We start from the raw sequence: 288,358 nt of genomic DNA, 5'->3' as shown, positions 1-288,358 counted from the left end.
GATACACTCAGATCAGGTAGGGTTTATCCCGGGCAGAGAAGGGAGGGACAACACGATCAAGGCACTGAACATCCTACACATAGCACGGGCACGCCGTAGGGAACTACTACTACTTTCAACCGATGCCGAAAAGGCTTTCGACCGGGTGGACTGGTCGTATCTGGGGAGCACCCTCACTCACATGGGATTCGGTCCCAACATGTTGTCCTGGGTGCTCTCCCTGTACACGAGCCCCACTGCGAGGATCCGCATTAATGGGGCACTGACTGCCCCCTTCACAATCAGGAACGGCACCCGCCAGGGATGCCCGCTCTCCCCCCTCCTGTTTGCCCTCTCCCTGGAACCATTCCTGGGGGCGGTCAGACAGAATGGGGGAATCTCTGGATTCCGCCTCGGTCGCCAGGAATACCGAGTAGCCGCATATGCGGACGACATGCTGTTCTTTCTTACTCAGCCATTGATTTCGTTGCCCAACCTCCTGGCATCTTTTCGGGACTTTGGGGCTCTCTCTAATCTTAAACTCAATACAGATAAGTCCGAGGCCCTTCACCTCCCGCCCCCTACAGGTCCCCCAACACACCTTTACTCCCAATATCGGTTCAAATTGTGCGATACCAAACTAAAATACTTGGGCATATGGCTGACCAAGGATCCGTCCCAATTATACCACTATAATTACCACCCACTCCTACACTCACTTCAAACAGACCTTAAGAAATGGACCCCATACTACGTCTCTTGGTTCGGACGCATCAATGCGGTTAAAATGAACGTGTTACCCAGGATACTCTACCTATTCCAAACGGTGCCAATTACCGTGCCCAGGGCCTTTTTTAGCTCCATGACAACTGCCATACGCAGATTCGTCTGGAACTCCCGCCCAACCCGTACAAAAAAATCAACACTGGAACTACCGAAACAGATGGGGGGCACAGGACTGCCCTCCATAGAGACGTATTACCGCGCCGCACACCTGCATAGACTGACGGACTGGCACGCACTACTCCCACTAAAACAATGGGTGACCCTGGAACTGGAACAAACGGACAGGAAACTACCTTCCAGGCTATGGTTACATACAGCCACATACACTGACCTACACACCAAGAATCCCCTAATCGACGCCACGCTCCATGTGTGGATGACTATACGCTACCGATTGCAACTCACCAGTTCCCCTAGCCCCTTAACGCCCATCACGCATAACCCGGACCTGGCCGACGCTCTAACCCCACAAGACCTAGCAGGCCTCCAGCAGGCAGACTGGATGTACCTACACCAATGGCTTGGCACGCAGGGCCTTAAACCACTAGCAAACCTGTGCCCCGATAGATTACCGACGTTACTCGAACAATTTAGATACCACCAAATAAAGACGTACTTCCTATCCCTACCTGGACGAGGGCATCTGACTAGACCCCTCACCTACTTTGAACACCTGTGCGTACACCGAACACACGTACACAGGGGTATCTCCACCATGTACACCATGCTCAAAACCCAAACCAGTAGGGACGTGGTGCTCAAATTTAAGGACCACTGGGAGAGAGACTCAGGGGAAATCCTTACCTCACAGGACTGGGACAAGATCTACACCCTCACACATAAAAGCTCTATCAGCTAAGGCCCTTATCCTGGTAATGTGAAAACAGAAGGGTGTGCCTACCCTCCAGCAATGGGTGACAAAGGTGGAAGACATCCACTCAATGGAATCCCTAACTGCAGACCTCCACGATAGGCAGGAGCAATGTGCATGGACCTGGTACCCTTGGGAAACATACCTAGCCAACAGAGCAGCATACCCAAGAGTGGGACCCCAGGGGCCCGCAGGAAGCCGGCGTATACAGAGCTAATCTCTCTATCTGCCCCCCCCCTCCCCGTCCCCTACCTCCCACCCCCCTCCATGACTGGACGACGGACGAACCCCGGACGACTGACTCGGACGAGCCCGCAATAGGGGCACATTTATCTACACACTCGTAGTAAGCATAGTAGCAGACCACTCGGGAAACAGACCTTATAAAATGTTGACACCGAAACTATTGCATACCACCTGACAACCTTGACTGGTACCCAGCGTACCCTCACATATGTCTAGCTATACAGATAACCATGTCAACATCTCCTCTGACTTCTGCACACCCGAGGTAGAGAAAAACAGTATCTGCATGGGCACGCTTGGCTCTTACCCAAGTGCTCTGAAGGCCTGAATGTACATAATTGCTTACTGTTCAATTGTACTAACACACTAACAAAGTTTCTTTTTCCTATGTTTTTCGTTTGAATATTTGTATACTGACAGTCGAGATGTAACAATGCAAAAAGGTTTTTCGACATTGTTGTTCTATGCCTTACATATGTCACATGAAAAAAAGGAAAATAAAGATTGTCAAATAAACTTACAAGTCAAACATACCAACTTCTAAAATTGTTTCACATTAAAATGTTATATTACTCCTTGTATTTTGTGACCTGTAACTTTGAAAATAAATATGCGCTTTGAAAAACAAGACACATAAATGAATTTATTTTCAATTACTTTTCCTAAGCTGGACATATTATGCACACACTATTATTGCCCAAAACATTTTTTTATAATAAATTTGATTTTATATATGTATATGTCACATCAAATTAAAGCCCATTTTGTCCTTTAAAAAACAATATGTAATATGTGTTGATGCAATAAATGAGAGAGATGCAAATTGCAGTTGAACACAAACAGCAAAAAATGCTGATAGTTTGTGTCCTTAAAGGGAATCTCCAGTACCAGGAAAACAATCAGTTTTCCTGGCACTGCAGGATTCCTCTCCCTCCCACCCCCCAATCCCCAGTTGCTGAAGGGGTGAAAACCCCTTCACTGACTTACCTGAGGCAGCGACATGTCCCACGTCGCTGCCTGCTCCTCCCCCGCCGCTCCACCTTCTGCCTCCGTCGGCCAGTGTGCGAGACTGATCCCGCCCACCGGCCAAGGAGACCTAATGCGCATGAGCGGCAATGCCGCGCATGTGCATTAGCGCACCCCATAGGAAAGCATTGAAAGCGATTTTCAATGCTTTCCTATGGGGAATTGAGCGACGCTGGAGGTCCTCACACAGCGTGAGGACGTCCAGCAACGCTCTAGCACAGGAAACCTGTGCTATGGAGCAGGAAGTGCCCTTTAGTGGCTTTCTAGTAGACAGCCACTAGGGGAGGACTTAACCCTGCAAGGTAATTATTGCAGTTTAAAAAAAACTGCAATAATTACACTTGCAGGGTTAAGGGTAGTGGGAGTTGGCACCCAGACCACTCCAATGGGCAGAAGTGGTCTGGGTGCCTACAGTGTCCCTTTAAGGGTATGTCCAGCTTCTGGAGCTGCGTCTTTAAGGGGTTAAAGATAAATATATAGTCACTGACATTACAATCCAGTTCAGCCACACCACATTGCATCACGGGAGGAGAAGAGCCACCACATTTTAATAAAGTGGTCTGGGTGCAGTAGCCTTGTTCATTTAACCCTGGAATTTAAAACAATGCAGTTTTTTAAGAAACTGCAATGTTTACTTTGAAGGGTTAAATCTACCTCTAGTGCCTGTCGTACTGACAGCCACTGGGGGTGCTTTCACTGCACCGAGTAAAAGGCAGTCTCTCTTTTCTTTCAGGAATTGTACCGGAGGATTGGATAAAGGCAGTTCTTATACTGTATATAGTTCCTATATTTAACCCCTTAAGGGCTGAGCCAAATGTACACGTTGTGATCAAAACAAAACAAAAACTTGAATTTGCGCTATATGTCTGTTTAGGCGTAATTTGCCTCTTTCATATTATGTGCACCCACGCTACTTATATATAATTTTATTCAGGGGAAACAGGGCTTTCATTTTCCATGGGAGGGCTGCCTGGGCAGTCAGGCAGTCCTCCCGAAGCAGAGTAGCCTGACGGATCCAGGGCTCAAAGCCGGCATGGCGTTTTATGCTGCAGCAACAGCTTTAAAGCCCATCAAAGGGCGTAACGGTGTTAAGGTGTTAATGAAGCAGTTTTGGTGTATAGATCCATTTAGGAGGTAAATCACTTCTGTTTTTATTTATGCAGTCAAAGCTACACCTCCCCTTGTTGTGAGTGACATGAGTTTTATCTGCTGCTCTTTAACCCCTTAAGGACACATGACATGTGTGACATGTCATGATTCCCTTGTATTCCAGACGTTTGGTCCTTAAGGGGTTAAATTAAACTTTAATTACACACAGAAGGCCCCTGCAGGGTCTAGCTAGCTATTAACAGTGGAGTAGGTAAGACATTCTAATATAAACAGACTGTGCTATGCAGGAAATATAAATATTAGATCTCTCCCCTACTCTTTAACCCCTTAAGACCGCAGGACGTACTATGCCGTCCTTATTTTGGTGGCTCTAAACGCCGCAGGACGGCATAGTACGTCCTGGGCGGTCTTCAGCCCCACGTGGCCGGCGGAACATGGCCGCTGCAGATCGCGGTCGGGGGGCATGCCTGGCCCCCCAGGCAGCCCCCCTGTGCCTGGGGACCGCGGTCTGCAGCTTCCGATCGCAGTGACAGGCTGTCACTGCGATCGGTATTTACCATGTGTCAGCCGATTTGAAATCGGCTGACACATGGAGCCGGCCGCATTCTTCTGCAGCAGATCGCGGTCGGGGGACATGCCTGGCCCCCCAGGCAGCCCCCCTGGGGTCAGTGACCGCGATCTGAACTGTCATGCTGCAGTCTGATCACACTGACAGGCTGCCATAGCCTGTCAGTGCGATCAGTGTTACTATGTGTCAGCCCATTGGCTGACACATGTAACTGCAGCCATTAGCCCCCTACAGATCGCGGTGGGGGCATGCCTGTACCTCCCAGGCATCCCCCTGTGGCCAATTACCGCGATCTGTAGGAGGTGATCACAGTGACAGCCAGTCACTGTGATCACTGTTAGTATGTGTCAGCCAATGATCTCAGATCACTGGCTGACACATTGTCTCTGCCCCTCTCCTCACCTCACTTCGATCTGAGAGAGAGAGGCAGAGAGATCGTGGTTTTTGCAGCTCCTGTGGAAAAAGAAAGTTTCAATTTTTTTTCAAAGTTTTAAAATTTATATTTTATTTAACCCTTTCAGTGCTGATCACAGCATATTACTGTGATCAACCTGATTAGGGTATTTATTTATTATTTTTTTTTTGGATCAAAAAAAAATTATTTCTAATTTTTTTTGATCCTTTGTGTCAGTCGCAGCAACCCAAATCTCCATTACCCTTTCCCCGCTGCCGTGATCACTATACTGTACAGTATATCTGCTGTACAGTACTGTATCAGTGATCACTGTGATCAGAGGGCTCTCTGATCAGACTGACCTTTTTTAGGGTTATTTTTACATATCAAAAAATAACCCTTTCAGTTTTAAAAACTTTTTTGGGTCAAAAAAATTATTTCTAATTTTTTTTGACCCTTTGTGTCAGTTGCAGCAACCCAAATCTCCATTACCCTTTCCCCGCTGCCGTGATCACTATACTGTACAGTATATCTGCTGTACAGTACTGTATCAGTGATCACTGTGATCAGAGGGCTCTCTGATCAGACTGACTTTTTTTTAGGGTTATTTTTATAGATCTGAAAATAACCCTTTCAGTGTACTGATTGCAGCTGCCTATACTGTGATCAGTACATTTATATTATTTTTTGAGGGCGGGTAGTAGGTGTTAGGCAGGTAGATAATTAATTACCCACTTTAGTATATAAATTAATTAATTTGTCCCCCTAGAATGGCACGTCGCTACTCAGCCGAGGAGGCGTATGCCATTCTGGCAGGCAGTGATAGTGACACTCTGCAAGACAGTGACACTATCACTGCCTCTGACATTGAGCCTCTGAGTGAGACCTCAAGTGATGGTGCCCCACCACCACTCACAAGAGGACGCTCAGCAAGCCCAATGCCAGGCGGAGACTGGGTGCCTCCAAATATGATGGCCCCAGAAATACCGCCGTTCACTGTTACACCTGGCATCACTGTAACAGTGGACGACTGCGAGCCAATTCGTTTTTTTGAGCTCTTTATGTCAGACGATATATTTGAGCTCATGGCTCAGCAAACGAATTTGTTTGCTATGCAGTATCTCTCTGCACATCCGGGGTCCCATCATGGTCGCAGGAATATGTGGAGACCCACGGATGTCGCAGAGATGAAGCGGTTTTGGGCTTTAACCCTAATGATGGGTATTGTAAAAAAGCCCAGTATCAGGTCCTACTGGAGCAAGCAACGTATCCTGGCTACACCTCTTTTCCCTGAGGTTATGTTGAGGGATCGCTACCTGCAACTGCTGCGATTCCTTCATTTTAATGATAACTCGCTGTGTCCCCCTAGAAACGACCCACTGTTTGACAGGCTATATAAAATTCGGCCCTTTATTCAACTCCTGTCAGACAAATTTTCTGAAAATTATGTCCCCGATAAAGATATTTCAATTGACGAGTCCCTTATGAAATTTAAAGGTCGACTGCTATTTAAGCAATATATTCCATCGAAGCGGTCCCGATATGGCGTTAAATTTTATAAATTATGTGAATCCTGTACTGGTTACACATGGGCGTTTCGCATTTACCAGGGGAAGGATAGCCATCTTGACCCACCAGGATGCCCTGATTCTGTGGGTACAAGTGGCAAGATTGTTTGGGATCTAATCCTTCCCTTGTTGAATAAGGGATATAGGCTATGGGTTGACAATTATTATACCAGTATAGAATTATTTAAAAATTTATATTGTTTTGAAACCCTAGCCTGTGGCACAGTGAGGAAGAATCGCAGGGGTTTCCCCCAAGCCCTGGCAAGTGGCAGAAGCAGTAGAGGTTCCTCTTCAGCTCTCCGCCAGGATGAGTTGCTTGCTCTTCGCTTCAGAGATAGGAAAGATGTATACATGCTGTCTACGATGCATGACGAAAGTACAGTGCCAGTGTCTGTGAGAGGTAGCACTGAGCATCTGGAAAAGCCGAAGTGCATTGTAGACTACAGCAAGTTTATGGGGGGAGTAGACTTGGCTGACCAATGCATACAGCCCTATCTGGTGAACCGAAAAACTAGGACCTGGTACAAGAAAATTGCAATCTACGTGAGCCAGATTGCAATTTTCAATGCCTATGTCCTCTATACAAAAGAGGTCATAGGTAGGCCCTGCCCTTTCCTCGAATTCACATTAAGCATTTTGTCCCGTATGTTATTTACCCAGCCCCCCAATCCCACTTTGGAATCAGGAGATCTCCAAAGACTTTGTGGCAAACACTTCCCTTCCCGAATCCCACCCACCCCTAGTAAAAAAGCTCCCCAAAAAAAGTGCCGTGTTTGCTACAAGAAAGGAGTCCGAAAGGACTCCAGTTTTTATTGTCCAACCTGCCCATCTCTACCCGCCCTCTGCATAACAGACTGTTTCAAAGTCTACCATACAGAGCTGAATTTTCTGAATCACTCTGTATGGGACTTTGGCAGTTTGTTTGCTTGATTTACCTGGATTTCTGACCTCGGCTTGTCCTGACTACGCTTTGTTAGCTGCCTGTACCGACCCATTGGCTTGTTTTACCGACTACTCTGAATTCTGGATTCCCCTGACCTTGGCCTGTCCCTGTTTACGCTAGCCATTCTAAAGTGGCTACACCAAACAACTCAAAATACTACATTTGTAGTACTTGAAATGTGACTTCCCAATAAAAAACTGATCACAGGGTTAATGCTGTGATTAGCACTGAAAGGGTTACAAAAAATAGTTTTTTTTTTTCGTTTTTTTTACTTCTCAAACTTTTCGCACAGTGACTCTCTATGTGATATCAAAGATCTATCTGCCTCTCTCTGCCTTCAGATCAAAGTGTATGTGGGGTACTGTTCTATTCATGTGATATAATAAAAACCTGGAAACATGGTACATGTAGGTACTGTTATATTCAAAAGACAGTGTTAAATCAAAATACTAAGTCTCTAGTGCACTAACTAATATCAGGATTATGACATTTCCAGTGAAAATGCTATTTATCTGATTAAAAAGACAAAAATCAAAGTAGAAATCACTACATGGGCCCAGCATTTCTGTTAAAATGGCTAGACCTAACATCTCAAATTATGCCATTTGTTATACTCTGGGGTGCCTACTTTTGAAAATGGTTTGCCATAACGGTGGGAATGTTATTACCCAGGCTGCCATACTCTCTGAAAAGCTACATAGGCCCAGAAAATAATATTGGCAAACTTACAAGCTGAAAGGGCATCTAATATATTTCGCCCTGTGACTTATCAGTAAAATCTGAAATAATAGTACGTGGGGGTACCGTTATATTCAGAAGACAGTGTTAAATCAAAATACCAAGTCTCTAGTGCACTAACTAATATCTGTATTATGACATTTCCAGTGAAAATGCTATTTATCTGATTAAAAAGACAAAAATCAAAGTAGAAATCGCTACATGGGCCCAGCATTTCTGTTAAAATGGCTAGACCTAACATCTCAAATTATGCCATTTGTTATACTCTGGGGTGCCTACTTTTGAAAATGGTTTGCCATAACGGTGGGAATGTTATTACCCAGGCTGCCATGCTCTCTCAAAGGCGAGAGAGACCCAGAAAATCACTTTGTTAAATTGCCAACTTTGAAAAGGACATCTAATATTTTTGTCCCCATGACTTCCCCCCCCAAAACAGAGAATCTAGTACATGGGGGTACTGTTACATTCAGGAGACAATGTTAAATACAAATAGTGAGGCTTTGTTGCAATAACTCATATCAGGAATATGAAATGTCCTGTGAAAATGGAGTTCATGTGCGTGAAAAAGCACAAATAAAGCTATAACCCCTATGTGGGCCCTTCATTTCTGATAAAGTGGTTAGACCAAACATCTTGCAATGCACCATTTCTTATACTCTGGGTTGCCTACTTTTGAAAATGGTATGCCATAATAGTGGAAATGTTATTACCCAGGCTGCCATGCTCTCTCAAATGCGATATAGGCCCAGAAAATCACTTTGCCAAATTTCAATGTAATAAAGCCTAAATGGATAAGCCGTATATATGACCGTGTAACTTTCCAAAACACCATAAAACCTATACATGGGGGGTACCATGGCGCTCGTGAGACCTCACTGAGCAGAACTAGGAGTGTTTCAGGGCAGTAAACTATATACTAACAATAATATTATCAGTGAAAGTACAGATTTTATGTGAAAAATGCAAAAAAAAAAAACAAACACTAAATTTGGCTAGGGTTTGTGCCCAAGTGGCTACTACAAAAGACTGGGCATACCCCATTTTGAATACCCTGGGATGTCTACTTTTTCAAATGGTATGCCATGATGGGGGTAATTTTCATTTCTTGGCTGCCATACGGTCTCAAAGGCAGCCTGGACACTGCAAACTAATCTGACAAATTTCAAGGTGAAAAAGCATAAATGGATAAGCCGTATATATGACCCTGAAACTTTCCAAAACCCAATAAAACCTATACATGGGGGGTACCATGGCGCTCGTGAGACCTCACTGAGCAGAACTAGGAGTGTTTCAGGGCAGTAAACTATATACTAACAATAATATTATCAGTGAAAGTACAGATTTTATGTGAAAAATGCAAAAAAAACAAACAAACACTAAATTTGGCTAGGGTTTGTGCCCAAGTGACTACTAGAAAAGACTGGGCATACCCCATTTTGAATACCCTGGGATGTCTACTTTTTCAAATGGTATGCCATGATGGGGGTAATTTTCATTTCTTGGCTGCCATACGGTCTCAAAGGCAGCCTGGACACTGCAAACTAATCTGACAAATTTCAAGGTGAAAAAGCATAAATGGATAAGCCGTATATATGACCCTGAAACTTTCCAAAACCCCATAAAACCTATACATGGGGGGTACCATGGCGCTCGTGAGACCTCACTGAGCAGAACTAGGAGTGTTTCAGGGCAGTAAACTATATACTAACAATAATATTATCAGCGAAAGTACAGATTTGATGTGAAAAATGCAAAAAAAAAAAACAAACACTACATTTGGCTAGGGTTTGTGCTCAAGTGGCTACTACAAAAGACTGGGCATACCCCATTTTGAATACCCTGGGATGTCTACTTTTTCAAATGGTATGCCATGATGGGGGTAATTTTCATTTCTTGGCTGCCATACGGTCTCAAAGGCAGCCTGGACACTGCAAACTAATCTGACAAATTTCAAGGTGAAAAAGCATAAATGGATAAGCCGTATATATGACCCTGAAACTTTCCAAAACCCCATAAAACCTATACATGGGGGGTACCATGGCGCTCGTGAGACATCACTGAGCAGAACTAGGAGTGTTTCAGGGCAGTAAACTATATACTAACAATAATATTATCAGTGAAAGTACAGATTTTATGTAAAAAAAAGAAAACACAAAAAAAAACGCTAACTTTGGCTAGGGTTTGTGCCCAAGTGGCTACTACAAAAGACTGGCCATACCCCATTTTGAATACCCTGGGATGTCTACTTTTTCAAATGGTATGCCATGATGGGGGTAATTTTCATTTCTGGGCTGCCATACGGTCTAAAAGGCAACCTAGGTCACTCAAACCAATCTGTCAAATTTCTATGCAGAAAATAAAATAATGGACAAGTCGTATATTTGACCCTGTAACTTTCCAAAACCCCATAAAACCTATACATGGGGGGTACTGTTTTACTCGTGAGACATTTCTGAATACAAATATGTATGTTTTATTGCAGGAAAACCGAATAGTATTCTGACATTAACAGTTAAATTGCCATGCTGAAATTGAAAAATAACAAGATTTCATAATTTTTTCAAGTTTTTTAGATTTTATTCATATAAAATGGAGTTCCATACATGAATGTTTGATATTAAATGAAAGCCCTGTTTCCCCTGAACAAAATGATATATAATAAGTGTGGGTGCACTTAGTATGAAAGAGGTAAATTATTGTTGAACAGACATATAGTAAAATTCTGTGGTTTGTTTACATTTTTTTTGGATCACAACTTGTACATTTGGCTGCGGTCTTAAGGGGTTAATGTGTGGTGTGTTCCTTTCAGAATCACTATTATATATGCTACTATAAAACTTTGAGAGTCCTTATAAATACTAAAACACATTTAAATGCTACAAAATGCCAGAAAACATGGACCTTCACCTGGAGACTGGAGGGGCAGTTCAACAACCATAACCACTTCAATTAACACGTTAAACTCTTATCAGTATCACAGGGGTCTCCACTGCATTGCTGCTACAGTAAACAATTCATACCCATTCCTATTGTGTTTTATACCCCGTATCTCCCAAGTGTCCTTATTTAGGCGTGACAGTCCCTGTTTGAGCACAAATCCCATTCCCTCTGTCCCTATTTTATATTCCAATGTCCCCCTCATTTATAGAAATGCAGTATTCTTAGTGTGTATGAATTTATTTTGGCGCTTTACATCAATAATTCTTACAGTAATAGAAGGTTTATAGCAAGTCTCCTAAAATTTATGAAAGCAGTCCCCCTTACAATGAAAAGGTCTCTCTTTTTCTATTAGAAAACTGTTGTCGTGTGTGCCTGTTCCAACTGCTGGGCATGGGGGCCTGAATTTGGGTCTCTCCTCAGGAGAACATTTACACTAGGACACCCTGCAGATTATTCAAGTGATCATGAGCTCAATAAGCGCCTGTCAGTGAATGGGTTAACTCACACAGCACATAATGCAAGTCCATTACAGCAGTTACTGTAGGCTGCAGCTTACAAACACAAAGTTCGCCATTTCCTTATGTTAATTCTCTACCTGCAGCAGTTTCCACGCTGGGGAACTCTCCAGCCATGCACTCCAGCCGGGAGATGAGCGGAAGCCCCGCCTTCGTGGCGTCACCGCCTTGTCCCCACTAGACCAATGGCATAGCCGCCAGTCAATCAATCCGCGTCGCGTCTTCCGTATACGGTTTCCCTTTTGGGATCTGGTCCAACGTTCTAGAATCTTTGTGGCTTTCACGTTCGATTCCAGCTGCGTGTAATCGCCCGGAGAGGAGGGAGCGCAATAACGGGTCTGATCGCTAGCTGGTAAGCCAGATTACCCTGCATCAGGGCCCAGAACAGACAGGGCGATTAATTAACCCCTTAGGTACCTGAAGGCTCCCCGTTACATAACAACACTGCCAACTACTTGTTTACTGGGGGATTTAAATCTATCTCCTGTTTTGTGCTCTGGGTTTGAGATGTGCAATGTTTTATATTATATATATTTTATAATAGTGCTGGGGTGGTTATGTGCTCTTGCCAACGTTTTGCAGATTTATTCACTTACATCTGGGATTGTCTGGAATTGATCTGAGAAAAGTCACATTTTAGGCCAAAATAGACAAATTGGACTATTTAGCTAACTTGGCAATGGTGGCCAGTTTCCTAGGTCAATGCCTGACGATGTACTGGAAAAAAACAAACCAGGTTGATGTGGCTTGAGCAACTGGTGTGATGAAAATCGGATACTGCAAATTGTAATAGGTGTCGTTTTTGCCTTACAAAATCACACAGAGCAAACGTGTAATTGTGTATGTCGCACTGGTGGTGATCGTGCCCCGTTGCCAGTCAGGTGCCAGTGATCAGATGGCATGGATTTTCAACTCGCCTGTATAACCGAGAGCTGAGACCTTGTTTTTCTTCCATGAATAATCAAGATATGTGTATGTTCATCACATATCATTTACAGCAGAGGAATGACCTACTGTCATTCTATGTACAGGTTTCATTGATTGGACCAGCAGCTGAGAGGTTAAAATCTGCTCTGAATTGCACTGAAAATGTGATCACTAATATTGTTATCAAGATGTTTACGTAGCGGTACATACAAACTATGTCTACCCTATAAGAGTTCATAGAGATAACATGATGTATAAGCTACTTTAGCATTGGTTATTCCGATCTTTTGTAGGTAGGACCACTAGCATTGCAGTAAATGGGGGTGGGGGGTTGCATATTGATACTCCTTTTGTGATGATGCAAAAAGGTTTTGAAACACTTCTTAGAGCATACATTCCATACCAGATGAATTTGAAAAGCCAATAGGCATCTCAATCCCCCCTTTTATCTTGGTTTTTATATACAGTGTATGCTTTGTTATAGGATGTGCTATTGTGAATTTTCTAACATTGTATTCATGGTATGTTTGCTACAGCAATCAGTGTTCCTGAGGATTAATTCTATCTCATCTGCATGTGTATAAGCAGCTCACGGTCCCCTGGGATGAGATCATTGTGCACAGACTGTTAACTGCTAAATGCAAAACAAATGTGCATTACATCAGCAGCTGTCTGGGGCCCATCTATATCACAGAATAGCCCAATTAACAAAAGGAAGACTGGGTTTGTTGAAACCACTAACTGGGGCATATGTGTACATCTTATTAACATACTGATATGGGCACTATAGCAAGTCTGTGTCTTCTTACAGTCTGTCTGCTCAATGTTCCTTCCTTGGACTAATAGCTGGGTCACGTTGCCATCTTGATTCAGCATTTCTGTGGTTATGATTGTAACCTTTTTGGTGCCAGATGTTTTACAATGTTCTGAAACTGTACTGCTCTGCCTTTGTGTGCTCTCTCCATGTACTTCAATAAGCCTGCATGCTGATCATCTTTTTGAAAGAAAACTAGTTACTGCATGTTCTGAATGCTGATCATTCTCCATGAATACAAGCACCATTATAAGTTGTGATGTCAAATTTTATATTTTGTCTTTAGTGATTTTGTTGTATTTATTTTATTTTTTGCCCAATGTGATCATAAACCTTGAGTCAATGGATCAAAATTCAGTTTGCTTATAAAGAAATGTTGTTTTTTTGTTTGTTTGTTTTTTTAATCTATTTGCCTATAGAGAAATGTAGTATTCTCACAGCAGGCAATTCTGCAAATAACTTGGCTGGCACTTTATCGCTGTTACTAAATTTAAATGAAAAGTTGTTGACATTTGCATTTTGAAAACAGACTTCTAGTTCTGTAGCTTTAGTGTAAACGGTCTGCTATTAAATCCACTTAGTTTTGTTTATTATTAAATAGTTGCTTACTGTAATCAGAAATTGAGTCCCATGATGCATTAATTGGGTCAAATTAGCCGCGCTGTGACAATAGATTTGCAGAATTGTTTCAACTTTATCTTTTTTTTTATTTAACTTTTTAACATTCGGTTTCCTTTCATCACACTAGTTTAGTGTATTTACTTTGGTTTTTAGACTTATATTTACATTAGTAATTCAAGCCTATATAGTTGCGGGTGTGTGTATGTATCTATAAATAATTGCCTGGGTGTACAAAATGTTGTTTAATTCCCCCACCCCCCATTAATTGACCCTACAAAATGTGGATGCAATTAATATATTAGTAATAGGCAACAGCGCCTGCAGCCTAATAGCACCATAACTACTGCAGTATGCTGTAGTCAATATTAGTGATTAGAATGCTTCTTAGAATTTTTTGTATGTCTGTGCGTATACATTTATGTAATTGTTCCATGAGATACTTTTATATAACTTTGTAAACAAATTAGTACACACATTCTTCACAATCGTGCCCCTTTCATAAGGCCTTGACCACAAGTTTATAGTGACTATGATAAAGATTTGACATGAAGCGAGATTACATTCCATATCTTGTATTCTGTTTTTAAAAACGGAGTATTTGTTGCAATCTCATACATTCTTTATTTTTATTATGTTGATAACACATCTGCTCTTTGTCAGTCTGCAGCAGGATATCTGACAATGTCATTTGTGTGTCATTGGTTTGTTGACAAAACTAAGACCACATTGACTGGAATCTCTGAGCAACCACATACAGCCTAATTTCTGGCCTGGTTTATTTTGTGAGCATATTTACTAAAATTAAAGTGGGAAAACTGATATTTTTTGTCTTATCAAGCATTTAACTAATGTTGATTTGTCAATCAAATTTCCCCTTAATTGAAATAAAGTTAGCTATTCCTAGAATTTCAGTTAATGAGCTCTGTATATTTTGATAACACTTGTAGCATGTTTTGACACTGCCTGCATCACCATGTGTTCCTGTATATCTAAATGTTTTTGATTTGTGTGCTCATTGTATAGTGCTTTTGAATTGGTTTGTTGGGAGAGTCGTGAAATTTCGGGGATCTCTGTCCCTCCATCCAAGATGACTTTTCTGGTGTCTGATATCAGAGGGCACAAGTGAAAAGTATAGTACAGAATTCTAAGTCACTTTAGTCATATACAAGAGCAAAGTCGGCTCTCTAGTTAGGCAGCCACCTAAAGCTTCATGCTCCTTAGGGCATCACAGCCGCCTAAGTCACCTTAGAGCAGACTGATCCATGACTGAGGGGGCCTGGCAGCTTACCCTGATTCAGGGCACCTCCATGCAATCTGCTCGAGGGGTGAGGGGAGGGATGGCTCCACTGGGTGCAGAGTTGCAGACAGAGAAGTAGGTATATCGCAAGCTCTAGCGAATCATAGATGGCAACGATCTGATACTTAAAGTGCCAGAGCTCACGATACATCTACATTATGCTCTGCAACTCTGTAAGCCGTGTAACTGTAGATCAGATAGCTAGACCACTGAACCACCAGGGAGGGAGGCCACTGGACCACCAGGAAATCTTTAAAAACATGAACACCTCTAACTCTGTCATACGCATACCCCAACTATGCCACACTCATTGTGTTACATTAACCCCCTTAATCGTTTCACAATCCCTTCCGCTGGCCCGGTCACACTTCCTTCTCCAACAATGCCACATTCACCCCAACCACGCAACACTCACTATGTCACCTTATTACCCCCTAATCCTGTCACACTCACACCCCCAACCTTGTCACACTCACTCTGTCACATTAATCCCTCAGAATCAAGTCAAACTCTACTCTAATCTTGTAAGTCACACAAATCTTTCCCCACCCTGTCATGCTCACTCTCTTAAATCTTTCTCATTCACGTCCCTCAACCTACCACTTTTACCCCTTTAATCACAACCACCTGAAGACATAATTGTAGATTATGAATTGTAGATTATGATGTAGACATCATTGTAGACATAAACGCAATACATAAAGACCACAAGCAGCCCCCCATACACACTACAAGCTGTTCGCCAACACAATTACAGTCCCAGACACACACATACACATGTTCAGAGAGATACACATTAACACAGAAGGATTCTCACTCTTAGGCATATGCACAGGTAGACAATGCAAGACACACTCAGAAATACACACAGCCAGAAACACTTTCTAACTGTATGTCTACATTTGTCGGTGTGTTTGTGTTAGTATCAGAGTGTGTACATTTTTGTGTTTTAGTGTATGTATGTGTTAGGCTCTGTGTCTATAGCTGCAATGTGAGGGTGGTATGGCATGGGCAATGCAAAGGTAAAGTGGCTATATATTTAAAACTTGGGGAAACCTGTATAAAGAACATATAGGATAATATATATGTGAAAGGATTACAGAATATGTGGGGGAAATGTCTGACGCTGTTCATTCTTCAGTGTTTCTGCTGAAACATTTTAGTGAATCCCCCTAACTTTCCATTTGCTTGTTTGTATTAAATGTAGTTAAAAAAAAAAAAGCAAGACAACAATGCATAATAGTTTTGTGATTATTGTAATTTTTGCAAACTTCCTTATTACAACCCAAAGCCATGTTTAATCGGGTTTTTTTGGAGGTTTTTATTTTAAACAAGAATATGTGCACATTGATCTAATATACTGAGATTTTTTTTGTAGACTGGAAAAGGAAATAAGAGGTGGTTTGGGCATGTGCCCAGTGTGCCCACAGTATAATGAGTTTCTACAGTCTGAAAAAATAGATTTAACCCAACATAAATACATGTATGCTCTATATATTAAAGAACCACTCCACAAAATCAAAGTACTTTAGCTTGCTCGAGTGCTTTCTGTGCAAATAGTGATTCCTGTTCCTAAGGGTTTTTTTTTTTTTTTTATGTATTTTTCTTTCATTTTGCAAAAATAAGGTTTCTGTATTAGATGGGCTTGGAAAGGATGGAGACCAGAGATCTGCAGCTTTTGCAAGATTTTTTTTTAGATAAACATCCTATATACTGAATATTGGGGACAGTATATATGTAGGAATGAACCGGGCATGCTCCATCTTTATAAAGCCCCACTATACGGGTAAAACGCGTTTGTGGGAGTTTGATGGGGAAAAAAAGCATTTTGTAATTGAGAGAGTCACAGTACTGCCGTCTTCCCAGCCTTGGACCTACTAACTTGGGATAGAGACATGGCAGTGATCAGGACATTAAAGCAAGAGCGGTAGCCAGCTACAGTCTCTGCATTATTATTTATAAAGTCTTTGTGAGCCATAGAAATAAGCTCATCATTTTGCAAAGTAGGTTTGTTTTATAATTGTGTACGGATGTATTATGCTATCCATCCTCGTTTTAGTCTGTTTAAGCAGTACGTGTGGTAAACCTTTAGAAGATAAACACATTTATTGTGGACAGCTTTGCATACTAAAGCTGAAGTTAATTTTATAGCTAATGTGGCTTCTAATTGAAGCTAAATTTGCTATAAAACACTCTGAAAAGGCAATCTTTGCATTAAAAAGCCTGCAGGGACAGGCAGTAGACACCAGAACTACTACATTAAAGTGAAACTGTAGGCATCCAGACCACTTCTGCCCATTGGAGTGGTCTGGGTGCCAACTCCCACTACCCTTAACCCTGCGAGTGTAATTATTGCAGTATTTTATAATGCCTTGCAGGGTTAAGTCCTCCCCTAGTGGCTGTCTACTAGACAGCCACTAGAGGGCACTTCCTGCTCCATAGCACAGGTTTTCTGTGCTAAAGCGTCGCTGGACATCCTCGCGCTGTGTGAGGACCTCCAGCGTCACTCAATTCCCCATAGGAAAGCATTTTCAATGCTTTCCTATGGAGAGCTCTAATGCACGTGCAGTCTCCTCAGCCGGCAAGGGTGGGATCAGTCTCGCCCACCGGCTGACGTAAGGAAGAGGAGGAGGAGCGGCGGCGAGCAGAAACCACTGCCGAGGGATATCGGCAGGGGTCTCAGTTTTGACCCCTTCAGCAACCGGGGATGGGGGGTGGGAGGGAGAGGGGACCTGCAGTGCCAGGACAATGGATTGTTTTCCTGGCACTGGAGTGTCATTTTAAGCTGTAGTTGTTCTGACCATAGTGTCCCTTTAACATACTGCTGGGCACATTGTTACAGAAAAAAGTGTTACATTGTATCATTTCCTGTATGTGTGCATGAGGACTGCATGAATTAGTACTTGTTTATTTTTGTGTTTTTAAAAGTGTAAAAAAAAATAAAAAATTAGGATTAATTTTCTAGGTTTATTTATTGATCTGTATTTCAAAATTAATTGGAAAGCTGTTTTATACCTCATTTGTTACTGTCTGATATACAGCTGCAATTAATTAATTTATAGCACCACCCGTATATGTTCAATATATGTCCCTGCTTTTAGATATAGCCTCAATGAAATATATATGCTTAATACATGCATGCATGCATCTTTTAATTTGGGGTATATCTACTAAACAGTGTTTGTTTTGTTTTTGGGCAATTCATTTAGCATGAAAGATTTGTGTCATTTTAACCAGAAAATTTTAAATTGTTGATGTTTTTTTAAGAGCATATACGTAATCATTATTACACATATCTAGTGATGCAGGTTGTTTATTTTTTTTTGAGTTTTTTTTTTTTTTTTTTAAATAATTATGGGTCTATTCACTTCATAATAAGTTGTGGTCATGCTAAAAAAAAATGTCCCAACTCTCTTCTATCCCAAATGTTGCATATCAGTTGTCAGCAAAGTGGATAGACCACTCAGGCTTTTTGTAACGCATGGATAAAATTAACTTCTGCTGTTAGTGTAGTGGTAAATGGATATCAATCCAATGCTGTTGGTTCACAGAAATACACAACTGTGGGCTGTTTCACTAATAAGATCTCTTTTACTTTTTATCTTAAATGTAAAAACAATACATAGTAGGTTTATTTATTTTGATTGATTTTCACTTAAAGCGGCATAAGGCACTTTAACTTGCTGAAGTGCTTTACGTGTCTGGAGTATTCCCTTAAAGCGGCACTGTCATGCCGAACTTACCTTCCTTTAATCGATTTATTTTCTCTTCCTCTGTCTGGATCTGTTCTTCATTCCTTCCTGTCTGCTCTAGTTATCTTTAAAACATAAGACAAAGTAGGGACAAAAAGTTAGGACTGAAAGTTCGAATGAATGAAACTCTAATCCTATTCGTGCCGCACCGCACCACTGCCTTCCTCTTCTTTTTCAATGTGCTACAGCTCATTGAGAATCATAGGAAATCCATGATGATCTGTGATTAGGACTGCGGCACAGAGACTTCTCGATGAGAAGCTGCTGATTGGTGTATTCCTCAGCACAAACTGAAAGTCTGATCCCACCAGAGACTTGCAAGGAATCTACTAAATTGTAAACCAAATAAAAATGTGACATGGGGAATGCATAGTAATATGGAGAATGCTAATGCCATTGGAGGAGATAAGATGACAAGTGATATGCCTAGAACTAGTAACATGTGTGGGTGTACTCACCTGACCATTTACATACTCACTAACAATGCACAAATCCAACTCCAAGGTGACCACACACTATCAGGGATATTTACTTAAGTGAATTTCAAATTTAAGTTCAACATAACTCAAGTAAGACCATACAAACTAATTTTGCCATTTAGACTTTTCTGACCTCACTTTTAGAGAAAAATATTATTTAAGTAAGATTAAGAAATTACAGGAAAGGGCCACCTGGTATGCTGGAATACGCATGCGCTGACAGAAGCCTGTCAAATTTAAGAGAGATGTCATTTTAGCTTGTTAACCATTTAATGGCATATATTATGTTATCAGTAGAAGGAGATTAATGGTCCCAAGCATACTTCTGGACAGTTTTATAAATCAAAAAAAAAAAATGGCCATGGTAATTATTGCCATGTTGGTAGTTCATGGCCTGAAGTCATTTTCTTTTGATATAAAAGATGTCACCTCTGCATATGCACACTAGAAGGAATAATGATATGAGGCATTTCAAGTAAAGTGGTTGAAAGCCTTTGGTACATTTGTAAGATGAGGAAGAAAATATTGTTTTGGAGATGTAAATGTAAGGGGGGGGGGGGAGTATATTGGCTGCAAAAGAGTACTTATTAAATCCTATTCCATTTCATGTGTGCCAATGAAAGGTTAGTGCATCACCATCAGTGGTTTGAAATGCAATGGAATACAGTGCCAATAGGGCATGTAAATTGTAGGCATGGGAGGATTGGGGGTCGGGTTTATTATCCACAGTGGACCTCTAGAATGGAAGGACTGGATAGGTGGTTGTGACCGTGGATTTGATTTAAAACACTAGTCAATAAGAATCAAGGTAAGTCATGGTTTTTTTTTTAAGATAAAGACTATTTTTTGATGGTTGCTATAATCTTAATATTTGCAACCAGATAAAGATTTCATATTTAGAATAATAACTTCTCAGGTTAGTTTAACAGTTCTATCAGAACTGATTGTGTTCTATACTATTAGAAATACATAGATAATGATGAAATGGTTGCAAGGTGCATTATCTCCAGTTTTATAGGTCAGTCACTCATATTTGGATGATAACTTACATTATTTTATATAACTACAATAAAATTCTATAGCATACATATTCATCTATTTGCGATAAGATCAATGGTTGTTATCTGAAGTGGTTAAACAAAAACTTAAACTGCAATAGTTTACCTTCTTACAAGGGTCCTTGCTAGACACCAAGCTTTCTCAGAGCACTCTCAGCCAGTGAATGACCCACTTTGTAAAGAATATACAGAATTGACATTAGCTAGCCTAGAACTCTTGTTTCAGTGTTTATGGTGCTTGGAGTAACTAGCTGTTTATACATAGATTTGCATCATAGCAATGGGATTAAGGTCTTTTGCTGCAATTTGTATATTTATATAAAAACATTTTTTGATGTGGGAAAATTGGCATGTTATCTGTGCAGGCACAAGTATAATTAACTTAGATTAATGGAATTAATTTACCAAAAAGGAACCTATTGAATGAGTATACAGCCTCATGCTACCTTGCTAATCCAGATTTCATACTGAATAACCTTTGGACTATAATGCATCTTCACTATAAAACTATCTTTAGATAATTTTTTATTTCAAAAGCATTTTATTACAAGAAGTCCAATTTTTTTTTTCCTGTATGGTTTATTTATTCTTTTTTTTCTTTTTAAATCGTCAATTTAGCCCACCCTGGGCTGTGGGCTGCAGCTTTAAACAATCCTTATGAAAATGGAAAGTTGTGTTGCAATGTCCGTTTGCAAAGTTCTGCAGGGGCAAGGCAGCAAGCAGAAACTGTGCAGGCCGTCTGCATTGTGTAGGTTTACGCATGGGCTAACAACATATTATCTCAGTGCTCTCCAAACCGTACTGTACTTTCCCTATGGCCAAACGTTGCCAGCTTTCTCCCTGTTGTAGACTATCAAGTTATGTATAAAATAGTAATGAGTTTTCTGTGCGCTCTCTGTCATTATTAGGAGGCGTGCTTCACTTTTCTTTTTTATTATTGTTTATTTAAACTCCGAAGACATTTCCATCTTGCCAATTTTCGTAAAATTTTGCAATTTAATTTTTCGTTCCCTAAATCCCACTGACTGAAATGCTATTGTTCATTTCGGACAGTTTGTCTGAATAAAATGCCCATTAATTCACATCCATGCAAATTGATCATTTGATCATCCATGATTTACTGGATGTTGAGTCTTGGCACTAAAACAACTTAAACTAAATGTAGTTTTTGTGTATAGATCATGCTCCCCGCAGTCTCACTGCTCAATCGAATGCTATAATTGCACACATAAACAAAATATTGTATCTGTAAATAGTTTTCTCCTTACGCTTGTTGTAGTTGATTAAATGGAAGTTGTTTTGTTGTATAGCTCTTCTCCGTCTACATCTCCTTTTATAGAGGGTGAAGTACAGAGTTGTATGGTGCTGTGAATTATTGGCAGTGTCTGTTTGCTTCTGGGCTGTTTTGTACATTGAACATGATGCCCTGTTTCTATCTGTCTGATAAACTTTGTCTGCACAAACAGGATTATCTACACATTATTAGGCAATGGAATACACAATACCCAGACTTAGAAGCCCCAAGTATATATTTTTTTTCTTTAACCCCTTAAGGACCAAACTTCTGGAATAAAATGGAATAATGACGTGTCACACACGTCATGTGTCCTTAAGGGGTTAAAGCTAAAGCCTTTTTCTGTTATGCTCTAAAAAATCCTATTGCTCATAATTAGTTTTTTGCAATATTATTGTCGGCTCTCATGCTACAGAGCATTAAAGAAACACTATAAGGTCAGGAACACAAGCATGTATTCGTGACCCTATAGTGTTTAACTATTTAGCCACCTGGCACCCCCTTGCCCTCTTTAAAACTAGTAAAAACCCACCTTATTTACAAACTGTGTGGGTCCCCCAGTGCTGTCTCCGCCCCTAATCCACCCCCTTGGCTGACATAATCAGATTTGATGATCTCTGCCAATCCTATAGGAAAGCATTGGATTGTCTGAGATCGTCAATTCTAATGATGCACTCCTGCATCCACATGAGCCGCGTGTGGCTCGATCACTGCATATTCCGAGCGTCTGTAACGAACACTTGCATGGCCGGCTGCATATACTTGAGAGCATTGCTCGATTCTCTAACACACTCTTAAAAGGGGCAATGGGATAGTTTCGGACTCCCATTGGTCCGCATCATTCTGGCACCCCATGCATGCACATTTTGGGTGCGCAGACATGACGTGGACCAACCACAAGTGATTGTTAGGGTATTTAATGGCCCTGTACACTGTGCCCTTTTGTGGTTTCTGTCCCAGTACCCTTTAGTGCGTTCCTTGTTCTCTTGTATTACATTGTTTAGGTATTGACCTTGGCTTTGATCCTTTCCTGTGTTGTTTGCCTGTCTCACTGTTTACCGTGCACCTGACCCCCGGCTAGTTATCGTTTAGGCTGTCTCTCTGTTACCCTGGACTCGACTCTTACTGCGTACACTTTTTCTCTGTCTAACGTTAAGTCCAGCCATTCTAAAGCCCGGTTATACTATATTTTCCTATCTTGTCCCTTGTTGTTCTGAACTCTGCGTGTTAGGGTATTACACCGCAACAAAAAACGAAGACCAAATAGCTTGTTAGACAAAATTTTGTTCATGCAATTTGTTTATTTAATTACAAGTAGAGAGCTACTAGCTCCCTCTTTATAATTGATTATTTTCAAAATGATATTGTCGTGAGTGAGGGATTAAATAAATCAAGTCTATGATGTCAATATGCTCCCGTATGTTAGTGTAAAAGAGATTTAAATCCTACCTCATACCTCCCTACTAGGGGACAATACAAGCAAACCCACCTCCCAACCCCTAAAGATGCTATATACAATAAGCGAAACAGGCAACATGCCGAAAAAAATGTTATCCACACTTTACGCAACCTTAAATGACAGCACACCCAACGACGCACTTGATAAACTCAGAGAGGACTGGCACAGAGACATACACAAACGATTTACAGATGACCAATGGCAAAAAGCTTTCATAGCACACAAAGGAAGGTCACGATGCTCCTCACACGTGGAGCTGATGAGGAAAATCCAGTATCGGTGGTACATGGTACCAACCAAATTAGAAAAAATTTACCCAAACACAACAAAACTATGCTGGAGATGCAGGGAAGAGGTGGGAAGTATGTACCACATATGGTGGACGTGCCCAAAGATAAAGGGATACTGGGAGAATGTGGGGGGGATTATTAATGATGCCTTACACACGAATATAGCGCTACAACCGGAGAATGGATTGCTTTTCATGATTCCAGACGAGCTTTACAAAGCACACAAGACACTTCTGTTTCACATACTAATAGCTGCAAATACATTGATAGCACGGGCATGGAAGCAGACCGCCTGCCCTAAATCAACAGAGCTCCTATCTCAGATCGCTCTGAATCTAACATACGAAACTAAGCTCACGTCCACCTATTCTACCCCGACTCATCTTCTGGAGGCCAAACAAGAGTGGGATTCATATATAACAAGGTGGGAACAAAGAGACCCAATTTCTTAACACACGAATACTAACGGCATAAGTAAGACGCTATAAGACGAGAGGAATGCTTGACAACACAAGGGTATTATGACCCCTAAATGAGCTTTACATAACAAACAATGGCAATGGCTACTTTCTGTATAGTAGACTAACAAGCACACTGACTGTCAGCACACAGGTGTTCACACCTTTCCTATGGTAATATGTTTTAAAATTCAGGAAGAAGGAGAAGGCCGCACGGCCCACGAAGCCATCATTGTGATAAATGGTTTAAATGTACAATGTTAGAAGGATTGTAGATTGATAAGACACCAGTGTTGGAAGAGACTCTACTGTAAACGGTTTATGTTTTTCTGTTTTTCTTTTTTTTTCTTTTACTTATTTTCTTGTTAACATGATGTGCAATATATGAGCAATCTGAGGTTCTGCCGAACCTAGCAACACTTTCCCCGTCACCCTTTTTTCCCTTCTGTACCCCTGTTTATGTTTTATATTATCTGTGCAAAAAATTTCAATAAAGAATAAATTGAAAAAAAAAAAATCCTACCTCATACCTCATTGTTTATTTTAATAGTTGCAGTGGGACATCATGTTTTTTGGGGGTGGGAGCTGGCCTTTTTGAAGGCTCAATAAAATAAGGTGTAAGAAGATAAAAGATAAGATTCTAAGTATTATGTTGTTTGTTTTTGGATGGGGGTTGATAAGGGACTTTTGTGGGGAAGTGGCTAGGGGCTTAGGGGATCCCGTGCCATCCAGTGAGCAGGATTCAACATTGGTGGTAGGCAATAGCATTTCCAAGCCGCCCCTATTATATTTTATCTGCCACCACCTGCTGCATATAAACCCCTGGTTATTTAATTAGAGTTTCATCTGCTACTAATGGATAGGTATTGGGACAAAAGGTTTCTCCCCCCCCCCGGTTATTATATTTAGAGCCACAAGCCGCTAATGGGTGCAGGCTGGGTGGGGACAAATGGCCCCTTGTTCATTTATTGTATTGCCTCCACTCAGTGGCCCCAGAAGGGTCACTTTGTGTCAAATGTGCCAGGTCCCCCTTATTTTGTTCAGCTAATCCTTTATGACAGTGAGCATCCACTGGCTGCTTGCTGTTTAGTAGACATGCCCATACCCGCAGCATGGCAGGGGGAGCATGAGGGAGGATTTAAAACTCCCTCATAGTATGTAGTAATAGCTGAAAGACCAAAATTAAGAAAAGGTCTTTTCTTAATTGTGATCTTTTAGCTGCTTTATTTAAATGCTTCTCTATCCGAATAATCTGATTATCTGGCCTTAACAATTACCGCGCATGCGCCCTGGGTCCAACAAGGTTTTTCTACAAGAAGTATTTGATCTGACCTCTACCAAGAAGCATGGGTGTGGGCGCAGCGCTTTTCGGGGAGCATTTTATCCTACTGCTGGATTAAAAGTGTGTTTTCTTACTTGTTTCAGTTTTAGTTTTATTATTTGTTTTTTATTAAAAATAAAACAGTGGGATGGGGGTCCAGTAAGTCCCAATGAAACAATAATGCTTATAGAGCAAACAAGCATTAGTGAATTCTAGGTTCGGAGTAACCCTTTAATAAAAAAAAAAACCCTGTGTGACCTTTTGTAGCCATGTTTTATGAACAACTTATTTTAGGCAACAGTCATCGTCTAAAAATGTATTTCTAAATATCAAGCTCCTCCTGTTGTTTACTGAAATAGACTAGAGTACAGTAGAATCTTTGTTTAAAACATTTCACAATTTTGGATGAACACTTTGAGGGGACAAAGTTATACGTGCAGTAAGTGAATGTACATCTTTATTTTGCACCATAATATTGTGAAGCTCACAGTATTGTTTGGGTGTTGATTTTTTTTGTGTTTACATCTGTAAAAATGTTACTAGGCCTATTACAGCTAAACAATGTCATTTTTTTCACTTGTTGACACTGCCACTTACAAAGTGGATAGAAAGGGTAAACTTGTTCAGCCTAATTTGCATGTTTATACCGACAACAACCCTTCGCTTTAATAAATGTGATGTGTGTGGAGGAACATTATGGTAAACAGCTTTACTGATTTACTTATATAATGTATGTTTTGTGCACTATTGCAGTTTTGTTTTTACAGGGTTGCTATAACCCTTTTAGAGAGGGGACCTCACTGTGTAATATGCACTACTGGGCATTGTGGAGTAGGTTCCCCCTCTTAATTCGAAAACTTCTGGTGCTGTTTTCCAGCGACAACTCCTGATGTCACGGCAGCCGTGTGCAGTCTAATCGCTTCTCAAAGAGAAACATGTTGACCAATTTGCCAGCTCAGACCAAACGCTGGAGATAAAAAATAATTAATTAAAAACAACAAATAAGTGATGAAGGGATGGTGGAAAGGGAGAGCTAGCATTTTTTAGCGCACTGCCTGTAAGTGGAAGATTTTAATATCTGTTGTCCGTGTGCAGTGCTCACTGACAACAGATGTTAGTTATGCACAGAATTGACATTAGTCAGTCGAACAGAACAGAGTTCTGTTGGGGGTGCAACTAGCCCCCAGCACACAAATACTAATCTCTGCATGTGCAGTTTGCTGACCTACCACCCTGACCAATTTAAATCACTGATGTTGTCATGGTGGTTGGAGTAACCCTTTAAAGTAACACTAAAGGCACCCACAACTCTTCATCTCAGTGAAGTGGTCTGGGTGCAGTGCCCTGTCTTTCTGTCTTTTGAAGCATGCAGTGAAAACATTGCCATTATCTAGGAATGGAAATGTTCACATTGCTCGGTTAACATGCTGCTAGTGACTGTCAAGACTGCTATTAGAGGCGCTTCATCTGATATTACCTAGATTAAATGCTATTCCTAGAGGAGCATTTGATTGGCTCAGCACGTGTTTTGCTCTGCATGCGTACTTGGCTCTCAATGCTTCCCGGTGGTGAAGCTTTCCATTGTTTAATATCAACAATGATGATGGTAGCCAAAGAGGTAAAGCGGCAGCCAAGAGAGCAGCACAGAGAGGGCTGAAAGACAAGTAGTGTTTGCCTAAATAGATCTCAGGACATTATAGTATTAAGAATACATGTTTGGGGGGCGGAGTCTGACCGCCAAGCCGAACAGACGTGGGGGAGAAGAGCTCCTGTTAGGCGGGCAGCATACAGGGCACATACGGAGGCTACAAAGCCCAAAACTCTGCAAGGGGGCACTACCCATGTTGGGGATGCACTCCTGCATCGAATGATACCTTTCAGGGGCCCATCGGACTCAAGTGACAGGAACGCCGGCTGCGGACTACGGGAGTGGGAGCCGGAGAGAGGCAGCCGCTCACTCCGGCACTGGACCCCCACAAGACTGTTGCTCTCCTACACCTCCCCCCCCCCCTCTGGACCGGCGGGGGTCATCCCGGTCCCCACTGGACAAGCAGACTACACTTACAGACCAGTGAGGCCAGTTACAAGGCCTAAGAGGGGCACAGGACCACCGGGACCCATCTAAGATGGCCGTCTGGCATGGGCCAAAGCAGGGGAACACGAGCAGGCACTTACTCTCTCACCCCCTGGAAAATCTCGATCAGCTATGCCTGAACCTCTGTGCGATCCTTGGTGACAGGGGAGTACCCTATCGACGAGCGGCCCGCATGGTAGCCGCATGGATCCGGCCTACAACACGGCGAAGCTATTATGACTACCCTCTCCTGGCCTTCATAGCAGTCACACGGCCACGCAGGCACCGAAAACCGAAAAGCTACCCAAGCACGTGTACCTGCTCCCACTCGCAAGCGAGCAAGCACACTGGGCAACTCTCACGCTCCGGCATCCCATCGGCCCGGGCTACCCCACACAACCCAGCACTGACACACTACCTACATGGGCCAGGGGTCGACATGAGATCCCCCAGAAATCACCATCTTCGCTCCTCTGAGGTCCCCAGCCATCGCGTGGTACCTCAGGGAAACCGAGCACATGATCCGCCCACACGCAGACAGGAGACCCGTGCCCACCATCCACGCAGCAGCATACAATCACCACCTGCCTATCGCAACGCTAGCCTCACCGCGACAGACCTGCGGGGCAGAGGCCTGCAGATACCCACCTCACGCTCAGCCACCAGAGGCTCTCCACTGCAGTCAAGACCGGACACATCACAGCTGAAAGGCTCCCGCACACCCACGTTCCAGCACTCACAGCGAACCTACAGGACGGCACACAAGACTACTGGGGAAGCAGAATGGTCGGTCTCCAGCTCAAAGCTGCCAAGAGGCATAGGATGACTGATACCAACTGGGCGCACAGAGTATGGGCCTTATTCGTTATTCGTTATTATGTTTTTCTAATTTTTTTTTCACAAGCCCTCTCAGGACTGACGCTGTGCTGCATTATTTTGCTGCCTAATTACTATTATTTGCATTATCCATAACTCACTATTTGCCTATGCGCTATTTGCCCATGCGCTGTTTGTCTATATGCTATGTGCCTAAGCACAATCTACCTACTAAGGCTGCAGCCTCTATGCTGCAGAACCACCTTCTGGCCCACACCTATATGGGTTACTAGCTGTGTAATAGTCGAACATGCTATGGTCTCCCATAAATCTTGTACCCTAGCTCTGTACATGCCTCAATAATCTTGTTTAATAACCATGTATCTATGCTAACGCATATTAAGCGACATCCTTAACGTTACTTGCTATTATCATTTTGTTGTTTAAAACTGTGCCACTTATTTATACCGTGTATATGTTCTACGTTGACATCATTGCTTATTAACTCTGACGCGGCATTAAGATGTGCACTAGTTGCCTATGCACTATTTGCCCTTACGCTGTTTGCCCATACACTATTTGGCTACACGCTATGTGTCTACGCACAACCTGCCAACCGCAGCTGCAGCCTCTATGCCGCAGAATCCCCTGACGGCCCACACCTATCTGGGTTACTTGCTGTGTAGTAGACAACAATGCTATGGTCTCCCATAAATCCTTTACCCTAGCTTTGTACATGCCTCAGTAATCTAGTTTACCAACCATGTTTATACGCTAACACATATTACCGTTACTTGCTATTATACTTCTAAAAAATGTGCCACTTTTTTCATGCCATGTATATGTTCTGCGTTGACATCATTGCTTGTTTACGTTGTTGTGGCATTGCAAGCCTTTGTGTTATCATGCGCACAGAAAAAATAAAGAATAAAAAAAAAAAGAATACATGTTTGAATTCTTAAAGGAACACTATAGGGTCAGGAACAGAAACACGTATTCCTGACCCTATAATGCTAAACCCACCATTTATGTGGCTTGCCCCCACCCTCCCCCCATCATCAGAATTGTCGATGTTTAGCCAATACAATGCTTTCTCGTGGGGAAAACATTGGATTGGCTAAAACCGGCAAGGGGGCGGGGTCAAATGCCGTTTTGGCCAATTAACACCTCCTAATAGAGATGCATTGAATCAATGCATCGCTATAAGGAAAATCCAGCGTCCCCATGCAGAGTGTGGAGACGCTGAACGACAGTGCTGCCTACTGTGCAGCACTGAGCCAGGAAGCACCTCCAGTGGCCATCTGAGGAGTGGCCACTTGGAGGTGTCCCTAGGGGCAAGGTAAAAACTGCCTTTTCTCTGAAAAGACAGTGTTTACATGAAAATGCCTGAAGGGAGCTATTATACTCCTTGTGATTGGTTCAGAGATTCACTTCTGATGATGTCAGGCAAGCAGACATAACAGACATAACAAAAAAACAAACATACAAAACACCTCGTGGTATTCGGAGCTGCCTATTTGTGCTTATCTATTTAGAAGGGGTTGAATCAGTCTTATTGATTTCAAATAAATTACTCATTGGGTTCATTTTATTTAGCCATTTATTGAATTTTTCTTTGGACTGGGGATTCAATTTGTTCTAACGATTATTTCCTCTTTCCATTTTTCCAGACTTCCAGTTGGTTGCCATTAATATTTAGCAATACTTGTATAATGAATTTGTTATATTTAATTGAAATGTATCCATACTTAAGTGTAAAAAATTTTTTAAAAAAATTAAAACGTAAAGTTTATAGACATTTCACATAAATTGGAGATTTTACTACAAACCATCTTTCAAAACATTTGTTCTGGTAAACAATACACCCATGGCGACCAATAGTTTAAATACCATCTATTTAATATTTTTATAACATGCCTACATTAAATTTAAACAATATACTGTTTTCTATACTGTATTTAGAGACTTTATCCAGTCTAATTTTAAAATCTCGCTCCCATTTTCCTATTGCTTGTGGGACGATGTTAGGGGGTTGATTAGTTTACATATTCGTACACATGAGAGAGTGGTTTTCGTATCTGTCTGGATCAGCAGCCGTTCAAATTTAATAACCCCAGGCGATCTCTCTTTCACTAATTGTTTTTTTGAGTATCCCTTAATTTTTAAGTAGGATAAAATCTCTCTTCTTGAGGTATTAAACTCTTACTTTCTTAGTTAAGTTTATTTTCTTTTTTAAGTTACCGTAACTCAAAAAACTCATGAGATCTCTTCTAACTTTACTTCTACATTTTAAATTTTTCGCATCTTATTCTAGCTTCCTGTTTGCCAAAATAGTGGAAGCAAAGCCATTTTAAAATTATTTCTCATTTGATTTTATAGCAACCTTCCTTAATTACCACATTTTTAGTGTATGTATAGCTTGTATAAGCATGCTGGCATTATAGTAATATTTTATAATAGGAAATCCTGATTCTCCTTTAGAGGCCTTAAAAGACAATAATTTAGAGTTAATTCTGGACTTTTTCCCCAACCATTTCCCAGCCTGTTTCCCAACAGAAAAAAATAAATGTGAGGAAGGCTGAACTTGATGGACGCATGTCTCTTTTCAGGCTATGTAACTATCTGAACCTACTAATGGCATCTTGTAGTATCTTTAACCACCTGATATTTTCAGTGGTAACATTCAAAATAAATTCCCTTATAATAATTGAACATTATTCTCCTCATAAACAATCACCCATTATGAAGAGAGAAAAAAACCTCCAACTCCTATCATATCTTATGACACGTTAAGCCAATGTATGTATCATTTTAAATAAATATAACATTCAATTAAACCCCTATTACAAAAAATACCAGTTAAACATATAATAAAATAAACACATAATCTATTTACCCCTCAAACAGACCGTTCAGATTCTTAAAACTCGCAAAACATGGTGTACGTCATGACATCATCTCTCTTCCCCCAACCTCAACACACTGCCTCAGCTGTCTGGACAGACGTACATGCTCATGTTTTGTGAACTGTTTTATATCCATAAATGCTATTGAATATTCACCATTATGTAACGAACAAGTGTTACTTGCAGGATTATTTAATAAAGTGCAAATTACTGGGAACGCAGAGTGAATTTCAAATATAAGGCCACAATTCCTGGAAATTCAATCTTTATTGAATATCCCTGTTTTAGATCTATTTTATTAGATTTGAGGTTTAGTTTTATAATGAATTACCCACAAAAAAGTAAAAACATCTGTTTTAGCAATGTTATGTATCATCTAAAATTGTAAAACTGTTTTGAGTACTGTGTTAATTACATTGACAGTCAATTGTAAAACCTAGCTATAACTCACTGTAATTGATCTGTCAGTCTGTGCAACAGAGCAGAAGAGGTCATCACATTAATTTATGGTGTGTGTGTGTGTGTATATATATATATATATATATATATATATATATATATATAATTTGTGCTCGGAATTTTATAGGTTATGGAATGTATAAGAAGATGCATAGTTGGTTGAGGTGTGCCTCTGAATTTCTAAATAAGCTCAGTTACGGATTGATTAATTAAATTACTGTCTTGTGTCATTGACAAACCCACATTAGTCTGTATCGTATGGCTGGATGAGAGTGACTGACTATATAGAAGATCTGTCTGTGTGGAGTTGGTAAACATCAATTCAGCCTTCATCCAAAGTAACAACAACCTTATTGTAGCAATCTTTAGATGTCAGTTTAAATCATTATGATGTATGAGCGTCACTTCATTGCATCCTATGTAGAGCACAGTGACATCACGAGCATCACAGAGTGCTAGCATTTTGATGAGAGCTACTATACTGTTGTAGAAAATACTGTAAAAATGAATTTTTACTCCACTTCTTTTTAAAAGAATATTTAGAGGAAAATATTGGGGGGGGGACGTGACATATTTTTATTTACAGGTTAATAAATCGCTGATGAAACTGTCCTCTATTTGTATATATAAAATTGTTGTTCTTGAAATTCATTGTGTTGCATTCATTTTTAAAGTACATTATAGAATGAGTGATGATTAATGCCCCTTACATTCAATCTTTAGAACATTCTTTGCAGTGGGGTAGAGTGGCACAAGAGGTAAGGGCAGGATATATTTCATGCACGGGATAAGTGGGTTCCTAAATGAATGGTTTTTCAGATGGAACCGGCAGGATTTGGTGATTGAGTGCACATGAGGGGTGAAGCGGAGGTTAGAGTCAAAGAGAACATCTAGGCAGCGAGCCTGCGAGGTAGAGCTGATGGTAGTGCCATTGACTTGATGGAAGATAGACACAGATCACCAGACCTTCTCTGATGCTGGTTGCTACACATCTAACTTCTGCAGATCTGCAGTAACTGGGTGCCGATCTGACTGGCCATTCCTTAACCGAGAGTGCCAGCTGAATTGACATTGTAGCTGGCTAATGATGTAATAATGATGCCATGCTACACCTCTGCCAGCAGTATAAAATATCTTGGTATGTACTTACAGACTCCAGGCATCATCATCACTTCAAATTATTGAAGTGGTCCTGGTGCTTGGAATAACCCCTTAAGGCAAGGAGTTCATTGTGTGTTTTCTTTTTTTTTTTTTTCTTTTTTTCAGATAGGCATTGGTTTGACTTGCAGGTTCTCAAATGACTCATGAGTCCCGGGCTCCCGGCATAGCCCATGCCATAATTTCCGATTTAATATTGTGGATCCAAAAGTCCACAAGAAAGCAGCCCATGCCGCCCACTCCCCAGGACTACATGAATTGCACTGTATCCACAATTTTAAATGTGAGATTATGGTTAATGGGGAATATAGGTTTCCTTTCATACTTTTTTTTTTTTTTTTTTTTTTTTACAAAATTTTGCAAATATAAAATGGTGCCTGAGGCGGTACAGGCTAAATCGCTATATGTCTAAAAGCCAATCTAGGGGGGCGGAGCCTGGAGCCGGAGCTGAATGGCCGCCATATCCATTCACTCCTGAGGCAGCTGCTGAAAATCCGCAAACATCTCCTTACCTCGACACCATCCGACCCTGTAACCGGGGGAACCGGCATCAGGACTCACACCCGCATCGTTAGATGCCTTTCTTTCAGAGCCCAAAGACCGGGAGAACGAAACGGCAGACTCGGGCCTACCTCCCAGCGGCTTACCGCGACCTGGATATCCTCCTTGGCTGGACGCCTGAACGGAGCTGCCCTGCATCACAGAGCCCACATACCTCTCCCGGCGACAAGACTCCGGTAAATATGGGGCGCCGCACGCAAAAACCACAATCAGGCCCCCCAGCTGAGCATCCAGACATTGGAGCCATGCTACAACGGCAGCCACAACCCAAGATGGCCGCCGCAGAGGCCCCAGCCACACCATCACAACCCCACTCGGGGGCTCACTCTATTACACAGCCCAGACCGGACCCAGCACAGGTCCAAGTACCCTCACTGGTGACTCCAGATGACAACTCACTAGCCACAAAAAGGGACTTACAAAACTGGGTGCTAGACATTCAGAAAATGCTCTCTGCTGACATAGGGACCCTTAAAGCTGACATGCTAAAGGTTTCAGTCCGTGTCAAGGCGACAGAGGACCAAATAACGGAAATCCATAACAATATGTCCAGTATGAAAGACCACATGCAACACCTGCACGCAGTGCAACAAACCCTCACGTTGCAGATGTCTACCCAGGAAGACCGCGCACGACGCAACCATATTAAAATCCGCGGCATACCGGGTGACATAACTGCGGATGAACTGCCACACTACACAAAGACTCCTGGCCACCATTGTGCCCCCGGCAACAGCCCGGAAAATCACCTTGGACGGGATATACCGTCTCCCAACTCCACCGACTGCACCCACCAACGATGCCAGAGACGTCATCCTCCGCTGCACCACGTCGTACGAGAAGACTCAAATTATGACAGCACTCCGCGGCAAAACACCCCTCACATTTGAGAACTCACATCTTTCCTTCTTTCAGGACATATCTCGAGCAACACTTCAATGGCGGAAATCTCTGAGCCACCTTACCAATCAGCTACGCACCAAGGGGATACAATGATCCCTCACAATCACTCATGCCGGCAATATCCACAAGATCACCACAGGGGCGGATGTCCCTGCTTTGATGTCCACACTGGGACTCACACCGACATCTACTGAGTTACCCCAGCAGACCGCCTCCTGGAACCCTGACACCGCAGTGACTTTTGTCCCACGGGCAACAACATCTCTGGACTGGCCACATGACTGGACTTAAAGTTGACCAAACCTGCGGCAGCAACGAGAGCTGCAGCACAGTTCCTATTTGTTCACATTTTATGTTTACAGTTTGAGTTATCATTTATGCTGTCATCTGTATTACCATTTGATGTTGATGCATGCTCGCACTAACTTGTAAGCACCCCAAGCAGCTGTACACATACCTTAATAGGTAACCCCCTCCACCCCCCGCTACTCCCGTGGTTAGGAGTACCCACAACCCACAAATGCCCTAGATACCACAAGAATAGCGCTAACAACCTGGGCACCACATATAGAAGCATTTGGGACCCCCCACACGAGAGACCGCACACATCACTTGAACTCCCCACCTGGCACATAATGAAACCGGTAGCGAGCTACTACCATACACCTTCAGTCACAAGGTTCCACCCCACACCAGGAACGTGCGCACACACACCGACACCTGAAGCTCCGAACTCGTAACACGCAGCTTCACTCCTCACGATAGTGCCTAACTATGGGGTTCTTACTCAAGCAGACAGTCTAACTTGTTTAAATATTGTTTAATTTTTAAGGCCGTAATGTGACATGTGTTTCATAACTGCAGACTTCTATGCTTTAACTAACTTACCACATACGGCGTACCAAACCTGTACCCTACTCCCATAAAAAGAGGCTGAATAGCAAATGTATGATGTATGAAAAATTCCCGTTGACACACTGTGAAAATTGTAAATATCCCGTGTACCATGCATATACATGTTCATATTGTTCACTCATATGCCTCAAAAATAAAAAGAGATTTACAAAAAAAAAAAGCCAATCTAGCTCAGGTCCTATGGTAGGAAAGGTTGTCTCCATGTCTCCATCTCTTGGTCTTTACTGCCAATATGAAAAGACGCATGTCATTGATCGTTTTTTTGTGTGTTCCACCTTGAGCCTGCTGGCACATTCTGGTCCTCATCATGTGAGAGCTCATCTCATTCAGAAGCTTATGCTGAGAAATTGCTTCCCAGTAAATCAAACACTCCACAAAATGATACATCTGGAATGGTAAAAAAAACCTGCCATGTAGCTTTTAAGAGTCATGACATTAGTTGCTCGTCCCCATCATTACTGGTTAGCTGAACAAATGCACTGACAGGATAACTGCTCACTTCTAGCTATCAGCTAAGTCTCTTGACGCCATGTACTGTCAGAGAGTGTCGTTACCAGTTAGTATCTCCTCTGTGAATGATAAACTAATGCATTTCACTGCAGGCACCATTACCCTGTAGGCTTCACATTAAATCAGATTCCATATTGTATAAAAATGGCATGTATCTTAAAGGAAAAAATGTTTTCCTCTCTTTTCCTAAAGAAGCTAACTATATATTTGTTAAAGGGACTCTCCAATGCCAGGAAGACAAATAGTTTTCCTGGCACTGCAGGTCCCCTCCCACCTCCCATCCCCGGTTGCTGAAGGGGTCAAAACCCATTCAGTGACTTACCTAAGGCAGCGCCGATGTCCTTTGGCGCTGCTTCTGGGTCCGCCCACGCTCCTCTCCGTCACCACGTCATCCGGCGGGGGAAGACTGATCATGCTTGCCAGAGAGGAGACCTAATGTGCATGCGCGGCAAAATGCTTTCAATGCTTTCCTGTGGGGATTTTAGCGACGCTAGAGGTCCTCACACAGCGTGAGGACGTCCAACGACTCTATAGCACAGAAAACCTGTGCTAGACAGCCACTAGAGGAGGAGTTAACCCTGCAATGTAATTATTGCAGTTTATGAAAACTGCAATAATTACACTTGCAGGGTTAAGGGTAGTGGGAGTTGGCACTCAGACCACTCCAATGGGCAGAAGTGGTCTGGGTGCCTGGAGTGTCCTTTTAACTCTTGTTCCAGTTAATATGTGTATTATTGTATCTCTCTATCTCTTGTATCCCCGTGAAGAAAATTTACAGTGGTACAGGAAATGACGCAATCACCAAAACTTTTAATTGGTGCTTGAATGCAGAGGAAAGTATGGATGGGGGGGCTTACTCGCTAAATTAAGTAAATTTGTTTATATAGTCAGTTGAAGTCAGTTACTTAAGTAACGAGTAGTACATGCTTATACACTTTTATTTCACTTCAGCACAGAGTCCACACAGTTTACTATTTGTTTTGTCTGGACTGATTCTAGCGATAGAAAATGATATTAAAAGGAACACTCCATGCACTGTAATCACCAATTTGCAAATGGTTTGACAGCTTACATGGGGTCAACCGGCCTCCGGTCACTTGCTCATTTAAGAGCCAAAAGAGCTACTGCTAGCCGCTTCTGTTCGCTCTACAAAGTTAATCCTGTCTTGCAACAGACCACTCTTAGTCAACAAGCTAAGTGCTGGACTTAACTCAGTGCAGAGAACATCTGGCTTGCATGGAACAGGTGACTGGTATCTGGTAAGTTGTCGAAATGTTAGTGATTTGACTTCTTCCATTGGGGAGGGAAGCACCAGAGCAAACCTGACACACTGTGCTGTAGTAGTTATGGTGTTTGTTATTTTCAGTTGAGATGATAATATTACAGATTTAAGATATTTCCCATAGAATAAATGACAGGAACATTTTCCTGCCTGAAAGGGGGTTGGTCATTTTCTATTTTCTTGGTTTTTATTTTGGGTTTTTCTCTACAGCCCAGTAAATAATGTTGGTATATGGGCCATGCTATCTTATTGAAATCAATATGCCAGGTTTTCTGACTTATAGTGTAAATACTTTAGCCATGGTTAAATGCTTCAATTTGGGTAAACGGAAAAATACCCTGCTAAAAGTATTCCAACAGTGTTTATTCCATTACTTATAGTTAGATATAGTTTCATTTTTTTTTTCTGATTTGTAATGAATCACTCTACCTAAAAGCTTTTAAGAACAACAAACATCTAATCTAACAAGCGTCTTAGATTTAATTACTTTTTAAAGACCTGCTAGTTTCTCTCCATTTTTAATTTCGGGACTCTGCCACATCTCACAAATTCTACCATTTTCAAGTGGCATGCAGTTTAGTCATCAGCCTTAGTAATTGTAGTGGTTATGGTGATAACAACCTGGCCCTAAAAATGTATCTAATTAATTCCCTGTTGTTGTTTTTTTGACCTGATCTGTGGCACCCAATCATCACCCATATAACAAGTGGTATCATCCGACTTGCTACCCTGAACTGCTGTTCAAAGCTTAAATGTCAAGAGATGCCTTCTAATGTAATGTCTTGAACCAGCAGGAGCTGTGCTATGAGTATGTGTAAAAACAGCACAGCAATATTCCCTGCCGAATAAATTCACAGTGCACCGTGGCAAGTTATATTTGTCCTCCTGTTAATGAATTGTTCTAGTGGTAATTGTATTGTTTTCTCTTCTTCAGGGTCAAGATGAATGTGGGCGTTGCGCACAGCGAAGTCAATCCAAACACTCGGGTTATGAACAGTCGTGGTATGTGGCTGACATACGCCCTGGGAGTTGGAATGCTTCACATCGTTCTATTGAGCATTCCTTTCTTTAGTGTCCCTGTGGCATGGACTCTGACCAATGTCATTCATAATCTGGTAAGTCACTCAGAGAGTCAGATCAGCAAACAGGAATGGAGATTTTTCTTCTTCATTTTTTTTAATATATGCAATGTTAATGCTATAAAATGTCACATTGCTGCTATTCCCCTATAAACTCTTAACACTTGTCTTTTACATTTACATATTGTCCTAAAAATAAAACCTATTTTATATAAATATGCCCCAGGGAAATATACTGTTTCTTCATATCCATAAAATATTTATTTTAGTCATTGTTAAAGAAAAAGAGAGAGAGTGTGTGTGTGTGTGTGTGTGTGTGTGTGTGTGTGTGTGTGTGTGTTATTTATTAAAAAAATTTTGTTGAAATGTTTTTATTTCTAATACTACACACAAATATAATATATGGATTTGATTTAAATTGCTTGTCAATGAGACTCTATTTAAATCATGATTTTTAAATGTAAGGACTAGTTCTTGCTAGTTCTTACAATTTTAATATTTGCAACCAAATTATGTTTATTTTGAATGATAGCTTTTTCAGATTAGATTAACCTTTATATCTGATCTGATTTTATTATATGCCATTAGAAATGTATAGATAGATGGTGCACTATATCAAGTTTAATAGCTTAAAGGGACACTATAGTCACCTGAACAACTTTAGCTTAATGAAGCAGTTTTGGTGTATAGAACATGCCCCTGCAACCTCGCTGCTCAATCCTCTGCCATTTAGGAGTTAAATATGAACCCTAGTCACACCTCCCTGCAGGTGACTTGCACAGCCTTCCATAAACACTTCCTGTAAAGAGAGCCCTATTTAGGCTTTCTTTATTGCAAGTTCTGTTTAATTAAGATTTTCTTATCCCCTGCTATGTTAATAGCTTGCTAGACCCTGCAAGAACCTCCTGTATGTGATTAAAGTTCAATTTAGAGATTGAGATACAATTATTTAAGGTAACTTACATCTGTTTGAAAGTGAAACCAGTTTTTTTTTCATGCAGGCTCTGTCAATCATAGCCAGGGGAGGTGTGGCTAGGGCTGCATAAGTAAAAACAAAGTCATTTAACTCCTAAATGACAGTGAATTGAGCAGTGAAATTGCAGGGGAATGATCTATACACTAAAACTGCTTTATTTAGCTAAAGTAATTTAGGTGACTATAGTGTTCCTTTAATCACTCATATTCGGAGAAAAATATTTTTTATCTAAAAGAATAACATTATATAGCGTACATAGTCATGTATTTGCTTACACGTCAATGTTTGTAAACTGAAGTGGTTAAACAAAACTGTCACGGAGCACATTACTCCAAGAAGGCTCATGACAGGACTGCGGGGGTAAAAGGTTTAACAATCACTATTTGTCTACACTAGACTAAAAATAATTAAAAGAAGTCCCACTTAACACCGCCCAAACTTAACGCTATTAATGAAACCTGCCACCACCAAGGCGATTTATAAATGGACGCTCTGGGTACCCACCAAAATCAGATTTAAAAAACAAAAAAAATAATAATGAATAGGTCTCTACGGGTTTGTGAAAACAGATACTTGAACCCACAAACACAATTAGGTTATTCAAATTTTAATAACAAAAACACAAATATTACATATTGTAACTTACACATAATAAAGAAACATAAAAAAACAAAATGAACATATGCAAAAAAAAATACAGAATCTTATGGTTTGTGTTTTTTGGAGAAAGGAAGGGGGCTTCTTTTATGGTGGTGGTGTTTGTGTTTGCTACGAAAACCTGGAAATCTGTTACCATTTCCTCCTCCGTGGGAAAAGCCCAGTGTGTTGTTTTTATTACACTCTGTAAATGTTTATTTATAGTAGCTCACAGTACTAGATACATTTGTTTAAGAATATCATAACAAAACTTTATTTGACACACACAAGCAAACAAACAGTATATTTAAAGAGCCATGTCTGCAACCTTGCATTTAACTTGTGTCATTGGATAGAACAGGTTTCACAGATAGTTTGACCTTGAACATGTCAAACATGTATTCTGTTTGTGCACCAGCAGAATTGTCTCTAGCAGGGAAAGGTCAATGTCACTGGAATGCAAAATCAGCAGTATAATTTATTAATCCACTATTTATGCAGTATTTATCTCAAAACCAATATATGTAAAGACCAAAACCACTATATCGTAAAGAAACACTCCAAAAGCCTGCCTCTTAATGTAGTAATTTTGTACATAGACCTTGTCTTTGTAAAGGTCTTGATATTCAGTGTCATCATGTACAGTATGAAGATATGAATGCTGTTAATACTAATCATAGAAAAGGACTGGGTTCAATGATTCTTTCTGAGTAGCATTGGATTGGCAAAGTGTAGTGATTGCTCTACATGCACTCTGTATTATGTATGAAAATCATTGAATTAGACAGAAGTCATTGGGGAAGAAGGACTTAATCGAAAGTGTAGTGGTCTGCAGGGCATGTCCCTCTAGTTTTAACCCTGCAACTGATCCTTTTTTTATTCTATTTTAGAATGGAATAAAACACTTTAAAAACTGTATGGATATATGGTAGGGATCGACCAATATCGATTTCTGAGAGCCAAGACTGATAAACTGTGAACCTTTGGGCCTTATTCTAACTTACCAATATTCTGTACATTTAACCCTACCCTATAGTTTTACTCTCCCTCCCTGTCATTTCTCCCCTCCCCCCTTAAGTGGTCCTCTCCCCTCCCTGGTGTGCCTCATTACCTTTCTTGTAGTGGAGCAGAGCGGACCACAGTACAGGAGCTTCAGTTTTCTAAACCCAGCCGGACTGACAGGAAGTGCTCTCTCAGTGAGCACTTCCTGTCAGTCTGGTCGGGTATAGGAAACTGAAGCTCCTGTACCACGGTCCACTCTGCTCCGCTCAGCCACGCTACACTGAGTGACTGGTAGGGGAGAGCGATGTGCGCTTCCTTCCTGCCGGTCACTCGGTTGTTGCGACGTCCCCCCTGGGCCAGTGCGCCCTAAGGCTTTCCAACCCAATCAAAAAATACACTGAGACAAAGTAGGGACTTTTACCTACCCCTGACACTTCTAGATACTGGGCAGATTTGCCGCTGTCTAGAAGTGTCAACCGTTTTACCCTGCATTTTTCTTCTTTTCTTTATTTTTGTTTGTTGCTAAATAATTTTTTAGACAAAATGTAAACTGTTTAAAATGTTGATTGCAATTTTGAGCTAATCCTACCAACCTCATTTGATTTTCTATATTACACACCACTAATATATAACTCCTGTACTTCTAAATACTAGACATTCCCAATAAAAGGTGTTTGATAAGCAATAATGTATAATTCTTCTTATTTTAGAGTGTGCAGTGCTCTATGTTAGTGTTCACATATTTCATGTAAATTATCTATTTTCTCTCTTCCTTTGCAGGGAATGTATGTGTTTCTGCATGCAGTTAAGGGCACACCATTTGAAACCCCAGACCAGGGCAAAGCTCGGCTGCTAACACATTGGGAACAGCTAGACTATGGAGTCCAGTTCACATCTTCACGAAAGTTTTTCACAATTTCACCCATCATCCTGTAAGTCACTCAGCAAGTACCTTGTTAAATAAGACAATTGAAAGTTACACTCAAGCACTAGCTGGAAATAAAAAAAAAATTATACACTGTCAGCAGCAACCTTCTCTCCAGCTGCCCTACTTTTCTAGGTCACAAGTGAAAGCACAATGGAACCAAAAGGAATCTGACAGTCCCCAAGCAGTGTAATGTGATAATGTGAAGCTGGAATTTCCAGTCATGGTTCCACGGATATAATTAAACAAATGTAGGGCTGGTGGTAAGCTCCTTTGACTATCCTAACTAAGAAACCTAAATTTTACTGTTTGACTTCTTACCTGAGGCTCGCCGACTACCTCTAGAAATTGATATATATGTGTGTGTGTGTGTGTGTGTATATATATATATATATGTGTGTGTGTATATATATATATATATATATATATATATATATATATATATATATATATATATATGTGTGTTACTAAAATATTTACAACCTTTTTCAGTCTACTTGACAAAAGTGTTCCCTAATTATATTCCATACATAGTTACATAGGCGGCAAAGAGACATGCCTCCATCAAGTTCAGCCTTTCTCACATTTGTTTTTGCTGTTGATCCAAAAGAAGGCAAAAAACGCAGTCCGCTTTTGCAAAAAAAAAAAGGAAAAAAATCCTTCTTGACCCCGGGATGGCAGTCAGATATCTCCTTGGATCAAGAAACTATTACCCCATAAATTAAGTTATATCCCTGAATTTTATGTGTTTGCAAGTTTTTATCCAGTTGTTGTTTAACCCGTTAAGGACCAAACTTCTGGAATAAAAGGGAATCATGACATGTCACGTGTCCTTAAGGGGTTAAACATTATTATTATTATTGCCATTTATATAGCACCAATAGATTCCATAGTGCTTTTAACGATAAATAGGACAATTACAAGAAAACTTACAGGAACGATAGGTTGAAGAGGACCCTACTTATAACATCTGTATAGACTCTGATTAAAACACCTCTTCAGGCAAAAAAATAAAAAATAAAAAACACATCCTTATTGTTATTACATTAAAAAAAAAAAAAAAAAAAAAAAACTTTGCTTTAGACTTAATACTTCATTTCTTATTAGAAAGTGTCTGGTGTCAACCAGAATTCAGAAATATCTCTATGACCAAATGCATGGCATGCATCTTTTAAAAAGCCATTAAAATGCTGTCATCATTTTTTTTTTTTTTTTTATGCAACATTTTTTATTAAAAAATGTCTACCATTTGAAGCTAATAAGAGTAACTACTGTACCCATGAATCGTGGTATATTTAAAATGTTAACTTTTCAATCCAGCTATACCTTTCTAATTTGATACATACCCTCTAAACTTTCTCATCCTACACTACATTACCTGCATTTTCAATCCAGGTATTACTACCACTTACATAAAAAAAAAACGAATTAACTAATCAATCAAAAAATAAACTCAAGCAATCTTACTCTTCATTTATTCAAATAAATGAATACAATCAAACGAAATCTAGCTTGGAAATGGAGTCTGCCTAATATAGCTGAAAATTATCCATTAACACTTTTGGGAACTCTATATACTAACTTTAGTTCATAGCATCAGTTTCCTGGTCACTGCTCAGCCACAACCAAACCCAATCAAAACAACATAGGAATTAGTGCTACAATCTAAGATTGGACGATTGGAGCTGTCCTCTTTCTCTGGAATAACCACATCTCCACTATTTAGATATACCTAGTAGCGGGACCTAGTTCATCTCGAATAGTAACTTGATCACCATTAAAAGGGTGGGTTATTAAAGAGGTACTAACCGTAGCTATGCTCATGTGTTATGCTATGATTCCTTTTGTATGATTGGCCAGGGGTGATTACTGTGTACTGTAAACGTGCTTTATTATCTCTGTGTACACCTTGGGGTGTGCCAAATTACTCAACTAGGGAACTGCACATTTTGGATTACAATAGAATAATTAAAAAAAATACATTTCTTTTTTTAGCTTAAATGTTATGGACAAATAAAAATAAAATTCACCATTTAGTAAATATATAATTGTAACATTATTGATATTTTGAAAGATCTAGTTTTTTTTATTTGATATAGTTTTTTGTGTAGTCACATTTAAAGCACTTAAATTGTTAAACGTTTGAGAGGGTTAACATTGACTTTAAACCGGACTTAGTATAATAATATCTGAATTTTTTATGGCCCTGGTCTTTTCTTCTCAAGAGGCTGTAATTTCCTACCTGGCAGTGGAATCTGTTTACACTTCATAAATAAAAGATAATGATGTAGATTAGCCTTGAATACTGAACACAGCTCTCTCTGCACTGAATAGATTGTAACTCAAGACTGAGATGACTTGAGCTGTGATGGTCTACATAAGCATCCCAAATGTTTGTGAATCCTATTTCCCAGGATGCTCTGCCAGCAGCACTTTGTTACATTAGCGATATGTGTAGTACAGCTTCACTAGCTTTCACTAAAGTTCTGGAAGCAGGTCTTTGCAAGACTGTACTGCTGGCTCTCACTTGTTTCCAAGTAGTGGCAAAAGGTAGAAATAAAAAATGTATATTCACAGCTTACCTACATTTCACCTGCTATAAAATAGTAAGTCTAGCCCGGTTATTAGCAACCTTCAGCACTCTAGATGTTGTGGACCGCATCCCCCATAAGAACGCTTAAAGGGTTATGAGTCAAATTACACAGCGTGGGAAAATTCCACATAACTTTCCCACGCTGTGTAAAATGACACAGAGCACTCTGATTGGGTGGCTTGAAATCCACCCAATCAGAGTGCTCTGTGTCATTTTACACAGCGTGGGAAAGTTCTTTGGAATTTTCCCATGCTGTGTAAAATGACACAGAGCACTCTGATTGGCTTAAACCAACCAATCAGAGTGTTCTAAGCCTAATTGCAGGGTGTGGCAAGGCTTTATAAGCCTTGACCCGCCCTGCGGAGCTCAGTACGCGGCGTGCCCTCGAAGGGTGAAGAAGGATTAATTTTTTTTGCGCTCGTTTTTTTTATTTTATTTTTTTTAAAGTGCGACGGTTATATTGGCTTTTTATTTGGCCTTTTTGGGGGCTGTTGAAAGAAGATTTTAGAAAAAAGAAGACATCTAATGGTAAGTTTATTTTTATTTATTTACAGGTTTTTAGCTTTATTGACTCCCCCCTCATTATTTTTAGGGTGAGGGGGGTAGGTAGGGGGACCATTTTTGGGGGGGGAGGGAGGGGGTGACTAGGCGACCCCTAGTCACCTGGGGGGGAGGACATTTTTTTTAGGGCCCCCACCCGCCGCTCAGGGGTGGGGGCTGGGGGGGGAGGACAATAGCTCCCCCTCCCCCTATTGGTATTTAGGGCCCCCACCCACCGCTCAGGGGTGGGGGCCGGGGGGGAGGACAATAGGTCCCCCCCCTATTGGTATTTAGGGCCCCCACCCACCGCTCAGGGGTGGGGGCCAGGGGGGAGGACAATAAGTCCTCCCCCTTTTTTTTACTTTAGGGCCCCCACCTCCACAGGCTGCTCACTGTTTAATAGACATGCCCCATCTCACGGTATTGCGAGTAGGGGCACAAGTTACCAATACTAAGTAATTTTTACTTAGTATTAGTAAATTTGGCTGAAAGACCACAAAAAAAAAAAGTGGGCGGACCGAACATCGCATATGTTCGCCGTCCGTGGCGAACGCGAACACGCTATGTTCGCCGGGAACTATTCGCCAGCGAACCGTTTGGGACATCACTACTGTACATCCTTTTCAGTGTTCCCACTACAAATGTTTGTGTTGAGTAATATTGTTTACCAGAAATGAATGCCGTTTATAATCAATGACATTTCGTTATATGTTGATCTCTCTTATCATCTCTTTCATTATTGTTGTCTCTTCTCCTTACAGGTACTTTCTAACCAGCTTCTACACAAAGTATGATCCTACACACTTCTTCATCAACACAGCTTCTCTTCTTAGTGTCCTTATTCCCAAACTTCCACAGCTGCATGGCGTACGGATCTTTGGAATCAATAAATACTAAGCAGGAATACTGGGAACCGTGTTTTTTCAAGCGCACACATACCTGGCTCTGGCTCTGGCTCTTTCTATTCTGATGGAATGGGTAGCCTACTAGGCCGTTTTAACAGTTTGTATATTAAAGATCTAACCGCTCCTTCTTTGTAAGCTGTTGAATTCACATGGACTTTTGATAAGAAGGTGCCTCTCCCAGAATACTGTGAGAGCAGTAGATCTTAAGCAAGGGTCTTCCTTTGTAAGCTGGGCGGGCCCAGCTGCGACCCATTGTTTGCAGTGCATAGACCAGACTGACATGAGTTACAAAGGTAGAAACACCTCAGTGGAAACTAATGGGCAAATCATTCACACATCTATAGAAAGATATCTCTGTGTACTATTTGTTTTGTTTTTGTTTCTTTTCTTTTTCGTTAAGTCTGTCTGTGACATACAACAGCATTCACTAGCTAGCATAGCCTTGTGCTGCATGCTGCGTTGATAAAAATGCACTAGCTGTTTAGTTTACTTTTTGTTTGCTATTGTACCATTTGCTAGCTCCACTATTTTAAGTGGATGTTGGTTGTATGTTTGTATATTTTTGTGAATTGCCTAAAAAAAAAATGAAGAAAACAAAAAAACTAAACAAACTGCTTCATACGACACTTTCACCTTCAAGAGTTATCTGGCTATAAGCATCCTCATGTATTGAGTTTAAGTGCTTCTCGGCATTCAATCATTTCAGTTATGCTTTAATTTAAACTAGATAAGCTTGCATAATTTTTAGGTTCATACATTGAATTGGTCGGAGCAGTGATACTCTATTTAATGTGTTTTAAGGGAACATAGGAAGAAACACATTAAGTAAAAAAAAAAACGATTGGCAATTCCAAAATTGGATTGGAAGCTAAGTGGAAGTTCATGGAGCAACATGTACAAAGTAATCACTGAACAGAAAGTTCTTGACTATGGACTGAGATGGTACGAAAGAATGGGTTGCATATGAAAGAGAATGTAGGGTTTTTGGTTTTTTATAGGGTAGTTTAAGGGACAAGTATTATCAACCCATCACCCTTGCATAAGGTTTGTTTAACCTTATAGCTAATCATTGTGACATAAAATTCTGCAGATTGTGGGATCACAACTTGTATTTCCTCTCTCTTCCTCCCATAAAATCCGCAAGGTCTCCCAAGATTGCGTGGCGGAGGTCAAGTTATTTTGACCCATCTACAAAAGATATCATAGACTAGATCCAGACTTCAATTGTGCAAAAATAAAAAAGTTACGAACTGATTTATTTTGTAGTCCAAATCATTTTTATTTTTTAACGTTAATAATGAATTCTTCTCTAAAGTAAAACAATGCAAAACTGAATTTCGCTCTTAAAAAGATATATAATTATATTTTTGGTGACAGCAAGCTTTTGGTTTTGTTTTTGTTTTTTGGGGGCCGTTTTAACAGGCCAAGCTTGGTTGATTTTCAATAGCACTGTCAGAGAGATTTTAAAGGACCCGAGAGTTTGAAGGTGACCACTGATGGTTTCTAGCAGGAAGTCCATTTTTCAGACAGAGAAGCTACAAAGAAACCAGAATTAAAAGGATCTATATTTTGTTTAAAAAAACATAGAAAGTAATCTATTTTGAAGTGGAATTTGACTTCACAGTTGCCCAATTGTATCCTTAAATTGTCAAAAGGTTTGTTTGTGGAAAGAGAAAAAAATAAGATAATAAATTGTTGATTGCACCTTTTATTGCATTTATGTTTTATCCTTTCTTACCTTATGTTTTTGTTTTTAGAACAAAATTTATGATTATCTACCTACCCTATATAAATGCTATTTTATTTACTATGAAAGTGTTTTGGTAAACTAACATTTGCACAATATGGTTGATCTATATCAGTGATGGCTGAATTTAGCACGCCAGGTGTTTTGTGAAACACATTCCCCACAATACTCGGTCATCCTTTCAGGAAATCATGGGTCATGTAATTCACAAACATCTTTGATGCTCAGGTTTAGTCATAGCTGACCTGACAATTGTTTTCATTTATGATTATTGTACATACTTGTACATTTTTTTTTGTTTTAATTTTTTTCCTCCCAGTGGCTTTCAGTTGATAGAATAAAATTATTTTGTCCCTGGCGCTGTTTTAAGTGTGTTATTTAATATTAATATCTGTGTAAGCATATTATTTAATATGAATATAGCTCTTTCTAGTATTAAAGTTAAACAACATACTTTTTTTTTCCCCCTCGTTAATGACTTAAGGATATTTTGAACTGTATCTTTTAACCTGCATTTCTCCCCACTCTGGAAGTTAAAGGGTTAAAGAATATAAACAACATACCTGAAATTTGCGTTTATGTGTTGAATATTTTTTGGTGATAAATCACACATTGCCAAAAAGGAGGATCCCCTTTCCTAAAAATTATTTATCAAGATCCAGGGGCATCTTCTTCTGTAATATGTTTTTTTTTAATTAACCTTGTATTGTTCAGACACAAATTCCAGAGCTAATTTTGACCAGTTTGGATGCTTACTGAGGGGTTGCAACTTGGAAATAATTTGAAACAATTCAAAGGTGATTTTGCTTTATATGAAAATTCCTTACAAAATGTTTCGTTTACATGATTACAAAAATGGTGAAGTTTTTAATGCAATCCCATGGTAGAGTGCACATGCTAAAGCCACTTAAAGTATCCATTTGTTACTTGCAAAATATTTCTTGATATCCAAATAATGTGTGTGCATTTATAGTTATATATATATATACTTAAACATTTATAATAGCAAAAGCCTTTCTTATTTGATGACACCCACCTCTTGTAGTACATATGGGAGCATTATCTCAGTTAATGACCTCAGCAGTGTACTGGAGGTAGTAGGGGTTTTTGTAAGCATCCATTATTGCAAACTAAAAAGTACAGATTTTAGCTGTCAAAATTGCAAGCACTCTGCGCTTCCCTCCAGCCAGTTACTTTATGAAGCGTGGCCTCTGCCTGTGTGACTATATTTCACTGCCTGTGTCTCTCTGTGTTTGTATGTCTCTGTATGATTATGTCTGTGTTTGTATGACAGTGTACCTGTGTGACTTTGTTTGATTGTGTGCCTGAAAATCAATGCCTGTCTGCCTCTATGATTGTGTAAGTATGTATTTTTGCCTGCATATCTATGTCTACATGGCTTGGAAGGAAAGACACACAAAGGGATCTGGAGGGGAGGGACACAAAGAATGGGCTAAGGGGAGAAAGAGCCTCACAGAGGGAATGTGGTGGAGGAAGAGATAAAGAAAGGGGCTGGGTGTAATTAAGAGACATACAAAGGGGGTTGTAAGACACACTAAAGGGGAATAAAATACACTAAAGCACAAAAAGGGTAATACATTCAAAAGATGGGATATGAGACACTAAAGATTGTAAGAAAGTAAGATTCAAAAGGAGGCGGGGGATTACAAGACACACAGGTGAAGATGCACTTTTTTTTTTGCGTGGGGGAGTGGAGGGGGCGAGGGGCAGCTAAATGCATCTTTGCCTGTGTAGCTAAAAATCCTTGAACCGGCCCTGCCTTCTGCAAAGATTGCTGGAGGTAAGAAGTCTCCCAATAAGCAGGGGGTTAAGGTTAATTTTATTAATCGATAAGTACTGTAGTCTTCGCTCCATAAGACGCACTTTTTTCCTCCTCAAAAGTAAGGGGAAATGTCTGTGCGTCTTATAGAGCGAATGTGTTTTCCCTGGAGCCGAATCGCCATGCCCAAGTGCAGCTGCGAAAAGCAGATCCCGGTCGGGAAGCATACTGAGATCGGTCGTCATGGAGGAGGGAAGGCTGCAGAGAGGAGGCTGCTGGGGTTACGGTGCTGGAAGAAGGCAGGGCCCTGCACTTCAACTTACCTGTTCCTTTGTCAGGTCTTCTCAGGGGCACGCTGCTTGGAGGGTAAAGAACGATCCATAGTCGTCTAGACGGCATTCCCCCGCTCGTCAACTACCAACTGGTCTCGCCGGGACAGCAGTGCGCATGCGCACCTACTGGATGAATGAAAAAAGGCCCACTATCACTCAAGTGTGTGGGTGAAAACATCATGGCACTTTGTGAAGGAGGAAATCGTTGTACAGTTATTCAAAAAAATTGTATTATCAATGCTTTGGATGGAACCGAAGATAGTATCTTATGTGAAGAAAGTGACGTCAATGATTGTGCGCAACTGAGCTTCATAAATTCTGACTCTAGCAATGATGAGTTCTTGGGGTACACAGAAAACTAGAACAGTGTCGAACCTTAACCCCTTAAGGACACATGTCATGATTCCCTTTTATTCCAGAAGTTTGGTCCTTAGGGGGTTAAAGTCTCTCTTCATTTGTTAATGACCGTGATGATGGTTCTTAATGCCACTGTTGACTGCTGTTCACTTTACATGGCTGAAATATTTTTCTGATATAGTTTAGTACACCATTTGATTCAGAATATTTTTTTAATTTTTTTTCCTCCTCTAAAAACTAGGTGTGTCATATGGTCCGTATTTATAAATGACCCTGCATTACTTAGCTACTAAGATATATTTATAAATCAACACATGGGTTAATCTTTAGTTTTACTCAAACTTTATATAAGCATACAAACGTATTCATCCAAGTTAACTCTCCCATATACAATGATGTCAAACCTTTTGCAGTGCAAATGTTTGACAACTTAAATTTCCTTTGATGTAGAAAGCATGTCATATGAAGCAGACAGAGTACTTAAAGGGACACTATAGTCACCAGAACCACTACAGCTTAATGTAGCGGTTCTGGTGTGTATAGCCTGTCCCTGCAGGCTAAGTACCGTAAACGCCTTTTCAGTCACTACCATTAGAGGTGCTTCTTGTGTCAGCTCTGGATGGAGGCTTTGAACGTTTCCCATAGAGATGCATTGATTCAATTCATCTCTATAAGAAGATGCTGATTGGTACAGCAGGGTGTTTTGCCACGCATTCACAATAGTTTCCAAATGCTTTGCTATGCATTGGAAAGCATTGGATTGATGATCTCTGCCATGGAGGCCGCTGGGAAAGCCACGGCGAGACCGGTTTGGGAAAAAGGTGAGTTTATTCACCTTTAAACTCCACATGGCGCTGGGTACCTATACAGCACTCCAGCACTATAATGTTAGGAATACATAGTTGTATTCCTAACATTATAGTGTTCCTTTAATATGTTTGTATTCCTAGCACTATAGTGTTTCTTTAATATTCAGTTTGCAAAATCGATTAAACTGAAACCACTTGTGTCCTCTCTGTTCCACTACCAGAATTTACTTAGCAGAGAAACTAATTTATCAGTCAGAGCTTCGATCTGTCTATCATCCTTGTACAGAGGAACTGTCCTGCACAAATTAATTTGTGAAGGGCTTCTAAATAGCATTTGAGAAAAGGAGAAGTTTAGGAAGGCTTTGGTGTGTGTACCTTAAAGCGCCTGTTAAAAGCATATACGTTGGCCTTAAGAGGTTAATACCCAATGCATGAATTGCAGTAAAACAGTTATTTGCAAGGTTACATTTGTGGCTAAGGATATGAACACAATGTATATTTTAGAATGCAATGATGTGGTTAACTTGAATACTGAAAACCACTGCAATGGAATCAGCTCCAATACTTACATTACATGGGAAAGTTAATTTCATTACTCATGTTGCTATGAAGCAGTAAGACTCTTTGTTCCGTCCGAAAGATAGCATTTGGATTCATTTTGGATACTCCTTAGCAGTAGAGTCTATGACCTAGAATTAGAATTCTACTCCTATAATATACTATATTTTACAGTGAGACATAGACTAGAAATGCTTTAGGTTTTCTTTTCCCCCAAATTAGGATACGGTGAAATTTTTTTGGTGCTTTGTCCCAAGGGAACCATGAACCCCTCCTCCAATGCAGCAAACCAATATAGGATTATACAGGAACGTGCCAATACAGGCTTCAACAAGAACGTGAAGTGAAACTCTTTAAGACAAGCTTCCCGTAAAATCATGTGTCAGGTCTTAATCATGCATAGTAAAATGATCAATTAAACAATGTATACCTGTATCTTATACAAAGTATCATGTAATGCAGAGAAGTAATCAAATAATGACAGGTAAGTAAAAGTAATACATGTGACTGGCATAGCGGTCGTGTGACACCAATACATAAAGGCATGAAAAGAGGAAAAACTTACAATGAGAAATTTGGGAAAATGGCAATATGTAACAAAGGTAGAACCAATGGATCATATAAACCGAGACCATGGTATACAGAAATAATGAAAGGTCTATACATATGTACAGGGGCAGGAGAAAATATGTAAAATCATAAAGTACCAGCAACAGAAACATCCAGTTTAAGCACCACAGGAAACAGAAAAAACAAACATTAGCATTGGATTGGCTAAAATTGGCAAGGGGACGGGGCCAAACACCATTTTGGACAATCAGCACCTTCTCATAGAGATGCATTGAAGCAATGCATCTCTATGAGGAACATTCAGCGTCCCCAACAGGGCTGCTTACTGTGCAACCCTGAGCCAGGAAGCCCCTCCAGTGGCCACTTGGAGGCAGGGCTGGATTAACATAGGGCCTGATGGAGCTGCAGCCCCAGAATAGTCCATGGAATAGGCCCATTAAAAAAAAAAAATAATTTTACACACGGACTGGTATTTGCCACTTGACTGGTATTTTACTGGCACAGACGGTAATTGAGGCTGCCTGGCCGTGCCGGTATTGCAGTAATACAAAATACAAATGCAGTATAAACGGAGATTGCTCTGCAATACCAGCATCGGCCAGTAGGGGTCACTGTGTGTGGAGAGAGGCAGGGATAGGAAGTTACAGCATATCCCTGCCTCTCTCTACTCACTGATCCGTGGGGGAGCAGCTACACAGCACAGAGAGTCCAGACAGCAGCTCAACAGCTTAGGTAAGTGAGGAATGGAGGGAAAAGCAGCAGGGAGACATGGGGACACTGAGACACTAGGGGACACTGTGAGACATAGGGACGCTGAGATACTTGGGGACACTGGAAAACATGGGGACACTGTGAGACATAGAAACATTGGGAGACATTGGGACACGGAGACACTAGGGACACAGTGTCCCCATGTCTCCTAGTGTCCCCATGTCCCCCAGCCAGTGCCCCTAGTGGCTCAGTGTCCCCATGGCTCCCAGTTTCCCCTAGTCTCCCAGTTTGTGTCCCCATGTCTCTGTATCCCCATGTCTCCTAGCCAGTGTCCTCAGGTCTCCCAGTGTCTGTGTCCCCATGTCTCCCAGTGTCCCCAAATGTCTGTGTCCCCATGTCTCCCAGTGTCCCCAAGTGTCTGTCTCTCAGCCAGTGTCCCTAATGTCTGTGTCCCCATGTCTCCCAGTGTCCCCTAGTCGCCCAATGTCCCCTAGTCTCCCAGGGTCTGTGTTCCCATGTCTCTCAGTGTCTTAGTGTCCCCAAATGTTTCAGTGTCCCCATGTCTCCCAATGTCCCCTAGTCTCCCAATGTCTGTGTTCCCATGTCTCTCAGTGTCTTAGTGTCCCCAAATGTTTCAGTGTCCCCATGTCTCCCAGTGTCTGTGTCCCCATTTCTCCCAGTGTCCCCAAATGTCTGTTTCCCCATGTCTCCCAGTGTCTCCATGTCTCCCCATGTCTGTATTCACAAATGCCCCCACGTCTCTCAGTGCCCCTATGTCTCCCAGTGTCCCCTGGTCTCTCAGTGTCCCCATGTCTCACTGTGTCCCCTAGTATCCTAGTGACATGGGGGCACACTAAGACATGAGGACACTGGGAGAAATGGGGACACTGAGACACTGGGAGACTAGGGAACTGGGCGATGGGAACACTGACACTATGATACATAGGGACACTGAGACATTGGGTGACCTGGGAGACTGAGACACTGGGAGACAGGGAGACACTGGGAGCAATTCATCTATACAGCAGAATCAAACTGTGAGTAGTTTGTTGGTGATTTTACAGAATTTTCTCTTATGTCACTCCTTGTGATTTACATCATGTGATGTCACGCATAACTAATTAATTATACAAATGATTAAAGGGAAACTCCAGGTACCCAGACCACTTCTGCCCATTGGAGTGGTCTGGGTGCCAACTTTTATAAACTGCAATAATTACATTGCAGGGTTAACTCCACCTCTAGTGGCTGTCTACTAGGCAGCCACTAGAGGGCACTTCCTGATTCATAGCAAAGATTCTCTTTGCTAGAGCATCGCTGGACGTCCTCACGCTGTGTGAGGACCTCCATTGCCGCTCAATTCCCCATAGGAAAGCATTGAAAATCTTTTTCAATGCTTTCCTATGGGGAGACCTAATGCGCGTGTGCGGCATTGCCGCGCATGCGCATTAGGTTTCCTCAGCCAGCGGGCGGGTTCAGTCTCGCCCACCGGCTGACGTGATTACTGGGAGGAGCGACGCCGACCCAAAACCACCGCCGAGGGACATCGGCGGGGTCTCAGGTAAGTGACCTGAAGGGGTTTTCACCCCTTCAGCTACCTGGGATGGGAGGTGGGAGGGAGAGGGGACCTGCAGTGCCAGGAAAACTGATTGTTTTTCTGGCACTGGAGTTTCCCTTTAAGGCTGGTATTTTATTCCAAGAAAGGTGGCAACCCTAATTACTCTTCACATACTCTTGCTTAAAGGAACAATATAGGGTCAGGAACACAATTATGTATTTCTGACCCTATTATGTAAAAGCCACCATCTAGCCCCCCTGGCCCCCTCTTGCATTTCTAAATATAGTACAATCTTACTTGTATTCAAGTCTACTGCTGCTGGCTCTGACTCTGTCTGCTAACATCATCAGAAGTGGTGGTCTGAGCAATTTACAATGCTTCCCCATAAGACTGGCTGAGACTGTCAACTAGGCTGATCAGGGGCAGAGCCAGCACAAGTCAAACATAGCCCTGGCCAATCAGCATCTCCTCATAAAGATAAATTGATTCAATGCATCTCTATGAGGAAAGTTCAGTGTCTGCATGCAGAGGGTGGAGACACTGAATGACGGTGCTGCACACTAGGCAGTACTGCCCGAGGAAGCACCTCTAGCAGCCATCTAAGGAGTGGCCAGTGGATTTATTTTTATTGAAAAGAGAGTGTTTACTGCAAAAAGCCTGAAGGAAATGATTCTACTTACCAAAACAAAAACAATAAGCTGTAGTTGTTCTGGTGACTATAGTGTTCCTTAAAGTTTGGAAGCTCAAGAGGGATGCAAGTCAACAAAACTTGTGTGGACTGGTTGACAATAAAATGAGTTAGGTAATGCAGACTTTGGTTTCTCATGTCGCCTTTCTTCTACACTCACTACATATACCTTTACTCTGTCCCAGACTATATACCAGGAACTTCTGCCTGCTAGTAAGATGGTAAGGAGACAAGTGGACATGTGAGTGCTATGGGACAGTCCTTCAAAAGCGTGGAGTAGTTGCATAATTTTATGCATTTATGTCAGGGTGCTGCCTGCATAGTATGCCCTTAGTTGAACAGCCTGCATGATTGGCAGGCAGCCTGACATGCATTAATGCCAGGCTGGCCTTCCAATTCTTTGGACAAACATGCCCCCTTTTTGGGCATGTTCACCCCTTTTAGCAGGTCTAATCACGTGATGCGTGCCAGTGGCACACCCTTTTTCCGTGCCCATTGACTTCCTGCTTCACTGGACACTGCTGTTAGGGGGTATGGATTTACTTGAAAGATGAAAGCATAAATTAGAGTATATGTTTTCATATAGCTGCATCCTTTGAGTTTCCCTCCAACACCATCTCCATCAGATACATGACGCTTGGGAGGTATGGTTGTTTGAGTGTTTTTGGTCGATAAGATTCTGTAATTAGGCCCATCATAATTGTCAGCACTAGGCCCACTGGGCTCTTAATCTTGCCCTAGTCGTGGTGGTAGGAGTATGGATGTGTGGTGTTTCAGCTTGAGTTATTTTTTAATTGTGTGCCAGGGACTAGATGCACCCCCAGCACACTTTTTAGGCAGCCCAGAACTCTTTTTTCGGGCTGCCTAATTTAAATTCTGTGCATATTTTACATCTGTACGTCTGCCAAGCTGTTGACAGATGTAATAATCTTCTCCCTTGCAGGCAGAGTGCCTGCAAGGGGAATATAGCTTTTGGTGTTTTTTTATTTAACTATTAAAATATCCCTGCCACCCTTCCTCTCCTTTACTCCTCTGTCCCCTCCCCACGCCAATTCAGATTGTGTGCATGCGCTCTGAGCCGGCAAAACAAACCAATCATATTCTTCTCTATAAGAAGCCTGTTATTGGACACTGTGAGTGCAGGGATTATATCAGGATGGAGCGTGGAAGATCAGCGCCGGAAGCTTTGCCAGGCACTGGTTATCAGGTAAGTAATACTTCATGTTACAGGTTTTTACAGTAATGCCCTATAGGTCATTGTAAATTGGAAGAATTTTTTTTTTTTTCTTCAAAAAAGATTGGAGTAACCCTTCAAAGACCTGATAACTGTGAAGTATTATGATTTTTTTTTTCTTCAATAAAACACTATACTAGACTATATACTATAGTGAGTTCCTAGTAGAGGTTCTGGTTATAGACACTGATCAGCCACAACATTAAACAGTAAAACTACCTGCCTAATATTGTGTAGGTCCCCCTAGAGCTGCCAAAACGGCTCTGATGTATAGAGGCATGGGCTCTACAAGACCTCTGAACATGTCCTGCGGTCAATGGCTGAACTAAAATCGAAAGAGCCCTGGTGCAAGAGTATTTTTGCCCCCCCCACCACCATTGGAGGGATGGTGAAAAGATAGATCCCCATTTGCCGTACAACTCCCACAATGCAGATGCCACTTCTGCAGCCAATAAAAAAGTAAAATTTTAGGACTAATTAAATATTTGTGCTAACTTTAGTAAATGTATTATATGCACTGCAAATTATAATTTGTCAATAAAGATGTATTTTTAATACGTGTCAGCATTAAAATAGTGATTCCCATCTGCCAATTACCGGTAATTAAAACTAATATGTCAATTTTTTTTAGATGTATGTGCTATGCATGTTGCATACATAAGTCTGCAAGCAAATGTGATGATTAAAAGTTGCTGATGGTGTTAAAAAACAACATATTTTCATATTAGTCAATGTAAGCCAACATTTACAAAATTACCTCTTAACTTGGATGAGTTTTCTGATTCAGCTATGTTGGCCTAAATTGTGAAATTTATTATGAAATCCTAGCAATTCAGACTTTGGTCAGTAAATACATTTGACACTGTTTTATGGCTGCCCAAACATACCTCCAAAACTTAATTTTAAGGTAGATAATAGTTGTACAAATACATAAGACAGGAAGCTTGCTATTTTTACGTGGCAAAGTAAGTTATATACGGTATTTTATATAATTGGGTATGCCAGTTAAAACTTTGTTTATTAGCACAAGCTATGCAAGTTAGGTATTGAAAGTGTTAATATTCACTTTTTATAATATAGTTCCTATTCGCGTATTTTATTCCCTTATTTGCTGCTAAATATTCCTTCCTTTTCCTACTCCAGTGTTGTCCTTTTTTTAACCCCTTAAGGACCAAACTTCTGGAATAAAAGGGAATCATGACATGTCACACATGTCATGTGTCCTTAAGGGGTTAATTCACAAATTTGGCTCTTGCAATTTTTGAAAAAAAAAAGAGGCACAGGAGGTGTCTTTTCTTTCCAAATAATTGTGCAGGCCACTGTCAGAGTGGCGGGTTTTTGGTAACAGTTGAATAGCGTTCACAATCTTCCTTTTTGTTTAATGTATAAAAAGTGATTCATGATGAATTGTAATAAATGGTAACTCCATCAGAAACAGAAAGAAGTAAACCGTTCAAAAGAGGAATAAAAAGTGTGAAGAAGGTGCCAGTGTATAAAAGTTTGGAGTTACACTTTTATATATTAGAAAATTAAGAATGCGCTCAAAGCTGGAACAAATCTGAAAGCGAATGTGACAATATTTATGCACGTATGTGCTTATAATAAAATGTGCTTAAAAGGACTCATTATTTAGCAGCTCTGATTTTTAGAGAGCCAAAATTATCTATATTCCTAGTTATTAAATGAGGATATTCATGTCACAAAGAGGGACATTTGAGAGATTACAATGTATACTATGCATTCTCTGATGCACATAGTCAGTGTTATTAATAGTGATTTGGTGTGAATTCTTTATGAATTTCATAATTTAGGCAAAAACTGTCGAATTGGAAAAAAAAATATTCTCCAAGCCAGCTATATTTACAATTTGGCTAATGTAGCCTTACATTTGAAATGCAATTGTATATAGTTTCTGATAATGACCCTTTTAGTGAATAACTGGCAGAATAACAATCCCAAGAGTGCTGATGCTGCCATGGTTACAGGTAAAGTATGGTTCATCTCGTGAGTGACAGCATTTGTAACCAATCATTATCCACCCGTGTCGGACCAATAGGATTGCAGCTTTGCTGCTACACCCGGAAGTAGTGCCCTTGGAATGAGGAGGCGCCATGTGGAAGACAGTCAGTGTGCTGAGTGGTAGGAATGAGCTCTCCTGTTGTAGCTGTGCTGTCACCGCTTATTATCAGCTTCTTTCTGATTGTTCATGTTTTCTGCCCACCTTACTGGGTTTTGCATTTTACTTTTACCCCTTAGCAATATGTTGCAGTGGGGTAAACCAATACAGGCTGTTCTTATAGCTCTTTCATTCTGGTCTCCCCAAATATACAGTAATCATAGCAAAGGTTGTGTTTAAACCAGTATATTGCCACCTACTTTCTGGGGGCTGGGGCTGGGGCTGGCTGCCCATGTTAATAATATTAGTGTTTTTTATTCATTTTTATGCATCCTGTGTCGTTTGACATTGTCATACTAATACAACATCCATTACTAATGCATAGTGCATGTATTACTCAAAATCAAGCACCCAATGCTTACATAAATCGCACAATCGATCAATAATTATTTATACAGGTGACACAACACAACCTATTGCTGCGTGTATTATACAAAAAACAATCACACAGATGCAAATATAAAAATGGTTGTAATCATACGATATAGAATCCAAATACACACTTACACTACTCTATAACTCATGGAACTAATATCTTGTCATATTTAATCAACTATTCCCATTGATCTGCTTTGAAATAAATGTGCCCAACAATCATTTTTATCTGCTGGGTTCATTGTTGTGTGTGTGGATATATTCACCTACAATCATCTTACTTGGACACATAAGGCTAGTAGTTTGCAGCTCAGCAAATATATTTATTTTTGTTTGTTTGGAATGCTAGCTGTAAAAGATATTCTTTGTGAAAAACATCAGATTTTCTACGCTCCAAACACCATACTTATCAAGCACCATAACCACTACAGCCTGCTGTAGTGATTATGGTCCAAGGAGTGCCTTGACTCCGTCCCATGCTAAGAAGTCAAACTGTTTTAGAATGGTTTGACAAGTAAGCTGGGTTAATCCAGGAACTGCACCACCTGCACCTGTTCTTCTCGTGAGGGGGATTTGGGTTAGCTCTGCAGAGTGCTCACAGCCAGTGAAAATCTGTTAACATCCATGTTAAATGTTTACATTACAGCACTGATTCAGATAGCCACTAGAGGCACTTCCTGGATGTTAACAGACTTTTGGTCTGGTATCTTATGATAAACGTTCTCAAGCTCTGCATGAGGACATCCAGCATCAGCTATTTCCCTATGGGAAAGCATTTTTTCAGTGCTTTACTATGGGGAGGCATAAGGCACGTGTGACACTCAGCGCGCATCTGTAATAGCATTCGCTCATCAAGGGACATCAGGGGAGGTGCAGCAGTAAACCTGTGCCGAGGGACATCGGTGCTGGGATCAGGTAAGTAAATAAAAAGTTTTTAACCCTTTATTCATGGCTTGGGAGAGGGGGAGGAGGCAGAGGGAGCTATAGTGTCAGGAATACAGCTTTGTATTCCTAGCACTATAGTATTTCTTTAAAAAGATACAGAAGCAAAAGTATTGGGATCAGTATTTTGATACTCTTATGTTCCTTTTAGCTAGTATTCCTTCTTTAGTATAATTCCTAGAGTGTTCATTTTTTTTATTTAGATCGCTGCTGCCAATGTTATAAAAAAAAAGCTATACACTTACCTATAATGCAATATCTGTGAGAAGCATTAGCAGCATGATGTAGATTTACATTGCCTGGCAAAAGGGACATTAACAAGTTAAAACAACAAAATCTCATCTTCCCCTCAAAACAAATCAATAGTGTGATGGAAAGATACACTTATCTCTATGGATAGTGGTGACAGCCTTCTCCAGGAATATCCCAGACTATATTCCTTACAAAACAGTATGAAAGAAACAAACACAATGGAGAATACAGCTGCGGATGTACAAAACGAAAGAAGGAAACCAAAATAACAAAATAGTGTAACACTGTATGACTTAAATAGTAGGGCAAAATAAAGTGGCACTCACAAGATGAAGAGTGGTTATTCGCCTTAGGGTGCCCTCGCCCCCATCCTGATAAAATGGAGGGCTAATCCAAAACTCCTTTCTCAGTAGCACTGGGAGTGCAATGAGCTGGACTCAGATATTCAAGATGCAAAAAAAATGATATTTATTATTAAAATTAGTGTATAAAAACACTGAAAATATAGTAAAATGTAAAAACTCAAATAAGTTGCTAGGAGTAATCCTACATGTTTCATCCCAAATAAGCTCTTCCTCAGGGACCTCCCAAATGTAGCAACAAATAAATAAAATAAATGCAATAACAAGTACCAAAATTATATAAATCACAGAAAGAAAAAACAAGCAGTGTACATCCCCCTCCCTGAGTCCTTCTTTAAATATGGCTTCTGTGTCTTCCTATTAGACGGTCCAAGTGACTTGCAGCTGATGATTCATTCTCGTTTATATTTCTTCCTTTTCCTGGTTTAAATTTGTATTCCGGATCTTATGACGTCACGTCCGGTGCTTCTATCTTCCTTGGCGTTATTTGATCACCTATGTGTTCTACTTGGTATTTGGTATGCGTTCCACCTTCAATATGGAGTGGATTCTCATTTTTAATACGTTTTTCACTCAAAGAAAAAATATATAATCATGACCAGCAAATCAATGCACTATTGTAATCATCTTAGGGTGAATATTAAGGACATTTCCCCCCTATGGAAAAACTTGCTCTAATGGAATAATGTAGATATTAATGATAACATTAAGAGAGACTATTACTATGGTGTCTAGGTGTAGTAGAATCCATTTGGGGATTTTTGTCCAAACATAAACCCAAAAAAAGCTTAATATTATCATACATAAGATATAAAGCATGGAAGCAGTTTACAATGGGATGTAAACAAAGGAAATGTGTATAAAAGGAAATATAAAAAAAGTAAAAATAAGAAAAAAATATAAAATAAAGAAAAAAGAGAAAATAAATAAAAGTAAATATAAATATGAAATAAAATAAAAGATGAATGAAAGTAAAATAAATCTAAATGAATATAAGAAATAGTAGACTGTCTCCATTTACATTATAAGCAACAAATGATATTGATATCGGCATTAAGACCTCCAGACTCGAGAGTTCCTAACTGGTGTATCCAGAAAGTCTCTCGTTGAGCTAGTTTATCATCTCGATTTCCTCCTCTCCAGTGGGGTTTAATATGTTCTATGCCGATAAAACAAAATAGTTTCCAGTTGAAATCAGGACAACTGTTGCAATATGTGGGAACTGTATGATTAGTTATACTTTTTCTAATGTTGTTATGATGTTCGAGAATCCTGATTTTCAGTTTTCTGTTAGTTTTTACCACATATTGCTTGCCACACGGACACTGCAACAAATATATCACATAGTCCGTGTGGCAATCTATAATATCCTTAATCTTGTATCTTTTGCCGAATACCGTGCTGAAGAAATCCCTTTGGATTCCTGTTTTGTTAGCAGCTGTTTTACAGGCTTTACAGTCTAAACAGCCTCTAAAACCAGACAATTGTTGTGTTATGTGAATTTTTTTATTGGGTTTAATACTGTAACTGGGGGCCAGGGAATTTTTTAGATTTTTGTTTTTCTTGAAAATTACAGGAGGACTGTCAGGAAGAAAAGGACCTAGGATCCTCTCTTAAAATTGGCCAATTTTTCAATAGCGCTCTTTTAATTTTGTGATGATCAATATTAATTATTTGGTTATAAATGCATGTTTAAATTTTTTATTAATTGTGTTATTCTTACAATTTAAGTTCTTTTATTTTAATATTTATTTTTATTTTCTCTTTTTTCTTTATTATTTTATCCATTTTATTAAATTTTTCTTATTTTTTTTTACTTTTTTATTTTTATACACATTTCCTTTGTTTATATCCCATTGTAGACTGCTTCAATGCTTTATATCTTATGTATGATAATATTAAGCTTTTTGGGGTTTATGTTTGGACAAAAATCCCCAAATGGATTCTATTACACCTAGACACCATAGTAATAGTATCTCTTAATGTTATCGTTAATATCTGCATTACTGCATCAGAGCAAGTTTTTCCACAGGGGGAAAATGTCCTTAATATTTACCCTAAGATGATTACAATAGTGCATTGATATGCTGACCATGATTATATATTTTTCTTTGAGTGAAAAACGTATAAACAGTGAGAATCCACTCCATATATCGAAGGTGGAACGCATACCAAATGGAACGCATACGTCATTAAATAACGCCAGGGAAGATAGACGCACCGGAAGTGACGTCAGAAGATCCAGAATATGAATTTAAACCAGGAAAAGGAAGAAATATAAACGAAAATGAATTACCATCAGCTGCAAGTCACTTGAACCGTCCAAGAGGAAGACACAGAAGCCATATTTAAAGAAGGACTCAGGGAGGGGGATGTATGCTTCTTGTTTTTTCTTTCTGTGATTTATATCATTTTGTTACTTGCTATTGGATTTATTTTATTTATTTGTTGCTACATTTGGGAGGTTCCTAAGGAAGTCCGTTTTTGGGACGAAACGTGTAGGATTGCTTCTAGTAACTTATTTGTGTTTTTACATTTTACTATATTTTAAGTGTTTTTATACACTAATTTTAATAATAAATTGTTTTTTTTGCATCTTGAATATCTGAGTACAGCTCATTACACTTCTAGCACTACTGAGAAAGGAGAAAGGCATTTTGGATTAGCCCCCCACTTTATCGGGGGGCCACCCTAAGGTGAATAACCACTTTTCATCTTGTGAGTGGAACTTTATTTTGCGCTACTATTTAAGTCATACAGAGTTACACTATTTTGTTCTATTTATTGTCTTATTTCGTTTGTAGATCCGGAGCTGTATTCTGCATTGTGTTTGTTTCTTTCAAAAGGAACATTAACACTTTGAGACAGCTGTCTCATTCCTTACACTGTCTTCTTGTCCCCTACAGCTGTCAATTTGAAATACTAACCCCTACCTATAGAGCTCTAGCCCCTCTTAAATTTCTTCACTGATTCATAGGTATGCCCCCTCTCGGTCTCTCCGCTTTACTGGTGACCTTCTCCTTTCTGTCGCTCGCACCCTTACTGCAAATTCACACCTGCAAGACTTCTCACAGGTGGCTCCTTTCCTTTTGAACAGCCTGCCTACCCCTGTCAGACTCTCCCCTGGTCTTCAATCATTTAAGAAGTCTCTCAAACCCCATCTTTTCAGGAATGCTTATGGCCCCCAGGTGTAACTTCTATCTCACAAACCTTCCTCTCGCTCTCTCCTATAGGGCCACACTCCACTCTCACCTCCAGCTCTGCTACTTTCCCACCATGTCTATTTGCTGTCTCTCTCAATCCCCTTCCTATTGTGTTTTTATACCCCACCTCCTCTAGACTGTAAGCTCGTTTGAGCAGGGTCTTCAACTACCTATTGTTCCTGTTACATTTTGTTATTTGGTATATTCCCCTTTTATTGTAAAGCGCTGCGGAATAAGCTGGCGCTATATAAATACCATTAAAAATAATAAGTAAAAAGTGTTAGAAATATGTAAATAGGTAAATATATATATTTTTTTATGTTTACCTACTTCTTTCTGATGCTTTCTCATACTCACTCCAGGGTAAACGCTGATCTAGCCAATCCGTGTCCTGTCCCTAGGAATACTGGAAAAGTGTGTTGTGCATGCCTGACAGATTTACACTCGTAGTTCGAAGATGTCTTCACCGTGCAACATCCTGGGGCGAGAAGTGCGTAGCAGATCCCAGTGTTAGGTCTCTCTCCCCTGCTGCTGCACAATAATGCACGGTTTCTGTCATTAGTAAACTGGTCTGAAACTGAGATGGATGTGTGGGGAAGGGTGGAGTTGAAGAAACTCCCCTAGCTGAAAGGCGTGCCCAATAATGCAATCTCTTTCAATATATTGGTTTTAGTACTTAGGATGTCCCCTTAATTATTATTATTTATAAAGCGCCAACAAGTTCCATAGGTGAGTTTTAATGACAGTACTAATGGGAACAACAAACAAAAAACAATACATCTAAATCTCTATGAAGTGGATCACTTGTGATAGCTGCTAGAAGTGTGTGACGGAGGTCATGTACTCCAACTGAGTACCTCTGCTTAGTATGCTTCCTATTTGCTTGCCAGGACCCTAGGACGCTTTAGCCCCAGTTGCCAAAGCTTGACTGGGATTTCTCTGGAGCTTTTTCCTTCCAGGCCGGAATCCTCCCCTCTGCCTATTCCTCTGTCTGTAATGTGTCTTTAATATAACAGATGCGGCTCTCAGGCCTTGCTCTCTTACTGATTTGCCCCTGGACTAGAGGGTTCAACAGCCAGCCAACAGGTCTGAAGACTCTGTTACTGGGATTCCTAAATATCCACACAGGACACCTCCAAAAAGTAGCTAACATGCTCAGTTTTATTTTTACTCGGGACTAGCCCATATGCTCAGAACATTACGGTTACTGTGACAACTTCAATAAAATACAAATAACCATATCATATCAGACAACATACAGGAACTTATAATTACATTTATAAAGAGCTGGGGAAGAAAATAATTAACACAAAATATCCCTCCTGCCTGCAGAAGTAGCAATATGACAATTTACAATCCCTGCTATTCAGGTAGTGCATATAGCTGTTACCAACAGAGTGTGCTATGCAGGCTCCATAGTCAAATCCACCTAGTTGGTAACAAGCATCAGAAGGACAATAGAGCACACAAAACAATGAACAATAAACAAATACATTATACACACCTTGTAAAATAATATAATGGGCACAGGGGTTACTTAGACATAGGAGTCCATGTTCTTACATAGTGTTCATCTGAAACTCCTGGTGACAGTGATTACCATCACAGACTGTAATGAGTACTTTAAAAAATGTGAATATGCCAAAAACCTGAATCATAGCTGCCTGTGTAAAATATGATCCCCCTCACCTTTTTCTGTAAAATGTAACTTGAAACCTGGAAACCGGGAGATTAGAGAGGTCACTGCGTGGCTGAAGGCTGGAAAGGTGGGTTTGGGATTTTTAGAGCACTGGGCCTATTTTGCGCTTGGGTACAACCTGTATAGTCATGATGGATTGTACCTAAATGGAAAAGGGTCTGCTGTTCTGGGGGATAGGATGGCTAGAAGGTTGGAGGAGATTTTAAACTAGTGGTAGGGGGGGAGGGTCAAAGCAATCTAGAAAATGGAGATAGGATAGAAAGGAGAGGGGCTTTAGCTCAGAACAAAGGGTGGAGATGGGGGCAGGGGAAAGCTCAGAACAGAGGAGGTATGTAATATTGATAATTCACAAAATGTACAAATGACTCATGATAATATTAAATGTATGCTTACCAATGCAAGGAGCCAATATAACAAAATGGGGGAACTAGAGGCAATAGCATAAACAATGTGATATAATAGGCATAACAGAAAGATGGTGGGATGAGACACATGACTGGGCAGTTAATTTAAATGGGTACACATTATTTAGGAAGGATAGGAAAAACAAGAAGGGTGGTGGAGTATGTTTGTATGTCAACCATGAGTTAAAGTCAAATCTTAGGCATGTGGAGTGTGACGAGGAAAATGTGGAGGCTTTATGGGCAGATATCTGCTTGGGGCAAACAAAGGGAAATCAATTATTGGTTGGGATATGTTATAAACCACCTAATGTAAATATTAATGAGGAAGAACAGCTGTTAGAGCAAATCGGAATAGAGGGACTAGTACTTCAGCAAGGGGAATCAGGTTTTTAAATGTGCTAAATGACACCTTTATGTCACAACTGCAAGCACCAACTAGAAAGGATGCTTGTCTGGATCTCGTCATAACAAACAATGTTGATCTTTTAACCAACATTCAAATAGGGGAGCATTTGGGAAATAGTGATCACAATATGGTAATTTGCTAAATAAACTCAAAAAAGCAAAAGCACGTGGGGTATACTAAAATGTATAATTTTAAAAAAGCCAATTCCAATAAGATTAGGGCAGCTCTACAACATCGACTGGCATAAACTCCTTAGTGATAAAAACACTGAGGATAAACTATTCAAACAAATATTAGAAAGGTACCATTTCTTCGTAACTAAAATGCTCCATTCCTTTTATCAATTTTGGTCGTACCATCAGTATGTACCATTGGGTAATAAATATAAAAGAAACAAATTAAAACCGATGTGGCTTAGTAGAGAAGTAAAACAAGAGATTAAAAATAAGAAAAGGGCATTTAAATCGGACAAATCAGAGGCATCCTATAGAAGATATAAGGAAGTCAATAATGCTGTCAAAAAGGCAATTAAAGTGGCTAAACTAGAAAATGAGAAATTGATAGCCAAAGAAATCAAAACTAACCCCCACATTTTTTTCAAGTACATCAATTCCAAAAAAACTAAAAATTAAAGTGTAGGTACACTGGAAACAGAGATGGGTTTGTTAGCTAATGAAGACCAGGAAAAAGCAGAAACTTTAAATAACAATTTTTCTTCAGCAAAAAACTTGCAAATAACTTGTGATTGGATAACTCGAGACAAGGTGCTACAGCTATTAAAGAAAATTAATGTAAATAAAGCTCCAGGGCCTGATGGTATTCACCCACGAGTACTTAAGGAGCTAAGTGGGGAAATAAGTGAACCTCTGTATTTAATTTTTCAAGATTCTTTTGTTTCAGGTATTGTACCAGAGGATTGGAAGAAGGCAGATGTTGTTCCTATATTTAAAAAGGGTTCAAAATCTTTGCCTGGAAATTATAGACCTATGAGCTTAACTTCTGTGACTGGGAAAATATTTGAAGGGCTATTGAGGGATAATATTCAGGAATTCATTGGGAAGAACTTTCTTATTAGCAATAATCAGCATGGTTTTATGAAAGACAAAGAAGTCAGTAGAAGTATAGATCAGGGTGTTGCAGTGGATGTGATCTACTTGGATTTTGCCAAGGCATTTGATACGTTCCTCACAATAGGTTAGTCTTCAAACTAAATGAAATTGGTCTAGATGAATATTCTTGTTGTTGGGTAGAACATTGGCTTAAGGATAGAGTACAACGAGTTGTCATTAATGGTACATTTTCAGGCTGGACAAAAGTGATAAGTGGTGTCCCTCAGGGTTCTGTTTTAGGACCGCTTTTATTTAACATATTTATAAATGATCTTGAAATAGGCATTGAAAGCCATGTATCAGTGTTTGCAGATGACACTAAACTTTGTAAAGTAATAAAATGTGAGCAGGATATTGCTTTGCTGCAGAGGGATTTGGATAGATTGGGGGACTAGGCACTGAAATGGCAGATTACATATAACGTAGAGAAATGCAAAGTTATGCACTTTGGGGTTAAGAATGCAGAAGCAATTTACACCCTAAATGGTAGTGAATTAGGGATAACCACACATGAGAAGGATTTGGGAATTGTTAAAGACAACAAATTAAACAGCAATATGCAATGTCAATCTGCAGTTGCTAAGGTTTTGTCATGTATAAATAGGGGCATAAATTCTCGGGATGAAAATATAATTTTGCCTCTTCATAAATCGCTGGTAAGACCACACCTTGAATATGCTTTGCGATTTTGGGCACCTGTTCTAAAGAAAGATATCATGGCACTAGAAAAAGTGCAGAGACGACCAAAATTGATAAAAGGAATGGAGCATTTTAGTTACGAAGAAAGGTTAAAGAATTTAAATCTGTTTAGTTTGGAAAAATGGCGCCTGAGAGGGGATATGATAACATTATACAAATATATTCGTGGCCAGTACAAACCTTTATCTGGAAATCTTTTCATAAACAGGGGTATACATAGGACACAAGGTCACACATTTAGGCTGGAAGAAAGGAGATTTCATCTAAGGCAGAAAAGTTTTTTTTTTTTTTTACAGTAAGAGCAATAAGGATATGGAATTCTCTGCCTGAAGAGGTGGTTTTGTCAGTCTATACAGATGTTTAAACTGCAATTGGATAAATACTTGCAAAAACACAACATACAGGGATATAATTTCTAATTAGTGGGGTAATAGCTGCTTGATCCAAGGAGACATCTGACTGTTATTTTGGGGTCAAGAAGGATTTTTTTCCTAGTTTGTTGCAAACATAGAAGCGCTTCAGACTAGTTTTTTTGCCTTCTTTTGGATCAACAGCAAAAACATATGTGAGGAAGGCTGAACTTGATGGACGCAAGTCTCTTTTCAGCTATGTAACATCTCAGTCGTAGATACTGTCCATGTATTTACACTAAACAGCTGCTCAATTTCATATTCTAAACATTCAAATATGGTTTTACTCAAGATAAAAATACACTTATGGAAGAATAGGTTTACCACTTGAACATCCAGCAAAAAAGGACTTTGACTAAAGAGGATTAGGGAGTGTTATAGATGTCACTCTATAGCTTTGGCTATTAATACTTTCTTCTGCCATTGCCAACATTCTGCAGGGTAGCTGTGTGTGGACATTGTTATGTGAGCAACAGAAATTGGTTAGTTTGCCCTAGAGCCTATGATATATTAAGACCAAACAGTTTCCAGCCAAGTACCACTAGTTTCACCATTTTGTAACAGGTGTTAACCATTCTATAGAATTCTATGTGTAGAAAGTATTGAGAAATCCTAGCTTCCTGAATGAGAATTGACATTTTAGGTGATATCAATATTACTTATAGGGTAAGTTACAAAAGTGCGAATTCAAAGTGAATTTCAAATTTAAGGCCAGAGTAGCTGAAATGAAAGTATAGCTGACTGAATGATTTTTTCCAGTTAATCTGTTTTCACTTTAACTGTAAAATCTTCTTTGAATTGATGTTGAATTCTGACTTTTGTGATTAGCCCTGTACGTAGAGGCAGACCATAAGTTATCGGCTATTGGTGATTCTTAGAGCAACCAACAGGTGTGGTCAAGATAGAAGGCCTTCACTATTATTTGGTACAACACCAGTCATCAAAGGAGTTCTGCTATCAATGAGATATTTTAAGGGTCTCCTCGGGTTGAGATAAGTATATAATTAACCAATGTCTATTTTGAACTTCTGCCTTCTCTTAACAGCTAAATGTTAAATAATGAATGAAATGTATTTTAATTGTTCATATCCAAAGTATTCCATAGTGAATGACAGTAATAAAGTATACATAAAAAAAGACTCCTTGAAAGAAACATGCAAATTAGCTATGCCATATGCTAAAGGCTGTTTTGTTAAATATTATAACAAACTCAGTTAAACAATAGATTAACAGCTGGGACACGTTTGCCAGATTACATTCACGGGTCTTGGCTTGATATATTTTCTGGCTCTAGGGAGAACTTTAAAATATGCGTCACAGTTGACAGCTAGACAATGGATGAAGTATTTTGCCTTGTTTCTGTTCTAACGGTATTTTTGGCAAAAAACAAACAAAACAGAAAATAACCCCATAGTTGAGGCTTGTATCTGGCATTGTAAATGTCTTCTTCTTTGGAACACTCCAAAGTGAAAAATGCAAAAACATATTACTAGTTGCACTAGATTATATTTAGGATCCCCTTTTCATAAAGAAAAATAAGTCCGACTAAATTCCTTTCACTGTAGCCTGATCTACCAGTGGTGAGATTGTCAATTTTATGTTATTATTTCATTGCAGACATATGGCTCGTGCGCTGAAATCACCGCAATTCGCCAGTAACTTGCTTTTCCTAGATTTGTGACTAAAGTGATTTATAAAAGTGCTGATTTCTTTTGAAATCAGCACTTTTATAATATAAGTCTGCAGGGACTGGCAATGAACACCTGAAGTAAACAGGCTGTAGGAGTATGGAGTCGGTGTTATTTAAAATTGTACCCGACAAGGTAATCACAAGCTCATTTATCTTTGGAATACAATAAATTCCATCTATACGTTTTATTGGCACATATATAGATTGGAAGAAAAACCTATTTAAAAATATGTTTCTCCTCCACCTTTCAATCATTTCATTGACATTTGACTGACTGGGAAGTTCTCTGGCACAACTACAGCTCATGCATCATGTCAATCTATGCTAGACTATCAATAAAAGCCTAGCGTATTACCAAGCGTGTACATTATACATGTTTTTTTTCGTTATAGATGCTGATGAAAACGGAACTCCTCATAAGGGAAAATGATCGGAAGGAGCTTTTATTATACATGCAAGCATGCTTTGCCTCTACGCAAAAGAATAGTTTCTTTGCACTCCACGGGGAAAGATCTCCGACTAGTTCTGGGTATAGAGACAAGTTGCGATGACACAGGAGCTGCTGTTTTAGATGAGAATGGCAGAATTCTCGGAGAAGCTATTCATTCCCAGAAAGAAGTTCACCTAAAGTAAGGGACCTTAAGTGTACTTCTATGTGTGTGGCTATGAATAAATTAAGAACGCGTGACTGTCATTGCTATTTCATGCCATATTTTCTGTATGTATATATGTGTGTGGCTATGAATAAATTAAGAACTAGTCACTGTCATAGCTATTCCATGTCATGTTTTCTATGTGTATTGGTTATTTTGGTAGCTGAGTGTGCAGCCTGTTGTGAAATAACATTGATAATTGAGGACAGGCTTAATGGTACACTCCAGGCATCCAGACCACTTCTGCCCATTGGAGTGGTCTGGGTGCCAACTCCCACCACCCTTAACCCTGCAAGTGTAATTATTGCAGTTTTTATAAACTGCAATAATTACCTTGCAGGGTTAAGTCCTCCTCTAGTGGCTGTCTGTCAGACAGCCACTAGACGGATATCCGTGTTCTTAGAACACGAAAAGTGTTTTAAATGACGCTGGACGTCCACACGCTATGCACGAGGACCTCCAGCGTCCCATAGGAAAGCATTGAATAGACAGCCACTAGAGGAGGACTTAACCCTTCAAGGTTGCAGTTTATAAAAACTGCAATAATTACACTTGCAGGATTAAGGGTGGTGGGAGTTGGCACCCAGACCAATCCAATGGGCAGAAGTGGTCTGGGTGCCTGGAGTGTCCCTTTAATGGTGCATGCATAAAATAAGTCAAACCACTCATTTAGTATGTAATAAACTATACTGAGAAGTAACTGCGAAAAATCACACTTGCTTGGATGAGAGTTCTTCAAATCAGGTCTCATTGTTGGTCATCAATTTTTTTTTTTTTTAATTCTTTATTTTTGCAGTGCATATCAAGTGAACAGACACATATGGGGTACCCCAACGGCAATCCTCATGCGTTATTGAGACATATGTAACAATGGGGTAGACGAGTATACATGCACTTTTTTTTTTTTTTATGTTTAAACAAGTAGTAGTATTCACAAACAATAATCAACAGCTATAGCCAGCATGAACTGTGGTGTGTAGGTTATCAAGCCTAAGACATTGTGTTTTTTCAGGCAGTTACGTACTGGAAGTAATATTAAATTGCAAGGTCTATAGCTTAACAGAGACTATCATTCACTTCCTATACCTCCAGGAGAAGCTTCATTTACTGAGCTGTGTTGATCAGTAGGCAGTCAACATATGCTTACTCAACTTATGTGTAGCATTTATCTAATCAAGGCCCTTTGCATAAGAAGACTAATGGGCTGTGAGCCCGGCAGGGAACAGCTAGATAAGTGACTTAAAGAAAAACAAAAAGGAATTATATGGAAAGTGAACTAAAAAGCTAACTAAAGAGCATATATACAAGCTTGTTCATATATGGGTAACCTGAGTGGGGTCACCTAGCCTAAAAAGTAGTCGGGTGAGGTACTCCTCATATAGTCGGGCCTTTTCCCCTCGGGAACAGTAGGCATAGTATCAGATCAGTATGCCCGCTTATTGCAAATCTCCCCATTCACCCTATACCAGAGGACGGCAGGCTTTCGGCATACATCTGAGAACGGTCATATAACAGCACTACTCGCCGTGCCCCAACAGCTTTAGCAAAGTTATGAGTTACACAGAATGACATAGTGGTTGCGAAGTCAGAGCAGTGTGTTATACAAGGGGACAGTCAAGTTATGCTTAGGTTATTGACTTAAACAAGCTCGATAAATATGAACAGCTTGCAGGCGTCGTGGCGCTCAAGAGTAGCTGGCACATTTTATATTATGAAAAACAATAAAAATCATAGGGTAAAACAAGTTACATGAGTAAAGCGTATATGTCAGCTATGCATATTGACATGTACTCATTATCTAGATTAGGCATAGAAATTTAAACAGGACCACCCTGTCAATTGTGCAGGGTAGTTAACTAGGTTCAGGCATAGGCATTCATTTGAGGTTCTTAAGTATATTAACATGCTAATCAGTACTACTGGATTTAGTAGTGCTATTACCACTGGGTGCCCCTGGTGTTAGATGGTGTAGAGGCTACCGCTGGCCTTTCCCTGCAGTAATCTATCGACTTTGTGATATTCGAGTCCATGGCTGCAGGGAAGAGTTACTCTGTGCTGAGATGTACTCATCCGATGCCTGTAGATGGAGCTGCAGCAACACCTGTGTGCAGCGTTCTGCTGGGCTGTGGTGGGGGACAGCTGCTGTTTTGCGCTGCTTCTTCAGGGTGTGCACCCTTACCGGCCGCAGACACGGAGTCTCCGGAGTTCCCATTCCCCTGCTGCAGGCTTTTCCAAGCCGACTCTCTCTGGCGGCGCGGTCTGCTCCCATATGGGTTGCCTTTAATGAGTTGCCGCGTGGATGCGCGTCGGCGGAGCCGCAAGGTAGGCCCACCACGGAGCCCTGTTGGCTTTGGCCTTTTGTAGCTCCGCTTCACTGCTGGAGTTGCCCGCGGGATAGGCCTTAGAGAGGCCTCCCGGTTGCACGGACCTCCAGGCGAAGGAGTTGCCGCTCGGGCGTTGATTTTCTCCCAGAATCGGGCACAGATGCTGTCGAATTTCAGCAGTAGGAGGTCAACTCGATTAGTCAGGCACGGGTGTGCAGGCTTTGGGGCGTATAGCGTGGCAGAGGCCATGTTGGAGAGTAGGCCTGTAGCTTCAGGTATGTGCCGTGTAGTAATGGATTGAGTGATCAGTCCTCTTGGCACGGTAGTGGGGACCGGGATAACCCCCGCCGGTCCAGAGGGGGGGAAGCAGGCTCAATTAAGACACAGAATGGCTCCGACAGAGGATCGGCCGCCTCCTCTGCCTGGTACTCCCGTGCAGGCCCCAATTCAGTCCGGCGCAGTCCACGACAGCCTGGACCCAGAGATTCGAACCAAAATGTCAGCTTAGTGTTCTACAGGAGTATTAGGGTTCATTCTGCCAGATGCTGCAGGATTTAGCCGGATAAACAGTGCTTTTTTAGGCCTACGCTGAGGAGCTCCAGCCATGTGCGTCTTGCTCGGTTGGCTGTCAGGCCCCGCCCCCCGGTCATCAATTTTTAAATGTAGGTTAATACCATCCACCAGCTGCTTGCTACTTTTAATTTCTTTGTAATCAATCAAGCAGTGTAATCAATGTACAGGCAACAAACAGAACCATACTATAGAGTAGGGCTTGACAAATTTGCTTTCAATCTAGGAGACAGCTAAAAAAGTTTGGAGACAGTTTTTTCCAACGACAAAAATACAATTCTTAAAGGGGCACTATTGTCGCCATAACTACTACAGCTTAATGTAGTGGCTCGGGTGTCTATAGATGCAGGCATTTCAGTGTTTACATTGCTGCCTAGTTACATCTCTAGTGGCCATCACTCAAACCTACATTCCCTGTAGAGATTCATTGATGTATTGCATCTCTACGAGGAGATGCTGAATGGTAATTGGTGATCTCATATATATGGAGGCAGGCCAGCTGCAGCTAGACCTGCACAGCGTTGGAAAAAAGGTGAGTAAGAACACCGTTCCCATGCGATCAGAGAGGACTGGTGATCTAAACACACACACCCAGACAGGCAGACGCACACACACTGACAAACAGACACACACACTCTGACAGACACACACACTCTGACAGACACACACACTCTGACAGACACACACACTCTGACAGACACACACACTCTGACAGACACACACACTCTGACAGACACATACACTGACAAACACATACACTCTCTTGCACATTCACAAAGTATTTATTATTTGACACACCCACAAAGATTCATATTTACACAAAGACAAATACACATAAAGGCATACACACACACACAAAAAAGTAAAAATTTTTAGGCTCCCTCCTATTTCCTACCTTTTGGGCTCAGGAGGCAGTAGCTGCTGCTGTTCCAGATGCTCCCTCCTCCTGTCTCTCCAGCCTCGTGCAGATCTCTGTGCACCAGGAAAAAGTGAAGGGAACTGTAATTACTTCCTCCGGCACTGAGGCAGCGCAGGGGAATGAGCGGGCAACCGGCTTTGCAGAATAGGGGCAGGCTGGATGCCGACTCTGAGGAATGCGTACGGGCCAACTCATGGGAGGGCGTGCAGGGTCTTAGAAATGCGAGCAGGTGGGTGGACTGGCTCTGAGAAGTGTGGGCGGACGGGCTCGGAGGAATAAGGGCGGGCCGGCTCTGAGGAACGCAGGGGGAGCGGCTCTGAACAATATGGCCGGGCAGACTCGGAGGAATGCGGGCGAGCTGCAAACAGGCAGTCTTTATATGTTGCCCTTCCAGCTTGCAATTCCTCTGCGGAAGGAGGAGGGAGGCAACTGGCCGACCATGACCTGGCGACCTGCTATAAGCATTCATGGTCTAAAAGCACTTCTTTTATAGCTGTGTTTTTTTTCTAAATTGCTACCGTTTTTTATATTATGCTTTCAACTTTTTTGCAACTTCTTGGACTGATGACCAGAACATTCTTTTAATTTCAAAACATATATACCAATGGTAGCTCTAGTGGAGAAGTCAAGAGGGGACACATGCAAATGGAAAAGGGTGGGGGGCTGCATACACTCACCACCATGGAAATGCTTCTCAAAGGCATTGATACAAAAATGGAACCATTACTACTCGAGAGAAAACAACCTGGTTATCGGCATTGGTGTCTCCAGCGTTCTCTAAGTTTCCCTAACTATACTCTACATCTACAAAATCTGGCAGACAACTTCTTAACATAACTGAGCTGTACAACAATGATCAAAATTATGTACGGAGCGGAGGGAAAAGCTCATACAGAAGATACCTATCTGTTCATTACCTCCCTTTGTTCCTTATACGACACCCCAGAATTTTCAAGCTTGTATCAGTGCAACTGTTTCTTTTATGTCTGTCCTTTAATGCATTGTTATGCTATGACAAAACTAAAATAGAATATATAAAAAAAAAAAAGAGGGGACACATGGCCAGATTTCCATATCACATTTCTAAAACATCGCACATAATAACTCAAGATTAGAGCTGTTTGCATTTATACAGACTCTTATCTCTTGCCAAATTACTTTAATTACTGAATATGCTATTGTTATTGCACAAACAGGAGTGGAATGCTCTAGCTTATTCCCATAAGCATTCTTATGAAAAGCAGGCTTGGAAACATTTCATGGCTCACAGGACTAATATGTTTTACAGACATAGTGTGTGAAAACAGTATATTTAAATGTCTAGCAACTTTTTCCAGTTGATCAAATTAAGGTATTGTGAAGCAAGACTCTATTAATCTAAATTAATATATTTATTTATAAATTATATATTTTGATATTCCATGATGTTTATCCAAAAATAATATATCCTTTGGGAATCTTACCCAGCAATATTAAATATTTCTTCAGTTTTAGGGAAGATGGGAAATAGAGCACAGGTTTGTAAATAACCACATGACTTCTTTTTAATACCATTGGTGCAGAATTCATAGAACAAGTGAGCCATAGTAGCCAAGATTGGTGCCTCTCTGCATTAATTTATTGCAGAGACTCTTCCCAGTAAACGGTAGGTAACAGTGTAAAACAGGCTCCTAGCCAGGAATGAATCTGGGTCACTATAGTAGCTGGATGGAGCGCTTCTGTAGAGCCATTTTGTGAAAGCAATGCAACTTTGGAAATCTAATATCATAATCTGAGCCGACATGCAAGCTTAGTGGCATTCTAGTGTTCTTCTGACCTCTGTGCCCTTTGCAATGTTTTTGTCTGACTCTCAGGTCAGGGTTCATGGGAAGTCTTTTTATAACCGTATTAGGACATAGAGCTTTTGGTTTCAAAGAACTGCTGAAACTCAAGTTAGAACAGTGTATATGTGCGTAAGATCTGTAGGATCTTGTGGTCAATGCAAAGTGTAACTCTGTCTAACAGGGCTCCCAATTTAGGTTAAGAATGAGTGCAGTGCCCCATAAATGCAAATTCTCTTTCCTCTGTTACACACAAACTGGTCCATATTACAGAAGTTGAGAGGTAACTCCCATGTGGCCAAAACAGGGGAAGAAGTTATATTTGTGTATTAATCATTTCCCCAGCAGAATGTGTCAGTGTTGTTGGAGACAATAGTATCCAATGATAACATAGACCTTAAAAGGCTTCCTAAAAACTTGAATTTAATTTTTTTTACTCAATGAAATAATTGTATATATTTTTAAAAATTTTATGTAAAGTAAAAGATTTTGTTCAAATACAGAGAAAAAAATCCTTGTTGTAATATATAATATTTTTTTTTTGTGCTTAATGTAATGCATTCTCACACTATTTTTTTTTTTTTTTTTTTTTTTACTATAGGACCGGTGGAATAATTCCTCCCGTGGCACAGAAACTCCATGCAGACAATATTGATAGAGTTGTTAATGAGGCTCTTGTGTCCAGTGGAATAACTCCTCAAGAGCTTTCTGCTATCGCCACCACCGTTAAACCTGGGTTGGCCCTGAGCCTTGGCATAGGTCTTTCCTACAGCTTAAAAATGGTGAATCAATATTCCAAACCCTTTATACCCATACATCACATGGAAGCTCATGCACTGACTGTCCGGTTATTACACAATGTAGACTTTCCATTCTTAGTTCTCTTGATATCAGGTGGTCATTGCATCTTGGCTGTAGCTAAAAATGTATCAGATTTTCTGCTGCTCGGACAATCCTTGGATGAAGCCCCTGGTGAAACGTTAGATAAGGTATTTATATTTATTTTTTCTGCCAGAGAAAAGGCATGATACTCTGTGGTAGCTTTTTGTAATTAAAGGTTTTACTAATTTTGCAGAAATGACAATTATACAACTTTAAAATAAAATAAAAAACTATGTTGAATAGAGATAGTAGAATATAAAAGTAAAAACAATAAAGTCAGCCTATACAAAAATATAAAGTCTGACTATGTTATATAAATAAAGTGCACCTTGTCAGAATGTGAGCAAAAAGCTGTACGTTATTAATTAATTTTGTTTTGTTTTTTTAATGGTAGGGTAGCTGTCCAGTATTTATTCAATGGGTCTCTTAAAACATTTGAACTAAAATCTGTTTTACAAAGATTGCCTTTTCCCAAGTTTTGTCAACCGTTGGAAATAAGCCAAGACAAAACTAGTCCCTAGTTTGTCTTCGTATGTCTTTTGACTGTGTTGGAATTTCAATGGCATTCAATGACATTCCAACACAATCAACGTATTTCATAAAGATTTTATATTTACGTAATATTTATTTGAAAGGGTAGTGGTGACAGAGGCTATTTAGAACATGGCTGAGAGTTGGATGCAACTGTTGAATTTGTCACAGTCATCTAATATAGCTTAGCTTTTTTTTTTTTTTTTTTTTTTTTTTTAAATCACTCATTTGAGCTACTAGAATGAGTTGTCAAGAGATTTTCCAGGTGACACTACAAAGTTTGGCTCCTGAATTGAGTAGAGGATAAAAAAAAAAAAATCTTATGCATGTTACTATCCTGGTAATATAACATCAATCACTGCTGATGCCAACGCTGCTTAACTTTATATTCTGTGAGAGAACACCTGGGTCATCAGACTCTAAAATGTTTGTGTTCTTTGTTTAAAAATGGAAACGTGAGGGTCTGGAAGCTCACCAATTATATAAAATTAAAGATTTATGCAGCTATCGAAAAAATCATTTTTCATAATAGGTGTATAATTTTGCTCAATATTCGGTTAGTGAATTAATGTATCTTCCACAATATTGTTATTACTACTAGATAGTTATAGCTATAGCTTCGTCATAACACTAAATACAGAATATAATTTAATAAAATTCCCAGGTATATTACTTTTCTCAACAGTTATATATTGTTCCTTAGTATGTACAATTAAAATGGCTAGTCAGAGCTTGGCTTATTTTTTTTGTGTCAATCATATTTATTGAAGAAATTTTCGTGAATTCCGTAAGCATACGGCCAATAAAACAGTATATGGTACAATACATTTATGGACAGCTTTACAAAGTCAGGTCTTTTCCGCCCTCAAGATCTAATGATTGCTTAGGTGCTGATATAGCCCTTCTCATGTGTGTCTTGTGGAAAGTCGGCTCTTTTCTAGCCGTCCTAGACAGTGAGCGTTGTCTATCGTCATACCCAGTGTCAGTGTGTGTCCTTGTCAGTTTTTATGGGCAGGATATTGGTGCCGGCAGGCCTCCGTCATATTGAGGGCAGCCGTACATCTGATGGTGCCACCTAGGAGGGTGACCTCTTTAGTTGTGTAAGTGTGATCTGTCCGCTTCAGACGTGTCGGCTGTGTGCTGCTAGGTAGAGCTGCAGTCTATAAGTGGTCCGGTCGGAGCCGGTCTATTGTCGAGTCGTCGTGCTACGTATAAGTACAGAAGAAAAAGGAAACGTGGGGGAAGAGATAGTAGAAGAGAAAGAGGGGAGAGAAGGAAAAAAAAATAAAAAAATAAAAAATAAAATAAATAAAAGGGGGGGGTTAATGGGGGGGCGTATTGAGCGTCTGGGCTCTGCGTATTGGGTCTCGACCACTGCAGCCCCGTTGTTCCGGTTAGTTCCAGGGCTCTGGTGATTTATGCTACTCCCCCTGTGACATATCGCCTCCAGGGGTACCATGTCAGGGCGCACTTATCTGAGCGCTCTCGCAAGGAGGCCGTCAGAATCTCCATATCGTAAATGGTCTCTACTTTGTCTATCCATTGTCTAAGAGTGGGGACTGACGGACTCTTCCAGTGCAGGGGGATAAGAGCTTTTGCTGCGTTTAGTAGGTGGATTGTCAGCGAATTTTTGTATGCTTGCGTGGGGCTGGTGGTATGGTGCAGGAGCATCGTCAGGGGTTGCATGGGGATATCATCCCCCGTGATCTCTTTGATCTTTGCCCTGATCATCTGCCAGTATGGTGTGATATGTGGGCATGACCACCAGATGTGTAGGTTCGTGCCTCTCTCCAAGCCACATCTCCAGCAGTCGCCTGATTCCGTTGCATGTATGTGTCTAAGTGTGTCTGGTGTTCTGTACCACCGTGTTAATAATTTGTAGCCTGTTTCCTGGAACTTAGAGCTTATTGAACATTTATGGGTAAGGATGAATATTTTGTCCCATTCGTGAGCTGTCAGCTGTGTGCCTGTCTCCCCCTCCCATCTGCTCGTGTAGCCTAATGGGCAGCTGTCTCCTGTCCTCTGGAGCATAGCATATAGACAGGAGACCCCATGGTCTATATGTCGTCTTTCTGTGCATAATCGTTCGAATTCTGTAAGTGTACGGTGGAGGTGGGGTTTCCCTGGGAGTTTGGCGTAGTAGGACCTAATTTGGTGGTAATGGAATTTGTCAAGCAGGGTAGGTTGTCTGTCTGTTATTAAGTTGTCCAGCGGTTGTAGCGTTCCCCCCGGACTCCACTGGCGTATAAAGAACCAATCTGTCCTCTGGAAATTGCTTAGGGCGGCCGGGTGGAGGCCTCCTGCCACCCCCGGATTGTGTGTGATGGGCGTAAGCGGGCTTGGGGAGGTGGTAAGTTGGTGGGCATACCGTTGTCCACACCATACCCTGAGGGTGGCGTCAATCATCGGGTTCTTCGTGTGTAGGTCAGTGAAAGTGTACCCCCCGAGCCAGAGCTGTGATGGAACAATTCCCCGTGTCTGTTGTAGTTCCATGGATACCCAGCGTTTAGTGCTGGGGCTTGCATGCCAGTCTACTATTCTGTGGAGATGCGTCGCTCTATAGTATGCTATCACTGACGGTAGTCCCATACCTCCTGCTGTCTTTGGTCTCTCTAGGATCGATCTGCGGATACGCGTCTGCCTGTGATTCCATACAAACCTACGAATAGCTGTTGTCACCGAGTTGAAAAACATCTGGGGGATCCTGGTGGGGAGTGTCGCAAAGAGGTACAGCAACCTGGGGAGTATATTCATTTTGACCGCACTAATGCGGCCAAACCACGACATGTACTTCTGCGTCCACCGCTGGAGGTCTTGTTGTATAGCTGAGAGGATGGGAAGGAAGTTCAGCCTGTATACCTGCGTCAAGTCCGCTGGTAGCCATGTGCCCAGGTACCGTAGTTTTGTTGCGCACCATGAGAAGGCGAACTGTGAGCTGAGCTGGCGGACCTGCTCCTCTCCCTGCATTATCGGCATTGCTTCAGATTTTTCTATGTTGAGTTTCAAATTGGACACCTGATGGTAGGTGCGAAACGCCTGTAGCAGGTTGGGCATAGAAATCCTGGGCTGCTCCAGGAAGAAGAGCATGTCGTCCGCATAGGCTACCACTCTGTGCTCCTCCGCGCCCACCCTCACCCCCGTTATGCCCCCGTCCTGTCTGACCGCCTCCAGAAACGGCTCAAGAGAGAGGGCAAACAGGAGAGGGGACAGGGGACAGCCCTGGCGGGTCCCGTTACATATTGGGAAGGACTGCGTTAATGCTCCGTTGATACGGATCCTGGCCGTCGGGGAGGAGTACAGCGCCGACACCCATGATCGCATTATTGGTCCGAACCCCATATGTCGTAGGGTTTCGTCCAGATAGACCCAGTCCACCCTGTCGAACGCCTTTTCGGCGTCCGTGGAGAGTAGGACTGTGTCCCTGCCCGAGGTCCGCGCGCAGTGTATGACATTCAAGGCTCGTATCGTATCGTCCCTAGCTTCTCGACCCGGGATGAAGCCCACCTGATCTGGGTGTATAAGATCCGGCAGGATCCGTGAGACCCTCAGGGAGATGGCTTTGGTGAACAACTTCAGGTCGGCATTTAATAGGGATATCGGTCTATAGCTCGAGCAGTTTGACGGGTCTTTTCCCTCTTTAGGGATGACCGTGACTGTCGCTGCCAGGGAGTCCGTGGGAAACCGCCCCCCCTCTTGTATGGAGTTCAGGCCCGCTAGAAGGCGAGGAAGTAGGGTGTCTTGGAATGTTCTTATGTATGTTAGGGGGAAGCCATCTGGGCCCGGGGCCCTGTGTGGTTTGGAGCCTTTCAAGGCCGCGGCCAGTTCCTCTAGGGTCAGGGGCGCATCTATTTCCTCCGTTAATTCCGGAGTGAGTTTGCGCATCACATGTAGTGTCAAGTAGTCTGTGACTTTCTTGCGGTGTTCTTGGGCTACTGTCCCTTGCGTGGGCCTTGCTTGGTTGTAGAGGTCCATGTAATAGGCCCGAAATGCTTCCATAATGCCTTCAGGCATTCTGGTGGTCTGACCGTGTCTGTTGTGTATCTGGTGGATATGTTGGGCTTTACGCTTCTCCCAGAGCATTTGTGCTAGTAGTCTACCGCTCTTATTTGAATGTTCATAGAAGTGCCTAGCTGACTTCCTTATTGTGTGTAGTAGACCCTGAGAAAGGTGGTCTCTGAGTGTCCTGCGTGCCTCTGTGAGTCGCAGGTACGTGTCGTCATCTAAGGTCTGCTTGTGGGTATCCTCCAGGTCTGCTATCTGTGTCGTTAGGTCTAATATTTGGCGAGCTCTATCTTTCTTACGTTGTGTGCTGATGGATATAAAGAGGCCCCTAACAACACATTTATGGGCTTCCCAGAGCGTCAGTGGGGGCATATCTGGAGTGTCATTAATTTCAAAGTATTGTGTGAGCGTCTGTGATGCCTTGGTGCGTGTCTCTAGCTCTGTTAACAAGGTTTCGTTTAGTTTCCATTGGCGTTCGGCCGGTTTAAATAGTGGCGAGTTCATCACTACCGTAATTGGGGCATGGTCGGACTGGTTGATGATCCCTATGGTTGCTTCTCGGAGGAGCGCTAGGTTCTCCTGGGGTAGGAATATATAGTCAATCCGACTATATTGCTTGTATACTGACGAGTAGTAGGAGAAGTCTTTATCGTCTGGATGGGCTACCCGCCAGCAGTCCACCAGCCCCATCCCGTTAAGCGTGCGCCTCATCATGCGCAGGCTGTGTTCCGGGACAGTGCTGGCCCCCCTGGTGGTGTCCATCCGTGGGTCTAAGGGAACGTTGAGGTCACCCGCAACTATCAGCAGACCGGCCTTGAATTTTTCTAGTTTGGCTAGGGTTTTGGTCAGGAAGATGTGTTGCCTGCGGTTGGGGCTATAGATGCTTGCAAATGTGTAGGTGTGATGGGCGATGGTGCCCTTCAGAAAGATAAATCTCCCGTCAGGGTCCGCCATCGTGTCTATGTGTTGAAACGGGACTGTTCGGGAGATCAGAATCGCCACCCCTGTCTTCTTAGACTCCGGGTGGTTGGCATAATACCCCTGTGGATAGCGGCTGTTCTCCACTTTCATGGAGTCCTGGCCCTTAAAGTGCGTTTCTTGCAGGAGCGCAATAGAGACCTTTTTCGCCCAGAGCTGGCGCAAGAGTTGGGAGCGTTTCTCCGGGAGGTTTAGGCCTCTCACATTATTAGACCACACCTTGAGGTGTGCGGGGGCGAGGTTCGCCCCGTCCCTGCGGATTGGGCTTCTCCCGCCTGGTCGCAGTACTGAAGGCATAGCCCAGACGTCCATACGTAGGGGATTCAGGGGAGGGTGAGGTGAGGGAGAGGGGAAGAAAGAGGGAGAGAAGGGAAAAAAAAAAAAAAAAAGGGAAGGGAAGGGGGGAAAGTTGCTGGGTAGCAACTATGAACCTCGGTCGGTTGGAGACGTTTGGAAGCTGCTCGTCCGCAGTCCTACCAAACACCGACTAGTATGTACACTGTGGGTCAGTTGCGTGGGGTGCGAGAGAGGTCGCCAACGGTGCCTGTCACACTATTGTATGTGTCGTGATCGTGGCTGTCTCCAGGTGCTCCCAACCCGCCCATCACATCGTAAAAAGTCGTCCCCGTCTCGTGGCGTGTCCGAGGATGGGGGACCAGTTTTCTCCCTGTGTATATTCCCCTCTTCTCCCTGTGTATATTCTTTTTAAGTCGTGTGTGCCCTCTGTCCCGTCTTTCCGGTCTATCGTCCCTAGTCTGCTCCTTGTTCCCCCCGTTCATGGAGTGTGAATGAACCGTTCCCTCGGCCAGTTACCCCTGGTCGCCCAATCTCCTCTTTCGGTCCCGTCCAGCCCTGTCCGGATGTCACCCTCCATTCCCCTTGCAGACTTTTGGCTCGCTCAGTCCCCTCGCAGCTTAAAGATAACAATATTCAACTAACAATAAACATTTTAACAGTAACTTTGCCCCTGCATGCTTGCTTCGGGGACCCCCCTAAAGCGCTCTGGCGCACGGTCGTACACCCCCCTTCCCAGTGCACTCCCTAGCGGGGGTCTGGTTGAAGATGGGTGGCCGTCAGGCCGTGTGGGGGGGATGTCGAGCGTGCTGCCAGTTTCTCTCCCACCCTTCTGGCTTCCAAATGGGATCAGGCACCTGAGTCCACCTTTCTCGTGCACTACCTGTAGCCCGGCCGAGTACGCTCGTTGGAGCTCCCTTTATCCCCCACCCGTCTGTGACCCCTCCGGGGCCAGGCCATCCCCGCTCTTCCCCCTCCCCACCTGTAGGCCGGTCAAACCCCTTCCCTCTTCTCTCGCCCCCGTGGGGAGGCCTCCCCTTCCTCTCATCCTTCCCCGGGTTTCCCAGACACTTTCTCCCGGGCTCCTCCTCCCCCCTCTCCAAATGAGGCTTTCCCCTCCCCGGGCATGACCGGCCGCATGAGCTGGGGTGTATGATCTCGGTAGTAGAAGTGGGCACAGTCAAATCCCCTGTGGTCCTGATAGCGTGTTCGTTTGCCCAGACCCCCCACCCAAACCTGCTCAGTTCTCTCCAGAGCTATGCGGGGTATTGGCAGTTGGTCCACCCATTCCTCTCCCGCCCCCCCCGTACCCCACCCAAGCGCTGTTTCCCTGGGGAGATGGGATTTCCAGGGTACCCCGGGGGAACATGGACCTAAGGGAAAGTAAAGTACATACCCCACGAGTTCAGTTTCAGCGTCTCTACACTCCCGTGTCTGCTGCAGGATATGCTGGTATTCAATCTGGAGTGGTAATCGTGGGGGTCTTGGTGTATCTAGCCTGTCTCCGGGGTTATTCTCGCACTCTATTCCTCCGAGGTGTTGGGTCCGCCTCGCTGCATCCAGGGGCTCGGCGGGGGGGCCGGCCACCAGGTTCTCTGCCGGGAATGTTGGGCCTGTGGGTCTGCTTGGTGGGTGGTCCAGGATCCAGTTGGGGACTGGTATCTCCGGAAGGCCTGCAGCTCGCAGGAATCTGGGCACATCATTAGGCCACCGAATCGTCAGCCAGCGGTTGTCTACTCTAGCTTGCAGGCTGAATGGAAATCCCCATTTATACGGGATCCTCTTCTGTTGCAGGAGGCCTGTGAGCGGTTTCAACGCTCTTCTGGCGTCAAGGGTGAGGGCAGACAGGTCGTGGAATAAAGATATATGGGAATCCATGTACGTGATATTGCGCAGTGCCCTAGCTGCCCTCATAACGGCCTCTTTCAGCTGGAACGATTGGAAACAGCAGACTAAATCCCTGGGGAGGCCATCTCTCCTTGGTGGTCGGAGCGCCCGGTGGGCTCGCTCCAATCCGAAGTCCGGTGGAGCCTCTTCCCCCAGTAAGTGTGTGAACAGGCCCTCCAGCAGTTCTTTGGGTGTTTCCCCTTCTGACTCCTGCATACCTCTGACGCGGATGTTATTGCGTCGGCTGCGGTTCTCCAGGTCCTCTACCTGGCGTCTGAGTTCCAGGATGATGTTGCCTTGCCGTGTGGTAGCGAGGTCTGTAGCCTGTTGATGCTGATCTGCCTGCAGCCGTCGGACCTCCAGGTCATCCACCCGGTGTTCCAGAGCAGAGAGGTCCTGTCTGACCGCAGCTATCTCCTCCCGGATTGCGGAGCGGAGTTCTGCCACCAGGTCCTTTTTGTCTTGCCTGGTGAGCATGTTTGTGGAGATTGCCGCTAGTTCTGCGGACATCTGGGAGAGGGCATCTCTCTTTGGGGAGTCCTGTGTGGAGCATGTTCTGTTGCTTGATCCCGGCGATCCGGGCGCCATTTTGTCTGGGCCTCGTGCGCCAGTCATGCAGTGCGGAGTTGAGAGGAATTCATCCATCGGCCCCGACTGCTGAGACATGTCGGTGTGTTGCGGGCCCGGGGTGGTCCCCCTCCTCGGTTTACCCATTCAATCGGGTATAACTGCGCTATTTACACGGGCTTTGGCGAGTTGGGGCCTAGGAGCTCACACTGCCAGCGTCCTACTCCATCGGCTGCCTGGCCACGCCCCGAGCTTGGCTTATTTAACCTAAATGTTATAATTTGGTTTATAATACACTTCAGTATGCCACATGTGAAAAATACCTCCTTTCTTATTTGCCAGCTTTGGGAGAGCCATTCATGTAATTGCCATAACTGCTTGCAATCTCAGCTGTACAGGTGCACATATGCTCCGTGATTGCAGGTTTAATTAAGAGTTCCCATGAAGCACTTGTGTATGGATTGAAATGCGCTCTAATTCTTGGCTAGCACACTGCAAACTCATTTAAATATGCATTTGTGTTTCAATGCCATGTGTAAAAGTGCAGGATTAGATAGTGGGGTATTTTCACTTAAGTGACAGAGTAAAATAGGGCAGTACTAGTTTTGCCAATATGGAGTCAAATAGTACAGTAGCCCAAGTTTCCCATAGAAGTGAGAGAAAGGAAGGAGTCAATATTATCTTATTCTTGGATTTGTTTCCAGAGTAAAATGAGACTGTGCAGACAAAATTATATTGATTCTTTCCTCCCACTAATGTGTATGCACAAACTTTGCTGCAAAGCAACGCGGAATAAAATTTGGGACACTTAATTTTACCTACAGCACTGGTTTTCACTCTGCGTAGAAATGAATTCCTGTACCATGGCTCAATTCAACACCCTCTGTTCCTTTTATACTGCATCTATCTTCAAATTTCAAACTTTGTAAATTGGAGGCCACAGAGTATATTACTGTGAATCTTTGCAGGCTTGACTTGTATAAAAAGAACCAATAATTATATAATAATTATAATTATTGCAAAGGGATGCTATATAATTACGAAAACATTGTATCCTTGTCCAATTTCTGCAAAGGATCAATATGAAAAAGATCAATGGATTCTGTAAATTTTGTTGTTTTTTTATTGGTTCTCACAAATATCATGTTAAACTGAATTTTTTATTTTTTATTAAAAAAAACAATTTAGTAGTAAAATAGTAGTTACTGGAATATTTTGAAAATTTGGTGAAACTGCCCAGTATATTGTAGATATTCTAAAGCACTAGCCATTACAGTAATACATACATTCAATAGGTTTTTAGGAGGCTGTCTCTTATAAACCACCCTGACTGTGCCTCTATGAGTGGAGGACAAGGAATAGAGCACTTAGCTCAGAACGGGAACAGGAAACTCTATAATTTTAGGATTCCAATGTCACAGCACCGAGACTGCAATTTCTCTTTTGCCGGACTGCGCAATCACATCAATCATGTCATCCGAAAAAAAGAAATGGAGGAAGGTACTTGAGATTCATCATACTTATTTTTGGGGGACCTCATGATATAGGCACTGTTAAATATAATACATGTATTGGCTATAAGAAGGTTCACACTGATTAACAACTATGTGTGTGTGTGGATGTGGTTTGTTTTTGGGTATGTGTAAATTATCTATATTGTATAATGCAGTGCTGACATACATGCACACAAAGATGACTCCTCCAAGGAACACCTAATGTAAACTACTTAATCTTAAGGGATATTGTTATGTGGGGACAACTAGGTTACTACATTATGTTAAATGTTATAGATGTGATACATGACCAAAGTTTTTTTTTAGATTGATTGATATTGATCGTTTTTCATAATTTAAGTTATTTCATATTAGTATTGTTTGATGTAGATTGCCTACATCACATTAAAGGATCACTTCATAAAACAAATGTCTTTTTAATAGTTTTATAGATATAGCCCCAAAGAAAACATGCATGTAATTCTTTTTGCATTGTTTCTTTGGGCATATTTAAAATATTGATTTTTAATACTGAAAGTGCTCCTCTTCTAAACTAATAACCTTTTACAAGGTTCCCATAGAGAAGCCTTGCAGACCAGGCGTTCTCGCTCAGCGCTGTCCAATTGTAGACTTCTAAGTAAGATGTATTGCATCTCTTTAAGACAAGTGTATACCATTTTTTTTCTCCATGAATCTAGAAGGAGGAGGCATCCATGGAGTAGGGGCTATCATGTTTAATTTATAAAAGCACTGATTTCTATGGATTTGGCACTTTTATTAAATGAAACAAAAAGAACACACACTTCACAAATAAGCTAAAGTTGTTTATCTGTTTTAAATTTCTTGTTAACACATTCATCAGAAAACTGCAAACGTTGTTTCTTTTTATTTGCCATATTTTGCAGGTATACAACAGGGACAGATTCTCTCCTGCATTGCAGATATTGCTGCTGCCACACAATACACAATAGCTTTCCACATAGCAAAACGTACTCAGCGAGCTATATTGTTCTGTAAGAAGGAATGTCTATTGCCAGCCACAGCTGCGACTTTGGTAAGTGTATTCATTATAAATATGCATTTAACAAAGTTTCTACAATGCCAAGAATACAGCTTTGTATACCTGGCACTATAGTATCCCTTCAATTGAGATGAAGTGGTCTGGGTGACCATTGTGGTCCTTTAAAGGAACACTCCAGGCACCATAAAAACTAAATTGATTTAACCCAAATGTCCAGTATCCATTGCCGGATCACACTGCCCCCTGTCTTTCCACAGCTCATAATTTTGAAAGAGGGTGCATTGGTAGCTGATGCTCCAAGCCACTCACTAGCTCCCCATTCACAAAACGGCTTGAGGAAAATACATACGTTTCTCAAGCTTTTTTATGAATGGGGAACTACTGATTGGCTAAGAGTGCCAGCTAACACTCTCAGCCAATTCGCGGCGCCCCTGGCCGAGGCTTTCTCTTTCAATATTTTGAGTAGCGGAATGATATGGGGCAAACGATCGGGTGCTAGGTACTGCACTTTGGGGTTAAACTGTTTGTGAATGGTTTACCCCTAAAGGTAAACAGGCACCAGGGATATTTTTGCACCATTAAAAATGTATTCTAGTTAAGTTGCTATGGTTCCAAGAGTGTTACTTTAATTTTTTTCCCAGCAGGGATTAATCATCAATATTTGTGGATGGCTGCATAGTATTTAGCAGGCAGGCTTTCCCTCCAATGGCCATTGGAGTAACCAAATGACCTCCATTTGTTTAAATATACATAGGGAATTGGGAGAGAGTGCAGGTAACTTTTTTTCTTTGGTTTTTACTGTATGTACTGGGGCTGATGTGTACTATGGTCATTGTTGCCACCCAGGAGTAGTGGGAGTTTGAGCGGAGGACTTGTTTTGTTTGTAAATGGGTCTTTTATGTTTTCTTATAAAACCCTACACACAAACTAGCTCTAAATAGGGAATATAGGGTGAATATTATGACATAGTTTAGAAACTATAAAAAAGTGTTATCCTCCAGATGACTAAATTCATACATTTGCTGTCTTTTGTATAAGGTTGTATCAGGTGGTGTGGCCAGCAATGGTTACATCAGAAGAGTTCTTAAAAGTGTAACTGATTCAATGGATATGGCTTTGTTGTGTCCACCACCAAAACTCTGTACAGACAATGGCGTAATGATCGCCTGGTGAGTACTGTGAGGAGGGTTCTCATGTACATTAATCTAGTTGTTTCTAATCCTGCATCAGTTTACTGGAATGTGTTTAGTGCAGGAAGTGAATGATCTTACTACTTACTGATTATACTTTTCAGACAAATGAATGTATAAATTCATACTTTTGGTTGCATTTATGTGACAACCATACGTTGCATTAAAAATAGTTGAGAATGGGAGAAAATAGTTTATCTTTTAAACAGAGTGTGCTGCTTTTAATAGCATGTTCTATCAATGCTGCATAGTGTTAACCTGCATTTAAATTGCAGGAAATAGAGAACACAAGCCTTGAACAGAGTCAGACAAATTTATGACAAGGTCATGGAGAAACTTTATGCCATCATAGAGAAATTAATATTTACTAGGTTTATGCATTTGCTTTTGGACAAATTGCAATTAGTTCACATTTAGGCCACAGTTTAATATATACATATAGATTGTTTTATTTTTTTTTCCCTTCTATAACTTTTTCTCACTCAATTTGTGAATAAAAAAATATATATTTTATATCTATACTATTTATATTATGTGTATTTTTTGCTACAATTTTTGTGCCATTTTTGATTGGTCCGAATCGTTTTTCTGAATATTTTTGGATGGATGATACCACCACACAGGCAACTATCATACTACCCAAAGCAAATTTTATTTTTGGACAAAGTGATTTGGCTGATCGAAAATTTTCTAACATGCACAAGTCCAGACCTGTAGATTTATTTATGTCTCCCTCTCAAGAATCATTTTGTTCTGGTCACAGACAACCCATCTCTCTTACCCATATACACAAAGCATGCAAGACAATGTGTAAATACACATGTTAAAATAGGATGCAGGCCAGTAAAAAATGCATTTAGAAAGAATCACAAAAGGTACCTTTGTTTTCAGGTAAAACCCTTACTTCACGGTAAAAAAAACAAGTAATTAAGGTGTACTACGTGTTTTTTAGGAATGGCATTGAAAGGTTACGTGCTGGTGTTGGCATTATGAATAATACAGATGGCATCCGCTATGAGCCAAGGTATGTTATGTAACTTATCTTCTAGTGGGAAAAAAATGGACAGGACAAACAGAGCAGCTAATACAAGGGTCCATTTGAAAAATCATTCATTCACAAAGAAGGTCAAACTGTTGAATGCAGGCTTTTGAAAATGAATTAAAGTTTGCAAGCAGGTGCTCTGAAAAAGTTTATTAGCTGTTTGTTGGCACATTTTTATTCTTTATTTTATTCTTGTTTTATGTCAAATTGATGTAAAACATAGATAACAACAGAAAGGAAATCACAATAATTAATGATAACATAGTAGAAATGCATGACCAAATCCTGTCATTTGAGTAGTTATGGAAACAAGGTTTTTTTAATGTAAATCTTTAAAAGTGGCAAAGATAGTACGACCTGAGTGGCCGTTCTATGGTGGTATGTGTAATACTTTCTTTGTGTTTGGGCTCGTAAAAGGCACAAATAGTGGAAGGCCCATAAAGACTAATGTTGCTCCCCAAGTAGCATTACGTTAGTAGAAGAGCAAAGCAGGTTAACTAGGTCTGTCACCACCATGCCTGAATAGCTGTGGCAAGTGCTTACTGGTCGTTCTATGGGATCAGTAGTAAGTGTTATTGTTAATAGTGCCCAATTACCCCTTGGCACCACGAGGGGAGGGTGAGACAGATGCATGATTCAGAGCTTAAATGTAAGAGAGAAAAAAAAGACAACTAAAAATTCAGCAAATAATAACATAACATAACTGTAAAACTGTAATGTTCATTGAACTGCGCTAACTGTCATCCTTAGGCTGACTGTTGGCCCAAAATAGGTTGGCTAAAGACAAGAAATTAATTCAGCCTGTGTTAGCCCATGTTCGCTCCTGTGCGGGGCACAAAAAGAACAATATTTTCCACGCCCCATGAACTTGTTTGCATTAGGGTTAGGAGGCCCAGCTCCGTGAGTCCGGTGTTGAAAACCTGTAGGTGGCATTTTCTTTAGTGGCCAAGAGGGTATGGTATGGGCCACATTTCTATTTGATGTGAGCCCCTCTGAGCGCTTGCGTGACCCGGCGGACTGAGCGCCTCCAATCAAGAGTAGTCTTGCACAAGTCCTGTAGAAAGGTAAGTGGCATGTCTTCGAACCGGAACGGGGCTTTGGATTTTATCACCTCCAGGATCGCCATCTTGTCTTTAAATGACTGAAAAGGTAGCAGGACATCGCGGGGGGGCTGCACCAGACGACCTGGCAGACTTTGGTAGTCGATAAGAGCCTTCAAGTATTGTGTGCACGGTTTACCGGGGGGTAACAGCGATGAAAAGAGGCATCTGAGGAAATGTGCATTTCGCCATCATTGATAGTTTTTGCGATACATTTAACTTTTGTGTTGTTGCACCGACGCACGGCATCCAGCGCATCCAGTCAGGCTTGCACAGGCGAGTGTGAAGTTTTGAGGTGTTAGATCTGTTCCATGGCAACTGCATGGTGATGTGAGAAAGAAGTCTTCCTCTGCCGCCCTGACTCTGTCATTAACGGCTACCAGCTACTCCTGCATCACTGCCAGGTCAGCCCTGAAGAAGGCACGGATGTTGTCCATAAATTCCATGATGTCACCATTAGTGGCAGGAGCCCCTGTGTCCTCTGGCTGTTGGTGTGCTGCAGGTTGCTCAGCTTCGGGTGTTGAGTCAGGGGCATCTAGCGTTTCATCATCAGAGGAAGAGCCGAGAGGGTCAGGTGGCGCTGCCATCTTTGGCCTAGGACACGTGTGGAAGAGCTCTTTTATGCTCCGTCTTCCCTCCCCTGAGAGGGTTTTAAGCATCTTGGAGTGTTTTCTCATGGTGTCATGGGCTCATGTTGGGTCGAGTTTGTGCTGGGTAGGTGGTATATTCGGGTGATTGTTTAGTTGGTGAGTTCGAGTTCAGCAGACATGCGACTGGTCTCGGTTCTGTGTTGGCCAAGCCCCCAGCACACTGAATTCTAACTGTATAATTTTCTAGTTTTGTGGCCTTGCTATAATTGATTTGATGACGGTCCTAATACTTTTTAGTGCTGGGGTGGTCAAACACTTAATTGTGATCAAGCCATTGATCTCAGAGAGGGCTGATAGCATCAGAGTGGCTGCATTATACAGAATGTCCCATTGCTCTCCTCTGACCAGGACATTATATGTGTATATAGCTGTAGTTGGGTAAGCATGCTGAAAGTGTGGAGGAATGGCGATTATTTGCCCCCTGAGAGCTGCGGTACTGTAAGTGGAGAGGTGAGATGCACTATATAAACAAAAATATTGGAATTACTAAATTCATGATTGGGGGCACACCTCTTAATTATTAAATTCAATCAGACTAATTGCCTCAGGTGTATAAAATCAATAGGATAGGATGCCACCTTTACAATAAGTCAGTTCATAAACTTTCATCCCTGCTAGATCTTCCACGGTCAACTGTAAGTGGTATTATTGGAAAGTGGAAGCGATTAGGAACAGCAGCATTGACCACATAAAGACACAGAGCGGGGTCACCAAGTGATGAGGCGCGTGGTGCATAAAAGTCTTAAGTCTCCAAACTTAAACCGGCATTAATATCAGCACAAATCCTGTGTTGCAGGAGTTTCATGAAATGGATCTCCGTGGCTGAGCAGCTGCATGCAAACCTCACATTACAAAGTAGATGCCAAGCGTTTGATCGAGTGATGTAAATCACTCCCCCACTGGACTCTTGTGCAGTGGAAACATGTTCTGTTGAGTGATGACATGCTTATCTGTTTGGCAGTTTGGGTTTGGCTTATTCCAGGAGAACATTACATGCCTGACTGCATTGTGCCAACTAATTAAGTTTGGTGGAGAAGGGATAATGGTATGGGGTTGTTTTTGAGGCATTGGGCTTGGACCCGTACTTCCATAGAAGGAAAATCTTAATGCTTCAGCATACCAAGACATTTTGAATACTGTTGCTCACCCCTGCTCCTCTCCTTCTCTCCTCTCTGAGTAAACTAGTTGGCTTGGTATACAGTTTTTTTGTCCGTAAGAGTCAATGTACAACTATTCTGATTGATTTGGGGAATTATCTTTAGAGACATTCCTGCTGTCAAACATTATGGTAGGTTCATAATTGATTGTTTCTTTTGATAGTACAATGAGTTTAAGGAATCTTCCTGTTATTGCCCCAGGTAACTTGCTGGAGGTGTGTATACACCCGGCTCACATCAACATTTAGTTATAGGTATTTTGAATTCCTATTTAAAGAGCTGTTTGCAGCGGTGACTTTCAATTCTGCAAATAGCTCATCAAAAAGTCTGGGGCTGACTGATGGGAGTCCCAGGTATCCATTGATATCTTGGGTTCTCTGGTGTGAGCGGTAATTTAACCCTGCTCACACCAAATCTGTAGAAAGTGCCATTACGCCCTAAAGGCATTATCCCTTATGGCATAAATCACATTAAGGCTAGGGTGTAATGACATGTTCTAATGTTCTTAAGGGGTTAAAAGGAAACATTTTGTTCAAGAAGGTACTTTCACACTTTTGGTATACAAAGGTTCTTCCCCTTATGTTCCATACATTTTACCTTGTGATTGGTTAAAGCAGCACTGTCACATCAAACTTACCTTTCTCCTTTTGTTTCCTCTTCTATTCCTCTCTCAGAATATGTTCTTCTTTTCTTCATTTCTAAACTAATTTTCTTTAAAACATAAGACAAAGTAGGGACTGCTTTGTTTTATGTATTTTTCCTACATTTGACCTTCTTTGACCAAAGGAGGAGCTTAAGTCAGCTCCATTTCCTGGGTGAAATAAAGTTTTCCCACAATACTCCCCCTCCTCTGTAATCTCTCAATGCTTCAATCGACATTCGCAAACGTCCTGTCATTCAGACTATAAATTAACCGAATTTCGGCCAAACCGAATGTGGACGTTTGTCCATTCATGTTTGGATGAAATTCAGGCATTTTTTTCCGTTCTGAATTTCATTCGGAGAATGAATATCCGTTCTGTGCCGCTGCTGCATCTCGCAGCTGTTTAGTAGATAGCTTCCTAATTCGGGAGCTATCTACTAAAAAGCTGAAATACCCAAATTCTTCTCACTGTTGTAAACAATAAAATAAAAGCCTCTTCCCCATTAGCAGTGGGTGGGGGCCCTAAGTGAGTAATAAGGTGAGGGGGTCCTACGTTTTACCTCCCTGGCTCCCAACCAGGGGACCTATTGTCTTCCCCGTCTCCACCCATTAGTGGCGGATGGGGGCCTTAAAGGGACTCTCCAGTGCCAGGAAAACAATCAGTTTTCCTGGCACTGCAGGTCCCCTCTCCCTACCACCTCCCAATCCCCAGTTGCTGAAGAGGTGAAAATGCTTTCCTATGGGGATTTTAGGTACGCTGGAGGTCCTCACACAGCGTGAGAACGTCCAGCGACGCTCTAGCACAGAAAACTTGTGCTATGAAGCAGGAAGTGCCAGCAACTAGACAGCAACTAGAGGAGGAGTTAACCCTGCAAGGTAATTATTGCAGTTTATAAAAACTGCAATAATTACATTTGCAGGGTTAAGGGTAGTGGGAGTTGGCATCCAGACCACTCCAATGGGCATAAGTGGTCTGGGTGCCTGGAGTGTCCCTTTAATTTTGTACTAGAATTATCTAATAGGATAAAATGACATATTTAAAATTATATATGCAGTTTTGGATAATAGTACATATTTAAAGGAACACTATAGTCACCTAAATTACTTTAGCTAAATAAAGCAGTTTTAGTGTATAGATCATTCCCCTGCAATTTCACTGCTCAATTCACTGCCATTTAGGAGTTAAATCACTTTGTTTCTGTTTATGCAGCCCTAGCCACACCTCCCCTGGCTATGATTGACAGAGCCTGCATGAAAAAAAAAAACTGGTTTCACTTTCAAACAGATGTAATTTACCTTAAATAATTGTATCCCAATCTCTAAATTGAACAGGAGGCTCTTGCAGGGTCTAGCAAGCTATTAACATAGCAGGGGATAAGAAATTCTTAATTAAACAGAACTTGCAATAAAGAAAGCCTAAATAGGGCTCTCTTTACAGGAAGTGTTTATGGAAGGCTGTGCAAGTCACATGCAGGGAGGTGTGACTAGGATTCATAAACAAATGGATTTAACTCCTAAATGGCAGAGGATTGAGCAGTGAGGCTGCAGGGGCATGTTCTATACACCAAAACTGCTTCATTAAGCTAAAGTTGTTCAGGTGACTATAGTGTCCCTTTAAGTGACCCCCACTCAATGGCGACAGGTGGGGGCAAATTGTAAAAAAAATGCCCCCGCCAAGTGCCAAAGCCCCTAGTCACCCACACCCCCTCCAATAAAATAAAATCCTACCTACCACCTCACCCTATCAATAAAGGGGGAGCAATAAACTAAATACCTAAAAATATAAAATAATCATACTTACCATTAGATCGATAGATTTTTCTTAGCACCCAAAAAGGCCCCCCTAAAAATCCATAAAGCCCGTCGAACTAATGCAAAAAAACATGCTGGACGCCTCGGTCGCCAGGAATACCGAGTAGCCGCATATGCGGACGACATGCTGTTCTTTCTTACTCAGCCACTGATTTCGCTGCCCAACCTCCTGGCATCTTTTCGGGAGTTTGGGGCTATCTCTAATCTTAAACTCAATACAGATAAGTCCGAGGCCCTTCACCTCCCGCCCCCTACAGGTCCCCCAACACACCTTTACTCCCAATATCGGTTCAAATGGTGCGATACCAAATTAAAATACCTGGGCATATGGCTGACCAGGGATCCGTCCCAATTATACCACTATAATTACCACCCACTCCTACACTCACTTCAAACTGACCTTAAGAAATGGACCCCATACTACGTCTCTTGGTTCGGACGCATCAATGCGGTTAAAATGAACGTGTTACCCAGGATACTCTACCTATTCCAAACGGTGCCAATTACCGTGCCCAGGGCCTTTTTTAGCTCCTTGACAACTGCCATACGCAGATTCGTCTGGAACTCCCGCCCAACCCGTACAAAAAAATCAACACTGGAACTACCGAAACAGATGGGGGGCACGGGACTGCCCTCCATAGAGACGTATTACCGCGCCGCACACCTGCATAGACTGACGGACTGGCACGCACTACTCCCACTAAAACAATGGGTGACCCTGGAACTGGAACAAACGGACAGGAAACTACCTTCCAGGCTATGGTTACATACAGCCACATACACTGACCTACACACCAAGAACCCCCTAATCGACGCCACGCTCCGTGTGTGGATGACTATACGCTACCGACTGCAACTCACCAGTTCTCCTAGCCCCTTAACACCCATCACGCATAACCCGGACCTGGCCGACGCTCTAACCCCACAAGACCTAGCAGGCCTCCAGCAGGCAGACTGGATGTACCTACACCAATGGCTCGGCACGCAGGGCCTTAAACCACTAGCGAACCTGTGCCCCGATAGATTACCGACGTTACTTGAACAATTTAGATACCACCAAATAAAGACATACTTCCTATCCCTACCTGGACGAGGGCATCTGACTAGACCCCTCACCTACTTTGAACACCTGTGCGTACACCGAACACACGTACACAGAGGTATCTCCACCCTGTACACCATGCTCAAAACCCAAACCAGTAGGGACGTGGTGCTCAAATTTAAGGACCACTGGGAGAGAGACTCAGGGGAAATCCTTACCTCACAGGACTGGGACAAGATCTACACCCTCACACATAAAAGCTCTATCAGCTCAAAGTTCCAGGAGCTGAATTATAAAATATTAACCCGTTGGTACAGAACACCTGACATACTTAATCGCATGAATGAGAGTACCCCAGACACCTGCTGGAGATGCAGCGCGCACATAGGCACGTACTACCACATTTGGTGGACATGCCCCATGATCACCACATACTGGGAGAAGATTAGGGTAGAGATAAACAGAATCACAGGAGCAGAGATGCCCCTAGAACCCTTAACGATGTTATTACACCACACCCCCACACCCACTAAAGCATATAAGAAATCCCTTACGTTGCCACTGCTCAACGCAGCTAAGGCCCTTATCCCGGTAATGTGGAAACAGAAGGGTGTGCCTACTCTCCAGCAATGGGTGACAAAGGTGGAAGACATCCACTCAATGGAATCCCTAACTGCAGACCTCCATGATAGTCAGGAGCAATGTGCACGGACCTGGTACCCTTGGGAAACGTACCTAGCCACCAGAGCAGCATACCTGAGTGCGGCACCGCGGGGGCCCGCGGGAAGCCGGCGTATACAGAGCTAATCTCTCTATCAGCCCCCCCCCCCCCTCTGTCCCCTACCTCCCACCCCCCTCCACGACTAGACGACGGACAAACCCCGGACGACTGACCCAGACGTGCCCGGAATAGGGGCACATTTATCTACACACTCGTAGTAAGCATATTAATAGATCACTCAGGAAACTGAGACCTTATAAAATGTTGACACCAACACTATTGCGTACCACCTGACAACCTTGACTGGTACCCAGCGTACCCTCACATATGTCTAGCTATACAGATAAGCATGTCAACATCTCCTCTGACTTCTGCACACCCAAGGTAGAGAAAAACAGTATCTGCATGGACACGCTTGGCTTTTACCCAAGCGCTCTGAAGGCCTGAACACACATAATTGCTTACTGCTCAATTGTATTAACACACCCGGACTCTAACAAAGTTTCTTTTTCCTATGTTTTTCGTTTGAATATTTGTATACTGACAGTCGAGATGTAACAATGCAAAAAGGTTTATTCGACATTGTTGTTCTATACCGTACATATGTTACATGAAAAAGGAAAATAAAGATTGTCAAAAAAAATAAAAAAAATCACAATGATAAAAATAATCCATCTTCACCCAGCGAGAGCTCTGCGCATGCTGAGCTGTGGAGGGCGGAAAAGGCTTATAAAGCCTCCCCACCCCTTGGCTTAAGCCAACCAATCAGAGTGCTCTGACAGGCAAAGTTTGATCCTTACCTGATTGGTAACATGAATGAAAGGATTTCGAATAATAGCAAATGGCCAAGTATTCAGCTGGGCATGTGCAGGAATTTCACATCACCTCATTTTCTTGTAAATTACAATACAACTGGAACAAACAACACTGGATTAAATCACTAATGCAAAAGAGATGAAATGTCATTAGGGACCAAATGCATTAGTGCCATCACACATTTTCCATTGTGTACACATGAATTTTGTAGCAGCTTAATCTTTTTAACTGTGTGAATAATGCTGATTTTGTACATATTGTTCCTTTTAAAGAGAGCATACAATTTGCTAATTTTCTGTAAACACAGACACGTTTGAAATACATAAAATAACTAAAAGTGCTAAAGCATGTGAGACACAGTTTTGGCATCTATAATATGGTGGAATTAATCTAATTATTTAGTGATGTAGTTGTGACTATATGTTAAACATTAACCTAACCTAAAAAGGCCCTAGTAGAAGTTTCAATTGCCCTGACTACGTTAGAAAAAACAGTTATACTTGAAGGTTGGAATACTAGTATTATACACAATAGCAATCACAGTACTGTATAAAATACTATTTTTGTTCTTATTTTCTTTTTTTTAAATATCTAAAATCTATAGAACTGAGAATAAAATGTAGACATTTGATAGTTTGGTAATTGTAACTATATGAATATAGAACATTACATTTATTTTAATTTTATTTTATTATAGGGCTCTTCTTGGAATAGATGTTTCAGACCATGTCAGAAAAGCAAATATTAGAGTGCCATCTCTAAAAGAATATTTTTTTGGATAAATATACCAAAATATTGCCATCGCCATCACCTAGAATTGAAGGCTCAAGACATCAAGTGATCGGTGCCCCACATCTCACAAGATACATCTTTTACAGAATATCCATAGAATCATAACGTGCAAGCTGTATTGGCCCTTTATTACTATTCACTGTGGACTTTCACTGACATAACTCCATGTACAAAACAAAACAGGGATTCCCCATCCATATGACAGCAGGTAAAGGGGATCCTTAACTTCTCTGGAAATTACAACATTAAATAAAACACTGAAAATCCCCTAAAACTTGTTAACTTTTTTATGTGATGCTCAACTTTCGTTCAGATTTATATTAACAATTTATCAAATTAGATCACAATCCAATTCAGTCTAAGTACAGCCAAGGCAAATCAAGAGTATATATACCGGTAGATGTTCTCTGTATACTTTCTCTATGGTGACTGCCAGGTGCAAATGACAGAGTTTATAACGATAATTGACAGGGATCTGAGATAGATGTCTGTAGTTGCAGGATAAAGAGGTGTGGATTACTATATTTAATTTTATTTTTCATACCTCGCAAATACATTTGCTAGGTGTAGTGTATAAGTAAACTGAATATTAAAAATCTCAGAAAGCGTGAATTCCCCCTTTCTCACATCTGCACCTTTGTTGCAAGTAATGTTCAGATTGAACACGTGAAGCAGCTGTATATACAGGGTTATTCACTAATTTAAGAATTCAAAGTGAATTTCAAATTTAAGGCCAGAGTAGCTGAATGAAAAGCACAGTTGACTAAGAGAATTCATCCAGTTTTGCTATTTTGACCTTACATTTTCAAATTCTCTTGGAATTCTCACTTTAGTGAATAACCCTGACAACATTGTATTGGAGCAAATTAAATTTAAAGCAACAGCTGGATAGGACACAGTACCAATAATTCTGTAGGCACAATCAACAAAAACTGGTGGTGTTGTACTTGTACCTTTCCTGCCATTTAAAAAAAACTTGTGAAACACTTGCTGTGCAGTGGAAAAACAAAACAACAAATTTCTAATTATTTTTTTTAGGAAGTGGTGGTGCCATTACAAATGTAACTGCGGTGCATATATATGAATAAATGTATACAAACACGTGTGTCTACATTTGTTGTACTGTGTTGGTATTTTTTAAATTTAAATATAAAAATGGTGTTCAGCTCAAATGCGTGATTTTAATGTTTTAGGTTTTTTTTCTATTGCATTGCAAAACTCTGAAATTTTTTTTTAAAACATTTTAAGAGAAGGAAATGACAAATTCTTCTTCTTCTGGGGTAAACCGTTTGAACTTTAACCTGAGATTCTACAATGCATACAATGAAATATACAGAGAACAAAAGAAGGACCTCTCCAATTAAATAATATATATATTTATATATATATATTAAGCGGTAGTAGTAGTGTCTTTAAAATGAGAATACAATAAAATAATCACATAAATAAAAGAATTACATAGTCATAGTTTAACATGGGCAACTATGTAATCATAAAGAGTTAAATAAGTTATAGTCACATATGAAATCAGAGCCCTTGCAACCTACTAAAAATTCAGATTGTATTAGGGGAGCTGGAAGTTCTTTTTTTCCTGTGGCAGCCGTGTTCCAAACGCAATAGTGTTCTTCTCCTTTATTAGATTCAGCCTCCCGCCCTCCCCCATCCTCAATAAAAAAAAACACAATAAAGGATACTACTTACCTTTTTTTTTTTTTTTAGCTCTGAGATCAAGTCCTGGGAGCTGCTTGATCCACCTCCAGCGATTGCTTCTTTCGTCCAATCCAGTGCTCCTCATAAGAGCATTGGGGATGAAATGCGCATGCACAGCTAGCACTGCTTTCCTTCTATGAGATGGTTAGCTGAGAGAACTGTGTTTGATTTGGTTCCTGCAGCAGAAGCGCCTCTAGTGGCGGTCAGGTAGACAGCCATGAAAGGTGTATTTAACCCTGCAATGTAAGCGTTGGTGTAGCTACAAAACAGCAATGCTTTATATTGCAGGGTTAAAACTAAAAGTCCACTGCTTCCAGACCACTTCATTGAGATTCATTCATGTCAGTGGTAATAGATTCATTTAATGGCCCTGTAAACATTAAACTAAGCATCAATTTGGTTAGCACATTGTAAACTACCCTACACTTGACATAAGTCACTTTTTTCAGATTGTAAATTAGCATTTAGTCTCAAAAATATATATTTACAATAGAAAAATACAGCCAATTTTTTAGGCAAAAAGTCATATGTGGAATAATAGACAGCAGTGAGGCTGGGACTTTCCATAAACTGAAAGGATGGACTTCAAGCACTGTCTTGTGCTATAGGAAATAGTGTTACAGATGGAATTGTTCACAGTAAGCAGCATACTTCTATGTATTGACCAATACTATGCTATTTTGCTTGGTATCTTCTTTGTTTGAAAAGGTTTTGTGTTCCCCAGATGTGCAGTCTTTGGCCTTGTAGCGGCTGGAATGCGTGATGTAGGTAAGCTAGTTACCGAACGATTGTGTGCGTTGGCTGTGTGGGGTTTCTGTGATGAACTAAATACTGCAGATATGGAGCGTGAATCTTCTCTCCAGTGAACATGTGATTTTGCCCTTTTTGGATGCTCTGGTAAACCTGGGGAAGAAGGTAATTATTATTATTATTATTATTGACATTTATATAGCACCAACAGATTCCATAGCGCTTTACAATATTATGAGAGGGGATTTAACTATAAATAGGACAATTACAAAAACCTTACGGGAACAATAAGTTGAAGAGGACCCTGCTCGATCGAGCTTACATTCTATAGAAGGTGGGGTGTAAAACACAATAGGACAGGAATTTGCAGTCAAATAAGGTGGGCTGCCCTTTAGGAGACGGCAAGAGACAGGTATGTGAGGTAAGGGTTAGTCTTGGAGGCCATAAGCTTTCCTAAAGAGATGGGTTTTAAGGCACTTCTTAAAAGATGCAAGACTAGGGGAGAGTCTGATGGCGGTAGGCAGGCTATTCCATAGGAAGGGAGTAATCATTGATTATATTATATATTACAACACTCTCTCAAGCACTATGTGTAGGATTAGTTTTGTACTAATTAATTTTATTTCACAACTTGTTCGATCCAAAGTGGTGTTCATTCAAGGTCATACAGACCTTTTAAATGCAGTATTCACAAAGAAGCTACACAAACCTCTCCTGAGCCATGCTCAGCTTGTATTTTAATTTAAATTATATCTTTACAAAACTACTTGTAGATTTTACTTTGTAAAGATTCACAGGCTCAGTAAAGTCCAACACACTATCAATCTGTTTGTAAAAACCTGCTATTGGATTTTATCTTCTAAATCATATATGCACACTGATCAGCCACAACATTAAAACGACCTGCCTAATATTGTGTTAGGCCCCCTCGTGCTGCCAAAACAGCATTCATGCATAGAGGCATAGACTCCACAGTACCTCTGAATGTGTCCTGTGGTATCTGGTGCCAAGACACTAGTAGCAGATTCTTTAAGTTGCAAGGTGAGGCCTTCAGGGATTTATTTTTCTAGCACATCCCACAGATGCTCATTTGGATTGAGATCTGGGAAATCTTTCTGAACATTTTTTGCAGTGTGACATGGTGCATTATCCTGCTGAAAGAGACCACTGTTATCAGACAACAACATTGGTGGTCTGCAACAATCTCTAGGTCGGTGGTATTTGTAAAAGCAGAACATTGCCCAGAAGAACATCGGCCAGCCTGCCTTCTTTCCATAATGCATCGTGCTGCCATCTCTTTCCCATGTAAGCAACGCACATGCACCCTGGCCATCCACCTTCTTCCATTGCTCCATGGTCCAGTTCTGACGCTCATCTCCCCATTAAAGGTGCTTTTGGTGGTGGACAGGTGTCGTCATGGATACTCTGAGCGGTCCGTGGCTACACAGATTTTCTGTATGATCGGGCCAGACGGGCTAGCTTTTGTCCCCATGTGCATCAATAAGTCTTGGGTGCCCATGACCCTGACACCGGTTCACTGGTTGTCCTTCCTCACCCCACTTTTGGTAGGTAATAACCACTGCATACCAGAAACACCCCAGAAGTCTTGCCCTTTTGAAGATGCTTTGATCCAGTCGTCTATCCATCACTATTTGACCCTTGTCAAAGTCGCTCAGATCTTTTCTTGACCATTTTTCCTGCTTCCAACACATTTAAATTTAAGTACTGACTGTTCATGTGCTGCCTAATATATCCCTCCCTTGACAGGTGCCTTTGTAACACTATAATCAATGCTATTTACTTCACCTGTCAGTGGTTTTAATGTTGCTGCTGATCAGTGTATATTATATTGCCTTAACTTGGGTCCCTGTTATTTCACTACACCTTGCCATCTTCCTGGAATATCTGTTTCATTTAATGAAGCAGAACTGAAGACTTAACTAAAGCTGAAAAGAAGTCTTTACTTATGCACAATATATCGAGGCTCACAATGTGTAGTTTGCTTGATTCCATTTCACACTTGTTTAAATTTATTTAATTCCTGCTGTTGCCAGATTTCCATTTTTTTTAGGCAAGTCTGGGACAATGCCTCTAAATTTTTAATCAGTTGTCAATGTTACAACTCTGGTTCAATTAGCTCCACAATACTATAACTACGTGTGTGCATATTTAATGGTGGATCTACTGGATAGATAGGAGTCACGGTGTTAGGATGAATATCCTTCCTAGGTTATTGTATTCATTTTAAACTCTGCCCCTCTAACTGACTAAGAATGTCTTGGAGGGTCTTTTAACTGCTGCTGATTCCTAAATATGGCACAATTTTTACTTTTATGATCAACAGTGCCTCCATAACCTTTATAATCTATTATTACCCAGCTCAATTGGCACATTCTCTTTCTTGGCTCATGCCTTGAACTGCATGACCTCATTCATTTCAATTTTAATATGTGGCTCCCAAGATTGCAGATGCCCTTCTTCAAAGATTAAATGTCCAATTGTGCCATTTGCTATGTATATTGTAATTATAGAATTTCTTTTAAAAACGTCAAATAAGAAAATCCAGCTAATAATTCCAATTAGTAATTAAAGCAAATAATTTCTCCCGACCTCACACATTTACTATCCTGCAATTCTGTCTTAGGTTCTGTTAAACGGGCAGACTAGAAGGGCCATTTGGTTTTTAATTGTCATTGCAAACTATGCTTATAAACATCTAAATCTCATTCACATGCTGCAGTTTATAGGGTGAAGTTGATATGGTGTCCGCAGGACATGCTGAATGTTCGCACTAAACCTCGTAAGGCAATACATATATAATGCTTTAAAGTGGAAATACTGTGAAATAATGGAGAGAGATGCACAAAATTGGACACATTGCCATTGGTTTCTATATTACTCCGTAAAGCTCTTTTGTAATAAATATATATTTTACATATAGCAACTGCAGTTGTGCTTGATTTTGTTTTTTTACCTCTGAACAGAATAAAGGAACAGATTATTGTGATTTTACCTTTCCAGGATGAAGGATTCACAGGAGGTCCCCCATTTATGACTAAGCTATGGAGAAGAAACATTCACAAATGTTAATTACAACATAGAATATAAGTGATTGTCTTATTAGCATGTATTAGAACACCTATTAAAGGCACACTACAATATACTTTCAGCCATTTGAACAAATATTTTGCATTCTGTGTTCTGAACTTGATTTTCAGCTTTTCAGCTCTTATCCAATCCAGGTCTCTACCATCTATGTGTGGTGTCCAACTTTTGGGGAAAAAAAGCCAGTTCTAGGAAACCTCTGGGCAAATTGAGGGTGGGCCACTAGCTGGAAATTTTGTATATAATGTCATTTTTTTTGACGAACAGCTATAATGTATGTGTTCTAACTGCACATATCAGCATTTATTTAACCCCTTAAGGACCGGACTTTTTTTGCGATGTTGTACATTTGTGACCAGGCATCTTTTTGACACTTTTGTGGTGTTTGTGTTTAGCTGTAATTTTCCGCTCTCTCATTTACTGTTCCTATACAAATAATATATTGTTTTTTTCAGGACAAAAGGGGCTTTCTTTACATACCATTATTTATATAATCTCATGTAATTTAATTTTAAAAAAATGAAAAAATATGATGAAAAATTGAAAAAAATACACGTTTTTTGAATTTTATGTGAAAAATCTTTTACTCATCTACAAAAGCGAATGAAAATGCTAAATAGATTCAAAATGTTGTCCTGAGTTCAAAAATACCCAGTGTTTACATGCTTTTTGCTATTTTTTTGCATGTTATAGGGCTATAAGTACAAGTAGGATATTGCGGTTTCAAAACATACATTTTTAAAATGTATCAATAGTGACATTGTAACACTATTATCTGTCATAAATCGCTGAATAACACCCCACATGTACATATTTTTTTAAAAGTAGACAACCCAGGGTATTCAATATGGGGTATGTCCAGACTTTTTTAGTAGCCACTTAGTCGCAAACACTGGCCAAAGTTAGCGTTCATATTTGTTTGTGTGTGAAAAAAGTAAAAAACTAAATTGAACGCTAATTTTGGCCAGTGTTTGTGACTAAGTGGTTACTAAAAAAGACTGGACATACCCCATTTGCAATACCTTGGGTTGTCTTCTTTTGCAAATGGTATGCCATCATGGGGGTAATTCTCATTCCTGGGCTACCATACGCTCTCAAAGGCAACGTAACCAACCTGGCCATTTTCAATGTAAAAATATTTGACCCATATATTTGACCCTGTAACTTTCAAAAACGCTATAAAACCTGTACATGGGGGGTCCTGTTCTCCTCAGGAGACTTTGCTGAACACAAATATTAGTGTTTAAAAACTGGAAAATGTATCACAACCATTATATAATCAATAAAAGTGCTGTTTGTGTGTGAAAAATGCAAAAAAAGTCACTTTCACTGACAATATCATCGCTGTGATATGCTTTACTGTTTTGAATCACTAATATTTGTGTTCAGCGAAGTCTCCCGAGTAAAACAGTACCCCCCATGTACAGGTTTTAGGGTGTCGTAGAACGTTACAGGGTAAAATACAGTGATAGCAAATTAAATTCTCTGTACTTTCGGCCTGGGTTGGCAGGCAGGTCCCTTAAATTGCAATCAATAAAATAACTTAATTATGTAAAAATATTACATAAATACGCACGTAGAATTTAAATATATATGCATATTTATATATTTGAAGTCTACGTGTATATTTATATAATTATTTATGTAATTTTGTATATGGACATATGAATAGTTCGCATTCTTTTTATTTATTTATATATACATAGATATATATACAATTTCATTCTAAGTGTATTTTGATATAAATATATATATATTAATATCAAAATACAGTTAGAATAAAATTGCGTATAGATATATATATTTTTTTTAATTTTTATTATTTTTAATTTTTTTAATTTAATTTAAATTATTTATTCATATTTTATAATAATATATATATACAATATATATAGTTATTATATATATTCTATATATATACGTGTGTAAATTAATTATAAGTGTATTTTTATATTAATATATGTACATATTAATATAAAAATACACTTAGCATGACATTATATATATGATATATAGACATAGTATATAGGTATAATATATGTCTATATATCATATATATACACATATATAATAATATTTTTTTTTTTATTAACTATAACTTTAATTTTCTTTTTGATTTTACACATGCAGGGAGACTGCCTGTCAGCACAGACAGTCCCCCCTGCAGGCAGAGACTAGGACACCTATTGTGACCATGTGGTCGCCCTGTTGGGCGATCACATGGCCACAGGGGTCCTAAACCGCCATGGGGAGACTGTCTGGGCTGCAGGCAGTCTCCCCACACCGGGAGCACCGCCGATCGCCGCCGGGGGAACGACGGCGATCGGGTAAGTACATTGGACGGTTAGGACGGTTCAGGACCGTCACCGGTCGGCAACGCAAAAATGCCGATGACGGTCCTGAACCGTCCTCCGTCCTTAAGGGGTTAAAAGATATGCCAGTAAAAATTTTTTTATTTTTTATTTTTTTTATTCTTTATTTTTGATATGCAGGTAGGTACAACAGTGCCTGTATCGCTACAACAGCATCAGCAGGCTCAATTTTTATGAACATAACATAACTGTACAACGGCAAGTTGAGTTTGCATATATTTTTGTAGTGAAAGAGGTAATGAGTTAAGATATAAACGTCTGGAAATCATTTAACATGTTTAGTTTGTGCACCACCAGACAATGCTCGACAGCCAATCTTATAGAAGGTTGGGACCGTAGGTGTCCCTGAGTGTTAGGCTTCAGGGTAGTATGTAGCGGGCCTATCAGTGTGTAGGGTTCATTTATGTTCGGTATACATGTGAACAGGGTTATAACGTGTGCGTCATAAAAACAGAGAGAAGCATTAGCATTATTTGGGTTCTTTGGTTGGGGTCACATTGGTAGCCAGTAACATTTTTGTGTGATGTTAATGGCTATCACTGGCTTGGGAGCTGGGCTGTCTCTGTAAATAGAATTATTTATAATTAAGATTAGAAATTACGCTAAAATACTTTACTCTCCATACCTGAGTGAGGGCAATCCTATATGTTGTTGCATTGTAAATTCCTCTGTAAATTGATAGGAGATTTTGGCATCTTTGCTAAGGCTACCAATCAGTACGTTATACAGGTTTGGTTTGTTCCTACATTCCACTAGCAGATGGCGATATGCAGTCCGATTGAAGGTCAAATACCCCAATGCATTTGCACTAGTCATGCGAACCTTTATGAAATAAGAAAATGAATCACTTAGTGATACAGACAAGCAAGGCTGAATTACAAATAAATACATTATAGTTGCTGTGACGATTTAAAGGGACAGTATAGTCACAGCTTAATGAATCACTTTTGGTGTATAGTTTAAGCCCATGCTGTTCAATTCTCTGCTATTTAGGAGTTTAATCACTTTGTTATGTGGCTCTAATCACACCTCCTTGCATGTGACTTCCACAGCCTTCTTAAACACTTCCTGTAAAGAGTCATCTAATGTTTACACTCCTTTATTGCAAATTCCTCTGCTCTGTCAATAGCTTGCTAGACTCTACAGGAGCCTCCTGAATGTGATTAAAGTTCAATTTACAGAGCAGGAAATAAAAACTTTTAAAGTAAGTGACATATGATTGAAGGTGAAACAATTTTGTTTTCATGTAGGTTGTCTCAGTCATAGCCAGGGGAGGTGTGGTTAGGGCTGCATAAACAGAAACAAAAGTGATTTAACTCCTAAATGACAGAGAATTGATCAGTGAAATGTCAAAGGCATGATCTATACACAGAAACTTTCATTAAGCTAAAGTTGTTTTAGTGACTACCATAGTCTCCCTCTTTTGCTTGAAAAAAGGAAATTTTGTATAAGATTGTGCCAGTGAGCTTGCATGGGGCAAGCTAAGAAAAAAGTTACTGAAGAGGTGCAAACTGAAGAAAAACACTTGTAAGCAATGAAGACTTTACTCAAACAAGCGTACAGCCTAAGAACATAGCCAGATCAGTACATCTTATAACCAAGATATTGCATATAGTCGTAAATACTTTATCTTCCTTACCTCCTCCTCTTCTGAGTTTAAAAGTTTGCAAAGGCTCTCCACAGTTCCAAGTGTGGTTATTGCTTCAGGAATGCCTGCTCGGGTGTGAGCTAAACTTGCAATTAACTCTCCTGCAAATTACAAGAGAAACTAAATGTTAACCACCTAAAATTTAAATTCCACAATGATCCGCTAATCCTGCAAGCTTTTTATAAATCGAGTGGAAATGTTTAGAAGTATGGTAAGATACCTATTTTGCAGCACTACTAGTTTAATTTGTGAGTTGTGCTAGCAAATGCTCAAAAAAAGTTAATTTAAATCAAATGGGTAAACTTTTATTTGCTCAATAGGGATATAACAAAGATGGTAAAAGCACCGAGTATGCTCGCTGTTTCTTGTGAGATGCATTCCCTGTCATTAGAGTGATAATTTAATCCATACACTGTTAAATGTTCCAACAAATATATATATTAAAACATAAATAACTCCATCTGCCCGATCCAAGATGGCTGCCATAAATGGACACCATGTATGGATTAAACAAACTTTAATTATTAGTAGATGATCTTGTCATCCATGATTTAAGTCCCTTTAAAATTAGTGAGCCATTGATTTAGCTACCTATTATAAATGTAAGGAACACAAACTTTTTTAAAGTCAGGCATTTTCCTTAGTAGGTTAAGATTTAGTAAAAACCAAAGAAAAACAAGTTACCTGCGCTCTCTCCTTAATCCCTATGTATTTTTAAACAAATGGAGGTTTTTAGTTACCTCTAATGGCCATGAGAGGGTAAGCCTGCCTGCCAACGTCAAGGCAGACCCCCCTAGGTGGGTCCTAACTCTAACTATTCACCTTGCTTCCTTAAACCTCTGGCTCATGTTTTTCTTTGGTTTTTACTATATATGTATATATATATATATATATATATATATATATATATATGTATATGAATGCGGCGGCGAGGTTCATCTTCCTGTCCGCCCGCACAAATTCTGGTTCTTGCTTTCAAATGTCTACATAATGCTGCTCCCACCTATCTATCCTCCCTTATACACAAGTATGTCCCGTCTAGGCCCTTACGATCTGCTGAAGACTTACGTCTATCTTCTGTCCGTACTCCCACCTCTGATGCTCGCCTTCAAGACTTCTCGAGGGCTGCACCGTTCCTGTGGAACTCGCTTCCCTCCTCCGTTAGATGCTCAATCAGTCTCCACTCCTTCAAAAAATCATTAAAAACCCACTTCTTCATAAAAGCGTATCAATGAAACTCTTAATAGCTCCCAACTGATTCCTCTTCTGCAACTGTCACTAGTCTAATACTATCCTTGCCTTTTGTGTCATTTTACCCCACTCCCTCTAGCATGTAAGCTCATTGAGCAGGGCCCTCAACCCCTCTGTTCCTGTGTGTCCAACTTGTCTGGTTACAACTACATGTCTGTTCGTCCACCCATTGTAAAGCGCTGCGGAATTTGACGGCGCTCTATAAATAATATAATAATAATAATATTGGGGCTGGGGGGCGGAGCCAGCAGTGCAACAGGACAGACGTGCTCCTGAGATCTCCGTACTTTACAGCCTGAAAAAGGTGGATTAACGGCGAAAAACGGGCAGCCAACTAGCTGAAAATTGGCTAAGCAACCTGGGAACAAGAAATGGGACGAAAAAACAAAAAACCGAGAGCGGACAAGAGTCTGGTGAGCCACGACATCGGAGAAATGCTAAGGGGCAGCCAGAAATTGCCATGGGACAAAATGGCGGCGGGAGAGGATGAGTCCTCCTGCTTCTCAGACGGAATGTCTTCCGACCTGGGTGAGGGAGCAACGGTCCAAATACCGAAGAGGTTGAACACCAAGACACCCCACACGGGTGAACCAGTCACAGCAGAACAACTAAAAGGCCTGCTGGCAGAGCTGCGGACGAATATTGCGGCGGACATGGCCTTCATCAAAGATGCCATTGAAGGTGCCACCTCACGAATAACGCAGCTGGAGGCCCTCTTGACCACCCAGGACTCCAGAATCACCCTACTGGAGAAGCAAATGGCTACAATTCAGGCACAACAAAAGGCTACCACAGACAGAATTGACACCACCGAAGATCAGCGACGGCGGTACAACGTGAAGATCCGTGGGGTACCAGACACAGTTAACCTACCGGACTTACCGCACTTCATTCGGCGCCTGCTCAACACACTGTTACCACCAAAGCAAGCAAAGGCGATGAAGCTGGACGGCATGTTCCGGTTACCGAAACCGAGCACAGCACCGCCGGCGGCCCACACCGACCTGATCGTCCGCTTCCAATCCCTCCAGGACAGGGCCATCCTCCTCACAGCATTAAGAGGAGAGACCCCACTCCTGTTTGAGGGCTCCACACTCTCGTTCTTCCCGGACCTAACCCGAAGCACCATCGCATGGCGCAGAGCCCTTCAACCACTCCTGCAAATCTTGCGACAAAAGAATATCCTATACAAATGGGGGCTCCCAAGAATACTCACCTTCTCGCACCAAGGCACCTCACACCGGGTGAAGACGCTGCAGGAGCTGGACTCCAAACTACAACAACTAGGCCTGACCACGCCACCGAGGACAGATGGCAGGGACTTGTCGCAGATGGATCCCTCCTCTGTGACGGAATTCATCCCCCGCATGTTCCAGCGCCAACAAGCTGCAAGAGGGGCGACCTGAAGGGACGAGAACTGCAGTCATACCTTCCTTGGACATTCGCCAGGTTTACCACCCCCGACACAGAGATCCACACATCTATTGCATGCCTATCCCAGCCCTTAAACCAGCACATCGCACATGGCTATTACCTACCAGCCGAACTTAACCCTTCAACATATAGTACCTTAAACCCAACACTCATCTGACCAGTTGGCCCAGAATGCCTTACCCAAAAGCTAGCCCTGTAACACCTACAGGACCTACTCCCGGGTAGCCACAGGCTGACGAGAATCACCTCCAACACAGTAACATCCCCCCCCTTCCTTAAGTGCCACACTCTGGCTGGAAGAGGTAATCGCTGATAGCACCGATCCGAACAGGGGGTCCCCCCATATGGCCATGGTATCCTCACAATTAGCATATTCGAATACCCCTCTCACGACCACACTGGGAACTAATCCCTTTAGACCACCCATATCTATACTGAAATCCATGGTTACACTTTTCAAGCATTCACCAAGCCACTGTCATATGGACAATATCCTGTTAGATGACATAACTGTAATGTATAATGTTATGCTGCAAACATGTGGAAACTACTTGTGGTGAATGACCAAAACAAAAAAAAATAGGTTAACAAACAGCTTGTTCATGCTATAGTTTATGCCTGCCTACTCAAACAAGATGGTCATCATAATGCAGCTTCACAGGCGGTCGCAAATGTTTATACCATGTTGGTTTCTTTTTTTTTATCCTAATGCTCGATCTCTACATGTCAGCGATCTCAGGATGTCTCATGCCAGATCGTTTACAAACAAATAGTCATGTCTGCTAGCATATTAAGTTTTTAAAAAAACAATTTGTACAAATTCTATCAGACCACTGTTTAATCTACGCTCAAATATATATGTACGTTGTTGTGGTGTGTAACTGTGCATTACATTCTCTTGCACAACAAACGTTATTACCACGTTTAAAAATGTTTCTAAAAAAAAATGTGCTCTCACCTCAATTCCACATATGTAGAAATCTGTGTTATTAATGTGATTATGCTTGCTGTTGTGGCAACGTATATCATTTTGTCAAACCATGCACAACAAAAATAAAGAATAAAAAAAAAAAAATAATAATAATAATATTGGGGCTGATGTGAACTGCAGTCAATGCTGCCGCCCAGTAGTGATGGGAGTGAGCGCAGGACTTATCTTTTTGCATTTGTATCCACTTTTTGTATCACACAGCTTTGTTACAATGCTGCCGCCCATCCCATGTATTCCCTATTAAGGATTAATAAATGTATAGGGGTGTATATATATAAAAAAATACCCCCTTCTGTCTCATTAGAGATGTATTTGCCAGAGGCTCAAGGAAGCAAGGTGAATGGTTAGAGTTAGGACCCACCTAGGGGGTATGCCTTGACGTTGGCAGGTGGGCTTACCCTCTCATGGCCATTGGAGGTAACTAAAAACCTCAATTTGTTTAAAAATACATAGGGATTAAGGAGAGAGTGCAGGTAACTTGTTTTTCTTTGGTTTTTACTATATATTGGGGCTGGTGTACTGTAGTCCTTGCTGCCACCCAGTAGTGATGGGAGTGAGCGCAGGACTTATCTTTTTGCATGTTGAGATTTAGGCTTAGTATTCTAAAAGATCACTCCAAGTACCATGACCACTTAAATAATTTAAAGTGGGTATGATGCCTGTAATCTGTATGTGCAGATTTTGTGTGTGAGTTTTAAAGCGAAACGCTGCACATACAGAGATTAACCCCTCTGCTGCCGGAGTTGTAATACAGGTGTCATCAGCCAGCCCGGAACTCGAGTTCTGGGTTGGCCAATGTCAATTATGTGCAACATTTACAGCACTGGATGACAGACATTGGCTGAGAGTAGTCAGGTGATGCTCTCAGCTAACGTCGACCCCCACGGTAGCATGTTACTGGACCACTAGGGAGAATTGGATCCCTGTTGAGACCAAGGCAAGGGGACAAACTGTTGCTAAACAGTTTGCCCCATTACTGGGGAATAATGCCAGAGTACTACTGGCTTTATAACCACTACAGCAGGCAGTAGTGGTTATGATGTTTGGAGTAACCTGTTAAGCACCTAAATGGACACTATAGTCACCAGAACAACTACAGCTTGATGTAATTGTTCTGGTGAGTATAGTCAGCCCCTGCAGGCTTTTTGCAAACACTGCCAAAAAGGCAGTGTTTACATTACAACCTAGGGACATCCAGTGGCCACTCATCAGATGGCTACTAGAGGTGCTTCATGGGGCAGTGCTGCACACAACATTCAGTGTATCCACCCGCTTCATGGAGACACTGAACTTTCCTCATAGTATTGCATTTATTTAATGCATCTCTATGAGGAGATGCTGGTTGGCCAGGATGGTGTTTGGCTCTGCCCCTGGCCCACCCAATTGCCTGAGTTCATGGGAAAGCATTGTGATTGTCTGGGATCATCACGTCTGATTATGTAAGCCAAGGAGGCAGATCAGGAGCAGAGCCAGCACCAGCAGACTGGAATAAAGGTAAGGTTTTACTATATTTAGGGGGGGGATCAGGGGGGCTAGATAGTGTTTTTAACACTATAGGGTCAGGAATACATGTCCAAACTGCAGCCTAATACATCTTTTGCAAGATCATCGATCAATGATCTCTGTGTAATCAGATGCTTCTTACTATAAAGATAGAAGTACTGAAGGATCTTAAAGAAACACTGTAATGTTAGAAATACAAACATGTATTTCTAATGTTAAGTTTCCTAACTATTAACAGTATTGCTCCCCCCCTGAAAAGTTAAATCAATCAGATTTACTCAGTTTCTATCCCACACTGCATCAGTCTCCCAACCATACAAAAGCATTGGGGTTACACACAGCCTGGTTACAATGCTGCTGCCCATCCCATGTGTTCCCTATTAAGGGTTAATAAGTATATAGGGGTGTATACAAAATACCCCTCTCTGTCTCACTAGAGATATCTTTGCCAGAAGCTCAAGGAAGCAGGCTGAAGGTTCAATGTTAGGACCCGCTTAGGGGGGTCTTCCTTGACGTTGGCAGGCGGGCATTCCCTCCAATGGCCATTGGAGCAACTAAATGACCTCCATTTGTCTAAATATACATAGGGATTAAGGAGAGAGCACAGGTAACTTTTTCTTTTCTTTGGTTTTTACTAAATATTGGGGCTGATGTGTATTGTAGTTCTTGCTGCCGGCCCAGTGGTAATGGGATTGAGCGCAGGACTTCTCTTTTTGTATTTGTATTTACTACATGCACAGCAATCATTGCACTGCACCAATCTTCAACTCCTAGTGTTGTGTTTGGCATCTTCAAAGATTGCAGGGCCGCAAAAGGAAGTGCTTCTAGTAGATGTCTGAGTGACAGCCTCTGGAGGTGTCCCGAAAAAAGCAATGTAAACACTGCCTTTTCTCAGCAGTTCACATTGTGGGGAATGTAGGGACACTACAGGAACTCTAGTAGCTCTGCTACTCGGAGTGTTAAGGAGTAAAGGGCTCTAGTGGCTGTCTGCTAGAGGCGTGTTTTTTCTAGAAATGTAAACATTGTTTTAGATTGTCAAATAAAAGAGCCAAGCATCTCTACACTGAAATCCTCACATTATTAGGCTGCATAAATATTGGACAGCCACAGAAAGTCTGAAGGAAAGGGAGGTTTTACAAAGATAAACGGCAATTCAAAAATGCAGTTTTTTTCTCATGTGTGGTCTTCTGTTTACTCATTTAGTTGCTTACAACAGAAAACAATGCTACAAAACGTTTATATAATGATTTGAAAATGCAGTATAAAAGATGAGTCTGATTTTTCTTTGTATATGACTATAAAGTGGCACAACACAATAATCAAACTGAATGTTTTGCTTTTCATGACATTGGAGGTGCTGAGCGGGAGGGCTTTGGGGGCTGAACCTCAGGATCCCTTCACGGGTAGATTTGTCCCTTTACATAGCACCCATGCTGCTGAATGTTATAGTGCTGTGAATATGAGCGCACTCGTGTTATCACGCTGAAATTCACCACTCATGCACCTGCATTACAAGATACAAGATATAAAAAACAAAAACTGCAAAAGCACAAACAGGGCAGAGAGCAAGCAATTTACCAAACAAAGTAATCTTCAGTGATTTTCATAAACGTGCAAAGTTCATTAAATAACAAGGGACACAGCAGCAAAAATGTAACGATTCGTGCAGAAAAGAGATCCATGCAGGAAAACGTGCATGCAGGCAGCAAGGTGGAGAAATCCTGGCCAGAAGGGATGTGATGAATGGAGCAATCCTGGTGGCTTACACAGCTTGTTCCCTGGCCCACATTCAGATACCCCTCGTTTCGGGAGTTGTGTGAAAGGAAAAGTTGCACATTGCCCTTTTTCTAACCATTGCAACTAATTTGTTTCAAGGGAACAGTGATAAAAGATCGTTCAGTGTGTTGTGATTGGGCTATTTCCCTAGATATATAAAATGTCTTACCGGCTAATAGAAGAGTTGCTGAATTGTTTGAGTTCAGGAGCTCTGTCAATATGGTAACACCTCTGGCAGACAGTGAGACTTGATCCATATCGACAATAACTCTTGCTAGAACAACAACCTAGAGGCAGAGAAATCCATTATGAAAACAGTTGAAAAGAAGTACACAGTTATCACTGCTGGTAAAGTAGTACAACTGTGACATAATTACTCCCTACACATATATAAAATGATTACTGCTAGAATAAAGTACCAGAGAGTCAGTTACGCCTAAATGGAAATGGATCTCAGCACTGCTAAAGAGATTTTTTGCAGAGAATGCATAAAAAAGGCAAAATGTTAGTTACAGGATACAGGGGTAAGGAGGAATGTAGAGAGGATAAAAGGCACGCGATGGGGTTAGGAGTTAAAAGACACACAGAGGGTTGGAGAGTCTGGGGATTAAGAGAAAATAGAAAAAAGTAAGGAAGACACAAGTAAGGGTGATATGTTTCCCCATATGTGTCTTTTTGACCATCATCTCCCCCACCTACACTGATCAGCCACAACATTAAAACCAACTATCGTGTAGATCCTCGTCGTACTACTAAAACAGTTCAAATGCGTTGAGTCATGGACTCCACAAGATCTCTGAATGTGTCCTGTGGTATATGGCACCAACGTAAGGATAAAAAGGCGGGGTATATAGATTTTGTATACCCCACCTTTTTATCCTTACGTTTGTGAGTGTATTTTAGTCTTTTTCATTTCATTTTTTATCTGCACTATTGTGGTCTCCCTTTGTTTTTATATTTTTAGGTTGTGCATTTTTTATTGTTTTATATTTATGGTTTAGAAAATATTGAGGAGTCTTCGCACTTCCTATTTTACGGGGTAATTTATATTGATTTTATTTTCCCCTTCCTATAGCCACAAGGGTTTTCTTTGCACTTGGTGCAAATCATTTTTGGCTTGTATATGGCACCAAGACTTTAGCAGCAGATCCTTTAGGTCCTGCAACTTGCGAAGTGGGGCCTCCATGAAGTGGATTTGTTGTTCCAGCACATCCCACAGATGCTCAATCGGATTGAGATCTGGGGAATTTGGAGGCCATGGGAACATCTTGAACTTATTGTTAGGTTCCTAGATTTTTGCAGTGTGGCAGGGTGCACTATCCTGCTGAAAGAGGTGTGATGGTAGTCACTGTCACTGGGGATGGAAGACAGACACTATGTGTGGGTCCCAAGATACCTTTTGTGTTTTGGTCACCCAGTGCCCATTATTGGTGCAGGGTATGCTGCTTGTCTTTGCCTCTCCCCGTCCCCCTTTTTCCTGTCCTATTGTTTCCCCAACAGGGCGTTGTCCCAGGGACACTGCCAGACCAGTTTAAACCAGCTACCCTGACCCTCCTCAATCTCCCATCAGCCCTTGCTATTGTCTGACCTCACCCTTCCTTGCACTATAATACACTATGCACCCTATTGTATGTAAATGAGGATGTTGGTGCTTGAAATATATGTGCTTTGTCTTTTAAAGTTAGTTATTTTAACCTTCACCAAGTGTCATTTGTTGTTTGCCACAGGGTGGAAAAGGCCCTCAGTGATCCCAGTCAAGCCTCAGCGACTGGGTCTGAAGTGTTCCAGTATCTCTGATAGCTACGAGGAAGCAGACTTGGCGGAGGTACTCGGTCGGAGTACTGGAACTCCGCTACAAGAGGTCACTGCCATAGCAGCCATAGTTCATCCTGTTGCCATCTCTTCCCCAGCCTGATCTAAAAGGGAGTGTGAATTCTCACACCAGACAACCTTCTTCCATTGCTCCATTGTCCAGTTCTGAAACTCATGTTTTCATTGGAGGCAATTTCATTGGTGGACAGTGGACATCATGGGCTACGCAGCCCCATATGCAGCAAACTGCGATGATACCTATCATGGCCAGCATTAAGATTTTCAGCAATTCTAGATACAGTAGCTCTTCTGTGTGACCGAAACGAACGGGCTATTCTTTGCTCCCCACTTGCCTCAATGAGCCTTGGACACTCATGACCCTGGTCCACTGGTTGTCCTCCCTTGCACCACTTTTGGTACAAACCACTGCACACCAGAAACATTCCAGAAGACTTGCTGTTTTGGAGATGCTCTAACCCAGTCCTCCAGCCATCACTACTTGGCTCTTGTCAGAGACCCTGAAATATTTTTGCTTGCCCATTTGTCCTGCTTCCAACACATGCAATTCAAGAACTGACTGTACACTTGCTGCCTAATATATCCCAACCCTTTGAAAGGTGCCATTTCAACAATATAATTTACGCTATTTAGTTTATCAGTGGTTTTAATGTTGTTGCTGATCAGTGAATGCCCCCTTACTTTAGTGTATATTTTCATCCCCTCTCCCACACACTCCTATAGCTCTCTTTCACATCCCCCCACTATGGATTTCCTTCCCCTCCTGTGGGAAAGAAGAAAAATAAGGATATGTTGGGAGATGTGGAGGGAGACAAGAGGGGGAGAGAAGCACAATTGGAGCAATAAGAGAGAGACAAACAGAAAAGGGGGGAATTTGCAGTTCAGGAAGGACAAAATAACAAACATTTACAATACAAGCCAACTTCTTTCACACATACTAACAAAACATACAAAACAAATAACCCTTAGTTAAGTATTGGCACTTCAAATATTAAAGGCAATCGGCCTTGTCCATTGCCAAATACCTTAGTACTTGAGTCAGGAGGACCTCCGTTTTTATTTCTATACATTTAACTAGTAAATATATAGATTAGGAAAAAAACTATTCAAAAATGCGTCTTTCTCCCACCGGTCAGAGTCTGTGCTGAGAAATAGAGTGACAAACGCATGCACTGTGATTGCTATGGTGACTACCTAGCCCACGTTGCTATGAAGTAAAGGAATGGGGTAACAAATGTAATGAAAACTGTTGGTGCTGCTACACCATCAATTTGAATTAAATTATTATTAATTAAAAATGGTAATATGTACTGGAATGATTGTACTCTCTCAGACCAACTGTATTCCTGGGAGTCAGTGGTGGTGGCGCTTGGGTTCTACACTTAAACAGTAAACAAAAAAAAGTAAAACAAGCCGCACTCATATGATATCCCTTACATTTTATGTGGAAGTTCCATGAAAAGTGCTGCTTATTGATCTGTTTAGCTATACATGGCAGTAAAACAAACCACATAAATGCAGTAAACATACAGAAAAAAACTGAAAAAAATATTGAGGGGAAACAGGAAAAAGAAAAATACAAAATAAAATTATAAAAAGAATCAGGTGAAACAGAAAAAAAAAATGATGCATTGCACATCTACCACTGACACTTCCTCAGCAATCGCAGGGAAACATTGGATCGTCTAAAAAAATCGGTAATGATGATCTCAGCCACAGAATGAACTTCAATTGCAGCGAGTACTGCGTGAGGTACTAAAGATGACTAAAATGTTTTATTTTACTATTTGGAAGGGGGCTCGCAAATTAAATAGCCCCAAGATAACTCAAACGTTAAGAATTCATGTTTGTATTCTTGAGGTTAGAGTATTCCTTTAGACTCTTTGCAGCATAACCACTACAATGAGCTGTACTTAGAGTGACCATTTAAAATGCGAGTTTCCACAATTCAGCACATTTAAATGAGCCTATCATAATTTCTTCTTAAATATTCTTAGATGCTGAAAGGACAAGTACAGAATTATAACATAAAATCCCACTTAAAATTTCATATGTGATGGCATAAACAATGTTAATCTTCATGACACACTGCATTACCTGAAACGCAGCTTGTGCTCTGTCTGTCTCAATGTCTGACTCCAGGAAAGGTTCATAGATTGCCATTTCAATGCCTCCTGTCTCCAAGATGTAAAACTGATGCAGAGTACTGTTGTAGGCAAACAGAGCTAGTGCATACCCAGCTCGTAAGCAAATTTCCTGTAATTTATTATATACCAAAAGGTTCAGATCGTGACTTACTGTAACAATAAATCAAAAAAATTAGAAAACAGAGCGACTTCAGATCATAGCCTGCATACTTTAATTTATTTATATATAGTGAAGGAAAAAGTATTTGATCCCCTGCTGATTTTGAACGTTTGCCCACTGACAAAGAAATGATCAGTCTATAATTTTAATGGTAGGTGTATTTAAAAGGGATTCTCCAGTGCCAGGAAAACACATTCGTTTTCCTGGCACTGCAGGTTCCCACAGTGCCTTCCCCCTCCCACCCCCTATCCCAAGTTGCTGAAGGGGTTAAAACCCCTTCAGTGACTTACCGGAGTCCAGCGCCGATGTCCCTCGGCGCTGGGTCAGGCTCCACCTGACGTGCGGCAATGGCCGTGCACGTGTATTAGACCATCCCATAGGAAAGCATTATACAATGCTTTCCTATGGGGATTTCGGCAACGCTGGAGGTCCTCACATAGTGTGAGGACGTCCAGCGTCGCTGAAAACACTTTTCGTGTTCTATGAAGTCCCTCTAGTAGACAGCCACTAGAGGAGGACTTAACCCTTCAATGTACATATTGCAGTTTATGAAAACTGCAATAATTACACTCGCAGGGTTAAGGGTAGTGGGAGTTGGCACCCAGACCACTCCAATGGAACAAAAATCCAATGAACAAAAATCTAGAAAAATCCATTTCAAAAAAGTTATAAATTGTTTTGCACGTCGATGAGTGAAATAAGTATTTGATCCCCTATCAATCAGCAAGATTTCTGGCTCCCAGGTGTCTTTTATACAGGTAATTAAAGAGAGTGCTCCTAATCTCAGCTTGTTACCTGTATAAAAGACACCTGTCCACAGAAGTAATCAATCAATCAATCAGATTCCAAACTTTCCACCATGGTCAAGAACAAAGAGCCGTCCAAGGATGTCAGGGACAAAACTGTAGACTTACACAAGACTGGAATGGGCTACAAGACCATCACCTTGGTGAGCTTGTTGAGAAGGTGTCAACAGTTGGTGTGATTATTTGCAAATGGAATAAACACAAAATAACTGTCAGTCTACCTTAGTCTGGTACTCCATGCAAGATCTCACCTCGTGGAGTTTCAATGATCATGAGAACGGTGAGGAATCAGCCCAGAACTACATGGAAGGATCTTGTTAATGATCTCAAGGCAGCTGGGACCATAGTCACCAAGAAAACAATTGGTAGCACACTACGACGTGAAGGACTGAAATCCTGCAGCGCCCACAAGGTCCCCCTGCTCAAGAAAGCACATGTACAGGCCCGTCTGATGTTTGCCAATGAACATCTGAATGCTTCAGAGGAGAACTGGGTGAAAGTGTTGTGCTCAGATGAAGTGTAATGGGCGTAACATACAAACAGAGCAAAGTCTTAAACTCCTGTTCATTCAAGGTGACAAACACTGAAGTTTTAGCAGTATTTTCCCACATATTCAACCAATCCCCACTTGTCAACCCATGCTCAGATTCCCATTTAGTTACGTAAGAATGTTCCTTTTAATCACAAGTGGAAGTCAATAAAATAAGAGTAAGGTATAGAAATCAGCCCCTTTACATAAGACTCCTGCAAATAAAAGGGTTCAAAGTGTGTCATGTTTAAGGTGGCAGTAGAATGTATGTTAACTTGAAGGACAGAGCTACATAATTGGATATAGCTTATGAAGTCAGAAGGTGTAGTTATAGTCTTCAATTAGTGAAATTAAGTAACTGAATCCCCATCAAATCCAGATCAGCAAATCCATCAAACAAATGTAGGTCATTAACCTCTAAATTGGCAAAGCAAGACAACCCTAATTTCTCAAGTAAAGAGATAGCGGGGATAAAGCAGTAGCATATTTGAATAGTTTACATATGCCATATAGTGATAGAATTTACAATGATTATAGAATGTTACAGTGATAGAATTAATTAATGGAGAAGATGTTGCCTTTGGCCTATATAATGCCAAAGATCCAGAAGAAGTCCCTTGGAAACACACGTAAGAAGACCGTTTTTAGGACGAAACGCGTCTACAGAGACACTTCCATTGCAAGGTTCCATTTTTCCAGCAGTGAGCTCTTATTATACTTTGAAATTATCCTTATTTTTATCCAACTGCTACACTGCATATATCTTTCTAGCATATCACCTTGCTAGTTTCTTATTTATTTTGTTCTGTTTTTCCTCTCTTGAATATTATGAGTATCATACATATTTGGACTTGAATGCCAACAATAATAATGGACGTTGTGATAAAGAACTATGTAAAGAACTGGCAAAAAGGACATAAAATTACAATAACATCGCGGACAGGAAGTGACGTGACTGACTCTTTTCACACACTATCCTGTCATTGAGATCATTTACGGCAACGGCCGTACAACCCGAAAGTGCAGTCTGACTATGGAATATCGTAAGTCAGACTGCATGATGACAGGTTAGATTACCAGCTGGAGCGTTATACATCCCCAACAAATAACGCTCGTGATTGGTAATATCACGGACATTGTTGAACCAATCAGGGGACTTTAAACTCATTACACACTAGACATTTACCCTTGGAGAGGCCTTAGCACTTTTCTTTTATTATTTCTTCTGGATCTATTAGAAAGGTACTGAAGTGAGGATTCAAGGTGCTCCACACAAGCAAGTTGGGAGATAGTGAGGTGTGTGCTGGATAACCTCCTCCACTTTAGCCTCTATCCAAGGTTCTTTGCCTGATGGCTTGAATTTCACTGCAAATCTGCTGGGCGCTTTTATTAATCTCAGCCTTGTGGGACATCTCCACATAGGTAAGTTTAGCAAACAGGCAGTCAACATCACCCTTGGTTACGGTAGGAGTAGAGTTGTCTTGGCCTTCACTACTGCACATAGAGTGTGTGGACGCAGAGAGGCCACCATCTTGGGCCATCTCGTTGTGTCAACTACAACTTCAGAGAAAGGTGAGGAATCAAACTAGGGCTAAAGGAAAGTGAATGCCTGTGCTGAACTATAGCAAAATGTTTAGTATAGCTGAAGCAAAATTCTATCAAAAATGTGAAAAAATATATATATTTTGTAAGTGCTTTGGAAAAATAATATGGCTTGTGTTCACTCGTTCACAATAATTTAAGCCATTAACCACACATGGATGACAGACATGTGTCCTCATACAGAAGTAACATACAGCACTTAAGTTCTATAAATCAAAGTGAGGTGAACTCAGAAAGTACCTTATCAGGTGTATGTAGGAGATCAAGAACGTCTGTGTACTTAAACTCATCCATCTCGTGTAGCTGAGCTTGTAGAACAGCGTTCTTTAGGACAATGCAAGCTAGAGTGCAGGCCACTTCGACCTGTTTGTACCATCAATGAAAGAGATTAAACATTTCAATGAAGTCATGCTACTGAACAAGTCAAATATATTTAACAGTACTTTCTACAGTACGTTTATAACAGTATGTATCCATTTGATTTTCTATTAAAGATTTTACACAGTTTGAGCCCTCTGTGATCTCTTTTTCACACCACTGAGTGTTTATATAAATACCTTGAACCATACAGGTTATTCCTATTAGAGAGCAGCATTTGACTTACCGTTTATTTGTGCAGTAACGTATTATTACTCTTAGTCAAGTTTAATTGAATTAAAGGGTCCCTCCAACCAAAACCAGTAATTTAACAAAACAATGATGAAAGAAAGAAAGAAAGAACTTACAATAGATCTCATGCTGAGGTTAAGTTCTCCCTGCAGCATGGTAAAATCACCACCCCTCACATCATGGGAAGAACATCCTGCATGACGGGCTAAAGGTAGGCGTTGAGATGCATGGAGTGGCGGCTACTGTGCCGCCATTAGTCACCTTATGCCAGCATGCTATGCCTGCTGATGACAGATGCCAAATATGCAAAAACTAACACTATCCCGCTCAGTACATTTCCTGCTGGTTATTGACCCTACCAGAGGTGGACGTACACATCTGTCAGCAATGTGTATATATCTATGTATGTGTCGTATGCATTTGTAAAGGTGAAATAAATCCTTCTTTATATGACAGTGTAGTGGTAAGGAATTCTGTCTAATAACAGTAACTTCAAAATGCTTTTGCAGTCTATACTATCTGGAACCCAAAATTAAAACCTTCAAACCAATAGATCACATGTCCAGGTTGGCATCGGACTGGAGGGCCCCCTAACTCAAAGTACATGAAACCCTCAGAGCCTTCAGCTCATAGTTTTCCATCAAATGTACTGGTATTGATAAAGTACTTGGTTGTTATAAACTAAGCTTTGAATTACAGTTAATGCTAACTCTGCATAACTCTAAAAACACAAACACAATATATACAGACAGTTTGCAATATTGACAGGTTTATTTTGCAAAGTAGAATTCAAAATGAATTCAAATTGTATTTCAAATTTAAATAGCTAAACTGAAAGCATAGCTGAGTTAGCTAATTTGTTTTTTTTCAATATGCCTATTGCAGCCTTAAATGGGAAATTCACTTTGAATTCCCACTTAGTGAATAACCCTGTTAATATTTGTTGTAACAAAACAAGCGAAGTGCTACTGAGCTGATTGTTCAATCATTTCTAAAGGGTTTTGGGTAAGATCCATAGTAGTTCCTGCTTTATTTAGGTAAACAATATAAATCTCCTTGGAGGAGTAGTATGGGTGAAGTACAACCAGTTGTATATTGGGGCGTGTTTTATAACAAAAATATTTAATTTAATAAAATATGTACAGGATATTTTTAGCCACCTTCATGAATGAGATGTTGGAATATTCCCGGAGAGATGAGTCCTGATGACCTTAGTTGGACTTGGGCTTGGACTTGCACTAGAGAAATCCTTTGGACCAGAACAGGTTTATCCTGAGTTAAGGCAGTTTAGATAACACGCATTCTTTCTTAGACCACCTTGACCTTTTTTTTTTTTTTTTTTTTTTTTTTTTTAAATATAACCTTTGAGAATACTTTGGGGGAAAAAAAAAACATTTTGATTTATCAATTGCCAAGTCAGGAGCGAATCTGGCACAATTTCAAAGGTAATGAAAATTTCTAAATAATAGGAAACAATTTTTTTTTTTGTAAATAAATTACATCATGACGAATTAGACAATTATTCTGCAGCACAGTGTAAGTAATTATAATAAATTGACAAAAAAAATACAAATTCCTTTATCCTAAGATATAAGTGTAATATGCAGTAAAGTATTTGCACAATGCTCACACTAAAAATTATTTTGTTTATTATTGCAACTGTTGTATGAGCCATAATAAAAAGAGAAGAATGTGAGGTGTAAACCATTGTACAAAAATATATAAATGAAACAACCGGTTAGTTCGTTTTAACAACCATCTCAGCAAAGTGATCTGGGTGTAGTGGCCCTGTATGTTTAACCCTGCAATGTAAAACATTACAGTTCTGTAGAAACTGCAATGTTTTCATTATACATACCTCTAGTGGCTGTCTTCTAGACAGCCACTAGATGCTCTTCCTATGCATCATGTGTTCAAATAGGAAAGCATAGAAGCATGGACACCTTATCCATGAGGAGTATTGAATTGGAAATTTATCATGGAAGAGACGCCTCCGTGATGATATCGCAGGAGGAGAAGTAAGGCAGCAGTACTGAGGGAGTTGTGGCACTGAAAAAAGCTAAGTAATTTTTTTTTCTTAATTTTGACATATGAAGGGGGGGCTGGGGGAGTTACTAAAGATGTCCTAGGACACTATAGCATTAGGAATACATTATATCCTTCAATACTATGTTTTTGCAAGAATTCATGCAGTTGCTGTTTACAAATGTGTAGGCAGAGAATTTCATATCTTTATTGTTCTCATTGTAAAGAACATGTTTATATTCCTAATACTATAGATTTATTTTAGTAAAGCACAAAGGGAAAAGAGAAGAGCTTTTTTTACCCCTATACAATCCGTGAAGGGATTGAGAAAATACTTGTCAACCATATTGTTAAAGAGTTAACAAGCTTTAGAAAGGATTTAAGTGAGTAAGATCCAAGATATGCCCAAGAATGTTCCTGCATGGAATACAAAATGAAGACTGCATAGATATTTTGTGTACCTTAATTTTAATAGACCCATGAGTCTTCAGAAGATGAATGAGAGTTGGCAAAGCCTGCTCCTCTACTATTTTATCCTGGGTGACTGGATTATTTATGTGAGCAACACCTGTACAAAAATAAATACCGTAAATACATGAATACATAAATAAAACACTACAAAGAAAGCCAGTGGCGTACTAAGAGGGGGGCGGGGGGGGCGGTCCGCCCCGGGTGCTATCCAGTAGGGGGGTGCCACACTCTGTCCCTCCTGCTGGTCGTCCTCTCCCTCGCGGCTCAGGCGCTCAGTGAGTGAGTCAGAGCACAGGGAGGGGATTCCCAGCCTGTGTTCTGAGTCATCACTGAGCACCAGGGAGGTTGTTATGGAGTGTGCCAGCAGGGGGCGCAGACCGTGTATTCTGCAAGGTTTCTCCCCTGCGGCCACTCTGCCTGCACCTCCTGCACTGCCTGCGCTGGGATGGAGAGAGACAGCCCCTGAATCATGGTAAGTTAATATAATTGTAATTGCACCCTCACCCCCTCCCTCATTCACCCTGTCATCCCCCCTCTCACCCCCTCCCTCAGTCACCCTGACACCCCCCCACTCAGTCACCCTGTCACTCCCTCTGTCACCTGTCACCCTTTCACCCCCCTCAGTCACCCTGTCACCAGTCACCCCCCAGTCACCCTGTCACCAGTCACCCTGTCACCCCCCCTCAGTCACCCTGTCACCCCCCTCAGGCACCCTGTCACCCTGTCACCCCCCCCCCCCCCCAGTCACCCTGTCACCCCCCTCAGTCACCCTGTCACCCCCCTTAGCCACTCAGTCACCCCCCTCAGTCACCCTGTCACCCCCCCTCACCCTGTCACCCCCCTCACCCTGTCACCCCCCTCAGTCACCCCCCCAGTCACCCCCCTCAGCCACCCTGTCACCAGTCACCCCCCAGTCACCCTGTCACCCCCCCTCAGTCACCCTGTCACCCCCCCTCAGTCACCCTGTCACCAGTCACCTCCCCAGTCACCCTGTCACCCCCCTCAGTCACCCTGTCACCAGTCACCCCCCAGTCACTCTGTCATCCCCCCTTAGCCACTCAGTCACCCTGTCACCCCCTCAGTCACCCTGTCACCCCCTCCTCACCCTGTCACCCCCCTCAGTCACCCTGTCACCCCCCCAGTCACCCTGTCACCCCCCTCAGTCACCCTGTCACCAGTCACCCCCCAGTCACCCTGTCACCAGTCACCCTGTCACCCCCCCTCAGTCACCCTGTCACCAGTCACCTCCCCAGTCACCCTGTCACCCCCCTCAGTCACCCTGTCACCCCCCCTCAGTCCCTCTGTCACCAGTCACCCCCCCAGTCACTCTGTCATCCCCCCTTAGCCACTCAGTCACCCTGTCACCCCCTCAGTCACCCTGTCACCCCCCTCAGTCACTCTGTCACCAGTCACCCCCTCCCCAGTCACCCTGTCACCAGTCACCCCCTCCCTCAGTCACCCTGTCACCCCGTCACCAGTCACCCCCCCAGTCACCCTCCCTGTCACCAGGTTGTTAGGTTGTTTAGTAGATAACTCACTTATTTGTTATCCTTATGTGGGATTGACATATTTAAGGACACCAAATTAGGGAGTTATCTACTAAACAACCTAAAGATTAAAATTAAGAAAAGGGCTTTTTAAATTTTGATCTTTTAGCTGTTTAGTAGAGAATTCCCTAAATTGGTGCCCTTATGTGAGATTCCACATGTAAAGATACCAAATTAGGGTGCTGTTTAGCAGATAGCTCCCTTATTTGGTTTCCTTAAATATGACAATCCAACATCTCAGCATCTTGCCAACACTATACACAAACACATCCCTGCATTCCAGTGCAAACACTACATACAAACACACCTCTGTATTAAAACATCACCATTATATATAACCACACCACTGCATCTCGCCAACACTACACACAAAAGCATGCCTGCATTAAAATGCCAACACTACATACAAACAGACCCATTCATTCACTCACACTTACTCCATACAAAAGCATGCTTACATTGAAACATGCAAGCACTGCTCAATGCTACATACATTAAAAAAATTGTGGGTGTTTTGTACATTTTAAAGTGCAGGGGGAAAGGGGGTGCCAAAACTAGGACCCGCCCCGGGTGCCATATGCTCTAGGTACGCCCCTGAAGAAAGCAATCCCATTAAGGAACTGTTCCCAGTTAAAATAATAATTGCATGTCTATTTAGTTTGTATTGTATTTATTATATACAAATATATGTATAACAACACATATAAGTACTTGTCTGTACTTAACAGGGACATCCTAAAGACTAAAATAACTTTATGTATATATCATGTTCCTGCAGTCCAACTGCTCAATTCTTTAAATCACTTTAATTCTGTTTATGCAGCCCTAGCCACACCGCCCCTGGCTGTGACTCAAACATCATACACAGAAAAATATTTTATTTTTTCAATCAGATGTTACAGCACAGGGTGTTTAAAATCATTAGATTGGCTGAGATCATCAATTCTGATGATGTCAGTCAAAGAAGTGGATCTCGGGCGGGGCTAGTGCCGGCGGACTTGTGAAGCGCTGGAAAAAAGGTAACTTTTAACTCTTTCAAAGTGGACTAAGGGGGGGGGGGGGGAAGGGGGCAAGTAACCTAAATGGTGGCTTTAACATTATCGGATCAGGAATACTTCTAAGTGTTACTGACCCTACAGTGTTCCTTTAACTCCTAATTGAGCAGTGAGACTGCATGGGCATGATCTATACACTAAAACCATTTCATTATGCTGTTCTGGGGCTTAGAGTGTCCCTTTAAACAAGACCAGTATTACATTTCAGAAATGCTCCAGCTCAAAAAGTGCTCTCTCACACATTCAATTAAATAAAAAATAGTGATAACAATTTATGGACCAACAGCGATGTGTTGGTGAAAACAGACAGAACATGAGTTCTAGATTTGAGTTGGATGTACATAAAACTTGAGGGGATATTATGTACCTATTACACTCTCTTGCTTTACACAATACACACAATGCACAGTACAGAAAATCCATGTTTAACTTTAAATTGCAATGTTTACTATACAATCGATGACCGTTTTATCAGATACACATGTTCGTTGAAACAAGTAAATAAAAATGTCCCTGTAAATGAACAATTACATGATGGAGGGCCCTCCTTTAAATGTTCATATGTAAATGACAAATTAGGACACTTTCATTTTAGAGGTGTGACTTGTGGTGTGATCAGGGGCGGGGCTCTTCTGCGAAATTTTAGGACACTTACTTATAACATTTTATGCAACTAAAATGTAATTTAGAAGAATAATGTATCTTATTTACAAAGATTGATTTCTAAACACATTTATTGCAGTTTAAAGACACATTACTGGAAATATTATTTCTGTGGAGCTCTGTTATACACTAAGACACACCAAAAATAGGGAGCTCCTAGAAAAGAGGGACACTAGGAAAGAAAAGAGGGACAGAGGGATTTGGGACCTTAATAGGGACTGTCTCTCTTACACAGGGAAACTTGGGAGATATGCTTTAAATGTGGTATAATGTTGGAGCACCAAGTGATAATTTCACATCTCAGAAATAACTGACCAGTTTACAGAGAAAGATGCAATGTTCAAATATCATCTGACCATCTACAGGCACAAAAACACCTAATTTATGACAGAGGTTGTAGAAAAATCATCAGCCTCATTCAAACTGACAAAAAAAGTCCACAAATACTACTACCACTACCAACATTCTTTACAACATTGGTGTGGGGAAGAGAATCTCTGATTGTAAAATGTGGACACAGAAGAGGACAGGTAAAAGGTGAAATTTTACTGCGAGATGCAGGTATAGTACAATCAGAATTTTGAGTTAAATGAACACATCTGCCCTCCCTTCTGCCTATCATAATGGAACTGTCATAAGGTGGGAAATATTTTCTTTACACACATTAGATCACGTAAATCACATGACTGTTATTTGGATGTCACTGTGTAACTAAGAATTGCTGCTGACTATGTGCATGCTTTTATTTTCGCGGTCCACTCATTTTCAAACAGAAACATCTAGCAGGATAACCCGCCAAAAAGCATTATCTCACACTGATTTGGTTATTTTTGTTTACTTCACAGTACTGACATCTCAACCCCCCCAAAAACCATCTTTGGGAACAGGTGAAATAGGGGGGCCTGCAACATAAATGTGTGGGATGATATATCTGCAGAGAGTATTTATTATGTTAATAAGTGAAGTTTGCTGAATCTATGCTACATAGAATTCTGATGGTTCATACCTAGTACTAAATTGGTGTTCCAAACAAAGTCATCATTGAGTGTATTCTATTTATTAGTAACTGAAATATGATACTCCTTTTGGCATACTTTTCAAAGAATGTTTGTCCCCCCAAATTAATAATTTTGTGTTTTCTTGTTAGTGGAAAATATAAACGACATACCAATGCACATGGTTCCCATGGCTTTTATAATACTGAGAAGAGTTCCTTCAGCCACCTTAGAATTTCGTAAGAGTCGTACCAAAGGCCCAATGCCATTTCCGTCACAGATTTGGTCCTGGTGATGTTTGCTGTCTTTGCATAGAGCAATGACAGCCTCTCCACCTTCGAGGAAATATATATAGTTTAACTTTGGATTTCGGATAAGTCTATTCTTAGTGAGAGAGAAGTAAACTCACCTACATATTGCATCTTATTAGACGGTGATAAGAGCATGTCTATGATAAAATTATAGCCAATCTGTTCAGCCATGTTCTTTCGCTGTTTACGTGTTTGCCCTGCCAGTGCCCACAGGGTTATACTGCCCTGTTCTCGGACGTCCAGCTGAAAGACCTAGAACAGAATATCAAAATTCCATTGAAACCTGATTATTGTTTCATTTTTCTTAATTTATTTACAGTTGTGCAACAGAAAGAATGTCAATTAATACAACACAAAATCACAAAGTTAACAGCTTCACGGGCCAATAAACCATTAGCTGTCTGAGTGAGAATACAGGTTATGTAGAAGAAACAGACAAAAATTGGCAGCAGCCTCTATAGGAAAAGAAAAGAGAGGCTCAATAAATCCCCCATAATGGGCTTGGGTAAAGGACAAAATCAATGTATGCAGAGACAGGTACTGAGATATGAAGAGGGATTAGGAGAAAGAAAAGAGAAAAAAAAGAAAGAGTAGTAATAATAACAGGCATCGTACATCCAAAAGTTACACCCTCCTTTACCCCTCGTATTTCAGGAAAGGGCTTCTCAGCTGTTAAAAGAATGATGTCAGTAATCTAACTAGAGATCTTAGAGGCTTATTGTTTATTTTGGACAAACCAAAAATAAAAAACAACATTGGGTCTACATACCTATAGATTCTTTTAGAAAACAATTAAATGAAATGAACTTGCCTTCAGGAGTTTTGAAATATGTTTCGACACAGCTCTGTCCAAAAACTCCTTTTGTATTGCAGCATTATGATCAGCAAGCGCCTCTATCGCCATGGCAGCTTTCACTTGAATATTGAGTTTCCTTCCTCGAATTATGTTAATAAGAGGATCAATTGCATTTTCTTTTGCTATGACATCTTGAATTAGCTTGTTCCCTCTAGCAAGTTCAGCAATCGCAGCTGAGGATGCACTTACCAAAATATCTTTAAAGGTAAAACATAACGTTAAATAATGTTTGAGAAATAATATAATCAGCAAAGTCTACAGCTTGTAAAATGTCAGTTTCTAGAAATGTGTGATTAATATAAAACGAAAATAAATTAATAGGGTTATTGTTTCATGATTGAGACACTTTAAATGTGGTGGAATATATGAATAACTTAATAAAAGTGAACCAGTCAGAGGAATAATCACAGCATCTACAGTGCATTAAATTATGCTTAGGCTGATCACCATGTCTAGATATCTTTCCATGCCAGATGTTTGTTGTTTACATGCACTGTTGTATTTTTCTCTGTTTTCCAAAGGCAATCTATTGGGTGTATTCCCTAAAGTTCGATTTTGTACCAGATTAGCAAAAGCTGGTTGAAAAGAACAAATTGAAATTTAATTTGCAATTCTCATATTTACTATATTCATCACATTAAGTACCATCTGGTATCGGTTTTAATATCAGAATAATACTCAAATATGAATCATATATAAAATATGATATTCATATAATAAATATTAATCTAGTAATTATGTCTCATATATTAACTTTGTGTGCAATGCAAATAGCAAAGCATTGGCAAGACCTAAACCAGAATGTTCTTAGAATGGCCAGGCTTTACAGAGTTCTACCCAAAAGCAAAACATGCAAGTAACCATGGTCAAATATAATAGCTGGATCAGAATAGCCATAATAGTAAAAGTCAAAAATGAGCTGAGTCAAAAATCTGATGAGACATGTTTAAGGGCTACTAAGAACCAACAAAAAATAAAGAGTAATCTAACACCAGGAGAGTGTCAACAGTGCTGATGAAGGACTATGTCAAATGGACTACAAGTTTCAGGACATGTGAGAATTGTCTACCTGACTTGACACCTAGAAGTTCCACAAGGAGTGGAATGCCACCAAGGTCTTTGACTGCTCGTTGGTTGGTTGGATTTTGGACACAGAGAACCCGGACGCAATTTATAGAATTCACCAGCACATCTTCTAATTCTCCATAGAGCAGATGGACCAAAGGAGGAATTCCACCCTAAGAAAACATTTCCAATTTAAGGAAATTGGTCTGAATCATGATCAAGCATATATATTAAAGTGAAAAGCAACTTTAAGCAACAATTTACCTTAACAAATGTGTGTTGTTATGAAGTATGTTGTGTTTTATTTGGATAACTGCTCTATTGGCAACCCAGTTTGTTCACTTTCTTGTACATAAGTAAAAATACCAACATTATAATCTTAGCTTTGATTTTTTATTTTTTTTAAGAATACTGCAATTTTTTAAATCGATAATTGGCAGAAAAAAGATAGTCTTACCATAGATATAGCAGTAAAAATTTATTTTTATTTATTTTTTACACAGGGGGATACATGTAATAAAGCCTATGATATGTCACACAGTGTTTAAAGAATATTAATCAGGATTAACGTTGTGTGTCTAGAGTTATACCCAAATGTAGTATGTATGTATAGTTACATGAGTCAATAGTCTAATGTAATCTGGAGATTTAGATAATTTAGAAAAAAATATATGGAACAACATTAGGTATATTTGGATCATATTGGATAGTTTAAGGTAAAATACACATATTTTATATATCATGGTTTTATTATGTAATTCAAGCACCAGGTACACAGCCTGAATTGCTGTATTCATTGTTAAATCAACATCCAATTTAAAGCTTTTCTTTTCTAAAAGGAATGTTTGCATTTTTAATTTGTACATTATTCTCTGGGAGACATCATCAATCTTTATGCAACAAAGGAAGCCTTACCATTTCTGCAATTACATTTTGATTACCGTCCACCTGGGCAATGTCAGACAAAATAACAGAGCATCTGGACTGTAGCTCTGGTTGATGTGAGCTTAATAATGTAATCAGAACGGGAATGGCTCCAGATTCTACAAGAGTCTTTGAGACAGGAATATTATTTGATATATTGCTTAAAACTCCTGAAGCCAAACACTCCAAATTCAAACGGCCACTTTTCAAAAGATCAACAAGACATTGAACGCATCCTATATTTGAAAAATAACAAAAATGAATAATGAACAAAAAAATCCATCATTTATATACATCATATTATATCGTAATGAGAAATTATACCACAAATAAAATAGGCTTAAGATAAAACAAATAAATAACATTTTGTGTTCAAATAAATAAATTTCAATTCTTAAAGGGACACTACAGTCATCAGAACCACTACAGATGAATGCAGTGGTTCTGGTGCATGAAGCCTGCCCTACTGGCTCAGCATTGTAAACTCTGCTTTTTCAAGAAAAAAACTATATAAGTGAGACACTTAAAAACTATAGTGTAGTGCTAAAATTTGCTTACCCTTAACAACTTGTTAAGGCAGAGATATCATTGGATGCACATGAAAATTAACATGAACATGTAACAGTGCAACTTGTAAACATAAATAGTGAACATAAAAAAGTGGTGTGATGATACACTCACATATAACATAGCCTATTAATGACTGCTTCAGATCTTGTATGCAGCTGTGCTTTTAAGGTAGCACCTCCACCTTTCTTCTAGATGATGCTTTGACAATTCTTAAAAAAAACACAAAACATACAGCCACTAGAGGAACACTAACTAGAGAGATTTCCTAGATGAGGTCCTGCAATCTTTGCAGGACCTCCATTCAACATCTCAACTCTCTGCATGTAGATGATAAATACTCCCGATAGAGATGTATTGAATCAATGCATCACTGTGAAAAGGTGCTGATTGGCACAACATATCCATATTCCCTATCAAGATCTCAGCTAGGGAGGCAGGGGATGTGGGCACAATGGCATAGCTTCTCCCCTACATATTGCACAAAAAATGGAAAACTAACAACATCACCACCAACAGTCTACAAATATACACCCACATAATCTACAATCTATGCACAACGTAGATCCTTCCATATCTGAGAAATTAGACATATATGGGAACCATGCTTACCCTTACAACACACAGTCCCATAAAGGGTAACTTCAAGCAGTATAATCATAGCTCTCTGTAGTGGCTATGTTGTCTGGTACCCATGGTCTTCTTATCAGGAGTCCCGCAGGGTGCCAAGGCTCCAATCCTGCTGGGTGACAAACATCTGGCATCTGCAGAGCTGCAGAAGCTGAATGCCAATCCAATCGGCCTTTCATTGGCTGAGAGCATCAGCTAATCACTATCAGCCAATGAATGACCCTCTGTGCATACAAATATACAGATTTACTTTACTCACTGTATTGTATGTTTCTTTATATCTATGTTTTCTCAGTAACATTGTTACTCAGTAACTCAGTAAAGATACATCCTCACCATATTTACCCTTACTATCTGCTTTTTGCCTTCTGTTCCCCTCCTCTCAATTATATTTTAAAAATTCAATAATATTTTTCTTACAAAAAATAGGAAATAAAATAAACCATAATTGTTAATAATTAACAATCACTAACACATCCTACCTGCTTTGTAAATGTCCTCCCAGTAGCTTCTCTTCACAACACAGAGGACCTCCAGACACCTTGCTGCCATTTCTATTCTATGGGAATTTTCAGACTTCAGCATATCTGTAAATAAACCATACATTAGTAAACCACCTATAGGTCAGAGGAGAGAATGAATATTTGAAAACAACTCAATCGATGGGACTGCATGTCATCCTTGTCCTATTTTATGAAAGTGCCGATTTCAAGCACTGAACCATTATTCCATAGGGACACAATTGCCATCAATGCACCAGTTACATCGAGACAGATAGGGAGACTGTTGTCACTGACAGTCTCCCCCAGGTGCAGTAAAGCAGAAAACTAGCCTTTGGAGAAAAAGGTTAAAGGAACACTCCAAAAAGGAAAAAATTAAATGCTGACTTTTATTCTTTCAGAGTTCCTTTAAAATGATAAAAGTGGCTGATATTTTCTGTAGCATGATGATAGTTAGAAATTGCTGATATATTCTTTAAAATAATAGTTGTAAACAGTGGCGTACTAAGAGGGGGGCGGGGGGGGCGGTCCGCCCCGGGTGCTATCCAGTAGGGGGGTGCCACACTCTGTCCCTCCTGCTGGTCGTCCTCTCCCTCGCGGCTCAGGCGCTCAGTGAGTGAGTCAGAGCACAGGGAGGGGATTCCCAGCCTGTGTTCTGAGTCATCACTGAGCACCAGGGAGGTTGTTATGGAGTGTGCCAGCAGGGGGCGCAGACCGTGTATTCTGCAAGGTTTCTCCCCTGCGGCCACTCTGCCTGCACTGCCTGCGCTGGGATGGAGAGAGACAGCCCCTGAATCATGGTAAGTTAATATAATTGTAATTGCACCCTCACCCCCTCCCTCATTCACCCTGTCATCCCCCCTCTCACCCCCTCCCTCAGTCACCCTGACACCCCCCCACTCAGTCACCCTGTCACTCCCTCTGTCACCTGTCACCCTTTCACCCCCCTCAGTCACCCTGTCACCAGTCACCCCCCAGTCACCCTGTCACCAGTCACCCTGTCACCCCCCCTCAGTCACCCTGTCACCCCCCTCAGGCACCCTGTCACCCTGTCACCCCCCCCCCCCCGTCACCCTGTCACCCCCCTCAGTCACCCTGTCACCCCCCTTAGCCACTCAGTCACCCCCCTCAGTCACCCTGTCACCCCCCCTCACCCTGTCACCCCCCTCACCCTGTCACCCCCCTCAGTCACCCCCCCAGTCACCCCCCTCAGCCACCCTGTCACCAGTCACCCCCCAGTCACCCTGTCACCCCCCCTCAGTCACCCTGTCACCCCCCCTCAGTCACCCTGTCACCAGTCACCTCCCCAGTCACCCTGTCACCCCCCTCAGTCACCCTGTCACCAGTCACCCCCCAGTCACTCTGTCATCCCCCCTTAGCCACTCAGTCACCCTGTCACCCCCTCAGTCACCCTGTCACCCCCTCCTCACCCTGTCACCCCCCTCAGTCACCCTGTCACCCCCCCAGTCACCCTGTCACCCCCCTCAGTCACCCTGTCACCAGTCACCCCCCAGTCACCCTGTCACCAGTCACCCTGTCACCCCCCCTCAGTCACCCTGTCACCAGTCACCTCCCCAGTCACCCTGTCACCCCCCTCAGTCACCCTGTCACCCCCCCTCAGTCCCTCTGTCACCAGTCACCCCCCCAGTCACTCTGTCATCCCCCCTTAGCCACTCAGTCACCCTGTCACCCCCTCAGTCACCCTGTCACCCCCCTCAGTCACTCTGTCACCAGTCACCCCCTCCCCAGTCACCCTGTCACCAGTCACCCCCTCCCTCAGTCACCCTGTCACCCCGTCACCAGTCACCCCCCCAGTCACCCTCCCTGTCACCAGGTTGTTAGGTTGTTTAGTAGATAACTCACTTATTTGTTATCCTTATGTGGGATTGACATATTTAAGGACACCAAATTAGGGAGTTATCTACTAAACAACCTAAAGATTAAAATTAAGAAAAGGGCTTTTTAAATTTTGATCTTTTAGCTGTTTAGTAGAGAATTCCCTAAATTGGTGCCCTTATGTGAGATTCCACATGTAAAGATACCAAATTAGGGTGCTGTTTAGCAGATAGCTCCCTTATTTGGTTTCCTTAAATATGGCAATCCAACATCTCAGCATCTTGCCAACACTATACACAAACACATCCCTGCATTCCAGTGCAAACACTACATACAAACACACCTCTGTATTAAAACATCACCATTATATATAACCACACCACTGCATCTCGCCAACACTACACACAAAAGCATGCCTGCATTAAAATGCCAACACTACATACAAACAGACCCATTCATTCACTCACACTTACTCCATACAAAAGCATGCTTACATTGAAACATGCAAGCACTGCTCAATGCTACATACATTAAAAAAATTGTGGGTGTTTTGTACATTTTAAAGTGCAGGGGGAAAGGGGGTGCCAAAACTAGGACCCGCCCCGGGTGCCATATGCTCTAGGTACGCCCCTGGTTGTAAATAACTTTGCAGGAAAGAGTTATATATAGAAAGAGCTCAACAGCACTTAGAATAGACATGCGTCCGTCCGCAACAGAAAAATGATCAAAGGACCATGGAACTATATGACTATTCTTTTTTTTTAAATGTACATTCTTTATTTTGTCTTAGGCAGTAGGCAAAACATTACATATGCATACAGACATTTAAAATAAAAATGCGTAATACACCAACAATCTATATTACATCGAATCAACGTGTAATATCGGGTTTATGTGCTTAATTATTGTAGCACATTGATAAGTATTGTATCTTAACAATTAAAATAATATCAGTATAAGGTAGCTGTTCCCTTGGGGTTACCTTGTGGTAATTCAGCCAACATAGCTGTTGGTTGGTGCGTGGAGAGAGTTATCTAATGTGTTCTACTTACTATCAAATAGCAAGATATCTGTTGTTGTCTGGCAATTGCGTACGGGCTATTGCTGGGCTTGCGACCTAAGAATGTTTTTTGAATAATGTGGGAGAGTGTAAAGAAGTGAGAGATGGAAAGAGGGAAGAAGGAGAGCAGAAGAGACGAATGTTCCAAAGAGAGAATGGTGGGGGAGATGAACTATGTAACTATCCTTTTTGTGACGAAATGCATTTTGTCACTGGGTTTATTGGTGACAAGCTGCCCTTTACCCCTGGCTGTTGGAGGAGCCTGATTGCCAGCCTCTTACCTGTTGACTATGGTCCCTGGGAGATTTGGCCCTTCAGGTGCAACATTTGGGCATATTTGTATGGTGCTGCTGCTGGCCCTTTAAAAACCATCCGTGGACATTTTATGACTTTTAGGAACAATGTCCCTTTAAGACTGTGTAGCAGATTGCATTCAGGCTGTCTTCAATATTATGTATGCTATTATGTGTTCGGTAAATTGTAAATGTGTAGGTTCTATGTGATAAATGTAACAGTATGTATTTTTATGTCTTTTATAGTCCTTTGTCTGCCATGTGGTTAATGGAGTTTTGCCTCTGTCCTTGGAGATAATTGTATTACTTCCCAATTATCTCCAGGATAGAGACTCTGTGGAACTTGTTTTGGGAAGAAAAGCCATGCTTCATTTGGTCACAAAGGACTTTGCCTTAACTTTTGAACCACTGGTCTGATTCGTGCCATTTTTAATATGTTGTTCCCCTGAATGGATTGATTGTGAATATGTAATTTTTATGGAGATTGGATGTATGGTTTTAGAGTTATGAAAGTTGGGTAAAAAGTATGTTTTAACTGTATGTGTAATTGGGTTACCTCCCAGGATAAGGCGAGGGAATCTGTGGGTTGTAACTGAGATGATATTGGTTGTTTTATACCTCCCTGTGGGCGGTCCTGTATTGGCAAAGATTGTAATAAAAACCAGACTAGGTGTGCCAGCACCTCAGATCATCTTGCACCTTCATGAAGTTTCGGCTCATGTTTGGGGGATTGGAGAACTACACTCTGGGGATTGCTATAATCACTATACTCCCCAGGGTATAATCGCTGAGCTCTGCTAAGAGCTTGTTCCTGTTCCTGCTCTCTGGAATTCGGAGAGGTCCACCTACTGGAAGCTGGACCCTGGTCTTGGGTCCAGAGTGGGTGGAGTCGGCGAGACCCCAACCAAGCTGCGGCGGGTCGTGGGATCTGCAGTGGTTATGGTGTCAGGCAGAGTGCTTGGAGACCTCAGAAAGCACTAGGAGCATCAGTCAGCGGAGGGTACCCGGTCGGGGTGCCAGCGGTTCCGTTACACTTTTTAACTAACAGATGTTTGTAGAAGTGAGGCTGTTTCTATAAGTAATGTGACTTACCTACAAGGTGTTGCCACACATGGAGCTCCTGTATGTTTAATTCAATAATATATTTCAAAATGTGTGTGTGAAAATACAGGACTGCTAAGTGAATTATATTGTTCTCCACGCTATCTATTTTTTTCCAGTTAGCGCCAATGGACAAAAGGTACTGAAGGGCATCAAGTGATCCAGAAATGGCCGTGAGCAACAATGGAGTGGAATGATATCTACGGGAAAATAGCAGAAAAATGAATTACATAAAATACATTTTTGGACTATGATGTTTAATAATAATAATAATAATAATAATAATAATAATAATAATAATAACAATAATAATAATAGAATCACTCAATATAGATAGGAACACAGAAAAATCAATATATCCATAGCCAGGGGACCTGTCAAGTCATAAAGTTATGGAATCTGTTGGCGCTATATAAATGGCAATAATAATAATAATAATAATAAAAAGGCTGGAATTTATTTTAGAATTTTATTTAATGAGCCCTATATCACAAATAGCTATAAGTCCTGAAGAAATGTTTATTACAGGAAATTCCAAGGACCATAATTGTCTATGATCATTGAGTAGATTATGATACATTGAATTATCTCTGTAGTTGTCTGTCTGCTGCTTACAACTGCAGAAACTTGACCTACCTTCTCACTAAAATATCTCATACGTGGAAGCCTTATTTTCTGCATTACAGGTACATACCCATAACAACACTCAAGAATCCTTTATTTTTTATATTTTAGCACAGACACAAAAATAAAATCAAGATTTTATTTCGTCGACTTGACACTAACCCTATTCTGTATTTTCAGACAGTTTTAAAAATTTGACAGAATATGTCTATAGAAGTATTGGTAATAGTAGCTCAGTCTGATTTTATTTTCATTTTCAGTTACTTAGAAACATAGAAACATAGAATGTGACGGCAGATAAGAACCATTCGGCCCATCTAGTCTGCCCAATTTTCTAAATACTTTCATTAGTCCCTGGCCTTATCTTATAGTTAGGATAGCCTTATGCCTATCCCACGCATGCTTAAACTCCTTTACTGTGTTAACCTCTACCACTTCAGCTGGAAGGCTATTCCATGCATCCACTTTGTAAAACAAATGGCTGTCCATATGGCACAAAACTTACTTAGATGCTGTTTCAATCTCCAAGAGAGCTGGGTCCTTCCTGCACAGAGCTCTGATGCAGGGAATGGTACCATAGAAGGCTGCAAAATGTATTGGTAGCCAGCCACGCTTATCGTGTAGTAGATAATCAGCTTTTAATGCCAGAAGGCAGGACAGCACTTCTAAAGACCCACATTGTGCTGCCAGGTGCAAAGCAGTTGGTCCTACAGCCAAGAGACACAGGTTTGTTATACAATGATAACATCATTAAAGAATATGGCATACTGAGCAACCAATAGTAAAATACCTGAACTCATGCATATCAAATATTTAACATGTATTTGTTATATGATGCAATGTTTCTAATGATTAATGCAAAGGATTGGTAGTCACAGTTTCTACCCCTAAACCAGTTCATATCATATTTGTAGGATGGAAAGTGAAGAAGTAACATATTAAGCAATATAAACTGAAAGATGACTGGGACGATTTACTAAATGGTAGACTGAAATCTCAATGTGTTGAATTTACACCTAAAGGTAGAAGTAATGCTTAGTTATGCATTCTGGTTTAATTGTTGGGATTTGTTTTTTGATTTGCTATTTCAAGGAACAACCCCATACCGCTAGCCCTATAGGTTAACAGAGTACCCTCTTTTAATAATTGTATAAAAGTGCTAGTTTCAAGAGAAATTGTAATTTTTACAAAGGTGCTGGGTGGTACTCTTGTAGCTGTCGATCAAGACACTGAGGAGGGTGCCGTTCCTTGTATGCTTTGAGCACTCGCTCAAAGCAGATACAAGACTCTCATAGAGAAGCATTGGATTGAGTTGCCATTGAATGTGTCATGCCTCTCACTGTTTCTCTGTGAGAAGCATTGGATTGGCCAGGAGATTAGTAGTCAGGTCCCAGGTGCATATATCAACTGCAGTAAGGATTACTCTGCTGGATTACAGGTAAGTCATCTTTTCATTTGAGAAGAAAGAAGGAGGCCAGTAACCCAAATAGCCAAAGAAAATTCTAATTTTATAAATAACTAAAAAAAATTATAATGCCAGTTAGTGTTCCTTAAATTAATACAACTCATATAATAAAGATATACAAAAAATTTTTATTTAAAATTAGAAGATTAAAAAAATATATTTGGAGAGTACACAATTCACATATGTTTGCAGATATACTGATTAAATATTAATGTGACTGAACATGTTTTTGAAACTTGTCATTGGCTACTGTAGTTAACATTAAAGAGACACTCTAAGCACCAGAGACACTACAGTTTACTGTAATAGTTCTGGTGCAAAGAGACTTAAAAAAATACGTTTTTACATTGCCTCCTATGGACACCATTGCTTCCTATGTACATCGCTATCCCACAGGTGCTTCCTGTTGCAGTGAATTGACGTTCGGCATGTTCATGCTCTGAACGCTCAGCATAGAGATGCACTGAGCCAATAAACCACATATGTGGAGTAGCCCCCCAAATGCTTCCCTATTGGTAAGCACTGGATAATCAGAGATCATCGTCATGATCTCAGCCGGGGCAGAATGGCAGCTGCAATGGACTAAAGGGAAGTCAAAATACTTTCTTTTACTTTTGGGGGGCCAAAAATCTAACCAGGTAGAAAAGGACTCTAATGTTAGAAATACATGTTTAAATGAGAGATTTCAAAGGCAACACCACTTTTCTAAAATGACTCCACTGAATATTGAAAACCACATATAATTTGTTAACCTTGTTTTACATTTGATGCATATTAAATATTTAGCAACTAACACCACAATCCACCTAAATCCACAGTCCGTGCACACACATTGCATTGGAGGAGGTGAAACAGAGACATTGTTTGTGTTTCTCCTCCTTGCTGCATGCTTTTTCTACGCTGACTGACGGGTTTAAAGGGCGGAGCTTATAACAATAATCAAGATGGACATGATCAGTAACAGAACAGCAGTAAAGACAGCTTTGAGAATTTGCAGATTTTTTAAATATTAGGGATAAGTAAAAAATAATATTAAAATGTGATGGTTCTCCTTTAATTACCTCCAAACAAAACCATAAAAGAATAGTACCTGTTCTTTCTGCTACAGCACCCAAACCTGTCCTTCCTAGAAAAAAAAAGATAATAGAAAAAAAAATGAAAAGTATTATAGCATTGTTGTATTAATTATAGTGGAACTGTTGAATTCAAGGTTCATAGTACAGAAGGGAAATGTCAGGAAATGCAATATTATCGCAGAGCCCCTAAAAGCACTTAAAGTTACTGTCAAAATAAACCATGTTTTTATTTATAAACGACTCAGAATATGCATAGATTCCTGTCTAGCTTCATTGCCTGACTTATTATGGTGGTTATTATGGTGGTTACATTAGGGGATGTTATTAAAGGGACACTGTAGGCCCCCCAAATGACTTCAGCTCATTGAAGTGGTCTGGGTGCAATGTCCTATCACTCTTAACCCTGAGCATGTAATTATTGCAGTTTTATAAACTGCAATAATTACCTGCTAGGGTTAACTCCACCCTGAGTGTGAGGGTCCCCCAAGGATGACATGGTGTCAGGAAAGGTGTTTGTTTTCCTGACACTATAGTGATCCTTTAATTACTAGGACAGATCTTTTTCCTCTTTTGTCTACAGTTTTTATAAACAGCAACTGTTGAGGACTACCTGGTAACCCAACCGGTTTCCTCTACTATTTCTGTTCCTTCAGCTGAACAGGAACCGTTTAGGATAAAGAGACCCATTTCCCCCCCAGTAACTGGACGACACACAGTTCTGGAGGTACAACCACACTTTATTGGCCACACACGGCTTTTAAACATAACCCCATGCAAGGGGTGTAACACACAGCATACCATGTCCCCTCCCAGTGTTCTCCTTCTCTCCGGGAACCTAGCACAGGAAAATGGCTTTGTCCCTTTGTCTCCAAAAGCCCGCCACTCAAACACAGGGTTTCCAACATCCGGGTACATGAGCCTCTGTACCTGGGAGACCAAGCGCATGAAAAGGGCTGGTCTCTTTGTCCCAGCGGGCACCGCAAAGCCCGCCAAACTCGCCAGATCCCCAGGAGTGCCCACACCAATATCAGGGACCCTTGCAGCGGTACCTTCCTCGACAAGGCTCCGCTCGCGAGGTCTCTGTGTGAAACCCTGCAAGGGAAGCAACTCCTTTCTAGGTATGAACGCTCCCCCTGGACGGCATTCGTCTGTAAGAAATTGCGGCCACCCAGGGGAGCACTGATTAATTGATGTGAACATTCTAATGCGGCACTGGGGAGGTCCTCGTTCGGAAAACAAACAAGTCGGGAAACAATCCACAAATGCTCCCGCTGGCTGGCGTTCATCTGTACGAATGGCAGCCAGCCAGCGGAGTGCTCATTAATTGTTTCCCTTGCGGTTTGCAGTTTTACACCATGTTGCAAGGTGTGAATGTTCTAAACTAACATTCTAAATGGGATATCGGGATGGTCCTCGTTCGTGAGGCGAATTAAGAAGCATTCTGAACGGGGAGCGTGAAGAAAACACGAAGAGATGGGGAAACACACATAATAACAGACAGGCAATTAATGAACAAGCACCGGTCCCGCCACAGCAATAATTACCTGTTAGGGTTAACTCCTCCTCTAGTGGCTGTCTACCAGACAGTCACTAGAGGGACTTACGGGATCGAAGGCGACTTTTGGTCATCTAAATGAAGCTGGATGTCCTTACATTATGCATGAGGACTGCCAGCGTCACCGAAATCCCCATAGGAAAGCACTGAATAATGCTTTCCTATGAGCAGATCTTAATGTGAGCGCGGCCATTGCCGTGTATGTGCATTAGGTCTCCCCAGCTGGCTGATGTTGGTGGGGAAGGAGCGTGGGCGGAGCCGAGCCATCTCCGAGCGGCATTGGTGCTGGACTCAGGTAATTAACCCCTTCTTCACCACAGGGGGTGGGGGGCCTTGAGAGAGGAGGAAGCTATAGTGCCAGGAAAACAAGTTTATTTTCCTGGAGCTATGGTTTCCCTTTAAAAGAACACTGCAAGCATCATAACCACTGGAGTCAATTCTAGGCCTCTGGTAGGGGACCCATGAATAAGAAATACACTAAATACCACCAAAGAGGTGATAGAATCTAAGTAAATATATTGCATTAAAATTGTTTAAATTATATTTTTTTTCCCACATCAATCTTGTGGATTTCTTAATCGGACTATGATTTCAACATACCTGCCCTGATCTTCGGGCTGTTGTAGATTCTGCTGACCCCTTTCTCGAACTTAACACTTTAATCCTAGCACGATTATTCCTGATTTTGTTCATAATTCCTGTTCATAATATATACTCGAGTATAAGTTGAGTTTTTCAGCACATTTTTTGGTCTTATACTCGAGTCACTGTCTGTATTATGGCAACTTACAGGAATTATGAACAAAATCAGGAATAATCGTGCTAGGATTAAAGTGTTAAGTTTGAGAAAGGGGTCAGCAGAGGCGACAACAGCCCGAAGATCAGGGCAGGTATTCCTCTTAACATTTTTAAGGCCCCAATGGAACCAACTTGACCTGCTAGAAACCTGCATCCAATCCCAAGTCCCCATAATGGTCATGATTGTAAGGATGTGCTGTCTTGCTGCAAAAGGGGTTCTAGTTTCTGATAGGCTATCCTTGGCCACAACAATATTTCCTTCTACAGACAATTATTAGATTTGCATTTCCATAATGTGATTGTGTAAATTACCTTGACTTGTAAAATGATCACTGCGCCTTTGATTCAGATTCAAACCAATTTTGGCTATCTGAGAAACAACAGACACACGATTGTGTATAGCTGCATGATGGATAAGAGCATAGCCAACTTCATCTATAACATTGAGCCTGGAATTTGGTGTTTTACGGCAAAATGTATGAAAGATTGCAGCTAGTCCTCTCTCTGAAGCAGATTTTAAACCAAATGATAGATTCTGAAAAGCAAACAGAGGTTAGAGATTATACTGAATCCAGGTTTTTCTGATCTTAGTTTAGACAATGAGCCATCCCTCTTGTGGTCAGGTGATGGCATATCTATGGTGTATGTGCAACCACTGGCATGCAGAGCCTTTTAAGGTGGAACTTAGTTTGTGTCTACAGTATAGCCATTAGTAATGGAGAACTGAGTAATGTTGTGGTTGATGTGCTATGATATCACCTCACTTCAGTGATGCAGAAGCAGAGTGAAAATAGAATCTTACTTGGGAATTGTAACTGCAAGCCATTGCTTCTAGCAACTAAATGTTTCTTAAATATTTACAGGGTTGTGCTGTGCAGCAAAGGGAAACACAAGCACACTTACCTCCACTGTATGAGTCAACAGAAGTGCCATTTTCACAAAGATGCAGTCATGCACATGGACAAAGCACCAAGCTCCCATGTTGCTTACAGTAATGTATATTCAGACCCATCAACCTCCTTTAAACATCACAATGGATAACAGATGGTATTTAAGCAACAGGTATGTTAAAGAACCCCAACCTTTCATAGAGTGTACCTTGCATTTAATAGCTTTCCTATAACCAAACTTCTTCTTAAATTGCTCATGGAGTTGTATGTCAGTCAGTGGAAGTCTTTTAGGTTTTAAATTGCTTATTATTCCACCTGTGGCTCCCCACCACTTATTTCTGAGTGTTGTCTGGTAGAAGTTTTCAAGCTTGATTGCAATGGCATAATAACTAGAAAGAAACACAAGACAAGATCAGAGATGTCATTGATTTCCTCTCCAGAAATATTAATCTCCATACAGATGTATATTTGATGTATTTATTACGTACGGTGTGTACAGTACATTACATTTTGTATTCTACAACAATAAAGTAGTCTCGAACAGTATAATTTTTCCTCTTATTCAATGACCAAGACACTCATATTTCTTCACAAATAACAATTCACTTCACAAGGATTACTGCAAATTACAGCCATTAAAGTTAAAGTAATGGATCAAACTTGATACAATGGAGACAATAGGCTTATATAAACTGAAACCCTGAAGAAGTACCTGGACTCTAGACTTCATAATTAGAATGCGGTTTTAACATGTCATTTTTATTTAATCAGCTGTGTATTGAGACAACTTTTATATGGTCTACACTATTATTGTTCCATTTTATTCTAATTTTACATACCGTATATACTCGAGTATAAGTCGACCCGAATATAAGTCGAGACCCCTAATTTTACCCCCCAAAACTGGGAAATCTTATTGACTCGAGTATAAGACTAGGGTGGGAAATGCAGAAGCTACTGGTAAATTTCTAAATAAAATTAGATCCCCCAAAAATTATATTAATTGAATATTTATTTACAGTGTGTGTATATAATGAATGTAGTGTGTGTGTGTATATAATGCAGTGTGTTTGTATGGATGCAGTGTGTGTATGAATACAGTGTGTGTGTGTGTGTGTGTATGAGTGCAGTGTGTGTATGAGTGCAGTGTGTGTGTGTGAGTGCAGTGTGTGTATGAGTGCAGTGTGTGTGTATGAGTGCAGTGTGTGTGTATGAGTGCAGTGTGCGTGTGTGTGTGTGTGAGTGCAGTGTGTGTATGAGTGCAGTGTGTGTGTATGGGTGCAGTGTAGTGTGTGCGTGTATGAGTGCAGTGTGTGTGTGTGTGTGTGTATGAGTGCAGTGTGTGTATGTGATGCAGAGCCTTGGTGGGGGGATTGGCATTTTTATTATTATTTTTTAATTATTATTATTATTTTTTTGATATATTATTATTTTTTTATTTTAATATTATTTCATTGTTCTTATATTATTGTTATTTAATTTTTTATTTATATCTTTTTCGTCCCCCCTCCCTGCTTGTTAGCTGGCCAGGGAGGGGGGCTCTCATTCCCTGGTGGTCCAGTGGATGGGCTGTGTAGGAGGGGGACTGGCAGGAAGCTGTTACTTACCTTTCCTGCAGCTCCCTTCTCTCACCTCCGTTCCGGTCAGCTCCCTTCTCCTCCACTGTAAGTCTCGCGGCTGCGCGGAGCGTTGCCATGGTAACCCGTGGCAATGCTCTGACCCCGCGGCTCTCGCTAGATTTACAGTGGAGGAGAAGGGAGCTGACCGGAACGGAGGTGAGAGAAGGGAGCTGACAGGAGCTGCAGGAAAGGTAAGTAACAGTTTCTTGCCAGTCCCCAACAGGACCGCCGGGCTTGTAATGAGCCTGGCGGTTCTGGTCTGTATTATGGCAATGTAAGTTGCCATAATACAGACAGTGACTCGAGTATAAGACCAAAAAATGTGCTGAAAAACTCGACTTATACTCAAGTATATATTATGAACAGGAATTATGAACAAAATCAGGAATAATCGTGCTAGGATTAAAAATTGTGATGTACTCTTTCCTGCTTTTCAGTGGACATTTTGCATAACAAACATACACATTGTAGTAAGACAAGCAGTATTTTACTTGCCTCGTTCCATTAAACGCCATAGTGGGAATGGGGTAATATTCTATGTACGTGGTATCCAGATCTAGGAGATTATTAAGATGACTCACTGCTGTGTTCTCTATTTCTTCATAAGCTGCCTGAAAAAGAATAAATAAGAGAGAGAGACAGCGCTAATTAACCAATATTCCATTTGATAAAGTCTGTAGACGAAAAACGCGTTATGGAAATTTTATATTGTGTATTTTTGAATTAAAGTTTTTTTGGTCATTTATTTGTACCAATTATCCTTCTTTCATATACACACGTTTTTTTTTTACTTTATCCTGGCTTTTTATTCTGCTTTTTATTATATTATATTTTATTATATTTTATAAATGTAATTTTTGTTTAAAAAAAAAACCATGGAAGCTCCTGGCAGCCCAAGAAATCCGAGGTGGGGATCATTCCACCAACGCTGACATCAAAGAGCAGTTGGTCTGCTCTGTATTTGTAAGTACGTTTTTAATTAATTTCCATGAAGTAAGTTAAATAGAGAGCACTATTTGGTTGATTCTGTTCTTTTTGAGTTTTGGACATCCCTGACGGAGAGGCACTCACCATATATCCCACAAGCGGGGATTATACCGCTGTATGCGCTTTACCCTAGAGCTGGATTGAAGCTCTTATAAATGTGAGTTCTCTACCATTACTCCAATTTTATTTCATCTGAGCTATACATATTGCACTATTGGGTGTTTTACTTTTTTATCTTCTATATTATCCAAATTACACCTGAAGACCTTGTTCCCGTATTCAACACTCTAGGACGACAGTGAGAACATTTAGGTTGGACTTTCTTTTATATTTGTTTCCACTATTGGAATTGGACATTGTTTATCTATTGTGGCGCAGCCCTCTTTTATATTTTGTTTTTGCCTGAAAAAGAAGACTGAATTATGCTTAAAGTATTTAATTCTTGGCAACTCAAACATATGAGAAACAAGTTAACTATTGCAAATTGCAAAACACAGGGTTAAAGAAACAGACTGGGTAAAACTCATTTACCTATTTTTATCCAACTTTTCCAGATAACATTTAAAATATTGATGGTATTTTCACTGTTAACTGCAGTGGTGTCAAACACACAGCACCTTTTGTTCATGAATCCGGCCTGTGGCCTATATGTAGTATTTTAGCTTGCAGTGCTTGAAGTACTAAAGATTTTAGTCCTAATTTTCTTCCTTCATCTAGAGGCACTCTTTTCTACCGACTGGTATCTAAATTTGGCTTTCACAATGCAAAAGTCCTGTCCAATTTGTATTGTGACTGGCGAGCAAGAATTTTCTTGCATGGAAGGCAGTGGGAAACTGAAAGCAAAAAATGAAACTGCCTCCGAGAAGAGTATTGTGCCAAAGCTTGTCAGTACGAAAGACAAATAAAGGAAATTAGGACCTACAAAGGTACTTCATTGTGTAAGATAAAGAACTACATATCCTCCTCTATGTCCTTACATTTGTTATTGATTTGATTTGTGCAGAAACACTGTTAGCTGATCATTCTAGCTCTAGGAAACCCCTTCCTGAAACATATTTGATCTTGTTCATCATTGTCTTTGCCAGTGCTTATCCTCATGTTGGACAAGATATTGAAGGTTCTACTCAAGCCCTCCACATCTCCGTTTCTATAAAAGCATTAGGCCAGGAACAACTATGTTAACTAGTGACTAAGTGACTATGATTACCTCCCAATCCCTACAAATACAGATCCAGACACTGGAAGAATTACAGAGATCACAGGAGGAAGTTGGGGAACTCAAGCCAAAATACACAAAGTGGTGTTTAGTCATTAGAGATCCAGAAATAATTTCTGTGCATCTATGTATGTGATGGAAAAGTCTGTGTAGCCTACAGCATATGTGTATATGTGCATTGTTTACACGGAAAATGTGTTGTCACTATATTTCTGTGTTTGCTTCTTGAGAGTGTATTTGCTACATAAGCTGACAAAATGTGTGTGTATATACGTAATTATAGTATTACAGATAAAATTACCATTATAACTAATTTAATAGTGCACATTTTATTAAATGCAAGGTATCATAATATAAATAATCCATAAAAATATGCATGTCAAACCTTAATTTCTTCAGATACAGGTTCAAGTGAAGGCGTTCCCAGATCAAGCTCAATTCCCCCATGGAGGTGAAAGTACGTATTTGGTGGGTACCTAAAGTGTTGGCACTTAAAATCTTGTCCTAGCATAAGTGGGGGAAGTTCCCTTTCAGTCTTGACTTTATCATCTGCAAAACAGAAAAAACAAAACAACTCCTGTTTTCTTTTCTTAACGAAAGCATTCTAAACACCATAACCATCACAACGTATTGCGAATTTCTGCAGTCAGGGGAGACCTGTTGAAATGAGTCTCTCCCAAAGAGTTCTACGGGTTTCTGCTTAGATCTCCTGGAGGATGAGCCCAACCTTTTGGAAAAAAATAATCACATCTGTCTATTGAGGTAAACATATGTCTGCAACAGCTTCCAGGAGAAGATTTTGAGTGACACCCCTAAACACTCTAAATGAAACACAGTTATACATGTCACCTCAATTTGATACTTAATTTTGTAGGAGAATGCAAAAATAGGGTAAAGATGTCCTATGTGAGCGGAAACAGGGACTAATAACAAGGGTACCTATGTTTTCTCGTACGAGGACCTCATAATTATCAATCAAGTCTCTTTGAAAACCTCTTGGTACGGTCTATTGCATTTTACACACCTGAAAAAGGTTGCAGGAGACAACTTAAATCTGGCACTTTCAGCTGTTTTTTCAGCCCCAGAAGAAAAGGAACAAGGAAGCTGATCAGTTTTAGATATGCAATATTTTTGCGTATTTCCAGTTTCTTCTCAAGATTCCCTTTCACCAACTTTTGATGTTCAGAAAGTCTTTGTTGGAGTCGCTGGTACACTACAGGGTCAAGGAATTCCTCTGTGAGCTTTATTACATTAGAGAGAAGATAAGATCCCTCATACACAAAGAGGTTTTTAAGCCGCTGGACTTGAACAGTGAAACAAGTCATCTTTATTGTCATGCTATCAGCGTAGTCCATGAAAAGTAGCTTTTCATCCATATTACTAGGGTCATATGTTGGATCAAAGTTTGATGTCTGGGAGTAAATTCCATCAAATTCAGATTCACTTGTAATATCAATCAAACCTGTCACAAACAATATAAAAAAGAACAGATGGTTTTAATGGTTCCAAGGCAGAAAATTAGCTATAAATATAGTACCATCAAAATTAACTATATACAAAAAGAAGTGGTGTAGGAGAATTCGATAAAATATAACTTTTATTAATTAGTAAGTAAATTATAATTATAAGAAATTGAAATATATGTAAGGAAATTTAATATACTCAATAAAATTAGACCAATAAAAGCTATAGTTTATCAAATTCCCATTTTTTTGTATAATAAATATTTTTTATGTTCATTGTCCACCTGTGATAGACCCAAAACAGAACTATGTAAACCAAAACATGAAAGCATAGCTTATTAGATTTCTCTCAACCTCTCTAAAAGTGTATCTGTACCTAACATGAAAAATATATATATTTTATTGAAGTACATACAGTAATGGGAAAAAGTTTTCCTTTTTGAATTTTATGGTTTTACATATCAGGACATAATAACAATCATGTGTTCCTTAACAGGTCTTAAAATTAGGTAAATACAACCTCAGATGAACAACAACACATGACATATTACAATGTATCATGGTTTATTTACCAGGAATAAAGCCAAAAATGGAGAAGCCATGTGTGAAAAACAAAAACTCAGTACACCTTAACCCCTTAAGACTGGAGGGCGTACTATTACGTCCTATTATAGGCGGCTCTAAACGCCGCCGGGCGTAATAGTACGCCCTACGGTCTTTCCCTACTTACCCGGTCGCCGGCGGTCCCACGCCGGCGATCGCGGTTGGGGGGACTCCCAGGGAGCCCCCCCGCGGCAGATAGAAACATATAGAATGTGACGGCAGATAAGAACCATTCGGCCCATCTAGTCTGCCCAGTTTTCTAAATACTTTCATTAGTCCCTGGCATTATCTTATAGTTAGGATAGCCTTATGCCTATCCCACGCATGCTTAAACTCCTTTACTGTTTTAACCTCTACCACTTCAGCTGGAAGGCTATTCCATGCATCCACTACCCTCTCAGTAAAGTAATACTTCCTGATATTATTTTTAAACCTTTGTCCTTCTAATTTTAGACTATGTCCTCTGGTTGTGGTAGTTTTTCTTCTTTTAAATATAGTCTCCTCCTTTACTGTGTTGATTCCCTTTATGTATTTAAATGTTTCTATCATATCCCCCCTGTCTCGTCTTTCCACCAAGCTATACATGTTAAGATCCTTTAACCTTTCCTGGTAAGTTTTATCCTGCAATCCATGAACCAGTTTAGTAGCCCTTCTTTGAACTCTCTCTAAGGTATCAATATCCTTCTGAAGATATGGTCTCCAGTACTGTGTACAGTACTCCAAGTGAGGTCTCACCAGTGTTCTGTACAATGGCATGAGCACTTCCCTCTTTCTACTGCTAATACCTCTCCCTATACAACCAAGCATTCTGCTAGCATTTCCTGCTGCTCTATTACATTGTCTGCCTACCTTTAAGTCCTCAGAAATAATCACCCCTAAATCCCTTTCCTCAGATGTTGAGGTTAGGACTCTATCAAATATTCTGTACTCTGCCCTTGGGTTTTTACGTCCAAGATGCATTATCTTGCACTTATCCACATTAAATGTCAGTTGCCACAACTCTGACCATTTTTCTAGTTTACCTAAATCATTTGCCATTTGGCTTATCCCTCCTGGAACATCAACCCTGTTACATATCTTAGTATCATCCGCAAAAAGACACACCTTACCATCAAGACCTTCTGCAATATCACTAATAAAAATATTAAAGAGAATGGGTCCAAGTACAGATCCCTGAGGTACCCCACTGGTGACAAGCCCAAGCTTCGAATATACTCCATTGACTACAACCCTCTGTTGCCTGTCACTCAGCCACTGCCTTACCCATTCAACAATATTGGAATCCAAACTCAAAGATTGCAGTTTATTGATAAGCCTTCTATGTGCAACAGTGTCAAAAGCCTTACTGAAATCTAGGTAAGCAATGTCTACTGCACCACCCTGATCTATAATTTTAGTTACCCAATCAAAAAAATCAATAAGATTAGTTTGGCATGATCTCCCTGAAGTAAACCCATGTTGTCTCTGATCTTGAAATCCATGTGTTTTTAGATGTTCAACAATCCTATCCTTTAACATGGTTTCCATCACTTTCCCCACTACTGAAGTAAGGCTTACTGGCCTATAGTTGCCCGACTCCTCCCTATTACCTTTCTTGTGAATGGGCACAACATTCGCTAACTTCCAATCTTCTGGGACTACTCCTGTTAACAATGATTGGTTAAATAAATCTGTTAATGGTTTTGCTAGTACACCACTAAGCTCTTTTAATAGCTTTGGGTGTATTCCATCAGGTCCCATTGACTTATTTGTCTTTACTTTTGACAGTTGAAATAGAACCTCTTCCTCTGTAAACTCACGTGTAATAAATGACTCATTTATCCTTTTTTTTTAACAGAGGTCCCTTTCCTTCATTTTCAGCTGTAAATACCGAACAAAAATATTCATTGAGGCAGTCAGCTAGACCTTTATCCTCATCTACATACCTTCCTTCTTTTGTTTTTAATCTAACTAATCCTTGTTTTACTTTTCTTTTCTCATTTATGTATCTAAAAGAAGTTTTGTCCCCCTTTTTTACTGACTGTGCTATTTTCTCTTCTGTGTGTGATTTGGAAGCTCTTATAACTTGCTTAGCCTCTTTCTGCCTAATCTTATAGGTCATTCTGTCTTCCTCACTCTGGGTTTTTTTATAATTACTAAATGCTAACTTTTTGTTTTTTACTATTTTGGCAACATCTGCGGAGTACCACAGTGGTTTCTTGAATTTTTTGCTTTTACTGACAAGCCTAATGCAATTTTCTGTTGCCTTCAGTAGTGCAGCTTTTAAATAATCCCATTTATTTTGGACTCCATTTAAATTGCTCCAGTCTGATAATGACTCCTTTACACATATTCTAATTTTAGAAAAGTCTGTTTTTCTAAAGTCTAAAACTTTTGTTTTTGTGTGGTGTGACTCAGTCACTGTTCTTATATTAAACCACACTGACTGATGATCACTGGATCCTAAACTTTCACCTACAGTAATATCTGATACCAAATCTCCATTTGTTAACACTAAATCTAGTATGGCCTCTTTACGAGTTGGCTCCTCAACTACTTGTTTTAGAGACAATCCCAGTAGGGAGTTTAGAATATGTGTGCTTCTGGCACAAGTAGCTATTTTTGTTTTCCAATTCACATCAGGAAGATTAAAGTCACCCATGGTGATAACTTCCCCCTTCATTGTCATTTTAGCTATTTCTTCAACTAGTAGATTATCTAACTCTTCAATTTGTCCTGGGGGCCTATAAATCACACCTACACGAACTACTGTGTGATTACCAAAGATCTTCCTCCTCCGGTCCCCCCCAGCCATGTGAGAGTGAGGTCCTTGCGAGGACCTCACAATCACATGGCCGGGATAGCTGGCTTCTGTATTGCCAGCAGGGGGACTGCCTGTAATGACAGGTGGTCCCCCTGCTGGCTGAAAATAAAATAAAATAAATGTTAAAAGTGTAAAAAAATAATAATATATACTTAGATCATATATATATATATTATATATATATATGATCTAAGTATATATATACACATATACATACACACACGTACACTGTATAGGTGTATTTTACTATTAATATATATATAATTATATATATATATATATTAATATTAAATTACACGTAGACTGATACTGATTAAATATATATATAATTATTGTTATAGATATATTTATATATAATATAAAAAAATTAAATATGTAAATACGTTAAAAAATAAAATAAATAAAATAATAATAAAAAAAATATATATATATATAGATGTGTGTTATTTCGTTCTAACTGTATTGTGATATTAATATATTTATATTTAGCGGGACCTGCCTGACAACCCATGCCGAAAGTAAAGGGAATTTAATTTGCTAGCACAATATTTAACCCTATAACTTTCCAAGACACCATAAAACCTGTACATGGGGGGTACTGTTCTACTCGGGGGACTTCGCTGAACACAAATATCAGTGTTTCAAAACAGTAAAATGTATTACAACGATGATATCGCCAGTAAAAGTGACTTTTTTTGCATTTTTCACGCACAAACAGCACTTACACGGATGATATTATTGCTGCGATACTTTTTACTGTTTTTAAACACAAATATTTGTGTTCAGCAAAGTCTCCCGAGTATCCCTCATGTACAGGTTTTATGGTGTTTTCAAAAGTTACAACGTCAAATATAAGGCTTGTGTTTCATTTTTTTCACATTAAAATTTGCCAGATTGGGTATGTTGCCTTTGAGACGCTATGGTAGCCCAAGAATGAAAATTACCCCTATGATGGCATACCATTTGCAATAGTAGACAACCCAAGGTATTGAAACCGGGGTATGTCCAGTCTTTATAGTAGCCACTTAGTCACAAACACTAGCCAAAATTGGCATTTTTTGCATTTTTCACACACAAACAAATACTAACGCTAACTTTGGCCAGTGTTTGTGACCAAATGGCTACTAAAAAAGACTGGACATACCCCATTTGCAATACCTTGGGTTGTCTACTATTGCATACTATTGGTATGCCATTATGGGTGTAAATTTCATTCATGGGCTACTATAAAGTCCCAAAGGCAACGTAACCAATCTGGCGAATTTCAATTTCAAATGTAACGTGCTATATTTGACCCCGAAACTTCCCAAAACTCCATAAAACCTGTACATAGGGGGTACTGTTTTACACGTGAGACTTTGCTGAATACAAATATGTGTATTTTATTGCAGTAAAAGCAAACAGTATTATGACGTTGACAGTTAAAATGTCATGTAGAACTAAAAAAATTACATTTCTTATTTTCTCCCATTTTTTTTTTATATTAAATTATGTTTCATAGCTAAATATTTGATATTAAATGAAAGCCCGGTTTCCCCTGAATAAAATGATATATAATAAAGGGGGGTGCATTTAATATGAAAGAGGTGAATTACGGTTGGACAGACATATAGCGCAAATGCCAGGTTTTGTTTACATTTTGTTTTGTTCACGTGTACATTTGGCTCCGTCCTTAAGGGGTTAAGATGCCATTGCAACACCTTGATTGTTTTCTTTTTCAGCCATTCTGTTCTAGGTTTGCTGGTGTGCTTAGGATCATTGTCCTGTTGCATGGCCCAGTTTTGGCCAAGCTTTAGATGGCCTAACATTTTACTCTAGATTACTTTGATGTACAGAAGAGTTCATGGTCAGCTCAACGATTGCAAGGTTCCCAGGTCCTATGGCTGCAAAACAAGCCCAAATTATCACCCTTCCACCACCATGCTTGACAGTTGGTATGAGGTGTTTGTGCTAATATGCTGTGTTTGGTTTTCGCAAATCGTGGTGCTGCGCATTATGGCCAAACATCTCCATTTTGATCTCGTCTGTCCAAATTATTATAATGCCCCATGTGACCTTAAGCCACTCCTCTTTCTTTGCTGCTGCCTCCTCAGCTAAGTACAATTTTTCATATCTCTGTCTTAATTTGGACAATTTGTAATTACTGTATTTATGTCTAGTATATTACTGCCATCTTTCCACAGTTTTTACCCCATTTTATTTTCTCCTTATAGGAGCATTGTTGCTCCTTTTCCTTTCTCACTCCCTGCAACCTCCCTCTCTCTCTCACCCCTCCACTTCCACCCCTCAGTCATTTGGTTGGTTTGTTTATTTTCCGACTGTTTCTGTTGCTTTGTTGAAACCTCAGGTCTGAGGCTCCTTCCTTCTACCGGGTACCGTTCTTTCCCACGGTCCTTGCGGCTCAGCGCAAGTGCGCATTGCGGCGGCCATATTGGGGTTGGCGGTTTTGACGTGCTTTTTATTGCGCGCCCAATACCGTTTGTTTGGGGGCAGGATTAAGTTGTTTGGACAGCTGGGTTGCTAGGCAGCTTACTGGTGCTCCCCATGAGTTAATTCCTGAGGGAACACTCTGTGAGCTTGCTTTGCTTTACACTGTGCCTTCATTTTATTGCTTAAACCAATAAAACCTGTGCCTGGTATACTTACCCTTTGCACTGCACTCCCCAGTTCTGTTACTGTGTAGAATCTCCCTAGTCTGTGACCCTTATAGTGCTGGCCCTCCTATAGGCTTATTTTTCTATCACACTTGTGGGAAGTAATTACTGTGTCATGCAGTGAGGTAAAGAGGTGGCAGTTTCCGCTACCGGCTCTTCCACCAGTGCCACCAAAACCCTTACACCCCTAACGGTTTCCAGGCCACCAACATTAGATGAAGCGTCACAGGTGTAAATAAACTCTGAGGAGATTCATTCACTCCTAGATGCTACAATGGCTAAGTCTGTGACGCAAGTCATCTTTACCGCTATGGGGGCCATGTCAGATAATCTGTCCCACTCGATTACTCATGCACTGATGTCCACCCAGCGACCACCTATTCTCATTTCTAAACCTCCAGAGAGTAAACCGGTAGCCCCCAGTGGGCGTAAATCCAACAAAAAATCTCGCCATTTGGACGAGGATGCCTCCAAAACTTACAGATGGACAGGGTACGTTCTGTCACAGAGGATGTGGTTGCACCACAACTAAGAGACCCCACCGAGCAAAATCGGTGAGGAACTAGAAGAAGGCAAAAGCTCTAATCAAATCTTCCAAATCTGAATCGGAACAAGAGGAGGCACTAAGTGAGTCCGATGAGGAGGGCTCTTATGACTCCAGTATTTATTTTCCAGCCCGCTGCACTACAGGGCACTTCAATGTCTGAAGGCCAAGTACCTTCGTTTGGGTCACCCTTATTGACTCTGTTCATCTCGACTGCACAGCCAAAGGCGAACTCATGTGGTGGCTACAACACATTGAGGTATGGAATGGGCGAGCGATCTTCGGAACCACTCCAGACTTCGTGGTAGAGTCCGATGCCAGACACATACAAGATACCAGCGATTGGCGACTGAACCCTTCCACCTTCAGCCATTTACAGTCACTTTGGGGCCCCCTAGATATCGACCTGTTCGCATAACATTTGAACTCCCAATACTTGCCATTAAGCTTTCCCCCTTTCTCTCTCATCGCTCGGACTCTAGTACATCTCAGGCATTACCGGACCTCCTTGATCCTCACATCTCCTTTCTGGAGGACTCAACCATGGTTCCCTACACTCATGGAAATATCCATAGACTTCACGAGGTTACTACCGGTATTCTCTGACCTCTTACTGGACCCCAGCGGGAACTCACATCCCCTTCTACTCCAGGGACATCTCAAGCTATTGGCATGAAGCTCTCTGCTTCATCCCAAATGTTCCACAATCAACTCTGGACCTCCTGGGAGCTTGGGCCCCAGGAAAAAGAATATCCTACTTACATGCCTGGAACTCATGGACTGGTTGGTGCATGGAACAGCACGTGGATCCCATATCTGCACCTGTGAGTCCTTTTTTAAAGTTCCTTACTTCACTTTTGCACCATGACCTAGCCTACCATACAATAAATTTATATAGATCAGCTATCTCGGCAGGTCACCAAGGCTGGAACGGACATCAAGCAGGTAAACATCCCTTGGTGTGTCAGCTCCTGCGTGGCATCAGATTTGCACGTCCACCACGTTCTAAATATTCCTCCTTATGGGATGTTTGCCTCGTTTTCCGACTTTTTGAAAATTGGCCAAAGAATGAGGACCTTTCAATCAAGCAACTCACTACTAAACTGGTTATGCTGCTTTGTCTAATCTTCTGTAAACGTGTCTCAGATGTTCGTGCACTGGACCTTACTGGCGTGCTCATTTACGCCAGAGGGAGTTTCCTTCGACATATCGAGATGTACGAAGACATCCATTACATGGTTTTTTTTTTTTAAATTCTTTATTTTTGAATGCAGAATTAGTTACAGGCGTAAGCAGTGATATGTTCAGAGTTACATAGCATTTTAAACATTGGGTACATGTAAGCAATAGGTACTGCACTTTTTTTTTTTTTTTTTAAAACAAAACAAAACAAGATCAGTAGTTAGGTAGTTTATGGCTAGATGTCGGTGTACGTATTTCAAACAGTTAACTTTCATTCTATGCTGGTTTATTCAGGTTCTAACCGCTGTATTTGCACTATGCTATAAGAAGCTGTCTATTACAAAAAGTCCTGCTGTGGCTGAATAGTTGTCTTCAGTATTAACGCTTAAATGGTTTCTTCTGCTTATAACAAAGAAGGATTTATTGCTATAATGGTTCACCAGCTTGTCAGGTGTATTGGATCTTTTTGTTAAATAACATATAAAAGCATAACATGAGGTATAGGGGGTTTATGTGGTGGTAGTGCATGGTACATTTCAGGTGATATAAGTTTCCGAGGGTGGTCATGCTGCTCCGTGGAGCAGGTGGCTGTTCAGTACCTATGCAATACATGCCTTTTCCCACCTCGTCTATGTCTTTAGTGATTCGGTCATTTGAGCATTTAGTGTCACTGTTTTTAGGGCTCACTTTTGTGTGGCCACTGTTCCCTAAGATGGGTCGTTTATTGCATGCTTGATCGGTCACTAGGTTTGGGGGGGAAGGGAGAGGGGGGTTAAAACGAAAAATAGTAGTAGGTCAAGTGGGGTGGTGGGGGGAGGTAGGAAGGGCCAGGGAGGGATCGACACCGTTCCATGGGGGTTTGCCGCAGGTAGGTAGAGTGTTTGACTGTGTGTGTCCTATCCGGTAAAGCTCGAGCCTCTATGTGGTGTTCATGGGTCTCAGCGGTTCGTGTAGTATTCCCATGGCTCCCATGTTTTTATGAATAGCGGGTAGGTGTCCCTGACTTGTGCCGTGAGCCTATCCATGAGATGGGCTTCCTTTATGTTCTGTGTTACTCTGTCTATGTGGGGCATATCTGTGTGCAGCCATGTCTGTGCCATGGCTCTCCTGGCTGCTAGGGTGATTTTATTGAGGAGTTTTTGTTCTCTGTGTGTGAGTTCGTCTAATGGTTTTGCTATGAGGAATGTCCCTGGCTCAGCATGTATAGGTTTGTGTAGCACTGCTGCTAGTAGTGTGGCGATGTTTTCCCAGAAGCTTTTCGCTTTAGGGCAGTCCCACCACATGTGGAAGTAGGTTCCCTTCCCCCCACACCCCCTCCAGCATGTGTCTGTTGTTGTTTTCCCCATTCTGTATTGTTTGACTGGCGTGGTGTACCACCTCATGAGTGTTTTATAGCATTGCTCCTGGTGTAGGACGCAGATGGAAGACTTCGCCGCCGCCTCCCATATGTCTTGCCAGTCCCCGCTTTCCGGTGGGTTTTGCAGTTCAGCTTCCCACTGTGCCACGTATGTAGGTGTCTGTGTGTCGGCTGTTGGTGCACTGAGTTGGGTGTACAATTGCGTTATGAGGCCGGCCCGTGGTGCTTCCCTGGCGCACAATGTTTCGAAGAAGGTCATCTTGGCCATAGCTGCCTTGCGGATGTGTGGTTTTCTTGCGAAGTCTCTAAGTTGGATATACCTAAAATAGTCTCTGGTGCCTAAGGGGGCCAGCGTTTTTAGGTTGTCAAAGGATCGGAGTGTGCCCTCTTGGTATAGCTGATGGTACCTCTGAATACCCGTATCCTCTATGTTTCGGAAGTCCCTAGCCGTGAGGCCGGGTGGAAAAGCTTTGTTTCTGAGGTATGGGGTGAGGGGTGATGTTGGGTGGGATAGATCATATTTATGTGTCGTGGCATCCCATATCCTGGTGGAGTTCAGGATAGCTGGGCAGGTTGTGCTTAGTGCAGGTCTGTCTGTACGGGGCACCCATATCCAGTATTGTGGGAGGTCGGTATTCATGAGCCCGGTTTCTAGGTCTACCCATCTGTGTGTGTCAGGCGGTGAGTGCCATTCTATGACTTGCGCTAACTGGGCGGAGAGGTAATAAAGATAGAGGTTGGGCAGGCCTAGGCCGCCCTTGCTTTTGGGGGTGTATAGCGTCTGTCTTGCTATTCTGTGCCGTTTGCGTGCCCAGATGAAGTCGTCTATCGCCGTTTGCAACGGTTTTAGGTCCCCCTTAGTTACCTTGATCGGGAGTGCTTGGAAGATGAATAGCAGTCGGGGGAGGAGGTTCATTTTGACACTGTGTAATCTGCCAATCCACGAGATGGGTTTTTCGTGCCATCTATCGAGATCTCTCATGAGGGTGTTTATGAGTCTTTGGTGGTTCTCTTTATATAGGTCATTGGGGTTGGCGGTTAGTGTAACCCCTAGGTATTTAACTGGTCTGGGGCATATGTTTAGGTTCGTCACTTGTTGGAGTCTTGTAATATCCGTCGCTGTCATCCCTACCGGCATGCCGACCGATTTGTCGAGGTTTATCTTATATCCCGATACCTGGCTGAAGTCGTCCAGTAGTGTGAGGAGGTGTGCGGTCGAGCTGGCTGGGTTAGTGAGGGTGAGGAGTACGTCATCCGCGTACGCAGATACCTTGAACTCCTCCGTGGCTATTTTGATGCCCGTTATCTGCTGGTTTGACCTTATGAGGTGTAGCAAAGGTTCCAGGGCCAGTATGAAGAGGAGCGGGGAGAGGGGGCATCCCTGACGTGTGCCATTTGTAAGCTTGAATAGTCTCGGTGTTGCGTTTGGTATCATGGTCTGTGCCCTCGGGTTAGTGTATAGGGCTTTTACAGCTGTTATATAGAATTCAGGCATCTGCAACCTTCGCAGGAGCGCAAACATGTAGTGCCATTGGATTCGATCGAACGCCTTCTCCGCGTCCAGGGAAAGGACCAGAGAAGGCGTCCGATTCTCCCCCGCCCACCAGATAAGATCCGTAGCTCGTCTCGTGTTTTCGTATAGCTGTCTAGTGGGTACAAAGCCCACTTGGTCTGCGTGAATACATTTGGTTAGTATGGGATTTAGTCTGTTTGCAAGTATTTTAGCATAGACCTTTATGTCGAAATTGATGAGTGAAATTGGACGGTAGTTGGCTACCTGTGTGTCGTCTCTGCCCGGTTTGGGGATTAGTACGATGTTTGCCGTTGCTAAGTCTTGGTTGGGCGCGTCTCCCTCCGTCCACCGCGTGTACATATTGGCTAGATGGGGTACTAAGTCTTCCTTGTATGCTTTGTAGTACGCCCCATCATAGCCGTCGGGACCTGGGGCCTTGTTTCCCTTCAGGCCTGTGATCGCTCTTTCAATTTCCTCTTCGTGGATGGGGTCCTGTAGCGGTGCTGTTATGTCTGCCGATAGGCGTGGGAGCTGGGCTCGGTCTAGGAATGTGTCTACAATGGTAGTGTAGTGTTCGTTATGCGCTGTCAGCGTGGGAGAGTGGTTATATACCGCCGTGAAGAAGTTTGTGAATTCGTCGTTTATGTCTTTGGGGGTAGTGAGTAGTTTGCCCTGTTTGTCTTTCAGAGCGGTGATCATGGTGGTTGCAGTCTTAGGCCTGAGGGCTCGAGCTAGGAGTGTGTCCATTTTGTTGGACTTTTCGTAGAAAAGTCGTTTGGTTTTGGTGAGTTCTTTACTGACATCGTCAAGCATCAGTTCCCTAATCAGGTGTCTAGTGTCTTTCAATTCTTTGGTTGTGGCGTGGGTGACTGTCTGTTTGTGACGCAGTTCTATTTTGCGCAATTGTGTTTGGAGGTCTGCTAGTCGTTTACTTCGTTCCCTTTTTAGTCGGGTGGCGATTTTTATGAGGAGTCCGCGGATTACGGTCTTGTGAGCTGCCCATAGAGTCGTCGGGGAGACGTCTGGGGTAGCGTTGGTCTGAAAGTATTGTGTAATTTCTTTTTGGATTTCGTCCTTGACCTGTGGGTTTCTGAGTAGAGATGCATTCAGTCTCCATCTCCACGGCGTGTGGGTGCCTGGGGTTTTGAGTGTAAGAGCTATATCTGCGTGGTCTGACCACGATATGGGGTTGATCGTCGTCGATTGAGTCCAATGCATGCCTGTTTGGTTTGTGAGGAAGAAATCTATTCTGGAGTAGGTGGTGTGTGCCGCCGAGTAGAATGTATAGTCCTGTTCCCCTGGGTGCTGGAGCCTCCAGGGGTCCAGCAGCCCATTGTGTCGTATGAAGTTATGTAGGAGTTTGTCCTGTCCCCCCCTGTTCTGTGATCTCGGGAGGCGGGGTCCTCCGCTTCTGTCGGAGGCTGGGCAGGGTGTGGCGTTCCAGTCCCCCCCCAGGATGAGTATCCCCCTCGGGAGCTTCCTAATCAGTGTTTCGAGATCTGTCCAGAACTGCGGGGAAGGGGTGTTCGGAGCGTATATATTTATGAGGTGGTAGACATTAGCGTGCATTGTTCCTGAAAGCACCACGTACCGGCCCTCCGCGTCCGTTTGTACCTCATGGATTTGCATGGGACAGCGTTTGTGTATGAGTGTTTCGACCCCGTTTTTTTTGTATGGTGCCCTGGATGCGTAGGCCTTAGTATATATGTGATTTGTTAGTTGTATCTTCGAAGCGCGTGGTATGTGCGTTTCTTGGATGAAGGTGATGTCAGCGCGTTGCCTGTTAATTTCTCTTAAAAGGAGCCTGCGCTTGTTAGGGGCGTTCAGCCCGTTAACATTCAAGGATGTTAGTTTGAGTTCCATGTTTGGTTAGTGTGAGGTGCGATGTGCGGCTTACTCGTCTCTTGGTGAGGCAGTTGTGGTTCAGTGGCGTGTGTTTTAGAGTTCCGCCAACTGTCTGTCCCCAACGAGTGTCGATCCCTCCGCTGGCTGGCGGGGAAGGGATCGACACTCGTTGGGGACAGACAGTTGGGGATTGGGTACGGAAGGTGTCCGAGATATGCAGGGACGGCAGTGGACTGCAGTCAGTCCACTATCCGATAAAGGAAAAGAGAAAAAAATAACTATATACAAAGTAGTACTCTGCAGGTACTTAGTACTGCAAATTTATCAAAAATTTGATAATGCTAGATAGCAAGTCCGGGTCTTACCTATCGCCAGGAGCCAGTGGGGTGTGCTCCCACCGCGCTGAGGTGTGTTCCTCTCGCGGGGTGGAGGCTCAGCTGCCTAGCACCCTGGCGAGACCCATATGTATATGTTACAACCAATGCTGTTCTATCCGATCGGTCAGCCTCCTGGCGGGGGTGGGGGGGGTGGGGGTGGTGGGGTGTCATAGTCTCTTCTTTGTGTGTCATGCCTCATCGTCCCGGGGTAGGGTGTCAGCCTGTGCAAGGGGGGTCTAGTGGTGGGACGTTAATTCATAGAGCGGGTCAGCCTCCTTACTGTCCCCTGTCTTCGTCCCCAGCTGAGCTCTTGCCCATCTGCCCCACATGTCAGCGGGGCCCCAATCTCCAGGGCATGTCCCTTTTATATTATTTTTATCGTCTTTTGTTTGTTTGTTTGTATTATTTTGTGTCTCTTTTTTTTATTTATTTATTTTTTCCCTCCCTGGGGGGGTTGGTTTGTGTCCTGTCTGCCTTTCTTTCTGACAGTGTTTTCTCATGGGGTGTTTATGTTTCAGTGTCCGGTATGCTCCCTGTCTGTCCAGTCCTCTGCAGGGAGCCCAGAAGCCTGTGTGGTAGTTACATCGCGCGGTTTGAGCGCTGGGTCGCCCCCGCTGTATATGGGAGTCTACATAGCTTGCTAGTGTGGATGTCTGGTGTAGCCTGATATCTGGGTTGTGGGCCAGTTAAGAGCCTCAGAGGTGTGCCAGCTACCTGGTCTATTGTCAGTTCGTGTGCTCCCCTACCTGGTCGTGCCCTCCCGCCTTTTCCCCCCTTCAAACGGCCCATGGCGGGTTTCGCTGTCTGCTTGCTGGGTGTTTTAGCCATATTTCTGGTGCTCTGTGTCAGCTCACCAGTGTCTCCAGTAACAACATGTCCCCCGAGCCTCCTCCCCCCTCCCCCATCGTGTCCCTCTCCCCTGTGAGGCAAATTCGGTCTCCGCTCCCATTCACAGTAGTAATTAATTATTTTCTATGCTAGCTGAAACAGGTATAACATGCAAACTGTGCACTTAAGAGATTTGAGATAAACAACAACAGAAAAAAAGAAAACACGTTAAAAATCAATATGTTAGCTTGCGTGCATATGAGTCCCCACGGGATCACGGGAGCCGCCACGGGATCAATTGGAACTGTTGCTCTGCTCTTCCCAGGATGCGGGCAGTAGGGCTATGTCGTCTGCGCCATGTATGGGCATCTGCAGGTCGTCTGGAGCTTCGATGTTAAGGTCTCTTAAGAATGCCCTCGCGTCTGCTGTCGGCAGTAGGACCGTCGGTCTGGGGCCGTTGAACGCGATGATCTTGAAGGGGTAGCCCCAGGCGAAGCGAACCCCTTTCTCTCTCAGCAAGTCGGTGATCGGCTTCCATTCCTTCCGGCGCTGCAGCGTGGACGGGGCGACATCCTGATACAGTTGGAGTGTCGTACCTTCCACGTGTAAGGCTGTTGCCTGCTCTGTTTCAGGATCGCCTCTTTCGTTTTGAAATGGTGCCACTTCATTATGACGTCCCTGGGTGGGCTGTTGCTGGGTCCCTTGGCTCTCAGGGCACGATGTGTTCTTTCTACTTGCCAGAGCTGGTCAGGGATGTTGGGCAGTCCCTGGCGGAGGCATGCCACCAAGATGGTTTCCAGGTCTGCATCCTCCACCGTTTCAGGCAGGCCCCTGATCCGTAGGTTGTTGCGCCTGGCCCTGTTTGAAAAGTCTTCCAGCTCCAGTTCTAGGTCTGCAATCCGGTGCTGCATGGCGTTGGTAAGTTTCGTTGCTCCATTGTAGGCAGTGGTTACTTGGGCCATGCGCTTCTCCATGGCCGAGGTGCGGGCCCCAATGGCGGCAATCTCCGCTTTCACTTCCGCCGTGGAGCGGGCTATTTCTGCCGCCAAAAACCCCTTGGTTTCTGCCAGCGATTTCAGTATCGCTGTGCCGGAGACATCTCCGACAGTATTGGGCATTGTTGCAGGGCTGTCCGCCTCCGTGGGAGGTGTGCTGGCTTGCGAGCCGCGTGCAGCAGGCCTGTGAGTGGATAGCATGTCCGCTATAGATATTGCCTCCTTCTGGCCCTTCTTTGTCGATTTGCGGTTGGACATCCGTGTATTGGGAACGGGTCCGGTTCTGCCGTGTGCGGAGTCGCTGTTTTGGGTCACCAGCCTTGGTTGTAGCGGGTTGCAGTGCGTTTTTATGGGTCTCGGGTGCGGAGCTCTGAGTCTAGGCGGCCATCTCGGTCGGCAGTCAAAACCACGCCCCCATTACATGTTTTTCATCTAGCATTTCCACATAATGTTAACCTATGTCCAGTGGCCTGTCTCGAGGAATAAGCAAGGAACTCTTCAGTTCGAGATCCCAGATATCTGGATTTGTTTCTAGCGATTCGACATCCACATCATCCGGTTTCTATAGTTCACTCATCTTATTGGGTTAAATGGATCATGGCGTGAGCTGACATCGACACTTCCACATACGGAGCACATTCTGCTAGGGGTGCTATGGCATCAAAAGCTTTCTTCTTGGGATGCAGACTGGAAGGCCTCCTCTGTGCTGCTGATTGGTCCCGTGAATCTACGTTTTGGGAATTTTTTTTCACCCAGTTTCTCATTTTTGCACTACGGTGGTCGCACAGCTTTGAACTAGCATAATATGAGCCTCTGTGTCCTTTAATAAAATTACCAGATTTTACTAATTGTTTGACGTAAAGTCATGATTTTACTAAGGACATGGAGGCGAGTATTATCCCACCCGATCCAGGTATGTTGTGCCCTCCCTATGGGTATATTTTCAAGTAATGGGTGTACAGTCCTCATGGTAATATTGTTCATTCCCCTGGTTGACTATTACTGTTGATGTTATTGATGTTTTGTCTAATTGGACATATTGTTCTGTTTAATAATACCTTGTGAATGTGGAATTTAATATCCAGGACCAATTTTTACCACTTATTTCTCTGTCTCTTACAGCCCCCTAATTGGGTTTCACACTGGTCCATGTCGGTCCATACCAGGTTCAAGCGCACGATTACCAGTTTCTTCAGAGTTGTGTTTTCCCAGAGTCGCTGCTCTGCACATCTAATTGGTCAGTCTGTTGGGATGTTTGTCGGCACCATCAAGAAAGAGGAGTGACTTAGGATCACATGGGGCATTATTGTGCTAGGAACACTCATAGGATAACATGTTATATGTGGTTGACCCTTAAGGGTACTGTTTTGCTTTTCTTTGAATATCTACAATATCCTTTCTTTGCTGCTGAGGAATAAAGAAAGAGATTAGGTATAATACTCGCCTCCGTGTCCTTAATAAAATCATGACTTTACATCATGAAATTAGTAAAATCTGGTAATTTTTATATACTGAAATTTCATTGTAAGTGTACCGTTATAAACATCTAATAGCTTTGGTTCTTGAGTGATGTAATTAAAACTGACTGGGGAGTTTATACTAAGGTCCAGTCAACATTACTGCCTAACTGGCTGGTTTCAATTACCTTTTAGGTCTTCGCCTGCCGGGTCCACTCATACCTGGCGGGCATGTCTTGGTCTGGCGGCATTCCCACGTGGTGATGGGTATGTCGCCAATCACTCATCCATGGTGGTGGCTCCTCCTCTCTCTGCGGCCGGGTCTGTAATCATTAAAGACGCCGGCCGCTGCAACTGTGAATAACTTAATGGTTTCCTGTTTAACCCTTAAAGGGTTACACACACACACCATGATCACATGTTTCCCTACAGCCTCTCAGGGAATATCTTAAGCTATTGAAGCCTATTTTGTCAATTTCTCTGTGCCCTGTCATGGTTTCCATTTGGTTATCCGAGAGCGCGTTCCTTGTATTGATTCTAGTGTTTTTGATCTTGGCTTTCCTTTTGACTATTCGATCTCTGTATTCCTTGACTTTTGGCTTGGCTCCTGACTATTCTGATTTCTCCATTCCTTGACCCGTGGCTTGTTAATCGTTTACGTTATTTCTACGTCTCGTCTTTTCCCTGTCTTGTGGCTATTTACCTTTATACGTTAAATCCGGCCCTTCTAAGGCCCGGTAATACGTCTTAGGTATTTTCTATTTATCTACTTTAGTTCTGCGTGTTGGGCATCTCTAGTAATCCTGACACATTCCTGATCATGAATTAATGTTAGGGTTGGATTCTATGTCCAGTGAGGAAAAAAAGTATTTGATCCCCTATTGATTTTTTTTTTTTTGTCAATCTTTCTTTTATTGAGGCATATGGTTATGGTGGTACAGAATAAAGATAGGGAGACTTGCAGGGGTTATACAGGCTAATATCGTCATAACAGGTTACAAAATCTCCTAGAATTTTCAACCTCATTTTATATTTTTTAAACAAGCTTAAAACAACGAGTTAGTCGAACAGGTAGGTTATAATGTATGTCTCGGTTATCCAGCATAATTAATGCAACGTTGATACATCGATATACATTTTGTGTAAATACATAGAGATTTCAGGCTTTAGAACAGTAATAGATTGGTTTAAACACGCTAAGCTTGGCAGATTTAAAATTGGTCTAGTAGACTATTAGACATGCATCTGGATAACTGTCGCTTAACACATCTAAGTCGGCATTCTTGCTGGGCCAATGTGAATAACATAACAAAAATCTGCGTTTGGTCGTGAAGACGCGAGTTAAGGTCACTAGTAATAAAAGATTTCTGTAGGCTTAAGTTTATCCATCAGGGGGCAGCAGAGCGACAGGCTCAAATTTTGTGATTAGAATAAGCAGTAAGATAGGGAACTTATAATGCCTAACACAACATTTTTCAATTATACACATTTAAAATATGCAATAAACAGGGTGCAGTAACAATGACCACAAAGACAAATTGGGCGAGTCTGTGATTGCAATATTTGGGAGGTCAGCATGAACTGTACCAGGGGTGCAAGTTAGTCCTTAGACCGTGCACAATGGCTTATCAGGCTGCCATTTTGTTGCCAGTGTCCCCATTTACCCGATACCAGAGTTCGGTAGGCTTTCGGTGTAGGTCTGTGAGCCGTCCGTGGCTGTCTGTGTAGGGGTTACCTCCTGCGCTGCGGCTGTACGGTTCCGGCTGTGCGCCGTCGCTGGGGCTCGGTTACCCTTTTGTCTGTGTGTGGCTTGGCCGTGCTGGAGCTGGGCAGGCATTTGTCCTGGGGCTGTCTCCGCCGCTTGTGGTCGCTTGGGAAGGAGAGTGCTGGCGCCTGAGGGGCGATTCGACGCTACCTGTTGCTTCGCTCTCTGCCTTCGTCCCCTTCTGGAGGCTGCCCTGGGGGCTCGCTGTGGGTGCTTATATAGTTGCCGCCTTGTAGCTGGTCGGACCCATAGTGCTAGTGCCTGGACCGCTCGGTTAAAGGGCCGAATCTTATGCCGGAGTTGTGACCATAAACCAGAGCAGAGTCGGTCAAAAAACTCCTGGGTGCTTTTAGGTGGGGTGGCAAGGGTATTGCTTTTACCGTGTTTTTCCCCCTTTCTCCTTACTGCCGTTTGCATGTCATCGCTGTGTCGTGGCTGTAGCAGGCCACGTGTAGAGATACTGAGCTCCTCCGCCATCTTGGGCGCCACCGTGTCCATTCTGCTTGGAAGGTCAGTGGCGTCTGCTATGCTGGCTTGCCTTGCAGTGTCTCGTGCTGGTGGGGACCGGGATATCCCCCACCGGTCCAAAGGGGGGGGGGAAGTGGCGTGTAAGTGTCTCCTCTTCAGCCTGAGAACCGGGAGAGCGGCCGTCTCTCCATGGCTCCCACCCGTGCAGGCCGCGGGTTGAGAAAATGGCTTTTCCGCGGCGGGGAGCCCCGGAACGGGTGTCTCCGTGTTCGGCATTCCCTCCTGAATACGAGGGTGATTGTCCGCTGCCGGCACGATCCGGTGGTCGGGCGCAATGCCCCGAATCAAGGCTTCAGTATCGGGAGCTCCCGCCATGAGCGTCCGGCTTGCTCGGCTGGTAAGCTCCGCCCCCCTCCCCTATTGATTTTGAACATTTGCCCACTGACAAAGAAATTATCAGTCTATAATTTTAACGGTAGGTGTATTTTAACAGTGAAAGACCGAATAACAAACAAAAATCCAGAAAAACGCATGTTAAATAAAGTAATAAATTCATTTGCATTGCATGTCAATGAGAGAAATAAGTATTTGATCTCCTACCAATCAGCAAAATTTCTGGCTTCCAGGTGTCTTTTATACAGGTAATGAGCTGAGATTAGGAGCACTCTCTTAAAGGGTGTGCTCCTAATCTCAACTCGTTACCTGAATAAATGACACCTGTCCACAGAAGCAATGAATTATATTCCAAACTCTCCACCATGGCCAAGATCAAAGAGCTGTCCAAGGATGTCAGGAACAAGATTGTAGACCTACACAAGGCTGGAATGGGCTACAAGACCATTGCTAAGCAGCTTGGTGATAAGGTGACAATAGTTGGTGCGATTATTTGCAAATTAAAGAAACACAAAATATCTGTCAGTCTCCCTCGGTCTGGTGCTCCATGCAAGTTCTCACCTCATGGTGTTTCAATGATCATGAGAATGGTGAGGAATCAGCCCAGAACTACACGGGAGGATCTTGTTTATGATCTCAAGGCAGCTGGGACCAAAGTCACAAAAAAAAAACAGTTGGTCCCCCTGCTCAAGAAAGCACATGTATAGGCCCGTCTGAAGTTTGTCAATGAACATCTGAATGATTCAGAGGAGAACTGGGTGAAAGTGTTGTGGTCAGATGATACCAAAATGGAGCGCTTTCACATCATATCAACTGGAGGAGGAGAAATGCTGCCAATGACCCCAAGAAACACCATCCCCTCCGTCAAACATGGTGGTGGAAACATTATGATTTGGGGGTGTTTTTCTACTAAGGGGACAGGACAACTGCAGTGCATCAAATGGACGATGATCGGGGCTATGTATCGTCAAATCTTGGGTGAGAACCTCCTTCCCTCAGCCAGGGCATTGAAAATGAGTCGTGGATGGGTGTTCAAGCATGACAATGACACAAAACACACAGTCAAGGCAACAAAGGAGTGGCTCAGGAAGAAGCACAATAAGGTCCTGATGTGGCCTAGCTAGTCTCCAGACCTTAATTCCATAGACAATTTGTGAAGGGAGCTGAAAGTTTGAGTTGCCAAATGTCAGTCTCAAAAGCTTAATGACTTGGATAGGATCTGCAAAGAGGAGTGGGACAATATCCCTCCTGAGACGTGTGCAAACCTGGTGGCCAACTACAAGAAACATCTGACCTCTGTGATTGCCAACAAGGGTTCTGCCACCAATTACTAAGTCGAAGGGGTCAAATACTTCTTTCACTTATTGACATCCAAATCAATTTATAACTTTTCTGGATTTATTTTTGTTATTCTGTCCCTCACTGTTAAAATACACCTACCATTAAAATTATAGACTGATCATTTCTTTGTCAGTGGGCAAATGTTCAAAATCGGCAGGGGATCAAATACTGTTTCCCCTCACTGTATGCATTCAAAGGAGAGGACTTGTCAGGAGTAAAATGTGTATATTTCATCATACAGTGTCCTTAACAAACATTTATCATACATATTTATGAAATTAAATGCTTATATTAAATGTACACGTTACTGCACATGGATGCCTGTTAATATAGACTTTGGAGGTGAAAAAGTTGTGTTAAAGGGACTCTGTAGGCACTGTAACTGCTATTATAGTGTTTGGTTATAGTCTCTGGAGTCCCCTGGCATTGTCCTTCCACTCAGTTTTAACCTGTGCTAAATGTTGTAATGCTAAATGATAATTTCCTCTATACACAATTAGGGGGAGTGGGGTTTGTTAATTGCTTTCATTGTTTCCCCTGTAAGTATTAAGTATCTGATGTCTTCTCTTAACAACTTTACCTATTGTCTGGTGTACCTGGAATTGAATTACCTGTTTTAAATTAGGCTCTCTATTGTTTGATATTTGCCATGTTCTAACTGATTTCATTGTCCCCTGGGCCTCTCATGTCCCTGATTGGTCACTGTTGTTTATGTGTTATTTGGAGAACTGCTATATATTCTGCCTATGAGCCGGAATAAAGGGTGGTCATGATTTACCAACAAGGAGATTGTGTGTCTCTTGAAGCATCCTAGTAGATTGCTGTTTGCCGTGCACAATAGAGTAGTTATTCATAGAGAATTGACAGTGGACTAGATACATAGAATGTCCTACATGAACTGTGCAGTAAATCCTGTATTGGATACATGTCTCAAAGTACCGGGCCTCAGTGCTTAGTATAGCGGTTAGCTGTGCAGGTTAGCGAAATAAATATATAGATGATGATTTGCCTGAACTGCTACACCTTCCGTAGCAGAGATGCCAGGACAGTATCATCACAGATATCATTTATATCATATATCATATTATCATTACACTTACGTAATGACTCATGACTGGGTCTCACTCTTTGCTAGAGGAAAATATAAAGAGTAACAGATGTCACACTTAAACCCAGTGTGCTGCCTGGTAACGCATCTAATGAAGGCATCAGTATAACAACCACAAAACCAAAATGTGCTGTAGAGGAGATATTTAATATCTCTTTAAGCAATAATTGTATTTTATTTATATCTATGATATATTATTTATTCATTGCATAACTAGATGTTATAACTTATGGCAGGATCCTTTGATCTCACATATAAAGAGTGTACCTTGTAATTTCATTGTAGTCTGTCACATACAACAAACTAGGAATATATAACGACCCACCACCCCAACAAATAGCTTTTAATGATATTAGAAGCTTGAAAAGGCCACACGAGATAGGAAAAAAAAAAAAATAAATTAAGACATAAATTTGAATTGAGTACAGTAGGTCTGACAGCACCCCTGTTGGGCTATTAAGAAAGTATCTGGGCACACACTAGGTGTGTCCTCCTGCTTGTTTATTTACTTTCTCTGTCTCCCCCTTCCCCATATTTCAGTTTAGTTAAATTATTTTGTATTTATTAGTGCCATTCTCCTATTGCAAATGTTTTTGATTGGATTTCTTTATCAACTCCCTCTACTTAAATTATAAACATTACAACTATGTATAGTAAATGAATATTCAACAAATTAAAATTGCAAAGTCCTACTGTTCTGTAAATCGCAAAATCTGTAACATTGTTCTGATTGGTCACATATCTTCTATTTATTCTTATGAATAGACCAGCAGCACTAACCAATAATTAAGAATGACTTTCCCAGTTTATATTTAAATTAACTATGGTTACCAACACATTACCATACACAAAATAAGTAAAGTGTACTGGAGAGAAATTTTGAATACACAAATGACCACAGTATAAATATATCAAACCTGATGAGGAGAACTCTGTAAATAAATCTTTCTTTGTTTGAGGATGTCCATTTGAATCAACATCCATGATGGACCTCCACAATTCACTGAATCTGGTTCTTTTGTCCTTTGCCATGTAGGATCCATGCCACAGAGCTTTAATCATATAATCCACACTGATCAGTATCTGCCCCACTCTGGTATCATAATAGGCTGGGGGGAGTTGGCATGATGTACTGCGGTCATAATTGGCATCTAAACTAATGGATGGAATCTGATTAAAGCAATATATTCCTATAGTCAGCTCTCTTATTATCTGGTGAACCTCACGACAGTCTAACTTGACATCAGGTTCTAGAGGAGCCAGTAGAAGAACATTTTCTTGGGTTAGATTGTTTATCTGGGTAATCAAACCTCCAGGGAGCTGAAGAGGCAGGTGGACATCATCCATAGATACAAGCCAGCTATTAGTGGTATTGGCAAGAAGCTCTTGTATTTCACTTCGGTCAAATTTATCAAAGAAGTCTTGTGCGTTCCTCTGAATTGCCATTTCAGCCATAAAATCATTATCCTGGACCAGAATTGTTGATGGTGTTTTTTTCCCAGACTTCGACATTTTCACTTGGATTTATTATAAATGTTTAAATATAAATAATAACAAGTAATCCAATATTCCAGTATCAATTATTTGAGTATTTATTAGAATAACATTAGTAATCCATTAATTCAGGCTCTTGGTGCTTGCTTTTTCTTCCTAAAGGCTCCACCACAGTCATCTAAAAAATATAATATATGAAAATAGTTTAATCAAGTGACTTTATACAGTTTATTTGTTAAAAGACACATTCACCCAAGGTCCTTTTGGATGGGTGTTACTAGCATGCTATCAGCAAGTGTCTGCGATGGTGTTGTTTACTCCATAGTAGTGCACAAAAAGAATACAAATCTTGGCAGAACACTCCATGTTTTAAATAGAAGCAATGCCATAATGTTATTACTGTTAATAACAGTTGACAGGAATTCTAAGTGACATTAAACTAAATTCAACTAGGCTGAGCATACGATATGTGTGATAATGGTAGTCAGGGAAGAGCAAATATGATGGCCTTTATTTAGGTACAATACTCACATTTCTGTGTATGGATGATACTTACACTGACAATAAATGAATGGATTTTATAGATGAAGGCTGTTGGTGTTTGATGATGTTAGCCGAGGAGTGTGGTGAGATCAGCATGGTAAAGGAGTGAAGGTAAGTAAATATTATCTTTTAAACCCTCACTGGAATTGGGGCAGCCACCTATCGGTAGGGTAATTTTTGTATTCTTAACGCTTTAGTGTACCTTGTACCTAATACTCTGTTTCCTGTGATACCATTGCTATGACCTGCATATATTATAGCAGGATTTCCAACAGTCCTGATTTCGGTGGGATAGCCCAGATTTAGTTCATTGGTACTCTGCACCCAGGGACACCAGGGAGCTGCCCATGGGCAGCATTAGGGCATAAAAGACATACTTGCACTGTGTACAAACACTAGGACCCTACAACACTCAGCAGGTTGGGGATCAGTTAGACAGGACCCTTCATGCCTTCAGCTGGTGAGACCAACCCCTTCAAGCCTTCAGAGGATTAGACAAGCTATTTTTCTGGGGCCCACCCTTTATGGCCATTGCCATGACAGAAGTTATGCCACTATGCCACTGGCGATGCCCACTCTCAGGCCTGCGCACCCATTCTGATCTCATACCTCCTATTCTTGGGAGGTATGTGAAGATATGATCAGCCCAAAATACTTTAATCTTCTGAAAGATATATCAGTGGGCCAGTCCAGACCTGCAGAACATTGAATGCAGGCTGCTAGCCAAAGCATAAACCTGTAAAGTATTGTGCTTTTAAGTCCGGAAGAATGCCATCTGGTGCATCACTACTGCACTCCCAGCACACCTACCACTGCTTTTAATTAGCAGAAGAATGGTACATAGAGTCTGCAGCCTACAAGCAGCCAGCAGCCCTGCCCACCTATCAACTCTGCCCTGCTGCTAGCTAAATCATATGTTAAGCCTAATAGATTAGCTAAATTACAGTCAAGTAGCCCCAGAATTTTGCTACCAATCATTTATCAAGTTAGATTAGCTTCAATCCATTTTCATTTAAAAAAAAAGTAGTATAAAAAAAAAAAAGGTGAAGTAAGACTATGAACTTCCAGTGCCAAGACACGCTGCAGTCCCAATCCCATCCACCCACTGTGTCAACTGAACTTTTGATGCTTTAAAGCAGTGCTCCCCAACCTTTTTATCGCCGCGGACCGGTAAACGTTTGATAATTTTTCCGTGGCCCGCTTGTTTTGATTTAATAAGACAAAAAAAAACCAAACAGTCACATATATTAAAAAAAACACGCAGACACATACATAGTCAGAAAATCACAAACACAGTCACATAAAGACATAGACTCAAAATTGTGTGTATGTGTGTGTGAGCGGTGCAGTGTGTATGTGAGGGTGGCAGTGTGTGTGAGAGTTGCAGTGTGTGTGTGGGGGGCAGTGTTTGTGGGGCAGTGTGTGTAGTGTGTGTATGGGGGAAATGTTTGTGGGGCAGTGTGTGCAGTGTGTGTATGGGGGCAATGTTTGTGGGGCAGTGTGTGTATGGGGGCAGTGTTTGTGGGGCAGTGTTTGTGGGGCAGTGTGTGTAGTGTGTGTATGGGGCAGTGTGTGTAGTGTGTGTATGGGGTAGTGTGTGTATGGGGCAGTGTGTGTATGGGGCAGTGTGTGTATGGGGCAATGTGTGTAGTGTGTTTATGGGGCAGTGTTTGTGGGGCAGTGTGTGCCGTCTGTGTATGGGGCAGTGTTTGTGGGGCAGTGTGTGCAGTCTGTGTATGGGGCAGTGTTTGTAGTGTGTGTATGGGGCAATGTGTGTAGTGTGTGTGTGGGGCAGTGTGTGTATGGGGACAGTGTTTGTGGGGCAGTGTGTGTAGTGTGTGTATGGGGCAGTGTTTGTGGGGCAGTGTGTGTAGTGTGTGCATGGGGGCAGTGTGTGTATGGGTCAGTGTTTGTGGGGCAGTGTTTGTAGTGTGTGTATGGGGCAATGTGTGTAGTGTGTGTATGGGGCAGTGTTTGTGGGGCAGTGTGTGTATGGGGGCAGTGTTTGTGGGGCAGTGTGTGTAGTGTGTGTATGGGGCAATGTGTGTAGTGTGTATGGGGCAGTGTTTGTGGGGCAATGTGTGTAGTGTGTGTATGGGGCAGTGTGTGTAGGGCAGTGTGTGTAGTGTGTGCATGGGGGCAGTGTTTGTGGGGCAGTGTGTGTAGTGTGTGCATGGGGGCAGTGTTTGTGGGGCAGTGTGTGTAGTGTGTGCATGGGGGCAGTGTTTGTGGGGCAGTGTGTGCATGGGGGCAGTGTTTGTGGGGCAGTGTGTGCATGGGGGCAGTGTTTGTGGGGCAATGTGTGTAGTGTGTATGGGGCAGTGTTTGTGGGGCAATGTGTGTAGTGTTTGTGGGGCAGTGTGTGTAGTGTGTGCATAGGGGCAGTGTTTGTGGGGCAGTGTGTGTAGTGTGTGCATGGGGGCAGTGTTTGTGGGGCAGTGTGTGCATGGGGGCAGTGTTTGTGGGGCAATGTGTGTAGTGTGTATGGGGCAGTGTTTGTGGGGCAATGTGTGTAGTGTGTATGGGGCAGTGTTTGTGGGGCAATGTGTGTAGTGTGTATGGGGCAGTGTTTGTGGGGCAATGTGTGTAGTGTGTATGGGGCAGTGTTTGTGGGGCAATGTGTGTAGTGTTTGTGGGGCAGTGTGTGTAGTGTGTGCATAGGGGCAGTGTTTGTGGGGCAGTGTGTGTAGCGTGTGCATGGGGGCAGTGTTTGTGGGGCAGTGTGTGCATGGGGGCAGTGTTTGTGGGGCAGTGTGTGCATGGGGGCAGTGTTTGTGGGGCAGTGTGTGCATGGGGGCAGTGTTTGTGGGGCAATGTGTGTAGTGTGTGTATGGGGCAGTGTGTAGTGTGTGCATGGGGCAGTGTTTGTAGTGTGTATGGGGCAGTGTTTGTGGGGCAGTGTGTGTAGTGTGTTTATGGGGCAATGTGTGTAGTGTGTGTGTGGGGGCAGTGTGTGTAGTGTGTTTATGGGGCAATGTGTGTAGTGTGTGTGTGGGGGCAGTGTGTGTAGTGTGTTTATGGGGCAATGTGTGTAGTGTGTGTGTGGGGGCAGTGTGTGTAGTGTGTTTATGGGGCAATGTGTGTAGTGTGTGTGTGGGGGCAGTGTGTGTATGGGGGGTAAGGAGGCTTTTTAAAAATTTATTTAATTAAAATTAAGATATTCATGTCCCCCCTCCCTTCTTACCTTTACTGGGAGGAGGGGGGACATTTCTTAGTCCCTGGTGGTCCGGTGGGGATTCCCTGGTGGTCCGGTGGTGGTGAGGTGAACTCTAGCCCAGTTACAGGGCTAGAGTTCACTCTCGCGAGATTTGGAGCGTTGCCGTGGTTACCGCGGCAACGCTCCAAATCTCGCGAGAGGAGGACCCGGAGGAGCTGCAGGTAAGAGCTCCCGGGTCCTCTCCCTCCCCTGCCTGCTGTCAGCACAGTGCCTGCAGACTGGGGAGGGAGATCTCTGATCTCCCCTCCGGTCCGCAGGCACATTGCAGGGCTGGCACTTGGGCAATGCCAGCCCTGCATTAGCCGGCAGGCTCGCACACCCCACACCCCTGGGCGGCCCGGTACCGTTTGATCCACGGACCGGTACCGGTCCGCGGCCCGGGGGTTGGGGAACACTGCTTTAAAGCATCCCTATATTGGCTTCCTTTAAGATATAGGGCTCAATTTAAAATTCTGTTTCTTGCTTTCAAATCTCTACATAATGCTGCTCCCACCTATCTATCCTCCCTAATACACAAGTATGTCCCGTCTAGGCCCTTACGCTCTGCTGAAGACTTACGTCTATCTTCTGTACATACTCCCACCTCTGATGCTCGCCTTCAAGACTTCTCGAGGGCTGCACCGTTCCTGTGGAACTCACTTCCCTCCTCCGTTAGATTCTCACCCAGTCTCCACTCCTTCAAAAATTCATTAAAAACCCACTTCTTCATAAAAGCATATCAATTAAACTGTTAATAGCTCCTGACTGATTCCTCTCTTGCAACTGTCATTAGTCTAATACAGTGATGGCGAACCTTTTTGAGCCCGAGTGCCCAAACCGCAATACATGCCAACTTTTTTTTCCTTAAAGTGCCAACACGGCAATTGCGTGTGTGTGTGTGGGGGGTGCGTGTGTGTGTGTGTGGGGGGTGTGTGTGTGTGTGTGTGTGTGGGGGTGCGTGTGTGTGTGTGGGGGGGTGCGTGTGTGGGGGGGGTGCGTGTGTGTGGGGGTGCGTGTGTGTGGGGGTGCGTGTGTGGGTGTTGTATGTGTGTATGAGGGGTGCTGTGCGTGTGTATGATGGGTGCTGTGTGTGTGTGTATGAGGGGTGCTGTGTGTGTATGAGGGGTGCTGTGTGTGTGGGGTGGTGCTGTGTGTGTGTGTGTGGGGGGTGCTGTGTGTGTGTGTGGGGGGGTGCTGTGTGTGTGTGTGGGGGGGGTGCTGTGTGTGGGGGGGTGCTGTGTGTGTGTGGGGGGGTGCTGTGTGTGTGTGGGGGTGCTGTGTGTGTTTGGGGGGGTGCTGTGTGTGTGTGAGGGGGTGCTGTGTGTGTGTGAGGGGGGTGCTGTGTGTGTGTGTGTTTGGGGGGTGCTGTGTGTGTGTGTGAGGGGGGTGCTGTGTGTGTGTGATGGGGGTGCTGTGTGTGTGTGTGTTTGGGGGGTGCTGTGTGTGTGTGTAAGACGGTGCTGTGGGGGGTAGGGGTACTGCTGGGGGGGTAGGGGTACTGTGTGGGGGGTAGGGATACTGCTGGCGGGGTATGGGTACTGCTGTGGGGGGTAGATAGGGGTGCTGTGGGGGGGTAGGGGTACTGCTGTGTGTGGGTACTGCTGTGTGTGGGTACTGTGGGGGGGTATGGGTACTGCTGTGTGTGGGGGTAGGGGTGCTGTGGGGGGGTAGGGGTACTGTGTGTGGGGGGAAGGGGTGCTGTGTGTGGGGGGGTAGGGGTACTGCTGGGGGTGGTAGGCAGGGCCGGCCTTAGGGGTGTGCGAGCTGTGCGGCCGCACAGGGCGCCATGGTGCAGGGGGCGCCCTGCGGCCGCATAGCTCACACGGCATGTCTGTTAGCCGCAATGCTAACAAGACATTTGCCTTGGGCGGCATTTTCCAGGGGGCGGCAAAAAAAGCCGCCCCCAAATGCCCAAGGCAAATGTCTTGTTAGCCTTGCGGCTAACAGACATGCCGGGCTGCTGGGCGGTCGGGCGGCGCTGGCGGGCGGCTGGCGAGGGAGCACTTCCTCTGAGCTGTATGCTCAGCTCCCTCGCGCGCCGCAGAGTGAGGCTGGGAGCCGGAATATGACGTCATATTCCGGCTCTGCCTCCCAGCCTCACTCTGCGGCGCGCGAGGGAGCTGAGCAAACAGCTCAGAGGAAGTGCTCCCTCGCCAGCCGCCCGCCAGCGCCGCCCGCCCAGCCCAGCAGCCACTGGACCACCAGGGAGGAAGAGACCCCCCCCCAGCATTCCCAAAGGTCAGGAGGCTGGGGGGGTGTCTAAATAAATTTTTAAAAATGTGTTAATGTGGGTGAGTGTGTGTGTCTGTTAGTGTGTGTGTGTGTGTGTGTATGTTAGTGTGTGTCTGTGTATGTTAGTGTGTGTCTGTGTCTGTTAGTGTGTGTCTGCTAGTGTGTGTCTGTGTATGTTAGTGTGTGTCTGTGTCTGTTAGTGTGTGTCTGTGTCTGTTAGTGTGTGTCTGTGAGTGTGTTTGTCTGTTAGTGTGTGTCTGTGTCTGTTAGTGTGTGTCTGTGAGTGTGTTTGTCTGTTAGTGAGTGTGTGTGTGTGTGTGTGGCTGTCTGCCTGTGTGTGTGTCTGTTTGCCTGTGTGTGTGTGACTGTCTGCGCGTGTGTGAGACTGTCTGCGCGTGTGTGTGTGGGACTGTCTGCGCGTGTGTGTGTGGGACTCTCTGCGTGTGTGTGTGTGACAGGGTGTGTGGGAAGGGGTAAGGAGTGGGGGAGGGGGGGACGGGAAGGGGGGGCGCTGTGAAGATTTTTTGCACAGGGCACCCAAATGCCTAAGGCCAGCCCTGGTGGTAGGGGTACTGCTGATGGTGGTAGGGGTACTGCTGGGGGTGGTAGGGGTACTGCTGAGGGGGGGTAGGGGTACTGCTGGGTGTGGTAGGGGTACTGCTGGGGGGTAGGGGTACTGCTGGGGGTGGTAGGGGTACTGCTGAGGGGGGGTAGGGGTACTGCTGGGGGTGGTAGGGGTACTGCTGGGGGGTAGGGGTACTGCTGGGGGTGGTAGGGGTACTGCTGGGGGTAGGGGTACTGCTGGGGGTGGTAGGGGTACTGCTGGGGGTAGGGGTACTGCTGGGGTGGTAGGGGTACTGCTGGGGGTGGTAGGGGTACTGCGGGGGTAGGGGTACTGCTGGGGTGGTAGGGGTACTGCTGGGGGGTAGGGGTACTGCTGGGGGTGGTAGGGGTACTGTTGTGGGGGAGTAGGAGTACTGCTGGGGTGGTAGGGGTACTTCTGGGGGGGTAGAGTGCTGCTGGGGGGGTAGGGTGCTGCTGGGGGGGTGGGGTGGTGCTGTGGGGGGTAGGGTGCTGCTGGGGGGGTAGGGTGCTGCTGGGGGGTGGGGTGGTGCTGTGGGGGGTAGGGTGGTGCTGGGGGGGTAGGGTGCTGCTGGGGGGGTGGGGTGGTGCTGGGGGGGTAGGGGTGGTGCTGGGGAGATAGATAGGGGTGGTGCTGGGGGGGTAAGGGTACTTCTGGGGGGGGTAGGGTGCTGCTGGGGGGGTGGGGTGGTGCTGTGGGGGTAGGGGTGGTGCTGGGGGGGTAGGGGTGGTGCTGGGGAGATAGGGGTGGTGCTGGGGGGTAAGGGTACTTCTGTGGGGGGTAGGGGTGCTGTGTGTCAGTATCCCCCCCCTCCCTCCTTCTTACCTTTAATGAAGTGTGTGTGGGGGGGGACACAGCCATCCCTGGTGGTCCGGTGGTGGTACCGTCATCCCTGGTGGTCCGGTGGTGGTACCGTCATCCCTGGTGGTCCGGTGGTGGCAGGCAGTGCTTCCGTGTCGGGAGGCAGGGGGAGGGATCTGTGATGCTGATCCCCTGTCCTCCCGCGCGATGCTGTGTGGAGCGTTGCCATGGTAACGCTCGGCAACGCTCCACACAGCATCGCGCGGGAGGACAGGGGATCAGCATCACAGAACCCTCCCCTGCCTCCCGACACGGAAGCAGAGTAGGCGCCTGCCGTTTCGGGCAGGCAGGTGCCTACTCTGCAGTGATGGCGGACCTGTGGCCGCGTGCCCACAGAGAGAGCACGGCGTGCCACCTGTGGCACGCGTGCCATAGGTTCGCCATCACTGGTCTAATACTATCCCTACCTTTTGTGTAACTTTACCCCACTCCCTCTAGCATGTAAGCTCATTGAGCAGGGCCCTCAACCCCTCTGTTCCTGTGTGTCCAACTTGTCTGGTTACAACTACATGTTTGTTCGTCCACCCACTGTAAAGCACTGCGGAATTTGTTGGCGCTATATAAATAATAACATAATAATAATAATAATAATAATAATAATAATAAAAAAGGATCGCTTCAATCAAAAACCACAGTTTTAATAAAACCCTTTCTGAGGGGGACTGTGATCCACCCCCCCATCTTTAAAAAAAAATCAAAAAAATCACTGATTCCAAATTGCTCCCTACATGGAGTACAGACTTAGGGGCGCGCAGGAGAGAGGGGGGCTTGCTGCCATTCTCTGTCTCCATTCTTTGCGTGCTGACGTCAGACTCCAGTTACACCCCTGGAAGCTAAGGGCTGATATATCTGTATTTGCAGTGTTTCAAGATACAGTCAACAGGCACCATCACCACTTTAAATCACTGATGTGGTCAGGGTGCTTGGAATAACCCTTTAAAAGCAGCAACAGTTAAAATGTGTTTCTGCCCCAATGTAGTAATATTTACAAATATCTTTGAAGGTACAGAAGGTGGGTGTATTGTCATCACCAATGGCAAGCATGCCCACTCTCAAAGGAAGCATGTTGGTTCAATGCTCTTCCAGTGCAGACCATGCGCAGAGCTCTGCTGAAGAGCTCTAGCATTAGAAAAAGGCCCTTTATTTGTTCTGTGCAGCGCAAGCATTTTTATTAACATGCTTGCGCTGTGTTTGCTTGTAACTTGTCTTTGGTGTCTCCATAAGTGGGATACCAGGAGACAAAAGGGTCAGGAAAGAGTATTGTGCATGTGTTTGGAGCCTGCTTGTGGGATTGCATGTGTGTAGAGTGAGCTGATTGTGGTGTGATGTTGTGTAAATAGGTTGGTGTCAGTTGTGTTGTGTTTGGGGGGTTATGTGTGGCTAGGGGTTGTAAAGTGTGTATAGAGGTATAGTATATAGCTTTAGTATCCTGTACTTATACCCCACTTTTTCTCAGTTAGGGTGATATATAGATTACTCTTAATTGATTTTCTGTTATATCTATTCCCTGAGGGGACCCGAGATCATTAGACTACGGACTTATTCTCCCTACGAATTTTGGCCACAGATTAAGGCATATTAGTAGTTCTTTGTTCTCAGGTTGTACCCTCAATGTATGATAGATATCTACTAATTCAATTACCTTCCTCTATGGGCGATATCTATCTATATTCAGCATTAACCCTTGAGGGGTTTGTTAGTACAGTGATTTAGCTTCTCTCCGCTGCACACCAAATAGCTACTGTGGTTACTGAGACATTGTTACAAACCATATGATTATATTTCTACACTGTCTGCCCCAGAAACCTACTTCAGTAGTGTTACAAATCGCTATTTGTAACTGGCCCTTTAAATGGAAAATTGCCCTGCTTCCTTGGATTGTGGAGAAGCCTATTTGCCAGCCTCCTTCCTCATGACTATGGCCCCTGGAAGATTGTGCCCCTGATAATGTATTAACTTTTATTGGGTGTGTATGGCCCTTTAAGAACCGTCTGGGGACATATTGTGACTTTGCTGAACAATACCCCTTTAAGACTGTGTCCCCAGACCTGTAAAATAACTTGCCCCTGGCTCTCTCCCACTTGGTTCAGTAAATAGGGCTTACTGAACCAAGTACCACACAGGCGGACCACCCAGAAGTTAAAGTGTGCAGGCAATTTACCTCCCAGGCTGTGAGGTTACTGCAGGTTAATTGCCGAGCGCTGGGTGGCCGCCATTCGGCAGCCGAACACGTGGCGGCGGCCATTTTAGTCATTCGAATGCGGTCAGCGGTGTATGCTAAAGATTCTGTGGAACTAAAATCGGCTACACATTTTGCCGAACACCGCTGACCCTTCCCTTCTCCCATACTGAACTTGCAGCTCCAGAGACTAAGTCCCGTTCGAAATGGGACTTAGTCGTTTTTCCGCATGAAATTGACCGTCCGCACAGCCCAAATCTATGGAACTGTTTTGGGCAGGAAATTGTGCTTGCGGTCGGTCATAAAGGGACTTCCAGCTAACTTTTGATCCACTGGAGGGATTTGGCTGATTTTTGGAAGTGTTCATGTTTGATGTATGCTGAGTCTGAATATGCACTTTTATTGAAATTGAATGTATGGTTTTAAAGTTACAGTGTGTGTGTAAAAACTGTATTTTTATTGTATGTAATAATTGGTTTAACTGTTTATCTGAGGGGAGGGAACCTGTGGGCTGTACTATGCTGTTATTGGTTAATTTCATCCTCCCCCTGGGAGTGTCCTGTGTGTACCTTATCCTAATAAAAAGCAGGCTGGGTGCTCCAGTCCTCAGACCTCTTCTGACCCTCAATACGTAGCCTTGTCTCGTTATTGGAGGGAACTGCTATATCACACTGGGGATTGCTATGCTCTGCATATTCCCCTGAGCTCTTAATCACTTAGCTCTTTTAAGAGCTTGTTCCGGATACGCTCTCCAGGAGGAGAGATCTTCCCCACACGGTCCTGAATGCTGAAGGTTCATTCCAGGGTGGAAGGAAGACGGCGCGACTCCAGTTAAGCTACGGCGGTTGTGGAGCCTGCGGTGGTTGTGGTGTCGTCTGCAGTGTTTGGAGTCCTCTGAGAGCGCTAGGAGCATCCATCAACGGAGGGTACTCGGTCGGGGTACTCGGAGCTCCGTTACAAGTAGCTTTGTATTAAAAAAGGTGCACGGAACATATAGCAAACAATAGACGATTCCTGTATATATATGTTTTATCTTATCACTGTTTATACACATTTTTCACTGATTTTTTTCACCCATTATTATTTATTTTCTCCCTAAGAGGGATTAATAAAAAAAAAAATGTTTTCTTTATATTTCATTCAAGTTCTATACGGGCATTTTTTTGCCATTCTTATTATGAACAAGTGTCTCTTTGGGGTATAGGGACTGTCTGCCCCAGAAACCTACTTCAGTAGCTTTGTATTAAAAAAGGTGCACGGAACATATAGCAAACAATAGACGATTCCTGTATATATATGTTTTATCTTTTAACTGTTTATACACATTTTTCACTGATTTTTTCACCCATTATTATTTATTTTCTCCCTAAGAGGGATTAATAAAAAAAAATGTTTTTCTTTATATTTCATTCAAGTTCTATACGGGCATTTTTTTGCCATTCTTATTATGAACAAGTGTCTCTTTGGGGTATAGGGACTGTGAATTGGGAGGATTCCATTCTAATCCCTGTTCAGTCTCTTTCTCTTTTCATACTATATCTTCAGGGTTATGCCCTTATACCCTGCAACCTAACCAACTCTAGTGCAAGATCTTTTGGTCTTTCGCTGGATGTTGAGTCTCTTTTACTTATGAGATAAGCTCTGCAATTTTGTGGAATGTGAGCATGAGTTACTTTGTCATTTTAAGAGAGAGTTCACGACAGATTATGCAACGCCTGGGGATTTCCAGCAAATTAACTTGCTTTAAAAGAACTTTAAAAGTGAACTGCCATGTTCCTGAACTTTTACTATGCTTTATCTTCTCCAATATTAAAAAATATGTGTTTGTGCGGCTTGAAAAATATGATTTTATGTCAAGACACGGAGGCTCATATTGCTTAACCCTTTCTTTACTGTCCACCAATAGCAGCAAAGTATATTAACAGTAAGAAAAAAACAGTAACCATAGAGATAGGACACTCCCATATCCAGTCCCAGTATAAAAGGCAGCACCTCCTCCTCCAATTCCTCTTTCTTTGCTGCTACCAGACAGATAAGTACCTCACTAATTACTTTTCTCTGCTGACATTTTGTACCATTCACTGGTTAATGTATGATGGTATATGGTATTTATTTGACCTTGTGTTGTATACCTTGTTGAGCCCAGGGTCCCAGACCTTCCCTGTCCGGCTTTATCCTGCTCTACCTTCTCTGATTCCCTTGGTATCGCTCTAAACTTTCCCTCCATTACTCTGCTGATCTGCCTGTCTTCTCTCCTATTACTGCGTTCGAATTTTCTATGCGAACGCCTGACTGCATTCACCTGTTTGATGTGATCCGGTCTGCCTGCCTATTCTCCTATTGCTGCATTCGAATTTTTCATTCGAATGCTGGATTCACCTGTTTTATGTGTTCCCCCCGGCGGCCATTTTCTATCAGTCACTTTGGCGCTCTTTTTCCCTCTGTTCTCCTTATCTGCCGGTCTGGACCCTGGTGAGCTCCCTCCTTCTTCCTCTGTTTACACTGCCTAGCCTGGGGTGATTAACTCCTGCTAGTTGCATCCTCCACATGTTTAGCAGCTCTATTTTCTATTCACTACTCAGTATATATTTTGGTTGTCTCCCTATATATTATACTGCATATTATACTGCATATTCCCTGCATATAGATATATATATATTTTATTTGGACCTGACCTTAGCCTCAGTTAATATTATTATGCCTAAACCTAAAGGGCCTGTCTCCCCTCTTTCCCCTGAGGATAGGGATATACCCCAAGCGCTGGCTGACCCTATCTCATCCAGCTCTGGCCCCCTTTCTTCTGCGGGCGACCCTATGTCGGTGCCGGATGATGCCCAGGCCTTAGCACTGCAACGTTCAGTCACAGACGCCATTATGGCCGCCATGGGCTCAATGTCCGCACCCCTGTCTCAGACTATTTCTCAGGCTTTATTGGCACAACCTGTACCCGCAGAAGCGTCTGCCATACCTACACGCTTAGCGCATCCATCTGTAAACCTCCCAGGGGGCGACTCTAGAAAGGCTAAGGCCAAATCTAAACACCTGATCCCTCCCGCCTCCAGAACCACCAAGACTGGTGTGAAAATAGCCACCCAAGATAGCGTGCCTGTGTCACGCAAAAGGGCCTTTCCGTGCCAGGCAGAACGGGCGCGGCACTGGAAATGTGCCAGAGCACTTACAGAGAGCGACTCCGACTCAGAAATCGGGTCTTGTGAGGAGGCTATTGATGAGTCCGGGGATGACTCTAAGAACGAGTCGGACGGGCAGGACACTGACCCATTTGCCCCTACCCTACCAGGATTGGTAATTAGTGACTCTCGCAGTGACTCTCCCGCTACCGCGGGTTCGACTCTCATGGACCCGGCTGGAGAACCTATGTTTGACCCGGATGCTCTCCATCACCCGAGGTCGGCAGAATGGCTCCCAGCCGACCATGTAGCAAAATATCTTGAGAACTGGGTTAGGCGCCCTCTTAGCAAGACGGCGCGCAACAAGCTCAGGGCAGAATGCCCTAGACCCCTTATCCCTAATAAAGTCTGTGAGACACCTATTGTAGACCCTAAAAAGACGCAGTTTCTTGCAAAGATGGGTTGGAATCCCCGTAAGGGTCTGGAATCTACATTAAAGTCATGCCAGGACAAACACCTGGACATTTTTGGTCCCTTAGCAAAATTATTTGACCTGGCCGAGATGGCCAGAACTGAGAATAGACAGGTTGACCCGGAAGAACTCCGTGGTTGGGTGCAGAGGGCAATCTGCATAGCCGGTAGTGTGAACACTTCCCTGTCTATAGAACGGCGTAAAGCCATCCTCTTTAAAATCGAGCCCAAACTGGCCAACCTCGCCCTCACTGAGGCGGGCAAAGACGCTCAGGGCCAGCTGTTCGGAGACTCCTTTATCAAGGATCTGGGGCGCTTTGTAGGTGCTTTCACAGCCTTAGACAAGGCCCAGTCCTCCATGAGGAGAGTGTTTCAGGGACGGGTCTCTTCCAGGGCCGGCAGATTCAGGAGCCGTCTGTCCGGCCGATCTAATTTTAACTCCCGAGGATCGGGACGAGGCTCTTATAACCAGAGGCCACCTTATCAGGACACTAGACACCAGTCTCCCTTCTTCCCATCTCGTGGAAGACCATGGCGCTCCAGAAGCTTTAGAGGGAACCCCGGTTCCAGGCGCCCTTACGGTAAGACCACACCTAATTCATGCTTTTTCCAATATCTGTGTAGGGGGCAGACTCCGTCATTTTTTACATGCCTGGTTAGAGATCACCTCAGATGCCTGGGTTGTGAACACGGTAAAGGGGTTCCACATAGAAGTGGTAGACTACCCGGGTCGCATTCCTCCCCCTCACCCTATGGTAATGTCAAAGGCAAACCGCGCCTTAATAGACAAGGAACTATTGTCACTCCACATAAAAGGAGCGATAGAATGGGCACCACTGAACCATGCTGGGGTTATCAGCAACATTTTCCTGGTGGAAAAGAAAGGCGGCCAGATGCGCCCAGTTATAAACCTTCAGGCCCTAAACTCCATAGAGCGCTACCGACACTTCAAAATAGAGGGAATCCACCTCCTTCGGGACTTACTCCTACGTGGAGACTGGATAGCAAAGTTAGACCTCAAATGTGCCTACCTAACGGTCCCGGTGACCGAGTTATCCAGGGACCTACTGAGGTTCCTCTGGAAAGGCGGAACATGGCGATTCACATGCCTCCCGTTCGGACTCTCGTCTGCTCTGTGGTGCTTCACCAAATTGATGCGACCGGCCATGGCTTGGCTGCGCAGTCGCGGGGTAAGGCCAATAGTCTATCTGGACGATATCCTCCTCATGGCACAAGATCGGGGAGTCCTCTTAGAACACCTTCAATGGACAATGGATCTCCTACGTCGCCTGGGTTTCTTGCTCAACGGGGAGAAGTCCTGCCTATTCCCGACCCGACACATGGAGTTCCTGGGGTTCACGGTCGACTCGGAAGCGGAGTCTCTCAGTCTCCCTCCAACCAAAATACGCTTAATCCGCAAGGAACTACGACGTGCCCTCACGAGACACCAGCTGTCGTTGCGACACCTGGCACGACTCATTGGACTACTGACCTCGTCCATCCAGGCGGTGTTCCCGGCTCCGCTCCACTACCGAGCTCTTCAACGCCTGAAGATAGCACACCTTCGCAATGGGGCCTCGTATGCAGATTTGGTCCCCCTGGACTCGGAATCCCGAGACGAGATGACCTGGTGGATCCACAACCTATCCGCCTGCAATGGCAAGGCCATCTTCGGCTTTCAGCCAGAGTTCACGGTGGACTCAGATGCGAGTCTCCACGGCTGGGGCACACACTGCAACGGGGTGACCACTGGGGGTCGAGGGACAGACGCAGAGTCCCGACTCCACATCAATGCCCTAGAACTATTGGCTGGTTCCTTCGCGATCAAGAGCTTTGCGAACGGCACGGCCAGTGCATGCATCATACTGCGTATGGACATCATCTCAGCGATCCGGTATGTCAACCACCTGGGCGGCACATGCTCAGCGATGTTGGCCCGCTTAGCGAAATATTTCTGGACCTATTGTCTAGCCAGGAACCTGACGGTCCAGGCGGAATACTTTCCTGGCCTTCACAATACCCATGTGGATTGGAGCTCACGCTATCTCGCAGACACCAGCGATTGGAAATTGGATACAGAGGTGTTCTCCACTATCTCGTCCCTTTGGGGGCCTTTCTCTATAGACCTCTTCGCTTCCAGACTCAACGCCCAACTACCCAGGTTCTACAGCTGGCGCCCGGACCCGCCCGCGGAGGCAGTGGACGCGTTCCTACAGGAATGGCCCGACTCACGCCTTTACGCTTTCCCGCCATTTGCCATGCTCCCCCGAGTGCTACTCCAGGTACGGCACCAGATGGCGGATATGGTCCTGCTAACCCCATTCTGGGGTACCCAGTCGTGTTTCCCTCAACTCCTGGAACTGGCAATAGACGTTCCTGCTCTTCTGCCGCCCAACCGGGACCTTCTGCTGAACCCGATGGGCCAACAACACCCCCTCCTACTGGACGGATCATTATGGTTACTGGCATGGAGAATTTCGGGGGACCCTGGGAAGTCCCAGGAGTTTCGGACACAACTCGACGCCTCTTGGCTGATGCATGGGCTCCCGGCACTAGACGCTCATATGGGACCACTTGGAGAGCTTGGGCTGGTTGGTGCCTGGCTAGGGACCTGGATCCCGTGGCGGCTCCTGTGACGGCGATATTACTCGGTCCTCACCTTGCAACAACTCTCTGCCAAATTGGTATGCCTGTTCTGCCTCATTTCATGTAAACGAGTCTCGGAGGTACGTGCCCTGGACCATGATGCGAGATCCTTCACCCCGGATGGGGTGACATTCAATATCTCCAGAAGGACGAAGACGGCCATACGCTCAGTCTCGTACCCGAGTTTTCCGTCTAACAGTGACCTGTTTGAAGGAATACGAACTTCGAACGAAGGCCCATAGGTCGGACCCAACGCCTCAACTTTTCCTCGCGACCCGTCGACCATTCACCCCTGTATCCAGCACGACTCTGGCTCGTCGGGTGAAGTGGATTATGTCGCAAGCGGGGGCGGATACATCCATCTTTAGCGCCCACTCCACACGTGGGGCGTCAGCCACGTCCATGGCGTCTTCGGGGGCACGCCTGGAAGACCTTATGAGGATGGAGGACTGGTCCAGAAAATCCACCTTCAGGGAATTCTACTTCCGACCTCAGCCACACGTTTTCTCGTCTGTCATTGCTCAGCTTTAAACTAGCAATATGAGCCTCCGTGTCTTGACATAAAATTTCATGATTTGCTATTTCATGACGAAAAGTCATGATTTTATAAAAGACACGGAGGCGAGTATTGCCCCTCCCTATTACTTATTTATATAATTCCCCCCCCCTGTCATTTCTCACTTCGGGCGGTAAGTATAACATTGCCTTCCATGAATGTATGACTTATATGTACATCTGACTCATGACACTTCACATACATGGGGACTCTTGACTCAGGTACGAATGGGGGTACACTAACGGGTGGCTTGGTTTCCAATGTATCGTACCTTGACATGGGCAAATAGTGTTAGTACCGATTTAACCTTTGGGCTCCTGTCATTATGTTGATCCACTTCTGATCCACTTCTAAGCGCATCGCATGAAGGACGTCTCTATGCTCAGGACTTCCACAAGTTAGCACAAGAGTTGACAAAGAGATGGACTCCCTATGGTTAAAGTTTCACCATTCGTTCCCGGTTTTGCCTATGTTTGAGGGCATCCGCTGTTCCTGTATCAACAAGGACTCTGGGCCGTGGCCCTTCTAGTGCTGGACTGTTTCCTGACTTCCGGTTACTGTTGGCGGGTAGCATCTCCAAAGAAAGAGGAATTGGAGGAGGAGATGCTGCCTATTATACTGGGACTGGATATGGGAGTGTCCTATCTCTATGGTTACTGTTTTTTCTTACTGTTAATATACTTTGCTGCTATTGGTGGACAGTAAAGAAAGGGTTAAGCAATACTCGCCTCCGTGTCTTTTATAAAATCATGACTTTTCGTCATGAAATAGCAAAATCATGTAATTAAATGCATAAAGTCACACTAATAGATTTACTGTATCTTGGAAATGTTTCCATCTCAGCCATGTTCATCTTTGTTATACACTCTAACCTTTACAGCTATCAATCAGCAGGGAAGAACATAGGGATGCAGGCTGAACTGTATTGTGATGTCAATGGCTAAATCTTTACTATTCGTTTTACACAAAGTGGAGGATCACACAAAATCACATGAAAAATGTTAACACAATTTATAGAAGTGACAGTTCTCTTTTAGATGTATTAATTAATTTATTTTACTTTATTTTAATATTATTTTTATAGCGGTTTCACAAATGTGTGCTGCAGCGTCCTGGGGCGCCACAACGTGCACACAAGGGTGCCGCGGAATGTTTCCCCAGTGCTATGATTATAGCACCGGGAAAACATTAATGCTGAACAAGGGTCCGGTTGGGTGCCGCTGTGCTTTAAGACTGCGACCGGGCCCCTGCATGGAGACAGCGCAGGAGGAGGCAGTCACAGCATGAGGGGAGAGGAGCACGAATAGCTCCAGATCCCTCACTCCCATAGCAGCAGGACTCCAAGCCACCCTCCTGGCACATAAGGTAAGTTGAAGGGAACGGTGGCAGGAGATATAAAAAATAAAAAAATTATCAATTGTATGTGTGTATGTGTGTATGTGTGTGAGTGCGTGTATGAGTTTGAGTGTGGGTATGTGTATGAGTTTGAATGTGTGTATAAGTGTTTGTATGTGTGTGAGTGTGTGTATGTGCATGAGTGTGTGTATGAGTTGGAGTGTGTGTGTGACTATAAGTGTTTGTATATATGAGTGTGAGTATGAGTGTGTGTATGTGTGTGTCAGGGTGTGCATCTGTGTGTATATATATATATATATATATATATATATGTCAGTGTGCTTCTGTGTCAGCGCACACATCTGTGTATGTGCATATGTGTGTCAGGGTGTGTGTTTTTTTTTGTCAGTGTGTGTATCTGTGCCATGGTGTGGGCATCAATGTTTGTGTATGTCAGGGTGCATGTGTGTATATGTCGGTGTGTATCTATATATGTGTATGTGTCGGTGTCTTTATGAATTTGTGTGTATGTGTCGGTGTATTTGAATGCATCTGTGTGTTAATGTACATGAATATCTGTGTAAGTATGTATGTATGTGGTAGTGTATGTGCATACATCCAGCCCTCTGTTACTAATGCCAGAGAGATGGAAGCTTCTAAACTGAAACTTCAGAGAGCTCTCTTGAGCTAAGTCCGCAATCCTAAGGCTTAGCTCAATGGAGAGCTAATTGAACTCCTGCTCCCGGTTTACTGGTGTTAGTAGAGGAGGAGGGGAGCGGCGCTCAGCACACCACAGGTAAGAAGTCAAAGTGTTTAAAAATGGTTTGACAACTTACAAAAGGGGGCACCATGGCATTTCTGGCACCATAACCATAGGAGGGTGTTGTGGTTATGGTGCATGTACTTTTTTTTAAAATGCTGATTCATTGTACCAATCTGAACACATCATGTGTGAATAAACATGACGAATAGATCCCGGCATATTGGCCTTGAATGAATTCCAAAGAGAATTTCTCAAATGTAAAGCTCTAAAAGCTCAGTCACTATAAAAGTGATGTATCACAATATTGCCACAAGTAGAGACTAGCAGTGACAAAATAATTGAAATTTACTCATGAGACATATCGGCAGTTTATAAGTGAGTAAAGTGATAAGCAAAGCATTTAAGGAGAATTTATGTAAATTAAAATAATGCATATATATGATGGAGAACAGAAATATTCTATATGACATATACTAATCAGCCACAATATTAAAACACCTGAAAAATATCATGCAGGTTCCCCTCGTGCTGCCAATACAGCTCTGAAGCATCACGACATGGACTCCACAAGACCTCTGAATGCGCCCTGTGGTATCTGGCACCAACATTAGCAACAGATCCTTTAAGATCTGCAAAATGTAAGGTGGGGCCTCCATAAAGTTTGGAGACCAAGGCAACACCTTAAACTCTTTGCCATGTTTTTCTAAATGTTTCTGAACACGTTTTGCAGTGTGACAGGGTGTGTTATCCAACTCAAAGAGAGGACACTGTCATGAGGGAACACCAATGCAATGAAGGGGTGTATTTGGTCTGCAACAATCTCTAGGTAGCTAGTATGTGTCAAAGCAACATCCACATGAATACCAGGACCCAAGGTTTTCCCAGAGCATAACACTGCCTCTACTGGGTTGCCTTCTTCCCATAGTGCATCCTGCTGCCAACTCTTCCCCAGGTTAATGACACACATTCACCCGGTCAGCAACCTAATCTAATAGAAATCATGATTCATCAGACAAGGCAATCTTCTTCCATTGCTCCATGGTACAGTTCTGATGCTCACATCTCCATAAAAAGTGCCTTCGGCGGTGGACAGGGCTTATCATTAGGCTGGGGTAGCTCATTAGGCTACTGAGATGGCTCAGTAGGCTAATGCATAATCGGTAGAATCTTTTCAAATCCCAGCATGTTGATTTAGCCCTTCATCCTTCCGAGGAAGATAAAATGAGTACCATTAAATTGGGTAATAGTAAATGGGCTAAGGTAACATCCCCATGACGTACTTGAAAACCAGAGTAATCTGAATGTACCTTTCCTGGTTTAATACTTTGTTATTATCATGATCTGTCTGCAGCTACATAGCCCCATATGCAGCAAACTGGGTGCACTGGGTGTTCTAAAACCTTTCTATCATGGCCAGCATTAATATGATCAGTGTATGACCACTGTACGTAATTGACACACTGCAACAGTCTTCATAAGCTTGCACACAGTACATTTCATTAGAGTGTGCCCCCAACAATGTTTTCATTAATTGAATTTTTTTTATCTACAAGATTAACATATGTTTTATAAATGAAACAAACTGAATATATACTTTAAAGTAACACCTCGCTGCACTATGTCACAGTGATAGTGATAACCATGGACACCAACACTGTGACAGGGAGGACTCTCCATGAAGGTGAGATCAGAACCATTAGGCGAACTAGGCATTCGCCTACGGTGCAGGCCTCCTGGGGGCACCCACCAAGATATTTCCTGGTGGACTCCCCCTGTCCTGGGCCACAGCGCTGGGCAAGCAGCTCTAGAGTCCCCTCGCCGGGCCGATCCTCCAGGCGCCAGAAAATGAGGGCGCCTTGAGGAGTCCTGTCACAGGGGGCCCAAGAGATGGCCACTTGGCCACCTCAGGGTGCCCCCGAAGCTGTCCTTTAGTGTGGTAGAGCAGGCACCTGCTTACCCTGATGGCAGGTGCCTGCTCTAGCAATGAATGCCAGAGGAGAGGAGGCAGGAGATGGCACTGTGGGAGGCTCTTCTTGCAGCTCCCCACTCCTCCTTTGCGCGACCTCTTTGATGCCGGGAGCCGGAATATGACGTAATTCAGGCCCCGGCATTTTTAACAGCGTGCTGGAGGAGTGGGGAGCTGCACAACACTGGACCCGAGGGAGGTAGGGAGGCTGGATGTCTGAGTCTGTCTGTCAGTGAGTGTGTGAGTGTTTGACTGTCAGTGAGTGTGTTTGTGTCTGTCAGTGAGTGAGTGTATGTATGTCAGTGAGTGTCTGTCTGTGTGTGTGTCTGTCAGTGACTGTGTGAGTGTTTGACTTTCAGTGTGTGTGTGTCTGTCAGTGAAGGTCTGCCTGTGTGTGTATCTATCAGTGAATGAGTGTATGTATGTGTATCAGTCAGTGAGTGAGTGTATGTCTGTCAGTGAGTGTCTGTTGTGTGTCAGTGAGTGAGTGTATGTCTGTTAGTGAGTGTGTGTCTGTCAGTGCGTGTCTGTGTGTCTGTCAGTGAGTGAGTGTATGTCTATCAGTGAGTGAGTGTATGTCTATCAGTGACTGAGTGTATATCTGTCTGTGAGTGTCTGTGTGAGTGTATGTCTGTAAGTAAGTGTATTTCTGGCAGTAAGTGTGAGTCTGTATGTCTGCCAGTGAGTGTATGTGTATGTGTGTGTGTGTCAGTGAGTGAGTATATGTCTGTCAGTGAGTTTCTGCGTGTGTGTCAGTGAGTGAGTGTATGTCTGTGAGTGTGCGTCTGTGTGTCTGTCAGTAAGTGTGTGTGTGTATCTGCCAGTGTGTGTCTGTCAATGAGTGAGTGACATGAGGGGGCGGCAAAATGGATCTTTGCCTACGGCGGCAGAAATCAATGCACCGGCCCTGGGTGTGATTGTGTCACTCCTTGCCCATGCATACATGCTACATTCCCAAACTACACACTAGGAGATCCCTGTGCCATCAGGGTATACTATAGACTGGCTTTTGTGCCGAGGTAATCGTGTAATAAGATACAGAATCAATAAAAGCTCACTTCTTGCAGGCTCTTCAGGAAGAATCTTCATGGAAAGGGAGTACATTCACCCAGCAGAGCAATAACATTGCGAATCTTCCGCTGACTGCGTTGCTAGGTAACGCTCTATAAACGTTCTCTCGCCCAGCACTGCTAACGTTGGCAGTCTTCCGCATTATGCGTTGCTAGGTAACGTTCTACACGCGTTCTACAGACATCACATCCGGAAACAAGCAACACATGTTCCTTCCCTGCTCAGCTGTTACCGCATTTCCTGGTTTAAGTCACTTCCGCGTGTGCTAGGCTTCCTGTCTTACTTCTGGTTGAACATGAAGTTGCTTATGGCTGTCAGTTAAAGTATTGGAAGTTTGACGGTGAGCCTTTACATACATTACAGAAAAGACAGAGTGAAGGCCACCTATGGGCGTATCTAATACGTGTACAGGGTCTGTCCAGGCACATTGTGGGCTCTGAAGAGGAAGGGTACGTGTTATGCAATGCTGGATGATAGATACATGGTTTATTTGAGTTTATTCACATTAAACAATATCTTCTTATATGTTAATTTAAAAAAAAAAAATGTAGATTACTCTCGAATGACACACAGCTGTTATCCTGTGTACTATGTTGGGTTTCTTTATGCTGTTGAGGCATTGCAAAGTTCTATGTATCTTTATGCACTGCAAAAATAAAGATGGAAATAAACAAAACAATATCCTCCCTTTTTTTTTTTGTTGTTGTTGAGAATTTTATTCCTCATGGTAGAACCAAGCATTTTGAATTCCAGTCACTGCGGATTATTTTATATGCTTTTTCGATACAGTGTTGCAATGTAATAAAGTGCTGCACAGATAGATTCAGAGTAATATTGTCAACTACTGTTAGGACAGCCATAATAACATACTAAATTAGATATCATCCAGTGCAAAACTCCATGTAAGCCCCTACAATGCCCATAGTAGCCCATCTTCTCCTTGACATTAACCCTATCCGTGCATATATTTTTCCCTGAGCACTCCAGTATTACCCACATTAAACCATCCCAAATTGTAGTGAAATTAGTAATTGCAAAAGTTAGGCAAAGAGGAAGTTTGGGGAAAACAAAAGATCCAGCTCCCCTATAGTGACAGTATGTAGATATTGTAGCTTAATTTTGCAATTCCATGTTCAGTTTCTAACAATATTGTGCTTAGTGAGTAAACACCCTTTGGTTATTGTCAAGGAGGTAAACTGGTCAGGGATATTTAGTGATACAGTAGCTCATTGAGTGTTTGTGAGCTGAGCAGTCAGGTAGTTACACTATACACTTCACTGTAACACTTATGGCTGTTCACTAAATTCTACATTTTATCAGATTACGGTATATTAAACTGGAAAAATTAAGGTTTACATGGTTTATTTGGAATAATTCTCCAACTCAACTATAGCCAGACTTTGGCTGTTTTAGCTTAAATTTTACCATTTGGATTTGATTGGCTAAAATCTAGTGAAAACCCCTTATTGAATTCTTACTAAGCTTTGGACATACCAATAAAGCATTGTGATATACAATACAATATCCAGCTGATAAAACTCGGCAAACTCGATGCCACACTTACAGTCAAAACATGTAATTTCATCAGATCATAATTTGCTGACTTTCAACCTAGATTTCTCTGTTGCTGTGTGCTTGAATTTTTGATCACATGTCTTTAATTTTGTCAGTATGGTTGTGTCAGCAGTGCCCTTGTCACCTTTTGTTCTTGTTAATTTGTTTTGAAAAAAATAATCTTGTCTTTCTGTTGGCAGTGCTGCGACAATCCTGGCACTTTAAACCTGAATGAAACTGTTTCTGCATCAAAGGCAATCTGTCATTCATCAAAGCTATAATCCTGTTTCTAAAGGGAAACCATCACTTTAACTAATTTTGCCCATATCCATAGTTAACTATGAATTGGCTATGAGATCAGTTATCATTGTTTGACCGCATATACCCAAACTGTCCTAGATCCAGTGGGACCATCTTGATTTTGGTCTTTTATTCCACGCCCAGGGATCCCAGTGAAATGTCCTAGCGAGTGCACCATTAGACACGTGCTGTGATGACTTTCTGGGTTTGCCCACCTCTGTCCTTACTTTTATACATCCCTATGTGACAGAGAGCAATATGTTGTCATTTTATATCTCTTTACTTTATCTGTGTGCTAGATCATGGTGAGGTTACACATATCCATACCTTTCTGATTGAGTGTAGTTATAAGGAACATGTCCTCTCACTAATAACTATCATATAATTATCTTTAAATGTGCGTGTGATTGAGTCTGACGTGTCCATATTAACCCCTTAAGGACACATGACATGTGTGACATGTCATGATTCCCTTTTATTCCAGAAGTTTGGTCCTTAAGGGGTTAAAGCTCTATCTCCAAGTTAGTTCCAATACAAGAAATATTAATAGTCCATGGTAAACCACAGACACTTGAGAGTACTGAGACAGGGACTTTTTAGGTGTCTCTTTAGCCTTTTACATATCCTATGCATACACTACATAGGCTCCATTGGATTTCATTACAATCTATATGCTGATAACACTCATTTTTACCTCTCCTCCCTTGATCTCTTTCCTGTTCTCCTGGAACACATCACTCTTATTTCTCTGTCTGGATGTTCTTATATTACACATTCATCTATCTACTTGCAAGTCAGTAGAACAACCATTACCACAACACCCCACGCTACCAGCCTTGAAGTTACTTTTGTTTCAAATCTTACTTCTTCTCCCCATGTCCCATGCCTGTCTCCAAATCATCCAAGTCCAAGTTCCACCTTAAAAATATTGACATGTACACCCTGTCTAACGCAGATGCAACTAAGGCACTTGTTCACGCATTTATCTTAGCCGATTGTAACTAATTACTCATTAGCCTTCCAAATACCTACACTCTCTCACTTCTGAACGATATCACCCTGTCCAGACATATATCTACATATATCCTCCTGTGTCTCCACACTTCACTTGTGTGTTCCATAGTCTATCTCATGCTCTCCTATTCTCAGTCCTTGCCTTTTCCTTTGGGCTCAGGTGAATGGGGGTGTGTTGTGCTGGCCTATTTGTAAGGGGCTGGTCCTCCACCACTTTTGGTTTTCCCTTTCACATTGCAGTCGAGCACTGAAACTGTTGCACAATGGCAATATATTTATCCTTGTAAATGATCTCTATGCTTTTACCGATAATGTGTGAGACCTGCGCGACTCCTACTGCATACGTGGAGAAATCTGATTCCAGCTTATCACTGCTGACATTTGCTTCCTGAGGTACCTGTATGTACCAGTTCCTGATGCATTTTTGAAGGGAAAAAACAAAACGTGTGTGTGTGTGTGTGTGTGTGTGTGTGTGTGTGTGTATATATATATCTATATATATATATATATATAAAAAAACTTTTCTCACAAACAGAAATTTACAACATGTTCTCCCATTATATGCTTTACCCACACAACACTTTTATAAGCTTAACTAGACATAGACATTATACCTATCAATATCTCCCCGCTTCTGACACATTGTTCTTCCTGGTGTTTACTTATACCTCATCCTCCTTTGAGCAGGGCTTTTTCACTTCTGGTGTCTGTCAACATTATTTTTGTGTGCCATTTGCTTGTTTTTAAATAACCAGAATGTGTAATTGTTGCAATATATAATTGTAAAGTGTTGGTTTTATAAATGCTAATACTAATTAAAAGATTACATAATGTTTATTTTTCCCCTTCTCAATTGCAGTTTTAAAATGAAAGCTGTTATCCTGGCTGCTGGCTATGGAACACGACTTCTTCGAGACCTGCATACTGATAAGAATGAACAATTTAGACATCTCATAGGAATTCCAAAACCATTGCTCCCAATTGGGGAGTGTCCTCTCATATCATACTGGGTAGATGCCTTGGAAGGAACCGAAATTTCAGATGTTATTGTGGTTGTGAGTTTTTTCTTTTTATTTCATACAGATAGGATGCACTGTGGCTTTTCTTGTTCGTTTACATTTATGAGCAGATTTATAAGTGTGAGCTTATATTAAAATGCTCAATAATGTAAACATTATGTGCAGACCTACAGATCTGTGAATTGTGTTAGAAATTATAAAGGTCAAACATATGCACAGAAATGTTCAGGCACCCCTGAAGTTCCAGCTACAGGCAAGACACACGTTGGGTGAAGCGGAAGTTGATTTTGACTTTGCTACTGACATATATATATTTCCTGGGTAATAGAATGTATTACAAGTCCACCTCCTCTGCTGCTAGAAAGGAAGACTTTATTTTTGTTTATACGAGTTATTTGAGCAGCTATATCAGACTAATACTTGGTTTAATTCGTGTTGGTCAGTACAGCATATAGTTAAACATTTCATCACACATTAGGTGAGTACTTTTACTGCTTATTAACAAATAGGGTTTAGGTGACCACCCCCTCCTCGCCAGAGTTAAAAAGGTATTTTCCTTTGCTTTTCTCCCACACTGCGCTACTATCTCTGCGGCTGTATACACCTCTTTTTGCAGGAACAGCAATATTTTCATGCCTCATACTAACAGCCACAAGAGGCGCTTCCTTAGAAATAGCTGAGATTGGCTGAGGTCATCAGCCAATCCAATACTTGCCCATTGGAAAGCACTGGTAGGGTAGTGCACATGCGGGACAAAATGCCATGCCTTCCTGATGCTTTTCTCCTGCTTTTTTTCCATTCTCAATGAACTGTATTTTAACTCATTGAGAAGCATTGGCAAGTTGTAACTGTGGCTCCAATAAAGAAAGAAGCTTCTCATAGAGTCTTTTGCAAGCAGTTTTTAACCCCTTAAGGACCAAACTTCTGGAATAAAAGGGAATCATGACATGCCATGCGTCCTTAAGGGGTTAAATATACCCTCAATGAAAAAAAAATGGATAATTTAGTGCATTCATGTTTACCTACTAAATAGTGATTTATAAATAAATAATGGGGGCAGTGGGGTGTTCCTTGAAAATCTCACTTCATCTTACATTGTATAAGTGCTACAAAGTTTAGGTGGGCGAAGGGAGACCTCTACTGGTTTTTGGAAGACATTACAACTAATGTCTGTGTGTGATAACGTCTGCTTGTCAAATAAGAATGCAAATACCGTATATTTGTTTAATCCCGAATATTGCACGCAAAACTAATTTGTAATAAAAATTACAATTAAAACGAATCCTTCTGTTTTCAACTATGTATTTTTTTCTTTTTTTAATTCAGTTTTAAATGTGTTTTAATACTAATGTAAGTTTGAATTTATCGCTCCATTCCAATGATTCTGCATTCAAATGTTCAGTTTGCCTCAGCAAGCAGTTAGTACGTCCCTGTGAATGTGGATGTTATGGTAAATGTTATTTATTTTGCTCTGTATAGAAAACTCACAGTTCTATTTCACAATATACAAGATTACCCTTTTATGTGGTAGCTATTTATCTGTTTTCATTATTGTATGGACTCAGCAATAAAGAAGTTTATAGAGGTCCTTTAAGTTCCATTTGATTACTTCCGTCCTCTGGTGTCTGTATCCCACAAGCACATTTTGCTTTTCTTTCTAATGTTTATGAAATCTCCTAAACTACATCTGAATGGCTAAAACCAGACTCTTTCGAATATGTGATCAATGTCTGAACTCCTATACTTTGTATGGACTTGGGACATTTTAGTTTTAAGTAGACAAGGAATTGATCATCGAATTGTAATATCCAGTGGCAAATTCTGACCGTGCCTCATATTGCCTTTTCGTGAATAACTGAATGGTAGATTTTAAGTCAGATTTGTGGATTTTTCCCTACGTGTGCTATTCAAAGCCAAAGGAAAATTAACTTTTGAATGTTTTTTTTTTTAAACCATGCAGATGTTGTTACTGTGCTTCTGGTGTTTTCAGCACACTTGTCAAATTCAACATACAATTGTCTTGTTTTCCAGACCAATGATTATTACCACAATACTTTCAAAGAGTGGGCCCAGAAGTATAAGTCTGTTACACTAATAAGTGATGGGTCCTCCAGCAATGAGGTACGTTTCAACCTAATAAAACAAACAAAGGATTTTCAGCGCCATAACGAACTATGTTTCAACCTAATACCTTAATGTTTTCTTTTTACTTACATTTTCACGAATGAGCGGCCATCTTGAATTAAATTGACCCAGTAAGCAATAATTGTAGTGCATGCCATTTTCTTTTATTGTTTACATGTTCTTTCTATAGAACCACAGCAATATTTGAGCAAAATCCCCCAAAATATTACATACATCATTCAAAATAAACTAAGGCTTCATATATATTTAAATGTATACAATCCAGGCAACCATCCCCAGCTAACTTGATTGTTTTTGTTGTTGTACCGTTGTCAATAAAGTATTGTCACTTTCAGATGAAAATGCTGCTATCAGTGAATGTTGTCAATTTAAAACCAAGCCAAACTCATGATTACCATGATCTCTAGCTCAATTTATCACTAGGTTAAAGACAATAAAACTGTCTGTGGGCTTAAAAAGACATTGCAGTAAATATGTGTTACATTGAGTTACATCTAAATAGACATTTAAGGTATATTGCTCACATGTGTTAAGTGTAGGGATTAATGTCCACCTATCAATATTATTAATTGGCTCAAAAACTAAGTGGTTAGTCCCGTGTCCACCCACCAAGAGGTGGGATTGTTCTGGACACGGGTGGGGGACAAGGGGTCTTGAGCGTCATTTTACACGGTCGGTGATCTCAGGCCTCGTGGCCAGGTGCAAGGTCTCTTATGAATAGAACATTTCATTACTACTGTGTTCTCATGGCCTTCAAACTATACTATGTTGCAAATCTAAGGAAAAGTCAGCAATTCCTGTGTTAATCATGTCTTTATAGAAAATACAGTCTTTGTTCTATTGTATTAGATGTGCTGGGAAATTCTGTCATGTAAGGTAGTTTTAAAATGAACAAGTTAGGTTATGAGGACAAAATGGAGGATTGAAGAAGTCAGGTTAGGAGGACAAAATGGAGGATTGTCACAGTATAAAGTTAAAATGGAGTTAGTGCAATAATTGAATACAAGTACAATAAGGTTTTTTAAATAATCCCACATCAGTCCCCCCTATGAAATGTTAGATTCTAAGAGATAAAACTTTATTAAGTTAGTACCAGGAAGACGTGTTAACCCAAAGGCACAGAAACCCCGTGGCCGCTAGCTAGGTGTTAATGCAAAGTGCAAGACTGTCCCTAGATCTGACCCTAATAGGCTAACTCATCCGTCAGTATGGCTCTCGAACACTTCACACCCACGGGTATCCCATGGCAGCTAACCCACCACTTCTCCACACGGGGCCTTTACCATTCACTGACAGATGCTGTCCCTGAGCTAGTCCCTTCCTAGAATTCCTGCACTTTGTCAACAAAAGGGATTGTTTGCAACGGCAGACAGGGTGAGTTGATGTCTTGGAAATCTTGGTCATCAACTTCGAGATGGGTGAAAGTGGGTGCCGCTTGGTCAACAGTCTTCATGAGGGATTTTCTCAGACATGGGAGGATACAACAAAAGAGAAGAGCAAAGATAAAAAGAAAAATTAGTATAGCCATACCAATATGCATTAAAGCCTTTTGCCATCCTGTCATCCAACCAAACCATCTTTCCCAGGGATCTTGTATCCCAGAATTCCTTTTCAACTCTATAGACAGGTCATTTAATTTCTCTATGGCTAATGTAACTTTACCATTAGGGCCTGTGTTTTCTGGGATATAGGTACAACATGTCAAGGTGTCGGGCAAAATTTTACAAACCCCTCCTTTTTCGGCTAAGATCATATCTAGGGCCATTCTATTCTGAAAAGCCATTTGGGATGTGGCCTGCAATTGTTCGGCCAATCCCTGGAGGGCGTCTCTGGTATAATTAACAAAACGCTGTTGATTATAATAAATGTAATTTATCCAATTTAAATTCTTGTTTGTGGTAACTATGGCAAAAAGTGATTCAAATCCTGCAGCAACTTCATCTCTTGCTTTAAATTCATTGGGCACCCCCCTAGGCACCCCAATAGCATCAATATAAACATGAGGATCAAAACTTCCTTTCACTGGGGCGTCACGCTTAACCTTAGTGTGCCTGGACTCATGGGTGACGAGGTGTGTGTCAGAGATGATATGTATAGGCATAATAGCTTTAGCCAAAGTACACTCCCCCCACCACTCCTTGTCCATTCTGGATCTCAGCTGTAAATCCCCACACAACCAGTAGATATCCCCTAATGACCTGGTGTGAAACTGCAACAAGTTCATAGAGACACTCCTGTAGGTAGCACAATACCCCTTAGAGAAGTTACCCAAGAATTTACCAATTCCATCATAATTAGCATAACAAGTGTAATTACCTTTATACACGGTAATACCATCTGGGGGTTTGACATCCTTGGTTAGGAGAGGATACTCCTTTGTCCATGCAATACATATGGACCTGTTAAAATCATAGTGATAGGCAAAAAGGCTTAAAACACATTCCTCTACATCTACTGGCAGGATTAGAGGTACAGTACCCAGGTGAGGCTGGGCACCACCACACACATAGCATGCAGTCTTATTATGCTTATTAGCATTATATTTCATCCATTCTAACCATAAATTTACATCATTAAAACCTGTTTCAGCGGCCATGGTATCTTCAAAGGTGGGGTTAGCAATGGCCATCATGTCTTGAAAGGTCTGGATATGAGGTTTTAATGGGTTAGGGACCATATGGGTGGCCCCTTGCCACTCAGAAGAGTTGCACATATCTTTTAAGAAGAAATGCCCTAATTTACGGTAGGAACCCTTTTTCCAATACATTCCCATCACATACTGGTCTGCATCCGTTGGGCTTGGATGCTCAATGTTAAGGATTAATTTCATTGGTGTACCCCCCCCAGGCTTTCTCAAAGTCATTCTCTGGAGAAGGGATCTACCTTGATCATCTACTTTAGATAAGGCACTTTTTGGTTTGTAACCCCAGGCAGGCCCGGCATTCCATCCCGCCGCCCCCCAATGATTACAATTGTGCCCCCATTGCTTGTCAACTACACAAACATATGGGTCTTTTGAATGAGGGATATCTCTGTAAATACTCTGGATTTGTGATGTGGGGAACGGGCATTCTACAATGTCACAATAGTCAAAGGTGTAAGTAGCCACATGGGTGCATGATGAATTGTACCAGAAGGTATACCCACTAATATCTTTGGTGATGGCTACTTGTTGGGCCTTTATAAGGCTGATTAAGGAGAAGGTGTACCAGAGGTACATGCTTGTGCGGTATCTGCTTCCTCGGGGGCTGGAGATTTCTTGCAGTGGGAAGCGTGGATCCAATTTGGCCTGCCGGCCAGTTTGACGGAGGTTGCGGTAATCAGGAGAACTTGGAATGGACCGTCAAATCTTGGTTCCAGGGTATTTTTCCGCACAAACTTCTTGACCAGAACCCAATCTCCGGGAAGCAGGTTATGGGTACCTGTATCCAAATCGGGATCTGGAATTGAAGAGAAAACTTGGGCATGTATTTTGTTCAAGGCACTTGCAAGTTCAGTTACATAATCTACTAAAACATCTGATTGGAGCTGTAACTGCTGCGGATAATAACAACCTAGTCTGGGTGCTGTCCCAAATAGAATTTCATATGGGGACAGTGAATGCTTCCCTCTAGGTGTGTGCCTAACACTAAATAAAGCTATTGACAGGCTTTCTGGCCAGGGCATCTTTGTTTCTTGTGACATTTTTAACATTCTGGCTTTTAGAGTGCCATTCATGCGCTCTACTTTACCACTACTTTGTGGGTGGTAAGGGGTGTGGAAGGCTAGGGTCACCCCTAGAGCAGTCCAAATTTCTTTAGTCACTGTTGCTGTGAAGGCTGGGCCTTGATCACTTTCAATGACTTCTGGGAGTCCAAACCTACATACTATCTCTGTAAGTAGGCGTCTTGCGGTTGTATTTGCAGTGATATTGGCCACTGGGTAGGCCTCTGGCCATCCTGAGAACATGTCCACTATGACTAGTGCATATTCATGGGGCCCACTCTTGGGCATTTGGATGTGGTCAATTTGAATTCGCTGGAAGGGGTACATGGGCTTTGCCAGGTGTTTTGCAGGCACCTTGATTGGTCTTCCTGGATTGCATTTTGCACAAATGACACAGGCCTTACAGAAGCTGCTGATCAATGTTGTGATTCCGGGTGCTTCATAATACTTCTGTATGAGGGCGGCCATCAATTCCTTTGACAGGTGTGCAGGCCCATGTGCCCATTGGACAACTGCTGGATATAAATTTTTTGGAAGACAGAATTTGAAGTTGTTGTAATATACTCCGTCCTTTTGGACAGCTCCTTTCTTTTTCCATTTCTGGATTTCTTCAGGAGTGACTGCAGCTTGTTGTTCTCGCAAAATTCGCAAATCAGTAGGAAGAGTTTGCAGAGCAAAAATAGGGACTTCTTCTTCTTGTTCTTGTCCGGACACTTCTTCATCCACTTCCTGCAGATCCCTGGCTGCTAGCTTAGCAGCCTGATCAGCCAAATGGTTGCCCTTTGCTTCATCTGTATCCAATTTCCCATGGGCCTTTACCTTCAAAACGGCCCCTTCTTTAGGGAGTAGGAGGGCATCCATTAGCTCTTTGATTGCAGTACTATGCTTGACTGGTGTACCGGCGGTGGTAAGAAATCCTCTTGTCTTCCAAATTAGGCCGAAGTCATGTGCCACACCCAGAGCATATCTTGAATCTGTATAGATGTTGGCACGTTTTCCTTCGGAAATTTTGCATGCTGAAGTCAGAGCCTGTAATTCAGCTTCTTGCGCAGACATTGCTGGCGGTAAGGATGATGATTTGATAACTTCATCTGTTGTGGTTACGGCATATCCTGTATGATATCTTCCTTCTTCATCAGCATATCTTGAGCCGTCCACAAACAGGGTAAAATCTGGATCTAGTAATGGATTCTCGTGCACAGTTGGTAGGTGCACTGTCTCCATTTTCATCTGTTCAAAACAGTCATGAGGTGTTTCGGGGTCATAATCATTCACTATGACCAGATCTTGAAATTCTTTTTCTAGGAAGTGGCGTGGCCATGCTTCCAGAAGGTCAGTTGTTGGGTATTTGACAATACCATTTTCCTGTAGTTGTTCTTCATCCATGGTGGCCCATAACTTTGCCATGGGCCCAAGATCATTCCATGACCTTGTCTTCAATTTGGTGACAGGAATATGTGGGATAGCAGTATCCCAATGGCGGTAGAGGTAGTTAAGTTGTTGAGGTAGTTGGACCAAGACCATGCTATTGCCTTCAGAGTCACAATAGAAATCTTGAGCAGTGAGCTTCACATCAGTCCAGTGGTAAAGCTCATCTTCATAGCAAGGTTCGGGAGTAATGTTTGGTTTGTACCACATGGTACAGAAGGCGTAATCTGGGCCTTCACAGAGAGGCTTCTCATCTTCATAAAATGTCAAATGTGGATGCATGACTTTCTTGATACATCCACAAAGCAGGTAAATGTAGGTTTCATCTGTGATAAATCCATAATAGATACCCCCCTCAGGGAGTGGAAGAAGAGTGGATGGGTTAAGAACTTGACATCTTTGGATGGAAATATTGTCAGGTAGAAGAAGATGGCACTGGAGGCGTAGGTGTCTGGCTGGAGACACGTGCTTGAGCTGGACTTGGTTGATGATGGCAGAAATATCATGAGGGGCCAAAACAACCAGAGGGTGGCCAAGGACCAGGTCTGAGGTTCTTTCTATGAGCTCTCTTGCAGCAAAAACAGCCCTGAGACAGGAAGGAGTCCCTCTGGCCACAATGTCCAGTTGACATGAGAAATATCCAATAGGCCTCTGGCGGCCTCTTAAGTCATTAGTTTGGGTGAGAACTCCTGTTGCGTGGCCTTGTCTTTCAGAGACAAATAATTTGAAAGGTTTTGAGTAGTCAGGTAGGCCCAAGGCAGGAGCAGAAGCAATGGCACGTTTGAGAGCATTGAAATTGTCCAGAGCTTCATTAGTCAAACAGAAAGGGTCAGACTTAAGTGTGTCATAGAGAGGTTGCATGAGCAGGGAGGCTTCTGGGATCCATGCTCTGCAGTAGGAAATGAGGCCTAGGAAGGCATGGAGAGATTTTGAAGTCCTTGGAGTTGGAATATCCAGGACAGCTCTCACCCGGTCCCGGGTAAGATGTCTGGTACCTTGAGATAGGCAATGTCCAAGGAAAATTACTGAGGGTTGGCAGAACTGTAGCTTGATGAGCGAAGCTTTGCATCCTTGTTCTGCCAAATAACAAAGCAGACTAATTGAGCACTTTTCAGTAGTGGGTATATCATCTCCACAGAGCAGCAAATCATCCACATACTGGAGCAGAACAACTTCTGGGTGCTCAGCTTGCCATGGGTCAAGGATGGTGGCCATGGCTTTTGCAAATTGACTTGGTGAATTTTGTGCCCCTTGGGGCATGACAGTCCAGGTATACTGTTGCATCTCATGAGTGAAAGCAAACAGGTATTGGCAGGATGGGTCCAGTGGGACACTGAAAAAAGCATTTGCTAGGTCAATGACTGAGAAAAATTTTGCAGATGGTGGGACTCCAGAGAGCAGAGTATGGGGATTTGGTACAAGAGGAGTGTCCAGGACGGTAGCTTCATTGACCGCACGGAGATCCTGAACCATCCTGTACTTCTCTGGCTCACCTTTTGGAGTTTTCTTTTTCACAGGGAATAATGGGGTGTTGCATTCAGATTTACATTTCACCAGGGCACCCTTCTCCAAGAGTGCCTTGATGTGGGTAGAAATGGCAGCAGCCTGTGCTGGTTTTAGTGGATATTGTGGTTTTCTTGGTAACTTAGCTCCTGAAATAAGCTTTACCACCACAGGGGGAACATTTAGGTGACCTATGTCCTCTGGGCCTGAGGACCATAACTTGGCGGGCACCTGTGTTTTTAATGCCTCTGGGAAATTGGACCTTAATTCTGCTGCCTTCTCACGGGGCTTTTCCAAATGCAGCATCAGAGGCAAGGAGCACAAGGCTGAGGTGTCTGATTCAGATAGGGGTGTAGTCATTTCTATTTGCCCATCTGGGGTGAAGGTGATGGATGCTTGCAGGCGGGAGAGAACATCAGCACCTAACAGGTTAATTGGGCAAGTGGAGGATACCACAAAACGAGCAAGCAGGCTAGAGCCAACTCGTAGTGGAGTTGTTAAAGGGCTGTGTCTTGGCTGGCCATCCACTCCAACACAAGAGACATCAATATTAGACAGGAAAGATGGATCTGGCAGGTCTTGTTCTCTTAGAACACTACGGGCTGCACCTGTGTCAACAAGAAATGTGGTTGGTTGGCCCTCAATGGGTAAAGTCACTGTAGCAAGTGGCCCTCCCTTATCCCCTGTAGACACTACCATAACAGGGGTTAATGACACAGGCTTGCCAATTTCCTAATCATCCGGTTCCTCAATTATCGGAACCTGTTTGGTGGCTTTGGGAGCCGGGGCAGGTTTGGAGGGCTTTCTGGGCTCCCTTGGCTCCTTTTTTGGTTCTGGACAGTCACTTCTAAAGTGCCCCTTGGCTCCACAATTAAAACAATGTCCCCCCTCCTCCGGTCTAGTACCTCTTGGGACTGGGGTGGAGCGGGATACCATGAGAGGAGCTGAAGTGGGTCTTCTTGGGGTCTGAGCGGATTCCAAACCTCTAGCAACTAAAAGTAGGGTATCCAGGGGAACAACCTTATATTCAGGGCGTGCAGCAATGATTCCCTTGCGTATAGAGTCTTTAACACCTTGGACAAACGCACCTGACAGCATTTGTGAATGAATCTTGTCAGTAAGATCAAACCCCAAATCTGTAAACATTTGATACAGTCTTGCATGAAACCTTTCCACTGATTCTCCTTTATCTTGAATAACATCAGTAAGGCCAGCAGCCTGATCTGCAAGTTTGTCCTTAGCCCATTCTCTTAATTGGGTGCAAAAAGTTACTCCAGAGGGGTAATCAACATCACTGCTGAGCAGATCTGTACTGAGGTGTCGGGCCATGCTTGGCCAATATGCATCCCCTGCTTTAATAGCACAAATGCTCAGTAGATCACGCCATGCGGCGGAATAAGTCTTTTGAATTTGAACTATCCCTCGGTAGAAGGGCATAGGCTGTTTTTCTGGGTCAGGGAGTGATTTCATCAGAGCACTAGCTTGAGTGGGGTTAAAAGCAACATACTTAGGAGGGGCCCGTTCTCCCCGACCCTTGTGGCCGAAGGGATCATCGATAGAACGATGAGTTGGGGCTCCCGCAGCAAGCTCCGATGAGACATGGGACACCCTGTCCTCCTCGTCATCATCGAATTCTATGATATTGGCTCTTTTACGCGGTGCAGGGCCCGCGTGAGGTGAAAGGATCGGTGGTTGGGAATGAGCCCCAGATGCAGGGGTGGCTAGCGAGTCATAACCTGGGGACAGGTAGTCACCGGGGATTACCGGCATCAGGGCTGAACTGGGGGCCGCCATAATGGAGGCGGGGAAAGGAGTTGCTTCAGGATTAAGGGAAGAAGCGGTGGCCATATTTGATATGGGCACTTCCGGGGCAGACTGGGCCGGACTGGGCATGACCGGAACCTGGGGAGTGGCTTGGGGAAAGGGAGGGTAACCGGGGTAGGGCAGGGCCATGGGATATGGGAAGGGGTAGGGCCAGGCAGGGGAGGGCAAAAGAGTAGGGTGGGCAGGTACGGTTAAGGAGGTAGGATATTGGACTGGGGCGGAGCTGGTTATGGGAGGAGACAGGAAGGGATTAGTAGGGATGGATGCAGAAAGAGGAGTCGTAGCAAGGGAGGGAGGGGTAGTTAGTTGGGCGGGTGCTGATGGAAGGGGATTAACCATAGAGAGGGATTGCAGGGAGGAGGTGGCAGATGAGATGTTAGGATTAGGCATGGAAGGGAGCGTGGGGATGGCTGAGGATGATGGGACCGTTAGAGAAGGGGAAGGGGTAAAGAAAGATCCATCAGAATTCAGGACCGGGCAGACAGGGGAGGTGATGGGATGGGATTCGGGAGGATTGGGAGCGGGGAACATAGTCAGCTGGCTATCACCTATTGCTGACTGAACCTTGGGGATAGACATCCCCTGGGCGCCATTTTGGGGCGCTGGCTGAGGGAAAACCCCAGCAACACAATTTTTATGATACACAAACAATTTCACACCTTTGTGATTTATCTCTTCTTCAACCCAACCTTCTAACTGAATAGCCTTCGCTACTCTGTACCATGCTTCGGCAGTCTTTAATAAACCATTATCTGTAAGCTTGCCTTTCATTTCTGCTAGTAACTTGCGCCAACTTTCTGGTTGCAATCTTCCACATGTCGGTACAGCAATTTTACATACTTTTGCAATCTTTTCAACACCTTTAACCATCTCTTCACCCTCTCTGTTCTCTACTAAATCACATGCTAACCATAAATCCATAATAGATACCCCCCTCAGGGAGTGGAAGAAGAGTGGATGGGTTAAGAACTTGACATCTTTGGATGGAAATATTGTCAGGTAGAAGAAGATGGCACTGGAGGCGTAGGTGTCTGGCTGGAGACACGTGCTTGAGCTGGACTTGGTTGATGATGGCAGAAATATCATGAGGGGCCAAAACAACCAGAGGGTGGCCAAGGACCAGGTCTGAGGTTCTTTCTATGAGCTCTCTTGCAGCAAAAACAGCCCTGAGACAGGAAGGAGTCCCTCTGGCCACAATGTCCAGTTGACATGAGAAATATCCAATAGGCCTCTGGCGGCCTCTTAAGTCATTAGTTTGGGTGAGAACTCCTGTTGCGTGGCCTTGTCTTTCAGAGACAAATAATTTGAAAGGTTTTGAGTAGTCAGGTAGGCCCAAGGCAGGAGCAGAAGCAATGGCACGTTTGAGAGCATTGAAATTGTCCAGAGCTTCATTAGTCAAACAGAAAGGGTCAGACTTAAGTGTGTCATAGAGAGGTTGCATGAGCAGGGAGGCTTCTGGGATCCATGCTCTGCAGTAGGAAATGAGGCCTAGGAAGGCATGGAGAGATTTTGAAGTCCTTGGAGTTGGAATATCCAGGACAGCTCTCACCCGGTCCCGGGTAAGATGTCTGGTACCTTGAGATAGGCAATGTCCAAGGAAAATTACTGAGGGTTGGCAGAACTGTAGCTTGATGAGCGAAGCTTTGCATCCTTGTTCTGCCAAATAACAAAGCAGACTAATTGAGCACTTTTCAGTAGTGGGTATATCATCTCCACAGAGCAGCAAATCATCCACATACTGGAGCAGAACAACTTCTGGGTGCTCAGCTTGCCATGGGTCAAGGATGGTGGCCATGGCTTTTGCAAATTGACTTGGTGAATTTTGTGCCCCTTGGGGCATGACAGTCCAGGTATACTGTTGCATCTCATGAGTGAAAGCAAACAGGTATTGGCAGGATGGGTCCAGTGGGACACTGAAAAAAGCATTTGCTAGGTCAATGACTGAGAAAAATTTTGCAGATGGTGGGACTCCAGAGAGCAGAGTATGGGGATTTGGTACAAGAGGAGTGTCCAGGACGGTAGCTTCATTGACCGCACGGAGATCCTGAACCATCCTGTACTTCTCTGGCTCACCTTTTGGAGTTTTCTTTTTCACAGGGAATAATGGGGTGTTGCATTCAGATTTACATTTCACCAGGGCACCCTTCTCCAAGAGTGCCTTGATGTGGGTAGAAATGGCAGCAGCCTGTGCTGGTTTTAGTGGATATTGTGGTTTTCTTGGTAACTTAGCTCCTGAAATAAGCTTTACCACCACAGGGGGAACATTTAGGTGACCTATGTCCTCTGGGCCTGAGGACCATAACTTGGCGGGCACCTGTGTTTTTAATGCCTCTGGGAAATTGGACCTTAATTCTGCTGCCTTCTCACGGGGCTTTTCCAAATGCAGCATCAGAGGCAAGGAGCACAAGGCTGAGGTGTCTGATTCAGATAGGGGTGTAGTCATTTCTATTTGCCCATCTGGGGTGAAGGTGATGGATGCTTGCAGGCGGGAGAGAACATCAGCACCTAACAGGTTAATTGGGCAAGTGGAGGATACCACAAAACGAGCAAGCAGGCTAGAGCCAACTCGTAGTGGAGTTGTTAAAGGGCTGTGTCTTGGCTGGCCATCCACTCCAACACAAGAGACATCAATATTAGACAGGAAAGATGGATCTGGCAGGTCTTGTTCTCTTAGAACACTACGGGCTGCACCTGTGTCAACAAGAAATGTGGTTGGTTGGCCCTCAATGGGTAAAGTCACTGTAGCAAGTGGCCCTCCCTTATCCCCTGTAGACACTACCATAACAGGGGTTAATGACACAGGCTTGCCAATTTCCTAATCATCCGGTTCCTCAATTATCGGAACCTGTTTGGTGGCTTTGGGAGCCGGGGCAGGTTTGGAGGGCTTTCTGGGCTCCCTTGGCTCCTTTTTTGGTTCTGGACAGTCACTTCTAAAGTGCCCCTTGGCTCCACAATTAAAACAATGTCCCCCCTCCTCCGGTCTAGTACCTCTTGGGACTGGGGTGGAGCGGGATACCATGAGAGGAGCTGAAGTGGGTCTTCTTGGGGTCTGAGCGGATTCCAAACCTCTAGCAACTAAAAGTAGGGTATCCAGGGGAACAACCTTATATTCAGGGCGTGCAGCAATGATTCCCTTGCGTATAGAGTCTTTAACACCTTGGACAAACGCACCTGACAGCATTTGTGAATGAATCTTGTCAGTAAGATCAAACCCCAAATCTGTAAACATTTGATACAGTCTTGCATGAAACCTTTCCACTGATTCTCCTTTATCTTGAATAACATCAGTAAGGCCAGCAGCCTGATCTGCAAGTTTGTCCTTAGCCCATTCTCTTAATTGGGTGCAAAAAGTTACTCCAGAGGGGTAATCAACATCACTGCTGAGCAGATCTGTACTGAGGTGTCGGGCCATGCTTGGCCAATATGCATCCCCTGCTTTAATAGCACAAATGCTCAGTAGATCACGCCATGCGGCGGAATAAGTCTTTTGAATTTGAACTATCCCTCGGTAGAAGGGCATAGGCTGTTTTTCTGGGTCAGGGAGTGATTTCATCAGAGCACTAGCTTGAGTGGGGTTAAAAGCAACATACTTAGGAGGGGCCCGTTCTCCCCGACCCTTGTGGCCGAAGGGATCATCGATAGAACGATGAGTTGGGGCTCCCGCAGCAAGCTCCGATGAGACATGGGACACCCTGTCCTCCTCGTCATCATCGAATTCTATGATATTGGCTCTTTTACGCGGTGCAGGGCCCGCGTGAGGTGAAAGGATCGGTGGTTGGGAATGAGCCCCAGATGCAGGGGTGGCTAGCGAGTCATAACCTGGGGACAGGTAGTCACCGGGGATTACCGGCATCAGGGCTGAACTGGGGGCCGCCATAATGGAGGCGGGGAAAGGAGTTGCTTCAGGATTAAGGGAAGAAGCGGTGGCCATATTTGATATGGGCACTTCCGGGGCAGACTGGGCCGGACTGGGCATGACCGGAACCTGGGGAGTGGCTTGGGGAAAGGGAGGGTAACCGGGGTAGGGCAGGGCCATGGGATATGGGAAGGGGTAGGGCCAGGCAGGGGAGGGCAAAAGAGTAGGGTGGGCAGGTACGGTTAAGGAGGTAGGATATTGGACTGGGGCGGAGCTGGTTATGGGAGGAGACAGGAAGGGATTAGTAGGGATGGATGCAGAAAGAGGAGTCGTAGCAAGGGAGGGAGGGGTAGTTAGTTGGGCGGGTGCTGATGGAAGGGGATTAACCATAGAGAGGGATTGCAGGGAGGAGGTGGCAGATGAGATGTTAGGATTAGGCATGGAAGGGAGCGTGGGGATGGCTGAGGATGATGGGACCGTTAGAGAAGGGGAAGGGGTAAAGAAAGATCCATCAGAATTCAGGACCGGGCAGACAGGGGAGGTGATGGGATGGGATTCGGGAGGATTGGGAGCGGGGAACATAGTCAGCTGGCTATCACCTATTGCTGACTGAACCTTGGGGATAGACATCCCCTGGGCGCCATTTTGGGGCGCTGGCTGAGGGAAAACCCCAGCAACACAATTTTTATGATACACAAACAATTTCACACCTTTGTGATTTATCTCTTCTTCAACCCAACCTTCTAACTGAATAGCCTTCGCTACTCTGTACCATGCTTCGGCAGTCTTTAATAAACCATTATCTGTAAGCTTGCCTTTCATTTCTGCTAGTAACTTGCGCCAACTTTCTGGTTGCAATCTTCCACATGTCGGTACAGCAATTTTACATACTTTTGCAATCTTTTCAACACCTTTAACCATCTCTTCACCCTCTCTGTTCTCTACTAAATCACATGCTAACCAGCCCTTGCTGAGCTTATCTAAATCCTGTCCCATAGTCCCTTTACCCCTATACCAGCGTCCTAGATATAGAGAGAGAGAAGGAAAATTGAACAGGAACGTCTACAATGCTCGACTGCCACCTGAGAATCGTGGGACTTTCTCAGGTGCGTCTTCCCAAAACGTAGACTAGTCACTGAATCCGCCTACCCGGGGTGGTAGACACGGATTGGAGCGAGGTGAGAAGTGTGTGACCAATCACTTCTCTTTTAAGAGGAATGGGAGTGGATAGTATAATTATATAGAAAGTGTAGAAAAAGATGAAAGACAAGGAAAAATCCTTAGAGACAGACACAAGAGTTCATGAGACTCCTCATTAAACAAACAAGACAACAATACAATTGAAATACAGTGCATGCATCACAGTTCAAATGAAATCAACAGTAATCCCTTTCCTTTACTCGTGTGCTTACTCCAAAGTCACCTCCCTCAACCCCGTAGTGTCTCCGCTCGGAGAATGACTTTCATAAGTCTCACTACCAGCGGCCACGGAAAACAACTGACACCGGTCCGAGTTCCGTCAGCCTCCCTCTGCACAGCAGTCCACAAGAATGTGGCCACCTCTATCCTCTCTCCCGTAGTGCCCCTATAAAACCCACTTATAAGTCTCACTACCACGTGATGCGGAAAACAAGCAATGCCTACTTGAATCCCCCCAGGAAACAGAGTCCCCTGCCACAAGACTAAGTCCCCTACCACAAATAAACAGAAAACTGGAATTCCACCAGCCCCAGCGCTCAGGGTTGTGGTTACCAAAAGAAAACTGGAATCCCCCCCAGCCGAAGCTGAGGTTTACCAAAACTGGAATCCCCCCAGCCGAAGCTGAGGTTTACCAAAACTGGAATCCCCCCAGCCTCAGCACTCGGGACAGTGGTTACCAAACTTGGAATTCCACTAGCCCCAGTACTCGAAACTGTGGGTTACCACGTGCACAATGAGGCTAGCTGGGCTCTCAAAGTGTCACCAGAAGGATCACAGGAAATTATGAGTCTACACAAAATCCACAGTTCCAACAATCCCCTTTTTCCTTACAGCCACAGCCACGAGGCTCCTAAAAGAGGTAAACAGGCAAAGAGTACCCCCAGGAACGCATCCACAGGTCAACCCCCCTTTTTCCCTACAACCACAGCACCGTGGTTCCTAAAAGGAGTAAAACAGGTAACAGAAGACCCAGGCAAGTCCCCTCGGGTCCACCCCCCTTTATCCCAAAAAGGGGAAAACAAGCAAGACAGAACCCCAGGCAAATCCCCTGCAGGTCCACCCCCCCTTTATCTCAAAATGGGGAAACAAGCAAACAATTCAAACACAATTCAAACACACCCAGGCAACAGATAGACTAAAATGCAGGTAAACAAATGAGTAACGAGACACCGGGCAAGATATTACCTGTCTTTGATGTCCTCCCGGGAAGCAGTCACAGACACGTGGACGGGTCAATCAAAGGGGCCGGAACATACCGGTGGCTCTGCAGAAGTCTCTACCGTGTACCTGGAGGTGATCAGTCTCCTTTCCTTCCCCCTGGATTCCTCCGTCCACCCTTGTCTTCCTTAGGACGGCTCACCGTCCGGACATAGCCCGATGCCCCACGTTGGGCGCCAAGTTGTTATGGTACTTTTTAGCAGTAAACCAAAATGTTTAAATGTCTATCTGTTCCTGTCCAAATCAATAAAATAAATTGCGTATATACGCTGAAGTAATTAAGTCTGACACACAAGGTTCAGGTTAAAATAACTTCGAGAAAATTTATTGGCAAGTGATTAAAAAGCGGACGCGCAGGTCCTTTTAAGAGACATTTTACGTCATCATTGATTATTAGAATATCAGCAAATAAACATCATTAATTGGGTTAATTGTTAAGTGTCGGGATTAATGTCCACCTATCAATATTATTAATTGGCTCAAAAACTAAGTGGTTAGTCCCGTGTCCACCCACCAAGAGGTGGGATTGTTCTGGACACGGGTGGGGGACAAGGGGTCTTGAGCGTCATTTTACACGGTCGGTGATCTCAGGCCTCGTGGCCAGGTGCAAGGTCTCTTATGAATAGAACATTTCATTACTACTGTGTTCTCATGGCCTTCAAACTATACTATGTTGCAAATCTAAGGAAAAGTCAGCAATTCCTGTGTTAATCATGTCTTTATAGAAAATACAGTCTTTGTTCTATTGTATTAGATGTGCTGGGAAATTCTGTCATGTAAGGTAGTTTTAAAATGAACAAGTTAGGTTATGAGGACAAAATGGAGGATTGAAGAAGTCAGGTTAGGAGGACAAAATGGAGGATTGTCACAGTATAAAGTTAAAATGGAGTTAGTGCAATAATTGAATACAAGTACAATAAGGTTTTTTAAATAATCCCACATCACATGTAATAGTTACATTAAATATATTTTGCTGTATTCCATTGTAGTGCTTGTTCTTTAATTGTATTATTCAATAATAAGGAATTATTAGTGAAGGCTTCCACATGTCAAGTAAGGTTCTTGGGGTGTATGCTTTGCTCATGCACATATACTTGAAATTATTTCAGGGTACTTGTTAATTATTATTTTTAGTGACTTTTAAAGACTTTTTAGGTTTTTACGAGATGTAGACATGATTGTGATTGCTGAAACTTGTGTGTAAGTTATAGAAGCCCCTCTTTATCAGTTTGAGAATGTTTAAAGTGTTGAAAAGTATCAGAACCGTGGTTTAGATCGCTTTGACATTAAATCCTGCTATAGTGATGATGATGCCAAGAGTGCCCTGGAACTCTCCAATGCAGGCAGTCAAACTGTGGTGGTATAAATATAAATACTTAATGTACCATGGGTTTGTGATTATTATCCACTTATGCACTAGCTTAAGTGTGTAGCTGCATCATTGAATATATTTCTACAACACTTTTTTTTTTTTTTGTCAATCTTTGTTTTTATTGAGGCAAAAGATGTCAGTACAGAAAGAAAAACAAGGGGTTAATGCATGAAATATGTACGAAATGCATAACTGATCGTATAGTTGTTACATGTATTCCCTAGTATGACGGCCTCATTTTATAAACGTTACAACAGTAGTACTATACATGCTAGACAGGTTGTTTGTTTTTTAAAGTTTTGTTGTTGGCCTAGAGTTTGAAAGTACAAGATATGATCCGAATGGTAACATGCAAACTAATTACCACAGCAAAAAGTAAGTGCATTGTTGAAGTCTAATAAAGGTAATTGTGGTAACACATTTTTTAACGACATAGCTAGTGCACCGCATAGTCACGCTCATCCTATATATTTAGTAATACCTATTAAGTGGTCAGTGTGGATTACTTAAACTTGTGTGGCTATACGCAAACTTTTAAACTTAGATATGATATGAGTAAAGAAAACATCAAGTCAATTAGCCAACAGGCTTATTCATGTGTGTGAGTAGCTTGGCAGGGTATGTTGCATTTTTCTATTAGTATACAGGAAAATACCATTACACATAAGAGCTTTGCGTGTGTGCCATGGAATTTCACACATGAGTGCTTAATAAAGTAGAGTGATAAACTTATGTTGGTGTCGAGAGTATAACAGTGGTAAAGCTGCAAAAATATTAAATAAGAGTAAGAGCAAGAGTCACGTCATTGTTGTAGGGAGGTACGTCTGGCAGGCTGTCTGTGGGGGAGAATGCTCGTTTACCATTGAGGCGAGAACAGGTAGTACAGGCTGACATTATGACATGATTAGTGACATGGTTCAAGTAATCTAAATAATATTAAAATGAAAAATACAAAATTTATAACATGCTTAGTATGTAGATGCTGAGTAGTGCCAGCTAAGGGGTACAAGAAACGGAAGTAAGGCACAATGGTCATAGGCAATGGTCATAGGCACTGGCAGGTAACGTAAAGTATACACGTTTGGTGGAACGTCTCGGTTCCGGTGTCACATATGTACATCATGAAGTGAGGGTGAGCACGTGAGACCTTCTACCGTTGTGAGGTGTGTATGGAAATCGTTGGTGAGTGAGGATCGGTCACCTAGGTAAGGACATGGTAGGTAGTTTGGGATCTCGAAGCCGTGCGATGTCTGGTCTCGTGAGTAGTAGTCCTGTGGAGTCTGCTTCAGGTAGTTACGTGCGGCTTCGTGTGTTCCCTACGTATCTAGGTACGGTCTCGCGGTGTGTGTGGGCAAGTAGGGAGTTGTGTTGTTCCATGCTTATTTTTGAGGTGGGGGGTGGGGGGGGGGATATAGGGTGTCTGTAAGCCGGCTCTCTTTGCTGGCCCGGGCCGTGGCAGCGTTCCCCCTGTACCTGTCAAAGCTGCGACTGCAGGTGTCACAAATACACAAAAAACACAATATAATACTTATAATAGTCTGTCCCAAGGTCCGTGACTTTGGCAGAAACGGTGTGCTGTAACGCAAGTAAGTGCGTTATCTGGGTTTGGGAGCATCTTCGGCCCAGTGGTGTTGGCCTCTGTAGACCTGCCATCTACTGTTGTCCAGGTTTCGGGCTCGGCGTCGGTCTTTCTCGTTCGATGAACGGCGTGCTGGGGCTCTTGAGGTAAGTCGGCTGGTATGTCTGGCAGCCCAAGTTTCGTCAGAAGCGCGGGGTCCTCCGCCTCAGATGTTATCTTGTGGGTAGTGTCATTATGTGGAACTAGTAGGGATCGTTGTGGGCCCCATCGATAGGACACCCCTAGAGTACGTAGGTGGCTGGTGAGTCGTGACAGCGTCCTGCGCCATTGTAAGGTGGCCCGGGTTAAGTCCTGATAGAACGATAATTGGGCTGATTCAAATGTAAGGGGTGTTCTACCTCTGGTTGCAGTCAGGAGTTGGGTTTTGTCGCGTGTGGAGGCGAATCTAAGTATGACATCTCTAGCGGGTGTAGTAGGCGACCTGGGGTTCGCCGGGAGTCTGTAAATGCTGTCCAGCTCAAATTTCCGGCATACTGCCGGTGGCAGGATGGTGGCTAAGAGCCTGCGGACGTAGTGCGGCAGATCTTCAGCCTGAATAGTAGCGGGTATGCCTCGGATTTTTACATGGTTTCGCCTGGCCCGGTCTTCCTGAGTGGACATCTGCAGCGTTAGATTCTGCTGCGCGGCTTGTAGTTGAAGCATGGCGTTTTTCATGTCTGCCATATCGGTTTGGAGGTCTGAGATGTCAAGCTCCGTGGTTTGGACGCGTTCTGTGACATTATGCATGTCTGTTTTCAGGCGCCCCACGTCTGCGGCCAGCGTTTTTTGTATGTCCTGTGTCCAATTCTGGAGGTCTTGCTTGGTGGCAAAAGTAGTGTCACCCAGAGTTGTGTTTGGTACCGGTGTCATGGGAGCCTGGTCCGTTTGGGTCGAGGTGTGAGCCGGTGAGTGGGACGGCGTCTGGACATTGGCGGTGGGCCTGGACTGCGCCTGCCGTTGTAGCAAGGTGCCTATGTCTTGTGTAGCGGAGGGACCCGTGAGGGTTTTCTGGCTGCGTTTCCCCATGTGTTCGGGAGTCTCCTGCGGGTACGGGTAAAAGTCACTTTCCGGATCTGAGTCACCTTGTGTGCAGGCGCCAAGAAATTGCTCAAGGCCGTGGATGCTCGACGCGTGGTGGGCCCTAGGCCTGCGTTTAGTGCCTCCGGACTTCGGGGTGTATCGAAAAGGCATCTGCCGGTTCGGTGTGTGGACCTGATCTCGGTTCTGATGTGCTGAGGTTCGGATGGCGGGTAATTTTCAAGATATTTGCGGATTGAGAGTGTCAAGGTGGGAGCCCGCAGTTATGGCGTCCGCTCAGCTTCAGGTCCCGGCCCCGCCCCGCTACAACACTTTTTTATAAATATATTGTACATACCTTCAGGGGCGGACTGAGAACCCTCAGGGCCCACGGGCAAAATAAATCAAGGGCCCCCTTACAGGCCCCACCCATGCTCCGCAGCAAGCCCCACTGTTGTCCCGCCTCCAGCCACACCCTACACAATCTTTAGACACAAGGAACAAAAGTGCAATAATCCCCTCGAGGCCCCAGTAGAGACTACAATTGAGGGCTAATGGGCTTGGAAGGGGGTCTTTCTAGCAGAGGCCATCTCAGCGTCCATTAGATAGCCTCTGCTGGAAACAGTCGCCTCCAGGCCCCAGTAGAGACTACAATTGAGGGCTAATGGGCCATGGAGGGGAGGTCTTTCTAGCAGAGACTATCTCAGTGTCCTTTAGAGAGTGTTAGAAAGAATCTACTCCAGGCCCCAACACTCTGGTTCCTATTTACAATATAGCAACACAACATAGCTTTCTGATACCTAGGCCAAGTTGGCTCCTCTTACCTTAATTACTGTTGCTGGCTGGCAGTCTGTGGGCTTGCTGGAAGGATGTGGGCTTGCTGGCTGTGGCTGGCAGGCTGTGGCCTCCCGGCAGGCTGTGGGCTTGCTGGCTACTGCCGGCAGGCTGTGGGCTTGCTGGCTACTGCCGGAAGGCTGTGGGCTTGCTGGCTACTGCCGGAAGGCTGTGGGCTTGCTGGCTACTGCCGGAAGGCTGTGGGCTTGCTGGCTACTGCCGGCAGGCTGTGGGCTTGCTGGCTACTGCCGGCAGGCTGTGGGCTTGCTGGCTACTGCCGGCAGGCTGTGGGCTTGCTGGCTACTGCCGGCAGGCTGTGGGCTTGCTGGCTACTGCCGGCAGGCTGTGGGCTTGCTGGCTACTGCCGGCAGGCTGTGGGCTTGCTGGCTACTGCCGGCAGGCTGTGGGCTTGCTGGCTACTGCCGGCAGGCTGTGGGCTTGCTGGCTACTGCCGGCAGGCTGTGGGCTTGCTTGCTACTGCCGGCAGGCTGTGGGCTTACTGGCTGTGGCTGGCAGGCTGTGGCTCTCTGGCTGCGGCTGGAAGGCTGTGGGCTTGCTGGCTACTGCCGGCAGGCTGTGGCTTGCTGGCTGCGGCTGGCAGGCTGTGGCTTGCTGGCTGCGGCTGGCAGGCTGTGGGCTTGCTGGCTGCGTCTGGCAGGCTGTGGGCTTGCTGGCTACGACTGGCAGGCTGTGTGCTTGCTGGCTGTAAGCCTGTGGCTTGCTGTAGGTCTGTGGGCTGGCCTGGCTGGCCTGTGGGCTGGCTAACTGGTGGCCTATGGGCTGGCTGGTGGCCTGGTTGGCCTGTGGGCTGGCTGGCCGGCCTGTGGGCTGGCTGGCTGGCTACGGGGGCACTTTTAAAGAAATAATCCATGCACAATAACCACTGCTGCTCTGTGTAGTGGTTATGGTGCCAGGAAGGCCGGGACCCCCTCCCAGAGTAAGTAGTCAAACCGTTTAAGAACAGTTTGACAACTTACCTGGGGTCTGCTGGGATATGGGGCTGTAGTAGGGTATAGGAGCAGTGGTGCAATGTGTGAGGGGTGCAGTGTGTGTGAAAGGTTCAGTGTGTGTGTGTGTGAGGGGGGGGGGTGTAGTGTGTGAATGTGTAGGGTTTGTGTGGCAATGTTAGTATGGGTATGGGGGTCTGTGTGTGTATGGGGGTCTGTGTGTGTATGGGTGGGCAGTGTATGTGTGTGTGTGAGGCAATGTGTGTAAATGTGTATGGTGTGTGTGGGGTCAGTGTGTGTGTGTATGGGGGGCAGTGAGTGAATGTGTATGGTGTTTGTGTGTGTGGGGACAGTGTGTGTATGGGGCTAGAGTTCACTCTCACTACTGCGACCACCAGGAATCCCTGGTGGTCGCAGTGTTGAGAGTGAACTCTAGCCCATAGCTCCAGGGCTAGAGTTCACTCTTGCGAGAGCCGGAGCGTTGCCGTGGTAACCGCAACGCTCTGTGCTCGCGTGAGAAGGACCTAGAGGAGCTGCAGGCTAAGCTCCCGGGTCCTCTCTTCTTCCCACCCCTGCCGGCTGCCTGCACGGTGCCTGCAGACCGGGGAGAGAGATCGGCTGGGGGGACCCACCAATGATATATACAGCCCCTCTGTGTGCCTTTTTGTCTCCCCCAGTCCCTCTGTATGTTTCTTTCTCCCCCTCACTGCTCCTCTGTGTCCATGTCTCCCCTCTCCTTCCCAGTCTCTCATCCCCTCTGCCTGTTTCTCCCACTCCCCTTGTGTGTCTCTCTCCTTTCTCCCTGTGTCTCTCGTCCCCTCTCTCTCTTTCTCCCCCCTTTCCCTGTGTCTCTCTCTACTTCACATCTCTCGTCCCCTGTCTCTTTCTCCCCCCTTTCCCTGTGTGTCTCTCTCTACCCCACATCTCTCTTCCCCTCTGTCTCTTTCTCCCCCTTTTCCCTGTGTCTCTCTCTACCCCACATCTCTCTTCCCCCTGTCTCTTTCTCCCTCCTTTCCCTGTGTCTCTCTCTACCCCACATCTCTCTTCCCCTCTGTCTCTTTCTCCCCCCTCACCATCTCTCTATTCCCCTTCTTTCTCCCTCTGTGTCTCACTCTTCCCCCCTGTCTCTTTCTCCCTCCTTTACCTGTGTCACTCTCTCCCCCCTGTCTCTTTCCTTCCCCTCCCCCTGTCTCTCTATTTTCCCACTGTCTGTTTCTTCCCTCGCCTCTATCTATTCCCCCTCTCTGTTTTATTTCCCCCCCTCCCATTTACCAACAGAAGGGGCCGGCCGCGGTACATGCTGGAGCCGCCGGGCCGGATGGCAGCCTCGCCGGTCCGGCGGCACTCCTGTCAGGCTGTCACTAACGCTGAGGATGGAAGGAGGGAGGAGCATGTCTCTCTCTCATGCTCCTTTGCGGTTCCCACATCCTGTGCTGGGAATTATGGGAACCGCAAAGGAGCATGAGAGAGAGAGACATGCTCCTCCCTCCTTCCGTCCTCAGCGTTAGTGACAGCCTGAAAGGAATGCCGCCGGACCGGCGAGGCTGCCACCCGGCCCGGCGGCTCCAGCATGTACCGCGGCCGGCCCCCTCAGTGTTCCACCGGACCGGCCACCCGTTGGCACCTACGTGCTCAGTCCCCAGATGCCGCGGTGGGGCAATCCGGCCCTGCCGCTGGGCCCCCTGATGGCGGCCCTGGCGGCGGGCCCCCCTCCCGGCTGGGTCCTCGGACCATGTCCGAAGTGCCCGACCGGTCAGTCCGCCCCTGCATACCTTCATATTCATTCCTTAAGGAGACCGTTTTACCCATTTTTCTTCTCCTTTTCAATGCCTGTTTAGCGCTTTTACTATCTTTCACTTTTAAACTGTGATGGTGCAATACAAAACCTTGGTGCCATATCCCACTTCTCAGAGGGCCATGGTAGGGTACTCATGGGACCAAAATCACTACAGCGCACTTTGAGTATTGATTTAATAGCTCATCAGCATTTGTTAGTTGAACCAGAGGTTGTAATTTACTTTTTAGTCTTTAAGCCTTGGTCTATGTAACGGACCGTTTCACTTACAAGAGGATAAAACCCAGTTTAGGCGATAATCCCCTTTACAGATGCACAGGCAGCTACTGCAAACGCCATTCTCCTGACTGGAGACACACGAACACTGAATCCGAGAAACCTTTTAAATTCTCCCAAGCATATGAATGCTGTAGACCATTGAATAGGAACCATACGAATAGGCTTGTACTCCTAGCAGTCAACTGGAACAGCATGCAATAAATCCTTCCCCCCAATAATGAGACGACACATCACTTTGAGGCTAAAACAGGAACTCTGGACTGGCTCATCCAGCCTGGCTTTTATTTCCAACTCACACATACAGGCCACACCCAGGGGGAGGCATAAAAGAACCAATGACATAGATGTTACCTCCCACACATCCCCTCCCCTTAGTGTGACACATAATCCCATTATGCATACAGTGTAAAATATACTTTTACACAACTTTCATAACTTTAAAACCATACATCACATTCACATAAAAATACATATCCACAATCAATCCATTCAGGGGAACAACATATTAAAAAATGGCATGAAGGGGGGCGGAGCTTGGCTTCCTAGCAGAGCGGACGTGCTCCACGAGTGCTCCTGCACACCGACGACTAAAACGGGGGATATACCCCGATTCATCGCTCACTCACCGCTGGGAAGGTGCCTACTGAGTGGGGGAGACCCAGGGAAGCGTTTTGAGGTTAGACACGCACCCGTACCCCATTGGGTCCCCACAATCCCGGCCTGAGGCCTAACCGCGATCGAGCCAGGGAGAGGCGGCCGCTCTCCTGGTTGGTAACCTCGCAGGTGATACCCACACAGTGTTCACCTTCAACCCCCCCCCCTCTGGACCGGCGGGGGTCATCCCGGTCCTCGCTGGGGACGATCACCCCCACATCACGACCAACACGAGAGGCAACGACTGCAACGAGGTGAAGCAATCAGGCCCTGACCAAGATGGCGGCACAAGCACGGTCTAGCAGGATCCGCATACTCCACACGCCACCCCAGCACATAGGGGTGTTCTTTGACAGGATTTGTGCCAACCTGTGGATCACGCTACACACTCAGAGACCGGCCTACACGAGGGCGATACAAGAAGTGGCAGCATGGATTCGCCCGGCGACACGACGCCATTTGGGCGGGAATCCCCCTCCACGCAAACTCAAGCGGGAAAAAGCCCAATTAAGGCGTCAGCCCCAGCACCCAAGCCGACTGTTGCCGGCCGATTCCCTGAACCAGCAGTCCGGCACACCCCGGACCGTTTATCGGTCAACATTATTTTGCTCTCCGTTAAGTAAGCAGCAGGCCCACTCCTCACGGCAGACAGGGGCGAGAAGAAGGCACATGATTAGACTCACGGACTCCCGAGACAGCTACTCCCATCATCGCATTTTGGCTGTACTAAGATCCAAAAGCCCACAACATCCTGCCTCACCTCGGGTCCCCATCACAGAAGACCGGATTGAAGGCAATATGACAAGTCACTGCATGGACTACCTGCTCCAGCACACCAGTGGCGTAGGGTGAAGGTTTGCAATAGCCTCTCTCCCAGCAGCCACTCCGGTCAACAGAGCAGAACTAAATAAGTACTTCCTTGCTTATTATTTTACAATCAACGGTCCCCAAAACATAGATTAAACTGCATACATTAGCTTGCTTTGTCTGCTGTCCAGAGACGACAGGAACTGTCTGTATATAACTGCTGGGTCAGGCACACTACACCTGTACATTTTGCATATTTAAATTGCCCACATAATGTACACTTGCTTTAGCAGGAAATGTCAGTACAGTGTTTTAGTTCTGAGTCAGCGTGTCCTGTTTCTGTTAAAGATGTTAAGCCTTTGCATTGCTTTACTCAATTCTATTTACTTTATAGTTGTATAATACTCGACAGACCCCTCAGAAAGCCTAACATACTGCAACCTTTCACCAATTGCTGTACCAGACCATATGCGATTTTATTATACGTGCTCTTAACTTGTTATTAGCAGGCGCAGTACCAGCTTTACTAAGCTGATTTACTTATATTGTGTCATGGTATTACTAGACAGTGAGGTAATAGCAAGCGAACCATTTCTCCTAATCTTACATGCACAGTCAGTTAATGTGACCGACAGATAATCTATACTACTTGACCGAATGAGAATAAGCATGTTTAATTTTTTATGAAAGCCCTCACTGTATAGCCAAGTTGAGGACTACTTATGTTTTTTTTCTGCTGTGGCCTTACACACTACTTATTTACTATGTGCCTAAGTTTTGCATAGCCTAAATGCTACTCTTCTATAGCCTATTAGCCTTGAATTTATGACATGTTATCGTTTTAACCTATGTGATGTTTTTGCTTATGGTTTTTCACACTAATATCCTTACTGCCTAGGCCTCACCTATTGTTCACTAACTACGTACACAAGCCTTGTACACCCTCTTACAGTCTAACAGAACAACACACATACTAAAGCAAGAGATAACCTGTCACACACATACTAAAGCGAGAGAGAACCTGTCACACATATACTAAAGCGAGAGAGAACCTGTCACACATATACTAAAGCGAGAGATAACCTGTCACACACATACTAAAGCGAGAGATAACCTGTCACACACATACTAAAGCGAGAGATAACCTGTCACACACATACTAAAGCGAGAGATAACCTGTCACACACATACTAAAGCGAGAGATCACATGTCACACACATACTAAAGCGAGAGATCACCTGTCACACACATACTAAAGCGAGGGATCACCTGTCACACACATACTAAAGCGAGAGATCACCTGTCACACACATACTAAAGCGAGGGATCACCTGTCACACACATACTAAAGCGAGAGATCACCTGTCACACACATACTAAAGCGAGAGATAACCTATTACTACACTGATAAGATGACTTATAGCATGTTTATTGCAACGATCTAACCTAACTATACTCACAAGCTATGTTTAAAGTCAATTGTTTAAGCCTGATAAAAACATAAAAATTGTGCTTATTACTCGTGTGCCCCACATGTTTTACGTGGGTTAAGCCAGAGGACTGCTTTTGGGGCACCTCTAGCCAGCTTGTATTACATATATGCACGTCAAAAATAAAGATTTAAAAAAAAAAATTAAAAAAAAAAAAAAAAAAATAAAAAAAAAAATGGCATGAATCCGACCAGGGGTTCAAAAGTTACTAAAAGTATCTTTTGTTCCTTTCTGGCTGGCAGAAAAACATCCCCACAATGCACCCTGGTTTCCTCCCTTCTGCCCTGGAGTTAATTGGAGAAGTAATCCAATTATCCAGGACTAGAGGCAGACTCCATTAACCACATGGTTGCAAAACGACATAAAACACTTTAAAATACATAAAGTCACATTTACACATAACACACAGACATTTCACCTATCCCCAGATAGCTGGGATCTGCACGCACAAAACTACCGAATAGCGCGCAGATCCTACTCACACAGTACAATTGCCATGGAGCTAAAGTCTTTCCCATAGTCTTTCATTATATGAATAGGCTCCATGGTATGGCTATCTGGGGTATCACATTCCCATAAAGTCTGGTCCATAGTCCAAAGGCAAGAGGCGGGCAATCAGCCCCCTCCAAGGACACGTGGCGAGGTCGGTTTCGCCACACTTCTCCCCTTTACCCCCCAGACTAACAGGGTACTTGACCTCCTGCCGGTCAGTGCCCTTGTTAGTCCAGCAGCCCACCCACAAGACAGGAACAGCAGTACAGCCCACCCACAAGAAACCATTACTACACCTGGGTAAGGGAGAATCTTGTCCATGTCCAGGTGCCTTACCACGGCTGTGTGGGGGACTGGTAGGCTGCCTTGGTGGGTTGCTGAGGGTGCAGAGACCAGCGGTACTCTGTCCTGGTGCCAGCACTACCCCGGGAGTAGCCTGGTTGGAGCCTGGTTGCTGGAGACTGACTGTCTCCCCTTTAGGTGCACATCTCGGCTGTCGGAGGGAGAGACCGACTGTCTCCCCTTTGGATACATCACTCTGAGGCTGGGGAACAGGACCGACCGTCCCTACCCCTGGTGCTGTAAGTGCAGAGACTACGGTCCCATCTGCACAGTTGTGGGGCTTAACATCTCCCCTTGGTGGGTTAGGCTGCCGTGGGAGAAAGGGTGTAACAAGCTCCTCTCTCTGGACGGTGAACTGCCGCTGGGGAGGAAGGATTGCACCTTCAGCTCCCTGGGATACACACTGCCGCTGGGGAGGAAGGATTGCACCGTCAGCTCCCTGGGATACACACTGCCGCTGGGGAGGAAGGACTGCACCTTCTGCTCCCTGGGACACACACTGCCGCTGGGGAGGGAGGACGCTGCTCTCCTCTCCCTTCACTTCACACTGCCTTCCTGGCATATCACTTTGCTGCTGGGGGGCAGGAACAACAACCTCTGCCCCCTGTAACTCAGCCTGCCGTTGGGGAGGGAGGACGACACCATCCGCTTCCTGGGGTACACACTGCCGCTGGGGAGGAAGGACGGCACCTTCATCTCCCTGGGACTTACTCTGCCGCTGGGGATCTGGGCCTGCTGCCCACCATCCCGTTGGGCCCGGTGGAGAGACCTCGGTCCCATCTCCACCTGCCTGTTGTGGTTCCTCACAGGACCAATCTTGTTGGTTCCTCTGCGTCATTCGCAGCATGAGGTACGCCTGTACATCGTTGTAGACCCGGAATGCCATCTGCTCCGCTCGGGCTGGTGAGAATAGAGCCATCCTGCTCCTATATTCCCTGGCAAACTCGGATTCCTCCTCCTCCCTCGGAGGTGCTGTAGCAGCTGCGACTCTGTCTCCTTCCATTTTCCTGATTTCCTTTGTAGATAGGGTCGCTGTACGGATACTAGCGTTGCCCTCAATTTGTAATCCAGAAATGGTGTTGTCTGTAGCTGTCCCTCTGGTTGTAGGAACGATCCCGCCGCTTGCCACCAATTGTAACGGACCGTTTCACTTACAAGAGGATAAAACCCAGTTTAGGCGATAATTCCCTTTACAGAGGCAGGCTCCATTAACCACATGGTTGCAAAACTACATAAAACACTTTAAAATACATAAAGTCACATTTACACATAACACACAGACATTTCACCTATCCCCAGATAGCTGGGATCTGCACGCACAAAACTACCGAATAGCGCGCAGATCCTACTCACACAGTACAATTGCCATGGAGCTAAAGTCTTTCCCATAGTCTTTCATTATATGAATAGGCTCCATGGTATGGCTATCTGGGGTATCACATTCCCATAAAGTCTGGTCCATAGTCCAAAGGCAAGAGGCGGGCAATCAGCCCCCTCCAAGGACACGTGGCGAGGTCGGTTTCGCCACAGTCTAAGTTGTGTTTTTTTGTTTTCTTTTTGTTTTTGTTTTTTAACTAGACCTTTCTGCAAGCCAAATCAATGCATGTAAAATATGCCACATTTATGTTTATTTGTGCTTTGTTTTTGGAATTTTAGGACCGGTTGGGTGCTGTGTCATGTTTACAGTTGGCCATTGACAAACTAAAAGTAAATGATCATATACTGGTCATTGGAGGGTAGGTAACTTTTTCAAATAAATCATTTTAGTATTTAATATTGATTGTGTGGTCTGCTTTGCTTGTAAAATTAAGATGAATTCTTAGAAGTATGCTATTAAATATGATTTTCAATAAACTTTGTGCAAATTACATTTATCATGGTTATGTGTTTTGTAATGTGTTGGCTGTAACTATTTCATGAAAGACAGGAGATCTGAGATGGAAATCCTTTTTTTTTGGCTACATGTGGCGTCAGTAGGGGTTTGAGGTGCAGGCTGCACTTGGGGGTGACACCCGGTGAGGTTCCATAGCCTTGAATCACTTATCCCCTCATTGACACTCATAGCAGACCGAACACCGAGTAGGGAACGCAGCACTTTGCTGTGGGTTTTATGATACGTTTCCAGGTGTTAGGATAGGGACGTCCCAGTGGGACTGGGAAACGTGTCAGGAAACCCATTCTTGTTCTACGAAACAATAGACACCATGGAATAAAAAAGGATGGGATAGGGATGTTCAGCCAATCACTTACTCACATTGTGGCCCATATCCTGCTTAAGACTGGTGTAAGCTGTCTTTACCAGTGGCAAAGTAAGCTGACAAGTGGGGTACGAGTAGCTTCTTACTTTAAAAAGCCTAGATCAGGGACTCAATTCACAGAATTGATGGTAAGGGTGAGCTTACGTGCTCGAAAGTGAGTTCTTGTGTCACTGTGTTTGTGTCAGTAAGTGGTTGTAAGTATGTCATTGATTGTATAGGTGTACTGTTGTGTGTGTGTGTCAGTGAAACTCTGTGTCAGTGAGTTTGTGTTTGCATCTATTCCTTCGATAGATCGTTTTGCTATAGTGTATATCCTTAAGAGGGTAAAATTAAAATATTTATTTATGTGTGTTATTCACATATACAGCGATATTAATGTATGTGTATTACATTAATATAGACATATAATAATAGAATACTCCTACATTAATGTACATGTATACATTCATAATATACTGCATTCAGTTATATACAGGAATTATTATTTGGGAGTAACAGTACAAAACCACTGGTAAGAATTGTGTATGATCTGGTATGGGAGGGGATATGTGGGGGGTTGACACTATGAGTTACTGCACCGGGTTACACAACTGCAACACCCTCCCCTTTACTAAATCCAAACAGTCCATCTCTCAGGCAGCAGTAGCAGTAATTTCAGAATGCAGTAGAATCAATACTTCCCATCAACCGGATTTACTTTGTACTTATTAACCACTTAAGGACCACATTGCGGTCTATGCCATTGTGCAGTGCAGGGCTTTAACGTCCAGTGATGGCATTGACCATCATGCAGTATAGGTACCAGCATAGGTTACATTTCTGCTGGTACCAAGGACCCCAGGTATCTTTCGCTGAGGGTCTTCTGGGGTCACAGTTAGTGGCCCCAAAATGATGAGCTGTGTGAAGCTCTAAAAGCCACGGTATTTTGCTTAGCTGCTATATTTCATTTACTACCCCAGACTGCTACCTTCAAAAACTATGGACCCCCAGGTATCTTTTAATACCTGGGTGTCCCCTCTGTCAGTTGGGGCCACAATGAGTGGACCCAGATTGTCAGAATCGCAATGTGCAGCACTCAGCTGCGGTAATTTAGAATGTGCCAAAATAAACAGTGTCCTCCTAGACTATGAGGAGGCCCACATGTCTCCCTTCATGCTCTTTAGTCAGTGATTGGTGCTGGGCTTTGCCAGCTGACCAGCACCGATCTATGTGTGCTGCAGCATGAGAGGGAGCTCTCCACACGTAATATTGTTTTATTTTTGTAAATTTGTGTCTGTAATTTTTTCACTGAAATTTATACGGTGTTATTCCGTTTGTACAAAATCTGCTGAAAATGGTCAAATGCCAATAGCAATTGCAATTGTCATATATACTAAAGCCAAATACAGTTGCAATTCATTCAGCCCAAGCAAATCTGCAGCAATTGCCCAGATGCGTTACTACCCAGATTAAAATCCACTAATGGTAATTCTGTGCATAGTTTGCATCTGTCGTCAGCACACATAGCATGCTGGCGACAAACAGCCAGTGGTGGAACCCCTTCCCACACTAAGTCCTCACTGAAACCCTCACTCTCAGCTCAGGAACATCAGGCTAAGGTAAGTATTTACTATTTTTCTTTCTTTTTTGGGGGAGGCGGGGGTGGACCATGCCAATAAGGCTTGCTCCATCCAAAAATCGTGTTTTATTAAAACCATAACCAAGTAATGGAGCTGTTCTGTTGGCTATTTAAAATACATTATCCCCATGATACAGTTGGATGAAGAAGCTCTCCGTCAAATGATGAACAATTCCCTTTTCTAAGTTGTGATAACATGCACATAGAAACATAGAAACATAGAATGTGACGGCAGATAAGAACCATTCGGCCCATCTAGTCTGCCCAATTTTCTAAATACTTTCATTAGTCCCTGGCCTTATCTTATAGTTAGGATAGCCTTATGCCTATCCCACGCATGCTTAAACTCCTTTACTGTGTTAACCTCTACCACTTCAGCTGGAAGACTATTCCATGCATCCACTACCCTCTCAGTAAAGTAATACTTCCTGATATTATTTTTAAACCTTTGTCCCTCTAATTTAAGACTATGTCCTCTTATTGTGGTAGTTTTTCTTCTTTTAAATATAGTTTCCTCCTTTACTGTGTTGATTCCCTTTATGTATTTAAATGTTTCTATCATATCCCCCCTGTCTCGTCTTTCCTCCAAGCTATACATGTTAAGATCCTTTAACCTTTCCTGGTAAGTTTTATCCTGCAATCCATGAACCAGTTTAGTAGCCCTTCTCTGAACTCTCTCTAAGGTATCAATATCCTTCTGAAGATACGGTCTCCAGTACTGCGTACAATACTCCGAGTGAGGTCTCACCAGTGTTCTGTACAATGGCATGAGCACTTCCCTCTTTCTACTGCTAATGCCTCTCCCTATACAACCAAGCATTCTGCTAGCATTTCCTGCTGCTCTATTACATTGTCTGGCTACCTTTAAGTCATCAGAAATAATCACCCCTAAATCCCTTTCCTCAGATGTTGAGGTTAGGACTCTATCAAATATTTTGTACTCTGCCCTTGGGTTTTTACGTCCAAGATGCATTATCTTGCACTTATCCACATTAAATGTCAGTTGCCACAACTCTGGCCATTTTTCTAGTTTACCTAAATCATTAGCCATTTGGCTTATCCCTCCTGGAACATCAACCCTGTTACATATCTTAGTATCATCCGCAAAAAGACATACCTTACCATCAAGACCTTCTGCAATATCACTAATAAAAATATTAAAGAGAATGGGTCCAAGTACAGATCCCTGAGGTACCCCACTGGTGACAAGCCCAAGCTTCGAATATACTCCATTGACTACAACCCTCTGTTGCCTGTCACTCAGCCACTGCCTCACCCATTCAACAATATTGGAATCCAAACTTAAAGATTGCAGTTTATTGATAAGCCTTCTATGTGCAACAGTGTCAAAAGCCTTACTGAAATCTAGGTAAGCAATGTCTACTGCACCACCCTGATCTATAATTTTAGTTACCCAATCAAAAAAATCAATAAGATTAGTTTGGCATGATCTCCCTGAAGTAAATCCATGTTGTCTCTGATCTTGAAATCCATGTGTTTTTAGATGTTCAACAATTCTATCCTTTAACATGGTTTCCATCACTTTCCCCACTACTGAAGTAAGGCTTACTGGCCTATAGTTGCCCGACTCCTCCCTATTACCTTTCTTGTGAATGGGAACAACATCGCCAACTTCCAATCTTCTGGGACTACTCCTGTTATCAATGATTGGTTAAATAAATCTGTTAATGGTTTTGCTAGTACACCTCTAAGCTCTTTTAATAGCTTTGGGTGTATTCCATCAGGTCCCATTGACTTCTTTGTCTTTACTTTTGAGAGTTGAAATAGAGCCTCTTCCTCTGTAAACTCACATGTAATAAATGACTCATTTATCCTTTTTCTTAACTGAGGTCCCTTTCCTTCATTTTCATCTGTAAATACCGAACAAAAATATTCAATGAGGCAGTCAGCTAGACCTTTATCCTCTTCTACAAGCAAGATGAATGATTGTAGACTACCTTAGCTAAATGTATTGTACTATACCAGCTTATTTTGTTGTTTTATAAAATACAGACATCTTAAATGCTTGGATTGTTCCCTTAATGGACATCACTCCAAAAATCACAACTTTTTTGAATATGTTTATTTTATTTTATTTTTTTAAAGGAAAAACAAATACATGAAATGCTATATTTATGAAGATCACTTATAATATATAGCACTAAATGTATATTGTTTACAATTATTTTCAGGGACACCTTGTTTTATGAGGATTTCCATCTCAAAGATGTTATAAGAAGATTTCAGTCCCTTTATAAGGATAATGCCGATGCTAACCTGGTTTTATCGTACACCTGTAAAGATGAAGGTAAGTTATACTTTACAATCTGAAGGTCAAAGAAAAGTAAAGTAGAATTTTTTTTTTCAAATCTTGTATCTAACTTTTGCCATCAAATTTTTAATTTGCTATATTTAGAGTTTAGTGAACAACAGATATTGCCCTGTCACACTCCCTTCTCCAACCATGTCACATTTGCCCCCCTATCATTCTCACCCTCCCTCATTCTGTAACACTCACCCCCCCAATCATGTCTAATTTACACCCTCACCCTGTCGCACTCACCCTGCCATAGTTACCACTTTACTCACCTTGTCACAGTCACCAACTGTGACACAGACATTCATCACACACACACACATGCACAAGGGTCACAACAGCCCCTATAAACACAACACACCGCAAGCAATTACCCCACACACGGTCCCAGACACAGGCTCACAAAGATAAACATTCCAACAAAAGGATACTTTTGTCTGTCGGTCAGACAGACACTTTCAGGCACATACAGAGGTAGACCATGCCAGACACACTCAAACACACACACCTTCACTGATGTATAAACGACTTCAAGGCTATGTAACCATACCCGCAGTCAGGTAAAAATGATTAGCATAATTGCTAATTAAATTTGTTTCAATTAGCATAGTTGCTAATTAAATTATGCCATAACACTGCAAGCCTCTGAACAATGAATACAAAAACTATCTCTCTGTATCCAGCGCTGCAAGCTTGTCCTCCAATACAACTAGAGCACCTTATATACACAATGCAACCCCTATGTTTTAAAAAAAAATTTTTTACTTTGGGTGTTAGCGGGGCCTCATGTTTGAAGGCCTCACAAAGTCTAGAGCCGCCACTGGTGTGTAATTGCGGCCTCCCAATGCTTCTCGGTGAGCTGTAATACAGGTCACTGAGAAGGGGGAATACAGGTCTGTTCTAGCCCAGAATGCATGTCACTTTTAGTAGCTCTGTGAAGCTAATGGAAGCAGAAAAAAAAACTTCTTGCCTATCTAAGTCACAGTTGGGAAGGCATTTCTTCTCACAGTTATAAAACTGCCAATTTGTATTGAAATTTCAATATCAACCATTGGAAAAAAATAACAGACTTCAGACATAGAATTTTCATGTCACCTGCGTTTTCCTTTAACAGAACATATTTGGTTATTTAAATCTTTATGTAAATGAAATTACATTGTCTTTATAATAAGTGTAATTATGTTTAGGTCTTTATATTAATTCTCTCTTCTATAAAAGCTCTTGCTTAATACACTGAAATTACCATGACACGTTTCTTTTACCCAGAAACTAGGAAATATGGGATTTTGGAGACTGATGAGGACCAGAGGGTTAGGGCGTTAAGAGAGAAACCTTCTCCCACGGATACAACATCAAGACAAGCAGTAAGCTGTACTCCTCTTTCATATGTTAATCATTTAATGGGAAGATGGAATCAGTTCCAGACATAGTGACGAAATCAGGAATCAAGTTATCAATGTGTACATTTCTCACACCTTGGGTATGGTCTGTGGTTCACACAAATCACTGCTCTAGCAGTTAGAATCAATGAGAAAAACAGTAAGATGGTTTAACGGTGCCAGTGGTTTTAAAATCATGATAAAACGAAGGACACTGAGTGAAATCTTGTGCTGTGACTGACTGAGGAATGGGATTATTAGAACACAACATGCACATTGAATTTAAACTGGATGGCTGTCATATAGGACTCCTAGTCTGTGACCAGTAGAATACAGACTCTGTACAGAATACACATTGATACAATTGTAAACAGGCTTTAAGCAGACCGCTTTGCCCTTTACTCATAAATCATCACAGAAGAAAGATTGGGGTTGGCTTAGCTCATTTCATGGGTAATTCTTTTAGCAAAGTTTAGTTCTGAGAGTGATCGGTGTTTATTACTAAGTGTGCAAGTGGTGACAGAGCTTAGAAGCTCTCGTGGTTTACTGATAGAACAGTAGTAGCAAGCACTTTCAATTCTCAGAAAACAGGTTGCAGGATATTCTCTTGGGTATGATGAGATCACCAATCTCTGCATTTAGGAAGTTTTATGCATTTAAGGGGCCTACAGTGATTATATTTCTTGTCTTTGGTGCAAAGGGATAAACTGGCATTCCAGTGCATGTGACAGTGAATGGGTACTACACACTGGATGTTTTAAGGCCTGTCGATTAGGATTAAAAAATATTTTTTATTTTCCTATACTTTTATTTGTTTGTAACTATGCAGTGTCCTATCTATTCTCCTGGTAACCTGGTGTATTTCAGGCCCACAAGGGATTTATTTGTAAAACTCTAAACAAAAATATTATGTGTTTAATCCTACATTATGGGACAGCTTGCACCATTATCAGTCTGACTGACTTTATTACCAATACAACATTTATTTACCACATGTTATATTAAGTCTGTGGTGGAATCTCGGTAAAAATAAATTTAGTAGGCCGAGATCACCACGTGGCATGTGTACGTGCATATGCTGACGTATCGATCAGTTGGTTGCACGAGGCAAGATACGATCAGTAGTGTACGGAGCATGTGCAAGAATACAGGATGTAGTATTCCCCTCCTCCATTGTGCTGGACAAGCCATGCGGTCAAGCAGGAAGTTAATTCTTATTTGTATTGATTGGTCAAGAGAATGTGCGGGTGGAGCTTAATATGGGAGGAGTTATGTGCCTATGTAAGGAGCCTGCACTATTGTCCGGGGCTCAGAACTTGCTGTATTTTGGTGACATTAGTCCCTCTGAGTCCCGATCGGTGATCCAATAAAGAATCTCTTCCTTCCTGAAGAAACCTGTGTCCATCTCTCTGTGCTTGGCTTTCGTCAGTTTCTCCGGTATCATTTGGTGCATTGGCCGGGAAGCTCATCGTTCAACGGTAGCTGAGAGGCAGAGGCGTGAGACGGTCTATCTTTGCCCACGTTCTCTACGGCTGCACCCCTGAACTTCTGCGTGGACCTCCCTTCGTCTCGGCGCCACTGGTCTGTTGTCCAGGAGATCATCGGCCTCTACATAAGAAGTGCTGGGGTGTCCCCGTCGATGAGTGTGAACTCAGGTTCAGGAACGAGGAGGTAAGACAACTGCTGTTTTAGACGGCAGACCCACTAGGGGTATACCGATTGTGCGGTAGGCCCATAAGGGGTTATTTGTGTATGGAATCTGCCCCCTCTGTCGGAGGGAAGGAGCGAAGGCGCACCGCTCAATCGAACGCTCTTTAGTCAGACCGTTTGATTTGGTTAGTCAGGCGGGGTCCTGTGTAAATAGCCCTAGCCGGACACCGGTGTCTTGTCTAGACTAGCGTTCTAGGGTGTATATTACGTTCGCTAGGTCGGAGGGACTGGGAGACTAAGCGGCGCCTGTGTAAATTCGGTTCGCTAGCTCTCAACCTATCTTGGCTAAGTGGGAAGGCGTGTAAATTTGGAACCCACTAGATTTTTGATAGTAATCGACTAAGAGGCGCCTTTGTAAATTCGGTCCTCTAGCTCGCTATATGTGGTGCTTGGGCAGTGTGGCTAACCAAAACGGGTGTACATAGTTTTAGGTAGTCCATTCAAGGTACTGGCCAATAGTTTAGTTGGGAATTGTAAATGTGTTAAAGATTGTTTAGTAAAGTGTATATCTTGTTAGATTGCGCGAGCTCAGCCGTCTAGCGAGAGTGTTAATAGTGTGTTGCTGTATCATAGTGCACGGTACCATAACCCTGTATATTTACTGACACTGTATATAAGTACTAATCATTGTCGTCTATTGCATGTTTAACACCATAACCACTAATAATTGTATTGTGACCTTAAATTGTGCTTTGACCTTTGCTAACCGTACTGTAACCGCTATTTGTAAAAGACGATGTTACTGGGGTGTGTTATAGACGGGTAATTCATATATAGAGAATTATAGCGTGGGTGACTGTATAGTTTCGCCAAAGGGCATAATATTGATTATTTAGTGACTGGTGTAACAGCTGTGCGTGTACGGGAATTCCCTGAGTGTTTATTGTGTTATTGTGTACGTTTCACTTGGTAACCGTACCACGTGGTGCTGTTGCCAGAGGAAACGAGTGTGACTGTTGAATAGTACGCGTGCATAGTATTCGTTGTCAACGACGTTCCATTGATAAGTATGGGCGCGTCGGAGTCAACGATTCCGGATCCCTTAGGTTGTATGGTAAAGAATTTTAAAAAGGGATTCAAAACATGTGATTTTGGGGTTAAAATGTCTCCTGTACGTTTGGTTACTTTGTGCACTAGGGAGTGGCCTACTTTGGTTGCGGCATGGCCGCCACGTGGCAGTTTGGATCCAACTCTGGTACAGCGCGTACACGTGGCTGTATCGGGTAGGCCTGAACTTTACGGGCAGTTTCCTTATATTGATTGTTGGAGACAGGCCGTAAATGACTCGCCAAAATGGATTCAGACATGCCACGAGGAGCAATGTCGCCTCATGGTGGCCAGGACTTGTTTGTCCACTAGGACTGGTGTTAGGCCCATTTTGGACACGCCCCCTGAGTCCGAGATCCCTTTGCCGCCCCCTTACTTTCCTTTAAGAGGAAGTGACGCGAATGCAGGAAGTCCTGCACCCCTTCCCCCATTGCCCCCATCCACTTCCGCTTCCTCCTCCAGTACAGAATCCACCCCCTCTCGTACTAAATCTCCCCTTCCGGAACCAGAACCAACCCCCATTAGATCTGAATATCCTGATTTGGCGCCACTTCAGACTTCCGGTCAAGCTTCTTCTAGCTCGGCTCGAAGTGTTCTATTTACTAACTTTTCCCAAAACCAAGCTCCCACATCCTCATGCTTTATTACCCCCCGACCGGAACCTCTAACTGACGCCCCTTCACGTAGCCCTATATTAACCCGACAACTGAACGGTACCCAACAATTAAAACATTATCAGATGCCTCTTCGTCTGAATCCCGGGTCAGCCTATATCGATGCCGCAGGTCAAATGGCACATGCTGACCCAGTCTTCGTATATGTCCCGTTCACGACTACCGATCTCTTGAATTGGAAGACCCACAACTCCTCGTATACTGAGAAACCACAAGCTATGACCGATCTGTTCACCTCAATAGTTCAGACACATAACCCGACATGGGCTGATTGCCAGCAGTTATTAATGACTTTGTTTAATAATGAGGAAAGGACAAGGATTAATCAAGCGGCCATTAAAGCACTAGAGGATAGAGCCCGTGCCTTGAATCAAGCCAATCCGGCAGCATGGGCCGCAACACATTATCCTAACACCGATCCCGACTGGAATGTAAATGGCGCAGATATGGTTCAACTCAGAGCTTATAGAGACGCTATAATTGCTGGCATGAAAGCCGGAGGGAAGAAAGCCATTAATATGTCGAAGACAGTTGAGGTGATTCAGAAAAGTGATGAAGCGCCCAGTGTCTTTTATGACCGATTATTGGAGGCATACCGCTTGTATACCCCCTTTAATCCGGAAGACGCAGATAATTCCCGAATGGTGAACTCCGCCTTTGTCAGCCAAGCTTACGGAGATATTAAGCGCAAGCTACAGAAGTTAGAAGGGTTTGCAGGAATGTCTATCACCCAACTAATGGAGGTAGCGAATAAAGTGTATATGAATAGGGAAACAGAAAGTAAGAAAGAGGAAGAGCGCAAGATGCGTAAAAAGGCTGATATGCTAGCGGTAGCGATCGCAGGCGTAGATAGACGGGGCCCAGATAGAGGCGATAGTAGATGGAATAGGGTGCCTTTGAGTAGGAATCAGTGCGCGTATTGCAAGGAAGAAGGGCATTGGAGGAACGAGTGTCCACAAAGAGAGCAGTACGAGAGAGACCAACCCAGGGCAGGTTACGGAAACTTTAGAGGCAGAGCGAGAGGTAGAGGAGGCCCTGGAGGGAATAATGGTAATAGAGGGAGTAATGGGAACAGAGGAAGTGTTAGGGAAGATAGGTATTTTCCAGCAGCGCAAAGGTCCCGCGATAGAGAAGGTAGGGACTTTGTAGGATTGGCTGACACGGTCATGGAGGACTATTGATACCGACCGGGCTCCATCCCCCTTGGTCGAGCGGAGCCTATGGTCGATGTATCAATAGGGGGAAAAAGGAGTGCGTTCATGATCGACACTGGTGCTGAACATTCGGTGGTGACTAATCTAGTTGCTCCTCCATCTGGAAGAACTATTACTGTAATAGGAGCAACTGGAAGAAGTGCTGAAAAACCGGTTCTTAAAAGTCGACTCTGTACATTGGGAGGCCACGTAGTAAAACACCAATTCCTTTATATGCCTGAATGTCCAGTTCAATTGCTGGGACGTGATATGCTATCCAAATTACAAGCGCAGATTACGTTCCTACCAAATGGAACAACATCCTTAAAGTTTAATGGACCTTCAGGTATTATGACATTATCCGTACCAAAGGAAGAAGAGTGGCGACTTTATACAGCGTTGACTAGCCAAAACCCTAGGAGTGATGAGTCCTTATTCAACATACCAGGAGTTTGGGCAGAGAACAACCCACCAGGACTGGCCCGCAATATTCCACCTATTAAAATCGAACTAAAACTTGGGGTTTATCCAGTAAGCCTAAGACAATATCACATCCCGCAGAAGGCTAAGAAGAACATCCAATCTTATCTGGATAAGTTCATACGGTATGGTATCCTAAAATTCTGTACTTCCCCCTGGAACACCCCATTGCTGCCTGTTCAAAAGCCCGGTACAGATGAGTATCGACCTGTGCAGGACTTGAGAGCAGTCAATGATGCGGTTGTTAGTATACATCCAGTTGTACCCAATCCTATAACCTGCTTGCTTTAATTCCAGGCGGGGCTACTTATTTTACAGTCTTAGACCTCAAAGATGCCTTCTTTTGCCTCCGAATTGCCGCAGAAAGTGAATGTATCTTCGCTTTCCAATGGGAAAACGCTGTAACGGGCTCAAAACGCCAAATGACCTGGACAAGACTGCCCCAAGGGTTTAAAAATTCACCTACCCTATTTGGTTCAGCTCTAAGTCAAGATTTATTGGATTTCGAGTCCATCCCAGGAGAGTGTGTATTGTTACAATATGTAGATGACTTGTTGATAGCAGCAGTTACAAAGGAAATATGTCAGCAAGCAACGCACGATCTACTACACATTCTCTGGAAGGCAGGATACAAGGTGTCTAGAAAGAAGGCTCAGTTGTGTTTGCCAACTGTCAAATATCTGGGATTCCATATCTCTGAAGGTCAAAGAATTATGGGGCCAGAGAGAAAAGAAGCTGTGTGCCAAATACCGATACCCAAGAATAGAAGACAAGTGCGAGAATTCTTGGGGGCAGCAGGCTTCTGTAGGATATGGATTCCCAGCTACGCGATACTGGCAAAACCTCTGTATGCAGCTATCAAAGGTACAGAGCACGACCCCTTCTTATGGACTCAAGAACAGCAAACGGCATTTGAAGATGTGAAGAAGGCTTTGATGAGTGCCCCAGCATTAGGTCTACCTGATCACACACGACCATTCTACCTGTATGTACATGAGCAAAGAAGAATGGCTGTGGGAGTATTGACACAGTACTTGGGATCATGGCAAAGACCTGTTGCCTACATGTCTAAGCAACTGGATGCAGTGGCCAGCGGACTTCCACCTTGTCTAAGAGCCGTAGCTGCAGCCGCCCTGCTAGTAGCTGAAGCCGATAAACTCACTCTGGGTCAAGAACTTTATGTACGAGTCCCACATGCAGTACAGACGTTGTTGGATTACAAAGGAAATCATTGGTTTAGTAATAGCCGTATGACCAAGTATCAAGCAATGTTGTGTGAAAACCCAAGAGTGCATTTAGAGACTGTAAACACCTTAAATCCAGCTACCCTTTTGCCACAACCTACTGAAAGTCAAAATGATTGTTTGGAAGTAATGGATGAAGTATTTTCAAGTAGACCAGATCTTCGTGATTTTCCCATCCAGAACCCCGATGTTCAATATTACACCGACGGCAGTAGTTATGTGAAAGAAGGGATCCGCTATGCAGGATATGCAGTAACAACAATAGACAAGGTGATAGAAGCTCGGCCACTGGCGAAAGGAACATCAGCACAAAAGGCAGAATTGATAGCACTGACACGAGCGTTACAATTGGCTGAAGGTTTAAGAGTGAACATCTATACGGACTCCAAGTATGCGTTTTTAACCACTCATGCCCACGGAGCTTTGTATAAAGAAAGAGGACTATTGAATTCAGAAGGCAAAGAAATCAAGTATGCAGCTGAAATCCTACAACTATTGGAAGCAGTGTGGGAGCCGAAAGAAGTCGGTATTATTCATTGTCGAGCGCATCTGAGCGGAGATGGTGATGTGACTAAAGGAAATCGGATGGCAGATAGTGCAGCTAAGCGTGCCGCTGAATCGGGAAGACAGGAGTATGTGGGGCATATAGCTGCTCTTATACCAACTCCACTGTCTCAATGGACTCCAGTTTATACAGCTCAAGAAGAGGAGTGGTTAAAGACTGAACCTGGAAAGTATTTGGAGAACAAATGGTTTCAGTTAGAAGATGGAAGAATAGTCATTCCAGCATCACTAGCGGTAGAAATTGTCCAAAACTATCACAACGGGACACATTCTGGGAGAGACAGCACAGAAGAATCTCTCAGAAAACATTTCTACATACCAAGATTGTCCAACTTGACTCAGGCCATTGTACGAAGATGTGTAACGTGTGCTAAGAATAATGCAAGGCAAGGACCAGTAAAGCCACCAGGAGTCCAGTTTATGGGGGGACTCCCCATGTCCGATTTACAAATTGACTATACAGTGATGCCTAAATCGGGTGGACATCGTTACCTGCTGGTAATTGTGTGTACCTATTCAGGCTGGGTAGAAGCATGTCCTACTCGTACAGAGAAAGCAGGAGAAGTTGTGAGATTCCTGTTACGAGAAATAATACCCCGATATGGACTACCCTGCTCTATAGGATCGGACAATGGTCCAGCTTTTGTTCATCAGTGCCTACAACAACTGACTCATATGCTTGGTATAAAGTGGAGGCTTCATACGGCATATAGACCCCAGAGTTCTGGTAAGGTAGAGAGAATGAATAGAACTATTAAGAATCAGTTGGCTAAAATGTGTCAGGAAACCCAACTTAAGTGGAACGTTCTCTTACCCATAGCTCTATTGCGAATCCGCAGTACACCTACCAGAAGGATGGGCCTCTCTCCTTTTGAAATCATGTATGGGCGACCACCTCCCGTACTTGGTAACTTAAGGGGGGATTTGAGTCAGTTGGGAGAAGGAATTACCCGGCAGCAGGTTGTAGAGTTGGGTAAGACTATGGAGGAGGTACAGAAATGGGTACAAGATAGATTACCTGTGAATATTTATCACCCAGTTCATAGTTACCACCCAGGAGATCAAGTGTGGATTAAAGAGTGGAATAATGTACCGTTAGGGCCCAAGTGGAGAGGTCCTTATGTTGTTCTTTTGTCTACCCCTACAGCGATAAAAGTAGCCGAAGTGACTCCGTGGATACATCACTCCAGGGTTAAACCAGCAGCAGTCGATTCTTGGCAAGTTACAGCAGATCCAGAGAATCCCTGCAAGATCCGGTTAAAGCGCACGACTCAGTCGGAGTAACGAGGAACCTTGTGGATTACAAATTTTATTGTTTCAGAGATTTGGTAAAGTGAATGTTTAGACGGCCATAATAAAGCCTGTCCGCTCACCAACGTGTGATTTAAAAGCCAGGAAAGTCTCGAAAGGACCCCTGTGAAGACGAGCAGAACTCCATTCCCTGCAGCCCTTACATCCTGGAAGCTGAGGTGCCTTCGCACGGACGAAGACTGAGGATGACGACGAAAAAAGTGCTTATAATAATGTTTATTTATGTGTATTTTTATATTCAGGAAGGTAGAGGTACCGACACTCCTAGCTGTGAGGTATGCATTAAGACTACAAGAACAGGTAACCATATTTCCCAAACCCTAATTTGGCATTCACAATACGAGTGTAAAGGAGATGTATCAAGATGTAGATACCTAAATATAGAATATAGTGTGTGCCATTTAGGAGTAGGAGAACCTAAGTGCTTCAGTCCGGAGTATCAACCTCGTACAATTTGGTTGACTCTCAGGAATGGAGATCCTCAGGGGACCCTAATTAATAAGACGGTGTTAGAATCCGTACATTCTTCGGGTGTTCTGCTATTTGATGCGTGTAACGCGATATCAAGTGGTAGAAAGCCGTGGAATGTATGTGGGGATCTTAGATGGGAGAGGACGTATGGGTCTAACGATAAATATATTTGTCCCAGTAGTAAAAATAAATGTGAGTCCTAGATGCCCAAATAGAGATTATAACTTTTGCCCATATTGGTCTTGTGTGGGGTGGGCAACTTGGGGACAGACAGTAGACAAGGACATGATTGTGACTAAGTTGCCTACCAGCCCATATTGTAAGTCTATGGAATGCAATCCAGTCCATATACTTATAAATAACCCCGACAGGTTCTTAGATACATATGGTAATTTATTTGGGTTTCAAATATATGGGACGGGTTTAGATCCTGGGACAGTATTGTTTATAGGGATAGAGACTGATATGGTATCCTCCCAAACTCATCAAGTATACCATTCCTTTTATGAAGAGATGAGCATAGATAATAAGATCCCCTATAATGCTAAAAACCTGTTTATTGATTTAGCTGAAAGTATTGCCGGTAGTCTTAATGTTACCAACTGCTATGTGTGTGGAGGTACTAACATGGGAGACCAATGGCCTTGGGAAGCAAAGGAGGTAATGTCCGGTTCTGAGGCAGTTGACCAATTAATATCTACACAAGCCGATTATCATATGAGTGTTAGAGGTAAATCTGAGTGGAGATTAAAGACCTCCATCATAGGTTATGTTTGCATAGCAAGGAAAGGAATGATGTATAATACTTCTGTAGGAGAATTAACTTGTCTAGGGCAAAAAGCTTATGATGATGATACAAAGAATACAACTTGGTGGTCGGCTTCAAATGTCTCAGAACCATCTAACCCGTTTGCTAGATACGCCAATTTAAAGGATGTGTGGTTTGATCTATCCATCACATCTAACTGGAGAGCCCCAGCAAATTTGTACTGGATCTGTGGTAAGAAAGCCTATTCGGAGTTGCCACAGGACTGGGAAGGGGCATGTGTGTTGGGTATGCTCAAACCATCCTTCTTCTTGTTACCTATTGAAACAGGTGAGACTTTAGGTGTTAAAGTGTATGATGTGAATCATAGGAAGAAAAGGGAACCCATAGAGATAGGCGCCTGGGAAGATAATGAATGGCCTCCCCAGCGTATTAAAGATTATTATGGGCCAGCCACGTGGGCAGAAGATGGTACCTTTGGTTATAGAACCCCTATTTATATGCTCAACCGTATTATAAGATTACAGGCGGTGGTTGAGATCATTACTAACGAGACATCACAAGCGCTCAATCTTCTAGCGAAGCATAATACCAGGATGAGGACAGCAGTATACCAAAATAGATTAGCCTTGGATTACCTTTTGGCAGTAGAGGGAGGTGTATGTGGGAAGTTTAACCTGAGCAATTGCTGTCTTCAAATAGATGACGAAGGGCAAGCAATAGCTGAGCTTACTAGCCATATGGTTAAACTAGCGCATGTGCCTACTCAGGTATGGAAAGGGTATAATCCAAGCAGTTGGTTTGGTAGCTGGTATGAGTGGTTTGGAGGGCTTAAGGCAGTGGTAGGTGGAGTCCTACTGATTTTAATGTTGTGTCTACTCCTGCCGTGTCTTATACCCTTAGTAGTTAGGTCTGTGCAAAGCCTGATAGAAAATATAGCAGAGAGGAAGGCTGCTGCACAGATAATGGCAATTTATAAATATAAGGCTCTAGATCAGGGAGAACCAATGCAGGAAGATGAGTGTTGAAGATTCACATCATAAGATAAGTCTGGTCTGGTTCAAGGTAACTTGCGGTGTATGCAAACTAAGGTTAAGTGATGCCTCAAGTAATTGTGAAATATCAAGAGGCATCAAAGGGGGGAATGTGGTGGAATCTCAGTAAAAATAAATTTAGTAGGCCGAGATCACCACGTGGCATGTGTACGTGCATATGCTGACGTATCGATCAGTTGGTTGCACGAGGCAAGATACGATCAGTAGTGTACGGAGCATGTGCAAGAATACAGGATGTAGTATTCCCCTCCTCCATTGTGCTGGACAAGCCATGCGGTCAAGCAGGAAGTTAATTCTTATTTGTATTGATTGGTCAAGAGAATGTGCGGGTGGAGCTTAATATGGGAGGAGTTATGTGCCTATGTAAGGAGCCTGCACTATTGTGCGGGCTCAGAACTTGCTGTATTTTGGTGACATTAGTCCCTCTGAGTCCCGATCGGTGATCCAATAAAGAATCTCTTCCTTCCTGAAGAAACCTGTGTCCATCTCTCTGTGCTTGGCTTCCGTCAGTTTCTCCGGTATCAAGTCCAATGTTTATAATGTTAAAAGAGACAGCAAATATACGAGATGTCTGAAACCAAAGCCCTTCATTTAAAGTAACACTCAAAACACCATAACCACTAAAGCCTGCTACTGTTTAAGAACAATTTAACAATTTCACATGGTACCCTGGGCAGCCGCAGCTGCAGTCCTGCTTCTTCATTCTCTTGCAAGAAGCTTAACACCACTGACCTAAGCATGGCCATGCAGGGACATTCTCATTGGCCGAGTATGCCAACTGAACATTCTTAGCCAATGAGCATGTCTGTATTGGTTTATACTGAGCTCAGGGGAGACTGAACTGGTATCTAGGGGAATACAACAGTCTGTAGTGGTTATGGTGCTTGGAGTATCCACTGTATGTTTCGATATAGTATTAAATATGCAACTGACTTCCTTTTGAAAGAGAGTTTAACGTTTATATTATTCAGCTATGTCATTGACAGTTTTACTGTTAATAGTTCAAACACCATTAGAACCCGCACATTTACAGGGTTATTCACCAAACACCGGAATTTGTCAGAGCGAACAAAATCAAGTGAACACGACAGAATTTAGGCCGCACTGTCAATCCTAATATTTGCTACAGCTAAATGTGGTCAGGATTAACCGTTTCTGTAACATTGGTTTTGGAAAATTCAGTAAATCAGTGATTTACATATCTGAACCAATCTACAGCACCAGAATAGATTTGTTTCATCAACCATCGCATGGCGGCCAATTGTAAACCAAATGCATCAAGGAGGATACTCATTCACAAATTATTCACTTGTTTTTGGCAGTGGGCAAATAATTAAAATCCCTCGGCAGCATGAGGGTTAATTATCTGGTGGCTGGTCAGTGCTTGCTAGCCAGCCGCCACATGGACTATAGTAAAGAAAAATATATATAAAACAAAAATAAAATCCTGCGTGGGCCAATAAGCCCCCCCATATTACTATAATAGTTATTCTACCTCTGCATGCCCCTATCTGGCAGATGGTGGAATGTCTACTGAACATTTAAAACTAGCAATGGAGCTATTGCTGCCCAGCCACTAGAATGGCCACAGCTATGTGAAATAATGTCCCCGTAGCCCCTGCCCGTGGGCATCAAGTGTTACTTTAAAGGGGTGACCTAGTGTCCCCTTCCCTGGCTCCCATCCATGTCAGCGTGTGGTGACCTTAATATTTCTAATAAGGTGATTAACCCTCCCCTAAACCCCACCTATACCATTGGGTGGCCTAATAGATTATAAAATAAAGTAGGATGGAGGGGCGGGGGGGGGGGAGGGTGTGGTCCACTCACTTTTCTTGATAACTGGTATAGTGTGGGACGGCTAATAAAACCCTCCATGGCTAAAGATGGATTCTTTTTTTTTTGTTCCAGTGTAGTTTTAAAGTTTGAAGTGTTTTTGTTTTGTTTTTTTGGGGGGGTTGAAGAACAAAAGTTCTCACCCCCCTTATTAGAAATATTGATTACATGTTGAGGTACAATTGCTCCATTGGTTGTCTTTATTGACCCCCCCATAGGATTTTTATTTATTTATTTTCATATTTTAATGTGGTGGTTGGCTAGCAAGCATTAGCCAGTTGCCACATAATTAAGCCTCGGGCCACCATGGAATTTTAGGGCTACTTTTTAAAAATCTTTAGCCATCCGGCGGAGATTGGCATAGCTGAAACCTGGACCAAATTCTGGCCCGTTCTGGACATTAATGAATTCTATCAATAATGGTTGGCTTTTGCAGTTCGAATTCGGACTTTTGTGATAACCCTAATACTACAAATCAGATTGCTGTGATTGCATACCCACCCCACACCTGTATAACATCCAATATTTAAGACAAGTAAAGACTGCACCTCTTTAGTGCCATTTTTTTATTTTTTGTGCTCAATAAACCAGTTGCTTCATGTCCTGATGATTTTTTTTCCATTTTTTTTTTTTAGTGTCCTTGTTTTTATGTGTTATCTAAAGATACCCTCCAGTCTGTGAGAGAATTTCTTCAGGAAAATAAGGTAAATATTTTATTTTAATTGGTTTGCAGAGAATAAAAAAAATGTTGTTTTGTAACTGATACTAAAATCATTATTTGGTAAATTTTAAGGACACTCTTTGATTTGCTTATCAGTGAAAGCTTAAAGGTTGTTTATTTTACTATTACCGTTTAACTAAGGGTAATGATTTCAGTCTGTGAATTTAGTTGGAGGTGACTATCTGGCTAAGATCTACTTACATTCGTTATTGAACTTATACAGCAATTCTGGCATTAAGGATTTCCATGTTGATTTATCTAGTCATTTAAAACCAGCTGTATATCTGATGCTAGTGACTTCATGTCATGCAGCAGTTTTTTTTGTTTTTTTTTACTATTCAAAGATTTTATTAAGGCTTGCAAGAAACATTGTAGAAATACAGTGCATTAAAATAGTAGATGTGAGTTCAGTCACATTTTCATAGATTTCATATAATATGAATAAGCCAAAAATACAATATACTAAGAACAAAGTACATAATGGAGGGGCAGTTGTGAAAACTAAGCCTAAGTGGGCGAGTATTGATAATCAACAAAAAGCAAATTCCACAGTGTAAAGGACTCGTGTAAAGCATACATGGGATTTATCTTGTGGCAGAAATGGTTACATTAAAAAGGCTGTGCAATATACAGCAGGCGGCTGCAGAGGTTAATAAAATGTATATAAAAAATTGTGGAGTATAGGTATCTCCCAGCTGAGTACTCTCAAGAACTCTAAGGACCTTAGACCAGGCACGTACAGTCCCCCCCAAAAAGGCAGTTTTCGGCCCCTTGATTCCTCCGAAGTCAGGGCAGATGAGGGAGCAATGCAAATCATTCAGGGTACTATACCCACTACACCACCTGCTGGCCCCCGAGGGTGCCGACCTCCCATCTTCCTCTTCGTACCAGAGAAAGACCTCCACCAGGGACTCCTAACCCCAGCCGGGCTTACAGCGAAGGGGTGCATCTTTCTCTAGGCCACCGGATCACCCAGATTTAGATGCCCCGTCTATCCGACCTGGAGCAGTCCGGTACATATATCGCTGCAGTTTGTCGGCAGGCCCTCCCGAGCACTGAAGTGATGCACGGGCAGCCCCCTGGGTGAGTATCCTGAGAGCCTCCTCACCTTCTCTCTGGAAAGGTAGGGGGTTGAGGGTAAGACCAGAGTCCAATGAACATAGGCCGAGAGCTAAGTACTTATAATTTGTAACTTGCAACTTGAAAACAGGAGACCGGAATAACCCCCTCGGTCATTGGGGGAGCGAGGCTGTAGTGTGATTTTCCCCAGCTGTCATTGCTGGTTGAAAGCGACAGGCATCTTCATGTTGAATGTTTCATCCAACATGGGCGAATGGTCTCCGTGCTCCATTAGTAGGCCGCAGGCTCATGTCTGCGAGTCGACCAGAGACCTAGGCATCTGCATAATTGCAGGGTTTTCAGCCTCCAACTGTTCTTCCCATAAAGCAGGGGTATTCCCCCATTCAAACACAGCCTTTTGAAGGGCAGAATTTCATGTTTTTTCGGGCTCAAGACCAGAGCTGCATTAGATGGCCTCCTGGCAGCTTGACGGTCCAATATGCTTAGATCGTTAATGTAATCTTCAACTTCTATAGAGTTTGTTTATTTTTTTATTTTTTTTATTATTAAAGGGCAACTGTTATTTCACAGAATTTTAAGAAATCTGTTTACGTATCCACTTTATTTAACAAAATATGTCTTTGGAAGGTGCATAAAAAGGTTTAAATGAAACTTTCTACGTCTTGTCATTTGCAGCATTTGCCTGGTATGAAATGGATTGTTCAATATTTTTAAATATTTAATATAAATGTAAAAATAAACAGAACATCATAATAAAAAGGTTAACATACACTACAGATGATTTTGAATGTTTTGAAAACCGAAGAAGATCTGGTTTCTCTAAAATACTCAAACTTGTAGCAATTTCTCCTGTAATACATAAACCTGTAACAAGTCAATGTATTTTATATAGTGCAAAGTGTTATATTTGTGTAAGTTGTTATATTCTACAACAGTGGTCATATGAATATTTAGAGAAATACCCACCCTCCGCTTAGAACTCACATGTCAACCTACAGGTACTGAAGCATTTTAACACCATATAAATAGTTTTTTGTTTTTTTTGTAATTTACATTTTAGTGGAACATCAAAAAAGCATAACAAACAATCAACAAAGATGTGCATTCCAAACCGTACAATTAATACAGAAAAGAGAGAAAGAAACAGTAGAGTATTGCACAAATAGAAGTCTTACAAACAGAACCTCAAAATCAGACTGAGAAGGCAGAAGGGATATTAAAAGACTGGAGATGAGAAATAGGTGTGACTCCACCAGGGGTACTTCAGAAGGCTTGTTCTATGGGAAAAATTATTTCGAATTTTTTATTGATTAATGTAAATAATCTAGAAATGCACACAATGTAATTATTTAATGCTGCTGGCTTTCCACCTTTCGTTTCTTTAGGATGCACCCTTAGAGGAAAAAGATGCTCCAGGTCACTTTCTCTCGTGGCTCGTGAATAGGTATTACTAGCTTCCTAAATTTTTAAATATATATATATATGCATAAAGCTTGGCACTCCCCTTTCTGTTATTGAAAAATCAATTTCATAACCTTGTGCTAACCGCGTTTAGTAAATAATTCCAATAATAAAGTAGGTGCATTCACGTTTTTTTTGTGAAAAAAATTAACTCCTTTTATTGCATGTGAGCAAAAATAGACACTCTGTCCCGATCGACGTTTCGACCCTAACCTGGGTCTTTTTCAAGATCAACAAGTGAAACAAACAAATGTACAATATATACAATACAGTATAAAGTGACTTACCAATCCAACTGTGACTTCGAGGTGTACCCGAACCCGGGAGTGTTCATGCGGGACACGTGACCCCCTGTGACGTGAGGGCGTGATGACGCCAAGGTACGTGCAGTCAGTTGCTAGGAAACCTCAAAACAACCGGCCTTTGTCATCAAGTGTAAAGTGCAGTGGAAAAAATGTGTGCAAAGTAAAGCTGCGAGCAGCATCTTACATGCAAGTAATAATTAGATTTAAAAGACAAGATATAGTGGAGAACCAGTTGTTAATATAATAATAAAAAAGACACAGTGGGTGGGCTCCTGTAACTATGTATTCCCCCAAATAAAAGAACGGAACTACAATCTTGTATACCAAGTAATAAACTCATTGTGGTTATCAACTTGCCATGGTATATATTATTATGCTTCCAAAGTTTCCTAAGTCACCTTGTGTAAAAGCATTAGTAAATATCATTGCAAATATATTTAAATAAAGCCACAAGCACAAAATAGAATGCATAAAGAAAACTGTATACAAATATAAGTAGGGTCGGCTACTGAGCTGATCCAATTAATATGTCTTTGCTTATATTGTAATAATGTTAAAAAAAATATGGTATATGGGACATAAAAGGAAAAAAATGGTAAATGCCTACCCAGTCTGTCTAATTGTATATAGTCTAGAGACTATAGCCACTGTATAATATTCTTATTCGTACTATAAATACATATGTTATAGGACAATCTGGCTGTCTAATGTAAAATAAAGATCCAGAAGTTGTTAACTCACCAGATCCTGTGTGTCCAAAACAGACGAAAGAAGGGCGACAAAAATCTAAAACAAAGGTTAAACGATGGACTTAATTTTTCATACGTGAAAACAGGAAAAGGAAAATTAGTTCTTTTTTTTTTTCACAAAAAAAAAAACCTGAGTGCACCTACTTTAGAAATAAATGTTTGAAATAAATGAAATAAATTTTGAGTAAGTTCATGGCAACATTTTGATGTTTAAGTGCATAATTTGTGTTTCTCTTTGCTCCAGATTACAGTTCTGTCATATATATTTGTTTTTTTAATTTATTTTTTAAATTTGTTTTTCTACAGAAACCCTGTTTATGTTTATCACATATCTGGCCGTTTTGACGTTGGAAACTTGGAGTCTTACATAACGTGTGACAAATATTTTCAGGAAAAGATAAAAAAATGTCCCAATTATCTTCAATGATCAGGAATTTAATAAATTCACATTGCAGCACAGCTGAAACACACAGAGCCAATATTAATCAGACACAGTATACTAATTTTTAAATCATTGTAATTACCTTGTAATTAAGCAAAAAAATAAAAGAATGAAGTGTGCTACATACAGGATATAGGACAGTGGAAGTTAGTGAATATATTTTAAAACTTAACTTTTATTAGACTCAATAAAAGAACATTCCCTAAATTAACTGTTATAGATAAAGCTCTCAGAATGAGAGAAAGAGACAAAATCTAAAACTGGAGGGAAGTTTATCACCTAAACATAGTATCTAAGAAACCGCAATAATGTGATAGCTCTAAAGTGATCCTTATCATCGGTACCTCCAAACTGTTGCCATTTTTAATGCTAGACCTATCTGTGCTTTCGAGGGCACCTAGTAAATCCCAGTCACTAACTCAGGCTAAAAACACTCCCTTCCTTCTAGAATATTATTAAAATGCTAGCTGAAAAGAGAATCCTATCAAAAAAGAAGTCTGATAGTTCTATCTGATATAAATGACTAATCTCATTATTCGATGGATATCTCTGAGCCCCTGGCATGCGTGTTTCACCAACAGGCTCATCAGAGGGCAACCGGTTAAGGTAAGTAACCAATAGTTATAGGAGGAAATCACCTTTGATTGATGTAATTCAAAATTGCAAACACCAATGCACTTTCTCGCATATTACTTAATTCAGTTGTGAATACCCAGTCGGAAAATTAGTTTAACAGCTGCTATCTGGGGGACAGTCAACTAAACTCTGTTCTCGAACTGCCGATAAATGAATATTTATCCAAATTAACTATATTTCTTGTATACAAAATTCATTATATAAAGCTACTATAGATGATCGTGGGCATTAAAAAAGAATGGTGATTAAGGCATTACAAACTTTTATTTCCCCTTATGCATAGATTTAAACGTATAAAACGGTAACAGTGATGAGATATCAACAGTAAAATAGTGGATTCTAAAAATTATATTCTCACGTCATTAGTGAATTGTTACTCATATTATTATATTGATGTTTTATCCTCCAGAGGAAGAAAGCACATTTGGAATAAAGGCATATTAAGACCATATTGTTTTTTTACGTTAAATGTATTCAATCCCAAATGATACATAGAACATTATTATGTAACTAAAACAAAGAAGTTATAGTCTTCACTAAAACCTGTATTTTGATCGAATTGTATCAAGTGAAATGAAACATCAAATGATAGTTAGGTCCCGATAATAATGTAAAGGAGGGCGAGACAGGAAGGCATTGCCATTCGTACACTTTGATATAGTTATATGAAATGACAGCTAGAATATTATAAAGATATCCTGTATAAACAGTAATGATCTACTTCTATGTGTCCCTCTAAATCCTTATCTTTTATGTGGTTTGTAAGTATACAAAAAGAGAGATGTTAAGTGCTAAACGAATGAGTCATTTTTTTCATATTAATTACAGAACTTATAGCCTACTACTCAGCCTACCACTCCCACTGGGCTGAAGGGGTTAAAACACTTACCTTTCACCAGCACCGGGCTCCCTTGGCACTGGGGAACTCTCCTCCTCCTGCCGACGTCAGTGCCAAATGCCCTTGGGCGGCAAGAGGCGCGCGCCCATTCAAACCGCCCATAGGAAAGCCTTTCTCAGTGCTTTCCTATGGACGTCCAGCGTCCTCTCACTGTGATTTTCACAGTAAGAAGCGCGGAAGCGCCTCTAGCGGCTATCAGTGAGACAGCCACTAGAGGCGGGATTATCCCAAGTGTAAACATAGCAGTTTCTCTATGAGCTAGATAATAGCAACACTCCTGAAGGGGATAACCCTAGTAGTTGATATGAGTTGTCTTACTAGAGATATATATATATATCTCATATATATATATATATATATATATATATATATATATATATTACACATTTTTCATTTGATTGAAACTTCATACTGATTTTGGAACTAGTGTTTCAATTGAGAGGGATCCATCAGTTCGAGACTCTGTCTCCACCGGGACTTAACGAAGAATTTAATTTCACACCTTTTATCTATCGCTAAACACCGAATTATGTGAAATCAAACATTACAATGTTATTGAATTTAATCAATTACTTCTATTGAATTATTAGCAAGTATAAGTTAAATTAAAAATATAGGGGGCGGGGCCGGGCGGCCATGCCAGCAGGCTGCATATCACAAGGGCTCCCCGAGGAATCGAAGGAACTCAAGGTATATACCCACCTTACCCGGCTTATACTGATCCGGGGGTCCATGGCAAGAAGCCCAGGAGTGTCCCGGTGTAGCTGGGGCGCCCGAAGTAGGGTGGCTCTAGGTCCTGGTGAGAGACTCTGGGGCTCGCAGATTGAGGCCTAGCCAGGAAGGGAGTGGGGCGGGCGGACGGCCGCTGCCTCGCTCTCCGCCCCGACAGCAACTATCATTTGCCTGGCGCCCTCCAGGTCCCGTTACCCCCCCCTGTGGGCCGGGGGGGTCATCGCGGCCCCCACCGGGTGGGCATCCGCTTCTGCATCTCACCTGGGCAGCCCGAAGCCGTGGGAGAAAGGCTACCACGCGGCCTCATCAAAATGGCCGCCGACCGCACTGCAAGTTTGCTGAATCGGTAATCCCTATGAGACACACACAATCTGAGCTGTAATCACAGGAGGTTCTTAAGGGCTCTTGAGCCCCCACAAATTGACACTGGCACATGCATGCTGACAGGCAAAAACCACCACAGCCAGCACTTCTTCCACGTACTCGAGCCAAAGCGGCAATACCCGAAGCGCACCCCGAGCCACATCTGACCGAGCAAGCCCCATCCACGATCAGAGCTGGAAGAAGAAACAGAAAGCAACCACAACCACTGACCGCACGGTGCTACAGCCCTCGACTGCACACCAAGGCTTACAAGGCACGGCACTCAAACATGCCCATCAACTGGGAAGCTATGGCGGGACTATAGGATCTCGTAGGGTAATCTCCAAGAACTCTCCCCACACCTAGGCATGGACTATGAACACGCTTTGCGTTCAGATGGAGCTGGTGGTGACCCCAGACGTTCACGATATGAAGCATAATGCACAGTATGCACTGACTAACATACACAACCTCTGCATATAACCTTGTATATAGTTATTTTTTACTTAAGTTTAATGCGGAATGAGGGAGATAGCGGAATGTGTGATGCTCTGCCTGGTGGCAACCTGCTTTAATGCTAAGCTGGAAACCGAAATATAACTGCATACTCTTTAGTCTGCACTGTGTAATCTATCATAACGTTAACTAATGACTTACCTACAGCATGTTAGGCTGTTACTGACCGAAACGTATGTCCCTCGCTTCAGTATAGTCATGCATAACCGTGTCAATGACACTATAGCGGTGACACTTAACACAGAATCAACCTTAAGCTACTGTTACTAATCAACAAATAATTCATTCGACTTGGAAGTCCCTGGAGTGCTATCTTGTACTTTTGACATATATATATATATATATATATATACACATTTTTCTATTGATTGGAACTTCATATTGATTTTGGAAATAGTGTTTCAACTATCCTGACATTTAATCATATTGGAATTGTAACGCCAGGGAGACGTCTTTAGGGTCGATTAGGGTATGTTAGACGAATAAGTTGCCGTGCCACAAATCTACATTATTGGTGGATAGACTATAAGATGGGGATGTATGTGCAAAGTAGCCCATGTGATGCTTCTCTTTCAATGTACACCAAACCGTTTTTGGCTTTTCACATAGAATTACATTGCCACTGGTCTGTAAAGTATGTGAACATGTTTTTATGTATAATTGCAAAACCTAATTCCTATCTGATCTAATTAAATCTATTTAAGTAAGGTACATCTGACAAATACAGTTCTGTATCATGAGTTCATACCTACGGAGTAGTAGGCTACAAGTTCTGTAATTTATATGCAGAAAAGAACTCATTAGTTTAGCACTTAACATCTCTCATTTTGTATACTTACAAACCACAAAAAATATAAGGATTTATAGCGACACATAAGTATATCATTACTGTTTTTACAGCATATCTTTATAATATCCTGGCTGTCATTTGAAATAACTATATCAAAGTGTACGAATCGCAATGCCTTCCTGTCTCTCTCCCTCCTTTTTATTATGATCGGACCCAACTATCATTTGATGTTTCATTTCACTTGATACCATCTGATCAAAACACAGGTTTTAGTGAAGACTATAACCTCTTTGTTTTAGTTACATATCAATGTTCTATGTATCATTTGGGATGGAATACATTTAACATAAAAACCAATATGGTCTTAATGTGCCTTTTATACCAAATGTGCTTTCTTCCTCTGGAGGATAAAACATCAATATAATATGAGTAACAATTCACTAATGACGTGAGAATATAATTTTTATAATGCACTATTTTAGTGTTGATATCTCATCACCGTTACTGTTTCATACATGTTTAAATCTATGCATTAGGGGAAATAAAAGTTTGTAATCTGAATGTGTCTTTCCTGGTTAAATACTTTGTTGTTATTATTAATGCCTTAATAACCATTCTTTATTAATGCCCACGATCATCAGCTTTATATAAATTATAGAATTTTGTATACAAGAAATATTGTTAGTTTGGATAAACATTAATTTGTCGGCAGTTTCTGAATAGAGTTTAGTTTACTGTCCCCCTGATAGCAGCTGTTGAACTAATTTTTTCGACTGGGTACCCACAATTGAATTACGTCATATGCGAGAAAGTGGATTGGTGGTTGCAATTTTGAATTGCACCAATCAAAGGTGATTTCTTCATATAACTATTGGTTACTTACTTTAAACGGTTCCCCTCTGATGAGCCTGTTGGAGAAACGTGCGCATCAAGAGCTCTGAGATATCCATCGATATCCATTGAATAATGAGATGACGCTATCAGACTTCTTTTTCGATAGGATTCTCTTTTCTTTTCAGCTAGCATTTTAATAATAATCTAGGAGGAAGGGAGTGTTTTTAGCCTGAGTTAGTGACTGGCATTTACTAGGTGCCCTCAAAGGCACAGATAGGTCTGGTATTACAATAGCAACAGTTTAGAGGTACCGTATCTCTATATATTTTTCAATTATAAGGATCACTTATCTCATTATTTTGATTAGATAATATCTCTCTCTCTCTCTCTCCCTCTCTCTCTCTCTCTCTCTATCTATCTTTATTTATTTTTTTTGTTTTACTGACCCTTGCTGTTTCTTAGATATTATGTTTAGGTGATAAACCTCCCTCAATTTTTATATTCTGTCTCTTTTTCATTCTGAGAGCTTTATCTAGAACAGTTATTTTAGAGAATGTTCTTTCATTGAGTCTAATAAAAGTTAAGTTTTAAAATCTATTCACTAACTTCCACGGTCCTATATCCTGTATGTAGCACACTTCATTCTTCTTTGCTTGTTTCAACTACTCGGGTTATCTCCTTCAGGAGTGTTGCTATTATCTAGTTCATCTCTCATCTTTTTTGTTACTTTGTAATTAGATTCATGATGTACACTCTGTAAATACAGTCTTTGAAATACAATTGTTCAGAAATGTTTTTCCATAACTTTTTTTTCACTATAAATGTAAAGTCAAACTGGAGGTCCTTTACATTGAGAAAACTGGGTGTCTATCACGGGTTCACAAAAGGATCAGTCTAGTCTTATCCAGTAATGTTTATTAGTACATATATTGACAAATTGTAAACCGAGTGGAGGGCATTGGGCAGAAGATGCCAACAAATCTAGTGCTACAATGGAACTTCCATATATACATCTGCCTAAGTACCGTATATACTCGTGTATAAGTCGATCTCATGTATAAGTCGAGTGCAGTTTTGTGACCAACAATTGTGAAATATGCTATGTCTCGTGGATAAGTCGAGGGTAAAATTTTGTCAGATTTTACCTAGGTAAGATCCTGGAACAATCAAACATGTCAGCTAAAAACTGGATTTAAAAAAATCAGCAATCATGAACATGAACATTCAATTTATTAACTGTAACAAATTCCTTAAACTTATTACATGGACTTTTTATTTATGCCCTCCAAAATAGCACAAACATTGTTTGGCCTATACAAATCCTTCAAACTCTGACTCGTCATCGTCAGAATGTCCGAATAAATCACGACATTGTTCTTCGGTGATGCCATCAGCGTAAACGTCGTCTTCGCTGTCGTCATCTGTTGAATTGGTATATGAAGCCGATTCATCTTTCTCTTCATAGATGGCGTCGTCCTCTGATCCATCCATAACATTACTAATTCCGCATTTCAGGAATGACTTCTTGATCATTTCTGGTGATATTGAATCCCAAGCATCCTTTACCCATTTCGTTATCAAATCAATGTCTGGTTTCATCAAGTTTCCTCCTTTCGTTAACTTTGCTTGTCCAGAACACATCCATTGTTGCCACATATTGCGCAATCGGTCCTTTAAAGGCTTTTTGAGACAGACATCCAATTGCTGGAGCATTGATGTTAGGCCGCCTGGAATCACTGCTAACGTGGTTGCCATTTTCTTTGCTTCGTCCTTCACATTATATGCGCATGGAACATATCCCACACCAATAACGACGGACATTTTCTTAGCGCTGCGCACATTGCGCAGCCACAACTTTGTACCCTCCTCATCCATCCAGCCTTTAGGGTGAACACGAACAGTTACTTCTTTGGCATTGTTTTCCTCTTGAATATTATCGGGCGCAGTTTAGTGCCATCTGCCAGGCAAGACAGTACAACAGTGAAATGTGACTTTTCATGACCGGTTGTTTTTATAAGTACAGTTTTTTCTCCAATGCTTGCTACAGTTCAATTGCCAGGCATATCAAATGTCATCGGAGTTTTGTCCCTATTACCAATGTTATTCAGAGTGAAACCATTCTTTTTTCTCTGTTTGATAATGAATTTGTGGAATGACATGACCTTTTCGTCCAGCTCTTTAGGCAGCTTCTGAGTGATCTTTCACTGACAGAAACACACACACTCACTGACAGAAACACACACACACACACTCACTGACAGAAACACTCACTGACAGAAACACACACTGACAAACAAACATACACACTGACACAAACTCACTAGATTATGAACACTTTTTAAAAAAAATAAATTAAACAAATGTGTGTACCAGTGGCCAGCCTTCTCTATTTACAACACTTGGCCGCTGGGATATGATGTCATGTATCACAGCAGCCCTTAACATAATGTGAGCTGAATGGCTGCAGCTCACATCCCCTCATTTGGCCGGCGCATCTGGAGGGGTAAGAGAGTGACCGGCGGGAGAGTGGTTTTATGTGCTCCCGCCGATCCCACGGACATCAATGTCCCGCCCCCCTCCCTCCCTCTCCCTCTCGCTACCCTGATTATGCCGCCGCCACCCTCCTTCAGTTCGTGCTTTCTGACAGCTGCACAGTCAGAAAGCACGAAAGTGAGTATGCCGCCGGACCGGCTAGGCGGCCGCCAAGTCCAGCGGCACCACTTTGATGCGGCCATCCCCCCTCACGCCCGTGTATAAGTCGAGTCTGCAAGATAACATTACGTTTTCAGGTAATATTTCTCGACCTATACACGGGTATATACGGTAGTTTAAACACATGATGTAACAAAAAGGTAAAAAAAAACTGGGAAACATCCATTATCCAATCTTGTAGGGGAAAACAAATCTTCTATTTGATGCCTCATCCATAGTCTTGAAAAAGAGGTAAAAAAATAAATGTTAAGCTATATCCTAAACATGCATTTTAAATCATCTAAGGCTACAAAAAAGCACAAAGGTTATAAAAAAATGGAAATTTGTTCACACCTCAATACATTATTATTATTATTATTATTATTACTGGTATTTATATAGCGCCAGCATATTCCATAGCGCTTTACAATATTATCAGAGGGGAGATTTAACAATAAATGAGACAATTAAAAAAACTTACAGGAATGATAGGTTGAAGAGGGCACTGCTCAAACAAGCTTACAGTTTATAGGATGTGTCGTGTAAAACCCAACAGGACAGGAGGTAGCAATCAAACAAGGTGGAGTGAAGCAGAGCCTGAGGAGAGCATAGAGTGCTAGGAGCGAGCAAGGGACAGGTATGTAAGGTAGAGGTTACTCTGGGAGGCCATAAGCTTTCCTAAATAGATGGGTTTTGAGGCACTTTTTAAATGATTGAAGACTAGGGGTGAGCTTGATGGTCGTAGGCAGGCTATTCCAAAGGATAGGAGTCACCTGCGAGAAGTTCTGCAAGCGTGAGTAGGCTGTACAGGTGCGAGCAGCAGACAGGAGAAGGTCATGGGTAGAGTGGAGAGACAGAAGAGAGTAAGGGGGGGGGGGGGGGTGACTGAGTTTTGTCATGTCTAGGGCAGCACAAAACCAGGATACACCACTGCCTACAAGCACTCTCAAATAACATGGGTGGCTCAATGAGTAGCCTGGGTTTTCTCTATCTCATGATCATGTGGGCTTATCATAATTAGATAGAAACCAGAAGGCACCCTTAACCTTTCTTCTTCTCCATTTGCAACGGGGTGAATGGTAAATAATACCATTAGAGACATATGGAAGATTATTTAAAAGTAGGTTTGTTTTGCAGCCACTTACCCTGGGAATTTTGCCGTCATTGAGTCGACCATGACACTTCTAGAGTCAAATTTGAGGTCATCTGTCCGACAGCTCAAACTAGGACGAATTTGGGTCATGCAACAGGACAATGATCCAAAGCAAATCTGCAACAGAATGGCTGTAAAAGTAAAGAATCAAGGTGTTGCAATGGCCCAGTCCAAACCTCAACCCAACTGAATTGTTGTGGCAGGACCTTAAAAAGCTGTGCATACACAAATACCAAAAAACCTCAATGAACTGAAGCTATGTTGTAAAGAAGAATTCCTCCACAATGATGAGAGAGTCTGATAAAGTCATACAGAAAACAACTATTTCAAGTTATTACTGCTAAAGGTGGCTCTACAAGCTATTGAATCATAAGGTGTAATTCGTTTTTCACGGTGTCTCCACTTTTTTTTGTAAATGTGTTTTTATTAGCATTATCATTTTATGTTAACAGTGAGACTTGCAGGTCTCTCCAAGCGTATATTTGACATTTACAGTGAGACTCGCAGGTCTCGTCGAGAACATTGTAAGTAGGGCACAACGTGTGGTCAGATATGTACCAATGTCTTCAGAGTATGGGTCCGCGGCTCTAATGAGGTTAGCAGGAGAAAATAGGGGGGGGGGGGGGGAGTGGGGAAGGGAGCAGATCGGAGAGAGGGGGGGGGGATACAGGCAGTGTAGGGAAACGAGTAGGTAGGGTGGCGGAGTCAGTCATGGGCGTTAGTTCCGTCAGGTGGGTCCTCTACATCCAGGTGGGTGGCGAAGTCTGCCTGTGTACGGTGTCTCCACTTTTGCTTTATTTTTGTTAAATCAGGACACGGTGTAATATGTTGTATGTTGTTGTTCATCTCAGGTTGTATTTAAGACCTGCTTAGAAACAGATTATTGTTATTATGTACTTATACATGAAACCTAGAATTCTAAGAGGGTGTGCTTTCTTTTTCCAATGACCATACAATGGAAGCAAACGGACAATTCAGGATTCTTGAAAATTGGTACTGAGGTGCCTTCTGATGTGTAACCAGCAGATGGCACAGGAACTCAATATTCAGATATTCTAGCCCGTATGTCACCCTCCCTCCATTTTTCTTGTATCTGCATCAAAAGAAAGAACTGGGTTTGTGTCACTAGAGTACACACAGGTGGATCTGGCAAAGTCTCAAGGATTCATACAAGAAGGACATTGTTTATTTTGTAAAATTGGAGTGAAGGGTGAGGGCTTATAAATAATTGGAAATATTTTAGCCATTTTATCCTAAACCATAATGCCTGTGAGCAGTGCAGGTTTGATCTGGGGCTGATCTGGGGAGCTAGAAGCACTAGAAATTTCATGTTCTAAGTTTACCTATCTCTTAACGCCAATGCACGGAGTTGCTGAATTTGTGCCAGACTGCCAGTTATGTAGCATAATAATAGTGGAAGTGTGGCAGACCCAAGCATCGCTCTTTTATTGGGTATGTATAAAGTTGTTCTGACTCTCAGGTGTTTACCTAATCAAATAAAATGATCAAGCTTTGATTGTAAACTCTTAAAATCTATAATAGACCATTCCATTTTCATAGTTTTCCGTGAAATCACGGGTGCAAATTCATTTTTACTGATGCATTTTTTCACCATATGTATGAAGGGAGAGTAGTTCAATGCATATAATCAGGAGAGATTTGCCCACGTATAGTAAATGAGAGTCTTGAAAGTGGAAGGGATATTTTGTCAGAATTAAATCAACGATGTGGTCAGGGAGATTTAGAGGTAAAGCTTTAATTTTATCTATATTTAGTTTGTATCTAGACAGTTGGGTAGGATTCCAATAAAGACATTAGATGAGGAGGGTGAATTAGCAGTTATTAATAAGATGTCAGCTTAAGGTGCTATCATATTCCTGATCAGAAATAGATATGCATATGATATTTGGGTATTTCATGACAGCCTTTAATAGCGGTTCTAAATATTAGGCAAATAAAAAGGGGCAACCCTGTCTGTTACCATTATAAATGGGAATGCCAGTAGAACATCAATGAATTGCTCTGGAAATTCAAACTAGTGTAATGTGTTAAACAGGAAAGGCCACAACAATCAATCAGCATCTAGGGAATGTAATAGAGTTGGAATGGGTTTATGATTAACATTCCAAATTAAGTCATAGCATCTAAGAATGTTTTCACAAGTTGGAAGAAGTCCCCCTTGTTAAGTTTGTTCTAGTTTCATAAGAAAGGGTTGAAGTCTACATGCTAATAATTTGGTGAATAGTATATTAACATATAGTAAGGACATAGTAATTATATTGAAAACCAAAAGAGCTGACAAGTTTATTAAGGGATGCAGTATAGATCGAGAACAGTAGGGGGCCAAGGACTGTTGGTGGGGAACACCAACAGAGAGGGGTTGGGGAGAAGAGACAGAGGAGCCAGAGAAAGAAACGCTGAAAAGAGGAGCACCAGAAGAGTGGAATATTTCGTAGAATGAGAATATGGAGGATGAGAAGAAGCTGTTGATGTTCAACAGCAGCAGAAAGGTCAAAGAGAATTAGGATAGTGACCGCAAGATTTTGCAGCAATAAGATCATTGGATACTTTTGTCACAGCTGTTTCCACAGAGTGATGAGCGTGAAAATCAGACTGAAGAGGGTCAAACAGAGAATTGGGTTTGAGAAATACTTTCAATCTCTCATACACAACTTTCTCAAGGTACTTGGACTCAAAAGATTGTAGCGAGATGGGCAGTAGTTGGGTGGGGAGGTAGGGTCAATGTGGGCTTTTTCAGAATTTGAGTTACAGTTGCATGCTTGAAGTGTGATGGATAAATGCCAGAGGAGAGGGATAGCAAGAGATGGAGACAGAGTGTGGATGAGATGTGAGGGGAAAGGATCAAGGGAACAGGTGGTGGGACAGGAGGACAAGACATAAGCAGAAGCCTCTTCTGCTGCAGCGGTTATGAATAAACATTGGCATTGGTAGGGTATTGAAGTAAAATTAACTTTTGCAGAGGAAAGAGCCAAGCTGTAGGAGTGCAGCATAAATTTGTAATGGAGAAAGTCAGATGCATAGTGAGACTTTCTCCAGCAATGTTCAGCAGTTCTGGAAAATGTTTGGACATATTGGGTCAGCTTGGTATGCCAAGGTTGGTTGCAGAGCTAGGGAAGGTGAGGTTTGAAATAGGTAAAAGGAGAGCCTGGAGGTTGGTTGTTTGCTGTTGGTCAAGACCGTGGAGGTTTCTGCGAGATTGATGTGCTGAGGGTGGCGTAATTTAAGTATGGGGTAAGGCAATGTCAAAGGTCAGCAGATGGTGGTCAGATAGAGGAAAAGGAACCTTGGAGAAATTAGAGGCAGTACAGAGATTGGTGAAGACAAGGTCAAGAGTATTTCTGGCTGTATGGGTTGCTGAATTAGTACATTGCATGAGAGCAGACGAGACTCATCAGTGAAGTTATGCCAGGAATCTGGGAACCTGAACACACAGACAGAATCACAAACAAGAATATTTGTAATACCGGTCCTTAGAATGGCTGGGTTATACAAATAAGCAGAGTCACTATACAAGCCGAGGTCAAAGGATTACAGAGGTAAGGAAAAACGATGTAACGAGCCGTGGTCTATGGATTAGAGAGAGCAGGATAAACAAGAGGCAAGAGCTGGTCAAGGTACCAAACAACTAAACAGAAGGAACGCGCTATTGGGCTGCCAAGAAACCACAACAGGGCAACAAGGAATTGTGGAGTACATGTCTACAAAAACTATCTGTGATTGGATGCAAGTCGGTTGGAGTTTACCACTATTCGAGGGGGGTACCTGGCCCTCCTACATTCATCCCTGACATCATTGGCATGCACGGAATCCCGTTAAAAATGGTCCAAAAATGAGAATTACCTAAAATTAACTAATTAATTAAGATAGACATTCTTACCAATACCTAGTTTGCCCTTAATAACTAAACCAGATAACGAAATTCAGGCAGATAAATTAGGAATGAATCTACAGAAGTATAAAGTTTGAGAGGGTCATAGCAAAATGAAGTGAAAGGGAAAGGAAGGGATGGAAAGTATCCATGTAAAGCACAAGAAAGCAAGATATGAAAGAGGCATATCTAGCTATGGAGGTTTAGTCAGGTATAACTTTTAACAGTAAAAAGCAAATTCTCAACAATTATTGTAGTATCTCACAAGTGGCGTAAATAGCAATACAAAATATACTGTAAGTAGTCTTGAAAAACAAACAAAAAACATGCTTGGTCAATAACAAAAACACATATCTGGAATAGATCAACTAATTGAAGATCTGGTAGTATATTATGAAAGTATCAATCTCTGAGCTTGATGCAGGGTACATGTCCCTCCATAGGAGACTATAGAAATCCCTCTGTCAGAGAAAAGAAGATACAATATCACTGTAGAAAAATGTTTGATCATGTTGATGGTTTGGAGGACATTGACTATTTGGAGAAGTGTATCTCTTCGTCACTAGATGTGATTGGTTCCAGAGGCAGGGGATCAGACTTGTCAGTACGTGAGTGTCACATGGTCATACTCCAACTTACAGGAAATGCAAATCCCACAAACATAAGATTGGCCAGACTTAATGTTAATGAAGGTAAGACAAGATCAGAAATAGCCAAGGTCAGGAATATAGAAATTCGGATAAATGAAATAACAAGCCGGGTAAGGATACCAGAAATACACTAATTCAAATTCAAGCCAAGGTCAATATCAGAATGTATAGAGAGAGACTTATTCAGATAAATGAAAATAGCAAACCGGGTAAGGATACCTGAACGGATACCAGAAATAGACTAAGTCAAATACAAGCCAAGGTCAATATCAGAATATATCGAGAGAGACTTACTATAGGCACTAATGTGTATCAAGGCAGAAACCACGATAGGACAATGAACAAGGGCCCAAATTAACTTTAGATAGGCTAACACACTTTCTGATTGGTCCACATCATCTCTGCAACTTCAAATTGATTGAATATTGGGTCACCTACATGACATGGTCATGGTCACTTTCAGGACGGGTATGATATCACAACATTTGAATACATAAAATACATACCATTCAAGCAGGCAGCATCTAAAATACTACAGGGAAGAAATGGCTGTGTGGATTCGAGGAGGGAGAGGGAGCTGTTTGCCGGGCCGAATGATAAGTATGAAATATTCCATGTTCCATGTGGAGAGCAGTTCGGGTGCCTGAAGCAGGTACATTTGTGACATTAAGGATGTTTGAAGTTTCAGTCCCAAAGCAAAGGATTCAGCTTAAAATATGATGATAGAATATTGAACTTGTTATTGTGCGGGCCATTATCTTACAGTGGTCAATTGCTGTAAATCACAACACTTCTTCAAAGATGCTGGGAAAAGGTCTTAATAAAAGGCTAAGGTGGTATTATGAATACCAGTGAGTTAATTTGAGCAACAGCCATTAGCTGTGAGAAGTAAAGTAGAGGCACTATTACATCTCTTGACGCAGCATTGTTAAGATCATGAGTGTAATGCCAAGTGTGCCCAATCGATTACTCCGGGGAGGATGTATCTGGCAGTAGAGACAGAAAAACTTCCAGAAGAGTCAGCAACAGTCATTCGACTGCAACAGTTTCAGGTAGGTCCTTGATGTCTATGTAATAATGTATAGTGTATTCAAATGGCAGGACATGTTTAGAAAGGGAGGTAATTGTAGCTTTGTAAAAGTCAACCCCTTCCACTTCTTCATCCACGTTGGTCTCAATCTATCAATCTAGGTTCAAAGATTCAACATCTGGCAGTCAAAAAAGAGCGATGCCACACATTAAATTGATCCTTTCATTTTCCTTGAACCGCTCATGGTTAAAAATTATTAGCGGTGACAGAGGATGCAATCCTGAAGTAAGTTCATTTGATATCTGAAAGAATAGAGCTTTATGTAACTATTGTAGCATCTAAGAGTGACAGAGCACCGGATTTATGTATCAGACTCCACCTCCCATACAAAATTTTCAATGTAAAGATGTGACCAATGAAGTAAAATGAATAAACATTTGCGCAAGCCATCATGATTTTCACAGCTCATAATTCCCCTAAAAATGCATGGATGATACTATACAATATTTAGTGCCATTTTTCATGTTATCGGTTGGAGACCCAATTAGTATATAACAAGCCAAATTAGGGTGAGCCAAGATAGTTTTCATGAAAAGCTTGGCTCCTTATTCAGAATTTCCCAATGAAATGCATGGATGTTTAGGTACCAGGTTTGGTTCCGAACTTTGCAGTTAATATCACTTAGCACAGGCCAGAGTGAACCTTTTCCAAATGGCCAATTAGTAGAAAACAGTTTCAATTTGGGCGAGCCAAGGTGACTTGAATAAGTAACCAAAGAAAAGCTTGGTTACTTATTCAAAGGCTTACTTCAGTTTCAACTGTGGGATTGGGTTTTAGAACAAAGGTGGATCTGTCTATGGGTCTCCCTTTATTCCTCCACTGTCAGGTAGGAGTGTAAAATAAGACTAAATAAAGTAATTATCGCAATAAAAGAAAGGGTGGATATGTCAAGTGTCCATACCTGCCACTGCCTATTGCTGCGGATAAGGGCTATTGAATACATAGGGACAATTTGCCATTTACCCCCCCTCTCCCCTCCAATGTGCACTGGGAGGTACCTATGATAATCCAGGTTACCTACCTTACTTAACTATTGATGTCTTCTTTCTTCTAAAGTTTTCTTTTTTTCAACACCCAACAAAAAGCCAGATAGAAAAATTATTACATTGCGACTGTAACGTAAAAATACAAAAGACCCAAAGCACAAACAGACTCCACCTCCCATACAACATTTTCAATGTAAAGATGTGACCAATGAAGTAAATTGAATAAATATTTGAGCAAGCCATCATGATTTTTCACAGTTCATAATTTAAAATAAGAACTGCAAAACCCCAATAGATATGTCTGGAGAGGAAATGGAATGTTCAAGCAGTTATAGAACAAGTTACTCTTATGACATCACAGAATGGTAGAGGAGATTTTTATAATCAATGTAAAAGTGTTCCTACAAATAAATACCCTTTAGCCTGTCTATGAATCTCTCTGTTCCTCCACTTTATTTCTCTGTTCCTATAACTTCCTCAAATTATATTTCTCCTGTAATCATATTTCAAAGAGTTATATTGAGTAAAGAGAAAATGTGATACAAATTGAAAACTAAACTGCAAAATCTTATTTGAAAACTCTCAAGGCTAATGATTTTTATATCCTATTCTGTCCTCTTGGTTTAAAAATTGAAAATCTGTTGTCAGCTAAGTACAATTCACTAATTTATTAAATACCTAGTAATCCTCGGGTTCCCAACTGGGGTTCTATTTCTACCAATCCAATTTGATCAAAACATACTCTACCTGTCTGCTAGTCTGTTTGTCTGCCTCTGTCTCTCTCTAAGCTATGCTTCCAGATTGTGTACTTCGACTTTAAAGGGTTACCTCCAGAACCACGATCACTTCACTGATTTGAAGTGGTCATGGCATCAGCAGGGCAGGACTGGCCCACTGGGATACCGGGAAATTTTCCGGTGGGCCAAACAGCTGGTGTGGCCGCAATTAGGCTGCTGGTGGCCGGAGGGAGACCTGTGCTGTCTTTGCTCTGCTCCACCATCCTCGCGCGCTACTTAATGAGACCGGGGACAGAATATGATGTCATATTCCTGGCCCCGGTCTCATTAAGCTGCGCGCTGGAGAGCAGAGAAGAGACAGCACAGCTCCCTATACGCACAGCCAGCTTGATGCTCTCAGCCAATCCAATCAGCATCTCCTCATAGAGATGCATTAAATCAATGTATCTCTATGGGGAATGTTCAGCGCCTCCATGCAAAGCGCTGAACATTCAGCACTGACACAGGAAGCACCTCTAGTGACCGTCTGAGTGACTGTCACTAGAGGTGTCACTAGAAAGCAATATAAACACTGCCTTTTCTATGAAAAGTCAGTGTTTACATTGAAAAATCCTGCAGGGACAGGCTATAGACACCAGAATCACTGCATTAAGCTGTGTGTGCCTGCTAGTAAGTGAGCTTGTGTGTTTGTGTGCCTGCTAGTGAGTGAGCTTGTGTGTCTGTGCCTGCTTGTGTGTGTGTGTGTCTGCTAGTGAGTTAGCTTGTGTGTGTGTGGGCCTGCTAGTGAGTGTGCTTGTGTGTGTACGTGTATCATTGGTTATAGCTCTACTAATTGGTGCATACCGCTCATTAATTCTGTCAGAGTGTATTAGAACAGTTTAATAAAGCCTGAGGTTCTCCACTACATATATAACCAGATCCCTCTAAAGCAAGGTTTTAGAAGCATATAATCATATCTGTTCCATTGTAGGTATGGCATTGTGCCAATGACTCGTTCACAGGAAAAAGTAAAGGGTGGCCACAGAATATCTAGATCATGTTTTTACAAACTTTTCTCTAGGGAGCATGTGTGTATCAGTGAGCATTTGTGTGACAGTGAGCTTGTCTGTAGTGATCTTGCGTGTGTCAGTGAGCTTGTCTGTAAGAAGCATGTGTGTATCAGTGAGCTTTTCTGTAGTGACGTGTGTGTGTGTGACAGTGAGCTTGTCTGTAGAAAGCTTGTGCGTGTCAGAGTTTGTCTGTACTACATCTGTGTGTATACCAATAAACTTGTCTGTGTGTGTCTAGATTCATACATCAGAGATACCACACATCTGCTACAACTCATTCCAGAAATAAACTGGACACAAGACTGTATTCTGGTGAGTCTGGACGTATACCAACATCCCTTATCACGTCGCCCATCATGCAGTCCAATATTTTTTAGGTCTATTTAATGAGATGAACCAAGGCCAGCAATGTTTCATTTTGGATTGCACTAATTTTGTGTTAACTCATAATTATTTTTTATTTGAGAAACTATTTTATTTGCAATGTACAGAAATGGCTATAGGTACTAAACTAGCACCATCATATGCGAATCTTACCATGGAGTGGTGGGAGAGTAGATATATCTGGGAAAACAATCCTTTTCATAAAAACCTAATTTTTTACAAAAGATTTATCGATGACATCATACTGGTATGGCATGGAAGTGAAGAAGATCTCCTCAAATTTGTAACACATACTAATTCTAATTATATGAATTTAAACTTCACATATGAAGCAAGTAGAGACAGCATCACATTTCTGGATCTCAATATCTTCCAGGATGAGGAAGGCCATCTCCAAACTAGGAATCATCGAAAGCAGGTAGATTGGAATGGCTACCTCGATGCAAGAAGTGGCCACCACCCCAAATGGATTAGGAATATACCAAAAAGCCAATATATGAGGATCAAGAGGAACTGTAGTAGACCACAGAAACTTAATGAAGAGTTCAAGATTCTCACTTCACGATTCGTGCAGAAACATTACCAATATAGGCATCTCTGCTCTGTTCAGGAAGAAATTAACAATTTGGATTGGGAAGACCTAACATACCCCCCAAAATCCGGGGGAATAATCTATACATCTATAAATTTTTATGTTGTCTATATTTAAAAAAGAAAAAATCCCTGGTGCCCAGTCTCCCAAAGCTCCACCACCTGAACCCACCATGACCCACTCACTCACCTAGAGCCTGACACACCCATATACCTATACAGCACTGACACACCCATATACCTATCTTGTTGACATACACATTCTCATTGAATGCCTTATCACAAAAAAATCAAAATGTGTGCAAACCTCAAAATGTTGTATTACTTGAACAGGTATTCAAGACCTTATGCTTACAATTCTGAAGCCCCTGCTGCCGGACGTGCTGAACAGCCACTGTAACATTGAGAGGGCCTGTGTGCCTTACGCATCCGGAGAGCAAATGCTACTTTCCCGAGGAATGTTGTAATTAGATTTCTCCACTTCCAGACAAAGGAGGCCCTGCTTCAAAAGAGCAGGGAAGGGCCCACTAAACATGCAGGCGCAGATATTTTCCTGTACCAAGATCTGGAGCCCAGCACCCTCCAGCACCGCACAGAATGGATGCCCATAACTGAAGCTCTGCGCTGGGCTGCAATATGCCTGGGACTGCCCTTTTAAGTTGCTGGTGTTCTGGGATGGTCGTGTGCATGTTCTCTCACCCGATGGAGACAGTGGCGTCACTGGGGGGGGGGGGGGGCAGAGGGGGCCATGGGCCCCCCTACATTATTTAGTGCCTCCCCAATTCAAATTAAAGTCGGGAGCTCTGTGTCTCCCTTCTCACGCTGCAGCAGCACTGTAACTGGTGGACTTTTCCCACATGCGGCCTGTGTGCTGGGAGGACTTCCTCCAGGATCACAGAGAGCAGCGCAGGGGAGAGACAGGGAGAGGAAGATCAGTTCTGCACAGAGTCATCCAGGCAGTTACTGGTAAGTGTTACTCAGTCTGTGGGGGGGAGTGGGTCAGTCTGTGTATGTATGGATCAGTCTGCGTGTAGGGGGGGTCAGTCTGTGTGTATGGATCAGTCTGTGTGTGTAGGGGGGATCAGTCTGTGTGTTTATGGATCAGTCTGTGTGTAGGGGGGATCAGTCTGTGTGAGTATGGATCAGTCTGTGTATGTATGGGTCAGTCTTTGTATGTATGGGTCAGTCTGTGTGTAGGGGGGGTCTGTCTGTGTGTAGGGGGGTCAGTCTGTGTGTGCATGGATCCGTCTGTGTGTAGGGGGGGCAGTCTGTGTGTGTATGGATCAGTCTGTGTGTAGGGGGGGTCAGTCTGTGTGTATGGATCAGTCTGTGTATGTATGGGTCAGTCTGTGTGTAGGGGGGTCAGTCTGTGTGTGTATGGATCAGTCTGTGTGTATGGATCAGTCAGTGTATGTATGGATCAGTCTGTGTGTAGGGGGGTCAGTCTGTGTGTGTATGGTTCAGTCTGTGTGTAGGGGGGTCAGACTGTGTGTGTATGGATCAGTCTGTGTATGTATGGATCAGTCTGTGTATGTATGGATCATTCTGTGTGTAGGGGGGGTCAGTCTGTGTGTGTATTGGTCAGTCTGTGTGTAGGGGGGGTCAGTCTGTGTATGTATGGACCAGTCTGTGTGTAGGGGTGGTCAGTCTATGTGTGTATGGATCAGTCTGTGTGTAGGGGGGGTCAGTCTGTGTGTGTATGGATCAGTCTGTGTGTAGGGGTGGTCAGTCTGTGTATGTATGGGTCAGTCTGTGTGTGTATGGATCAGTCTGTGTATGTATGGGTCAGTCTGTGTGTAGGGGGGGCAGTCTGTGTGTGTATAGGTCAGTCTGTGTGTAGGGGGTCAGTCGGTGTATGTATGGATCAGACAGTGTGTATGGATCAGTCTGTGTGTAGGGGGGGTCAGTCAGTGTGTGTATGGATCAGTCTGTGTATGTATGGGTCAGTCTGTGTGTAGGGGGGTCAGTCTGTGTGTGTATTGGTCAGTCTGTGTGTAGGGGGGGTCAGTTTGTGTGTGTATGGATCAGTCTGTGTATGTATGGGTCAGTCTGTGTGTAGGGGGGGTCAGTCTGTGTGTAGGGGGGTCATCCTGTGAGTGTCAGTCAGTTAGTGTATGTGTGGGGGGGTCGTCAGTCTGTGTGTGTATGGATCAGTCTGTGTATGTATGGGTCAGTCTGTGTGTAGGGAGGTCAGTCTATATGCATGGGTCAGTCAGTGAGTGTATGGGTGTCGGGGGGGTAAGTTTGTGTGTGTATGGATCAGTCTGTGTGTAGGGGGGTCAGTCTGTGTGTGTGGGGGGGGCAGTCTGTGAGTGTATGGGTCAGCCAGTGAGTGTATGGGTGTGGGGGGGTCAGTCTGTGTATGTATGGGTCAGTCTGTGAGTGTATGGGTCAGTCTGTGTAAGGGTGTGGGGCGTCAGTCTGTGTATTTATGGGTTAGTCTGTGTGTGGGGGGCAGAGTGTGTGTATGGGTCTATCTGTGTATGGGTATGTCTGTGTATGGGTCTGTCTGTGTATGTGTATGGGTCAGTCTGTGGGTTTGTATGGGTCAGTCTCTGTAAGTGCTTAAGCTCCAAGAGACAGAACTCTCATCTCGTGACCCCCCCTGTACCCGATGGATAGGCAGCCTTCTCAACCACCATGGATCTGATTGTGACAACCCCTCCTTGCAAGGTAAGATTCTTTTTTTCTATTCTTTTTTTTTTTTTTTAAGAATTATTAAAGTAAAAATTGTAAAGCTGTTCACTGTCCCACTCTCTACACCCCCTGAACACAGTACACCCTCGCAGACAGTGAAACCCCCCCACATACAGTAAACTCCCACCAACACAGAGTACACCTTTGCATACACACACAGTGCACACCTCACACATCATCTCTTCACCCACATACCTTTATCCCCACAAACACATGCATACATACATACATGCTTTACCCCATTACACACCATATCTCATATATATATATATATATATATATATATATATATATTAATTATAGGCACCCAGACAACTTCCCCACTTCATCTCAATGACGTGGTCTGGGTGCCAGGTCACTCTAGTGTTAACCCCGCAGCTGTAAACATAGCATTTGGTGCTGACATGGAGAAGGAGGAGAGTTCCCAGCGCCGAGGGAGCCCGGCGCTGGAGAAAGGTCAGTGTTTCTAACCCCTTCAGCCCAGCGGGAGTGGGACCCTGAGGGTGGGGGGACCTAAAGACCCTATAGTGCCAGGAAAACGAGTTTGTTTTCCTGGCACTATAGTGGTCCTTTAAATATATATATATGTAACAACAAGTACAACTCCTTAATAAGCACACAGTGCAACCCCAATACACATATACTCACAATGCAGCCCCTAAATGCACACGCACACACTTTACAGGCCCTTCCAGCACACACACACACACATATTTTCTCACACAATCACAATTTAATACTTTTGTTTCAATTTAAATCCACCCAGCCTTTGGGAGAGCTGAATGGATCTTTCCCTGGCGTCCAGTGTGTCTACTCCCAGTCTTCCTGCAATTTCTCTCTGCTCCTCTGTGCGCTCTCTGAAGTGATGCTGGGGGCGGAGTGACGTCATGTTACTAAACAGCGCACAAGGGAGCAGAGAGGAACTTCAGGAAGGTTACTGCTCCCTCACGCACCATCTCCATGCTCCCTGCGGCGGCCGGCTCTAATGTTTCCTGCGATGCTTAGCAAAGGGCTGACAAATGCCAGGTGCCAGGGTGAAATGTCTAGTTGTCATGGCGACCTGGCGCCTGGAATTTGTCGAGCCTTCTGTGTGTGTATGTATGTGCCCCCCTTATTTTGTCCCTGGCCCCTTATGTGCCCCCCCTAAGTATGAATCCTGGAGACGCCACTGGATGGAGATCCGCAGAGTTTATTCCGAAGCCTTGGCCTTCCACCCCCTCTCAACCTGCCTACTGTTCCTGTGACATCAGAGGAATTACACCACTTACCAAGTGAGTGGCAGGAGGTCGGAGTACGAGGGCACTGACTGACTTAACGGATATCGTATGGTGACAGCTGGGGATGGTTCTTATTATCCAGGGGCCTATTATTACATGCATCCAGCATAGGGGGTCGACGCGGGTCTGTTGGGGAGGCTTGGGGACGGGATGGGACCTACCCACAGTTTTTCTTACAACCCAATGGGAGTCTCTTAGGCCACAATTACAGCCACACTTGGGACCCACGGTTCACAGCGGATAGTTGGTGATTCGAGGTTGAAGAGCATTTGAGGGGAAGGGAGGGGGGAGGAGTGGATAGGCCTTACATCACTACCTTGAAGTGCTTACTTCTGTTCTGATTGTAGGCTTAACGCCTCACTGGCTATATTATGACGGGAGACTCTCCCTTGGTAGATTAGCACTCATAGCACCTCTGCTAGGGGCTCAGGAAACCCTCGGGGATTGTCATACCCCTGCCTGGATACTACTTCGCTGGCGCTGGCCTGCGACTCCTCAGGGTCTCCCATATTAATTATAATAGGGCACTTGTGAGCACTACTGTTGTCCCCACAGTGAGAGGACGGGCATTGGGGCATCACGAGAATGTGGGCTAGGTGGGCACAGTTGCACCCTTATTGTTTGTAGATAGTTGGTCGACTTACAACACATCTCTAACTTTCTATATGTAGTTTATGTTCACATGCTTATGTTTATGCTGAAATGGGCACCTTATTCGATAAATTCCAGGGATGGACACTGGTGGCACGAGTCCGTCTGTAATGCTGGAGGACTTCCTGGACATTGCCTGCAGGTACTACACTGGAGTTTTTTTAGACTGTCTTATAACCATACTAACAGGCCTACTTACCACCTAAGCCATTAAAACACCTGGACAAATGTGACTTATACGTCTGTGACTTAGGCCTGGTGATATAGGGAAGAGTGTTGTTTGCTTGTAGATATGATTAACATGCGTATTGGAAATTAAAACGGTTGAACCCCCTAATACTGTCATGGTTCACAGAAATGAGGGGGTAAACATTGAAAGCATCCACACAAAAAAGCAAACAAAAAAAAAAAACCCTACAAATAATATCTTTTTGGAGAATGTACAATATTACATATATTATGTGGGTTATTTTCTATGTTTGCCTGCCTATTTGGCCTCCTAGCTGGCGTTAAGAAGCCACAAACTCCATGTGTCCCCTGCCCGAGCAACATGCTCTCCCATGAATACTACAGGTGATCTCCCTGTGTAAACCCGGACAAGGGGGTGCACTACCACATATAGCTATTAAGAGAAACGGACCAGGCAGTTTCAACAGGTGATTTTCAATAGATCCCGACTACTCTACAAGGGTAGTGTACTCAGCCCCGAGCCATTAATACTGAAACCTCCCTTAAGAGTGTGGTAATAGTAGGCACCTTCTTAAGAAACTGCTTGCTCCATCGCACAATGGCCTTCCACAATGGGCCCCTTAATCTCAAGTGATCCACAGGTGCAAAATTAGATAGTAACTTCATAGGCCTAATCTCTGGGCTATTCGCCCATGGATGATAAATTACCATTCCCGGCTTGGGAGATCGGTAGGTTAGGTGGAGATTTCCTTTGGCCCCTCCAACGAGGTTGGCCGATGTCGGCCTCAGATCTTAGGGATGAGACAAAATACCCACCTGGGTGGCAACAAAGAAGGGACACGGCTTGCACTCGAGGGTTTAATAAATGTTAATTTAATTGAATTTGTTTACTGGTTTATTGTATTATTGTTGTGGCAGTTATGCTTATTATTATACTTGGTGCACGATATGAGAACTTAAAAGATGTTTAAGCTAGCTTTTAAGAGTAACAATGTCGCATTGCAGCATGTACAGGTCATGGCTCATGGACCCACATCTCACACGAGCGCTGTGCGCGGTGGAGGTGCCGGACCATGTACCCCGTACGGGTCTGACGATCTGTTAGAACAGATGTCTTTCAAATATCTCTAGGTATGCATATTGTGTACCTTTTCTCTTTTCTTTCTTTCTCTTCTCCCTTTCTTCTCTGGGGCTGGGACACACAGGCGGGGTTTGGGGTTGGGGGAACGGGATAATTCCTAGATCACAGTTAGAATGTCTGTCGGCTAAATATCCCCGGCGAGAAGAGGTGGGCATCTCCGATAGCATATTACTTGTCCTGGGTCCATGGCTATAAATATTACCTCATTAAACTAAAGGTACTTAACGCACCTAACGCACACATTCGCCTACATTGGTCATTTCTCTTGTTCCGCGAATTGAAGAGGATGAAATCGGACAATGCCTTCATCCAAGAGACCCACTTGCCTAAACACGTTAATTTTAGATTAAGGGACCATACATATGGAACGTCTCACAAAGCCGAACACATCGTAAATGCAATGGAGTTGCAATCTTGACACGCAATAGCTGCCTTTTGCGAATTGCTTCCTCCTACTAAATTCGGAAGGGCAATATATTATATTGTCTGGCACCTTATTCTCTCACGCAGTCCACTTAATCAATGTATATGCACCAAATCAACCAGATCCCGGGTTCTGGGATAAGTTACAGACGTTGCCACACGGTATGATCCTAGTGGGAGGTGACTTTAATGCGGTGCCGTGTCCCGCCATCGGCAGGAGCGCACACAGAGGTATAGCTAGGTCTCACGGGAGGGGAGGACAAGACAAATTATTCCATGGGTTTATGACTGCCGTGGGTCCTGTGGACGTGTGGAGGGCATATCATCCGAGCTAAGTGGACTACACTTTTTACTCGCCCCCACATGGCACGTATTCCAGAATAGACCTTTTCCTACATAGAAACATAGAAACATAGAATGTGACGGCAGATAAGAACCATTCGGCCCATCTAGTCTGCCCAGTTTTCTAAATACTTTCATTAGTCCCTGGCCTTATCTTATAGTTAGGATAGCCTTATGCCTATCCCACGCATGCTTAAACTCCTTTACTGTGTTAACCTCTACCACTTCAGCTGGAAGGCTATTCCATGCATCCACTACCCTCTCAGTAAAGTAATACTTCCTGATATTATTTTTAAACCTTTGTCCCTCTAATTTAAGACTATGTCCTCTTATTGTGGTAGTTTTTCTTCTTTTAAATATAGTCTCCTCCTTTACTGTGTTGATTCCCTTTATGTATTTAAATGTTTCTATCATATCCCCCCTGTCTCGTCTTTCCTCCAAGCTATACATGTTAAGATCCTTTAACCTTTCCTGGTAAGTTTTATCCTGCAATCCATGAACCAGTTTAGTAGCCCTTCTCTGAACTCTCTCTAAGGTATCAATATCCTTCTGAAGATACGGTCTCCAGTACTGCGTACAATACTCCGAGTGAGGTCTCACCAGTGTTCTGTACAATGGCATGAGCACTTCCCTCTTTCTACTGCTAATACCTCTCCCTATACAACCAAGCATTCTGCTAGCATTTCCTGCTGCTCTATTACATTGTCTGCCTACCTTTAAGTCATCAGAAATAATCACCCCTAAATCCCTTTCCTCAGCTGTTGAGGTTAGGACTCTATCAAATATTTTGTACTCTACCCTTGGGTTTTTACGTCCAAGATGCATTATCTTGCACTTATCCACATTAAATGTCAGTTGCCACAACTCTGACCATTTTTCTAGTTTACCTAAATCATTTTCCATTTGGCTTATCCCTCCTGGAACATCAACCCTGTTACATATCTTAGTATCATCCGCAAAAAGACACACCTTACCATCAAGACCTTCTGCAATATCACTAATAAAAATATTAAAGAGAATGGGTCCAAGTACAGATCCCTGAGGTACCCCACTGGTGACAAGCCCAAGCTTCGAATATACTCCATTGACTACAACCCTCTGTTGCCTGTCACTCAGCCACTGCCTTACCCATTCAACAATATTGGAATCCAAACTCAAAGATTGTAGTTTATTGATAAGCCTTCTATGTGCAACAGTGTCAAAAGCCTTACTGAAATCTAGGTAAGCAATGTCTACTGCACCACCCTGATCTATAATTTTAGTTACCCAATCAAAAAAATCAATAAGATTAGTTTGGCATGATCTCCCTGGAGTAAACCCATGTTGTCTCTGGTCTTGAAATCCATGTGTTTTTAGATGTTCAACAATCCTATCCTTTAACATGGTTTCCATCACTTTCCCCACTACTGAAGTAAGGCTTACTGGCCTATAGTTGCCCGACTCCTCCCTATTACCTTTCTTGTGAATGGGCACAACATTCGCTAACTTCCAATCTTCTGGGACTACTCCTGTTATCAATGATTGGTTAAATAAATCTGTTAATGGTTTTGCTAGTACACCACTAAGCTCTTTTAATAGCTTTGGGTGTATTCCATCAGGTCCCATTGACTTATTTGTCTTTACTTTTGACAGTTGAAATAGAACCTCTTCCTCTGTAAACTCACGTGTAATAAATGACTCATTTATCCTTTTTCTTAACTGAGGTCCCTTTCCTTCATTTTCATCTGTAAATACCGAACAAAAATATTCATTGAGGCAGTCAGCTAGACCTTTATCCTCATCTACATACCTTCCTTCTTTTGTTTTTAATCTAACTAATCCTTGTTTTACTTTTCTTTTCTCTCATTATGTATCTAAAAAAAGTTTGGTCCCCCTTTTTTACTGACTGTGCTATTTTCTCTTCTGTGTGGGATTTGGAAGCTCTTATAACTTGCTTAGCCTCTTTCTGCCTAATCTTATAGGTCATTCTGTCTTCCTCACTCTGGGTTTTTTATAATTACTAAATGCTAACTTTTTGTTTTTTACTATTTTGGCCACATCTGCGGAGTACCACAGTGGTTTCTTGAATTTTTTGCTTTTACTGACAAGCCTAACGGCAATTTTCTGTTGCCTTCAGTAGTGCAACTTTTAAATAATCCCATTTCTTTTGGACTCCATATAAATTGCTCCAGTCTGATAATGACTCCTTTACACATATTCTAATTTTAGAAAAGTCTGTTTTTCTAAAGTCTAAAACTTTTGTTTTTGTGTGGTGTGACTCAGTCACTGTTCTTATATTAAACCACACTGACTGATGATCACTGGATCCTAAACTTTGCCCGAAAACTACCGACCTATATCACTTATCAACCACAATATGAAGATCCTTGCAAAGATTTAGGCATATAGAGTCAACCCATTTTTGTCAGCCCTGATTAACGCCGACCAAGTGGGCTTCATACCAGGCAGACAGTTGTTCAAAAATACTTGTAGAAACATAGATCTTATATGGAGACAGGTGGCCACACATTCGCCTACATTGGTCATTTCTATTGATGCTGAAAAGGCCATTGATACGTTCAAGTGGCCATAACTGTTTACTTTATTGACACACTTAGGATTCCCGGAGGGATACATTACACTAATAAAGACCATGTATAGTAACGTACGAGCACAAGTGCAAATCTCTCGGGCCCTCTTCCGCCCTTTCTGACTTTATAATGGCACTAGACAGGGATGCCCACTGTCCCCCCTACTATTCGCAATATCATTAGAACCCCTTCTACAGGCGCTACGACAACATCCAAATGTGCACGAGGTCAAGCTGGGAGGTAGGGAATATCTGGTGTCAGCATACGCGGATGATGTGCTCTTGACACTCTTGAGCCCTGCGGAATCCATAGCCACTTTATGGGTGATCCTACAGGATTACGGGGAAATTTCGGGAGACAAGGCAAATATATCTAAATCTAGTACTCTACCGGTGGGGCGGCGGGCACGGCGGCAGACACGGCACTGGTGAGAGATCGATATAACATACACATAGAACAAAGCTCTCTCAAATACTTAGGAATTCACTTAACAGCAGACCTGGAGAAAATATATAACCATAAGTACATATCCTTAATGAAAACACTGCCGAAAGACATGGAAAAGTGGATTGACAAACCCATATCGTGGATAGGAAGGATTCTCTGACAAGACCAATCTCGCCACATTGCATTGGAGGAGCCTGGTTGCCTGCCTGCTGCCGTTGGATTATGGACCGGCACTTAAACAGTTAATTTTACTGTGCAGAAAGGTTTATTCATGCCTTTCTGCACAGCTGTTTGGTAGATTTAGTCTACCGCACAAACAGACTTCTATTAGCCTCCCCAGAGCCGTGGGGAGCCGGCAGGCGCTGTTAATTGGCCGCCCAGAAGCTGGCGTGCGCCACCAATCTAAGCCCCAGAAGCCGCGGTTAACCACGGCTTAACAAGCGTGTGCCGTCAATTGACCACCCAGTAGCTGCGGTTAACCTCAGCTTAATTGACTGCAGTTACACTTAGCGGCCGTTAGGTGGTGGTGTTATGGTGCTCCCCGGACGGCCAGCGGTGCTCAGCCCAGATTTAGTGCACTAAAAGCAAATACTTTTACGTGCAGGCACCGCTGAGCCTCCAGCCTTCCCTGCTTGTGTAATGGCGATTTGCCTCTGTCCTGGGAGATAATTGGATTACTTCCCAATGATCTCCAGGATAGAGGGGAGGGAATTCGGATGCATTGTGGGGATGTTTTACTTCTGTGTGTCTGCCATTGGTGCATGTCTGTCTCTTATCACAGTCTCCCATTTGGTCCCCTAGGGGAGTGTCCACCAGGTGCGAGACCTGCATAAATACTGGGCAGGTAGCCCTGAATAAACCAGACCACTGCTTGACCCTCAACACGGAGCCTTGTCTAATTTTTGGGGGGATTTACTGTATGCTGTTAGAGACTGATTGCCAGGAGTGTAAGCCGCTTGGGTGCTTTTCCTGTTCGTCTGCTAGCAGCTATTCGTATGGTTCCAGTTCGGAAGTTTGGAGCATTCCCTTGTATCTAGTTCGGGAGTTTGGTGTTCTGCAGTAGCTGTACCTGTGTCTCTGGAAGGGAAGCTCTACTAAATGGCGGTTTAACCCTTTTATGTCTGGGAGTGCTGTTACAGATTCATTCTGTAAAAATGAACGTCCTACCACGAATTCTCTTCATGTTTCAGGCACTACCTATCCCCCTCACCAAAGCACACCTACACGTACAACAAGCAATAGGAACGTTTATATGGCAGAATAAATGGCACAGAATATCCAGACAGGTATTATATAGGCCAAAAACGCGGAGTGGGCTGGGCCTCCCTAATTTATATTTTTATTATTTAGCAGCTCAATTAGCACAAAAAACAATGTGGCACTCTCCTCCAGACGGCAGAAAATGGGTGGAAATAGAGTCGCTCATGGTGGGAGCAGACTTATCTCAATTCATCATGTGGGTTCCCAAGGAACATAGACCCCTGCTTTGAGTTACTTGTGCAGCAATTCTCAACTCTTTGAGAATCTGGGACTCTTCACAGTAAAAGTGCAAGTTGGCATCCTCACTGTTACAAAAACTGTTACAAAAACCTTATTGCACTGTGTACCTTTAAATGCTATTTTCGCCTTTCTGACTTATGTGCAGTCGTTGGTATGGTTCAGCATGAATCCTTTGTGTAAGCGTATAGGTGGCCGCCATTTCGGGACTTTGCACGTGTTCGCGGCCATCTTACGAACGAACAGCGGTGTTTGCCAGCAATCGTCTGGAACTAAAAACGGAGACGCACCCAGGCGAACACCGCTGAGACCTCCAGGATAGCATAACTTCGTGCTGGACCTACCGAACAGCCCACCGTTCGGTAGGACGATTACTCTCCGCATGGGGAGTACAGCGACCTCCAGGATAACTATGGATGACCATGGGTTCGTGGAGTTTTCCCGTACGAACGGAGACCGACCGCAAGGCCTAAACGTGTGGAACTATTTTCGGCCAGAAAGTCTGTGCGGTCGGTCAAAACTTTGAAACCCCCTAACTCCTGAACCGTTCATCCGAACGGGTTGGTTTTCGGATATGTTGCTCCCCTGAACAAGATCTATACAGCGGTGTAGGATTTAAAGGGGTACCCCCTGGTTTCGGGGTACATCCAGAACTTGGTTAAAAATATGTACTGTATAATTGGGTTAACTGTTTATCTGAGGGGAGGAGATGTGTGGGAGGTACCCAATATGTGATTGGTGATTTTATGCCTCCCCCTGGGAGTATCCTTTTTACATGTAACCACAATAAAAAGCAGGCTGGTCAGCCCAGTCCTCAGTTCTTACTTGACCCTCAAATCGCTGCTTTGACTCGTTTTGTGGGTAGAAAAAGTATCCTAGCTATGCTATAGCTAGTGGGATGATTCCACACTTACAGGACTCGTATGGAATACTATGGAACTCGGCTCTCCCCTCTTCAGCAACTAGGAGTCCAGACGACTAAACGGTCCAGCTCTCAGCTAGCCTAAGGGTAACCGTAACATTTGGTGGCAGCGGCGGGATGATTCTGGATATCCTAGGAGAGGCACGGAACGGATGGAGAGCACCTACGCAAAATTGAAACGTACAACCCTGAAAGATTTATTGGAAAGCAGAGGAAGGCACGCCAGCAACCGGCCAAAGAGGGAACTGATCGCAGAATTGACAGAACTGGATCAAAGCTCCACAATGGCGGAAACACCAATCACGGATGATGATGCAAAGGCAAGAATTGTTCGGGGGAGGCTTCCCTTATACGGGCCAAACCCATCTATAGAACTGATACAGCAATTGATGGTGGAGGCAGACGCGGATTTACAAAAGACCCGAGCCTACAACGTTGAAATGGCCAACGCACAACGCACTGCTGAAGCCCCGCAAGTAATCGTTCCTGTTGAAACTGCTGGGAAGCCTAAAATACCCTTTGCGGCATTCCGATCCTTCCTGGAGAGCGAGACAGGAATTGATGAGTACTTGGCGGACTTCGAAAGGCAATGCGCCTTGCACCAGATTCCCACCAGAGAGTGGCCCACGATCTTGTCTGGGAAGCTATCCGGGCGAGCCCTGGAAGCTTTTCGTACCTTGGGTGCTGAGGAAGTGACACAGTATGAACGAGTTAAAGAGACTCTGCTAAGAAGATACGCGGTGACTCCAGACACGTATCGCCGGCAGTTTCGGGGCACGAAAAAGAAGCCTAACGATACACATATGGAATGGGCGCACCGAATGCGGAGAGCGGTAAATCACTGGATGAACGGAAGTAAAGCTGTGACTGGTGAGGAAATTTTACAATTATTCCTCTTAGAACATTTTTACGATGGCATGGAACAAAAAGGGAAGGAGTGGCTGCGAGACAGGCGACCTTCCACTCTAGAAGAAGCGGCCAAATTAGCTGATGAACACTATGATTCACGTCTTCACGAGTCCACAAACTACCGGGCTCCAGCACGGGTTGAGCCCAGAGAGGTTTACCGTGCACCTCCTCGTACGGAGTTCCGGGCCCCGGTACCCGCCGGGCCCCCCAGACACTCAGGGTCATCCAATAACAATTTTGATCGTCCTAGGCCCACTTGCCACCGATGCAAGCAACCAGGACATTTCATGGCCAACTGCCCGCTTGGCACGCATCAGACGCCCAGGAATTACAATTACCCCTCTGGGCCCTACCGTCCTGCCCGAGCCCTCTGTGTTAACCAGGAGACCCCTATGGAGGAATATTTGGGGCCGCTTCACGAGGCAGACCCGGTATATGCGGCTTCGGATAACCGACAGCACCATCGGCAGAAGGTATGGCTCGAAGGGCGATCTACCGAGGGGTTGAGAGACACAGGGGCTACCATAACACTGGTGCAGAGTCATTTGGTGCCAGAACACAAGAGGTCAGGGCAGACCGTAGCCGTTAGAGTGGCGGGAGGGGATGTGTACAAAGTCCCGACCGCTAAAGTACATCTTGATTGGGGAGCGGGGAAAGGAGCTGTGAACGTGGGTATAATGGACCATTTACCTGCTGAAGTACTACTGGGCAACGATTTGGGCCCCATGACTTCTGCCTATGCACCAGTATATAACAACGAAGCGAACCCAGTGACTACCCGAGCACAAGCCCGGACGGACCGAGAACCCTCACCAGTGCGGGAGACCCAGGTAAGACCAACCCCGACTTCTCTTGACCTGTTAGACCCCATACCTTGGGACACCCCAGTTACTTTTGAGACCGAGTCTAGGACTGACCCGACATTACAAAAATACCGGGAACGAGCAGAGACAGGGGGGAGCGGGGCAGATAACGAAACTTTTCTATGGGAAAAAGGGAAACTATACCGCTTGACAGAGAAAAAGGGACAACGTAGGCGACAGCTGGTAGTACCCCACAAATACCGTCGGGAAATCCTCAAAATAGGACACGACATCCCCTTGGCAGGCCACTTAGCTATAACACGTACGCTACACCGCATTACCCACACATTCTTTTGGCCAGGAGTACACGCTGACGTTAAGAATTACTGTAATACTTGCGATGTATGTCAACGAGTGGGAAGGCGAGGCGATCACCCTAAAGCGCATCTAGTCAATATGCCCATTGTAGAGGAACCCTTTAGCAGGGTTGCTATTGACCTAGTAGGACCACTGGCCACCCCTAGTCCCTCCGGTAAGCGCTACATCCTTACCGTAGTAGACTACGCTACCCGGTACCCCGAGGCAGTCGCCCTGTCCAACATCCAAGCGGATACGGTAGCGAATGCCCTGGTACAAGTGTTCTCCCGGGTAGGATTTCCAAAAGAAATTCTATCCGACCGGGGCACCCAATTCACAGCAGAATTGACCCAACAACTCTGGCAGGTGTGCAAAATTAAATCCCTCCTGAGTTCACCCTATCACCCCCAAACGAACGGACTTTGTGAGAGGTTTAACGGAACCCTCAAGCAAATGCTCAAAACGTTCACACAGGAGTACCGAGATTGGGAACGCTTTCTGCCGCATCTCCTATTTGCGTATCGGGAGGTGCCCCAGGAAACGACAGGGTTCTCTCCCTTTGAGTTGCTCTACGGACGAAAGGTACGGGGCCCCCTAAACCTGATCCGGGAACACTGGGAAGGAGAGACGGAAACGGACGGTGTCCCTATTGTGCCATACGTATTGGAACTCAGGGACCGCATGGAGCAGCTAGCCAAATCAGTGCAGGCTAACCTCCAGTCGGCCCAGAAAAGACAGAAGGTATGGTACGATAGGGGGGCCCGAAGGAGAATCTTTACCGTAGGACAAAAGGTGTTAGTACTTAAGCCGGTAAAGACAGACAAGTTACAAGCATCATGGCAGGGCCCATACCAGATCGTAGAAAAAAGGGGCGACACCACTTATGTTATAGCCAGTTGTCACGACAACAACCTCAGGAAGACATTCCATGTAAACATGCTCAAGGAATACTTGGAGCGACCCGAGAACGTGACCGCCGTATGTTGTCCTCCCCAGGAAGACCCCGACAGTCTACCCATTCCCGACTTACTGGAAAAGAGTCCACCCACAGGGGTAGTGACCCAGGTTCAGATAGGAGACCGACTTAGCCCCACTGAAAGGGAGCAGCTCAATACACTCCTCCAGTCCAAGCACCTCACGTTCTCTCAGAAACCAGGGTACACCACCTTAACTACCCACCAGGTCGATACCCCCGGACAAACACCCTTACGCCAACCCCCGTATCGCATCCCCGAGGCAGTTAGAGCCGGAATGAAGAAGGAGATAGATGAGATGCTCCAACTCAGGGTGATTGAGCCCTCCGATAGTCCCTGGGCCTCCCCGGTTGTCCTGGTACCCAAGAAAGATGGGACAACCCGGTTCTGTGTAGACTATCGGAGACTCAATGAAAAAACAGTAACAGACGCCTACCCTATGCCCAGGGTAGACGAGCTACTTGATCGCATAGCCAGGGGAAATTACCTGACCACTATCGACCTCTGTAAGGGTTACTGGCAGATTCCCCTGGCCCCGGAGGCTATCCCCAAGTCGGCCTTCGTCACCCCCTTCGGCCTATACCAGTTTAAGGTAATGCCGTTTGGGATGAAGAACGCCCCCGCTACATTCCAGCGCTTGGTGGATAGACTCCTGGATGGCTTCCAGGGTTTTGCCTGTGCATACCTGGACGACATAGCGATTCACAGTGAGTCCTGGGAGGACCACTTAGCTCATGTAGGAATGGTTCTGGATCAGATCCGGGCGGCTGGCCTGACTCTGAAACCAGAAAAATGTCACTTTGGGATGGCCGAGGTACAGTACCTGGGTCATCGGGTGGGGTGCGGAAAACAGCGACCAGAGCCGGCCAAGATAGAAGCTGTTGCCAACTGGCCCACCCCCATCACAAAAACCCAGGTTTTAGCCTTTCTGGGCACAGCAGGGTACTACAGACGATTTGTACCCGACTACAGCACACTTGCCAAACCCTTGACTGACTTGACCAAGAAAAACTTACCTCGACAGGTCCTGTGGTCTCCCCACTGTGAAACGGCTTTTCAGGCCCTCAAAAATGCTTTGGTTAATGCTCCTGTCTTGGCGGCCCCAGCCCTTAACAAACGTTTTATCGTCCATACAGACGCTTCCATGTTCGGGCTGGGAGCCGTCCTTAGCCAAGTAGGTGAAGATGGAGGGGAGCACCCAGTGGCCTACATCAGCCGGAAGCTCCAGCCCCGCGAAGTCAGCTATGCAGCGATTGAAAAGGAGTGTTTGGCCTTGGTGTGGGCATTAAAGAAATTGACTCCCTATTTATATGGACAAGAGTTCACTCTGGTCACCGACCATAACCCATTGGTGTGGCTAAACCGGGTCTCTGGAGATAACGGCAGGTTATTACGTTGGAGCTTATCATTACAACCCTTCAATTTCACCATTTCCTACCGACCCGGGAAACAGAATGGCAATGCGGACGGGTTGTCCAGACAAACGGACCTCAGCCCAGCATAACCAGCGGTCTGGACAGCCTTAGTCTGCCCCGAAAAGGGGTCAGACGGTGTCTGCCAGAGTGTTCCACAAAAAGGGAGCACTGTTACAAAAACTGTTACAAAAACCTTATTGCACTGTGTACCTTTAAATGCTATTTTCGCCTTTCTGACTTATGTGCAGTCGTTGGTATGGTTCAGCACGAATCCTTTGTGTAAGCGTATAGGTGGCCGCCATTTCGGGACTTTGCACGTGTTCGCGGCCATCTTACGTACGAACAGCGGTGTTTGCCAGCAATCGTCTGGAACTAAAAACGGAGACGCACCCAGGCGAACACCGCTGAGACCTCCAGGATAGCATAACTTCGTGCTGGACCTACCGAACAGCCCACCGTTCGGTAGGACGATTACTCTCCGCATGGGGAGTACAGCGACCTCCAGGATAACTATGGATGACCATGGGTTCGTGGAGTTTTCCCGTACGAACGGAGACCGACCGCAAGGCCTAAACGTGTGGAACTATTTTCGGCCAGAAAGTCTGTGCGGTCGGTCAAAACTTTGAAACCCCCTAACTCCTGAACCGTTCATCCGAACGGGTTGGTTTTCGGATATGTTGCTCCCCTGAACAAGATCTATACAGCGGTGTAGGATTTAAAGGGGTACCCCTTGGTTTCGGGGTACATCCAGAACTTGGTTAAAAATATGTACTGTATAATTGGGTTAACTGTTTATCTGAGGGGAGGAGATGTGTGGGAGGTACCCAATATGTGATTGGTGATTTTATGCCTCCCCCTGGGAGTATCCTTTTTACATGTAACCACAATAAAAAGCAGGCTGGTCAGCCCAGTCCTCAGTTCTTACTTGACCCTCAAATCGCTGCTTTGACTCGTTTTGTGGGTAGAAAAAGTATCCTAGCTATGCTATAGCTAGTGGGATGATTCCACACTTACAGGACTCGTATGGAATACTATGGAACTCGGCTCTCCCCTCTTCAGCAACTAGGAGTCCAGACGACTAAACGGTCCAGCTCTCAGCTAGCCTAAGGGTAACCGTAACACTCACCTTCCCCCCTTATGCCTTACATCCGCAACAGAGCATTTCTTCCAGCTATGGCCGCTAGGCACTTCCGAAATCTGGAGCAAGCAGGCCTTCAGAGAATATGCCACTTTTTCTAGGGAGCCGAGGTCATTACTTTTGATAACCTCAAACAAGGGAGGCATCTTACGCCTTCCGATTTCTTTAGATATCTTCAAATTAAAGATTTTACAAAACAACCCCATATCAAAGTTGCAGCGCATCAATCAATGACGTTCTTCGACCGTATCTGCATGTCCAAAATTATTGCTAACGCTGCTGTCCTGACATACGCTGACCAGTGGCAACGGGATCTAGGCTAGGAACTAGAGGGGATTGAATGGCAGGGGATATGGGAAGCTAGCAATACCACTTCAGTGTGTGTAACCCTTCAGGAACAATCCTTTAAAACGATGTTCAAATGGTACACAACTCCAGTAAAGCTATTTAGAATGAACAAATCCACAACTGATGTTTGCTGGAGGGGATGCGGATTGAGGGGGACATACATGTATATGTGGTGGGAGTGCCCACTCATGGTCCGATTCTGGAACTTGGTTAGAAACCTGCTGAGGCAGGTATTCTCCAGGGTCCTGGAGCTAAACCCTTTGGTGTATCTGTTAAATAGATCCATAGATGGATGGACCAGAAGCAAACAGAAACTTATCCATAAAATCACCCTAGCAGCCAGGAGAGCTGTAGCATCCTCTTGGTTGAAAAAGGGGAGCCCAAACCTCGAGGAAGTAATTTAGATTTGATATAGGTAGGGAGAGTGTGTCAGGT

At 42.8% G+C, this 288,358-nt stretch overlaps 5 protein-coding genes across 9 annotated transcripts in view; 3 read left to right on the top strand and 2 right to left on the bottom strand.

Annotated features, from left to right (window-relative positions):
- PMS1 (PMS1 homolog 1, mismatch repair system component) overlaps positions 1-11,848 on the bottom strand; it is a 224,807-nt gene extending 212,959 nt beyond the window's left edge. The window contains exon 1 of one of the 3 annotated variants that reach the window (XM_063430155.1): positions 11,765-11,848. The gene's annotated coding sequence lies outside the window, so the exon portion shown is untranslated. The other 2 variants (XM_063430156.1, XM_063430159.1) reach the window with 2 other exon arrangements.
- A 55-nt stretch (positions 11,849-11,903) lies between these two features.
- ORMDL1 (ORMDL sphingolipid biosynthesis regulator 1) lies at positions 11,904-47,799 on the top strand. Of its 2 annotated transcripts, none has more exons than XM_063430165.1 (4): positions 11,904-12,036; positions 37,973-38,153; positions 41,512-41,663; positions 45,551-47,799. In XM_063430165.1, exons 2-4 carry the CDS (start codon positions 37,980-37,982, stop codon positions 45,684-45,686), a joined length of 462 nt encoding a protein of 153 aa, XP_063286235.1. In that variant the 5' UTR covers positions 11,904-12,036; positions 37,973-37,979; the 3' UTR covers positions 45,687-47,799. The 2 variants fall into 2 exon arrangements, with proteins under 2 accessions (XP_063286235.1, XP_063286236.1); XM_063430166.1 differs by lacking the exon at positions 11,904-12,036 and adding an exon at positions 25,807-25,893.
- Positions 47,800-58,115: 10,316 nt separating this feature from the next.
- OSGEPL1 (O-sialoglycoprotein endopeptidase like 1) lies at positions 58,116-99,765 on the top strand. Its single transcript, XM_063428814.1, has 8 exons — positions 58,116-58,177; positions 70,158-70,394; positions 76,653-77,040; positions 86,488-86,692; positions 87,591-87,739; positions 88,745-88,875; positions 89,849-89,920; positions 98,577-99,765. Exons 2-8 carry the CDS (start codon positions 70,192-70,194, stop codon positions 98,659-98,661), a joined length of 1,233 nt encoding a protein of 410 aa, XP_063284884.1. The 5' UTR covers positions 58,116-58,177; positions 70,158-70,191; the 3' UTR covers positions 98,662-99,765.
- Positions 99,766-100,373: 608 nt separating this feature from the next.
- ANKAR (ankyrin and armadillo repeat containing) lies at positions 100,374-194,823 on the bottom strand. Its single transcript, XM_063428813.1, has 24 exons — positions 194,731-194,823; positions 172,637-173,391; positions 150,048-150,485; positions 149,409-149,572; positions 147,316-147,431; positions 145,410-145,590; positions 144,624-144,846; positions 141,973-142,008; positions 139,923-140,124; positions 138,785-138,993; positions 134,486-134,590; positions 132,798-133,042; positions 131,887-132,055; positions 130,773-131,014; positions 130,060-130,213; positions 129,824-129,985; positions 125,381-125,487; positions 122,526-122,648; positions 119,139-119,297; positions 115,381-115,498; positions 108,248-108,357; positions 107,234-107,430; positions 104,145-104,191; positions 100,374-101,284 (listed from the first exon to the last, which is right to left on the bottom strand). Exons 2-24 carry the CDS (start codon positions 173,229-173,231, stop codon positions 101,052-101,054), a joined length of 4,335 nt encoding a protein of 1,444 aa, XP_063284883.1. The 5' UTR covers positions 173,232-173,391; positions 194,731-194,823; the 3' UTR covers positions 100,374-101,051.
- A 151-nt stretch (positions 194,824-194,974) lies between these two features.
- LOC134571656 (uncharacterized) lies at positions 194,975-251,860 on the top strand. 2 transcript variants are annotated; one of them, XM_063430140.1, is made up of 9 exons: positions 194,976-195,192; positions 198,471-198,666; positions 200,662-200,751; positions 228,813-228,892; positions 233,225-233,340; positions 234,616-234,713; positions 247,712-247,780; positions 250,263-250,321; positions 251,699-251,860. In XM_063430140.1, the coding sequence occupies exons 2-9, from the start codon at positions 198,478-198,480 to the stop codon at positions 251,817-251,819; spliced, it is 822 nt and encodes a 273-aa protein (XP_063286210.1). In that variant the 5' UTR covers positions 194,976-195,192; positions 198,471-198,477; the 3' UTR covers positions 251,820-251,860. The 2 variants fall into 2 exon arrangements, with proteins under 2 accessions (XP_063286211.1, XP_063286210.1); XM_063430141.1 differs by lacking the exon at positions 247,712-247,780 and having other exon boundaries at positions 194,975-195,192.
- The last annotated feature ends 36,498 nt before the right edge of the window (positions 251,861-288,358 follow it).

This window comes from Pelobates fuscus, chromosome 8 (assembly GCF_036172605.1).
Source record: "Pelobates fuscus isolate aPelFus1 chromosome 8, aPelFus1.pri, whole genome shotgun sequence".
Classification (NCBI taxonomy): Eukaryota; Metazoa; Chordata; class Amphibia; order Anura; family Pelobatidae; genus Pelobates; species Pelobates fuscus.
This window is presented reverse-complemented; position numbering and strand designations above follow the sequence as displayed.

Coding starts and splice junctions, on each gene's coding strand:
- ORMDL1 (XM_063430165.1), top strand. CDS start 37,980: ATGAATGTGGGCGTTGCGCACAGCGAAGTCAATCCAAACACTCGGGTT. Junction 38,154..41,511: donor CCAATGTCATTCATAATCTG/GTAAGTCACTCA, acceptor CTTCCTTTGCAG/GGAATGTATGTGTTTCTGCA. Junction 41,664..45,550: donor ACAATTTCACCCATCATCCT/GTAAGTCACTCA, acceptor TTCTCCTTACAG/GTACTTTCTAACCAGCTTCT.
- OSGEPL1 (XM_063428814.1), top strand. CDS start 70,192: ATGATCGGAAGGAGCTTTTATTATACATGCAAGCATGCTTTGCCTCTA. Junction 70,395..76,652: donor CAGAAAGAAGTTCACCTAAA/GTAAGGGACCTT, acceptor TTTTTACTATAG/GACCGGTGGAATAATTCCTC. Junction 86,693..87,590: donor AAAAAAAGAAATGGAGGAAG/GTACTTGAGATT, acceptor CATATTTTGCAG/GTATACAACAGGGACAGATT.
- ANKAR (XM_063428813.1), bottom strand. CDS start 173,231: ATGTCGAAGTCTGGGAAAAAAACACCATCAACAATTCTGGTCCAGGAT. Junction 134,591..138,784: donor TGTGTGGCAACACCTTGTAG/GTAAGTCACATT, acceptor GTTTATTTACAG/ATATGCTGAAGTCTGAAAAT. Junction 132,056..132,797: donor AAAATGTAATTGCAGAAATG/GTAAGGCTTCCT, acceptor ATGTTTTCTTAG/GGTGGAATTCCTCCTTTGGT.
- LOC134571656 (XM_063430140.1), top strand. CDS start 198,478: ATGAAAGCTGTTATCCTGGCTGCTGGCTATGGAACACGACTTCTTCGA. Junction 200,752..228,812: donor ATGGGTCCTCCAGCAATGAG/GTACGTTTCAAC, acceptor TTGGAATTTTAG/GACCGGTTGGGTGCTGTGTC. Junction 250,322..251,698: donor CTCTCGTGGCTCGTGAATAG/GTATTACTAGCT, acceptor GTTTTTCTACAG/AAACCCTGTTTATGTTTATC.